General features: G+C 43.6%; 5 protein-coding genes, 3 long non-coding RNA genes and 161 other non-coding genes across 173 annotated transcripts in view; 165 read left to right on the plus strand and 4 right to left on the minus strand.

Annotated features, from left to right (window-relative positions):
* The first annotated feature begins 28,544 nt into the window (after positions 1-28,544).
* Positions 28,545-28,618, plus strand: trnan-guu (transfer RNA asparagine (anticodon GUU)). The gene has a single exon. It is a non-coding gene; the product is annotated as a tRNA-Asn (tRNA).
* A 1,155-nt stretch (positions 28,619-29,773) lies between these two features.
* On the plus strand, positions 29,774-29,847 carry trnan-guu (transfer RNA asparagine (anticodon GUU)). The gene has a single exon. It is a non-coding gene; the product is annotated as a tRNA-Asn (tRNA).
* A 238-nt stretch (positions 29,848-30,085) lies between these two features.
* trnan-guu (transfer RNA asparagine (anticodon GUU)) lies at positions 30,086-30,159 on the plus strand. The gene has a single exon. It is a non-coding gene; the product is annotated as a tRNA-Asn (tRNA).
* An 83-nt stretch (positions 30,160-30,242) lies between these two features.
* trnan-guu (transfer RNA asparagine (anticodon GUU)) lies at positions 30,243-30,316 on the plus strand. The gene has a single exon. It is a non-coding gene; the product is annotated as a tRNA-Asn (tRNA).
* An 83-nt stretch (positions 30,317-30,399) lies between these two features.
* Positions 30,400-30,473, plus strand: trnah-gug (transfer RNA histidin (anticodon GUG)). Its single transcript has one exon. It is a non-coding gene; the product is annotated as a tRNA-His (tRNA).
* Positions 30,474-31,025: 552 nt separating this feature from the next.
* trnan-guu (transfer RNA asparagine (anticodon GUU)) lies at positions 31,026-31,099 on the plus strand. Its single transcript has one exon. It is a non-coding gene; the product is annotated as a tRNA-Asn (tRNA).
* Positions 31,100-31,182: 83 nt separating this feature from the next.
* Positions 31,183-31,256, plus strand: trnan-guu (transfer RNA asparagine (anticodon GUU)). The gene has a single exon. It is a non-coding gene; the product is annotated as a tRNA-Asn (tRNA).
* Positions 31,257-31,339: 83 nt separating this feature from the next.
* Positions 31,340-31,413, plus strand: trnan-guu (transfer RNA asparagine (anticodon GUU)). The gene has a single exon. It is a non-coding gene; the product is annotated as a tRNA-Asn (tRNA).
* An 859-nt stretch (positions 31,414-32,272) lies between these two features.
* trnan-guu (transfer RNA asparagine (anticodon GUU)) lies at positions 32,273-32,346 on the plus strand. The gene has a single exon. It is a non-coding gene; the product is annotated as a tRNA-Asn (tRNA).
* Positions 32,347-32,429: 83 nt separating this feature from the next.
* On the plus strand, positions 32,430-32,503 carry trnan-guu (transfer RNA asparagine (anticodon GUU)). Its single transcript has one exon. It is a non-coding gene; the product is annotated as a tRNA-Asn (tRNA).
* A 240-nt stretch (positions 32,504-32,743) lies between these two features.
* Positions 32,744-32,817, plus strand: trnan-guu (transfer RNA asparagine (anticodon GUU)). Its single transcript has one exon. It is a non-coding gene; the product is annotated as a tRNA-Asn (tRNA).
* A 397-nt stretch (positions 32,818-33,214) lies between these two features.
* Positions 33,215-33,288, plus strand: trnan-guu (transfer RNA asparagine (anticodon GUU)). The gene has a single exon. It is a non-coding gene; the product is annotated as a tRNA-Asn (tRNA).
* A 240-nt stretch (positions 33,289-33,528) lies between these two features.
* Positions 33,529-33,602, plus strand: trnan-guu (transfer RNA asparagine (anticodon GUU)). The gene has a single exon. It is a non-coding gene; the product is annotated as a tRNA-Asn (tRNA).
* An 868-nt stretch (positions 33,603-34,470) lies between these two features.
* On the plus strand, positions 34,471-34,544 carry trnan-guu (transfer RNA asparagine (anticodon GUU)). The gene has a single exon. It is a non-coding gene; the product is annotated as a tRNA-Asn (tRNA).
* A 240-nt stretch (positions 34,545-34,784) lies between these two features.
* Positions 34,785-34,858, plus strand: trnan-guu (transfer RNA asparagine (anticodon GUU)). Its single transcript has one exon. It is a non-coding gene; the product is annotated as a tRNA-Asn (tRNA).
* An 83-nt stretch (positions 34,859-34,941) lies between these two features.
* Positions 34,942-35,015, plus strand: trnan-guu (transfer RNA asparagine (anticodon GUU)). Its single transcript has one exon. It is a non-coding gene; the product is annotated as a tRNA-Asn (tRNA).
* Positions 35,016-35,569: 554 nt separating this feature from the next.
* Positions 35,570-35,643, plus strand: trnan-guu (transfer RNA asparagine (anticodon GUU)). Its single transcript has one exon. It is a non-coding gene; the product is annotated as a tRNA-Asn (tRNA).
* Positions 35,644-35,726: 83 nt separating this feature from the next.
* On the plus strand, positions 35,727-35,800 carry trnan-guu (transfer RNA asparagine (anticodon GUU)). Its single transcript has one exon. It is a non-coding gene; the product is annotated as a tRNA-Asn (tRNA).
* Positions 35,801-35,883: 83 nt separating this feature from the next.
* On the plus strand, positions 35,884-35,957 carry trnan-guu (transfer RNA asparagine (anticodon GUU)). The gene has a single exon. It is a non-coding gene; the product is annotated as a tRNA-Asn (tRNA).
* Positions 35,958-36,661: 704 nt separating this feature from the next.
* Positions 36,662-36,735, plus strand: trnan-guu (transfer RNA asparagine (anticodon GUU)). Its single transcript has one exon. It is a non-coding gene; the product is annotated as a tRNA-Asn (tRNA).
* An 83-nt stretch (positions 36,736-36,818) lies between these two features.
* Positions 36,819-36,892, plus strand: trnan-guu (transfer RNA asparagine (anticodon GUU)). Its single transcript has one exon. It is a non-coding gene; the product is annotated as a tRNA-Asn (tRNA).
* Positions 36,893-37,441: 549 nt separating this feature from the next.
* trnan-guu (transfer RNA asparagine (anticodon GUU)) lies at positions 37,442-37,515 on the plus strand. Its single transcript has one exon. It is a non-coding gene; the product is annotated as a tRNA-Asn (tRNA).
* Positions 37,516-37,598: 83 nt separating this feature from the next.
* Positions 37,599-37,672, plus strand: trnan-guu (transfer RNA asparagine (anticodon GUU)). The gene has a single exon. It is a non-coding gene; the product is annotated as a tRNA-Asn (tRNA).
* Positions 37,673-37,757: 85 nt separating this feature from the next.
* On the plus strand, positions 37,758-37,831 carry trnan-guu (transfer RNA asparagine (anticodon GUU)). Its single transcript has one exon. It is a non-coding gene; the product is annotated as a tRNA-Asn (tRNA).
* Positions 37,832-38,542: 711 nt separating this feature from the next.
* On the plus strand, positions 38,543-38,616 carry trnan-guu (transfer RNA asparagine (anticodon GUU)). Its single transcript has one exon. It is a non-coding gene; the product is annotated as a tRNA-Asn (tRNA).
* Positions 38,617-38,856: 240 nt separating this feature from the next.
* Positions 38,857-38,930, plus strand: trnan-guu (transfer RNA asparagine (anticodon GUU)). Its single transcript has one exon. It is a non-coding gene; the product is annotated as a tRNA-Asn (tRNA).
* Positions 38,931-39,013: 83 nt separating this feature from the next.
* Positions 39,014-39,087, plus strand: trnan-guu (transfer RNA asparagine (anticodon GUU)). Its single transcript has one exon. It is a non-coding gene; the product is annotated as a tRNA-Asn (tRNA).
* An 83-nt stretch (positions 39,088-39,170) lies between these two features.
* trnan-guu (transfer RNA asparagine (anticodon GUU)) lies at positions 39,171-39,244 on the plus strand. The gene has a single exon. It is a non-coding gene; the product is annotated as a tRNA-Asn (tRNA).
* A 554-nt stretch (positions 39,245-39,798) lies between these two features.
* Positions 39,799-39,872, plus strand: trnan-guu (transfer RNA asparagine (anticodon GUU)). The gene has a single exon. It is a non-coding gene; the product is annotated as a tRNA-Asn (tRNA).
* An 83-nt stretch (positions 39,873-39,955) lies between these two features.
* Positions 39,956-40,029, plus strand: trnan-guu (transfer RNA asparagine (anticodon GUU)). The gene has a single exon. It is a non-coding gene; the product is annotated as a tRNA-Asn (tRNA).
* A 240-nt stretch (positions 40,030-40,269) lies between these two features.
* trnan-guu (transfer RNA asparagine (anticodon GUU)) lies at positions 40,270-40,343 on the plus strand. Its single transcript has one exon. It is a non-coding gene; the product is annotated as a tRNA-Asn (tRNA).
* A 702-nt stretch (positions 40,344-41,045) lies between these two features.
* trnan-guu (transfer RNA asparagine (anticodon GUU)) lies at positions 41,046-41,119 on the plus strand. The gene has a single exon. It is a non-coding gene; the product is annotated as a tRNA-Asn (tRNA).
* Positions 41,120-41,671: 552 nt separating this feature from the next.
* On the plus strand, positions 41,672-41,745 carry trnan-guu (transfer RNA asparagine (anticodon GUU)). Its single transcript has one exon. It is a non-coding gene; the product is annotated as a tRNA-Asn (tRNA).
* Positions 41,746-41,828: 83 nt separating this feature from the next.
* On the plus strand, positions 41,829-41,902 carry trnan-guu (transfer RNA asparagine (anticodon GUU)). Its single transcript has one exon. It is a non-coding gene; the product is annotated as a tRNA-Asn (tRNA).
* A 554-nt stretch (positions 41,903-42,456) lies between these two features.
* Positions 42,457-42,530, plus strand: trnan-guu (transfer RNA asparagine (anticodon GUU)). Its single transcript has one exon. It is a non-coding gene; the product is annotated as a tRNA-Asn (tRNA).
* A 240-nt stretch (positions 42,531-42,770) lies between these two features.
* Positions 42,771-42,844, plus strand: trnan-guu (transfer RNA asparagine (anticodon GUU)). The gene has a single exon. It is a non-coding gene; the product is annotated as a tRNA-Asn (tRNA).
* A 397-nt stretch (positions 42,845-43,241) lies between these two features.
* On the plus strand, positions 43,242-43,315 carry trnan-guu (transfer RNA asparagine (anticodon GUU)). The gene has a single exon. It is a non-coding gene; the product is annotated as a tRNA-Asn (tRNA).
* A 1,017-nt stretch (positions 43,316-44,332) lies between these two features.
* trnan-guu (transfer RNA asparagine (anticodon GUU)) lies at positions 44,333-44,406 on the plus strand. The gene has a single exon. It is a non-coding gene; the product is annotated as a tRNA-Asn (tRNA).
* Positions 44,407-44,489: 83 nt separating this feature from the next.
* trnan-guu (transfer RNA asparagine (anticodon GUU)) lies at positions 44,490-44,563 on the plus strand. Its single transcript has one exon. It is a non-coding gene; the product is annotated as a tRNA-Asn (tRNA).
* A 554-nt stretch (positions 44,564-45,117) lies between these two features.
* Positions 45,118-45,191, plus strand: trnan-guu (transfer RNA asparagine (anticodon GUU)). The gene has a single exon. It is a non-coding gene; the product is annotated as a tRNA-Asn (tRNA).
* A 709-nt stretch (positions 45,192-45,900) lies between these two features.
* Positions 45,901-45,974, plus strand: trnan-guu (transfer RNA asparagine (anticodon GUU)). Its single transcript has one exon. It is a non-coding gene; the product is annotated as a tRNA-Asn (tRNA).
* Positions 45,975-46,057: 83 nt separating this feature from the next.
* On the plus strand, positions 46,058-46,131 carry trnan-guu (transfer RNA asparagine (anticodon GUU)). The gene has a single exon. It is a non-coding gene; the product is annotated as a tRNA-Asn (tRNA).
* Positions 46,132-46,214: 83 nt separating this feature from the next.
* trnan-guu (transfer RNA asparagine (anticodon GUU)) lies at positions 46,215-46,288 on the plus strand. The gene has a single exon. It is a non-coding gene; the product is annotated as a tRNA-Asn (tRNA).
* Positions 46,289-46,842: 554 nt separating this feature from the next.
* On the plus strand, positions 46,843-46,916 carry trnan-guu (transfer RNA asparagine (anticodon GUU)). The gene has a single exon. It is a non-coding gene; the product is annotated as a tRNA-Asn (tRNA).
* Positions 46,917-46,999: 83 nt separating this feature from the next.
* On the plus strand, positions 47,000-47,073 carry trnan-guu (transfer RNA asparagine (anticodon GUU)). The gene has a single exon. It is a non-coding gene; the product is annotated as a tRNA-Asn (tRNA).
* Positions 47,074-47,156: 83 nt separating this feature from the next.
* Positions 47,157-47,230, plus strand: trnan-guu (transfer RNA asparagine (anticodon GUU)). Its single transcript has one exon. It is a non-coding gene; the product is annotated as a tRNA-Asn (tRNA).
* Positions 47,231-47,463: 233 nt separating this feature from the next.
* On the plus strand, positions 47,464-47,537 carry trnay-gua (transfer RNA tyrosine (anticodon GUA)). The gene has a single exon. It is a non-coding gene; the product is annotated as a tRNA-Tyr (tRNA).
* Positions 47,538-47,777: 240 nt separating this feature from the next.
* trnan-guu (transfer RNA asparagine (anticodon GUU)) lies at positions 47,778-47,851 on the plus strand. The gene has a single exon. It is a non-coding gene; the product is annotated as a tRNA-Asn (tRNA).
* An 83-nt stretch (positions 47,852-47,934) lies between these two features.
* Positions 47,935-48,008, plus strand: trnan-guu (transfer RNA asparagine (anticodon GUU)). The gene has a single exon. It is a non-coding gene; the product is annotated as a tRNA-Asn (tRNA).
* Positions 48,009-48,560: 552 nt separating this feature from the next.
* trnan-guu (transfer RNA asparagine (anticodon GUU)) lies at positions 48,561-48,634 on the plus strand. The gene has a single exon. It is a non-coding gene; the product is annotated as a tRNA-Asn (tRNA).
* A 711-nt stretch (positions 48,635-49,345) lies between these two features.
* On the plus strand, positions 49,346-49,419 carry trnan-guu (transfer RNA asparagine (anticodon GUU)). Its single transcript has one exon. It is a non-coding gene; the product is annotated as a tRNA-Asn (tRNA).
* An 83-nt stretch (positions 49,420-49,502) lies between these two features.
* trnan-guu (transfer RNA asparagine (anticodon GUU)) lies at positions 49,503-49,576 on the plus strand. The gene has a single exon. It is a non-coding gene; the product is annotated as a tRNA-Asn (tRNA).
* Positions 49,577-49,659: 83 nt separating this feature from the next.
* On the plus strand, positions 49,660-49,733 carry trnan-guu (transfer RNA asparagine (anticodon GUU)). The gene has a single exon. It is a non-coding gene; the product is annotated as a tRNA-Asn (tRNA).
* Positions 49,734-50,440: 707 nt separating this feature from the next.
* Positions 50,441-50,514, plus strand: trnan-guu (transfer RNA asparagine (anticodon GUU)). The gene has a single exon. It is a non-coding gene; the product is annotated as a tRNA-Asn (tRNA).
* A 711-nt stretch (positions 50,515-51,225) lies between these two features.
* trnan-guu (transfer RNA asparagine (anticodon GUU)) lies at positions 51,226-51,299 on the plus strand. The gene has a single exon. It is a non-coding gene; the product is annotated as a tRNA-Asn (tRNA).
* Positions 51,300-51,382: 83 nt separating this feature from the next.
* On the plus strand, positions 51,383-51,456 carry trnan-guu (transfer RNA asparagine (anticodon GUU)). Its single transcript has one exon. It is a non-coding gene; the product is annotated as a tRNA-Asn (tRNA).
* Positions 51,457-51,539: 83 nt separating this feature from the next.
* Positions 51,540-51,613, plus strand: trnan-guu (transfer RNA asparagine (anticodon GUU)). The gene has a single exon. It is a non-coding gene; the product is annotated as a tRNA-Asn (tRNA).
* A 1,022-nt stretch (positions 51,614-52,635) lies between these two features.
* On the plus strand, positions 52,636-52,709 carry trnan-guu (transfer RNA asparagine (anticodon GUU)). Its single transcript has one exon. It is a non-coding gene; the product is annotated as a tRNA-Asn (tRNA).
* Positions 52,710-52,792: 83 nt separating this feature from the next.
* Positions 52,793-52,866, plus strand: trnan-guu (transfer RNA asparagine (anticodon GUU)). The gene has a single exon. It is a non-coding gene; the product is annotated as a tRNA-Asn (tRNA).
* Positions 52,867-53,413: 547 nt separating this feature from the next.
* On the plus strand, positions 53,414-53,487 carry trnan-guu (transfer RNA asparagine (anticodon GUU)). Its single transcript has one exon. It is a non-coding gene; the product is annotated as a tRNA-Asn (tRNA).
* Positions 53,488-53,570: 83 nt separating this feature from the next.
* On the plus strand, positions 53,571-53,644 carry trnan-guu (transfer RNA asparagine (anticodon GUU)). The gene has a single exon. It is a non-coding gene; the product is annotated as a tRNA-Asn (tRNA).
* Positions 53,645-54,196: 552 nt separating this feature from the next.
* On the plus strand, positions 54,197-54,270 carry trnan-guu (transfer RNA asparagine (anticodon GUU)). Its single transcript has one exon. It is a non-coding gene; the product is annotated as a tRNA-Asn (tRNA).
* Positions 54,271-54,353: 83 nt separating this feature from the next.
* trnan-guu (transfer RNA asparagine (anticodon GUU)) lies at positions 54,354-54,427 on the plus strand. Its single transcript has one exon. It is a non-coding gene; the product is annotated as a tRNA-Asn (tRNA).
* Positions 54,428-54,822: 395 nt separating this feature from the next.
* On the plus strand, positions 54,823-54,896 carry trnan-guu (transfer RNA asparagine (anticodon GUU)). Its single transcript has one exon. It is a non-coding gene; the product is annotated as a tRNA-Asn (tRNA).
* Positions 54,897-55,293: 397 nt separating this feature from the next.
* Positions 55,294-55,367, plus strand: trnan-guu (transfer RNA asparagine (anticodon GUU)). The gene has a single exon. It is a non-coding gene; the product is annotated as a tRNA-Asn (tRNA).
* Positions 55,368-55,450: 83 nt separating this feature from the next.
* trnan-guu (transfer RNA asparagine (anticodon GUU)) lies at positions 55,451-55,524 on the plus strand. Its single transcript has one exon. It is a non-coding gene; the product is annotated as a tRNA-Asn (tRNA).
* Positions 55,525-55,762: 238 nt separating this feature from the next.
* On the plus strand, positions 55,763-55,836 carry trnan-guu (transfer RNA asparagine (anticodon GUU)). The gene has a single exon. It is a non-coding gene; the product is annotated as a tRNA-Asn (tRNA).
* Positions 55,837-55,919: 83 nt separating this feature from the next.
* Positions 55,920-55,993, plus strand: trnan-guu (transfer RNA asparagine (anticodon GUU)). The gene has a single exon. It is a non-coding gene; the product is annotated as a tRNA-Asn (tRNA).
* A 395-nt stretch (positions 55,994-56,388) lies between these two features.
* trnan-guu (transfer RNA asparagine (anticodon GUU)) lies at positions 56,389-56,462 on the plus strand. Its single transcript has one exon. It is a non-coding gene; the product is annotated as a tRNA-Asn (tRNA).
* Positions 56,463-56,859: 397 nt separating this feature from the next.
* trnan-guu (transfer RNA asparagine (anticodon GUU)) lies at positions 56,860-56,933 on the plus strand. Its single transcript has one exon. It is a non-coding gene; the product is annotated as a tRNA-Asn (tRNA).
* Positions 56,934-57,016: 83 nt separating this feature from the next.
* Positions 57,017-57,090, plus strand: trnan-guu (transfer RNA asparagine (anticodon GUU)). The gene has a single exon. It is a non-coding gene; the product is annotated as a tRNA-Asn (tRNA).
* Positions 57,091-57,330: 240 nt separating this feature from the next.
* Positions 57,331-57,404, plus strand: trnan-guu (transfer RNA asparagine (anticodon GUU)). Its single transcript has one exon. It is a non-coding gene; the product is annotated as a tRNA-Asn (tRNA).
* An 83-nt stretch (positions 57,405-57,487) lies between these two features.
* On the plus strand, positions 57,488-57,561 carry trnan-guu (transfer RNA asparagine (anticodon GUU)). Its single transcript has one exon. It is a non-coding gene; the product is annotated as a tRNA-Asn (tRNA).
* An 83-nt stretch (positions 57,562-57,644) lies between these two features.
* On the plus strand, positions 57,645-57,718 carry trnan-guu (transfer RNA asparagine (anticodon GUU)). Its single transcript has one exon. It is a non-coding gene; the product is annotated as a tRNA-Asn (tRNA).
* Positions 57,719-58,265: 547 nt separating this feature from the next.
* Positions 58,266-58,339, plus strand: trnan-guu (transfer RNA asparagine (anticodon GUU)). Its single transcript has one exon. It is a non-coding gene; the product is annotated as a tRNA-Asn (tRNA).
* Positions 58,340-58,422: 83 nt separating this feature from the next.
* On the plus strand, positions 58,423-58,496 carry trnan-guu (transfer RNA asparagine (anticodon GUU)). Its single transcript has one exon. It is a non-coding gene; the product is annotated as a tRNA-Asn (tRNA).
* Positions 58,497-59,048: 552 nt separating this feature from the next.
* trnan-guu (transfer RNA asparagine (anticodon GUU)) lies at positions 59,049-59,122 on the plus strand. The gene has a single exon. It is a non-coding gene; the product is annotated as a tRNA-Asn (tRNA).
* An 83-nt stretch (positions 59,123-59,205) lies between these two features.
* Positions 59,206-59,279, plus strand: trnan-guu (transfer RNA asparagine (anticodon GUU)). The gene has a single exon. It is a non-coding gene; the product is annotated as a tRNA-Asn (tRNA).
* Positions 59,280-59,822: 543 nt separating this feature from the next.
* Positions 59,823-59,896, plus strand: trnan-guu (transfer RNA asparagine (anticodon GUU)). The gene has a single exon. It is a non-coding gene; the product is annotated as a tRNA-Asn (tRNA).
* An 82-nt stretch (positions 59,897-59,978) lies between these two features.
* Positions 59,979-60,052, plus strand: trnan-guu (transfer RNA asparagine (anticodon GUU)). The gene has a single exon. It is a non-coding gene; the product is annotated as a tRNA-Asn (tRNA).
* An 83-nt stretch (positions 60,053-60,135) lies between these two features.
* Positions 60,136-60,209, plus strand: trnan-guu (transfer RNA asparagine (anticodon GUU)). Its single transcript has one exon. It is a non-coding gene; the product is annotated as a tRNA-Asn (tRNA).
* An 83-nt stretch (positions 60,210-60,292) lies between these two features.
* trnan-guu (transfer RNA asparagine (anticodon GUU)) lies at positions 60,293-60,366 on the plus strand. The gene has a single exon. It is a non-coding gene; the product is annotated as a tRNA-Asn (tRNA).
* Positions 60,367-60,449: 83 nt separating this feature from the next.
* Positions 60,450-60,523, plus strand: trnan-guu (transfer RNA asparagine (anticodon GUU)). The gene has a single exon. It is a non-coding gene; the product is annotated as a tRNA-Asn (tRNA).
* Positions 60,524-60,920: 397 nt separating this feature from the next.
* On the plus strand, positions 60,921-60,994 carry trnan-guu (transfer RNA asparagine (anticodon GUU)). Its single transcript has one exon. It is a non-coding gene; the product is annotated as a tRNA-Asn (tRNA).
* An 83-nt stretch (positions 60,995-61,077) lies between these two features.
* On the plus strand, positions 61,078-61,151 carry trnan-guu (transfer RNA asparagine (anticodon GUU)). The gene has a single exon. It is a non-coding gene; the product is annotated as a tRNA-Asn (tRNA).
* Positions 61,152-61,234: 83 nt separating this feature from the next.
* Positions 61,235-61,308, plus strand: trnan-guu (transfer RNA asparagine (anticodon GUU)). The gene has a single exon. It is a non-coding gene; the product is annotated as a tRNA-Asn (tRNA).
* Positions 61,309-61,548: 240 nt separating this feature from the next.
* trnan-guu (transfer RNA asparagine (anticodon GUU)) lies at positions 61,549-61,622 on the plus strand. Its single transcript has one exon. It is a non-coding gene; the product is annotated as a tRNA-Asn (tRNA).
* A 1,025-nt stretch (positions 61,623-62,647) lies between these two features.
* On the plus strand, positions 62,648-62,721 carry trnan-guu (transfer RNA asparagine (anticodon GUU)). Its single transcript has one exon. It is a non-coding gene; the product is annotated as a tRNA-Asn (tRNA).
* Positions 62,722-62,804: 83 nt separating this feature from the next.
* trnan-guu (transfer RNA asparagine (anticodon GUU)) lies at positions 62,805-62,878 on the plus strand. The gene has a single exon. It is a non-coding gene; the product is annotated as a tRNA-Asn (tRNA).
* Positions 62,879-63,430: 552 nt separating this feature from the next.
* trnan-guu (transfer RNA asparagine (anticodon GUU)) lies at positions 63,431-63,504 on the plus strand. The gene has a single exon. It is a non-coding gene; the product is annotated as a tRNA-Asn (tRNA).
* A 711-nt stretch (positions 63,505-64,215) lies between these two features.
* Positions 64,216-64,289, plus strand: trnan-guu (transfer RNA asparagine (anticodon GUU)). The gene has a single exon. It is a non-coding gene; the product is annotated as a tRNA-Asn (tRNA).
* A 240-nt stretch (positions 64,290-64,529) lies between these two features.
* trnan-guu (transfer RNA asparagine (anticodon GUU)) lies at positions 64,530-64,603 on the plus strand. Its single transcript has one exon. It is a non-coding gene; the product is annotated as a tRNA-Asn (tRNA).
* Positions 64,604-65,312: 709 nt separating this feature from the next.
* trnay-gua (transfer RNA tyrosine (anticodon GUA)) lies at positions 65,313-65,386 on the plus strand. Its single transcript has one exon. It is a non-coding gene; the product is annotated as a tRNA-Tyr (tRNA).
* Positions 65,387-65,469: 83 nt separating this feature from the next.
* trnan-guu (transfer RNA asparagine (anticodon GUU)) lies at positions 65,470-65,543 on the plus strand. Its single transcript has one exon. It is a non-coding gene; the product is annotated as a tRNA-Asn (tRNA).
* Positions 65,544-65,626: 83 nt separating this feature from the next.
* trnan-guu (transfer RNA asparagine (anticodon GUU)) lies at positions 65,627-65,700 on the plus strand. Its single transcript has one exon. It is a non-coding gene; the product is annotated as a tRNA-Asn (tRNA).
* An 869-nt stretch (positions 65,701-66,569) lies between these two features.
* Positions 66,570-66,643, plus strand: trnan-guu (transfer RNA asparagine (anticodon GUU)). The gene has a single exon. It is a non-coding gene; the product is annotated as a tRNA-Asn (tRNA).
* A 240-nt stretch (positions 66,644-66,883) lies between these two features.
* Positions 66,884-66,957, plus strand: trnan-guu (transfer RNA asparagine (anticodon GUU)). Its single transcript has one exon. It is a non-coding gene; the product is annotated as a tRNA-Asn (tRNA).
* Positions 66,958-67,040: 83 nt separating this feature from the next.
* trnan-guu (transfer RNA asparagine (anticodon GUU)) lies at positions 67,041-67,114 on the plus strand. Its single transcript has one exon. It is a non-coding gene; the product is annotated as a tRNA-Asn (tRNA).
* Positions 67,115-67,197: 83 nt separating this feature from the next.
* Positions 67,198-67,271, plus strand: trnan-guu (transfer RNA asparagine (anticodon GUU)). Its single transcript has one exon. It is a non-coding gene; the product is annotated as a tRNA-Asn (tRNA).
* Positions 67,272-67,354: 83 nt separating this feature from the next.
* Positions 67,355-67,428, plus strand: trnan-guu (transfer RNA asparagine (anticodon GUU)). Its single transcript has one exon. It is a non-coding gene; the product is annotated as a tRNA-Asn (tRNA).
* Positions 67,429-67,511: 83 nt separating this feature from the next.
* trnan-guu (transfer RNA asparagine (anticodon GUU)) lies at positions 67,512-67,585 on the plus strand. Its single transcript has one exon. It is a non-coding gene; the product is annotated as a tRNA-Asn (tRNA).
* Positions 67,586-68,132: 547 nt separating this feature from the next.
* On the plus strand, positions 68,133-68,206 carry trnan-guu (transfer RNA asparagine (anticodon GUU)). The gene has a single exon. It is a non-coding gene; the product is annotated as a tRNA-Asn (tRNA).
* A 397-nt stretch (positions 68,207-68,603) lies between these two features.
* trnan-guu (transfer RNA asparagine (anticodon GUU)) lies at positions 68,604-68,677 on the plus strand. The gene has a single exon. It is a non-coding gene; the product is annotated as a tRNA-Asn (tRNA).
* Positions 68,678-68,760: 83 nt separating this feature from the next.
* On the plus strand, positions 68,761-68,834 carry trnan-guu (transfer RNA asparagine (anticodon GUU)). The gene has a single exon. It is a non-coding gene; the product is annotated as a tRNA-Asn (tRNA).
* An 83-nt stretch (positions 68,835-68,917) lies between these two features.
* On the plus strand, positions 68,918-68,991 carry trnan-guu (transfer RNA asparagine (anticodon GUU)). The gene has a single exon. It is a non-coding gene; the product is annotated as a tRNA-Asn (tRNA).
* A 386-nt stretch (positions 68,992-69,377) lies between these two features.
* trnan-guu (transfer RNA asparagine (anticodon GUU)) lies at positions 69,378-69,451 on the plus strand. The gene has a single exon. It is a non-coding gene; the product is annotated as a tRNA-Asn (tRNA).
* Positions 69,452-69,533: 82 nt separating this feature from the next.
* Positions 69,534-69,607, plus strand: trnan-guu (transfer RNA asparagine (anticodon GUU)). Its single transcript has one exon. It is a non-coding gene; the product is annotated as a tRNA-Asn (tRNA).
* An 83-nt stretch (positions 69,608-69,690) lies between these two features.
* On the plus strand, positions 69,691-69,764 carry trnan-guu (transfer RNA asparagine (anticodon GUU)). The gene has a single exon. It is a non-coding gene; the product is annotated as a tRNA-Asn (tRNA).
* Positions 69,765-69,847: 83 nt separating this feature from the next.
* Positions 69,848-69,921, plus strand: trnan-guu (transfer RNA asparagine (anticodon GUU)). The gene has a single exon. It is a non-coding gene; the product is annotated as a tRNA-Asn (tRNA).
* An 83-nt stretch (positions 69,922-70,004) lies between these two features.
* On the plus strand, positions 70,005-70,078 carry trnan-guu (transfer RNA asparagine (anticodon GUU)). Its single transcript has one exon. It is a non-coding gene; the product is annotated as a tRNA-Asn (tRNA).
* A 553-nt stretch (positions 70,079-70,631) lies between these two features.
* Positions 70,632-70,705, plus strand: trnan-guu (transfer RNA asparagine (anticodon GUU)). Its single transcript has one exon. It is a non-coding gene; the product is annotated as a tRNA-Asn (tRNA).
* An 83-nt stretch (positions 70,706-70,788) lies between these two features.
* Positions 70,789-70,862, plus strand: trnan-guu (transfer RNA asparagine (anticodon GUU)). The gene has a single exon. It is a non-coding gene; the product is annotated as a tRNA-Asn (tRNA).
* Positions 70,863-70,945: 83 nt separating this feature from the next.
* On the plus strand, positions 70,946-71,019 carry trnan-guu (transfer RNA asparagine (anticodon GUU)). Its single transcript has one exon. It is a non-coding gene; the product is annotated as a tRNA-Asn (tRNA).
* A 1,339-nt stretch (positions 71,020-72,358) lies between these two features.
* On the plus strand, positions 72,359-72,432 carry trnan-guu (transfer RNA asparagine (anticodon GUU)). Its single transcript has one exon. It is a non-coding gene; the product is annotated as a tRNA-Asn (tRNA).
* An 83-nt stretch (positions 72,433-72,515) lies between these two features.
* On the plus strand, positions 72,516-72,589 carry trnan-guu (transfer RNA asparagine (anticodon GUU)). Its single transcript has one exon. It is a non-coding gene; the product is annotated as a tRNA-Asn (tRNA).
* A 1,182-nt stretch (positions 72,590-73,771) lies between these two features.
* Positions 73,772-73,845, plus strand: trnan-guu (transfer RNA asparagine (anticodon GUU)). Its single transcript has one exon. It is a non-coding gene; the product is annotated as a tRNA-Asn (tRNA).
* Positions 73,846-74,556: 711 nt separating this feature from the next.
* trnan-guu (transfer RNA asparagine (anticodon GUU)) lies at positions 74,557-74,630 on the plus strand. The gene has a single exon. It is a non-coding gene; the product is annotated as a tRNA-Asn (tRNA).
* Positions 74,631-74,870: 240 nt separating this feature from the next.
* trnan-guu (transfer RNA asparagine (anticodon GUU)) lies at positions 74,871-74,944 on the plus strand. The gene has a single exon. It is a non-coding gene; the product is annotated as a tRNA-Asn (tRNA).
* A 1,023-nt stretch (positions 74,945-75,967) lies between these two features.
* Positions 75,968-76,041, plus strand: trnan-guu (transfer RNA asparagine (anticodon GUU)). The gene has a single exon. It is a non-coding gene; the product is annotated as a tRNA-Asn (tRNA).
* An 83-nt stretch (positions 76,042-76,124) lies between these two features.
* trnan-guu (transfer RNA asparagine (anticodon GUU)) lies at positions 76,125-76,198 on the plus strand. The gene has a single exon. It is a non-coding gene; the product is annotated as a tRNA-Asn (tRNA).
* Positions 76,199-76,753: 555 nt separating this feature from the next.
* trnan-guu (transfer RNA asparagine (anticodon GUU)) lies at positions 76,754-76,827 on the plus strand. Its single transcript has one exon. It is a non-coding gene; the product is annotated as a tRNA-Asn (tRNA).
* Positions 76,828-77,067: 240 nt separating this feature from the next.
* trnan-guu (transfer RNA asparagine (anticodon GUU)) lies at positions 77,068-77,141 on the plus strand. The gene has a single exon. It is a non-coding gene; the product is annotated as a tRNA-Asn (tRNA).
* A 242-nt stretch (positions 77,142-77,383) lies between these two features.
* Positions 77,384-77,457, plus strand: trnan-guu (transfer RNA asparagine (anticodon GUU)). The gene has a single exon. It is a non-coding gene; the product is annotated as a tRNA-Asn (tRNA).
* Positions 77,458-77,697: 240 nt separating this feature from the next.
* On the plus strand, positions 77,698-77,771 carry trnan-guu (transfer RNA asparagine (anticodon GUU)). The gene has a single exon. It is a non-coding gene; the product is annotated as a tRNA-Asn (tRNA).
* Positions 77,772-85,951: 8,180 nt separating this feature from the next.
* trnan-guu (transfer RNA asparagine (anticodon GUU)) lies at positions 85,952-86,025 on the plus strand. The gene has a single exon. It is a non-coding gene; the product is annotated as a tRNA-Asn (tRNA).
* An 85-nt stretch (positions 86,026-86,110) lies between these two features.
* Positions 86,111-86,184, plus strand: trnan-guu (transfer RNA asparagine (anticodon GUU)). Its single transcript has one exon. It is a non-coding gene; the product is annotated as a tRNA-Asn (tRNA).
* Positions 86,185-86,267: 83 nt separating this feature from the next.
* trnan-guu (transfer RNA asparagine (anticodon GUU)) lies at positions 86,268-86,341 on the plus strand. Its single transcript has one exon. It is a non-coding gene; the product is annotated as a tRNA-Asn (tRNA).
* A 2,257-nt stretch (positions 86,342-88,598) lies between these two features.
* Positions 88,599-88,672, plus strand: trnan-guu (transfer RNA asparagine (anticodon GUU)). Its single transcript has one exon. It is a non-coding gene; the product is annotated as a tRNA-Asn (tRNA).
* Positions 88,673-88,755: 83 nt separating this feature from the next.
* On the plus strand, positions 88,756-88,829 carry trnan-guu (transfer RNA asparagine (anticodon GUU)). Its single transcript has one exon. It is a non-coding gene; the product is annotated as a tRNA-Asn (tRNA).
* A 395-nt stretch (positions 88,830-89,224) lies between these two features.
* On the plus strand, positions 89,225-89,298 carry trnan-guu (transfer RNA asparagine (anticodon GUU)). Its single transcript has one exon. It is a non-coding gene; the product is annotated as a tRNA-Asn (tRNA).
* An 868-nt stretch (positions 89,299-90,166) lies between these two features.
* On the plus strand, positions 90,167-90,240 carry trnan-guu (transfer RNA asparagine (anticodon GUU)). Its single transcript has one exon. It is a non-coding gene; the product is annotated as a tRNA-Asn (tRNA).
* An 83-nt stretch (positions 90,241-90,323) lies between these two features.
* On the plus strand, positions 90,324-90,397 carry trnan-guu (transfer RNA asparagine (anticodon GUU)). The gene has a single exon. It is a non-coding gene; the product is annotated as a tRNA-Asn (tRNA).
* A 238-nt stretch (positions 90,398-90,635) lies between these two features.
* Positions 90,636-90,709, plus strand: trnan-guu (transfer RNA asparagine (anticodon GUU)). The gene has a single exon. It is a non-coding gene; the product is annotated as a tRNA-Asn (tRNA).
* A 240-nt stretch (positions 90,710-90,949) lies between these two features.
* Positions 90,950-91,023, plus strand: trnan-guu (transfer RNA asparagine (anticodon GUU)). Its single transcript has one exon. It is a non-coding gene; the product is annotated as a tRNA-Asn (tRNA).
* An 83-nt stretch (positions 91,024-91,106) lies between these two features.
* On the plus strand, positions 91,107-91,180 carry trnan-guu (transfer RNA asparagine (anticodon GUU)). Its single transcript has one exon. It is a non-coding gene; the product is annotated as a tRNA-Asn (tRNA).
* Positions 91,181-91,577: 397 nt separating this feature from the next.
* Positions 91,578-91,651, plus strand: trnan-guu (transfer RNA asparagine (anticodon GUU)). The gene has a single exon. It is a non-coding gene; the product is annotated as a tRNA-Asn (tRNA).
* Positions 91,652-92,362: 711 nt separating this feature from the next.
* trnan-guu (transfer RNA asparagine (anticodon GUU)) lies at positions 92,363-92,436 on the plus strand. The gene has a single exon. It is a non-coding gene; the product is annotated as a tRNA-Asn (tRNA).
* Positions 92,437-92,676: 240 nt separating this feature from the next.
* trnan-guu (transfer RNA asparagine (anticodon GUU)) lies at positions 92,677-92,750 on the plus strand. Its single transcript has one exon. It is a non-coding gene; the product is annotated as a tRNA-Asn (tRNA).
* Positions 92,751-92,833: 83 nt separating this feature from the next.
* Positions 92,834-92,907, plus strand: trnan-guu (transfer RNA asparagine (anticodon GUU)). The gene has a single exon. It is a non-coding gene; the product is annotated as a tRNA-Asn (tRNA).
* A 240-nt stretch (positions 92,908-93,147) lies between these two features.
* trnan-guu (transfer RNA asparagine (anticodon GUU)) lies at positions 93,148-93,221 on the plus strand. Its single transcript has one exon. It is a non-coding gene; the product is annotated as a tRNA-Asn (tRNA).
* A 240-nt stretch (positions 93,222-93,461) lies between these two features.
* trnan-guu (transfer RNA asparagine (anticodon GUU)) lies at positions 93,462-93,535 on the plus strand. Its single transcript has one exon. It is a non-coding gene; the product is annotated as a tRNA-Asn (tRNA).
* An 83-nt stretch (positions 93,536-93,618) lies between these two features.
* On the plus strand, positions 93,619-93,692 carry trnan-guu (transfer RNA asparagine (anticodon GUU)). The gene has a single exon. It is a non-coding gene; the product is annotated as a tRNA-Asn (tRNA).
* A 389-nt stretch (positions 93,693-94,081) lies between these two features.
* On the plus strand, positions 94,082-94,155 carry trnan-guu (transfer RNA asparagine (anticodon GUU)). Its single transcript has one exon. It is a non-coding gene; the product is annotated as a tRNA-Asn (tRNA).
* Positions 94,156-94,395: 240 nt separating this feature from the next.
* On the plus strand, positions 94,396-94,469 carry trnan-guu (transfer RNA asparagine (anticodon GUU)). Its single transcript has one exon. It is a non-coding gene; the product is annotated as a tRNA-Asn (tRNA).
* An 83-nt stretch (positions 94,470-94,552) lies between these two features.
* Positions 94,553-94,626, plus strand: trnan-guu (transfer RNA asparagine (anticodon GUU)). Its single transcript has one exon. It is a non-coding gene; the product is annotated as a tRNA-Asn (tRNA).
* A 397-nt stretch (positions 94,627-95,023) lies between these two features.
* Positions 95,024-95,097, plus strand: trnan-guu (transfer RNA asparagine (anticodon GUU)). The gene has a single exon. It is a non-coding gene; the product is annotated as a tRNA-Asn (tRNA).
* Positions 95,098-95,808: 711 nt separating this feature from the next.
* Positions 95,809-95,882, plus strand: trnan-guu (transfer RNA asparagine (anticodon GUU)). The gene has a single exon. It is a non-coding gene; the product is annotated as a tRNA-Asn (tRNA).
* Positions 95,883-96,122: 240 nt separating this feature from the next.
* On the plus strand, positions 96,123-96,196 carry trnan-guu (transfer RNA asparagine (anticodon GUU)). Its single transcript has one exon. It is a non-coding gene; the product is annotated as a tRNA-Asn (tRNA).
* An 83-nt stretch (positions 96,197-96,279) lies between these two features.
* Positions 96,280-96,353, plus strand: trnan-guu (transfer RNA asparagine (anticodon GUU)). Its single transcript has one exon. It is a non-coding gene; the product is annotated as a tRNA-Asn (tRNA).
* Positions 96,354-96,593: 240 nt separating this feature from the next.
* trnan-guu (transfer RNA asparagine (anticodon GUU)) lies at positions 96,594-96,667 on the plus strand. Its single transcript has one exon. It is a non-coding gene; the product is annotated as a tRNA-Asn (tRNA).
* Positions 96,668-96,750: 83 nt separating this feature from the next.
* On the plus strand, positions 96,751-96,824 carry trnan-guu (transfer RNA asparagine (anticodon GUU)). Its single transcript has one exon. It is a non-coding gene; the product is annotated as a tRNA-Asn (tRNA).
* A 240-nt stretch (positions 96,825-97,064) lies between these two features.
* trnan-guu (transfer RNA asparagine (anticodon GUU)) lies at positions 97,065-97,138 on the plus strand. The gene has a single exon. It is a non-coding gene; the product is annotated as a tRNA-Asn (tRNA).
* A 469-nt stretch (positions 97,139-97,607) lies between these two features.
* On the plus strand, positions 97,608-97,681 carry trnan-guu (transfer RNA asparagine (anticodon GUU)). The gene has a single exon. It is a non-coding gene; the product is annotated as a tRNA-Asn (tRNA).
* A 709-nt stretch (positions 97,682-98,390) lies between these two features.
* On the plus strand, positions 98,391-98,464 carry trnan-guu (transfer RNA asparagine (anticodon GUU)). Its single transcript has one exon. It is a non-coding gene; the product is annotated as a tRNA-Asn (tRNA).
* Positions 98,465-98,547: 83 nt separating this feature from the next.
* On the plus strand, positions 98,548-98,621 carry trnan-guu (transfer RNA asparagine (anticodon GUU)). The gene has a single exon. It is a non-coding gene; the product is annotated as a tRNA-Asn (tRNA).
* A 240-nt stretch (positions 98,622-98,861) lies between these two features.
* On the plus strand, positions 98,862-98,935 carry trnan-guu (transfer RNA asparagine (anticodon GUU)). Its single transcript has one exon. It is a non-coding gene; the product is annotated as a tRNA-Asn (tRNA).
* An 83-nt stretch (positions 98,936-99,018) lies between these two features.
* Positions 99,019-99,099, plus strand: trnan-guu (transfer RNA asparagine (anticodon GUU)). Its single transcript has one exon. It is a non-coding gene; the product is annotated as a tRNA-Asn (tRNA).
* Positions 99,100-99,338: 239 nt separating this feature from the next.
* Positions 99,339-99,419, plus strand: trnan-guu (transfer RNA asparagine (anticodon GUU)). Its single transcript has one exon. It is a non-coding gene; the product is annotated as a tRNA-Asn (tRNA).
* A 239-nt stretch (positions 99,420-99,658) lies between these two features.
* Positions 99,659-99,732, plus strand: trnan-guu (transfer RNA asparagine (anticodon GUU)). The gene has a single exon. It is a non-coding gene; the product is annotated as a tRNA-Asn (tRNA).
* A 398-nt stretch (positions 99,733-100,130) lies between these two features.
* Positions 100,131-100,204, plus strand: trnan-guu (transfer RNA asparagine (anticodon GUU)). Its single transcript has one exon. It is a non-coding gene; the product is annotated as a tRNA-Asn (tRNA).
* A 552-nt stretch (positions 100,205-100,756) lies between these two features.
* Positions 100,757-100,830, plus strand: trnan-guu (transfer RNA asparagine (anticodon GUU)). The gene has a single exon. It is a non-coding gene; the product is annotated as a tRNA-Asn (tRNA).
* Positions 100,831-121,880: 21,050 nt separating this feature from the next.
* On the minus strand, positions 121,881-122,307 carry LOC144014836 (uncharacterized). Its single transcript, XR_013282591.1, has 3 exons — positions 122,246-122,307; positions 122,065-122,100; positions 121,881-121,946 (listed from the first exon to the last, which is right to left on the minus strand). It is a non-coding gene; the product is annotated as an uncharacterized LOC144014836 (long non-coding RNA).
* Positions 122,308-140,636: 18,329 nt separating this feature from the next.
* LOC144024814 (uncharacterized) lies at positions 140,637-146,755 on the plus strand. The gene is made up of 8 exons (XM_077531140.1): positions 140,637-141,001; positions 141,140-141,193; positions 141,300-141,351; positions 141,424-141,456; positions 141,530-141,987; positions 144,045-144,194; positions 145,232-145,324; positions 146,690-146,755. The coding sequence occupies exons 1-8, from the start codon at positions 140,879-140,881 to the stop codon at positions 146,753-146,755; spliced, it is 1,029 nt and encodes a 342-aa protein (XP_077387266.1). The 5' UTR covers positions 140,637-140,878.
* Positions 146,756-148,277: 1,522 nt separating this feature from the next.
* Positions 148,278-151,089, minus strand: LOC144027256 (uncharacterized). Its single transcript, XM_077534650.1, has 5 exons — positions 150,478-151,089; positions 149,974-150,112; positions 149,687-149,749; positions 149,439-149,582; positions 148,278-149,337 (listed from the first exon to the last, which is right to left on the minus strand). The coding sequence occupies exons 1-4, from the start codon at positions 150,544-150,546 to the stop codon at positions 149,464-149,466; spliced, it is 390 nt and encodes a 129-aa protein (XP_077390776.1). The 5' UTR covers positions 150,547-151,089; the 3' UTR covers positions 148,278-149,337; positions 149,439-149,463.
* A 7,741-nt stretch (positions 151,090-158,830) lies between these two features.
* Positions 158,831-160,168, plus strand: LOC144027262 (uncharacterized). Its single transcript, XR_013285412.1, has 4 exons — positions 158,831-159,115; positions 159,205-159,333; positions 159,608-159,750; positions 159,842-160,168. It is a non-coding gene; the product is annotated as an uncharacterized LOC144027262 (long non-coding RNA).
* Positions 160,169-216,946: 56,778 nt separating this feature from the next.
* Positions 216,947-218,202, minus strand: LOC144025704 (apelin receptor B-like). Its single transcript, XM_077532374.1, has 2 exons — positions 218,157-218,202; positions 216,947-218,107 (listed from the first exon to the last, which is right to left on the minus strand). Exons 1-2 carry the CDS (start codon positions 218,200-218,202, stop codon positions 216,960-216,962), a joined length of 1,194 nt encoding a protein of 397 aa, XP_077388500.1. The 3' UTR covers positions 216,947-216,959.
* Positions 218,203-221,153: 2,951 nt separating this feature from the next.
* LOC144026331 (uncharacterized) lies at positions 221,154-222,606 on the minus strand. Its single transcript, XR_013285109.1, has 3 exons — positions 222,196-222,606; positions 221,551-221,781; positions 221,154-221,278 (listed from the first exon to the last, which is right to left on the minus strand). It is a non-coding gene; the product is annotated as an uncharacterized LOC144026331 (long non-coding RNA).
* Positions 222,607-228,483: 5,877 nt separating this feature from the next.
* Positions 228,484-236,394, plus strand: LOC144027269 (uncharacterized). Of its 5 annotated transcripts, XM_077534694.1 has the most exons (13): positions 228,484-231,409; positions 231,505-231,558; positions 231,650-231,718; positions 231,792-231,887; positions 231,963-233,356; positions 233,460-233,480; positions 233,667-233,900; positions 234,107-234,198; positions 234,399-234,503; positions 234,600-234,793; positions 235,013-235,177; positions 235,309-235,553; positions 235,654-236,394. In XM_077534694.1, the coding sequence occupies exons 7-13, from the start codon at positions 233,723-233,725 to the stop codon at positions 235,686-235,688; spliced, it is 1,014 nt and encodes a 337-aa protein (XP_077390820.1). In that variant the 5' UTR covers positions 228,484-231,409; positions 231,505-231,558; positions 231,650-231,718; positions 231,792-231,887; positions 231,963-233,356; positions 233,460-233,480; positions 233,667-233,722; the 3' UTR covers positions 235,689-236,394. The 5 variants fall into 5 exon arrangements, with proteins under 5 accessions (XP_077390820.1, XP_077390790.1, XP_077390814.1 ...); XM_077534664.1 differs by having other exon boundaries at positions 231,963-233,480; XM_077534688.1 differs by having other exon boundaries at positions 231,963-233,467.
* Positions 236,395-254,137: 17,743 nt separating this feature from the next.
* abcc1 (ATP binding cassette subfamily C member 1 (ABCC1 blood group)) overlaps positions 254,138-268,610 on the plus strand; it is a 29,734-nt gene continuing 15,261 nt past the window's right edge. Inside the window, exons 1-13 of the mRNA XM_077534705.1 lie at positions 254,138-254,312; positions 257,516-257,692; positions 257,787-257,915; positions 259,530-259,667; positions 259,777-259,902; positions 260,126-260,187; positions 261,358-261,489; positions 261,705-261,929; positions 262,036-262,213; positions 262,312-262,473; positions 264,244-264,336; positions 264,525-264,728; positions 267,603-267,749. Of these exons, the coding sequence (XP_077390831.1) occupies positions 254,250-254,312; positions 257,516-257,692; positions 257,787-257,915; positions 259,530-259,667; positions 259,777-259,902; positions 260,126-260,187; positions 261,358-261,489; positions 261,705-261,929; positions 262,036-262,213; positions 262,312-262,473; positions 264,244-264,336; positions 264,525-264,728; positions 267,603-267,749 (1,836 nt within the window). The 5' untranslated portion in view covers positions 254,138-254,249. The remainder of the gene's footprint in view (positions 254,313-257,515; positions 257,693-257,786; positions 257,916-259,529; positions 259,668-259,776; positions 259,903-260,125; positions 260,188-261,357; positions 261,490-261,704; positions 261,930-262,035; positions 262,214-262,311; positions 262,474-264,243; positions 264,337-264,524; positions 264,729-267,602; positions 267,750-268,610) is intronic.

The raw sequence follows: 268,610 nt of genomic DNA on the forward strand, positions 1-268,610 counted from the left end.
AACACTATAACATTAAATTAGAAAAAAAAATTGTTGGCTTTTTGAATGATTTAATATGCTTTTTGGAGATTCGAACCAAGTTTTCAGGTTTGCAAATATTTTTTCAATGTTTTGAGAACGTTCAGAGTTTACAGGTTTCAAAAATGGGAAACAAATCAATGCCCAGGTAGAACAATGCCAAAATGCGATTTTTGAAACTTGACTGGTGACCGTTTTGAACCTCTGAAACTTTGTGGGTGAAACACTGTAAAGTCATATTTTAAAAAATGTCTTCTTTTTTTTCTTTTTTTTATCAGTTCCTGCCCCGAGTGGAAGAGTTTAAGTATCTTGGGGTCTTGTTCACGAGTGAGGGCAGGATGGAGCGGGAGAGATCGACAGGCGGATCGGTGCAGCGTCTGCAGTGATGCGGACTCTGTATCGGTCCGTCGTGGTGAAGAAAGAGCTGAGCCAAAAGGTGAAGCTCTCAATTTACCGGTCGATCTACGTTCCGACGCTCACCTATGGTCACGAGCTGTGGGTCATGACCGAAAGAACAAGATCCCGGATACAAGCGGCCGAAATGAGTTTCCTCCGCAGGGTGTCCGGGCTCTCCCTTAGAGATAGGGTGAGAAGCTCGGTCATCCGGGAGGGACTCAGAGTCGAGCCGCTGCTCCTCCGCGTTGAGAGGAGCCAGTTCAGGTGGCAAGGGCATCTGGTTCGGATGCCTCCTGGACGCCTCCCTGGGGAGGTGTTCTGGGCATGTCCCACCGGCGGAAGGCCCCGGGGAACACCCAGGGGACACGCTGGAGAGACTATGTCTCCCGGCTGGCCTGGGAACGCCTTGGGATCCCGCCGGAGGAGCTGGTTGAAGTGGCTGGGGAGAGGGAGGTCTGGGTTTCCCTCCTAAAGCTGCTGCCTATGATGTCACAAATGGAACTGGAGTCGCGAGTCATGCCCCGCACAAAGGGGGCGTGGTTAAATGGAGCCCGTATCGAGGCCCGTCTCTTTTTTTCCTCATATCACGTGACCGAAGGCAAACGAGGCCCCGTTTTCAGCGATCACGTGACTGACTCGCATCGTGAGTCGCGCTCCATAAAAAGGCGCGGAAAACCCAGGAAGGGTCCCCCGCATGACCGTCTGACGTCACGTGAGTCTTGGATCATTGCTGCGCTACTGCTTAAGAATGGAGCCACCCAAAATGCGAAGGACTTCCCCAGTTCACGAACATTTCAAACAGATATCTCCCAACAAGGTATAAACAGGAATCTGTACCAGTTGGCACTTCAGTTCCTTTGCACACCTGCTTCCTGTCCCCTGCGAGAGGGTTTTCTCAAAGGCAGGGGAAATCATATCCAAAAAAAAGGAATCGACTGAGCCCCAACACAGTCAAAATGATTTTATTCCTTAACAAAAATCAATAAAATACACCATTCCCTCTATCCAATGTGTGTCCCAGTTACACAAGCACATCAAGTAACTGAACATACAACTGACAAATATACGGACAATATTTAATGGACAAAACTTCCATTATTTTGTGCACAGATTTACTGATTTGTTGCCTGTGAACCACATAACATCTGCGTTACACCAAATGACCAGCAGATGTCAGCACTACTAAATGAGCTATTAAATGAGGCCTCGACTGATCAGCCTTTTGGCGAAGCAAATGGCCCAAAAGACTCGATACATTCACGGGGCTTCATCCCGCCATCACTACCAGCTGCCCCGCGACCCAACCCGACCCGCTGCTAAGCGGAAGAAGATGGATGGATGGATAAATAAAGGACTGGATGGAACGTGGACTGACTGGGCAGGACGTGAGTGAGCAAGGAAAACTTGACTTGACTTGCCGTGACGCGACGCGACGCGACGCGACGTGGTAAGTGGTGTTGTCAGTTTCTCTACGTTTGGTTAAGTTTTCTACTCCTGGTAAAGTGTCTCTCCGCCAACCCAAGTTCTCCACGTCAACTCAGATCTTCATGTCATGCCAAGTCAACCCCAGTCACGACACGACGCGAGTAGAAAACTTAACAAAACGTAGCGAAACTGACAAAACCACTTAGCACACTGAACAAGAAAAGACAAGGTATACTACAACAATGCTCCCACAACGCGTGAAGCAAAAAACACTCGCTAAATACAAACACTAACGAGCCACTAGCAACATACAGCTGGGAAACACAGCAGGCAGGGGGGACCAATTAGGAACACACACCGGGAAGGGAAGACACACGCAGGTGGACAAGGTTAATGATAACGAGACTAGGGGAGACAAACCGGACAAAAGATGACAAACACCCCAAAACTAAACAAAATCCAAACCCCACCGAATTGAAACATAACAAATACAGTACAATAAAAGGGCACTTTTGCGCAACAAAGTTATTTCCCTGACAACAAAAGGTCAGTACTTAAAATAGCACTTTTGTGTCACTTTGGTATTTCAATAAAAACACAAATGACAACCATTGCTTAAAACAGCACTTTTGTGCAACTAAGGTATTTCTCTTTCTTTTTTTTTAAACACACTCTAGGTGTACAATGCTATTATAATGTGATGTGGCAGTTTCTGATGTATTTACATAAAAACAAAAAAGACCATTGCTTAAAAAGCACTTTTGTACAACTAAGGTTTTATTTTTAATGTAAAAACAAACAAAGTATTCAATGGTACTATAATGTAGTGGTGAGCGGTCACTTTTTCGAGTGGACATGCTGAAGTGTCACAGTCAGAAATTTTGGGGGGTATTTTTATTATTAATTTCAATATTAAATATTTTATACCGCTTGGTAGGTATAAAATTAAAGTGGAAATATTCAGGACTGACGCAGGTTGATACGCGCACACTGTAATGGAACCAGCTCCGTGGTGCATGAAATAACAAAATCACAATTTGCCAATTTGTTGGAATTTAAAGTATTCGGAACTGGCTCGTGCCCATGATGTGGGTTCAACCCGGGAGAAGGGAAAAAATGACATCGCAGAGGAGCCACAAGAGGTTTCAACCAACAATAAAGATTGCTGACTTATTTAGACAGCCAGCTAGCCACTGATGTTTCTCGTACGTCCTTTCTTGAAAGAATCGCCGTCCTCACTCTGCTCCTGGGGACCTAACCATGCCTCATTCTTTGCCACATCCTTGTCTTTGTCATTCAAATCAACTCCATCATCCCAATCAATCGCTTCACACCCCAACTGATCTCTTCCCCTTTTTCATCCTCCTCATCCTCTTGCAGGTCATCATCCACACTGGGCAAAAAACCCAATAGTTCTACAGGTGCCGCATCCTCACTTTGCTCAGACGCTGCTGCTGCATCCTCCATTGCCTCAGACGCTGCTGCGTCCTCGTCCTCCATGCACATCGTCCCCCACTTCTGCCTGCAGAGCTTTGATTGTGAATTTCGATTCCTTCTTTGATGTCTGGGACTGAAACATAAAAACGCTCCGCAGTGGAGGGGTCGTGACACATGCTGCGGGCTAACATCCTTCTCTGTTTCTCCGTTAGATGTCAGCTGGCCTGATGAATGACAAAAAAACAAAACAAAACAAAACAGTTACTCTGTGCAGCAGCGCTTGCTTTCAGCTCAGTTGAAATTGTAAAACAACAACTTGGCATCGTACCTGCGTGGACACACTGCTCCTGATTAATCCAAAGTTTACATCGCCCGCGCAGCCGGCGTCCAGCCACGCCAGGTGGAGGAGGTAGGAAACCTTCGTCATCGGGAGTCCTTGAAGGGTGTGAAATACCAGACCGGCCAATGGCCCCACTTCACAGCACTCTCCCTCGGCTAAAAACATTAACCAGTCATATTCTTTTTTATTCATTTTTTTTTTCTCTCTTTTTTTTTTAAGAGCTCAGAATTGTTCATTCGGTAGTCTTACAGATTCAACGTCTTATCATCATTGCTCTTTTTTTTTTTTGTGTGTGCGTGCGTTTGCGTGTGTGCGTTTGCGTGCGTGCGTTTGCGTGCGTGCGTGCGTGCGTGTGCGTGCGTGTGCGTGCAAATACGTATAAATTTATACTCATTAATTCACCTAAAGCCTTATAAATATCCCATTACCCTTCGCCTTAACCTGGTACTTCAGAATCTTGCCAGAGTCGTGAAGTTTAAATGGTCAGGAGACCAGAGAAAAGGTCAGAAAAAAAATAAAGAGAAAAGAAAGATAAATCAAAGTGAAATCCAGCACCGACCAAACACTTCCTGCCTTCCCCATGATTACAAAATCAAAGTCTTACGCCAACCCCGGAAGCCTCTAAATTCCAGCAAATTTAGCGAGATCTCAAGAGACCAGAGGAAAAACTAAAGAGAGGAAGGAGGGAAGGATCGACAAGGCAGAGTGAGATCCATAGAAGCCAGTACATCCAATCCATCAAAGTGAAATCCAGCACCAACAAAACCCCTCCTGCGTGGTTACACAACCAGAGTCTTATGCCAACCCCAGAAGCCTCAAACTTCCAATAAATTGAGATCTCAAGTGACCAGAGGAAAAACTAAAAAGAGGAAGGAGGGAAGGATAGATAAAGCAAAGTGAGATCCACAGACACCAGCACCCACTGATTCAAGGGGCTGTGGGAGGGAGAGGCTACTTCTGTTGAGTTTCAGTAGATGCTGGTGCGACGGATCTGGCATGCATAAGGACCACCACCAAAGAAAGAAAGCCGTCAGCCCCCCCCCCCCCCCGAAACCCCCAGGCCGCGGCAGCACCAAGGCCACCCCCAAGCCACCCGAGCGGACACCGGTCGGCGAGCCGACCCAGACGCCCGGAACACCCCCGCCCCAGCCCCGGCCCACACCCCCGAGCCCAAGGCCGCAGAACGAGGCCCAGCGGGCCCCCACAGCGCCCCACCGGTCCCCAGTCCCCACCCCCCCCCCCCACGACCCCCCCGCACCCCACCCAAACCCGCCACCCACCACGACCCAGGCCCCACCACCCCCGGCCCCCAAACCCCCGAACACACCCCGACCCCCAACACCCAACCCCCCACCCCCCCATACCCCCACCCCCCCAAACAAGCCGCCCCCCCCCCGACGACCGCCAACCCCCCCGCGAACCCGGCCCCCCGCGAGCCCCCCCCACCCCCGGAAACCGGCACCGGGCAGCAACGCAGAGAGGGAAAACGTGCCCACCCCACCTCCAGCCGTGCAAGAGTAGCACAGCGGCGGGAGGGGGGAAGCAGAGGAGGAAGCACCAGGGGAAAAGGCGGAGCACCAGAACACCGAGCCCGGTGGGGAGAGGGCCCGGTCGTCACGCCAGCGTACTAGTGACACCTAACCCTGTTACTGAGTCCGCCAGCTCGCCGACTGGCGAACTCTACCCTTACACCGTGAATGTGGCCCCACCCAGTGTATATACAAGTGTGTGCGTGTGGTGCATTAAAATTGGGAGCAGGTGAGTCGGAGCAGGGCGACAAGGGAAAAGGGACCGGGAGGCAGAGGAGGATGGGCGGGAGGAGGCGAGGAGGGAGAGGCGACGGGGGGGAGGAAGGGGGAGGGGAGAGGGAGCCACGGGGCACACCAGAGGCCCACCCGCCCCGATCCGCGCCGCCGGGCACGGAGCAGCGGACCGCGCCGGGACGGCGCCGCCCCGGGCACCAGGGAAAGCACCCCAACACCGCACCCCACAGGGGGCCCAGGGAGCGGCCAAGACAACAACCGCTACCGAGCGGACAACGGGGGGGGGGGGGGGGGCAGAACCACCCCCGCCCGACCACGGGGGACGGAGTCGAGAAAATTGACTATTTAGCATGCAATAACACCAAGTGTTGATGCTTAGTGCCCACTAGAAATAACTCTTAAGGAGTTAGTGAGTATAGTGTCGTATAGTGTGGTGTGCTCGAGCCCACTAGCAGCAACTAGGTTCCTGACTATATAAAAATAAAACCAATCAGATACAAAATACCAAATACAGAAGCAGCGAAAACAGAAGTTGTAACGATGTGGTGGCTCTCGTTAACAGGTAGAATCTTGGCAGGATTAAGTTGCCAAATTAAGATTAAAATATTCTATGTACATAGACCATATTTGTTTAAATCTTGATACTTGATTTTTATTTAAGGCAGAGATTTTTTCCATTGAGATATAATTTATTAGTAAGTTTAAAGGAAGGCTCCTTTAATTTTACATGTATGGCTTGATCGGCAGTAGTTTAGCTACGAAAAATGCATAAGAGCTGAAGAATACACCCTTATATTGATTTATTTAACTTTTCTTCTACATAGAAGTACTTCCGTGTTGGAACGCCCCCAAGTGGTGACGTAACAAGTGTGTATACTCGCTTGGCGAACAGTAGTTCACGCAGACATAACAACGAGGAGGACACAAACGTCACTTATGCCTTTGTGTATTGCAAAATTTTGCAAGGCGTCGGCAAGGAAACCCCCCCCCCCCCCCCCCCCAAAAAAAAAAAAAAAAAAAAAAAAAAAAGCTACTTGAGTAGACAATGGTTTGCTAAGTGCTGTCAACCTCCCGGCAAGGACAAGCAGGCGTGTGCGCAGCGAACATTTCAGGCATGAGGACTTCGAAAATATTTTACAATTTGAGATGGGGTACGCCACACGCCTAATACTAAAGCCCAACGCAGTACCGAGTATCTTTAAAGAACCAGACGTGGGAAATAATCAAGCCGATGGAGGATCTCTGGCGGCTACTTCCGCAACTGCTAGCAACACGGAGCCTTCACTCTCACAACAGCCGGCACAAATCGAGGTCTCCCTACGGCCACTGAAAGATCTCGGAGAAGCGAAGCAAATTTAAAGCGAAAGGTAGGCATGTTTAGGCGGGGGGGGGGGGCATTCGTTATTATACTGCACGGACTGTTTTATTTCATAATTCATTTGAGTGTGAACATCGTCAAGTACGGGGATGAGGACGTTATGTTGTGTTCTGTCCCGCTGTTCTTCCTGTGGTGCATTCCAGTTTCATTTGCATTTCTATTAATTTCGTTCGCATCCAAACCATTGATAACCAGCCTAGGTAACGGCGTCTCGCATTTCCTTAATTCATTCTGTCTATAAATAAACACAGTTAATACACAACCTTCTTACAAGCTTTCGTTTACATCATCGGGACTCCACGCAAAAAAAGAAAAGGAAAAAAACAGCTCGGGGAAGTTGGGTGCTGTAACGACGATACAGTATATATAATATTATTTTTTCTTTTTCCTGAAATAACTGCAACTGCACCAGTGCTGTGTGCATCATACAGTACGATTTGTTATGTATTTATTATGGATGCTCGTCACGTCATAATACTCAATTTATCATAACAGTATTATTAAAAATGGGTCAATAGTTTATTTTGTGCCCGAAAAGACCATCTGGCGCCACAACTTTCACATCCAAGGCAGACTGTCCTTTGGTAGGGTTATTTTGTCGTGTTGGCTCGAAGCGATAAGGTTTAATCCTTCCGGGTTTGACGCTAGATGCACGGCTGCGTTTCATAGTGTAGCGTCGTTTACACACTAGTGACGTAAACATCCGGGTTATCTAGTCACGTGTAACAATCATGCCGGCGTTCGATTCATTTTAACATCGGTTTAAAAGTTATTAAATGTACATAAAAAAATAATCACGTTACCAAATTAATTATTGAAAAAGTAGCAACTTTTTGCTGCTGAAAATGGATGAATAAGTAAAGTGTCCCTTTAACCAGTGGTCGATATTGAGAGATTGTTTATTTTTCCAATTGACAAGGATTATTTTTTTAGCAATAGTAAGGGCTATAAATATAGATTGGGATTGTTTACATGGTAGCTCAGTTATTGTTAAGTCACCTAGTAAACACAATCTTGGAGATAAAGGAAGCCTACAGTTTAATATATCAGCGAGCTTTTCCAAGATTTTAGTCCAGAAATGCAGCACTGGAGTACATGACCATAAAGCATGAAGATAAGTATCGGCAGTGTTTTGTGAGCACTGGAGACAAATGTCGGAGTCAGAGAGTCCCATTTTTTTCATCATATATTGTGTAATATATGTTCTATGAAGTATCTTATATTGGATAAGTTGCAAATTTGTCTGTTTGGTATATTCTTTTTTATTCAAATGGAGCTGCACATGTCCAAAAGTCTCTACGGCTTTGTGGTCGCCCACCAGTACCATGAACCAAGTGCCTTTGCGCCAAGACCGAGCAGCGGGCACGTTGTCGACAGTAAGATTTAACAGCACAACGGAGCAGTGGCCGCTCATCACTGCTAAATAGCCCATTATGTACCCCTGGAGGAGATTGTGGTTCCTTTGGTTTTCGGCGCACCGCTTCATTAACTGGGGGATCTTTATTTATTTATTTATTTTTTTGCAGCGTTCAAAAATCGGACTAGATTGGGCCCTGAAAGTTCTTTATCTGTGTGTGGGGGACACAGGAAGGCCAGAAATTAGGCACCAATGACGACAGTTTAAGGGCTACACCTACAACCACAAACTCACATACCAGATTTTTGAAGCAATATGGACTGGTGGTGTGCTTTCAGATGGCGATGATTCAGTGACATCAGGCTCTTCAACTCGTACAAGATGGCGTTGAACTCAGAATGCTTCAGCTTGCTTTGCAGGTAAAAACGAACACTCGCGTGCTTGACGGATCCCGAAATGTTCAACAGCATATTTTTGATGTTGGTCGGTGAGTACTTTTTCTCTTCCAAGTGACGGGGATACCTTCAATAGCATTTGAAAAAACACAAATAAATAAATAAATAAATAAATAAATACATACATCAATGCAATTAACATCAAATACGATTCACATTTTGCCCATCAATCAGTCATAAGCTTCCCACCGCCACACTCACCGTCTCAGGTTGTTAATATTGTGCAAAACCCTCAAACTGGTTAGCTGTTCGGGCTGCATTCCGAAGCTTATGTAATTAATAAATCGCAGGCAGTGGCTGTATGACTGTTGAGCGTTCTCCCTGGCTTTTTTGTCTGTTTTATTCCCCAACCTGAAGGTCTTGTAGTCCTTCAACATTTTCACTGGATGGGTGAGAAGAAGAAAAAAAAAAGGGAGGGAGGGAGACAGACAGAGACAGGCCTTAGTATGGTTAATAGTGAGGGTTAGCAATTAGTTAGGTTAAGAAATGCATTTAGCAGCATTTGCAAAAACCATAACCAGTGTTGGGCAAGTTACTTTAAAAATGTAATTAGTTATCGTTACAATTACTTCTTTTAAAAAGTAATTGCGTTAGTAACTCCCTTACTGCTTTCTGAAAGTAATTAGTTATTCAGCTAAGTAATTATGTTTTTGTTTTTTAATAATGTTCTATCTCTAGTGTATAGAATGTTTGTAATAATGAAGAATAAAAATAATATATTTTAGAACATCTATCTATTGGAACTCCAAAGATTGCAACTTGCTACATGCATAGAAGTAAAAAGTATATTAAAAAAAAAAAAAAAATACATATTGAACATAAATAACATTCACACACTTTATTGTAATGCATAACTATGAAACCCAAATGTAAACTTAAATGTAAAAAGAAGAAGGCTAGGGCTAAACTACACTCGTCTAAGAAGTTAGCAAAACTCTTTCGGCATGGAGGGGGCCTCTTCCCTGTGCCAGAAGAGCTCTAAATGACTCGGACTCCACATTGGACAGGGGGAGCATGTTTTCAACAACACACCTTGTGGTTTAAATGGTGAGTTCAGCCTTAAACCAGCTGTTGCTGCTGAACAGCTATTTAAATCAGCGAGGAGTAGTGTCTGTACTTCCAGATATAAAACTCTACCTTTGCATTCCCCAGGCTCTCTGTCGCCATCCGAGCTCTCTTGTGTTTTGATAGAAGTGCGTGCAGCATACATTAAGCTGGGGCCCCCGCCCACACAACTTGTTAGCCAATCATAGTACACAGGCAGCGTCACCCCTTCAGTCCCCTCCCCCACCCCCACCCGTGCTCAACTGTCAAGTTCTTCTCTGCTTTCGCAACTGATGTGGAGCTGTCTGTCAGCTGGGTGAAAGCTTGACACCGTGGCGCTTCCTGAAACCACATTTTTGAAATGCGGCACTTTACATTATAAGTAACGCTAACGGCGTTGTAACGATAGGAACAGTAATTAATTTGATTGCTCCGTTAGTGAAAAAGCAACGCAGTTTCTAACGGCGTTATATTTAAACGCCGTTATTCCCAACACTGACCTTAACACTTACAAAAAGCTGATCCCTCCGAGTGCACTTTTGCCCTTTCCCCATTCTGGGCAGACAAAGGCGGCGATTTTCTGCGACCGTGTGTGACCAGTTTCTGTACTTAGTTTTTCAGTTTCTCGAGCGCTGGCGTATCGATGTATCGTCCTTCGAAGGACAACAACCGGCATCCATCGCTGCCACTCGCATTTCAATTCTCTTGAAGTTTGTCTCTGTTTGGTCTTATTTCTTCTCCTACCATTTGGTGCACATGTTGCTGTTCAACTAAACCCAAAGGTTGGCGCTGTGTAGGGGACAACAGCTCACTCACCATGCCACTATCTGGAAAACTGATACTACGCAAGTACTCTTCTTGATTGACCATTTCAACCTTGCCCACCACAGACGACTTGGCCACCTGAGACGGTTTGGGCACCCAGTGGATTGGCGTAGGGCAGTGCTTCTCAATTATTTTCTGTCATGCCCCGCCTCCCCAGGAAGAAGAAAACCTCCCCCAAACACACACACACACACACACACACACACACACACCTGCGAGACTAGAAATAGTATCATTTGTCTATAAAATTGTTATAAGTGCACCTCTGCATAACACTGTATCCTTATTAACGTATAAAAGAATTTAAAAAGAAAGAAATATGGAGCAACTTACAACAAAGAATGGCTTCATTAACTGTAACAGAAAAGATTTAAAGTGCATCTGAAATTTAAAAATAAAATTAAATCCTTAATTAAACTATAAGCATATAAACTATAAAGATAAAATTACATAAAATCAATAAATAATAACGTATTCAAACTGATCATCATTAACTCAGTAGCACAATAAAAAAATAAAAAAAATAAAAAACCTTTAACGTGCAAAACAAAAATATATAAAATATTTTTATTTATTTGTTTGTTTGTTTTTTAAATCAAAGATGTCTGGATTAATGGCACGCTTTGCATTGCACAGGTTTTCGAAGCAGGGTTTGAAGCAGAACAGCAACTCTCAGCTCCTACTCAATGTGTAGCTGAGACCTGTATTGGCACTGGGCAATTTGGTACGCCACCTTATATGATGCCAACAATGCTCACTGGTTTACTGAAGTAGCAGTCACAAAGCGGGATGATTGTTGGCAATATGCGGCACATTTTCGCTGAAAAAAACTCAAGCGGCTTATCAGCGTGATTGGGGTGTAATGTCTTTAATTGACGCCTGAATTTTTTTGGCTTCATGCTGTCCACTGCCAACATTTTTAGACACAGTAAGCACACGGGTCTTTCCTCGTCTCCCAACGTAGTCACAGTGAGGCCAAGCGCTACATACGCTTCGTCATATTTCCTCGTCTTAACTTTCGGGAGGCTTTCGTTTGTCTCTTTATCTCCATCTCTCTCCGCCTGTCTTCTCATCCCTGTTAAATATTTTTTCATGGTGTCACTTGAGGGTCTGCTACACTTCGTGTCTACACTTCATACTCATAATCTGTGCTGTGTACAAAGTGCGCATGCTCAGTGCAAACAAAAGCCCTACTGTCAAGGTTCCTGTTTCCCTCCTTTCCCCGTGTGTGTGTGCGTGTGTGAAACAAGGCAGCTAATTAGGCAGACGAGAAGCAGCTGGAGCAGCAGCCAGGTGTGGATAATCACAGTGCCAACCTACTTAAGCCAGCCCCGGACCACAGCTCAGCGCCAGAACGTCTTGAGTAGTACACCAGTCAGTTGTGTCCAGTTACTTACTCTCTTGCTTGGCTTACTCCCTAACTATTGGTATTCCTCCTGTCCAGGTCATCTCCACCGGCTCCCGCCTGGCTCGCTCACCTGCCATCCTGTCTGTCATCCTGTCTGCCATCCTGTCTGCCATCCTGTCTGCCATCCGGTCTGCCATCCTGTCTGCCATCCTGCCTGCCTGCCTGCTTGCCTGCCTGCCTGCTTGCCTGCCTGCCTGCTTGCCTACTGGCCGGTTCACCCGCTCACCACCTGTTTCTCGGCTCCTGGTCATCCTCCACCCTGCGGGCACTCTCCGGATCAAGTTGGCCCGCGTGCCTGTTCCACTCACCTCTGCTCATTAAAGATACTTGCACCTGCCATTCTTGTCTCCTCGTACCTGCATTTGGGTCCTCCCTGCACCCCCCATCCTAACATTACGTTCTGGCCAAAAACATGGACCCCGCAGGTACCGACCCCGCCCAACGCAACCAAGCCGCTCAAGGACTACTCCTCGAACAGCACGACCAAGCCCTTCATGTTCTCCTCGCAAAGGTAAAAGAATTCTCCCAAGCATTATCCTCCGTCCAAGACCAGTTGGCTATGTTGCAGACCCACGGACAATTCTCCTCGCCACCGCCACAGCCGCCCGCTCACACTCCACCCGTACAAGCACAGGTAGCTCGGGAACCCTTTGTCCCCGCCCCGGCGCCTTATTACGGCGACCTGGGTTCATGTCGAGCCTTCTTGGTACAATGCGCTATAGTTTTTGAGCAACAGCCCCACTCTTATGCCTCTGATCGTGCAAAAATCGCCTACCTGATAGGTTGCCTTCGAGGGGCTGTGCTCGCCTGGGCTTCCGCCGAATGGGAGTGTCAATCACCGGTGTGCGCTTCCTTTCCTGCATTCACGGAGGAGATGAGGAGGATTTTTGACCACCCGGTGCGCGGCAAGGAAGCAGCTAAACGCTTGATGTCCCTCCGCCAGGGCTCCCGAAGTGTAGCTGAATTTTCAGTAGAGTTCCGAACTCTTGCAGCCGAGAGCAAGTTTAATAATAAAGCCCTCCAGGAGGTATTCCTTCGCGCCCTTAACGACTCCCTTAAGGACGAGTTAGCCTCCCGCGACGAACCCGCAGACCTAGACCGACTCATTGAGCTAGCTATCCGTATTGACTGTCGGCTCAGAGAACGTCAGAGACAGCGCCGTTCGGCACCGGCTCCGCGCCCCGTCTCACCACCAGCAGTACAAGCCATTCAGCCCAGTGTAGCCCCCACGCTAGCCTCGCGTCCCGCCGACACTCCAGAGCCAATGCAGCCAGGGGGCGCCAGATTGACTCAGGAGGAGAGGGCACGGAGACTGAGCAACCGGTTATGTTCGTATTGCGGTCAAGGAGGTCACTTCATCCAGTCTTGCCAGATAAGACAAGTAAAAGGGGGGGGCTCACCAGTAACTGGGGAGAAACTGGTGAGCCAGACAAACAGCTCCTCATCACATCGCTTAGAGCTCTCAGCTACCTTGTCTCACCAACACCGATCCAGGACCGTTTCCGCGTTAGTCGATTGCGGAGCAGACGAGAACCTCATAGACTACAGTTTAGTAAAAGAACTTGGGTTAGAGACACGCCCCTTGACAACCCTGTTTAGAACCACTGCGCTTAACGGACAGTTATTGTGCCATGTCACGCAACAAACCACGCCTATTTCTCTCTGTCTCTCTGGTAATCATTTTGAGGAGATCAGCCCCTTTGTTTTTGATTGCCCCCGATCTCCCTTGGTATTGGGGTTACCGTGGCTAAAGAGACATAATCCCGAGATTGATTGGGCCATCCCAAAGCTGACTGCTTGGAGTGAGACCTGCCATGAGGGCTGTTTACGTTCCGCCCAAGTTCCCATCCAAAGCACTAAGGCACCTGAACCCCCCGATCTCAGTACAGTTCCCCGCTGCTATCACAACCTCAGTCGGGTTTTTTCCAAGGACCGAGCCGCGTCACTACCACCTCACAGGCCTTACGATTGTGCCATAGATCTGCTGCCAGGTGGCACCCTCCCCAGCAGCCGCCTCTACAACATCTCACGACCAGAGAGGGAGGCGATGGAGAAGTACATCACAGAGTCTCTGGCTGCAGGCATCATCCGCCCCTCGTCCTCTCCTGTTGGTGCTGGTTTTTTCTTTATTGGAAAGAAGGATAAGACACTACGTCCCTGCATAGATTACCGGGGACTTAACGAGATCACGGTCAGAAACAAATACCCAATTCCACTCATCGAATCTGCATTCACTCTCCTCCACGGCGCGTGTGTTTTCACCAAGCTCGATCTGCGTAACGCCTACCACTTGGTCCGGATAAGAGAGGGGGATGAATGGAAGACAGCCTTCAACACCCCCCTTGGACACTATGAATACCTGGTCATGCCCTTTGGACTAACAAACGCCCCTGCAGTATTCCAAGCTCTGCTGAACGATGTCCTCAGAGACATGCTCAATAAATTTGTGTTTGTTTACTTGGATGACATCTTAATCTTCTCAGGATCCCAGTCAGAGCATGAGGGGCACGTTCGGCGAGTTCTCCAGAGGCTCCTAGAAAACAGACTCTACGTCAAAGCAGAAAAGTGTGAGTTCCATGTCCCCAAGACCACCTTTCTGGGGTACGTAATCTCCAAGGGAGAATGTATGGACCCAGCCAAGTTAACGGCAGTCTCAGAATGGCCACAACCTACCAATCGCAAGCAGCTTCAACGTTTCCTAGGCTTTGCTAATTTCTACCGACGATTCATTAGGAATTACAGTCATGTCGCGGCCCCCCTCACAGCTCTTACCTCCACTTCGATTCCTTTCCGCTGGTCTCAAGAGGCAGATTCCGCCTTTGCCAACCTCAAGCATCGGTTTACGGCAGCTCCTGTCCTCATCCATCCTGATCCCTCACACCAGTTCATCGTGGAGGTTGACGCGTCCGAGACAGGGGTTGGAGCCGTACTGTCCCAGCGCCATGCAAAGGATGGTAAGATACATCCGTGTGCCTTCTTCTCCCGCAAGTTATCCCCGGCAGAGCGCAACTACAGTATTGGGGACCGGGAGCTCCTGGCAGTCAAACTCGCCTTGGAGGAGTGGCGGCATCTTCTAGAGGGTGCAGAACTACCTTTTGTGGTATGGACGGACCACAAAAACCTAGAGTACCTTAAGGCCGCCAAACGACTGAACCCCAGACAAGCCAGATGGTCCCTCTTCTTTTCCCGATTTAATTTCACCTTATCCTATGTCCCAGGTTCCAGGAACACCAAACCAGATGCCTTATCACGCCAGTTTACTACTACAGAGACCAAGGAGGATCAAGAACCTATCCTCCCGCCCACCTGTGGGATCAGTCGAACTGGCTATAGAGACCCTAGTCAAGAACGCACAGAGCGAGCAACCAGATCTTCGAGGTGGGTCCCCTAGAACCCTGTTTGTCCCCGATAATGTCCGCCCGCAGGTTCTCAAATGGGCTCATGCCTCTCGCCTCACATGCCACCCGGGAGTGAGGAGAACCCTGTCCGTTCTGCATCAGAGATTCTGGTGGCGCACCATGGGGGCTGACACACGGGAGTACATCGCAGCCTGTCCCGTATGTGCCCGCAACAAGAACTCCACCAGACCCAGTGCTGGGTACCTCCGTCCATTGCCGGTCCCCAGTCGTCCTTGGTCCCATATTGCCCTTGATTTCGTCTCCGGTCTCCCCCCATCTCATGGGTATACTGTAATTCTTACAATCATTGACAGGTTCTCCAAGGCCGCCCACTTTGTCCCTCTGGTCAAGCTCCCCTCAGCCACAGAGACTGCAGACCTTTTAGTTCAACATGTTTTTCGTCTCCACGGCATACCACAAAACATTGTTTCAGACAGAGGTCCCCAGTTTACATCCCTCGTCTGGAAGTCCTTCTGTTCAGCCCTGGGCATTTCAGTTAGTCTCTCATCTGGGTATCACCCCCAAACCAACGGCCAGTCTGAACGGGCAAACCAGCAACTGGAGACCTCCCTCAGATGCATGTCTCACCACAACCCATCTGCCTGGAGCACCTTTCTCCCCTGGGTCGAATACGCACACAATGCTCTACCTAACGCCTCCTTGGGCATGTCACCTTTCCGCTGCTCCTTAGGTTATCAACCTCCCCTGTTTCCTGCCCAGGAGAAGGACCTGGCAGTCCCTTCCGTCCAAGCCCACTTGAGCCGCTGTGCCAGGGTCTGGAAACGAGCCCGTGCCTCTCTCCTCCAGTCCACAGTTCGTTCGGAGACACAGGCTAACCGTCACCGCTTGCCGGCGCCCTCCTACACCGTGGGCCAGAAGGTTTGGCTGAATGCCAAAGACCTCCCCCTGAAGGTCAGCTCCCGTAAATTGGCGCCTCGATTCATAGGTCCATATGAGATCGAGAAAATAATCAACCCTTGTGCAGTGCGACTCAAGTTGCCTACCTCTCTCCGTATTCATCCGACATTCCACGTATCACAAGTTAAACCGTTTGTCTCTAGTCCATTAGCTCCGCAGTGTACCACCCCCACGCCCCCGCAGGTTGTGGAGGGCGGTCCTGCCTACAAGGTCCGCCGCCTGCTGGACGTCCGTCGCCGGGGGCGTGGCTACCAATACCTGGTGGATTGGGCTGGTTACGGCCCGGAGGAACGGAGCTGGATTCCGGGTAGTTGGATCCTGGACAAGTCCCTCATCGCGGACTTTAACCATCGGCGTGCGCCGGGTGGCGCCCGTAAGGGGCGGGGGGTACTGTCAAGGTTCCGGCTCCATGAGCCCTGTTTCCCTCCTTTCCCCGTGTGTGTGTGCGTGTGTGAAACAAGGCAGCTAATTAGGCAGACGAGAAGCAGCTGGAGCAGCAGCCAGGTGTGGATAATCACAGTGCCAACCTACTTAAGCCAGCCCCGGACCACAGCTCAGCGCCAGAACGTCTTGAGTAGTACACCAGTCAGTTGTGTCCAGTTACTTACTCTCTTGATTGGCTTACTCCCTAACTATTGGTATTCCTCCTGTCCAGGTCATCTCCACCGGCTCCCGCCTGGCTCGCTCACCTGCCATCCTGTCTGCCATCCGGTCTGCCATCCTGCCTGCCTGCTTGCCTGCTTGCCTGCTGGCCGGTTCACCCGCTCACCACCTGTTTCTCGGCTCCTGGTCATCCTCCACCCTGCGGGCACTCTCCGGATCAAGTTGGCCCGCGTGCCTGTTCCACTCACCTCTGCTCATTAAAGATACTTGTACCTGCCATTCTTGTCTCCTCGTACCTGCATTTGGGTCCTCCCTGCACCCCCCATCCTAACACCTACACCACCGAGCGAATGCTCCCTGCGCACACTCTACCAATGAGAGTTCCACTGCCCCCTAATGTAGTGGAGGTGCAATTGCACTTTATTCTGGGATAGTAAAAAAAATAAATCAAAATAAAAAAAATAAAAAAGCATGTTCTCCGAGGTCAAACGCGCCCCCCTTGACGGAGCCTCGCTCCACCACTGGGGGGGGGCCGCCCCACTATTTGAGAATCACTGGCGTAGGGGGACAAGGGGACAAAAAAATAATTACTTTTAAATATACAGATGGACATCACATCAACATGAAGCACTTTTGTTTTCAACAAATACCCCTAGCTCCTCAGAATCTGAAATGCAAGCCGCATCGGGATCCTCAACTGCATTGCCATTGGACGATTGAGTATCCTCCTCTTCTATCTGCTCCTGTTACATTTTTTTTTTTTTAAAAGTTTGACCACAAGTTAGTGCTTTAAATTGTATTTAAGAAATACAGTACAGCATATAAGACTTGACAGAAGACTTGAACATTCCAATATATGGCAATCATTCATAACTTGCTACATGTTAAAATTGTGCAATAACAGTTTAGAACTAGACTAAGTGCAATTTCTGAAGAAATTGCGTGGGAATGCTGAAAGCTGAATGCTAAGCTGAATGCTAATAGCTGAATGCTAATGAAGGAAACAAAGAAACTGTGAAAATTACAAAGTAATTACCTATTAATTATTAGTAATGATAGTAGTAGTAGTAGTAGTCATAGAAACAGTAGTAGTATTACGAGTAATTATTAAGTAGCAACGTGTAGTTAAATGATTGTGACATTTTACGTAATTGTAGTGAACATCAACAAATATAAAACAAAACAAACAAAAAAATATTTTTTGAGTACAATACTGACAAGGCGAGGTAAAGTAGGACTCAGACGCAGGCGTAAGTTAAGCCACCAAGGCAGCAGGTTTATTTCCGGCCAACAGGTGTCTCCTCTCAAGCTGAGAGGAGAACAGGGAAGCAAAAAAGTGGAGAACAAAAGGCGCTCCACTAGGGAGGAAAAAACAGGCAAAAGGTACTGGGGACAACGAAAAGCGCTCCGCTAGGGAGGAAAAAGGGCACAAGGCAAAAGGGGTAACAAAAGGCGCTCCACTGGGGAGGAAAAAGCACAAAAACAAGCCAAAAACACTTGGCAACATGAACGAGGACATAAGGACTGTGGGACGCTTCCATGCACTGACTGTGACACTTCGGCACTGAGGGGAAAGTGCAGGTGGCTTTTATTGTCTTGGTTGATTGGTGGCAGGTGGACATGATCATGGGCGGGGACCGGTAATTAGTGAACTGCAGGAAGGGCAAGTGACCTGGGGTGAGAAGGGAATCAGAAATTCAAAATAAAACAGGAAACATGGATAACAAAACAAAAGCATGGCCGTCACACCGGTGGCGGCGTGACAGTACCCCCCCCTCAACGGCCGGCTCTTGACGGCCCAGGAATGTCAGGGTGCTCAGCGTAAAAGTCGTCAATGAGGGAGGGATCAACGATGAACCGGGAGGGGACCCATTGTCTTTCCTCCGGGCCGTACCCCTCCCAGTCGACAAGGTATTGCCTCCCGCGGCCCCGATTACGAACATCTAAAAGTTTTCTGACCTTGTAAACGGGGCCGCCTTCAATCATCTCTGGGGGGGGGGGGCGGGTTGGGTTCGGAGGGCACCAGTGGGCTTTCGTGGACAGGCTTGACTTGGCTGACGTGGAATGTAGGATGGACTCTGAGGGATCGTGGCAGACGGAGTCGAACGGCGGCAGGCCCTATGGACTTGGTTACTGGGAAAGGCCCCACAAATCGCGGGGCCAGCTTTGGACATGGTACCTTGAGTCGGAGGTGTTTGGCTGATAGCCACACCCGCTGGCCTGGGCGATATTCGGGTGCCGGTCTCCTCTTCCGGTCGGCGGCCCTCTTCACCCGATCTCCCTGGCGTTGAAGCGCCGTCCGGGCCGCCGACCAGACTTTGTGGCACCGACGGATCATGGCCTGGACCGAGGGGACCGTTGTCTCCTCCTCCAGTTCAGCGAAGAATGGTGGATCGTAGCCGTGGACGCATTTAAACGGGGTAAGACCTGTGGCAGATGTGGGCAATGAGTTGTATGCGAGCTCGACCCATACCATATACTTGCTCCAGGTGGTTGGGTTCTGGGAGACAAGGCATCGGAGGCCGGTTTCGAGCTGCTGATTTAGCCGTTCTGCCTGTCCATTGGCCTCAGGGTGGTATCCAGACGTCAGGTTGGCTTTGGCACCTAAGGCTTTACAAAACTGAGTCCAGAAGCGGGAGACAAACTGTGGTCCACGGTCAGAGACGATGTGTAGAGGGAAACCATAAAACCGGAATATGTGGTGGATCATGATGTCGGCTGTAGCTTTGGCGGATGGGAGCTTGGCTAGTGGAATAAAGTGAACCATCTTGGAGAATCTGTCGACAACGGTGAGAATTGTGGTTTTACCATGGGACGGGGGTAGTCCGGTTACGAAGTCCAAAGATATTTCTGCCCATGGTCTGGATGGGATTGGTAACGGTTGGAGAAGGCCCATCCGGGACTGATTTGAAGTCTTGTTGCGGGCACAAGTCGGACAGGCAGCTACGTACTCTTTTATCGTGGTTTCCATTGCCGGCCACCAGAATCTCCGGGCAACAGCATACATGGTCCTGCGAACTCCAGGATGACAAAATAGTCGTGATGTGTGAGCCCAGTGGATTACCTGGGCTCGGAGCCCCTCAGGTACGAAGAGCCGACGTGGAGGGCATGCCGTGGGAGGAGTGACATCTCGAAGAGCCTTCTTGACGTCGTCTTCAATCTGCCATCTCATGGCCCCGACTATGCAATCGCGGGGCAAAATTGTCTCAGGCTCGGTCTCTACTGGCTCGGACTCGTGGACTCTTGATAAAGCGTCAGCTTTGACGTTTCGGCTGCCTGGCCTGTAGGTCAGAGAGAATGAGAAGCGGTTAAAAAACAAAGACCATCTGGCCTGTCGAGGGTTGAGTCTCTTGGCCTGGCGTAAATATTCCAAGTTTCTATGGTCAGTCCAGATCACGAAGGGGTGTTCAGCTCCTTCCAACCAGTGTCTCCACTCTTCGAGAGCCACCTTTACTGCTAGCAACTCTCGATCTCCGACCGAGTAGTTGCGTTCCGCTTTTGATAGCTTCCGTGAAAGGAAGGCACAGGGATGTGTCTTGCCGTCCTCTTGACATCGCTGGGACAGTACTGCCCCAATCCCAATATTCGAGGCGTCCACCTCCACCACGAACTGGCGTTTGGGGTCAGGGACTTTGAGGATTGGGGCATTGGTAAAGCGAACCTTTAAGTCCTTAAATGCTCTTTCGGCTTCCGGGGTCCACAGGAATCGAACCTGTGGAGAGGTCAAGGCATGTAGGGGAGCGGCAATGGTGCTGAAGTTTCTAATGAATCGATGGTAAAAGTTGGCGAATCCGAGGAACTGCTGAACTTTCTTTCGTGAGTCCGGCGTGGGCCAATCTCGCACGGCGCTGACCTTGTCTGAGTCCATCTCCACCCTTCCGGGTGAAACGACAAATCCCAGGAAGGAGATGGTGTTGACGTGGAACAGGCTCTTTTCTGCTTTCACGTACAGCTGATGATCCAGCAGGCGTTGCAAGACTCGGCTCACGTGGTTTCGATGGCTTGCTTGGTCAGGAGAGTAGATCAGGATATCATCCAGGTAGACGTACACAAAGTGGTCGATGAAATCCTTGAGTATTTCGTTTATCATGGCCTGGAAGACTGCTGGAGCGTTCGTGAGGCCGAAAGGCATGACTAGGTACTCGTAATGTCCCCGGGGAGTGTTAAAACCAGTCTTCCATTCATCTCCCTCGCGGATCCGGATGAGGTGATAGGCGTTCCGGAGATCGAGCTTTGTGAAGATCTTAGCTTGTTGCAGCTGGTCAAACACAGAGGACATCAATGGCAGTGGGTACCGGTTCTTAACCGTGATGTCATTCAAGGGGCTGTAGTCAATGCATGGGCGTAGGGATCCATCCTTTTTGCTCACAAAGAAGAAGCCTGCTCCTGCAGGCGAGGAAGACGGTCGGATGAGGCCGGCTTTCAAGGAGTCGTCAATGTAAGTGTTCATGGCCTGGCGTTCTGGTCCTGAGACCGAGTACAGTCTCCCCTTGGGGATGGTTGATCCGGGGATCAAGTCAATCGGGCAGTCATAAGGTCGATGCGGAGGAAGAGTCATGGCCTTAGTTTTACTGAATACCTCCCGCAGGTGGTGGTAGCAGGAGGGAACGGTGTGCAGGTTCGGGTATTCCTCTTGAGCGGACGAGGCGAGGGACACCTGGTGAACCTTGGCTGTGGTGGTCCGAGGTGCTGTTTGTTCCAACCCGTGAGTCATACAGTCCTTTCCCCACTCCAGTATGACTCCGGAGTTCCAGTCGATCCTGGGGTTGTGTAAACGCAGCCAAGGGAGTCCCAGAACCAAAGTGGGGGAAGAAGCCTGGAAAACATGGAAACGAAGAGACTCGAGGTGCTGTCCGATTCGTACTTCCAGGGGTTCGGTGATGTGGGTGATACTGAAGAGCTCCTTGCCATTCAGCGCTCTAGCCTGGATGGTCAGGGGTAGAGGTGTGCAAAATTTCCGATTCTTAGATTATTCACGATTCGGCCGTGGAACAATCGAGAACGATTCACAAACGTCCAAATTCCGATTATATAAATATGCCAAGGGAAGCGAAACTAAAGTGAACCGGAGCGAAAAGTACGCGGAACTGAAACGTAGTAGCGCGCGCGGTCTTCGGGACGCTTTTGGGACGGACCCGCCTCGAGATTCAAAACAACAACAAGCATGGCCGAGCTGACCAACCCACCTCTTCGTGAGATCAGACCTGCTCCGAAAAGGCAAACAACTTCAGGCGGAAGTATCAGCTAGCTGGCTGCAGTGCGTCGGTTAGCGTTCTACAGGGCGCCGCGCAGTGATACGAACGAACGAACAGAAAAGTAGTGGCTGGCGGTAATGGCGTCTGACTTTATTCAGAAAAGAGTATTGTGGTGGAAATGTATCACGCTTTTGAAAACAAAAAGTTTTTAGAAGAAAAACGCTTTATTTCCGAGACCCCAGCCAGCTTGCTGGACTATTTTATTTTTTATTTTCTTCTCGTCCAACGTCGAACCAGAACTGGTGTCACCGAACGCTGTCAGAAAGAAGTCAGTGCTGATCGCACACACGGGAGGTGAGGATCAAATTGAGATTCATGTTAAAAAACCCGAACGATCCCATTAATGTTTACACGTTCATGTTTACACAAGTTAAAAAGCAGAAAAGCACTTGAGTTTTTTTTTTTTTTTTGTACCTCTGAGAAACTTTAATGTTTACATGTTCATCTTTACACAACTTAAAAAGCAGGAAAGCACTTTTTATTATTTTTTTTAGGCATTTGTATTGAAGTAGTAGTTCACATTGTCTTTCATTTATACCTCAGTGTACTTTTGAGTGGATAAAAATAATATATTTTTGCTCAATGCTATGTTTTATTCTGTTGAAGACTGAATATACTTAAAAGCTGTTGTTACAGAATGAGGACTTGAGTATTTTATTTACTGTTTTGACCTGTTAACTTGATACTGAAATAGTAGTTTATTTAGGCCTGAGAGGACTTTTGTACTATTTTTGTAACTAATGTACGAAACATTAAAAGCACCAAAATACATTGTTTTTTTTCTGCTGCCTGGGGGGGAATCAATAATCGTTTTATAATCGAATCGTAGCCTCTGAATCGTAATCGCAATCGAATCGTGAGGTGCCCCAAGATTCCCACCTCTAGTCAGGGGAAGGGGTTCGGTGGTGGCTCGTACTTTCTTTACGAGGCCCCAGTCCATGAGGCTCTCGTCGGAACCGGAGTCGATGAGGGCTGCCAGCTCGGTGGTGAGATTGCGGTGGGTTATCCGGATTTGCGTGAGCCTGTGATCCTTGGCGGGTCGGGGTGACGGGGAACTCACCGGTGAGCCTCCTTTAGCGGTGCAGGTTCCCACCAGGTGGCCAAGATCACCACAGTAGAAGCATCGGCCCTCTCGGCGGCGACGCTGTCGCTCCTCGGGCGTTAGCCGAGCCCTTCCAAGCTGCATGGGTTCCTCCCTCCTTCGGAGTCCGCCGATCGTGGTCAGTTCCTGGCGACGATGATCGGTGCGGATCGCGAGGGAGATTAAAGCGTCCAAGTCCGTGGGAAGTTCCACGGGGATCAGAAGTTCTTGAATAGCGGGTGAGAGTCCTTTCATGAAGTGATCATGTAGCGCTGTGGCGTTCCAGCCACTGTTCGTTGCCAATGTTCGAAAACGGACAGCGTAATCGCTGACAGGCTCTTTGCCTTGTTGAAGCCGGCTCAATGCTCGTGCCTTCTCTCGGTCGTTGTTCTCTGGATCAAAGACTTGGCGCAAAGCGATTTGAAAGTCCTGTACGCTTTGGCAGACCGAGGAACCCCTGGCCCATTCTGCGGTCGCCCAGGTTTTGGCCCGTCCCGTCAGGTGAGACACCATGAAGGCCACTCGGGACCGGGCTGTGGGAAATGCCTGTGGTAGGTGTTCAAAATGAATGTCGCATTCCGTGAGGAAAGTCTGACAGCGCCCGGGTTCACCGGAGTATCGTTCTGGGGAGGCCAGTCTTAATCCTACCCCGGTGAATGGCGTGGTCGGGACGGAGAGTTCAGGAGGAGGAAGTTGTCCGGTGGAAGCTGGCGCTCGACGCTGTGAGAGGCTCACCAGCTCGTGGACCTGGCTGGACAATTTCCCCAACTGTGATATCATGGATTGTTGGATCCGGTCCTGGTTGTCAAGCCGGGCCTCCTGGCTCTGCAGTGCAGCCTCGACCTTGCCTGCTGGGTCCATGCTGGCCGAAGTGTACTGACAAGGCGAGGTAAAGTAGGACTCAGACGCAGGCGTAAGGTAAGCCACCAAGGCAGCAGGTTTATTTCCGGCCAACAGGTGTCTCCTCTCAAGCTGAGAGGAGAACAGGGAAGCAAAAAAGTGGAGAACAAAAGGCGCTCCACTAGGGAGGAAAAAACAGGCAAAAGGTACTGGGGACAACGAAAAGCGCTCCGCTAGGGAGGAAAAAGGGCACAAGGCAAAAGGGGTAGTGATGTGCTTCTTGGGTCGAATCCCTGAAGCGTGTGCCGAGTAATGTAGATGAGTGGTTCATGAACGGCGTGTCAGTGTGTGTGTTGATGACGTACGTGGTGACGTTTGAAGCCCCACGAAGCAGGTGTACCACGTGACTGATTCAGGAAATGATTCGCTAGGTTTGAGTGTAGTTCGAAATGAAAGCGGCAAAGAAACGCTATGGGTTCCCCTTCACTTTTTCTGTTTTCCGGTCCCTTATTGCGCTACTTTTTTTGCTTTTGGCATTCGATTTGACGAGCTTATTTTTGCGATGGAACCAGCAAGAAAGAGATTGTCCTTGTTTGGGACTGTAGCACTTTGAGCAGATCTCACCTTAGAAGGTAATGCACTGTAATTACGGTACTATTTTAACAGATTCCAATAATAAAATAAAATAAAATGTGACAACACATAAAATTCACATTTTTCTGTTCACAGTTGAAAGTCCCCTTCAGTACTGGGAATCACAGAAATATACGCGTCCAATTCTATACAAACTTGCTATCTCATATCGATGCACCCCTGCTTCATTAGTAACATGTGAAAGAGGTTTTTTTTTCCAAAGCAGGTGAAATTCTCTGCAAAAACAAACAAACCGCCTGAGTCCAAAAACTTCGGAAAAAATATTGTTTTTAAATAAAAATGAATAAGCACTTTATTTACCTCCTTATTTCACATTTTCACTTGTTGCATAAGCACAAACATAGACAAAGTAACAGAACAATTCATGTTAAAACACTCTTCAAATATATATTCTTTTGTATTTAGAGCATGATTTACACCCCACCATTTTATTGCATGCACCAAGCATGTTATACATTTTTCTGTCCACATGATGGCGTAGTCGAGGAAATGAATCATCTTGAAGCCCCTACGTGTGTGTGAAGCATTTCACTGCAGGGCTTCATTGCTTTACGGGGCTTCATTTTGCCATCACTAAAAAGGGGTAACAAAAGGCGCTCCACTGGGGAGGAAAAAGCACAAAAACAAGCCAAAAACACTTGGCAACATGAACGAGGACATAAGGACTGTGGGACGCTTCCATGCACTGACTGTGACACTTCGGCACTGAGGGGAAAGTGCAGGTGGCTTTTATTGTCTTGGTTGATTGGTGGCAGGTGGACATGATCATGGGCGGGGACCGGTAATTAGTGAACTGCAGGAAGGGCAAGTGACCTGGGGTGAGAAGGGAATCAGAAATTCAAAATAAAACAGGAAACATGGATAACAAAACAAAAGCATGGCCGTCACACCGGTGGCGGCGTGACAAATACTGTATGTGTTCATGCAATCTACTACAAAGTTGAGCCAAACAGAAAACTAAACTAATAAGATCGATATTTTAGCGCCAGTATCGATCCGGTATCGATACTGTCGAGGTATCAATAATATCGATGACCTAACTTGTCGGGCTAAAAGTCATGGCTTATGGTGTAGTCATATTTAAAAGTGCATCTGATGCTGAACACTGAATGGACACTGGCAAAAACAATTGTCTGCAAAATGGCCTTGGCTGATTGCTCATACTCTGCTGCCACCTGCTGGCCGATTTTGAAACATGGAACCTAATAACTTCCATTGTTTGAAGCCACCACTTTCTGTCAAGGTGCTTGTCAAAGCTTTCTCTCTACTCTTGTGTAAAAAAAAAAAAAAAAAAACAACAAAAAAAAAACGAACATGTACACGTGTTTGGGTGTGAAATGCAAGACACGCGCTCTGCAGACGTGCCTTAGCCAAATCTACTTCCGGGTAGATAGTGCGCATTTGCCGGCTGGCGCTGGCACAAAGACTGAGCAGTGAGCACGTCGTGCCGCTTTAATGGAAGCCACCAAATGCCAAACCTCGATCCAGGATGACACAGTTGACATCAATGGGAATCCTGAGTCCACTGGTTACGTTTACAAGTGAGTGTCAAACTTTTATTTTAATTAGTCAAGCCACACAGCACGGATGAATTGTAGCAATACACAGTATGCTGTTAACAGAACCAAGCAGTCACACATACACAACAACAACTATGGAGCATAAAATTATTTAGCACTAAAGCAGTTGCAGTACAATGTGAGTTGAATTCTCTTTTTTTATTGCCAAGTTTGTTCATGTTGATGACTGTCACTAAGTTCTAATGAAAAAAAACAGCACTTTACACATCCTTTTGGATTGATATTCTGCTTAGTTTTTCACTGAATCCATATGTTGTTTCTGTATATCATCGACATAACTCAACCTTATTTCTAAATCACTTTAAAACAGCCATTGCTGCATACAAAGTGCTGTGCATGGAATAGAAATTAGTCTTTTAGTAGACACAAGTGAAATAAAATAACACAAAATAAAATTAATTAGAGTAAATATAAGTAGATAAGTATACACGCAAATAAAATACAAAAAAAAAAATCTGTACAAGTATAGAAATAAAATAACACAAAATACAGAAGGCACCATAAAAACAGTAAAATGATGTGAAGTCTCATGCTGAGTCAAAGAACAAAGAATAGAGATGTCTGGCAAAAATGAAAGGAAATTTTGTCCATATCGTACAGCCCTACTTCCAACACGCAAATGAAGGCAACTGCTAGCCAATTCCAGATAGAAGGGGTTGGGTCACAGAGTCATTCATTCGGACATAGTTGTTTACAGAAGTGAAGAGTGGATTTGTTTCAAATGAAATTTTGAGTTGAATAAATGCAAAATGAACTACACATTTTTTTTTTCAGTTTGTCTTTTAGATTTCAGAACGAACTGCCGCTTTTATGTGACAGAAAATATTTCTGAACACTTTTTCAGTTGTCACAATGCCGCTGTTCAACCTGATGAACATTAGATTTAGGTTGATAAAGTGTGCCCCCCCCCAAAAAAGGTAATGCCCCCCCTACAATTTCTTTCTGGTGACGGGTCTGTGTAGGTTGCTGTGACAATATATAGTATTGTATTTAGTAATGAATTTTGCAAGGAATTTTTGAAAAAAAGTTTGTCAAATGACATTAACGAAATAGATGTTAACTTGTCTACACTGAAATTGAATTTTGAATGTTGTTTTTTCCCCTTATTATTTTTATCATTTTAAACTTCCATACGCTATTTTCTTTTTTAAGTTTGCTGTATAAGGTTTTAACATTGTCAATGTAACCTACTTTTCTTTTCTTTTCCTTGCTCTGAATATTAACTACTGTTTGTTGACGCGAATGGGCTGTCTTTCCTTGTGTAAAGCACATGAAGTTGCCTTGTGTAGGAAATGTGCTACACAAATAAACTTGCCTTGCCTTGAATATAGAACGGATGATATAGAAACAAAACTTAATAATGACAAATGACATCAAAAGTAATGGATGTGAAATAATTATTAGTGACAATGATTTGTATTAAATATTGCATTCCTACTAAAGAGTTACACGCACTGTATTCAAACCCAGGTTCTACATGCGGCAGGTAACTAAGCTATCCACCGACCGAACTTGTCTGGCTCAAAACTCGTGGCTTATAGTGTATCTCTGAAAAGTGATATATGATGCTGAAACCACAAAATGGGGTCGTGTTCAATCACTTCAATGAAATTATAGAATGCAATATGGATTAATTTCGAAGAAATTCTTTGTCAAATGACATTTAACGAAATAGATGTTAACTTGTTGTATTATAACTATACTGAAAATGAATGACAAAAGAAAAAAAACATCTACACGTGGAATCTACCCTTCTTTGTAACGTCTCTGTGGTGTAATAGGTCAGCGCATTCGGCTGTTAACTGAAAGGTTGGTGTTTTGAGCCCATCTGGGGACATGGTACACTTTTTCAGAATTTCCCGTTTGATAAGCTTATTGAAATTCAAAAACGGAAACTACCCATTTTTCTTTCGTCTCTGTGGCGCAATAGGTCAGCGCATTTGGCTGTTAACCGAAAATTTGGTGGTTCGAGGCCACCCAGGGAAGTGGTACAGAATTTCCTTTTGGAATTGAGCTTGGAGACTTATGTGTAGAAATTCAAAGCTGGAAATGTAATGACTTCTCGTGTCTCTCAAGCTCAATAGGTCAGTGCATTTTGCGATTACCTGAAAGGTTGGTGGTTAAAGCCCACCCAGGGACGTGGTATGCTTTTTCAGAATTTCCTTGACACTCTTGTTGGCTTGGTGAAATTCAAAAACAGAATCTACCCATTTTTGTAACGTCTCTGTGGCGCAATAGTTCAGCGCATTTGGCTGTGAACTGAAAGGTTGGTGGTTCAAGCCCACTCAGGGAGGTGGTCCACTTTTTCAGAATTTCCATTTTGATAAGCTTGTTGAAATTCAAAAACGGAATCTACCCCTCTTTGTGACGTCTCTGTGGAGCAATAGGTCAGCGCATTCGGCTGTTAACTGAAAGGTTGGTGGTTTGAGCCCACCCAGGGACGTGGTACACTTTTTCAGAATTTCCATTTTGATACTCTTGTTGGCTTGGTGAAATTCAAAAACAGAATCTACCCATTTTTGTAACGTCTCTGTGGCGCAATAGGTCAGCGCATTTGGCTGTGAACTGAAAGGTTGGTGGTTCAAGCCCACTCAGGGAGGTGGTCCACTTTTTCAGAATTTCCATTTTGATAAGCTTGTTGAAATTCAAAAACGGAATCTACCCCTCTTTGTGACGTCTCTGTGGAGCAATAGGTCAGCGCATTCGGCTGTTAACCGAAAGTTTGGTGGTTCGAGGCCACCCAGGGAAGTGGTACAGAATTTCCTTTTGGAATTGAGCTTGGAGACTTATGTGTAGAAATTCAAAGCTGGAAATGTAATGACTTCTCGTGTCTCTCTAGCTCAATAGGTCAGTGCATTTTGCGATTACCTGAAAGGTTGGTGGTTCGAGCCCACCCAGGGACGTGGTACGCTTTTTCAGAATTTCAACTCTTGTTGGCTTGGTGAAATTCAAAAATGGAATCTACTCCTCTTTGTAACGTCTCTGTGACGCAATAGGTCAGCGCATTCGGCTGTTAACTGAAAGGTTTGTCGTTCGAGCCCACCCAGGGATGCGGTGCACTTTTTCAGAATTTCCATTTTGATACGCTTGTTGGCTTGGTGTAATTCAAAAACGGAATCTACCCCTCTTTCTTTCGTCTCTGTGGCGCAATAGGTCAGCGCATTCGGTTGTTAACTGAGAGGTTGGTGGTTTGAACCCACCTGGGTACGTGGTACAGAATTTCCTTTTGGAATTGAGCTTGGCGACTTGGCGATGTGTAGAAATTCAAAGCTGGAAATGTAATGACTTCTCGTGTCTCTCTAGCTCAATAGGTCAGTGCATTTCGCGATTACCTGAAAGGTTGGTGGTTCGAGCCCACCCAGGGACGTGGTACGATTTTTCAGAATTTCCACTCTTGTTGGCTTGTTGAAATTCAAAAACGGAATCGACTTCTCGTTAGTTGTATCTGTGGCGCAAGAGGTCAGCACATTCGGCTGTTAACTGAAAGGTTGGTGGTTCGAGCCCACCCAGGGATGTGGTGCACTTTTTCAGAATTTCCATTTTGATCCGCTTGTTGGCTTGTTGAAATTCAAAAACGGAATCTACCTCTCTTTCATTTGTCTCTGTGGCGCAATAGGTCAGCCCATTCGGCTGTTAACTGAAAGGTTGGTGGTTCGAGCCCACCCAGGGATATGGTACACTTTTTCAGAATTTCCATTGATACTCTTGTTGGCTTGGTGAAATTCAAAAACGAAATCTACCCCCCTTTTAAACGTCTCTGTGGCGCAATAGGTCAGCGCATTTGGCTGTAAACTTAAAGGTTTGTGGTTTGAGCCCACCCAGGGACGTGGTACACTTTTTTAGAATTTCCGTTTTGATACGCTTGTTGGCTTGGTGAAATTCTAAAACGAAATCTACCCCACTTTGAAACGTCTCTGTGGCGCAATAGGTCAGCTCATTCGGCTGTTAACTGAAAGGTTGGTGGTTCGAGCCCACCCAGGGACGTAGAAAGTTTTTTCAGAATTTCCATTTTGATACTCTTGTTGGCTTGTTGAAATTCAAAAACGGAATCTACCTCTCTTTCTTTTGTCTCTGTGGCGCAATAGGTCAGCGCATTCGGCTGTTAACTGAAAGGTTGGTGGTTCGAGCCCACCCATTGACGCTGTGCACTTTTTCAGAATTTCCATTTTGATCCGCTTGTTGGCTTGTTGAAATTCAAAAACGGAATCTACCTCTCTCTCTTTCGTCTCTGTGGCGCAATAGGTCAGCGCATTCGGCTGTGAACTGAAAGGTTAGTGGTTCGAGCCCACCCAGGGACGTAGAAAGTTTTTTCAGAATTTCCATTTGATACTCTTGTTTGCTTGGTGAAATTCAAAAACGGAATCTACCTCTCTTTCTTTCGTCTCTGTGGCGCAATAGGTCAGCATATTCGGCTGTAAGCTGAAAGGTTTGTTGTTCGAGCCCACCCAGTGATGTGGTGCACTTTTTCAGAATTTCCATTTTGATACACTTGTTGGCTTGGTGAAATTCAAAAACGGAATCTACCCCTTTTGGTATTGTCTCTGTGGTGCAATAGGTCAGCGCATTCGGCTGTTAACTGAAAGGTTGGTGGTTTGAGCCCACCCAAGGACGTGGTATGCTTTTTCAGAATTTCCATTTTGATACGCTTGTTGGATTGGTAAAATTCTAAAACTGAATCTACCCCTCTTTGTAACGCCTCTGTGGCGCAATAGGTCAGCGCATTAGGCTGTTAACTGAAAGGTTGGTGGTTCGAGCCCACACAGGACGTGGTATCCTTTTTCAGAATTTCCATTTTGATACTCTTGTTGGCTTGGTGAAATTCTAAAACGGAATCTACCCCTCTTTGTAATGTCTCTGTGGTGCAATAGGTCAGCACATTCAGCTGTTAACTGAAAGGTTGGTGGTTCAAGCCCACCCAGGGACGTGGTATGCTTTTTCAGAATTTCCATTTTGATACTCTTGTTGGCTTGTTGAAATTCAAAAACGGAATCTACCTCTCTTTCTTTTGTCTCTGTGGCGCAATAGGTCAGCGCATTCGGCTGTTAACTGAAAGGTTGGTGGTTCGAGCCCACCCAGGGACGTGGTATGCTTTTTCAGAATTTCCATTTTGATACTCTTGTTGGCTTGTTGAAATTCAAAAACGGAATCTACCTCTCTTTCTTTTGTCTCTGTGGCGCAATAGGTCAGCGCATTCGGCTGTTAACTGAAAGGTTGGTGGTTCGAGCCCACCCAGGGACGTGCTACGCTTTTTCAGAATTTCCATTTTGATACGCTTGTTGGCTTGGTGAAATTCTAAAACGGAATCTACCCCTCTTTGTAACGTCTCTGTGGCGCAATAGGTCAGCGCATTTTGCTGTTAACTGAAAGGTTTGTGGTTCGAGCCCACCTGGGGAAGTTGTATGCTTTTTCAGAATTTCCCTTTTTATAAGCTTGTTGGATTGTTGAAATTCAAAAACGGAATCTACCTCTCTTTCTTTCGTCTCTGTGGTGCAATAGGTCAGCGCATTTGGCTGTAAACTGAAAGGTTTGTGGTTCGAGCCCACCCAGGGATGTGGTGCAATTTTTCAGAATTTCCACACTTGCTGGCTTGGTGAAATTCAAAAACGGAATCTACCCCATTTTGTAATGTCTCTGTGGCGCAATAGGTCAGCGCATTCGGCTGTTAACTGAAAGGTTGGTGGTTCGAGCCCACCCAGGACGTGGTATGCTTTTTCAGAATTTCCATTTTGATACTCTTGTTGGCTTGTTGAAATTCAAAAACGGAATCTACCCCTCTTTTTAATGTCTATGTGGCGCAATAGGTCAGTGCATTCGGCTGTTTACTGAAAGGTTGGTGGTTTGAGTCCACCCAGGGATGTGGTACACTTTTTCAGAATTTCCATTTTGATGCTCTTGTTGGCTTGGTGAAATTCAAAAACGGAAAACACCCCTCTTTGCAACGTCTCTCTGGCGCAATACGTCAGCGCATTCAGCTGTTAACTGAAAGGTTGGTGCTTCGAGCCCACACAGGGACGTGGTGCACTTTTTCAAAATTTCCTTTTTTATAAGCTTGTTGGCTTGGTATAATTCAAAAACGGAATCTATCCCTCTTTTTAATGTCTCTGTGGCGCAATAGGGCAGCGCATTCGGCTGTTAACTGAAAGGTTGGTGGTTCGAGCCCACCCAGGGAAGTGGTGCACTTTTTCAGAATTTCCATTTTGATAAGCTTGTTGGCTTGTTGAAATTCAAAAACGGAATCTACCCCTCTTTCTTTCGTCTCTGTGGTGCAATAGGTCAGCGCATTCGGCTGTTAACTGAAAGGTTGGTGGTTCGAGCCCACCCAGGAACGTGCTGGTCTTTTTCAGAATTTCCATTTTGATACGCTTCTTGGCTTGGTGAAATTCTAAAACGGAATCTACCCCTCTTTGTAACATCTCTGTGGAACAATAGGTCAGCGCATTCGGCTGTAAACTGAAAGGTTTGTGGTGCGAGCCCACCCAGGGATGTGGTGCACGTTTTCAGAATTTCCATTTTGATACACTTGTTGGCTTGGTGAAATTCAAAAACGGAATCTACCCCTCCTTGTAACGTCTCTGCGGCGCAATAGGTCAGCGCATTCGGCTGTTAACTGAAAGGTTGGTGGTTCGAGCCCACCCAGGGACGTGGTGCACTTTTTCAGAATTTACATTTTGATACTCTTGTTGGCTTGTTGAAATTCAAAAACGGAAAACACCACTCTATGTAAAGTCTCTGTGGCGCAATACGTCAGCGCATTCAGCTGTTAACTGAAAGGTTGGTGCTTCGAGCCCACCCAGGGACGTGGTACACTTTTTCAAAATTTCCTTTTTTATAAGCTTGTTGGCTTGGTGAAATTCAAAAACGGAAAACACCCCTCTATGTAACGTCTCTGTGGCGCAATACGTCAGCACATTAGGCTGTTAACTGAAAGGTTTGTTTTTCAAGCCCACCCAGGGATGTGGTATGCTTTTTCAGAATTTCCATTTTGATACTCTTGTTGGCTTGTTGAAATTCAAAAACGGAATCTACCCCTCTTTGTAAAGTCTCTGTGGCGCAATAGGTCAGCGCATTCGGCTGTTAACTGAAAGGTTGGTGGTTCGAGCCCACCCAGGGACGTGCTATGCTTTTTCAGAATTTCCATTTTGATACGCTTCTTGGCTTGGTGAAATTCTAAAACGGAATCTACCCCTCTTTGTAACGTCTCTGTGGCGCAATAGGTCAGCGCATTCGGCTGTAAACTGAAAGGTTGGTGGTTTGAGCCCAACCAGGGATGTGGTACACTTCTTCAGAATTTCATTTTTTATAAGCTTGTTGGCTTGTTGAAATTCAAAAACGGAATCTACCTCTCTTTCTTTCGTCTCTGTGGCGCAATAGGTCAGCGCTTTCGGCTGTTAACTGAAAGGTTGGTGGTTCGAGCCCACACAGGGATGTGGTGCACTTTTTCAGAATTTCCATTTTGATACACTTGTTGGCTTGTTGAAATTCAAAAACGGAATCTACCCCTCTTTGTAATGACTATGTGGCGCAATAGGTCAGTGCATTCGGCTGTTTACTGAAAGGTTGGTGGTTTGAGCCCACCCAGGGATGTGGTACACTTTTTCAGAATTTCCATTTTGATACCCTTGTTGGCTTGCTGAAATTCAAAAACGGAAAACACCCCTCTTTGCAACGTCTCTCTGGCGCAATACGTCAGCGCATTCAGCTGTTCACTGAAAGGTTGGTGCTTCGAGCCCACCCAGGGACGTGGTACACTTTTTCAAAATTTCCTTTTTTATAAGCTTGTTGGCTTGGTGAAATTCAAAAACGGAATCTACCCCTCCTTGTAACGTCTCTGTGGCGCAATAGGTCAGCGCATTCGGCTGTAAACTGAAAGGTTTGTGGTTCGAGCCCACCCAGGGATGTGGTGCACTTTTTCAGAATTTCCATTTTGATACACTTGTTGGCTTGTTGAAATTCAAAAACGGAATCTACCCCTCTTTGTAATGACTATGTGGCGCAATAGGTCAGTGCATTCGGCTGTTTACTGAAAGGTTGGTGGTTTGAGCCCACCCAGGGATGTGGTACACTTTTTCAGAATTTCCATTTTGATACCCTTGTTGGCTTGCTGAAATTCAAAAACGGAAAACACCCCTCTTTGCAACGTCTCTCTGGCGCAATACGTCAGCGCATTCAGCTGTTCACTGAAAGGTTGGTGCTTCGAGCCCACCCAGGGACGTGGTACACTTTTTCAAAATTTCCTTTTTTATAAGCTTGTTGGCTTGGTGAAATTCAAAAACGGAATCTACCCCTCCTTGTAATGTCTCTGTGGCGCAATAGGTCAGCGCATTCTGCTGTTAACTGAAAGGTTGGTGGTTCGAGCCCACCCAGGGACGTGGTGCACTTTTTCAGAATTTCCATTTTGATACTCTTGTTGGCTTGTTGAAATTCTAAAACGGAATCTACCCCTCTTTGTAACGTCTCTGTGGCGCAATAGTTCAGTGCATTCCGCTGTTTACTGAAAGGTTGGTGGTTCGAGCCCACCCAGCGACGTGGTGCACTTTTTCAGAATTTCCGTTTTGATAAGCTTGTTGGCTTGTTGAAATTCAAAAACGGAATCTACCCCTCTTTCTTTTGTCTCTGTGGCGCAATAGGTCAGCGCATTCGGCTGTTAACTGAAAGGTTGGTGGTTCGAGCCCACCCAGGGACGTGCCCTTCTTTTTCAGAATTTCCATTTTGATACGCTTGTTGGCTTGTTGAAATTCAAAAACGGAATCTACCCCTCTTTCTTTCGTCTCTGTGGCGCAATACGTCAGCGCATTCGGCTGTTAACTGAAAGGTTGGTGGTTCGAGCCCACCCAGGGATGTAGTACACTTTTTCAGAATTTCCATTTTGATACTCTTGTTGGCTTGGTGAAATTCAAAAACGGAAAACACCCCTCTTTGCAACGTCTCTCTGGCGCAATACGTCAGCGCATTCAGCTGTTAACTGAAAGGTTGGTGCTTCGAGCCCAACCAGGGATGTGGTACACTTCTGCAGAATTTCATTTTTTATAAGCTTGTTGGCTTGGTGAAATTCAAAAACGGAATCTACCCCTCATTGTAATGTCTCTGTGACGCAATCGGTCAGCGCATTCAGCTTTTAACTGAAAGGCTGGTGGTTCGAGCCCACCCAGGGTCGTGGTGTACTTTTTCAGAATTTCCATTTTGATAAGCTTGTTGGCTTGTTGAAATTCAAAAACGGAATCTACCTCTCTGTCTTTCGTCTCTGTGGCGCAATGGGTCAGCATATTCGGCTGTAAACTGAAAGGTTGGTGCTTCGAACCCACCCAGGGATGTGGTGCACTTTTTCAGAATTTCCATTTTGAAACACTTGTTGGCTTGGTGTAATTCAAAAACGGAATCTACCTCTCTTTCTTTCGTCTCTGTGGCGCAATAGGTCAGCGCATTCGGCTGTTAACTGAAAGGTTGGTGGTTCGAGCCCACCCAGGGATGTGCCGTTCTTTTTCAGAATTTCCATTTTGATACGCTTGTTGGCTTGTTGAAATTCAAAAACGGAATCTACCTCTCTTTCTATTGTCTCTGTGGCGCAATAGGTCAGCGCATTCGGCTGTTAACTGAAAGGTTGGTGGTTCGAGCCCACCCAGGGACGTGGTGCATATTTTCAGAATTTCCATTTTGATAAGCTTGTTGGCTTTTTGAAATTCAAAAACGGAATCTACCCCTCTTTCTTTCGTCTCTGTGGTGCAATAGGTCAGCGCATTCGGCTGTTAACTGAAAGGTTGGTGGTTCGAGCCCACCCAGGGACGTGGTATACTTTTTCAGAATTTCCATTTTGATAAGCTTGTTGGCTTGTTGAAATTCAAAAACGGAATCTACCTCTCTTTCTTTCGTCTCTGTGGCGCAATAGGTCAGCATATTTGGCTGTAAACTGGAAGGTTTGTGGTTCGAGCCCACCCAGGGACGTGGTATACTTTTTCAGAATTTCCATTTTGATACTCTTGTTGGCTTGGTGAAATTCAAAAACGGAATCTACCCCTCTTTGTAACGTCTCTGTGACGCAATAGGTCAGCGCATTTGGCTGTTAACTGAAAGGTTGGTGGTTCGAGCCCACCCAGGGATGTGGTATACTTTTTCAGAATTTCCCTTTTTATAAGCTTGTTGGCTTGTTGGAATTCAAAAACGGAATCTACCTCTCTTTCTTTTGTCTCTGTGGCGCAATAGGTCAGCGCATTTAACTGAAAGGTTGGTGGTTTGAGCCCACCTAGGGATGTGGTGCACTTTTTCAGAATTTCCATTTTGAAACACTTGTTGGCTTGGTGTAATTCAAAAACGGAATCTACCTCTCTTTCTTTCGTCTCTGTGGCGCAATTGGTCAGCACATTTGGCTGTAAACTGAAAGGTTGGTGGTTCGAGCCCACCCAGGGACGTGCAGTTCTTTCTCAGAATTTCCATTTTGATACGCTTGTTGGCCTGGTGAAATTCAAAAACGGAATCTACCCCTCTTTGTAACGTCTCTGTGGCGCAATAGGTCAGCGCATTCGGCTGTTAACTGAAAGGTTGGTGTTTCGAGCCCACCCAGGGATGTGGTACACTTTTTCAGAATTTCCATTTTGATAAGCTTGTTGGCTTGTTGAAATTCAAAAACGGAATCTACCCCTCTTTCTTTCGTCTCTGTGGCGCAATAGGTCAGCGCATTCGGCTGTTAACTGAAAGGTTGGTGGTTCGAGCCCACTCAGGGATGTGCTATTCTTTTTCAGAATTTCCATTTTGATACGCTTCTTGGCTTGGTGAAATTCTAAAACGGAATCTACCCCTCTTTGTAACGTCTCTGTGGCACAATAGGTCAGCGCATTCGGCTGTAAACTGAAAGGTTTGTGGTTCGAGCCCACCCAGGGACGTGCTGTCCTTTTTCAGAATTTCCATTTTGATAAGCTTGTTGGCTTGTTGAAATTAAAAAACGGAATCTACCCCTCTTTCTTTCGTCTCTGTGGCGCAATAGGTCAGCCCATTCGGCTGTTAACTGAAAGGTTGGTGGTGCGAGCCCACCCAGGGACGTGCTGTTCTTTTTCAGAATTTCCATTTTGATACGCTTGTTGGCCTGGTGAAATTCAAAAACGGAATCTACCCCTCTTTGTAATGTCTATGTGGCGCAATAGGTCAGTGCATTCGGCTGTTTACTGAAAGGTTGGTGGTTTGAGCCCACCCAGGGATGTGGTACACTTTTTCAAAATTTCTTATAAGCTTGTTGGCTTGGTGAAATTCAAAAACGGAATCTACCCCTCTTTGTAACGTCTCTGTGGCGCAATAGGTCAGTGCATTCGGCTGTTAACTGAAAGGTTGGTGGTTCGAGCCCACCCAGGGATGTGGTGCACGTTTTCAGAATTTCCATTTTGATACACTTGTTGGCTTGGTGAAATTCAAAAACGGAATCTACCCCTCTTTGTAACGTCTCTGTGGCGCAATACGTCAGCGCATTTGGCTGTTAACTGAAAGGTTGGTGGTTCGAGCCCACCCAGGGACGTGGTATAATTTTTCAGAATTTCCATTTTGATACTCTTGTTGGCTTGGTGAAATTCAAAAACGTAATCTACCCCTCTTTTTGTAATGTCTCTGTGGCGCAATAGGTCAGCGCATTCGGCTGTTAACTGAAAGGTTGGTGGTTCGAGCCCACCCAGGGAAGTGGTCCACTTTTTCAGAATTTCCGTTTTGATAAGCTTGTTGGCTTGTTGAAATTCAAAAACGGAATCTACCCCTATTTCTTTCGTCTCTGTGGCACAATAGGTCAGTGCATTCGGCTGTTAACTGAAAGATTGGTGGTTTGAGCCCACCCAGGGATGTGGTACACTTTTTCAGAATTTCCATTTTGATACTCTTGTTGGCTTGGTGAAATTCAAAAACGGAAAACACCCCTCATTGTAATGTCTCTGTGAGGCAATAGGTCAGCGCATTCGGCTGTTAACTGAAAGGTTGGTGCTTCGAACCCACCCAGGGATGTGGTACACTTCTTCAGAATTTCCCTTTTTATAAGCTTGTTGGCTTGTTGGAATTCAAAAACGGAATCTACCTCTCTTTCTTTTGTCTCTGTGGCGCAATAGGTCAGAGCATTCGGCTGTTAACTGAAAGGTTGTTGTTTTGAGCCCACCCAGGGATGTGCCCTTCTTTTTCAGAATTTCCATTTTGATACGCTTGTTGGCTTGGTGAAATTCAAAAACGGAATCTACCCCTCTTTGTAACGTCTATGTGGCGCAATAGGTCAGGGCATTTGGCTGTTAACTGAAAGTTTGGTGATTCGAGCCCACCCAGGGACGTGGTCGACTTTTTCAGAATTTCCATTTTGATAAGCTTGTTGGCTTGTTGAAATTCAAAAACGGAATCTACCCCTCTTTCTTTAGTCTCTGTGGCGCAATAGGTCAGCGCATTCGGCTGTTAACTGAAAGGTTTGTGGTTCGAGCCCACCCAGGGATGTGGTGCACTTTTTCAGAATTTCCATTTTGATACACTTGTTGGCTTGGTGAAATTCAAAAACGGAATCTACCCCATTTTGTAATGTCTCTGTGGCGCAATACGTCAGCACATTAGGCTGTTAACTGAAAGTTTTGTGGTTCAAGCCCACCCAGGGACGTGGTCGATTTTTTCAGAATTTCCATTTTGATACTCTTGTTGGCTTGTTGAAATTCAAAAACGGAATCTACCCCTCTTTCTTTTGTCTCTGTGGCGCAATAGGTCAGCGCATTCGGCTGTTAACTGAAAGGTTGGTGGTTCGAGCCCACCCAGGGACGTGGTGCATATTTTCAGAATTTCCATTTTGATAAGCTTGTTGGCTTGTTGAAATTCAAAAACGGAATCTACCCCTCTTTCTTTTGTCTCTGTGGCGCAATAGGTCAGCGCATTCGGCTGTTAACTGAAAGGTTGGTGGTTCGAGCCCACCCAGGGATGTGGTGCACTTTTTCAGAATTTCCATTTTGATAAGCTTGTTGGCTTGTTGAAATTCAAAAACGGAATCTACCCCTCTTTCTTTCGTCTCTGTGGCGCAATAGGTCAGCGTATTCGGCTGTTAACTGAAAGGTTGGTGGTTCGAGCCCACCCTGGGACGTGCAATTCTTTTTCAGAATTTCCATTTTGATACGCTTCTTGGCTTGGTGAAATTCTAAAACGGAATCTACCCCTCTTTGTAACGTCTCTGTGGCACAATAGGTCAGCGCATTCGGCTGTAAACTGAAAGGTTTGTGGTTCGAGCCCACCCAGGGATGTGGTGCACTTTTTCAGAATTTCCATTTTGATACTCTTGTTGGCTTGTTGAAATTCAAAAACGGAATCTTCCTCTCTTTCTTTCGTCTCTGTGGCGCAATAGGTCAGCGCATTCGGCTGTTTACTGAAAGGTTGGTGGTTTAAGCCCACCCTTGTACGTGGTATGCTTTTTCAGAATTTCCATTTTGATACTCTTGTTGGCTTGGTGAAATTCAAAAACGGAATCTACCCCTCTTTGTAACGTCTCTGTGACGCAATAGGTCAGCGCATTTGGCTGTTAACTGAAAGGTTGGTGGTTCGAGCCCACCCAGGGATGTGGTATACTTTTTCAGAATTTCCCTTTTTATAAGCTTGTTGGCTTGTTGGAATTCAAAAACGGAATCTACCTCTCTTTCTTTTGTCTCTGTGGCGCAATAGGTCAGCGCATTCGGCTGTTAACTGAAAGGTTGGTGGTTTGAGCCCACCTAGGGATGTGGTGCACTTTTTCAGAATTTCCATTTTGAAACACTTGTTGGCTTGTTGAAATTCAAAAACGGAATCTACCTCTCTTTCTTTTGTCTCTGTGGCGCAATAGGTCAGCGCATTCGGCTGTTAACTGAAAGGGTGGTGGTTCGAGCCCACTCAGGGACGTGCTATACTTTTTCAGAATTTCCATTTTGATACGCTTCTTGGCTTGGTGAAATTCTAAAACGGAATCTTCCCCTCTTTGTAACGTCTCTGTGGCACAATAGGTCAGCGCATTCGGCTGTAAACTGAAAGGTTTGTGGTTCGAGCCCACCCAGGGATATGGTGCACTTTTTCAGAATTTCCATTTTGATACACTTGTTGGCTTGGTGAAATTCAAAAATGGAATCTACCCCTCTTTCTTTCGTCTCTGTGGCGCAATAGGTCAGCGCATTCGGCTGTTAACTGAAAGGTTGGTGGTTCGAGCCCACTCAGGGATGTGCTATTCTTTTTCAGAATTTCCATTTTGATACGCTTCTTGGCTTGGTGAAATTCTAAAACGGAATCTACCCCTCTTTGTAACGTCTCTGTGGCGCAATAGGTCAGCGCATTTTGCTGTTAACTGAAAGGTTTGTGGTTCGAGCCCACCTGGGGAAGTTGTATGCTTTTTCAGAATTTCCCTTTTTATAAGCTTGTTGGATTGTTGAAATTCAAAAACGGAATCTACCTCTCTTTCTTTCGTCTCTGTGGTGCAATAGGTCAGCGCATTTGGCTGTAAACTGAAAGGTTTGTGGTTCGAGCCCACCCAGGGATGTGGTGCACTTTTTCAGAATTTCCACACTTGCTGGCTTGGTGAAATTCAAAAACGGAATCTACCCCATTTTGTAATGTCTCTGTGGCGCAATAGGTCAGCGCATTCGGCTGTTAACTGAAAGGTTGGTGGTTCGAGCCCACCCAGGACGTGGTATGCTTTTTCAGAATTTCCATTTTGATACTCTTGTTGGCTTGTTGAAATTCAAAAACGGAATCTACCCCTCTTTTTAATGTCTATGTGGCGCAATAGGTCAGTGCATTCGGCTGTTTACTGAAAGGTTGGTGGTTTGAGTCCACCCAGGGATGTGGTACACTTTTTCAAAATTTCCTTTTTTATAAGCTTGTTGGCTTGGTATAATTCAAAAACGGAATCTACCCCTCTTTCTTTCGTCTCTGTGGCGCAATAGGTCAGCGCATTCGGCTGTTAACTGAAAGGTTGGTGGTTCGAGCCCACTCAGGGATGTGCTATTCTTTTTCAGAATTTCCATTTTGATACGCTTCTTGGCTTGGTGAAATTCTAAAACGGAATCTACCCCTCTTTGTAACGTCGCTGTGGCACAATAGGTCAGCGCATTCGGCTGTAAACTGAAAGGTTTGTGGTTCGAGCCCACCCAGGGATGTGGTGCACTTTTTCAGAATTTCCATTTTGATACACTTGTTGGCTTGGTGAAATTCAAAAACGGAATCTACCCCTTTTGGTAATGTCTATGTGGCGCAATAGGTCAGTGCATTCGGCTGTTTACTGAAAGGTTGGTGGTTTGAGTCCACCCAGGGATGTGGTACACTTTTTCAGAATTTCCATTTTGATACTCTTGTTGGCTTGGTGAAATTCAAAAACGGAAAACACCCGTCTTTGCAACGTCTCTCTGGCGCAATACGTCAGCGCATTCAGCTGTTAACTGAAAGGTTGGTGCTTCGAGCCCACACAGGGACGTGGTGCACTTTTTCAAAATTTCTTTTTATAAGCTTGTTGGCTTGGTATAATTCAAAAACGGAATCTACCCCTCTTTGTTACGTCTCTGTGGCGCAATAGGGCAGCGCATTCAGCTGTTAACTGAAAGGTTGGTGGTTCGAGCCCACCCAGGGACGTGGTGCACTTTTTCAGAATTTCCATTTTGATAAGCTTGTTGGCTTGTTGAAATTCAAAAACGGAATCTACCCCTCTTTCTTTCGTCTCTGTGGCGCAATAGGTCAGCGCATTCGGCTGTTAACTGAAAGGTTGGTGGTTCGAGCCCACCCAGGGACGTGCTGGTCTTTTTCAGAATTTCCATTTTGATACGCTTCTTGGCTTGGTGAAATTCTAAAACGGAATCTACCCCTCTTTGTAACATCTCTGTGGCACAACAGGTCAGCGCATTCGGCTGTAAACTGAAAGGTTTGTGGTTCGAGCCCACCCAGGGATGTGGTGCACTTTTTCAGAATTTCCATTTTGATACACTTGTTGGCTTGTTGAAATTCAAAAACGGAAAACACCCCTCTTTCTTTTGTCTCTGTGGCGCAATAGGTCAGTGCATTCGGCTGTTTACTGAAAGGTTGGTGGTTTGAGCCCACCCAGGGATGTGGTACACTTTTTCAGAATTTCCATTTTGATACTCTTGTTGGCTTGGTGAAATTCAAAAACGGAAAACACCCCTCTTTGCAACGTCTCTCTGGCGCAATACGTCAGCGCATTCAGCTGTTAACTGAAAGGTTGGTGCTTCGAGCCCACCCAGGGACGTGGTACACTTTTTCAAAATTTCCTTTTTTATAAGCTTGTTGGCTTGGTGAAATTCAAAAACGGAATCTACCCCTCTTTGTAACGTCTCTGTGGCGCAATAGGTCAGCGCATTCGGCTGTTAACTGAAAGGTTGGTGGTTCGAGCCCACCCAGGGACGTGCTATTCTTTTTCAGAATTTCCATTTTGATACGCTTCTTGGCTTGGTGAAATTCTAAAACGGAATCTACCCCTCTTTGTAACGTCTCTGTGGCGCAATAGGTCAGCGCATTCGGCTGTAAACTGAAAGGTTGGTGGTTTGAGCCCAACCAGGGATGTGGTACACTTCTTCAGAATTTCATTTTTTATAAGCTTGTTGGCTTGTTGAAATTCAAAAACGGAATCTACCTCTCTTTCTTTCGTTTCTGTGGCGCAATAGGTCAGCGCATTCGGCTGTTAACTGAAAGGTTGGTGGTTCGAGCCCATCCAGGGACGTGCTGGTCTTTTTCAGAATTTCCATTTTGATACGCTTCTTGGCTTGGTGAAATTCTAAAACGGAATCTACCCCTCTTTGTAACATCTCTGTGGCACACTAGGTCAGCGCATTCGGCTGTAAACTGAAAGGTTTGTGGTTCGAGCCCACCCAGGGATATGGTGCACTTTTTCAGAATTTCCATTTTGATACACTTGTTGGCTTGCTGAAATTCAAAAACGGAAAACACCCCTCTTTGCAACGTCTCTCTGGCGCAATACGTCAGCGCATTCAGCTGTTAACTGAAAGGTTGGTGCTTCGAGCCCACCCAGGGACGTGGTACACTTTTTCAAAATTTCCTTTTTTATAAGCTTGTTGGCTTGGTGAAATTCAAAAACGGAATCTACCCCTCCTTGTAACGTCTCTGTGGCGCAATAGGTCAGCGCATTCGGCTGTTAACTGAAAGGTTGGTGGTTCGAGCCCACCCAGGGACGTGGTGCACTTTTTCAGAATTTCCATTTTGATACTCTTGTTGGCTTGTTGAAATTCTAAAACGGAATCTACCCCTCTTTGTAACGTCTCTGTGGCGCAATAGGTCAGTGCATTCCGCTGTTTACTGAAAGGTTGGTGGTTTGAGCCCACCCAGGGATGTGGTACACTTTTTCAAAATTTCTTTTTTTATAAGCTTGTTGGCTTGGTGAAATTCAAAAACGGAAAACACCCCTCTATGTAACGTCTCTGTGGCGCAATACGTCAGCACATTAGGCTGTTAACTGAAAGGTTTGTGTTTCAAGCCCACCCAGGGACGTGGTATGCTTTTTCAGAATTTCCATTTTGATACTCTTGTTGGCTTGTTGAAATTCAAAAACGGAATCTACCTCTCTTTCTTTCGTCTCTGTGGCGCAATAGGTCAGCATATTCGGCTGTAAACTGAAAGGTTGGTGCTTCGAACCCACCCAGGGATGTGGTATGCTTTTTCAGAATTTCCATTTTGATACTCTTGTTGGCTTGTTGAAATTCAAAAACGGAATCTACCCCTCTTTGTAATGTCTATGTGGCGCAATAGGTCAGTGCATTCGGCTGTTTACTGAAAGTTTGGTGGTTTCAGCCCACCCAGGGATGTGGTACACTTTTTCAGAATTTCCATTTTGATACTCTTGTTGGCTTGGTGAAATTCAAAAACGGAAAACACCCCTATTTGCAACGTCTGTCTGGTGCAATACGTCAGCGCGTTCAGCTGTTAACTGAAAGGTTTGTGGTTCGAGCCCACCCAGGGACGTGGTACACTTTTTCCTTTTTTAGAAACTTCTTGGCTTGGTGAAATTCTAAAACGGAATCTACCCCTCTTTGTAACGTCTCTGTGGCACAATAGGTCAGCGCATTCGGCTGTAAACTGAAAGGTTTGTGGTTCGAGCCCACCCAGGGATGTGGTGCACTTTTTCAGAATTTCCATTTTGATACTCTTGTTGGCTTGTTGAAATTCAAAAACGGAATCTACCTCTCTTTCTTTCGTCTCTGTGGCGCAATAGGTCAGCGCATTCGGCTGTTAACTGAAAGGTTGGTGGTTCGAGCCCACCCAGAGACGTGGTGCACTTTTTCAGAATTTCCGTTTTGATAAGCTTGTTGGCTTGTTGAAATTCAAAAACGGAATCTACCCCTCTTTCTTTCGTCTCTGTGGCGCAATAGGTCAGCGCATTCGGCTGTTAACTGAAAGGTTGGTGGTTCGAGCCCACCCAGGGACGTGCCCTCCTTTTTCAGAATTTCCGTTTTGATACGCTTGTTGGCTTGGTGAAATTCAAAAACGGAATCTACCCCTCTTTCTAACGTCTCTGTGGCGCAATAGGTCAGCGCATTTGGCTGTTAACTGAAAGGTTGGTGCTTCGAGCCCAACCAGGGATGTGGTACACTTTTTCAGAATTTCCATTTTGATAAGCTTGTTCGCTTGTTGAAATTCAAAAACGGAATCTACCTCTCTTTCTTTCGTCTCTGTGGCGCAATGGGTCAGCATATTCGGCTGTAAACTGAAAGGTTGGTGCTTCGAACCCACCCAGGGATGTGGTGCACTTTTTCAGAATTTCCATTTTGAAACACTTGTTGGCTTGGTGTAATTCAAAAACGGAATCTACCTCTCTTTCTTTCGTCTCTGTGGCGCAATAGGTCAGCGCATTTGGCTGTAAACTTAAAGGTTTGTGGTTTGAGCCCACCTAGGGATGTGGTGCACTTTTTCAGAATTTCCATTTTGATAAGCTTGTTGGCTTGTTGAAATTCAAAAACGGAATCTACCCCTCTTTCTTTCGTCTCTGTGGCGCAATAGGTCAGCGCATTCGGCTGTTAACTGAAAGGTTGGTGGTTCGAGCCCACCCAGGGACGTGCTGTCCTTTTTCAGAATTTCCATTTTGATACGCTTGTTGGCTTGGTGAAATTCAAAAACGGAATCTACCCCTCTTTGTAACGTCTATGTGGCGCAATAGGTCAGGGCATTTGGCTGTTAACTGAAAGTTTGGTGGTTCGAGCCCACCCAGGGACGTGGTCGACTTTTTCAGAATTTCCATTTTGATAAGCTTGTTGGCTTGTTGAAATTCAAAAACGGAATCTACCTCTCTTTCTTTCGTCTCTGTGGCGCAATAGGTCAGCACATTTTGCTGTAAACTGAAAGGTTTGTGGTTCGAGCCCACCCAGGGATGTGGTGCACTTTTTCAGAATTTCCATTTTGACTCTTGTTGGCTTGGTGAAATTCAAAAACGGAATCTACCCCTCTTTGTAACGTCTATGTGGCGCAATAGGTCAGGGCATTTGGCTGTTAACTGAAAGTTTGGTGGTTCGAGCCCACCCAGGGACGTGGTCGACTTTTTCAGAATTTCCATTTTGATAAGCTTGTTGGCTTGTTGGAATTCAAAAACGGAATCTACCTCTCTTTCTTTTGTCTCTGTGGCGCAATAGGTCAGCGCATTCGGCTGTTAACTGAAAGGTTGGTGATTTGAGCCCACCTAGGGATGTGGTGCACTTTTTCAGAATTTCCATTTTGAAACACTTGTTGGCTTGGTGTAATTCAAAAACGGAATCTACCTCTCTTTCTTTCGTCTCTGTGGCGCAATTGGTCAGCGCATTCGGCTGTTAACTGAAAGGTTGGTGGTTCGAGCCCACCCAGGGACGTGGTATACTTTTTCAGAATTTCCATTTTGATACGCTTGTTGGCTTGGTGAAATTCAAAAACGGAATCTACCCCTATTTGTAACGTCTCTGTGGCGCAATAGGTCAGCGCATTTGGCTGTTAGCTGAAAGGTTGGTGGTTCGAGCCCACCCAGGGACGTGGTTCACTTTTTCAGAATTTCCGTTTTGATAAGCTTGTTGGCTTGTTGAAATTCAAAAACGGAATCTACCCCTCTTTCTTTCGTCTCTGTGGCGCAATAGGTCAGCGCATTCGGCTGTTAACTGAAAGGTTGGTGTTTCGAGCCCACCCAGGGACGTGCTATTCTTTTTCAGAATTTCCATTTTGATAGGCTTCTTGGCTTGGTGAAATTCAAAAACGGAAAACACCCCTCTTTGCAATGTCTCTCTGGCGCAATACGTCAGCGCATTCAGCTGTTAACTGAAAGGTTGGTGCTTCGAGCCCAACCAGGGATGTGGTACACTTCTTCAGAATTTCACTTTTTATAAGCTTGTTGGCTTGGTGAAATTCAAAAACGGAATCTACCCCTCATTGTAATGTCTCTGTGACGCAATAGGTCAGCGCATTCAGCTTTTAACTGAAAGGTTGGTGGTTCGAGCCCACCCAGGGTCGTGGTGCACTTTTTCAGAATTTCCATTTTGATAAGCTTGTTGGCTTGTTGAAATTCAAAAACGGAATCTACCTCTCTTTCTTTCGTCTCTGTGGCGCAATGGGTCAGCATATTCGGCTGTAAACTGAAAGGTTGGTGCTTCGAACCCACCCAGGGATGTGGTGCACTTTTTCAGAATTTCCATTTTGAAACACTTGTTGGCTTGTTGAAATTCAAAAACGGAATCTACCTCTCTTTCTTTCGTCTCTGTGGCGCAATGGGTCAGCATATTCGGCTGTTAACTGAAAGGTTGGTGGTTCGAGCCCACCCAGGGACGTGCAGTTCTTTTTCAGAATTTCCATTTTGATACGCTTGTTGGCTTGTTGAAATTCAAAAACGGAATCTACCCCTCTTTCTATCGTCTCTGTGGCGCAATAGGTCAGCGCATTCGGCTGTTAACTGAAAGGTTGGTGGTTCGAGCCCACCCAGGGACGTGGTATACTTTTTCAGAATTTCCATTTTGATACGCTTGTTGGCTTGTTGAAATTCAAAAACGGAATCTACCCCTCTTTCTATCGTCTCTGTGGCGCAATAGGTCAGCGCATTCGGCTGTTAACTGAAAGGTTGGTGGTTCGAGCCCACCCAGGGATGTGGTATACTTTTTCAGAATTTCCCTTTTTATAAGCTTGTTGGCTTGTTGGAATTCAAAAACGGAATCTACCTCTCTTTCTTTTGTCTCTGTGGCGCAATAGGTCAGCGCATTTAACTGAAAGGTTGGTGGTTTGAGCCCACCTAGGGATGTGGTGCACTTTTTCAGAATTTCCATTTTGAAACACTTGTTGGCTTGGTGTAATTCAAAAACGGAATCTACCTCTCTTTCTTTCGTCTCTGTGGCGCAATTGGTCAGCGCATTTGGCTGTAAACTGAAAGGTTGGTGGTTCGAGCCCACCCAGGGACGTGCAGTTCTTTCTCAGAATTTCCATTTTGATACGCTTGTTGGCCTGGTGAAATTCAAAAACGGAATCTACCCCTCTTTGTAATGTCTATGTGGCGCAATAGGTCAGTGCATTCGGCTGTTTACTGAAAGGTTGGTGGTTTGAGCCCACCCAGGGATGTGGTACACATTTTCAAAATTTCTTTTTTTATAAGCTTGTTGGCTTGGTGAAATTCAAAAACGGAATCTACCCCTCTTTGTAACGTCTCTGTGGCGCAATAGGTCAGCGCATTCGGCTGTTAACTGAAAGGTTGGTGTTTCGAGCCCACCCAGGGATGTGGTGCACCTTTTCAGAATTTCCATTTTGATAAGCTTGTTGGCTTGTTGAAATTCAAAAACGGAATCTACCCCTCTTTCTTTCGTCTCTGTGGCGCAATAGGTCAGCGCATTCGGCTGTTAACTGAAAGGTTGGTGGTTCGAGCCCACTCAAGGATGTGCTATTCTTTTTCAGAATTTCCATTTTGATACGCTTCTTGGCTTGGTGAAATTCTAAAACGGAATCTACCCCTCTTTGTAACGTCTCTGTGGCACAATAGGTCAGCGCATTCGGCTGTAAACTGAAAGGTTTGTGGTTCGAGCCCACCCAGGGACGTGCTGTCCTTTTTCAGAATTTCCATTTTGATAAGCTTGTTGGCTTGTTGAAATTAAAAAACGGAATCTACCCCTCTTTCTTTCGTCTCTGTGGCGCAATAGGTCAGCCCATTCGGCTGTTAACTGAAAGGTTGGTGGTGCGAGCCCACCCAGGGACGTGCTGTTCTTTTTCAGAATTTCCATTTTGATACGCTTGTTGGCCTGGTGAAATTCAAAAACGGAATCTACCCCTCTTTGTAATGTCTATGTGGCGCAATAGGTCAGTGCATTCGGCTGTTTACTGAAAGGTTGGTGGTTTGAGCCCACCCAGGGATGTGGTACACTTTTTCAAAATTTCTTTTTATAAGCTTGTTGGCTTGGTGAAATTCAAAAACGGAATCTACCCCTCTTTGTAACGTCTCTGTGGCGCAATAGGTCAGTGCATTCGGCTGTTAACTGAAAGGTTGGTGGTTCGAGCCCACCCAGGGATGTGGTGCACTTTTTCAGAATTTCCATTTTGATAAGCTTGTTGGCTTGTTGAAATTCTAAAACGGAATCTACCCCTCTTTGTAAGGTCTCTGTGGCACAATAGGTCAGCGCATTCGGCTGTAAACTGAAAGGTTTGTGGTTCGAGCCCACCCAGGGATTTGGTGCACCTTTTCAGAATTTCCATTTTGATACACTTGTTGGCTTGGTGAAATTCAAAAACGGAATCTACCCCTCTTTGTAACGTCTCTGTGACGCAATAGGTCAGCGCATTTGGCTGTTAACTGAAAGGTTGGTGGTTCGAGCCCACCCAGGGATGTGGTATACTTTTTCAGAATTTCCCCTTTTATAAGCTTGTTGGCTTGTTGGAATTCAAAAACGGAATCTACCCCTCTTTGTAACGTCTATGTGGTGCAATAGGTCAGGGCATTTGGCTGTTAACTGAAAGTTTGGTGGTTCGAGCCCACCCAGGGACGTGGTCGACTTTTTCAGAATTTCCATTTTGATAAGCTTGTTGGCTTGTTGGAATTCAAAAACGGAATCTACCTCTCTTTCTTTTGTCTCTGTGGCGCAATAGGTCAGCGCATTCGGCTGTTAACTGAAAGGTTGGTGATTTGAGCCCACCTAGGGATGTGGTGCACTTTTTCAGAATTTCCATTTTGAAACACTTGTTGGCTTGGTGTAATTCAAAAACGGAATCTACCTCTCTTTCTTTCGTCTCTGTGGCGCAATTGGTCAGCGCATTCGGCTGTTAACTGAAAGGTTGGTGGTTCGAGCCCACCCAGGGACGTGCCCTTCGTTTTCAGAATTTCCATTTTGATACGCTTGTTGGCTTGGTGAAATTCAAAAACGGAATCTACCCCTATTTGTAACGTCTCTGTGGCGCAATAGGTCAGCGCATTTGGCTGTTAGCTGAAAGGTTGGTGGTTCGAGCCCACCCAGGGACGTGGTCCACTTTTTCAGAATTTCCGTTTTGATAAGCTTGTTGGCTTGTTGAAATTCAAAAACGGAATCTACCCCTCTTTCTTTCGTCTCTGTGGCGCAATAGGTAAGCGCATTCGGCTGTTAACTGAAAGGTTGGTGGTTCGAGCCCACCCAGGGACGTGCTACTTTTTCAGAATTTCCATTTTGATAGGCTTCTTGGCTTGGTGAAATTCTAAAACGGAATCTACCCCTCTTTGTAACGTCTCTGTGGCGCAATAGGTCAGTGCATTCGGCTGTTAACTGAAAGATTGGTGGTTTTACCCCACCCAGGGATGTGGTACACTTTTTCAGAATTTCCATTTTGATACTCTTGTTGGCTTGGTGAAATTCAAAAACGGAAAACACCCCTCTTTCTTTAGTCTCTGTGGCGCAATAGGTCAGCGCATTCGGCTGTTAACTTAAAGGTTGGTGGTGCGAGCCCACCCAGGGAAGTGGTATGCTTTTTCAGAATTTCCATTTTGATACTCTTGTTGGCTTGTTGAAATTCAAAAACGGAATCTACCCCTCTTTCTTTCGTCTCTGTGGCGCAATAGGTCAGCCCATTCGGCTGTTAACTGAAAGGTTGGTGGTGCGAGCCCACCCAGGGACGTGCTGTTCTTTTTCAGAATTTCCATTTTGATACGCTTGTTGGCCTGGTGAAATTCAAAAACGGAATCTACCCCTCTTTGTAATGTCTATGTGGCGCAATAGGTCAGTGCATTCGGCTGTTTACTGAAAGGTTGGTGGTTTGAGCCCACCCAGGGATGTGGTACACTTTTTCAAAATTTCTTTTTATAAGCTTGTTGGCTTGGTGAAATTCAAAAACGGAATCTACCCCTCTTTGTAACGTCTCTGTGGCGCAATAGGTCAGTGCATTCGGCTGTTAACTGAAAGGTTGGTGGTTCGAGCCCACCCAGGGATGTGGTGCACTTTTTCAGAATTTCCATTTTGATAAGCTTGTTGGCTTGTTGAAATTCTAAAACGGAATCTACCCCTCTTTGTAAGGTCTCTGTGGCACAATAGGTCAGCGCATTCGGCTGTAAACTGAAAGGTTTGTGGTTCGAGCCCACCCAGGGATTTGGTGCACCTTTTCAGAATTTCCATTTTGATACACTTGTTGGCTTGGTGAAATTCAAAAACGGAATCTACCCCTCTTTGTAACGTCTCTGTGACGCAATAGGTCAGCGCATTTGGCTGTTAACTGAAAGGTTGGTGGTTCGAGCCCACCCAGGGATGTGGTATACTTTTTCAGAATTTCCCCCTTTATAAGCTTGTTGGCTTGTTGGAATTCAAAAACGGAATCTACCCCTCTTTGTAACGTCTATGTGGTGCAATAGGTCAGGGCATTTGGCTGTTAACTGAAAGTTTGGTGGTTCGAGCCCACCCAGGGACGTGGTCGACTTTTTCAGAATTTCCATTTTGATAAGCTTGTTGGCTTGTTGGAATTCAAAAACGGAATCTACCTCTCTTTCTTTTGTCTCTGTGGCGCAATAGGTCAGCGCATTCGGCTGTTAACTGAAAGGTTGGTGATTTGAGCCCACCTAGGGATGTGGTGCACTTTTTCAGAATTTCCATTTTGAAACACTTGTTGGCTTGGTGTAATTCAAAAACGGAATCTACCTCTCTTTCTTTCGTCTCTGTGGCGCAATTGGTCAGCGCATTCGGCTGTTAACTGAAAGGTTGGTGGTTCGAGCCCACCCAGGGACGTGCCCTTCGTTTTCAGAATTTCCATTTTGATACGCTTGTTGGCTTGGTGAAATTCAAAAACGGAATCTACCCCTATTTGTAACGTCTCTGTGGCGCAATAGGTCAGCGCATTTGGCTGTTAGCTGAAAGGTTGGTGGTTCGAGCCCACCCAGGGACGTGGTCCACTTTTTCAGAATTTCCGTTTTGATAAGCTTGTTGGCTTGTTGAAATTCAAAAACGGAATCTACCCCTCTTTCTTTCGTCTCTGTGGCGCAATAGGTAAGCGCATTCGGCTGTTAACTGAAAGGTTGGTGGTTCGAGCCCACCCAGGGACGTGCTACTTTTTCAGAATTTCCATTTTGATAGGCTTCTTGGCTTGGTGAAATTCTAAAACGGAATCTACCCCTCTTTGTAACGTCTCTGTGGCGCAATAGGTCAGTGCATTCGGCTGTTAACTGAAAGATTGGTGGTTTTACCCCACCCAGGGATGTGGTACACTTTTTCAGAATTTCCATTTTGATACTCTTGTTGGCTTGGTGAAATTCAAAAACGGAAAACACCCCTCTTTCTTTAGTCTCTGTGGCGCAATAGGTCAGCGCATTCGGCTGTTAACTTAAAGGTTGGTGGTTCGAGCCAACCCAGGGAAGTGGTATGCTTTTTCAGAATTTCCATTTTGATACTCTTGTTGGCTTGTTGAAATTCAAAAACGGAATCTACCCCTCTTTGTAATGTCTATGTGGCGCAATAGGTCAGTGCATTCGGCTGTTAACTGAAAGATTGGTGGTTTTACCCCACCCAGGGATGTGGTACACTTTTTCAGAATTTCCATTTTGATACTCTTGTTGGCTTGGTGAAATTCAAAAACGGAAAACACCCCTCTTTGCAACGTCTCTCTGGCGCAATACGTCAGCGCATTCAGCTGTTAACTGAAAGGTTGGTGCTTCGAGCCCAACCAGGGATGTGGTACACTTCTTTAAATTTCATTTTTTATAAGCTTGTTGGCTTGGTGAAATTCAAAAACGGAATCTACCCCTCATTGTAATGTCTCTGTGACGCAATAGGTCAGCGCATTCAGCTTTTAACTGAAAGGTTGGTGGTTCGAGCCCACCCAGGGTCGTGGTGCACTTTTTCAGAATTTCCATTTTGATAAGCTTGTTGGCTTGTTGAAATTCAAAAACGGAATCTACCTCTCTGTCTTTCGTCTCTGTGGCGCAATGAGTCAGCATATTCGGCTGTAAACTGAAAGGTTGGTGGTTCGAACCCACCCAGGGATGTGGTGCACTTTTTCAGAATTTCCATTTTGAAACACTTGTTGGCTTGGTGTAATTCAAAAACGTAATCTACCTCTCTTTCTTTCGTCTCTGTGGCGCAATAGGTCAGCGCATTCGGCTGTTAACTGAAAGGTTGGTGGTTCGAGCCCACCCAGGGACGTGGTGCATATTTTCAGAATTTCCATTTTGATAAGCTTGTTGGCTTGTTGAAATTCAAAAACGGAATCTACCCCTCTTTCTTTCGTCTCTGTGGCGCAATAGGTCAGCGCATTCGGCTGTTAACTGAAAGGTTGGTGGTTCGAGCCCACCCAGGGACGTGGTACAATTTTTCAGAATTTCCATTTTGATAAGCTTGTTGGCTTGTTGAAATTCAAAAACGGAATCTACCTCTCTTTCTTTCGTCTCTGTGGCGCAATAGGTCAGCATATTTGGCTGTAAACTGGAAGGTTTGTGGTTCGAGCCCACCCAGGGATGTGGTGCACTTTTTCAGAATTTCCATTTTGATACTCTTGTTGGCTTGGTGAAATTCAAAAACGGAATCTACCCCTCTTTGTAACGTCTCTGTGACGCAATAGGTCAGCGCATTTGGCTGTTAACTGAAAGGTTGGTGGTTCGAGCCCACCCAGGGATGTGGTATACTTTTTCAGAATTTCCCTTTTTATAAGCTTGTTGGCTTGTTGGAATTCAAAAACGGAATCTACCTCTCTTTCTTTTGTCTCTGTGGCGCAATAGGTCAGCGCATTTAACTGAAAGGTTGGTGGTTTGAGCCCACCTAGGGATGTGGTGCACTTTTTCAGAATTTCCATTTTGAAACACTTGTTGGCTTGGTGTAATTCAAAAACGGAATCTACCCCTCTTTGTAACGTCTCTGTGGCGCAATAGGTCAGCGCATTCGGCTGTTAACTGAAAGGTTGGTGTTTCGAGCCCACCCAGGGATGTGGTACACTTTTTCAGAATTTCCATTTTGATAAGCTTGTTGGCTTGTTGAAATTCAAAAACGGAATCTACCCCTCTTTCTTTCGTCTCTGTGGCGTAATAGGTCAGCGCATTCGGCTGTTAACTGAAAGGTTGGTGGTTCGAGCCCACTCAGGGATGTGCTATTCTTTTTCAGAATTTCCATTTTGATACGCTTCTTGGCTTGGTGAAATTCTAAAACGGAATCTACCCCTCTTTGTAACGTCTCTGTGGCACAATAGGTCAGCGCATTCGGCTGTAAACTGAAAGGTTTGTGGTTCGAGCCCACCCAGGGACGTGCTGTACTTTTTCAGAATTTCCATTTTGATAAGCTTGTTGGCTTGTTGAAATTAAAAAACGGAATCTACCCCTCTTTCTTTCGTCTCTGTGGCGCAATAGGTCAGCCCATTCGGCTGTTAACTGAAAGGTTGGTGGTGCGAGCCCACCCAGGGACGTGCTGTTCTTTTTCAGAATTTCCATTTTGATACGCTTGTTGGCCTGGTGAAATTCAAAAACGGAATCTACCCCTCATTGTAATGTCTATGTGGCGCAATAGGTCAGTGCATTCGGCTGTTTACTGAAAGGTTGGTGGTTTGAGCCCACCCAGGGATGTGGTACACTTTTTCAAAATTTCTTTTTATAAGCTTGTTGGCTTGGTGAAATTCAAAAACGGAATCTACCCCTCTTTGTAACGTCTCTGTGGCGCAATAGGTCAGCGCATTCGGCTGTTAACTGAAAGGTTGGTGGTTCGAGCCCACCCAGGGACGTGGTCCACTTTTTCAGAATTTCCGTTTTGATAAGCTTGTTGGCTTGTTGAAATTCAAAAACGGAATCTACCCCTATTTCTTTCGTCTCTGTGGCGCAATAGGTCAGTGCATTCGGCTGTTAACTGAAAGGTTGGTGGTTCGAGCCCACCCAGGGACGTGGTATGCTTTTTCAGAATTTCCATTTTGATACTCTTGTTGGCTTGTTGAAATTCAAAAACGGAATCTACCCCTCTTTGTAATGTCTATGTGGCGCAATAGGTCAGTGCATTCGGCTGTTAACTGAAAGATTGGTGGTTTGAGCCCACCCAGGGATGTGGTACACTTTTTCAGAATTTCCATTTTGATACTCTTGTTGGCTTGGTGAAATTCAAAAACGGAAAACACCCCTCATTGTAATGTCTCTGTGACGCAATAGGTCAGCGCATTCGGCTGTTAACTGAAAGGTTGGTGCTTCGAACCCACCCAGGGATGTGGTACACTTCTTCAGAATTTCCCTTTATAAGCTTGTTGGCTTGGTGAAATTCAAAAACGGAATCTACCCCTCTTTCTTTTGTCTCTGTGGCGCAATAGGTCAGCGCATTCGGCTGTTAACTGAAAGGTTGGTGGTTCGAGCCCACCCTGGGACGTGCTATTCTTTTTCAGAATTTCCATTTTGATACGCTTCTTGGCTTGGTGAAATTCTAAAACGGAATCTACCCCTCTTTGTAACGTCTCTGTGGCACAATAGGTCAGCGCATTCGGCTGTAAACTGAAAGGTTTGTGGTTCGAGCCCACCCAGGGATGTGGTGCACTTTTTCAGAATTTCCATTTTGATACTCTTGTTGGCTTGGTGAAATTCAAAAACGGAATCTACCCCTCTTTGTAACGTCTCTGTGACGCAATAGGTCAGCGCATTTGGCTGTTAACTGAAAGGTTGGTGGTTCGAGCCCACCCAGGGATGTGGTATACTTTTTCAGAATTTCCCTTTTTATAAGCTTGTTGGCTTGTTGAAATTCAAAAACGGAATCTACCTCTCTTTCTTTTGTCTCTGTGGCGCAATAGGTCAGGGCATTTGGCTGTTAACTGAAAGGTTGGTGGTTCGAGCCCACCCAGGGACGTGGTCCACTTTTTCAGAATTTCCGTTTTGATAAGCTTGTTGGCTTGTTGAAATTCAAAAACGGAATTTACCCCTCTTTCTTTCGTCTCTGTGGCGCAATAGGTCAGCGCATTCGGCTGTTAACTGAAAGGTTGGTGGTTCGAGCCCACCCAGGGACGTGCTAATCTTTTTCAGAATTTCCATTTTGATACGCTTGTTGGCCTGGTGAAATTCAAAAACGGAATCTACCCCTCATTGTAATGTCTATGTGGCGCAATAGGTCAGTGCATTCGGCTGTTTACTGAAAGGTTGGTGGTTTGAGCCCACCCAGGGATGTGGTACACTTTTTCAAAATTTCTTTTTATAAGCTTGTTGGCTTGGTGAAATTCAAAAACGGAATCTACCCCTCTTTGTAACGTCTCTGTGGCGCAATAGGTCAGCGCATTCGGCTGTTAACTGAAAGGTTGGTGGTTCGAGCCCACCCAGGGACGTGGTCCACTTTTTCAGAATTTCCGTTTTGATAAGCTTGTTGGCTTGTTGAAATTCAAAAACGGAATCTACCCCTATTTCTTTCGTCTCTGTGGCGCAATAGGTCAGTGCATTCGGCTGTTAACTGAAAGGTTGGTGGTTCGAGCCCACCCAGGGACGTGGTATGCTTTTTCAGAATTTCCATTTTGATACTCTTGTTGGCTTGTTGAAATTCAAAAACGGAATCTACCCCTCTTTGTAATGTCTATGTGGCGCAATAGGTCAGTGCATTCGGCTGTTAACTGAAAGATTGGTGGTTTGAGCCCACCCAGGGATGTGGTACACTTTTTCAGAATTTCCATTTTGATACTCTTGTTGGCTTGGTGAAATTCAAAAACGGAAAACACCCCTCATTGTAATGTCTCTGTGACGCAATAGGTCAGCGCATTCGGCTGTTAACTGAAAGGTTGGTGCTTCGAACCCACCCAGGGATGTGGTACACTTCTTCAGAATTTCCCTTTATAAGCTTGTTGGCTTGGTGAAATTCAAAAACGGAATCTACCCCTCTTTCTTTTGTCTCTGTGGCGCAATAGGTCAGCGCATTCGGCTGTTAACTGAAAGGTTGGTGGTTCGAGCCCACCCTGGGACGTGCTATTCTTTTTCAGAATTTCCATTTTGATACGCTTCTTGGCTTGGTGAAATTCTAAAACGGAATCTACCCCTCTTTGTAACGTCTCTGTGGCACAATAGGTCAGCGCATTCGGCTGTAAACTGAAAGGTTTGTGGTTCGAGCCCACACAGGGATGTGGTGCACTTTTTCAGAATTTCCATTTTGATACTCTTGTTGGCTTGGTGAAATTCAAAAACGGAATCTACCCCTCTTTGTAACGTCTCTGTGACGCAATAGGTCAGCGCATTTGGCTGTTAACTGAAAGGTTGGTGGTTCGAGCCCACCCAGGGATGTGGTATACTTTTTCAGAATTTCCCTTTTTATAAGCTTGTTGGCTTGTTGAAATTCAAAAACGGAATCTACCTCTCTTTCTTTTGTCTCTGTGGCGCAATAGGTCAGGGCATTTGGCTGTTAACTGAAAGGTTGGTGGTTCGAGCCCACCCAGGGACGTGGTCCACTTTTTCAGAATTTCCGTTTTGATAAGCTTGTTGGCTTGTTGAAATTCAAAAACGGAATTTACCCCTCTTTCTTTCGTCTCTGTGGCGCAATAGGTCAGCGCATTCGGCTGTTAACTGAAAGGTTGGTGGTTCGAGCCCACCCAGGGACGTGCTAATCTTTTTCAGAATTTCCATTTTGATACGCTTCTTGGCTTGGTGAAATTCAAAAACGGAATCTACCCCTCTTTGTAATGTCTATGTGGCGCAATAGGTCAGGGCATTTGGCTGTTAACTGAAAGTTTGGTGGTTCGAGCCCACCCAGGGACGGGGTCGACTTTTTCAGAATTTCCATTTTGAAACACTTGTTGGCTTGGTGTAATTCAAAAACGGAATCTACCTCTCTTTCTTTCGTCTCTGTGGCGCAATAGGTCAGCGCATTCGGCTGTTAACTGAAAGGTTGGTGGTTCGAGCCCAACCAGGGACGTGCCGTTCTTTTTCAGAATTTCCATTTTGATACGCTTGTTGGCTTGTTGAAATTCAAAAACGGAATCTACCTCTCTTTCTATTGTCTCTGTGGCGCAATAGGTCAGCGCATTCGGCTGTTAACTGAAAGGTTGGTGGTTCGAGCCCACCCAGGGACGTGGTGCATATTTTCAGAATTTCCATTTTGATAAGCTTGTTGGCTTGTTGAAATTCAAAAACGGAATCTACCCCTCTTTCTTTCGTCTCTGTGGCGCAATAGGTCAGCGCATTCGGCTGTTAACTGAAAGGTTGGTGGTTCGAGCCCACCCAGGGACGTGGTATACTTTTTCAGAATTTCCATTTTGATAAGCTTGTTGGCTTGGTGAAATTCAAAAACGGAATCTACCCCTCTTTGTAACGTCTCTGTGACGCAATAGGTCAGCGCATTTGGCTGTTAACTGAAAGGTTGGTGGTTCGAGCCCACCCAGGGATGTGGTATACTTTTTCAGAATTTCCCCTTTTATAAGCTTGTTGGGTTGTTGGAATTCAAAAACGGAATCTACCTCTCTTTCTTTTGTCTCTGTGGCGCAATAGGTCAGCGCATTTAACTGAAAGGTTGGTGGTTTGAGCCCACCTAGGGATGTGGTGCACTTTTTCAGAATTTCCATTTTGAAACACTTGTTGGCTTGTTGAAATTCAAAAACGGAATCTACCTCTCTTTCTTTCGTCTCTGTGGCGCAATTGGTCAGCGCATTTGGCTGTAAACTGAAAGGTTGGTGGTTTGAGCCCACCCAGGGATGTGGTACACTTTTTCAGAATTTCCATTTTGATACGCTTGTTGGCCTGGTGAAATTCAAAAACGGAATCTACCCCTCTTTGTAACGTCTCTGTGGCGCAATAGGTCAGCGCATTCGGCTGTTAACTGAAAGGTTGGTGTTTCGAGCCCACCCAGGGATGTGGTACACTTTTTCAGAATTTCCATTTTGATAAGCTTGTTGGCTTGTTGAAATTCAAAAACGGAATCTACCCCTCTTTCTTTCGTCTCTGTGGCGCAATAGGTCAGCGCATTCGGCTGTTAACTGAAAGGTTGGTGGTTCGAGCCCACTCAGGGATGTGCTATTCTTTTTCAGAATTTCCATTTTGATACGCTTCTTGGCTTGGTGAAATTCTAAAACGGAATCTACCCCTCTTTGTATCGTCTCTGTGGCACAATAGGTCAGCGCATTCGGCTGTAAACTGAAAGGTTTGTGGTTCGAGCCCACCCAGGGACGTGCTGTCCTTTTTCAGAATTTCCATTTTGATAAGCTTGTTGGCTTGTTGAAATTAAAAAACGGAATCTACCCCTCTTTCTTTCGTCTCTGTGGCGCAATAGGTCAGCCCATTCGGCTGTTAACTGAAAGGTTGGTGGTGCGAGCCCACCCAGGGACGTGCTGTTCTTTTTCAGAATTTCCATTTTGATACGCTTGTTGGCCTGGTGAAATTCAAAAACGGAATCTACCCCTCATTGTAATGTCTATGTGGCGCAATAGGTCAGTGCATTCGGCTGTTTACTGAAAGGTTGGTGGTTTGAGCCCACCCAGGTATGTGGTACACTTTTTCAAAATTTCTTTTTATAAGCTTGTTGGCTTGGTGAAATTCAAAAACGGAATCTACCCCTCTTTGTAACGTCTCTGTGGCGCAATAGGTCAGCGCATTTGGCTGTTAACTGAAAGGTTGGTGGTTCGAGCCCACCCAGGGATGTGGTGCACTTTTTCAGAATTTCCATTTTGATACACTTGTTGGCTTGGTGAAATTCAAAAACGGAATCTACCCCATTTTGTAATGTCTCTGTGGCGCAATAGGTCAGCGCATTCGGCTGTTAACTGAAAGGTTGGTGGTTCGAGCCCACCCAGGGACGTGGTCCACTTTTTCAGAATTTCCGTTTTGATAAGCTTGTTGGCTTGGTGAAATTCAAAAACGGAATCTACCCCTCTTTGTAACGTCTCTGTGGCGCAATAGGTCAGCGCATTTGACTGTTAACTGAAAGGTTGGTGGTTCGAGCCCACCCAGGGATGTGGTGCACTTTTTCAGAATTTCCATTTTGATACACTTGTTGGCTTGGTGAAATTCAAAAACGGAATCTACCCCATTTTGTAATGTCTCTGTGGCGCAATACGTCAGCGCATTCAGCTGTTAACTGAAAGGTTTGTTTTTCGAGCCCACCCAGGGACGTGGTACACTTTTTCCTTAATAAGCTTCTTGGCTTGGTGAAATTCTAAAACGGAATCTACCCCTCTTGGTAACGTCTCTGTGGCACAATAGGTCAGCGCATTCGGCTGTAAACTGAAAGGTTTGTGGTTCGAGCCCACCCAGGGATGTGGTGCACTTTTTCAGAATTTCCATTTTGATACTCTTGTTGGCTTGTTGAAATTCAAAAACGGAATCTACCTCTCTTTCTTTCGTCTCTGTGGCGCAATAGGTCAGCACATTCGGCTGTTAACTGAAAGGTTGGTGGTTCGAGCCCACCCAGGGACGTGCCCTCTTTTTCAGAATTTCCATTTTGATACGCTTGTTGGCTTGGTGAAATTCAAAAACGGAATCTACCCCTCTTTGTAACGTCTCTGTGGCGCAATAGGTCAGCGCATTTGGCTGTTAACTGAAAGGTTGGTGGTTCGAGCCCACCCAGGGACGTGGTCCACTTTTTCAGAATTTCCGTTTTGATACGCTTCTTGGCTTGGTGAAATTCTAAAACGGAATCTACCCCTCTTTGTAACGTCTCTGTGGCGCAATAGGTCAGCGCATTCGGCTGTTAACTGAAAGGTTGGTGGTTCGAGCCCACCCAGGGACGTGGTGCACTTTTTCAGAATTTCCGTTTTGATAAGCTTGTTGGCTTGTTGAAATTCAAAAACGGAATCTACCCCTCTTTGGAACATCTCTGTGGCGCAATAGGTCAGCGCATTTGGCTGTTAACTGAAAGGTTGGTGGTTCGACCCCACCCAGGGACGTGGTCCACTTTTTCAGAATTTCCGTTTTGATAAGCTTGTTGGCTTGTTGAAATTCAAAAACGGAATCTACCCCTCTTTCTTTCGTCTCTGTGGCGCAATAGGTCAGCGCATTCGGCTGTTAACTGAAAGGTTGGTGGTTCTAGCCCACCCAGGGACGTGCTATTCTTTTTCAGAATTTCCATTTTGATACGCTTCTTGGCTTGGTGAAATTCAAAAACGGAATCTACCCCTCTTTGTAATGTCTATGTGGCGCAATAGGTCAGGGCATTTGGCTGTTAACTGAAAGTTTGGTGGTTCGAGCCCACCCAGGGACGGGGTCGACTTTTTCAGAATTTCCATTTTGATAAGCTTGTTGGCTTGTTGAAATTCAAAAACGGAATCTACCCCTCTTTCTTTCGTCTCTGTGGCGCAATGGGTCAGCATATTCGGCTGTAAACTGAAAGGTTGGTGCTTCGAACCCACCCAGGGATGTGGTGCACTTTTTCAGAATTTCCATTTTGAAACACTTGTTGGCTTGGTGTAATTCAAAAACGGAATCTACCTCTCTTTCTTTCGTCTCTGTGGCGCAATAGGTCAGCGCATTCGGCTGTTAACTGAAAGGTTGGTGGTTCGAGCCCAACCAGGGACGTGCCGTTCTTTTTCAGAATTTCCATTTTGATACGCTTGTTGGCTTGTTGAAATTCAAAAACGGAATCTACCTCTCTTTCTATTGTCTCTGTGGCGCAATAGGTCAGCGCATTCGGCTGTTAACTTAAAGGTTGGTGGTTCGAGCCCACCCAGGGACGTGGTGCATATTTTCAGAATTTCCATTTTGATAAGCTTGTTGGCTTGTTGAAATTCAAAAACGGAATCTACCCCTCTTTCTTTCGTCTCTGTGGCGCAATAGGTCAGCGCATTCGGCTGTTAACTGAAAGGTTGGTGGTTCGAGCCCACCCAGGGACGTGGTATACTTTTTCAGAATTTCCATTTTGATAAGCTTGTTGGCTTGTTGAAATTCAAAAACGGAATCTACCTCTCTTTCTTTCTTCTCTGTGGCGCAATAGGTCAGCATATTTGGCTGTAAACTGGAAGGTTTGTGGTTCAAGCCCACCCAGGGACGTGGTATGCTTTTTCAGAATTTCCATTTTGATACTCTTGTTGGCTTGTTGAAATTCAAAAACGGAATCTAGACCTCTTTGTAATGTCTATGTGGCGCAATAGGTCAGCGCATTCGGCTGTTAACTGAAAGGTTGGTGGTTCGAGCCCACCCAGGGATGTGGTACACTTTTTCAGAATTTCCATTTTGATACTCTTGTTGGCTTGGTGAAATTCAAAAACGGAAAACACCCATCTTTGCAACGTCTCTCTGGCGCAATACGTCAGCGCATTCAGCTGTTAACTGAAAGGTTGGTGCTTCGAGCCCAACCAGGGATGTGGTACACTTCTTCAGAATTTCATTTTTTATAAGCTTGTTGGCTTGGTGAAATTCAAAAACGGAATCTACCCCTCATTGTAATGTCTCTGTGACGCAATAGGTCAGCGCATTCAGCTTTTAACTGAAAGGTTGGTGATTCGAGCCCACCCAGGGATGTGGTATACTTTTTCAGAATTTCCCTTTTTATAAGCTTGTTGGCTTGTTGGAATTCAAGAACGGAATCTACCCCTCTTTGTAATGTCTCTGTGACGCAATAGGTCAGCGCATTTGGCTGTTAACTGAAAGGTTGGTGATTCGAGCCCACCCAGGGATGTGGTATACTTTTTCAGAATTTCCCTTTTTATAAGCTTGTTGGCTTGTTGGAATTCAAAAACGGAATCTACCCCTCTTTGTAATGTCTCTGTGACGCAATAGGTCAGCGCATTTGGCTGTTAACTGAAAGGTTGGTGGTTTGAGCCCACCTCGGGATGTGGTGCACTTTTTCAGAATTTCCATTTTGAAACACTTGTTGGCTTGGTGTAATTCAAAAACGGAATCTACCTCTCTTTCTTTCGTCTCTGTGGCGCAATTGGTCAGCGCATTTGGCTGTAAACTGAAAGGTTGGTGGCTCGAGCCCACCCAGGGACGTGCAGTTCTTTTTCAGAATTTCCATTTTGATACGCTTGTTGGCCTGGTGAAATTCAAAAACGGAATCTACCCCTCTTTGTAATGTCTATGTGGCGCAATAGGTCAGTGCATTCGGCTGTTTACTGAAAGGTTGGTGGTTTGAGCCCACCCAGGGATGTGGTACACTTTTTCAAAATTTCTTTTTTTATAAGCTTGTTGGCTTGGTGAAATTCAAAAACGGAATCTACCCCTCTTTGTAACGTCTCTGTGGCGCAATAGGTCAGCGCATTCGGCTGTTAACTGAAAGGTTGGTGTTTCGAGCCCACCCAGGGATGTGGTGCACTTTTTCAGAATTTCCATTTTGATAAGCTTGTTGGCTTGTTGAAATTCAAAAACGGAATCTACCCCTCTTTCTTTCGTCTCTGTGGCACAATAGGTCAGCGCATTCGGCTGTTAACTGAAAGGTTGGTGGTTCGAGTCCACTCAGGGATGTGCTATTCTTTTTCAGAATTTCCATTTTGATACGCTTCTTGGCTTGGTGAAATTCTAAAACGGAATCTACCTCTCTTTGAAACGTCTCTGTGGCACAATAGGTCAGCGCATTCGGCTGTAAACTGAAAGGTTTGTGGTTCGAGCCCACCCAGGGACGTGCTGTTCTTTTTCAGAATTTCCATTTTGATAAGCTTGTTGGCTTGTTGAAATTCAAAAACGGAATCTACCCCTCTTTCTTTCGTCTCTGTGGCGCAATAGGTCAGCCCATTCGGCTGTTAACTGAAAGGTTGGTGGTGCGAGCCCACCCAGGGACGTGCTGTCCTTTTTCAGAATTTCCATTTTGATACGCTTGTTGGCCTGGTGAAATTCAAAAACGGAATCTACCCCTCTTTGTAATGTCTATGTGGCGCAATAGGTCAGTGCATTCGGCTGTTTACTGAAAGGTTGGTGGTTTGAGCCCACCCAGGGATGTGGTACACTTTTTCAAAATTTCTTTTTTTATAAGCTTGTTGGCTTGGTGAAATTCAAAAACGGAATCTACCCCTTTGTAACGTCTCTGTGGCGCAATAGGTCAGCGCATTCGGCTGTTAACTGAAAGGTTGGTGTTTCGAGCCCACCCAGGGATGTGGTGCACTTTTTCAGAATTTCCATTTTGATAAGCTTGTTGGCTTGTTGAAATTCAAAAACGGAATCTACCCCTCTTTCTTTCGTCTCTGTGACGCAATAGGTCAGCGCATTCGGCTGTTAACTGAAAGGTTGGTGGTTCGAGTCCACTCAGGGATGTGCTATTCTTTTTCAGAATTTCCATTTTGATACGCTTCTTGGCTTGGTGAAATTCTAAAACGGAATCTACCTCTCTTTGTAACGTCTCTGTGGCACAATAGGTCAGCGCATTCGGCTGTAAACTGAAAGGTTTGTGGTTCGAGCCCACCCAGGGACATGCTGTCCTTTTTCAGAATTTCCATTTTGATAAGCTTGTTGGCTTGTTGAAATTCAAAAACGGAATCTACCCCTCTTTCTTTCGTCTCTGTGGCGCAATAGGTCAGCCCATTTGGCTGTTAACTGAAAGGTTGGTGGTGCGAGCCCACCCAGGGACGTGCTGTCCTTTTTCAGAATTTCCATTTTGATACGCTTGTTGGCCTGGTGAAATTCAAAAACGGAATCTACCCCTCTTTGTAATGTCTATGTGGCGCAATAGGTCAGTGCATTCGGCTGTTTACTGAAAGGTTGGTGGTTTGAGCCCACCCAGGGATGTGGTACACTTTTTCAAAATTTCCATTTTGATAAGCTTGTTGGCTTGTTGAAATTCAAAAACGGAATCTACCCCTCTTTCTTTCGTCTCTGTGGCGCAATAGGTCAGCGCATTCGGCTGTTAACTGAAAGGTTGGTGGTTCGAGCCCACCCAGGGACGTGCTATTCTTTTTCAGAATTTCCATTTTGATACGCTTCTTGGCTTGGTGAAATTCTAAAACGGAATCTACCCCTCTTTGTAAGGTCTCTGTGTCACAATAGGTCAGCGCATTCGGCTGTAAACTGAAAGGTTGGTGGTTCGAGCCCACCCAGGGACGTGGTCCACTTTTTCAGAATTTCCGTTTTGATAAGCTTGTTGGCTTGTTGAAATTCAAAAACGGAATCTACCCCTATTTCTTTCGTCTCTGTGGCGCAATAGGTCAGCGCATTCGGCTGTTAACTGAAAGGTTGGTGGTTCGAGCCCACCCAGGGAAGTGGTATGCTTTTTCAGAATTTCCATTTTGATACTCTTGTTGGCTTGTTGAAATTCAAAAACGGAATCTACCCCTATTTCTTTCGTCTCTGTGGCGCAATAGGTCAGTGCATTCGGCTGTTAACTGAAAGATTGGTGGTTTTACCCCACCCAGGGATGTGGTACACTTTTTCAGAATTTCCATTTTGATACTCTTGTTGGCTTGGTGAAATTCAAAAACGGAATCTACCTCTCTTTCTTTCGTCTCTGTGGCGCAATAGGTCAGCATATTTGGCTGTAAACTGAAAGGTTTGTGGTTCGAGCCCACCCAGGGATGTGGTACACTTCTTCAGAATTTCATTTTTTATAAGCTTGTTGGCTTGTTGAAATTCAAAAACGGAATCTACCTCTCTTTCTTTCGTCTCTGTGGCGCAATAGGTCAGCATATTTGGCTGTAAACTGAAAGGTTTGTGGTTCGAGCCCACCCAGGGATGTGGTGCACTTTTTCAATTACCATTTTGATACTCTTGTTGGCTTGGTGAAATTCAAAAACGGAATCTACCCCTCTTTGTAACGTCTCTGTGACGCAATAGGTCAGCGCATTTGGCTGTAAACTGAAAGGTTGGTGGTTCGAGCCCACCTAGGGATGTGGTGCACTTTTTCAGAATTTCCATTTTGAAACACTTGTTGGCTTGGTGTAATTCAAAAACGGAATCTACCTCTCTTTCGTTCGTCTCTGTGGCGCAATTGGTCAGCGCATTTGGCTGTAAACTGAAAGGTTGGTGGTTCGAGCCCACCCAGGGACTTGCAGTTCTTTTTCAGAATTTCCATTTTGATACGCTTGTTGGCCTGGTGAAATTCAAAAACGGAATCTACCCCTTTTTGTAACGTCTCTGTGGCGCAATAGGTCAGCGCATTCGGCTGTTAACTGAAAGGTTGGTGTTTCGAGCCCACCCAGGGATGTGGTGCACTTTTTCAGAATTTCCATTTTGATAAGCTTGTTGGCTTGTTGAAATTCAAAAACGGAATCTACCCCTCTTTCTTTCGTCTCTGTGGCGCAATAGGTCAGCGCATTCGGCTGTTAACTGAAAGGTTGGTGGTTCGAGTCCACTCAGGGATGTGCTATTGTTTTTCAGAATTTCCATTTTGATACGCTTCTTGGCTTGGTGAAATTCTAAAACGGAATCTACCTCTCTTTGTAACGTCTCTGTGGCACAATAGGTCAGCGCATTCGGCTGTAAACTGAAAGGTTTGTGGTTCGAGCCCACCCAGGGACGTGCTGCTTCTTTTTCAGAATTTCCATTTTGATAAGCTTGTTGGCTTGTTGAAATTCAAAAACGGAATCTACCCCTCTTTCTTTCGTCTCTGTGGCGCAATAGGTCAGCCCATTCGGCTGTTAACTGAAAGGTTGGTGGTGCGAGCCCACCCTGGGACGTGCTGTTCTTTTTCAGAATTTACATTTTGATACGCTTGTTGGCCTGGTGAAATTCAAAAACGGAATCTACCCCTCTTTGTAATGTCTATGTGGCGCAATAGGTCAGTGCATTCGGCTGTTTACTGAAAGGTTGGTGGTTTGAGCCAACCCAGGGATGTGGTACACTTTTTCAAAATTTCTTTTTTTATAAGCTTGTTGGCTTGGTGAAATTCAAAAACGGAATCTACCCCTCTTTGTAACGTCTCTGTGGCGCAATAGGTCAGCGCATTTGCCTGTTAACTGAAAGGTTGGTGGTGCGAGCCCACCCAGGGACGTGCTGTTTTTTTTCAGAATTTCCATTTTGATACGCTTGTTGGCCTGGTGAAATTCAAAAACGGAATCTACCCCTCTTTGTAATGTCTATGTGGCGCAATAGGTCAGTGCATTCGGCTGTTTACTGAAAGGTTGGTGGTTTGAGCCCACCCAGGGATGTGGTACACTTTTTCAAAATTTCTTTTTTTATAAGCTTGTTGGCTTGGTGAAATTCAAAAACGGAATCTACCCCTCTTTCTTTCGTCTCTGTGGCGCAATAGGTCAGCGCATTCGGCTGTTAACTGAAAGGTTGGTGGTTCGAGCCCACCCAGGGACGTGCTATTCTTTTTCAGAATTTCCATTTTGATACGCTTCTTGGCTTGGTGAATTTCTAAAACGGAATCTACCCCTCTTTGTAAGGTCTCTGTGGCACAATAGGTCAGCGCATTCGGCTGTAAACTGAAAGGTTTGTGGTTCGAGCCCACCCAGGGATGTGGTGCACATTTTCAGAATTTCCATTTTGACACTTGTTGGCTTGGTGAAATTCAAAAACGGAATCTACCCCTCTTTTTGTAATGTCTCTGTGGCGCAATAGGTCAGCGCATTCGGCTGTTAACTGAAAGGTTGGTGGTTCGAGCCCACCCAGGGAAGTGGTCCACTTTTTCAGAATTTCCGTTTTGATAAGCTTGTTGGCTTGTTGAAATTCAAAAACGGAATCTACCCCTCTTTGTAATGTCTATGTGGCGCAATAGGTCAGCGCATTCGGCTGTTAACTGAAAGGTTGGTGGTTAGAGCCCACCCAGGGACGTGGTGCACTTTTTCAGAATTTCCATTTTGATAAGCTTGTTGGCTTGTTGAAATTCAAAAACGGAATCTACCCCTCTTTCTTTCGTCTCTGTGGCGCAATAGGTCAGCGCATTCGGCTGTTAACTGAAAGGTTGGTGGTTCGAGCCCACCCAGGGACGTGGTATACTTTTTCAGAATTTCCATTTTGATACGCTTGTTGGCTTGTTGAAATTCAAAAACGGAATCTACCTCTCTTTCTATTGTCTCTGTGGCGCAATAGGTCAGCGCATTCGGCTGTTAACTGAAAGGTTGGTGGTTCGAGCCCACCCAGGGACGTGGTGCATATTTTCAGAATTTCCATTTTGATAAGCTTGTTGGCTTGTTGAAATTCAAAAACGGAATCTACCCCTCTTTCTTTCGTCTCTGTGGCGCAATAGGTCAGCGCATTCGGCTGTTAACTGAAAGGTTGGTGGTTCGAGCCCACCCAGGGACGTGGTATACTTTTTCAGAATTTCCATTTTGATAAGCTTGTTGGCTTGGTGAAATTCAAAAACGGAATCTACCCCTCTTTGTAACGTCTCTGTGACGCAATAGGTCAGCGCATTTGGCTGTTAACTGAAAGGTTGGTGGTTCGAGCCCACCCAGGGATGTGGTATACTTTTTCAGAATTTCCCTTTTTATAAGCTTGTTGGGTTGTTGGAATTCAAAAACGGAATCTACCTCTCTTTCTTTTGTCTCTGTGGCGCAATAGGTCAGCGCATTTAACTGAAAGGTTGGTGGTTTGAGCCCACCTAGGGATGTGGTGCACTTTTTCAGAATTTCCATTTTGAAACACTTGTTGGCTTGTTGAAATTCAAAAACGGAATCTACCTCTCTTTCTTTCGTCTCTGTGGCGCAATTGGTCAGCGCATTTGGCTGTAAACTGAAAGGTTGGTGGTTTGAGCCCACCCAGGGATGTGGTACACTTTTTCAGAATTTCCATTTTGATACGCTTGTTGGCCTGGTGAAATTCAAAAACGGAATCTACCCCTCTTTGTAACGTCTCTGTGGCGCAATAGGTCAGCGCATTCGGCTGTTAACTGAAAGGTTGGTGTTTCGAGCCCACCCAGGGATGTGGTACACTTTTTCAGAATTTCCATTTTGATAAGCTTGTTGGCTTGTTGAAATTAAAAAACGGAATCTACCCCTCTTTCTTTCGTCTCTGTGGCGCAATAGGTCAGCCCATTCGGCTGTTAACTGAAAGGTTGGTGGTGCGAGCCCACCCAGGGACGTGCTGTTCTTTTTCAGAATTTCCATTTTGATACGCTTGTTGGCCTGGTGAAATTCAAAAACGGAATCTACCCCTCATTGTAATGTCTATGTGGCGCAATAGGTCAGTGCATTCGGCTGTTTACTGAAAGGTTGGTGGTTTGAGCCCACCCAGGTATGTGGTGCACTTTTTCAGAATTTCCATTTTGATAAGCTTGTTGGCTTGTTGAAATTCAAAAACGGAATCTACCCCTCTTTGTAACGTCTCTGTGGCGCAATAGGTCAGCGCATTTGGCTGTTAACTGAAAGGTTGGTGGTTCGAGCCCACCCAGGGATGTGGTGCACTTTTTCAGAATTTCCATTTTGATACACTTGTTGTCTTGGTGAAATTCAAAAACGGAATCTACCCTATTTTGTAATGTCTCTGTGGCGCAATAGGTCAGCGCATTCGGCTGTTAACTGAAAGGTTGGTGGTTCGAGCCCACCCAGGGACGTGGTCCACTTTTTCAGAATTTCCGTTTTGATAAGCTTGTTGGCTTGGTGAAATTCAAAAACGGAATCTACCCCTCTTTGTAACGTCTCTGTGGCGCAATAGGTCAGCGCATTTGGCTGTTAACTGAAAGGTTGGTGGTTCGAGCCCACCCAGGGATGTGGTGCACTTTTTCAGAATTTCCATTTTGATACACTTGTTGGCTTGGTGAAATTCAAAAACGGAATCTACCCCATTTTGTAATGTCTCTGTGGCGCAATACGTCAGCGCATTCAGCTGTTAACTGAAAGGTTTGTTTTTCGAGCCCACCCAGGGACGTGGTACACTTTTTCCTTAATAAGCTTCTTGGCTTGGTGAAATTCTAAAACGGAATCTACCCCTCTTGGTAACGTCTCTGTGGCACAATAGGTCAGCGCATTCGGCTGTAAACTGAAAGGTTTGTGGTTTGAGCCCACCCAGGGATGTGGTGCACTTTTTCAGAATTTCCATTTTGATACTCTTGTTGGCTTGTTGAAATTCAAAAACGGAATCTACCTCTCTTTCTTTCGTCTCTGTGGCGCAATAGGTCAGCACATTCGGCTGTTAACTGAAAGGTTGGTGGTTCGAGCCCACCCAGGGACGTGCCCTCTTTTTCAGAATTTCCATTTTGATACGCTTGTTGGCTTGGTGAAATTCAAAAACGGAATCTACCCCTCTTTGTAACGTCTCTGTGGCGCAATAGGTCAGCGCATTTGGCTGTTAACTGAAAGGTTGGTGGTTCGAGCCCACCCAGGGACGTCGTCCACTTTTTCAGAATTTCCGTTTTGATACGCTTCTTGGCTTGGTGAAATTCTAAAACGGAATCTACCCCTCTTTGTAACGTCTCTGTGGCGCAATAGGTCAGCGCATTCGGCTGTTAACTGAAAGGTTGGTGGTTCGAGCCCACCCAGGGACGTGGTGCACTTTTTCAGAATTTCCGTTTTGATAAGCTTGTTGGCTTGTTGAAATTCAAAAACGGAATCTACCCCTCTTTGGAACGTCTCTGTGGCGCAATAGGTCAGCGCATTTGGCTGTTAACTGAAAGGTTGGTGGTTCGACCCCACCCAGGGACGTGGTCCACTTTTTCAGAATTTCCGTTTTGATAAGCTTGTTGGCTTGTTGAAATTCAAAAACGGAATCTACCCCTCTTTCTTTCGTCTCTGTGGCGCAATAGGTCAGCGCATTCGGCTGTTAACTGAAAGGTTGGTGGTTCGACCCCACCCAGGGACGTGGTCCACTTTTTCAGAATTTCCGTTTTGATAAGCTTGTTGGCTTGTTGAAATTCAAAAACGGAATCTACCCCTCTTTCTTTCGTCTCTGTGGCGCAATAGGTCAGCGCATTGGCTGTTAACTGAAAGGTTGGTGGTTCTAGCCCACCCAGGGACGTGCTATTCTTTTTCAGAATTTCCATTTTGATACGCTTCTTGGCTTGGTGAAATTCAAAAACGGAATCTACCCCTCTTTGTAATGTCTATGTGGCGCAATAGGTCAGGGCATTTGGCTGTTAACTGAAAGTTTGGTGGTTCGAGCCCACCCAGGGACGGGGTCGACTTTTTCAGAATTTCCATTTTGATAAGCTTGTTGGCTTGTTGAAATTCAAAAACGGAATCTACCCCTCTTTCTTTCGTCTCTGTGGCGCAATGGGTCAGCATATTCGGCTGTAAACTGAAAGGTTGGTGCTTCGAACCCACCCAGGGATGTGGTGCACTTTTTCAGAATTTCCATTTTGAAACACTTGTTGGCTTGGTGTAATTCAAAAACGGAATCTACCTCTCTTTCTTTCGTCTCTGTGGCGCAATAGGTCAGCGCATTCGGCTGTTAACTGAAAGGTTGGTGGTTCGAGCCCAACCAGGGACGTGCCGTTCTTTTTCAGAATTTCCATTTTGATACGCTTGTTGGCTTGTTGAAATTCAAAAACGGAATCTACCTCTCTTTCTATTGTCTCTGTGGCGCAATAGGTCAGCGCATTCGGCTGTTAACTTAAAGGTTGGTGGTTCGAGCCCACCCAGGGACGTGGTGCATATTTTCAGAATTTCCATTTTGATAAGCTTGTTGGCTTGTTGAAATTCAAAAACGGAATCTACCCCTCTTTCTTTCGTCTCTGTGGCGCAATAGGTCAGCGCATTCGGCTGTTAACTGAAAGGTTGGTGGTTCGAGCCCACCCAGGGACGTGGTATACTTTTTCAGAATTTCCATTTTGATAAGCTTGTTGGCTTGTTGAAATTCAAAAACGGAATCTACCTCTCTTTCTTTCTTCTCTGTGGCGCAATAGGTCAGCATATTTGGCTGTAAACTGGAAGGTTTGTGGTTCAAGCCCACCCAGGGACGTGGTATGCTTTTTCAGAATTTCCATTTTGATACTCTTGTTGGCTTGTTGAAATTCAAAAACGGAATCTAGACCTCTTTGTAATGTCTATGTGGTGCAATAGGTCAGCGCATTCGGCTGTTAACTGAAAGGTTGGTGGTTCGAGCCCACCCAGGGATGTGGTACACTTTTTCAGAATTTCCATTTTGATACTCTTGTTGGCTTGGTGAAATTCAAAAACGGAAAACACCCATCTTTGCAACGTCTCTCTGGCGCAATACGTCAGCGCATTCAGCTGTTAACTGAAAGGTTGGTGCTTCGAGCCCAACCAGGGATGTGGTACACTTCTTCAGAATTTCATTTTTTATAAGCTTGTTGGCTTGGTGAAATTCAAAAACGGAATCTACCCCTCATTGTAATGTCTCTGTGACGCAATAGGTCAGCGCATTCAGCTTTTAACTGAAAGGTTGGTGATTCGAGCCCACCCAGGGATGTGGTATACTTTTTCAGAATTTCCCTTTTTATAAGCTTGTTGGCTTGTTGGAATTCAAAAACGGAATCTACCCCTCTTTGTAATGTCTCTGTGACGCAATAGGTCAGCGCATTTGGCTGTTAACTGAAAGGTTGGTGATTCGAGCCCACCCAGGGATGTGGTATACTTTTTCAGAATTTCCCTTTTTATAAGCTTGTTGGCTTGTTGGAATTCAAAAACGGAATCTACCCCTCTTTGTAATGTCTCTGTGACGCAATAGGTCAGCGCATTTGGCTGTTAACTGAAAGGTTGGTGGTTTGAGCCCACCTCGGGATGTGGTGCACTTTTTCAGAATTTCCATTTTGAAACACTTGTTGGCTTGGTGTAATTCAAAAACGGAATCTACCTCTCTTTCTTTCGTCTCTGTGGCGCAATTGGTCAGCGCATTTGGCTGTAAACTGAAAGGTTGGTGGCTCGAGCCCACCCAGGGACGTGCAGTTCTTTTTCAGAATTTCCATTTTGATACGCTTGTTGGCCTGGTGAAATTCAAAAACGGAATCTACCCCTCTTTGTAATGTCTATGTGGCGCAATAGGTCAGTGCATTCGGCTGTTTACTGAAAGGTTGGTGGTTTGAGCCCACCCAGGGATGTGGTACACTTTTTCAAAATTTCTTTTTTTATAAGCTTGTTGGCTTGGTGAAATTCAAAAACGGAATCTACCCCTCTTTGTAACGTCTCTGTGGCGCAATAGGTCAGCGCATTCGGCTGTTAACTGAAAGGTTGGTGTTTCGAGCCCACCCAGGGATGTGGTGCACTTTTTCAGAATTTCCATTTTGATAAGCTTGTTGGCTTGTTGAAATTCAAAAACGGAATCTACCCCTCTTTCTTTCGTCTCTGTGGCACAATAGGTCAGCGCATTCGGCTGTTAACTGAAAGGTTGGTGGTTCGAGTCCACTCAGGGATGTGCTATTCTTTTTCAGAATTTCCATTTTGATACGCTTCTTGGCTTGGTGAAATTCTAAAACGGAATCTACCTCTCTTTGAAACGTCTCTGTGGCACAATAGGTCAGCGCATTCGGCTGTAAACTGAAAGGTTTGTGGTTCGAGCCCACCCAGGGACGTGCTGTTCTTTTTCAGAATTTCCATTTTGATAAGCTTGTTGGCTTGTTGAAATTCAAAAACGGAATCTACCCCTCTTTCTTTCGTCTCTGTGGCGCAATAGGTCAGCCCATTCGGCTGTTAACTGAAAGGTTGGTGGTGCGAGCCCACCCAGGGACGTGCTGTCCTTTTTCAGAATTTCCATTTTGATACGCTTGTTGGCTTGGTGAAATTCAAAAACGGAATCTACCCCTCATTGTAATGTCTCTGTGACGCAATAGGTCAGCGCATTCAGCTTTTAACTGAAAGGTTGGTGATTCGAGCCCACCCAGGGATGTGGTATACTTTTTCAGAATTTCCCTTTTTATAAGCTTGTTGGCTTGTTGGAATTCAAAAACGGAATCTACCCCTCTTTGTAATGTCTCTGTGACGCAATAGGTCAGCGCATTTGGCTGTTAACTGAAAGGTTGGTGATTCGAGCCCACCCAGGGATGTGGTATACTTTTTCAGAATTTCCCTTTTTATAAGCTTGTTGGCTTGTTGGAATTCAAAAACGGAATCTACCCCTCTTTGTAATGTCTCTGTGACGCAATAGGTCAGCGCATTTGGCTGTTAACTGAAAGGTTGGTGGTTTGAGCCCACCTCGGGATGTGGTGCACTTTTTCAGAATTTCCATTTTGAAACACTTGTTGGCTTGGTGTAATTCAAAAACGGAATCTACCTCTCTTTCTTTCGTCTCTGTGGCGCAATTGGTCAGCGCATTTGGCTGTAAACTGAAAGGTTGGTGGCTCGAGCCCACCCAGGGATGTGCAGTTCTTTTTCAGAATTTCCATTTTGATACGCTTGTTGGCCTGGTGAAATTCAAAAACGGAATCTACCCCTCTTTGTAATGTCTATGTGGCGCAATAGGTCAGTGCATTCGGCTGTTTACTGAAAGGTTGGTGGTTTGAGCCCACCCAGGGATGTGGTACACTTTTTCAAAATTTCTTTTTTTATAAGCTTGTTGGCTTGGTGAAATTCAAAAACGGAATCTACCCCTCTTTGTAACGTCTCTGTGGCGCAATAGGTCAGCGCATTCGGCTGTTAACTGAAAGGTTGGTGTTTCGAGCCCACCCAGGGATGTGGTGCACTTTTTCAGAATTTCCATTTTGATAAGCTTGTTGGCTTGTTGAAATTCAAAAACGGAATCTACCCCTCTTTCTTTCGTCTCTGTGACGCAATAGGTCAGCGCATTCGGCTGTTAACTGAAAGGTTGGTGGTTCGAGTCCACTCAGGGATGTGCTATTCTTTTTCAGAATTTCCATTTTGATACGCTTCTTGGCTTGGTGAAATTCTAAAACGGAATCTACCTCTCTTTGTAACGTCTCTGTGGCACAATAGGTCAGCGCATTCGGCTGTAAACTGAAAGGTTTGTGGTTCGAGCCCACCCAGGGACATGCTGTCCTTTTTCAGAATTTCCATTTTGATAAGCTTGTTGGCTTGTTGAAATTCAAAAACGGAATCTACCCCTCTTTCTTTCGTCTCTGTGGCGCAATAGGTCAGCCCATTTGGCTGTTAACTGAAAGGTTGGTGGTGCGAGCCCACCCAGGGACGTGCTGTCCTTTTTCAGAATTTCCATTTTGATACGCTTGTTGGCCTGGTGAAATTCAAAAACGGAATCTACCCCTCTTTGTAATGTCTATGTGGCGCAATAGGTCAGTGCATTCGGCTGTTTACTGAAAGGTTGGTGGTTTGAGCCCACCCAGGGATGTGGTACACTTTTTCAAAATTTCCATTTTGATAAGCTTGTTGGCTTGTTGAAATTCAAAAACGGAATCTACCCCTCTTTCTTTCGTCTCTGTGGCGCAATAGGTCAGCGCATTCAGCTGTTAACTGAAAGGTTGGTGGTTCGAGCCCACCCAGGGACGTGCTATTCTTTTTCAGAATTTCCATTTTGATACGCTTCTTGGCTTGGTGAAATTCTAAAACGGAATCTACCCCTCTTTGTAAGGTCTCTGTGTCACAATAGGTCAGCGCATTCGGCTGTAAACTGAAAGGTTGGTGGTTCGAGCCCACCCAGGGACGTGGTCCACTTTTTCAGAATTTCCGTTTTGATAAGCTTGTTGGCTTGTTGAAATTCAAAAACGGAATCTACCCCTATTTCTTTCGTCTCTGTGGCGCAATAGGTCAGCGCATTCGGCTGTTAACTGAAAGGTTGGTGGTTCGAGCCCACCCAGGGAAGTGGTATGCTTTTTCAGAATTTCCATTTTGATACTCTTGTTGGCTTGTTGAAATTCAAAAACGGAATCTACCCCTATTTCTTTCGTCTCTGTGGCGCAATAGGTCAGTGCATTCGGCTGTTAACTGAAAGATTGGTGGTTTTACCCCACCCAGGGATGTGGTACACTTTTTCAGAATTTCCATTTTGATACTCTTGTTGGCTTGGTGAAATTCAAAAACGGAATCTACCTCTCTTTCTTTCGTCTCTGTGGCGCAATAGGTCAGCATATTTGGCTGTAAACTGAAAGGTTTGTGGTTCGAGCCCACCCAGGGATGTGGTGCACTTTTTCAGAATTACCATTTTGATACTCTTGTTGGCTTGGTGAAATTCAAAAACGGAATCTACCCCTCTTTGTAACGTCTCTGTGGCGCAATACGTCAGCGCATTCAGCTGTTAACTGAAAGGTTGGTGCTTCGAGCCCAACCAGGGATGTGGTACACTTCTTCAGAATTTCATTTTTTATAAGCTTGTTGGCTTGGTGAAATTCAAAAACGGAATCTACCCCTCATTGTAATGTCTCTGTGACGCAATAGGTCAGTGCATTCAGCTTTTAACTGAAAGGTTGGTGGTTCGAGCCCACCCAGGGTCGTGGTGCACTTTTTCAGAATTTCCATTTTGATAAGCTTGTTGGCTTGTTGAAATTCAAAAACGGAATCTACCTCTCTTTCTTTCGTCTCTGTGGCGCAATAGGTCAGCATATTTGGCTGTAAACTGAAAGGTTTGTGGTTCGAGCCCACCCAGGGATGTGGTGCACTTTTTCAATTACCATTTTGATACTCTTGTTGGCTTGGTGAAATTCAAAAACGGAATCTACCCCTCTTTGTAACGTCTCTGTGACGCAATAGGTCAGCGCATTTGGCTGTAAACTGAAAGGTTGGTGGTTCGAGCCCACCCAGGGACTTGCAGTTCTTTTTCAGAATTTCCATTTTGATACGCTTGTTGGCCTGGTGAAATTCAAAAACGGAATCTACCCCTTTTTGTAACGTCTCTGTGGCGCAATAGGTCAGCGCATTCGGCTGTTAACTGAAAGGTTGGTGTTTCGAGCCCACCCAGGGATGTGGTGCACTTTTTCAGAATTTCCATTTTGATAAGCTTGTTGGCTTGTTGAAATTCAAAAACGGAATCTACCCCTCTTTCTTCCGTCTCTGTGGCGCAATAGGTCAGCGCATTCGGCTGTTAACTGAAAGGTTGGTGGTTCGAGTCCACTCAGGGATGTGCTATTGTTTTTCAGAATTTCCATTTTGATACGCTTCTTGGCTTGGTGAAATTCTAAAACGGAATCTACCTCTCTTTGTAACGTCTCTGTGGCACAATAGGTCAGCGCATTCGGCTGTAAACTGAAAGGTTTGTGGTTCGAGCCCACCCAGGGACGTGCTGCTTCTTTTTCAGAATTTCCATTTTGATAAGCTTGTTGGCTTGTTGAAATTCAAAAACGGAATCTACCCCTCTTTCTTTCGTCTCTGTGGCGCAATAGGTCAGCCCATTCGGCTGTTAACTGAAAGGTTGGTGGTGCGAGCCCACCCTGGGACGTGCTGTTCTTTTTCAGAATTTACATTTTGATACGCTTGTTGGCCTGGTGAAATTCAAAAACGGAATCTACCCCTCTTTGTAATGTCTATGTGGCGCAATAGGTCAGTGCATTCGGCTGTTTACTGAAAGGTTGGTGGTTTGAGCCAACCCAGGGATGTGGTACACTTTTTCAAAATTTCTTTTTTTATAAGCTTGTTGGCTTGGTGAAATTCAAAAACGGAATCTACCCCTCTTTGTAACGTCTCTGTGGCGCAATAGGTCAGCGCATTTGGCTGTTAACTGAAAGGTTGGTGGTGCGAGCCCACCCAGGGACGTGCTGTTTTTTTTCAGAATTTCCATTTTGATACGCTTGTTGGCCTGGTGAAATTCAAAAACGGAATCTACCCCTCTTTGTAATGTCTATGTGGCGCAATAGGTCAGTGCATTCGGCTGTTTACTGAAAGGTTGGTGGTTTGAGCCCACCCAGGGATGTGGTACACTTTTTCAAAATTTCTTTTTTTATAAGCTTGTTGGCTTGGTGAAATTCAAAAACGGAATCTACCCCTCTTTCTTTCGTCTCTGTGGCGCAATAGGTCAGCGCATTCGGCTGTTAACTGAAAGGTTGGTGGTTCGAGCCCACCCAGGGACGTGCTATTCTTTTTCAGAATTTCCATTTTGATACGCTTCTTGGCTTGGTGAATTTCTAAAACGGAATCTACCCCTCTTTGTAAGGTCTCTGTGGCACAATAGGTCAGCGCATTCGGCTGTAAACTGAAAGGTTTGTGGTTCGAGCCCACCCAGGGATGTGGTGCACATTTTCAGAATTTCCATTTTGATACACTTGTTGGCTTGGTGAAATTCAAAAACGGAATCTACCCCTCTTTTTGTAATGTCTCTGTGGCGCAATAGGTCAGCGCATTCGGCTGTTAACTGAAAGGTTGGTGGTTCGAGCCCACCCAGGGACGTGGTATGCTTTTTCAGAATTTCCATTTTGATACTCTTGTTGGCTTGTTGAAATTCAAAAACGGAATCTACCCCTCTTTGTAATGTCTATGTGGAGCAATAGGTCAGCGCATTCGGCTGTTAGCTGAAAGGTTGGTGTTTCGAGCCCACCCAGGGATGTGGTGCACTTTTTCAGAATTTCCATTTTGATAAGCTTGTTGGCTTGTTGAAATTCAAAAACGGAATCTACCCCTCTTTCTTTTGTCTCTGTGGCGCAATAGGTCAGCGCATTCGGCTGTTAACTGAAAGGTTGGTGGTTCGAGTCCACTCAGGGATGTGCTATTCATTTCCCATCGCGAGAGATTTCCCATCGCGAGATGCTGTGACTATCGCGTGACCGGTAGCGAGACTGGGAAAATCTAACATGGCGGCGCTCTGCTGCTAAAATAGAATTAGCTTTATATTTCTAATTAAACCCGAATTTAATGATTAGATAAATTCGATTTTTTTCTTTTCTAAGAAAGATCGGAAATATTATCCAGTGTGGACGACCTCGAACGTTTTATTGACGATTATTTTTATAGCTGCGCGATGGATGATCTGGCGGCTAGTCGGGATAATCCTTGGAAAAAAAAAAGGAAAAATGACTCGTCAACAGACACGGACGATTTAGCAACCACCGACGTATCGGTGAGTATGCTGGATTCCATAAATAAAAAACTTGACGTCCTCTGTCTTATCCGCGAGGACGTCAAAGAATTAAAGGCAAGTTTGGAATTCGTTAGCCAACAGGTAAGCGATCTCCAATGCGATAACTCCGAGCTACGCTCCTCTCTCGTCGCTGTCACAGCCGAGTTGGAGACGATTAAAAAGGAAAATAAAATGCTAAAGGAAACGGTCTTAGATGTTCAATCCCGTAGTATGCGGGAAAATCTAATATTCTCAGGTATATCCGAAAATTCTCCAGATAATCCAGAGGGTGAGATAAAAAAAATTCATGACATCATCGCTAAAGATCCCACAGGAGACGGTAAATAATATCTCTTTTCACCGTGTACACCGGCTCGGAGCTCGTAAGGGCAATAAGCCCCGTCCTATTATTGCTAAGTTCGAACATTTTAAACATAAAGAATTGGTAAAAAGTAAAGGACGGGAGCTCAAAGGGACATCTTTCGGCGAAAAGTACTGTTTCCTATAATGAAACAAAATAGACAGGAGGGTAAACGGACTTCGATGGTCGTTGATAAATTATATATCGACGGCCAGCTATTCCGAAACCCAACCTCGACCCCTTGGCTGTTCTAACTGACAATTGGTAGAGCCGAGCATTGTGTGATTATTTGACGTATGTATATGTATATGTATGTGTATGTATATGTGTATATATGTATATATATGTATATGTAAATGTATGTATATGTATATGTATGGATAATGGGTTACGAAATAGAATATGAATTTATATTATGCATAGGCTATATAGTAATAATAATAATAATAATAATAATATAAAAATATATTCTTAAAAAAAAAAAAATTAATAATAATAATAATAATCTCGCTTAGGTCACCATTTACTGGTGTATTGTTATGTTGAATCCCCCACAGATTTCCTTCACACTCACTTCCCCCCACGTTTCTTCACTATTATACTTATCTACTTGCTATCTCTCTCTTTATATAAATTATATAAATTGCCTAATTACTCTTTTGCTATCCTACAATATGTTAATATTAATAAGCAGCTTATATAGATGTATACATAAGACTGAGTCTATATTGCTTGTATGCAGAAATTAGTTCTGGTCTCCTGGAATGTGTGTGGCGCTCGCTCCCAGGCAAAAAGAATAAAAATTTTAGACCATCTCTCAAAATTTAAGGCAGATATTTGTCTCCTACAAGAAACCCACTTACAAAAATCAGAAGAAAAATTATTTATAGATAAAAATTTTAGTCAAGTTTACTCTGCCTCCTATAATAGTAGACAAAGAGGTGTCTCTATACTTATACATAAGAATTTATTCTTTACTCTAAATAATATAGTAACAGATTTAGAGGGCCGATATATTATTATCCAGGTAACTATATTTAATAAAGTATATACAATTGGTAATTTATATGCCCCAAATAATGATGACCCTGATTTTTTCCATGAATTTTTCTCTCGGTTACTCGATTTAGCAACAAATTCTACTATTATTATTGGAGGTGATTTTAACACGGTCTTGAACCCGTTAATAGATCGTTCTAATAATACGATATATACAAGGCGATTACGATCCGCTAAAGTAATAGATGAATATATGGAGGATTTTGGCCTCAGCGATGGCTGGAGACTTCAAAACCCAACTAAGAAGGAATTTACTTTCTTCTCTGCTGTGCACCGATCATTCTCAAGAATTGATTTTTTCCTTACAAATAATTCTATTGTTGATAAAACTGCTATAAAAATACATTCTATAATTATAAGTGATCATGCACCAGTCTCCCTCACTCTACAAATTGACTCTACCTTTAAACCTCGCCCGATATGGCGTTTTAACATCTCATTACTGAAAGACGTAGAGTTTGATAAAATTATTAGAAGGGAGTGGGCAGATTTTTTGGAAATAAATGACTCTCCAAATATATCTCCATCTCTTCTCTGGGAAGCAGGGAAAGCGGTAATTAGAGGGAAAATTATATCATATTCAACTTATAAAAAGAAACAGGATCAAAAATTAGAAAAAATACCTGGAAGATAAAATTAAACAACTAACGGATGAATATGTATTAAACCCAAATAATCAAATATGGATAGAACTACAGAATATAAAAATACAGTTAGATAACATGTTATCTAAAAAGACAGTTTATAATACAACAGTTGAGATATAATAATTTTGAACATAATAATAAATCAGGTAAATTCCTGGCAAATCAACTTCAACGGAATCGGGAAAAATCTCTTATAACGGCTATTAAAGATATAAATGGTGAATGCACACAATCACCAGAAGAAATTAACCATATTTTTTATAACTATTATCGAAATCTATACACAGAAATTAATAGACCTAACCCTGAATATATTGAGGAATTCCTAAACAGCTTAAATATACCTCAGTTATCTATTGAACATAAAGATATTCTCGATACCCCGCTTACTATAGATGAGTTGTATCGTGCTTTAGACAGTATGCCTAATGGCAGAGCACCTGGTCCAGACGGCTTTCCGGCTATATTTTTTAAACATTTCTGGTTAATGTTTGCTCCATTATTTCTAAGAGTAGTAACTGAAATTAAAAGTAAAGGTGATATACGTCAAGATATGAATATAGCAGCAATTAAACTTTTATTAAAGCCAGAAAAAGACCCTACCCTCCCGTCAAGTTACCGACCGATATCACTAATTAATACCGATATTAAAATTATCGCTAAGGCCTTGGCATCTCGATTAGAGACGGTAATCTCGACAATTATTCATAGTGATCAAACAGGTTTTATTAAAGGTCGTCATTCTACTAATAATATTAGGAGACTCTTTAACTTGATTAGTATGTCAAAGCGGTATGATAAAAAGGCAGTTGTTATTTCGCTGGATGCAGAAAAAGCATTCGATAAAGTTAACTGGTCCTTCCTCTTTGCTGTCTTAAATAAATTCGGCTTCGGGGAGTCATTCATTCAATGGGTCTCAATATTATATGATTCTCGTAAAGCTACAGTTACTACTAATGGGATTACATCACAGAGTTTTACTTTACAAAGGGGAACAAGACAAGGGTGCCCAATTTCTCCTTTATTATTTGCTATATTTATTGAGCCGCTTGCATTAGCTATACGTCAGGATAGACGGATCCAAGGAATCCACTCCGGGACAATAGAACATAAAATTAATCTATATGCCGATGATATATTACTCTATTTAGAAGAACCTGCTATCTCGCTAGGGGAAGCATTTAAATTAATAACTAAATTCTCTCACTTATCAGATTACTCTATTAACTGGACAAAATCAACATTATTACCTATTACAGAAAATTCATGGAATCCTACAAGTCAGGATCCACACTACTCCTTTCCTACAGGTAATTTTAAATACTTAGGTGTTAAAATTTCACCTAAGTTAACTGAATTAACTTCTTTAAATTTTTCACCATTATTGGATAGTATCCGTAGTGACCTGGAGCGCTGGAATAATCTTCCAATCTCTTTAATAGGACGGATAGCTACTATAAAAATGAAAGTTTTACCAAAGATTAATTATTTATTTTCAATGATTCCATTTAAACCTACGTCTAACTGGTTCCAATCGCTGGACTCTGCTATCATAAAATTCTATTGGAATAAAAAAAAAGCCAAAATTAGTCTATCTACTCTTCAGGAAAGTAAATCTAAAGGAGGTTTAGAGGCACCAAACTTTATGTACTATTATTTAGCTAATCAACTACAATATCTTGTGCTATGGACACAACCCAACAGAGATACTAACTGTTGGTTGGAATTGGAGCAGAAGGATTGTAATAATCTTAGACTGTCAGATTTACTCTTTATTACAAAATCAATAAGACGATATAATTGTTTTAAAAACCCAATGATAGCCGCCACCCTGACTGCCTGGTGGAAGGCATTAGAAATTACAAACTCCCAATTGGCGCCCTGTGGGCTCTCTCCCATTTGGCATAACCCCGACTTTCAACTTAATAATCAGTCGTTCCATTTAAGCCTATGGGAGCAGAAAGGAATTACACACCTTCATCATCTTTTCTCAGATAATAAGTTTATATCGTATACAAACTTGGTCCAGAAATATGAAATAAAAAAGGGAAATTTCTTACATTATCTGCAAGTTAAAAATATGGTTAAGAAACAAATCCCAACACTTCAGGATACGCTCCAACTGCCTGTCTTAGCTAAAGATATTATAAAGCTTTCTCCAACAACAATAAAGAAAATATCAAAAACATATAAGTTATTTTTATACACAAATAAAACGTATTTACCGACTTTAAAATGGGAAAAAGACTTGTCTATAGTTCCGGAACCAGACTTTTGGACCCAAATCTGTGAAAATGTATTTAAAATGACCAAACAGACAAATTTGCAACTTATCCAATATAAGATACTTCATAGAACATATATTACACAATATATGATGAAAAAAATGGGACTCTCTGACTCCGACATTTGTCTCCAGTGCTCACAAAACACTGCCGATACTTATCTTCATGCTTTATGGTCATGTACTCCAGTGCTGCATTTCTGGACTAAAATCTTGGAAAAGCTCGCTGATATATTAAACTGTAGGCTTCCTTTATCTCCAAGATTGTGTTTACTAGGTGACTTAACAATAACTGAGCTACCATGTAAACAATCTCAATCTATATTTATAGCCCTTACTATTGCTAAAAAAATAATCCTTGTCAATTGGAAAAATAAACAATCTCTAAATATCGACCACTGGTTAAACTTACTAATAAATTATATCTCAATGGAAAAAATCTCTGCCTTAAATAAAAATCAAGTATCAAGATTTAAACAAATATGGTCTATGTACATAGAATATTTTAATCTCAATTTGGCAACTTAATCCTGCCAAGATTCTGCCTGTTAACGAGAGCCACCACATCGTTACAACTTCTTTTTTCGCTGCTTCTGTATTTGGTATTTTGTATCTGATTGTTTTTATTTTTATATAGTCAGGAACCTAGTTGCTGCTAGTGGGCTCGAGCATACCACACTATACGACACTATACTCAATAACTCCTTAAGATCTATTTCTAGTGGGCACTAAGCATCAACACTTGGTGTTACTGCATGCTAATTAGTCAATTTTCTTGACGCCGTCCCCTGTGGTCGGGCGGGGGTGGTTCTGCCCCCCCCCCCCCCCCCCCCCCTCCCGTTGTCTGCTCGGTGGCGGTTGCGTCTTGGCCGCTCCCTGGGCCCCCTGTGGGGTGCGGTGTTGGGGTGCTTCCCCTGGTGCCCGGGGCGGTGCCGTCCCGGCGCGGTCCGCTGCTCCGTGCCCGGCGCCGCGGTTCGGGGTGGGTGGGCCTCCGGTGTGCCCCGTGGTTCCCTCTCCCCTCCCCCTTCCTCCCCCCCGTCGCCTCTCCCTCCTCGCCTCCTCCCGCCCATCCTCCTCTGCCTCCCGGTCCCTTTTCCCTTGTCGCCCTCCCTCCTCCTCCCCCCCCCGCCTCCTGCCCTGCAGCCGCCCTTTCGCCTTCTTGTCGTCTTCTCCCCGCTTACCCCCCGCCCCCCCCCCTTCCCTGTCTGCCCTGCGGCCCCTCCCCCTCCCTCTCCCTGGGCCTGGGGCTCCCTCCCCGGCCCGGGCGTCGGGCTCCGGGGGCCGGGCGAGGGTTTGGGGCCTGCCCCACTCCGGTATAACTCCTGGCGCCCCGGGCGGGCTCCGGTGGCCGGTGGGCTGTCCGGTAGCCCTGCTGCGCTGGCTGTCCGCCCATTGTGGTGCCGGGTGGATGAGGTGGGGGGCGGGTGGGGGTGGGGGTGCTGGGGGGCGGGCGTGCCGCCTACACCCGCCGGGTTGGGTGAGGCCCCGCTGGTCGCTCCTCTTACTCACTTCACTAGCTTGCACTATACACTTTGTAAATATACACATAGGGCACACAACACATTTCTTGGTGGGGTGGGGAAGGGTGGAAACACAGTCTTCACCCTTCAACTCCCCTCCAATTTTAATGCACCTCACGTCCAAGGGGAGGGGTGAGTTGGGGCGGGGAGCCATCAGAGGGGATGGACTGCAGTGCCTGGCAGCGCTGTGGTCCCCCCCATTTGTGTCCCTGCCCCACCACTTTGTCCCTCCATTCCCTTTTTTAATGCACCACACATATACATATTCATTTTTTGGGGGGGGATACGGGTGTGTCGGAGTAGGGGAAATTTTTTCCCTCTGCTCCGACTCACCTGCTCCCAATTTCAATGCACCACACGCACACACTTGTATATACACTGGGTGGGGCCACATTCACGGTGTAAGGGTAGAGCTCGCCAGTCGGCGAGCTGGCGGACTCAGTAACAGGGTTAGGTGTCACTAGTACTCTGGCGTGACGACCGGGGCCTCTCCCCACCGGGCTCGGTGTTCTGGTGTTCCGCCTTCTCCCCTGGTGCTTCCTCCTCTGCTTCCCCCCTCCCGCCGCTGTGCAAATCTCGCGCGGCTGGAGGTGGGGTGGGCACATCTTCCCTCTCTGCGCTGCTGCCCGGTGCCGGTTTCCGGGGGGGGGTGGGGGGTTCTCGCGGGGGGCCGGGTTCGCGGGGGGGGTGGCGGCCGTCGGGGGGGGGCGGCTTGTTTGGGGGGGGGTGGAGGTATGGGTGGGTGGGGGGTTGGGTGCTGGGGGTCGGGGTGTGTTCGGGGGTTTGGGGGTCGGGGTTGGTGGGGCCTGGGTCGTGGTGGATGGCGGGTTTGGGTGGGGTGCGGGGGGGTCGTGGGGGGATGGGGGCTGGGGACCGGTGGGGTGCTGTGGGGGCCCGCTGGGCCTCGTTCTGCGGCCTTGGGCTCGGGGGTGTGGGCCGGGGCTGGGGCGGGGGTGTTCCGGGTGTCTGGGTCGGTGTCCGCTCGGGTGGCTTGGGGGTGGCCTTGGTGCTGCCGCGGCCTGGGGATTCCGGGGGGGGGGGGGGGGGGGGGGGAGTGCTCGCTTTGCTGGACCGCGGTTGACGGCTTCTTTCTTTGGTGGTGGTCCTTATGCATGCCAGATCCGTCGCACCAGCATCTACTGAAACTCAACAGAAGTACCCTCTCCCTCCCACAGCCCCTTGAATCAGTTGGTGCTGGTGTCTGTGGTTCTCACTTTGCTTTATCTATCCTTCCCTCCTTCCTCTCTTTAGTTTTTCCTCTGGTCACTTGAGATCTTAATTTATTAGAAGTATGAGGTTTCTGGGGTTGGCATAAGACTCTGGTTTTGTAACCACGCAGGAGGGGTCTTGTTGGTGCTGGACTTCACTTTGATGGATTGGATGTACTGGCTTCTATGGATCTCACTCTGCCTTATCGATCCTTCCCTCCTTCCTCTCTTTAGTTTTTCCTCTGGTCTCTTGAGATCTCGCTAAATTTGCTGGAATTTAGAGGCTTCCGGGGTTGGCGTAAGACTTTGATTTTGTAATCATGGGGAAGGCAGGAAGTGTTTGGTCGGTGCTGGATTTCACTTTGATTTACCTTTCTTTTCTCTTTATTTCTTTTTTTTTCTGACCTTTTCTCTGGTCTCCTGACCATTTAAACCTCACGACTCTGGCAAGATTCTGAAGTACCTGGTTAAGGCGAAGGGTAATGGGATATTTATAAGGTTTTAGGTGAATGAATGAGTATAAATTTATACGTATTTGCACGCACGCACACGCACGCACGCACGCAAACGCACGCACGCAAACGCACGCACACATACACAAAAAAAAAAAAAAAAAAAAAAAAGAGCAATGATGACAAGACGTTGAATCGGTAAGACTACCGAATGAACAATTCTGAGCTCTTTAAAAAAAATAAAAAAAAATAAAAAAAAAAGAAATTCAAAAACGGAATCTACCCCTATTTCTTTCGTCTCTGTGGCGCAATAGGTCAGCGCATTCGGCTGTTAACTGAAAGGTTGGTGGTTCGAGCCCACCCAGGGTCGTGGTATTCTTTTTCAGAATTTCCATTTTGATACTCTTGTTGGCTTGTTGAAATTCAAAAACGGAATCTACCCCTCTTTTTGTAATGTCTCTGTGGCGCAATAGGTCAGCGCATTCGGCTGTTAACTGAAAGGTTGGTGGTTCGAGCCCACCCAGGGACGTGGTCCACTTTTTCAGAATTTCCGTTTTGATAAGCTTGTTGGCTTGTTGAAATTCAAAAACGGAATCTACCCCTATTTCTTTCGTCTCTGTGGCGCAATAGGTCAGCGCATTCGGCTGTTAACTGAAAGGTTGGTGGTTCGAGCCCACCCAGGGACGTGGTATGCTTTTTCAGAATTTCCATTTTGATACTCTTGTTGGCTTGTTGAAATTCAAAAACGGAATCAACCCCTCTTTGTAATGTCTATGTGGCGCAATAGGTCAGTGCATTCGGCTGTTAACTGAAAGATTGGTGGTTTGAGCCCACCCAGGGATGTGGTACACTTTTTCAGAATTTCCATTTTGATACTCTTGTTGGCTTGGTGAAATTCAAAAACGGAAAACACCCCTCTTTGCAACGTCTCTCTGGCGCAATACGTCAGCGCATTCAGCTGTTAACTGAAAGGTTGGTGCTTCGAGCCCAACCAGGGATGTGGTACACTTCTTCAGAATTTCATTTTTTATAAGCTTGTTGGCTTGGTGAAATTCAAAAACGGGTAACACTTTATAATAACTATCCGTTATAAGTAGTTCATAGATCATTAGTTGATTGTTAATTAATGAGTTGTTAATGACTTATTAAATGTTTGTTAACTGTTTGTTAAGGATTTATACGTATGACTATAAACAGTTAATATGTCATTATTAAACTGTTAGTTATTGAGTTATAAATGACTTGTTAACTGTATATTAATCATTTGTAACTATATATTATAAATTAGTAAGACTAAGTTAACAAACTATTAGTAAATTACTTAATAATGACTTGTTAAGTATCAGTTAATAGTTTATATCTGTTATTAGGACGTTATTCTAAAGTGGTAGCTATTCCTCATTTATTAACTGTTATTAAATGAGGAACAGTTGCAACTTTACGATAATATCCCAATAGTATAAATTAGCTACTTACTAGGGGTGTGAATTCCCTAGTACCTGACGATTCGATTCGTATCACGATTCACAGGTCACGATTCGATTCGATACCGATTAATCCCGATACGAATTTATAAGTCGATTGTTGCGATTTTTTTCATTCAAATTTAGAAAATACTAATCAGTAAGCTTGTAGAGTGTAAGATTTATATGAAAATGTATTGTTTATTTATCTGAAATTTCAGTCTTATAGAGGTTGTAATCTGTTTCATGTTTGAACAGCATTAAAATAAAATATTAAGGCTTAATGTTCCGTTCATATAACATTCTTCCATGCTCAAGGTGTGAATCCTAAAAAAAAAAAAAAATCGATTCGAGAATCGCGCGATGTAGTATCGCGATATATCGCCGAATCGATTTTTTTTTTTAACACCCCTACTACTTACTAATATTTAACTTATATATTAGCTAATTCTTTACATAGTAGATGTTAATCATCTACTAATAACTATGAAACTTTGTCAAACAACAAACAGGTGGAACAAGTTGAAAGTACAGAATTTGAAGGTGAAATTTAAAATATAAAATTACTATGCCTTACCATGCCTAAATATCAATTTTCCGTACCATTGAACTTTTTCCACTCATGTGCTCCTCTACAAAGTTTCACTGGTATAGTATTAGTAGATGGTTAACAAACTATTAACAACTGCTGTAAAGAAGTGAGTTAATCTACAACTTAAATATTAGTTATTACTCTATTTATGTTATTGGGACGTTATTCTAAAGTTGCAACTACTCCACATTTACTAACACGTAATAAATGAGGAATAGTGGCAACTTTATAATAACGTCCCAATAACCTATACAAACTATGAAGTAATACTTATCAAGTCATTAGTAAGTAATTTTCTAATAGCTTGTTAACGATGTATTACTAATTTATAAAATATAGTTATGAATAATTACTATACAGTTAACAAGTCATTTAGAGCTCAATAACTAACAGTTTAAAAATAACATTTTTACTATTTATAGACATCATTTTAAAACCTTAACAAACAGTTAACAAACATTTAATAAGTCATTAATAACTCATTAATTAACAGTTTACTAATGGTCTATTAACTAGTTATAACGGGTAGTTATTATAAAGTGTTACCCAAAAACGGAATCTACCCCTCATTGTAATGTCTCTGTGACGCAATAGGTCAGCGCATTCAGCTTTTAACTGAAAGGTTGGTGGTTCGAGCCCACCCAGGGTCGTGGTGCACTTTTTCAGAATTTCCATTTTGAGAAGCTTGTTGGCTTATTGAAATTCAAAAACGGAATCTCCCTCTCTTTCTTTCGTCTCTGTGGCGCAATAGGTCAGTGCATTCGGCTGTTAACTGAAAGGTTGGTGGTTCGACCCCATCCAGGGATGTGGTACACTTCTTCAGAATTTCCCTTTATAAGCTTGTTGGCTTGGTGAAATTCAAAAACGGAATCTACCCTTCTTTGTAACGTCTCTGTGGCGCAATAGGTCAGCGCATTCGGCTGTTAACTGAAAGGTTGGTGGTTCGACCCCACCCAGCGACGTGCCCTTCTTTTTCAGAATTTCCATTTTGATAAGCTTGTTGGCTTGTTGAAATTCAAAAACGGAATCTACCCCTCTTTCTTTTGTCTCTGTGGCGCAATAGGTCAGCGCATTCGGCTGTTAACTGAAAGGTTGGTGGTTTGAGCCCACCCAGGGACGTGGTGCACATTTTCAGAATTTCCATTTTGATAAGCTTGTTGGCTTGTTGAAATTCAAAAACGGAATCTACCCCTCTTTCTTTCGTCTCTGTGGCACAATAGGTCAGCGCATTCGGCTGTAAACTGAAAGGTTTGTGGTTCGAGCCCACCCAGGGATGTGGTGCACTTTTTCAGAATTTCCATTGATACACTTGTTGGCTTGGTGAAATTCAAAAACGGAATCTACCCCATTTTGTAATGTCTCTGTGGCGCAATACGTCAGCACCTTAGGCTGTTAACTGAAAGGTTTGTGGTTCAAGCCCACCCAGGGACGTGGTCGACTTTTTCAGAATTTCCATTTTGATACTCTTGTTGGCTTGTTGAAATTCAAAAACGGAATCTACCCCTCTTTCTTTCGTCTCTGTGGCGCAATAGGTCAGCGCATTCGGCTGTTAACTGAAAGGTTGGTGGTTCGAGCCCACCCAGGGACGTGCTGTACTTTTTCAGAATTTCCATTTTGATACGCTTGTTGGCTTGGTGAAATTCAAAAACGGAATCTACCCCTCTTTCTTTTGTCTCTGTGGCGCAATAGGTCAGTGCATTCGGCTGTTAACTGAAAGGTAAGTGGTTCGAGCCCACCCAGGGACGTGCCCTTCTTTTTCAGAATTTCCATTTTGACACGCTTGTTGGCTTGGTGAAATTCAAAAACGGAATCTACCCCTCTTTGTAAAGTCTATGTGGCGCAATAGGTCAGGGCATTTGGCTGTTAACTGAAAGTTTGGTGGTTCGAGCCCACCCAGGGACGTGGTCGACTTTTTCAGAATTTCCATTTTGATAAGCTTGTTGGCTTGTTGAAATTCAAAAATGGAATCTACCTCTCTTTCTTTCGTCTCTGTGGCGCAATAGGTCAGCATATTTGGCTGTAAACTGAAAGGTTTGTGGTTCGAGCCCACCCAGGGATGTGGTGCACTTTTTCAGAATTTCCATTTTGATACTCTTGTTGGCTTGTTGAAATTCAAAAACGGAATCTACCTCTCTTTCTTTCGTCTCTGTGGCGCAATAGGTCAGCGCATTCGGCTGTTTACTGAAAGGTTGGTGGTTTAAGCCCACCCATGTACGTGGTATGCTTTTTCAGAATTTCCATTTTGATACTCTTGTTGGCTTGGTGAAATTCAAAAACGGAATCTACCCCTCTTTGTAACGTCTCTGTGACGCAATAGGTCAGCACATTTGGCTGTTAACTGAAAGGTTGGTGGTTCGAGCCCACCCAGGGATGTGGTATACTTTTTCAGAATTTCCTTTTTTATAAGCTTGTTGGCTTGGTGAAATTCAAAAACGGAATCTACCCCTCGTTGTAATGTCTCTGTGGCGCAATAGGTCAGCGCATTTGGCTGTTAACTGAAAGGTTGGTGGTTCGAGCCCACCTAGGGATGTGGTGCACTTTTTCAGAATTTCCATTTTGAAACACTTGTTGGCTTGGTGTAATTCAAAAACGGAATCTACCTCTCTTTCTTTCGTCTCTGTGGTGCAATAGGTCAGCGCATTTGGCTGTTAACTGAAAGGTTGGTGGTTCGAGCCCACCCAGGGACGTGGTATAATTTTTCAGAATTTCCATTTTGATACTCTTGTTGGCTTGTTGAAATTCAAAAACGGAATCTACCTCTCTTTCTTTTGTGTCTGTGGCGCAATAGGTCAGCATATTCGGCTGTAAACTGAAAGGTTGGTGCTTCGAGCCCACCCAGGGATGTGGTACACTTCTTCAGAATTTCCCTTTATAAGCTTGTTGGCTTGTTGAAATTCAAAAACGGAATCTACCCCTCTTTCTTTCGTCTCTGTGGCGCAATAGGTCAGCGCATTCGGCTGTTAACTGAAAGGTTGGTGGTTTGAGCCCACTCAGGGACGTGCTATCCTTTTTCAGAATTTCCATTTTGATACGCTTCTTGGCTTGGTGAAATTCTAAAACGGAATCTACCCCTCTTTGTAACGTCTCTGTGGCACAATAGGTCAGCGCATTCGGCTGTAAACTGAAAGGTTTGTGGTTCGAGCCCACCCAGGGACGTGCTGTGCTTTTTCAGAATTTCCATTTTGATAAGCTTGTTGGCTTGTTGAAATTCAAAAACGGAATCTACCCCTCTTTCTTTCGTCTCTGTGGCGCAATAGGTCAGCGCATTCGGCTGTTAACTGAAAGGTTGGTGGTTCGAGCCCACCCAGGGATGTGGTGCACTTTTTCAGAATTTCCATTTTGATAAGCTTGTTGGCTTGTTGAAATTCAAAAACGGAATCTACCCCTCTTTCTTTCGTCTCTGTGGTGCAATAGGTCAGCGCATTCGGCTGTTAACTGAAAGGTTGGTGGTTCGAGCCCACCCAGGGACGTGCTATTCTTTTTCAGAATTTCCATTTTGATACGCTTCTTGGCTTGGTGAAATTCTAAAACGGAATCTACCCCTCTTTGTAACGTCTCTGTGGCACAATAGGTCAGCGCATTCGGCTGTAAACTGAAAGGTTTGTGGTTCGAGCCCACCCAGGGATGTGGTGCACTTTTTCAGAATTTCCATTTTGATACACTTGTTGGCTTGGTGAAATTCAAAAACGGAATCTACCCCATTTCGTAATGTCTCTGTGGAGCAATACGTCAGCACATTAGGCTGTTAACTGAAAGGTTGGTGGTTCGAGCCCACCCAGGGACGTGGTGCACTTTTTCAGAATTTCCGTTTTGATAAGCTTGTTGGCTTGTTGAAATTCAAAAACAGAATCTACCCCTCTTTCTTTCGTCTCTGTGGCGCAATAGGTCAGCGCATTTGGCTGTTAACTGAAAGGTTGGTGGTTCGAGCCCACCCAGGGACGTGCTGTCCTTTTTCAGAATTTCCATTTTGATACGCTTGTTGGCTTGGTGAAATTCAAAAACGGAATCTACCCCTCTTTGTAACGTCTATGTGGCGCAATAGGTCAGGGCATTTGGCTGTTAACTGAAAGTTTGGTGGTTCAAGCCCACCCAGGGACGTGGTCGACTTTTTCAGAATTTCCATTTTGATAAGCTTGTTGGCTTGTTGAAATTCAAAAACGGAATCTACCTCTCTTTCTTTCGTCTCTGTGGCGCAATAGGTCAGCATATTTGGCTGTAAACTGAAAGGTTTGTGGTTCGAGCCCACCCAGGGATGTGGTGTACTTTTTCAGAATTTCCATTTTGATACTCTTGTTGGCTTGTTGAAATTCAAAAACGGAATCTACCTCTCTTTCTTTCGTCTCTGTGGCGCAATAGGTCAGCGCATTCGGCTTTTTACTGAAAGGTTGGTGGTTTAAGCCCACCCATGTACGTGGTATGCTTTTTCAGAATTTCCATTTTGATACGCTTGTTGGCTTGGTGAAATTCAAAAACGGAATCTACCCCTCTTTGTAACGTCTCTGTGACGCAATAGGTCAGCGCATTTGGCTGTTAACTGAAAGGTTTGTGGTTTGAGCCCACCTAGGGATGTGGTGCACTTTTTCACAATTTCCATTTTGATAAGCTTGTTGGCTTGTTGAAATTCAAAAACGGAATCTACCCCTCTTTCTTTCGTCTCTGTGGTGCAATAGGTCAGCGCATTTGGCTGTTAACTGAAAGGTTGGTGGTTCGAGCCCACCCAGGGACGTGCAGTTCTTTTTCAGAATTTCCATTTTGATACGCTTGTTGGCCTGGTGAAATTCAAAAACGGAATCTACCCCTCTTTGTAATGTCTATGTGGCGCAATAGGTCAGTGCATTCGGCTGTTTACTGAAAGGTTGGTGGTTTGAGCCCACCCAGGGATGTGGTACACTTTTTCAAAATTTCTTTTTTTATAAGCTTGTTGGCTTGGTGAAATTCAAAAACGGAATCTACCCCTCTTTGTAACGTCTCTGTGGCGCAATAGGTCAGCGCATTCGGCTGTTAACTGAAAGGTTGGTGTTTCGAGCCCACCCAGGGATGTGGTGCACTTTTTCAGAATTTCCATTTTGATAAGCTTGTTGGCTTGTTGAAATTCAAAAACGGAATCTACCCCTCTTTCTTTCGTCTCTGTGGCGCAATAGGTCAGCGCATTCGGCTGTTAACTGAAAGGTTGGTGGTTCGAGCCCACTCAGGGACGTGCTATCCTTTTTCAGAATTTCCATTTTGATACGCTTCTTGGCTTGGTGAAATTCTAAAACGGAATCTACCCCTCTTTGTAACGTCTCTGTGGCACAATAGGTCAGCGCATTCGGCTGTAAACTGAAAGGTTTGTGGTTCGAGCCCACCCAGGGACGTGCTGTGCTTTTTCAGAATTTCCATTTTGATAAGCTTGTTGGCTTGTTGAAATTCAAAAACGGAATCTACCCCTCTTTCTTTCGTCTCTGTGGCGCAATAGGTCAGCGCATTTGGCTGTTAACTGAAAGGTTGGTGGTTCGAGCCCACCCAGGGACGTGCTGTCCTTTTTCAGAATTTCCATTTTGATACGCTTGTTGGCTTGGTGAAATTCAAAAACGGAATCTACCCCTCTTTGTAACGTCTCTGTGACGCAATAGGTCAGCACATTTGGCTGTTAACTGAAAGGTTGGTGGTTCGAGCCCACCCAGGGATGTGGTATACTTTTTCAGAATTTCCTTTTTTATAAGCTTGTTGGCTTGGTGAAATTCAAAAACGGAATCTACCCCTCGTTGTAATGTCTCTGTGGCGCAATAGGTCAGCGCATTTGGCTGTTAACTGAAAGGTTGGTGGTTCGAGCCCACCTAGGGATGTGGTGCACATTTTCAGAATTTCCATTTTGAAACACTTGTTGGCTTGGTGTAATTCAAAAACGGAATCTACCTCTCTTTCTTTCGTCTCTGTGGTGCAATAGGTCAGCGCATTTGGCTGTTAACTGAAAGGTTGGTGGTTCGAGCCCACCCAGGGACGTGGTATAATTTTTCAGAATTTCCATTTTGATACTCTTGTTGGCTTGTTGAAATTCAAAAACGGAATCTACCTCTCTTTCTTTTGTGTCTGTGGCGCAATAGGTCAGCATATTCGGCTGTAAACTGAAAGGTTGGTGCTTCGAGCCCACCCAGGGATGTGGTACACTTCTTCAGAATTTCCCTTTATAAGCTTGTTGGCTTGGTGAAATTCAAAAACGGAAAACACCCCTCTTTGCAACGTCTCTCTGGCGCAATACGTCAGCGCATTCAGCTGTTAACTGAAAGGTTGGTGTTTCGAGCCCACCCAGGGATGTGGTGCACTTTTTCAGAATTTCCATAAGCTTGTTGGCTTGTTGAAATTCAAAAACGGAATCTACCCCTCTTTCTTTCGTCTCTGTGGCGCAATAGGTCAGCGCATTCGGCTGTTAACTGAAAGGTTGGTGGTTTGAGCCCACTCAGGGACGTGCTATCCTTTTTCAGAATTTCCATTTTGATACGCTTCTTGGCTTGGTGAAATTCTAAAACGGAATCTACCCCTCTTTGTAACGTCTCTGTGGCACAATAGGTCAGCGCATTCGGCTGTAAACTGAAAGGTTTGTGGTTCGAGCCCACCCAGGGACGTGCTGTGCTTTTTCAGAATTTCCATTTTGATAAGCTTGTTGGCTTGTTGAAATTCAAAAACGGAATCTACCCCTCTTTCTTTCGTCTCTGTGGCGCAATAGGTCAGCGCATTCGGCTGTTAACTGAAAGGTTGGTGGTTCGAGCCCACCCAGGGATGTGGTGCACTTTTTCAGAATTTCCATTTTGATAAGCTTGTTGGCTTGTTGAAATTCAAAAACGGAATCTACCCCTCTTTCTTTCGTCTCTGTGGTGCAATAGGTCAGCGCATTCGGCTGTTAACTGAAAGGTTGGTGGTTCGAGCCCACCCAGGGACGTGCTATTCTTTTTCAGAATTTCCATTTTGATACGCTTCTTGGCTTGGTGAAATTCTAAAACGGAATCTACCCCTCTTTGTAACGTCTCTGTGGCACAATAGGTCAGCGCATTCGGCTGTAAACTGAAAGGTTTGTGGTTCGAGCCCACCCAGGGATGTGGTGCACTTTTTCAGAATTTCCATTTTGATACACTTGTTGGCTTGGTGAAATTCAAAAACGGAATCTACCCCATTTCGTAATGTCTCTGTGGCGCAATACGTCAGCACATTAGGCTGTTAACTGAAAGGTTGGTGGTTCGAGCCCACCCAGGGACGTGGTGCACTTTTTCAGAATTTCCGTTTTGATAAGCTTGTTGGCTTGTTGAAATTCAAAAACAGAATCTACCCCTCTTTCTTTCGTCTCTGTGGCGCAATAGGTCAGCGCATTTGGCTGTTAACTGAAAGGTTGGTGGTTCGAGCCCACCCAGGGACGTGCTGTCCTTTTTCAGAATTTCCATTTTGATACGCTTGTTGGCTTGGTGAAATTCAAAAACGGAATCTACCCCTCTTTGTAACGTCTATGTGGCGCAATAGGTCAGGGCATTTGGCTGTTAACTGAAAGTTTGGTGGTTCAAGCCCACCCAGGGACGTGGTCGACTTTTTCAGAATTTCCATTTTGATAAGCTTGTTGGCTTGTTGAAATTCAAAAACGGAATCTACCTCTCTTTCTTTCGTCTCTGTGGCGCAATAGGTCAGCATATTTGGCTGTAAACTGAAAGGTTTGTGGTTCGAGCCCACCCAGGGATGTGGTGTACTTTTTCAGAATTTCCATTTTGATACTCTTGGTGGCTTGTTGAAATTCAAAAACGGAATCTACCTCTCTTTCTTTCGTCTCTGTGGCGCAATAGGTCAGCGCATTCGGCTTTTTACTGAAAGGTTGGTGGTTTAAGCCCACCCATGTACGTGGTATGCTTTTTCAGAATTTCCATTTTGATACGCTTGTTGGCTTGGTGAAATTCAAAAACGGAATCTACCCCTCTTTGTAACGTCTCTGTGACGCAATAGGTCAGCGCATTTGGCTGTTAACTGAAAGGTTTGTGGTTTGAGCCCACCTAGGGATGTGGTGCACTTTTTCACAATTTCCATTTTGATAAGCTTGTTGGCTTGTTGAAATTCAAAAACGGAATCTACCCCTCTTTCTTTCGTCTCTGTGGTGCAATAGGTCAGCGCATTTGGCTGTTAACTGAAAGGTTGGTGGTTCGAGCCCACCCAGGGACGTGCAGTTCTTTTTCAGAATTTCCATTTTGATACGCTTGTTGGCCTGGTGAAATTCAAAAACGGAATCTACCCCTCTTTGTAATGTCTATGTGGCGCAATAGGTCAGTGCATTCGGCTGTTTACTGAAAGGTTGGTGGTTTGAGCCCACCCAGGGATGTGGTACACTTTTTCAAAATTTCTTTTTTTATAAGCTTGTTGGCTTGGTGAAATTCAAAAACGGAATCTACCCCTCTTTGTAACGTCTCTGTGGCGCAATAGGTCAGCGCATTCGGCTGTTAACTGAAAGGTTGGTGTTTCGAGCCCACCCAGGGATGTGGTGCACTTTTTCAGAATTTCCATTTTGATAAGCTTGTTGGCTTGTTGAAATTCAAAAACGGAATCTACCCCTCTTTCTTTCGTCTCTGTGGCGCAATAGGTCAGCGCATTCGGCTGTTAACTGAAAGGTTGGTGGTTCGAGCCCACTCAGGGACGTGCTATCCTTTTTCAGAATTTCCATTTTGATACGCTTCTTGGCTTGGTGAAATTCTAAAACGGAATCTACCCCTCTTTGTAACGTCTCTGTGGCACAATAGGTCAGCGCATTCGGCTGTAAACTGAAAGGTTTGTGGTTCGAGCCCACCCAGGGACGTGCTGTGCTTTTTCAGAATTTCCATTTTGATAAGCTTGTTGGCTTGTTGAAATTCAAAAACGGAATCTACCCCTCTTTCTTTCGTCTCTGTGGCGCAATAGGTCAGCGCATTCGGCTGTTAACTGAAAGGTTGGTGGTTCGAGCCCACCCAGGGACGTGGTGCACTTTTTCAGAATTTCCGTTTTGATAAGCTTGTTGGCTTGTTGAAATTCAAAAACGGAATCTACCCCTCTTTCTTTCGTCTCTGTGGCGCAATAGGTCAGCGCATTTGGCTGTTAACTGAAAGGTTGGTGGTTCGAGCCCACCCAGGGACGTGCTGTCCTTTTTCAGAATTTCCATTTTGATACGCTTGTTGGCTTGGTGAAATTCAAAAACGGAATCTACCCCTCTTTGTAACGTCTATGTGGCGCAATAGGTCAGGGCATTTGGCTGTTAACTGAAAGGCTGGTGGTTCGAGCCCACCCAGGGACATGGTACACTTTTTCAGAATTTCCATTTTGATATGCTTGTTGGCTTGTTGAAATTCAAAAACGGAATCTACCTCTCTTTCTTTTGTCTCTGTGGCGCAATAGGTCAGCGCATTCGGCTGTTAACTGAAAGGTTGGTGGTTCGAGCCCACCCAGGGACGTGGTGCACATTTTCAGAATTTCCATTTTGATAAGGGCGGCAGGGCAGTCGAGTGGTTAGCACGTCTGCTTCCCAGTTCTGAGGTCTCCGGTTCGAGTCCAGGCTCGGACCTTCCTGGGTGGAGTTTGCATGTTCTCCCCGTGCCCGCGTGGGTCTTCTCCGGGTACTCCGGTCTCCTCCCACATTCCAAAGACATGCATGGCAGGTTAATTGGGCGCTCCGAATTGTCCCTAGGTGTGCTTGTGAGTGTGGATGTTTGTTCGTCTCTGTGTGCCCTGCGATTGGTTGGTAACCAGTCCAGGGTGTCCCCCGCCTACTGCCCAGAGCCAGCTGAGATAGGCGCCAGCAGCCCCCGCGACCCTTGTGAGGAATAAGCGGTCAAGAAAATGGATGGATGGATGGATGGATCCATTTTGATAAGCTTGTTGGCTTGTTGAAATTCAAAAACGGAATCTACCCCTCTTTCTTTCGTCTCTGTGGCGCAATAGGTCAGCGCATTCGGCTGTTAACTGAAAGGTTGGTGGTTCGAGCCCACCCAGGGACGTGCCCTTCTTTTTCAGAATTTCCATTTTGATACGCTTGTTGGCTTGGTGAAATTCAAAAACGGAATCTACCCCTCTTTGTAACGTTTATGTGGCGCAATAGGTCAGGGCATTTGGCTGTTAACTGAAAGTTTGGTGGTTCGAGCCCACCCAGGGACGTGGTCGACTTTTTCAGAATTTCCATTTTGATAAGCTTGTTGGCTTGTTGAAATTCAAAAACGGAATCTACCTCTCTTTCTTTTGTCTCTGTGGCGCAATAGGTCAGCATATTTGGCTGTAAACTGAAAGGTTGGTGGTTCGAGCCCACCCAGGGATGTGGTGCACTTTTTCAGAATTTCCATTTTGATACTCTTGTTGGCTTGTTGAAATTCAAAAACGGAATCTACCTCTCTTTCTTTCGTCTCTGTGGCGCAATAGGTCAGCGCATTCGGCTGTTTACTGAAAGGTTGGTGGTTTAAGCCCACCCATGTACGTGGTATGCTTTTTCAATTTCCATTTTGATACTCTTGTTGGCTTGGTGAAATTCAAAAACGGAATCTACCCCTCTTTGTAACGTCTCTGTGATGCAATAGGTCAGCGCATTTGGCTGTTAACTGAAAGGTTGGTGGTTCGAGCCCACCCAGGGATGTGGTATACTTTTTCAGAATTTCCCTTTTTATAAGCTTGTTGGCTTGTTGGAATTCAAAAACGGAATCTACCTCTCTTTCTTTTGTCTCTGTGGCGCAATAGGTCAGCGCATTCGGCTGTTAACTGAAAGGTTGGTGGTTTGAGCCCACCTAGGGATGTGGTGCACTTTTTCACAATTTCCATTTTGATAAGCTTGTTGGCTTGTTGAAATTCAAAAACGGAATCTACCCCTCTTTCTTTCGTCTCTGTGGTGCAATAGGTCAGCGCATTCGGCTGTTAACTGAAAGGTTGGTGGTTCGAGCCCACCCAGGCACATGCTATGCTTTTTCAGAATTTCCATTTTGATACGCTTGTTGGCCTGGTGAAATTCAAAAACGGAATCTACCCCTCTTTGTAATGTCTATGTGGCGCAATAGGTCAGTGCATTCGGCTGTTTACTGAAAGGTTGGTGGTTTGAGCCCACCCAGGGATGTGGTACACTTTTTCAAAATTTCTTTTTTTATAAGCTTGTTGGCTTGGTGAAATTCAAAAACGGAATCTACCCCTCTTTGTAACGTCTCTGTGGCGCAATAGGTCAGCGCATTCGGCTGTTAACTGAAAGGTTGGTGTTTCGAGCCCACCCAGGGATGTGGTGCACTTTTTCAGAATTTCCATTTTGATAAGCTTGTTGGCTTGTTGAAATTCAAAAACGGAATCTACCTCTTTTTCTTTCGTCTCTGTGGCGCAATAGGTCAGCGCATTCGGCTGTTAACTGAAAGGTTGGTGGTTCAAATCCACCTGGGGGAGTTGTACACTTTTTCAGAATTTCCCTTTTTATAAGCTTGTTGGCTTGTTGAAATTCAAAAACGGAATCTACCTCTCTTTTTTTTGTCTCTGTGGCGCAATAGGTCAGCTCATAGACTGCTCGCTGTTAACTGAAAGGTTGGTGGTTCGAGCCCACGCAGGGACGTGGTACACTTTTTTAGAATTTCCGTTTTGATACGCTTGTTGGCTTGGTGAAATTCTAAAACGAAATCTCCCCCTCTTTGTAACGTCTCTGTGGCGCAATAGGTCAGCGCATTCGGCTGTTAACTGAAAGGTTGGTGGTTCAAATCCACCTGGGGGAGTTGTACACTTTTTCAGAATTTCCCTTTTTATAAGCTTGTTGGCTTGTTGAAATTCAAAAACGGAATCTACCTCTCTTTTTTTTGTCTCTGTGGCGCAATAGGTCAGCTCATAGACTGCTCGCTGTTAACTGAAAGGTTGGTGGTTCGAGCCCACGCAGGGATGTGGTACACTTTTTTAGAATTTCCGTTTTGATACGCTTGTTGGCTTGGTGTAATTCAAAAACGGAATCTACCTCTCTTTCTTTTGTCTCTGTGGCGCAATAGGTCAGCGCATTCGGCTGTTAACTGAAAGGTTTGTGGTTCGAGCCCACCCAGGGATGCAGTGCAGTTTTTCAGAATTTCCATTTTGATACGCTTGTTGGCTTGTTGAAATTCAAAAACGGAATCTACCTCTCTTTCTTTCGTCTCTGTGGCGCAATAGGTCAGCACATTTGGCTGTTAACTCAAAGGTTGGTGGTTCAAATCCACCTGGGGGAGTTGTACAATTTTTCAGAATTTCCATTTTTTATACTCTTGTTGGCTTGGTGAAATTCAAAAACGGAATCTACCCCTCTTTGTAACGTCTCTGTGAGGCAATAGGTCAGCGCATTTGGCAGTTAACTGTAAGGTTGGTGGTTCGAGCCCACCCAGGGTTGTGGTACACTTTTTCAGAATTTCCCCCTTTATAAGCTTGTTGGCTTGTTGAAATTCAAAAACGGAATCTACCTCTCTTTCTTTTGTCTCTGTGGCGCAATAGGTCAGCGCATTCGGCTGTTCACTGAAAGGTTGGTGGTTCGAGCCCACCCAGGGACGTGGTATGCTTTTTCAGAATTTCCATTTTGATACTCTTGTTGGCTTGTTGAAATTCAAAAACGGAATCTACCCATCTTTGTAATGTCTATGTGGCGCAATAGGTCAGTGCATTCGGCTGTTAACTGCAAGGTTGGTGGTTCGAGCCCACCCAGGATGTGGTATGCTTTTTCAGAATTTCCATTTTGATACTCTTGTTGGCTTGTTGAAATTCAAAAACGGAATCTACCCCTCTTTGTGATGTCCATGTGGCGCAATAGGTCAGTGCATTCGGCTGTTAACTGCAAGGTTGGTGGTTCGAGCCCACCCAGGATGTGGTATGCTTTTTCAGAATTTACATTTTGATACTCTTGTTGGCTTGGAGAAATTCAAAAACGGAATCTACCCCTCTTTGTAACGTCTCTGTGACGCAATAGGTCAGCGCATTCGGCTGTTAACTGAAAGGTTGGTGGTTCGACCCCACCCAGGGAAGTTGTATGCTTTTTCAGAATTTCCCTTTTTATAAGCTTGTTGGCTTGTTGAAATTCAAAAACGGAATCTACCTCTCTTTCTTTTGTCTCTGTGGCGCAATAGGTCAGCGCATTCGGCTGTTAACTGAAAGGTTGGTGGTTCGAGCCCACCCAGGGACGTGGTATGCTTTTTCAGAATTTCCATTTTGATACTCTTGTTGGCTTGGTGAAATTCTAAAACGGAATCTACCCCTCTTTGTAATGTCTCTGTGGCGCAATAGGTCAGTGCATTCGGCTGTTTACTGAAAGGTTGGTGGTTTGAGCCCACCCAGGGATGTGGTTAACTTTTTCAGAATTTCTATTTTGATCAGCTTGTTGGCTTGTTGAAATTAAAAAACGGAATCTACCTCTCTTTAATTCGTCTCTGTGGCGCAATAGGTCAGCACATTCGGCTGTTAACTGAAAGGTTGGTGGTTCAAATCCACCTGGGGGGGTTGTACACTTTTTCAGAATTTCCATTTTTTATACTCTTGTTGGCTTGTTGAAATTCAAAAACGGAATCTACCTCTCTTTCTTTCGTCTCTGTGGCGCAATAGGTCAGCACGTTCGGCAGTAAACTTAAAGGTTTGTGGTTCGAGCCCACCCAGGGATGTGGTGCATTTTCAGAATTTCCATTTTGAAACACTTGTTGGCTTGGTGTAATTCAAAAACGGAATCTACACCTCTGTCATGTCTCTGTGGCGCAATAGGTCAGTGCATTCGGCTGTTAACTGAAGGGTTGGTGGTTCGAGCCCACACAGGGATGTGGTACACATTTTCAGAATTTCCCTTTTTATAAGCTTGTTGGCTTGTTGAAATTCAAAAACGGAATCTACCTCTCTTTCTTTCGTCTCTGTGGCGCAATAGGTCAGTGCATATGGCTGTTAACTGAAAGGTTGGTGGTTCGATCCTACCAAGGGACGTGGTATGCTTTTTCAGAATTTCCATTTTGATAAGCTTGTTGGCTTGTTGAAATTCAAAAACGGAATCTACCCCTCTTTGTATTGTCTCTGTGGCGCAATAGGTCAGCACATTCGGCTGTAAACTGAAAGGTTTGTGGTTCGAGCCCACCCAGGGACGTGGTCCACTTTTTCAGAATTTCCATTTTGATACACTTGTTGGCTTGATGAAATTTCAAAAACGGAATCTACTCCTCTTTGTAATGTATCTGCGGCGCAATAGGTCAGCACATTTGGCTGTTCACTGAAAGGTTGGTGGTTCGAGCCCACCCAGGGACGTGATACACCTTTTCAGAATTTCCATTTTGATACTCTCGTTGGCTTGGTGAAATTCAAAAACGGAATCTACCCCTCTTTGTAACGTCTCTGTGGCGCAATAGGTCAGCCCGTTCACCTGTTAACTGAAAGGTTGGTGGTTCGAGCCCACCCAGGGATGCAGTGCACTTTTTCAGAATTTCCATTTCTGAAAATAAGGTATTTATTTCAAACTCCTCATTTCCTCTGATTTGCAACTTGTTCCATTCTAATTCAAATCAATTTCAAGGTAACTCTTAATTTGTCATTCACATTAGTTTTGCAGGTGAAATGTCGCATTTGTTCATCAAAGTTGTCCTACATAAACAAAAGCACCTCCTCAATGCTGAGGCATTATCGGGCCAAGCATGACAGTGAAGTTCCTGATACACCCAGGATACGGTAATGTATACAGGCAATCTTTAACTTTCTCACAGTTGCTTTGTTGATTACCCTGTTGGGTTATCAATTTTTTTTTTTTTTTTTTTTTTAAGAAAAACTTGTGAAAACTATCCCCAGATAGCAGTCAGTTCTGGGCCAATTCTGGCTGTCTTCCGTCAGTGTCGGCTGATAGCCGGACAGATTAACTGTGTATAAGCCAAACTCGGCCCAGATGATGATACCACATGTTTATAATCATTAAGTGAAGTTGTTACTGGGCCAAGGGTATTTATACTGTTCATGGCCCATGACCGTGGTGTGAGTTTTGGCCCACAGGTTTTTCTTAGTGTGACGATACACAAGTATGATGCCGTTGCCGGGCCAGAACAGACATCCGCCCGCCCAAAAAAAAAAGCACTGCGACGCTGGATGCCGTTTACTCGCTGGATCGAGAAGTGACGTCGCCGGCGGCTAAATTCAATTGAAACATTAATATTTGTGTGGCGTTTTGACGTCAGGATAGTAGTCACACATATTCTTTTGGAGCCACGAAGAAACCGACTACTGTGGTAAGTGACTTGTTTTGTTGTTGTTGTTGTTTTGGAACGGAGTTGTCTTTTACTAGCCTTACTTATTTAACGTTTCATTGACTGCCCATGCAGGACACTGTATTGCACCGAGCGACACAGAGCGCCGCTGTCAACCCTCCTGTTAAAAAAACAAACAAACAAACAAACAAACCGCCATCCACTCGACTACTGGGCCACATTGAAGTGGGTAGGTGAGCTTGTTTTCACATATTAATGTTTTATTTCAAATAATTGAAATGTCACGGATGTTTGTTAAATACCAGGCGTGTGTTTGAACACTTCTTTGTGAGCTAAAATAGCATCTGTTCCGGTGCGGTAAAGTTAGCTAGCTAGAGTAACAAATAAAATACCAAATTTCCTGTGGGCATTATCATACATTGCCTGTGGCCCATAACGGGAGTTTGCTGAGTAATTTGAGCTAAGTGGGACAGTTGTGGAAACACGTGAACTCACATGAATACTGTATAACATTAGGAGATTAATTTGCAAGTTATTTTGTATGGCAACCAGCCCAAAGACGGCAGGGATGATAAAGGAGGATAAGGAGTTCAGATAATATATGGAATGGGTGCTATGTTGTGTGCTTTTTAGGTGGCCTGTAGTATCCCAATCACAAAACATTTTAAAGGAAATTTCTATTTTAAATTTATGGTTTCGCGTTTGCACATTGGTTGTGTCATAAATATGTTTCCTGTACATTCATTTTTTTTTTTAATCATGCCTTTTTTTCCCCCCCCACAGTTTGATTTGTCCATCCAGCACCACATCATATTAAAGGTATTGCTTTTATTACCAGTTTAAGACTTAACAATGGATACAAGGAGTCTTGTATCAAGGAGAAAGCGGGCTGTAAAAAAAAGTCAACACCTTGATAGCTTCCTTTCAGAGTGAAACTGAGGCTGTACATGAGGATCTTCATTCTGTAGCTGAGGTTTATCAAGCTGAAGCAGAACCTGATGAAGCAAATTCAGCCTCATCTGAGTCAGCATACTCAGATGATCAAGCGGATGATGTAGATGAAAATGCTTGTGGAGATTCTTTAAATACATCTTTGTGTGACTGGGCTGTAAATTTTAATATCTCTTTGGTTGCTTTGACTGCTCTCCTGACCATCCTGAAAATTTATCATCCCATGTTACCCAGGGATGGTAGAACTCTCCTCAGAACCAAAACTGTATATAATGTACAAAGTCTAGCTGGTGGTAAATACTTTTACTTTGGCATACTAGGGTCACTTACAAAAGCCTTTGAGAGCGTATGGTCAAAGATCCCGGATGGACACGTGTTTAGACTGCAGCTGAACATTGATGGTTTGCCACTCTTTAAAAGTTCTAACATCCAGTTTTGGCCCATTTTGGGGTTACTTCAGGAATATTCAAAGAAACCAGTTATTCTTGCACTCTTTTGTGGTGACTCCAAACCATCCTCACTAAATGAATATTTGGAAGATCTTGTGAGTGAATTGCAAAGAGTTGGCAAGGGCTTTGTCATAAAAGGCAAACATTTTTTTTCTTCGGGTGAGCTCTGTCATTTGTGATGCTCCAGCTAGAGCATTTATCAAGGGGATAAAGTCTCATACAGGATATTTTGGATGTGATAAATGCATTCAGAAAGGTGTTTGGATCAACCACAGGATGACCTTCCCAGAGGTCAACAGTGCTTGCAGAACTGATGCCTCTTTTATCACTATGTCTGATGAGGGCCACCATAATGAAATTTCACCTTTAAAAGATGAAAATATTGCAATGGTGACATGCTTTCCACATGATTATATGCACTTAGTTTGTCTTGGTGTCATGAGAAAACTGTTAGATCTTTGGCATGGTTCAGGAACACTGCGTGTGCGAATCTCTGCCGGTCAGAGTGAGCTGATTTCAAATGCACTATTGGTGTTGAAATCTTTCATTCCAACTGAATTTGCAAGAAAGCCTTGATCATTATTAGAGAGGCAAAGATGGAAGGCAACAGAGCTAAGGCAGTTTTTATTGTACACTGGTCCAGTAGTCCTCTGTGATGTGCTTGTGTTACGTTGGGGGTATGGGTGGACCCAAAAGCGGAGGAAACAGGCGGGAAGACATACTGGAAAGATGATGTAAGGAACTTTATTAACTATGACGGGGAAGAACTGGACGAGACTTGGCGTGGCTGACTTTGAAGACTTGGCGTGGCTGACTTTGAAGACTTGGCGTGGCTGACTTTGAAGACTTGGCGTGGCTGACTTTGAAGACTTGGCGTGGCTGACTTTGAAGACTTGGCGTGGCTGACTTTGAAGACTTGGCGTGGCTGACTTGGCGTGGCTGACTTTGAAGACTTGGCGTGGCTGACTTGGCGTGGCTGACTTGGCGTGGAAGACTTGGCGTGGAAGACTTGGCGTGGAAGACTTGGCGTGGAAGACTTGGCGTGGAAGACTTGGCGGGGAAGACTTGGCGGGGAAGACTTGGCGGGGAAGACTTGGCGGGGAAGACTTGGCGGGGAAGACTTGGCGGGGAAGACTTGGCGGGGAAGACTTGGCGCGGAAGACTTGGCGGGGAAGACTTGGCGGGGAAGACTTGGCGGGGAAGACTTGGCGCGGAAGACTTGGCGCGGAAGACTTGGCGCGGAAGACTTGGCGCGGAAGACTTGGCGCGGAAGACTTGGCGCAGAAGACTTGGCGCAGAAGACTTGGCGCAGAAGACTTGGCGCAGAAGACTTGGCGCAGAAGACTTGGCGCAGAAGACTTGGCGCAGAAGACTTGGCGCAGAAGACTTGGCGCAGAAGACTTGGCGCAGAAGACTTGGCGCAGAAGACTTGGTAGACTTTGGCGTAGAAGACTTGGTAGACTTTGGCGTAGAAGACTTGGTAGACTTTGGCGTAGAAGACTTGGACCCCAAGACTGGGGACTTTGGCTGGGCCAGAGACGAGGAAGCTGGGGACTTTGGCTGGGGCAGAGACGAGGAAGCTGGGGACTTGACTTGGGGCAAAGACGAGGAAACTGGAGAAGGCGGCAACTCTGCCGTGACGAGGGGACCTGAGATGCCAATTGGCCGCGACGAGGGGACCTGAGACGCCAGGGGCTTAAGCGGCACAGGCGTTGCAGCCAGGGACTGCTGCGGCAGCGGCACCGGCGAAGCGGCCAGGGGCTGCGGCGGCAGCGGCACCGGCGAAGCGGCCAGGGGCTGCGGCGGCAGCGGCACCGGCGAAGCGGCCAGGGGCTGCGGCGGCAGCGGCACCGGCGAAGCGGCCAGGGGCTGCGGCGGCAGCGGCACCGGCGAAGCGGCCAGGGGCTGCGGCGGCAGCGGCACCGGCGAAGCGGCCAGGGGCTGCGGCGGCAGCGGCACCGGCGAAGCGGCCAGGGGCTGCGGCGGCACAGGCGAAGCGGCCAGGGGCTGCGGCGGCAGCGGCACAGGCGAAGCGGCAAGGGGCTGCGGCGGCAGCGGCACAGGCGAAGCGGCCAGGGCCTGCGGCGGCAGCGGAACAGGCGTTGCATCCGGGGCCGGCAGCGACGAAGTGGCCAGGGGCTGAAGCGGCAGCAGCGGCACAGGCAAAGAGGCCAGGGGCTGAAGCGGCAGCAGCGGCACAGGCGTGGCATTCATGGGCTGCCGAGGTGCCGGGACAAGGGCCTGGAGCCGGCGGGGCGCCGGAACGGGGTCCTGAGGCCGGCGGGGCGCCGGAACGGGGTCCTGAGGCCGGAGCCGGAACGGGGTCCTGAGGCCGGCGCGGAGCCGGAACGGGGTCCTGAGGCCGGCGCGGAGCCGGAACGGGGTCCTGAGGCCGGCGCGGAGCCGGAACGGGGTCCTGAGGCCGGCGCGGAGCCGGAACGGGGACTTGAATCCGGCGCGGAGCCGGAACGGGGACTTGGAACCTCCGCTGGGTCCGGGTTGGTGGGAGCATTCTGTTAGGTTGGGGGTATGGGTGGACCCAAAAGCGGAGGAAACAGGCGGGAAGACAGACTGGAAAGATGATGTAAGGAACTTTATTAACTATGATGGGGAAGGACTGGACGAGACGGAAGGGGAGTAGACTGGGCTGGACGTGGACACAGATCATGGCGCAGACTTGGCGTGGCGTGATGCAGAGACTTGGCGTGGCGTGATGCAGAGACTTGGCGTGGCGTGATGCAGAGACTTGGCGTGGCGTGATGCAGAGACTTGGCGTGGCGTGATGCAGAGACTTGGCGTGGCGTGATGCAGAGACTTGGCGTGGCGTGATGCAGAGACTTGGCGTGGCGTGATGCAGAGACTTGGCGTGGCGTGATGCAGAGACTTGGCGTGGCGTGATGCAGAGACTTGGCGTGGCGTGATGCAGAGACTTGGCGTGGCGTGATGCAGAGACTTGGCGTGGCGTGATGCAGAGACTTGGCGTGGCGTGAGGCAGAGACTTGGCGTGGCGTGAGGCAGAGACTTGGCGTGGCGTGAGGCAGAGACTTGGCGTGGCGTGAGGCAGAGACTTGGCGTGGCGTGAGGCAGAGACTTGGCGTGGCGTGGCTGACTTTGAAGACTTGGCGTGGCGTGAGGCAGAGACTTGGCGTGGCGTGGCTGACTTTGAAGACTTGGCGTGGCGTGGCTGACTTTGAAGACTTGGCGTGGCGTGGCTGACTTTGAAGACTTGGCGTGGCGTGGCTGACTTTGAAGACTTGGCGTGGCGTGGCTGACTTTGAAGACTTGGCGTGGCGTGGCTGACTTTGAAGACTTGGCGTGGCGTGGCTGACTTTGAAGACTTGGCGTGGCGTGGCTGACTTTGAAGACTTGGCGTGGCGTGGCTGACTTTGAAGACTTGACTTGGCGTGGCTGACTTTGAAGACTTGGCGTGGCTGACTTTGAAGACTTGGCGTGGCTGACTTTGAAGACTTGGCGTGGCTGACTTTGAAGACTTGGCGTGGCTGACTTTGAAGACTTGGCGTGGCTGACTTTGAAGACTTGGCGTGGCAGACTTGGCGTGGCTGACTTGGCGTGGCTGACTTGGCGTGGCAGACTTGGCGTGGCTGACTTGGCGTGGCAGACTTGGCGTGGCAGACTTGGCGTGGCAGACTTGGCGTGGAAGACTTGGCGTGGAAGACTTGGCGTGGAAGACTTAGCAGACTTGGCGTGGAAGACTTAGCAGACTTGGCGTGGAAGACTTAGCAGACTTGGCGTGGAAGACTTAGCAGACTTGGCGTGGAAGACTTAGCAGACTTGGCGTGGAAGACTTAGCAGACTTGGCGTGGCAGACTTAGCAGACTTGGCGTGGCAGACTTAGCAGACTTGGCGTGGCAGACTTGGCGTGGCAGACTTGGCGTGGCAGACTTGGCGTGGCAGACTTGGCGTGGCAGACTTGGCGTGGCAGACTTGGCGTGGCAGACTTGGCGTGGCAGACTTGGCGTGGCAGACTTGGCGTGGAAGACTTGGCGTGGAAGACTTGGCGTGGAAGACTTGGCGTGGAAGACTTGGCGTGGAAGACTTGGCGTGGAAGACTTGGCGTGGAAGACTTAGCAGACTTGGCGTGGAAGACTTAGCAGACTTGGCGTGGAAGACTTAGCAGACTTGGCGTGGAAGACTTAGCAGACTTGGCGTGGAAGACTTGGCGTGGAAGACTTAGCAGACTTGGCGTGGAAGACTTAGCAGACTTGGCGTGGAAGACTTAGCAGACTTGGCGTGGAAGACTTAGCAGACTTGGCGTGGAAGACTTAGCAGACTTGGCGTGGAAGACTTAGCAGACTTGGCGTGGAAGACTTAGCAGACTTGGCGTGGAAGACTTAGCAGACTTGGCGTGGAAGACTTAGCAGACTTGGCGTGGAAGGCGTGGAAGACTTGGCGTGGAAGACTTGGCGTGGAAGACTTGGCGTGGAAGACTTGGCGTGGAAGACTTGGCGTGGAAGACTTGGCGTGGAAGACTTGGCGTGGAAGACTTGGCGTGGAAGACTTGGCGTGGAAGACTTAGCAGACTTGGCGTGGAAGACTTAGCAGACTTGGCGTGGAAGACTTAGCAGACTTGGCGTGGAAGACTTAGCAGACTTGGCGTGGAAGACTTAGCAGACTTGGCGTGGAAGACTTAGCAGACTTGGCGTGGAAGACTTGGCGTGGAAGACTTGGCGTGGAAGACTTGGCGTGGAAGACTTGGCGTGGAAGACTTGGCGTGGAAGACTTAGCAGACTTGGCGTGGAAGACTTAGCAGACTTGGCGTGGAAGACTTAGCAGACTTGGCGTGGAAGACTTAGCAGACTTGGCGTGGAAGACTTAGCAGACTTGGCGTGGAAGACTTAGCAGACTTGGCGTGGAAGACTTAGCGTGGAAGACTTGGCGTGGCAGACTTGGCGTGGCAGACTTGGCGTGGAAGACTTGGCGTGGAAGACTTGGCGTGGAAGACTTGGCGTGGAAGACTTGGCGTGGAAGACTTGGCGTGGAAGACTTAGCAGACTTGGCGTGGAAGACTTAGCAGACTTGGCGTGGAAGACTTAGCAGACTTGGCGTGGAAGACTTAGCAGACTTGGCGTGGAAGACTTGGCGTGGAAGACTTAGCAGACTTGGCGTGGAAGACTTAGCAGACTTGGCGTGGAAGACTTAGCAGACTTGGCGTGGAAGACTTAGCAGACTTGGCGTGGAAGACTTAGCAGACTTGGCGTGGAAGACTTAGCAGACTTGGCGTGGAAGACTTAGCAGACTTGGCGTGGAAGACTTAGCAGACTTGGCGTGGAAGACTTGGCGTGGCAGACTTGGCGTGGAAGACTTGGCGTGGCAGACTTGGCGTGGAAGACTTGGCGTGGAAGACTTGGCGTGGAAGACTTGGCGTGGAAGACTTGGCGTGGAAGACTTGGCGTGGAAGACTTGGCGTGGAAGACTTGGCGTGGAAGACTTGGCGTGGAAGACTTGGCGTGGAAGACTTGGCGTGGAAGACTTAGCAGACTTGGCGTGGAAGACTTAGCAGACTTGGCGTGGAAGACTTAGCAGACTTGGCGTGGAAGACTTAGCAGACTTGGCGTGGAAGACTTAGCAGACTTGGCGTGGAAGACTTAGCAGACTTGGCGTGGAAGACTTGGCGTGGAAGACTTAGCAGACTTGGCGTGGAAGACTTGGCGTGGAAGACTTAGCAGACTTGGCGTGGAAGACTTAGCAGACTTGGCGTGGAAGACTTAGCAGACTTGGCGTGGAAGACTTAGCAGACTTGGCGTGGAAGACTTAGCAGACTTGGCGTGGAAGACTTAGCAGACTTGGCGTGGAAGACTTAGCAGACTTGGCGTGGAAGACTTAGCAGACTTGGCGTGGAAGACTTAGCAGACTTGGCGTGGAAGACTTAGCAGACTTGGCGTGGAAGACTTAGCAGACTTGGCGTGGAAGACTTAGCAGACTTGGCGTGGAAGACTTAGCAGACTTGGCGTGGAAGACTTAGCAGACTTGGCGTGGAAGACTTAGCAGACTTGGCGTGGAAGACTTGGCGTGGAAGACTTGGCGTGGAAGACTTGGCGTGGAAGACTTGGCGTGGAAGACTTGGCGTGGAAGACTTGGCGTGGAAGACTTGGCGTGGAAGACTTGGCGTGGAAGACTTGGCGTGGAAGACTTGGCGTGGAAGACTTGGCGTGGAAGACTTGGCGTGGAAGACTTAGCAGACTTGGCGTGGAAGACTTAGCAGACTTGGCGTGGAAGACTTAGCAGACTTGGCGTGGAAGACTTAGCAGACTTGGCGTGGAAGACTTAGCAGACTTGGCGTGGAAGACTTAGCAGACTTGGCGTGGCAGACTTGGCGTGGAAGACTTGGCGTGGAAGACTTGGCGTGGCAGACTTGGCGTGGCAGACTTGGCGTGGCAGACTTGGCGTGGAAGACTTGGCGTGGAAGACTTGGCGTGGAAGACTTGGCGTGGAAGACTTGGCGTGGAAGACTTGGCGTGGAAGACTTGGCGTGGAAGACTTAGCAGACTTGGCGTGGAAGACTTAGCAGACTTGGCGTGGAAGACTTAGCAGACTTGGCGTGGAAGACTTGGCGTGGAAGACTTAGCAGACTTGGCGTGGAAGACTTAGCAGACTTGGCGTGGAAGACTTAGCAGACTTGGCGTGGAAGACTTAGCAGACTTGGCGTGGAAGACTTAGCAGACTTGGCGTGGAAGACTTAGCAGACTTGGCGTGGAAGACTTAGCAGACTTGGCGTGGAAGACTTAGCAGACTTGGCGTGGAAGACTTAGCAGACTTGGCGTGGAAGACTTGGCGTGGAAGACTTGGCGTGGAAGACTTGGCGTGGAAGACTTGGCGTGGAAGACTTGGCGTGGAAGACTTGGCGTGGAAGACTTGGCGTGGAAGACTTGGCGTGGAAGACTTGGCGTGGAAGACTTGGCGTGGAAGACTTGGCGTGGAAGACTTGGCGTGGAAGACTTGGCGTGGAAGACTTAGCAGACTTGGCGTGGAAGACTTAGCAGACTTGGCGTGGAAGACTTAGCAGACTTGGCGTGGAAGACTTAGCAGACTTGGCGTGGAAGACTTAGCAGACTTGGCGTGGAAGACTTAGCAGACTTGGCGTGGAAGACTTAGCAGACTTGGCGTGGAAGACTTAGCAGACTTGGCGTGGAAGACTTAGCAGACTTGGCGTGGAAGACTTAGCAGACTTGGCGTGGAAGACTTAGCAGACTTGGCGTGGAAGACTTAGCAGACTTGGCGTGGAAGACTTAGCAGACTTGGCGTGGAAGACTTAGCAGACTTGGCGTGGAAGACTTGGCGTGGAAGACTTGGCGTGGAAGACTTGGCGTGGAAGACTTGGCGTGGAAGACTTGGCGTGGAAGACTTGGCGTGGAAGACTTGGCGTGGAAGACTTGGCGTGGAAGACTTGGCGTGGAAGACTTAGCAGACTTGGCGTGGAAGACTTGGCGTGGAAGACTTGGCGTGGAAGACTTAGCAGACTTGGCGTGGAAGACTTAGCAGACTTGGCGTGGAAGACTTAGCAGACTTGGCGTGGAAGACTTAGCAGACTTGGCGTGGAAGACTTAGCAGACTTGGCGTGGAAGACTTAGCAGACTTGGCGTGGAAGACTTGGCGTGGAAGACTTGGCGTGGAAGACTTGGCGTGGAAGACTTGGCGTGGAAGACTTGGCGTGGAAGACTTGGCGTGGAAGACTTGGCGTGGAAGACTTGGCGTGGAAGACTTGGCGTGGAAGACTTGGCGTGGAAGACTTGGCGTGGAAGACTTGGCGTGGAAGACTTGGCGTGGAAGACTTGGCGTGGAAGACTTGGCGTGGAAGACTTGGCGTGGAAGACTTGGCGTGGAAGACTTAGCAGACTTGGCGTGGAAGACTTGGCGTGGAAGACTTGGCGTGGAAGACTTGGCGTGGAAGACTTGGCGTGGAAGACTTGGCGTGGAAGACTTGGCGTGGAAGACTTGGCGTGGAAGACTTGGCGTGGAAGACTTGGCGTGGAAGACTTGGCGTGGAAGACTTGGCGTGGAAGACTTAGCAGACTTGGCGTGGAAGACTTAGCAGACTTGGCGTGGAAGACTTAGCAGACTTGGCGTGGAAGACTTAGCAGACTTGGCGTGGAAGACTTAGCAGACTTGGCGTGGAAGACTTAGCAGACTTGGCGTGGAAGACTTGGCGTGGAAGACTTGGCGTGGAAGACTTAGCAGACTTGGCGTGGAAGACTTAGCAGACTTGGCGTGGAAGACTTAGCAGACTTGGCGTGGAAGACTTAGCAGACTTGGCGTGGAAGACTTGGCGTGGAAGACTTGGCGTGGAAGACTTGGCGTGGAAGACTTGGCGTGGAAGACTTGGCGTGGAAGACTTGGCGTGGAAGACTTGGCGTGGAAGACGTGGAAGACTTGGCGTGGAAGACTTGGCGTGGAAGACTTGGCGTGGAAGACTTGGCGTGGAAGACTTGGCGTGGAAGACTTGGCGTGGAAGACTTGGCGTGGAAGACTTGGCGTGGAAGACTTGGCGTGGAAGACTTGGCGTGGAAGACTTGGCGTGGAAGACTTGGCGTGGAAGACTTGGCGTGGAAGACTTGGCGTGGAAGACTTGGCGTGGAAGACTTAGCGTGGAAGACTTGGCGTGGAAGACTTAGCGTGGAAGACTTAGCAGACTTGGCGTGGAAGACTTGGCGTGGAAGACTTGGCGTGGAAGACTTGGCGTGGAAGACTTGGCGTGGAAGACTTGGCGTGGAAGACTTGGCGTGGAAGACTTGGCGTGGAAGACTTGGCGTGGAAGACTTGGCGTGGAAGACTTGGCGTGGAAGACTTAGCAGACTTGGCGTGGAAGACTTAGCAGACTTGGCGTGGAAGACTTAGCAGACTTGGCGTGGAAGACTTAGCAGACTTGGCGTGGAAGACTTAGCAGACTTGGCGTGGAAGACTTGGCGTGGAAGACTTGGCGTGGAAGACTTGGCGTGGAAGACTTGGCGTGGAAGACTTGGCGTGGAAGACTTGGCGTGGAAGACTTGGCGTGGAAGACTTGGCGTGGAAGACTTGGCGGGGAAGACTTGGCGGGGAAGACTTGGCGGGGAAGACTTGGCGGGGAAGACTTGGCGGGGAAGACTTGGCGTGGAAGACTTGGCGTGGAAGACTTGGCGTGGAAGACTTGGCGTGGAAGACTTGGCGTGGAAGACTTGGCGTGGAAGACTTAGCAGACTTGGCGTGGAAGACTTAGCAGACTTGGCGTGGAAGACTTAGCAGACTTGGCGGGGAAGACTTGGCGGGGAAGACTTGGCGGGGAAGACTTGGCGGGGAAGACTTGGCGGGGAAGACTTGGCGGGGAAGACTTGGCGGGGAAGACTTGGCGGGGAAGACTTGGCGCGGAAGACTTGGCGCGGAAGACTTAGCAGACTTGGCGCAGACTTGGCGTGGAAGACTTGGCGTGGAAGACTTGGCGTGGAAGACTTGGCGTGGAAGACTTGGCGTGGAAGACTTGGCGTGGAAGACTTGGCGTGGAAGACTTGGCGGGGAAGACTTGGCGGGGAAGACTTGGCGGGGAAGACTTGGCGGGGAAGACTTGGCGGGGAAGACTTGGCGCGGAAGACTTGGCGCGGAAGACTTGGCGCGGAAGACTTAGCAGACTTGGCGCAGACTTGGCGTGGAAGACTTAGCGTGGAAGACTTGGCGGGGAAGACTTGGCGGGGAAGACTTGGCGGGGAAGACTTGGCGGGGAAGACTTGGCGGGGAAGACTTGGCGGGGAAGACTTGGCGTGGAAGACTTAGCAGACTTGCCGTGGAAGACTTGGCGTGGAAGACTTGGCGTGGAAGACTTGGCGTGGAAGACTTGGCGTGGAAGACTTGGCGTGGAAGACTTGGCGTGGAAGACTTGGCGTGGAAGACTTAGCGGACTTGGCGTGGAAGACTTAGCAGACTTGGCGTGGAAGACTTAGCAGACTTGGCGTGGAAGACTTGGCGTGGAAGACTTGGCGTGGAAGACTTGGCGTGGAAGACTTGGCGTGGAAGACTTGGCGTGGAAGACTTGGCGTGGAAGACTTGGCGTGGAAGACTTGCCTTAGCAGACTTGGCGTGGAAGGCTTGGTAGACTTTGGCGTGGAAGACTTGGTAGACTTGGCAATAACAGACTTGGTAGACTTGGCAATAACAGACTTGGTAGACTTGGCAATAACAGACTTGGTAGACTTGGCAATAACAGACTTGGTAGACTTGGCAATAAAGACTTGGTAGACTTGGCAATAAAGACTTGGTAGACTTGGCAATAAAGACACCACTGTGACTAGACATGCAGACATTCAAACAGCAAACATCAGACAATGCTCCCACACCCGCGTGAGACAAACACCACTCCCTTATACAAACACTAATGACAATAACAGGACACACCTGGGAGACACAGCAGGGAGGGGGAACCAATCAGCAATACACACCAGGAAAGGAAGACACAAGCAGGTGGACAAGGTTAACCATAACGAGACTGGGGAAGAAGACAGGAACACCAGACAACCAACACTCACCAAAATAAAACAAAAACCCAAACAAACTGAAACGTGACAGCTTGCAGTTCCACTATATCAAAACTTTATGCTGCCATCTGTATCCATTTTTATATTGTCAAATCCAGCATTATATCTGGCCCTAAATGATTTTACTCACAGGCTACTTGTGTACTTTGTGGAACATTTTAGTCAGTTGTATGGTCCAGAGAATGTTGTTTACAATGTTCATGGACTGACACATCTTTGCGAGGATGTAAGACTGCATGGAAACCTGAACTTAATATCTGGCTCCCCATTTGAGAACTTCCTGGGAAGGATTAAGAAAATTATAAGAACACCTCACCATCCTTTACCTCAGATCATCCGTAGACTCTCAGAAAGGAATAGTTTCCTTAGGAATGGGAAAAAATACAGGGAAAGGGAACCCTACTGAGAGAGCACAAAGATGGTCCCGTACCAGACAGTTTCAAAACTGTTGTGCAGTTTCAGGAGGCAGTCATAGGGCTTGCAACTATTAACATCTGTTGTGAGAAAGACAGTTGTGTTAAAATTGGCAACCTCATAGCTGTAGTGGTAAATATTGTTTTGTGTGATGATGGAACCTATATAGTGTACAGGGAATATGAACAGCAAGCATCATTTTTTTGACTACCCCACGAACTCTACTGAGGTTGGGATATATGTTGTGTGTAGTCTGTCAAAACATGTTAAAGCCAGCAAACTTGATGATGAAATAGTAAAGTGTGTCAAGTTACCATATAAAGGGAGATTTGGAGCTATTCCTTTGTTACGCGCAAGTAACTAAACGAGAGTTCATGGATGCAATGGGGTGACATTTTTGTACATTCAGTAACCAGTTCAATAGTGATGCAAACAAAAATGCAGTCCAGTCAGCGCAAAGTGTAACACAGTATTTCAACAACACTAAAACTAGAGTTTCCAAAATTACCATACAGTGCTTAATTATTTTTAGTAATACATTCTAACATGTTGTTGAACTGCTATTTGAAAATCTTTTCACGCATTTCATACCACCGTACTTGTAAATCCAAGTTCAGTCCCGGAGATCTTGTGATGAGACTATCTACTGTAATGATATCTATTGTTTCCATTAATTTTGCAGTACAGTCTTCCCTCGCTACAACGCGGTTCACTTTTCGCGGTCTCGCTGTATCGCGGATTTTTTTTTAAGTGCAATTTTGCATATTTTTTTACAGTAAAATACCCATTTTATAAAATTTATGAAGGTTTGAACATTGTCAATGTTTGAACAAGAGAGAAATGGGAGAACATGTAAATGCCTCAATGAGAAATGTGGATAAATTGTGCGGTCGGGGATTTTTGAGCCTTAAAACATTTATAAGAGTTGTAAAACATAAAGCTAACTACTTCGCGGATTTCATTTATTGCGGGTATTTTTTGGAGCCTAACCCCAGCGGAAAACGAGGGAACACTGTAATTGTAAAGCTGCAGAATTACATTTTTTTTTTTTTTTTTAAAGACATGTTTAAAATAGTCGAATTCCTGGAGACCAGTGAGGTAGAGCTAGTCCCAGGTGCTTGGGTCAAGGACAATGAATGCCGATGGCCACATCTCAGAGCGAAGGCTCTAGAGACAGCCATTAAGCAAAAAGTCCATCCTGAGCCAGACTGGATGACATGGACTATTCGAGTGATGTTTACAACTGGTATGTATACAAATATGGTTATATTTAGTGGTTTCACATGTTATTGATTTTTTTTTTCTCGCTTCAAACAGATAATTATCTGGAAGGGAGACAGAAGCTGCGAGAGGCAGAGCAGCGATCAGACCTTCAGTCAGATGCTGAAAACTGCAGTGCAAAAAAAGCAAGACGCAAAATGTACGTGAAGTATTGTAAACCATTCCTATTGAAGTGAACACTTCCATAATTTGCTGTATTGATGCTTGAATGAGCGAACAGTTTACATATCCTTTAATGCTTTGTTTGAAAGTCGAAGCCCACCAAATAATGTTACAATTCCTTTCTCTGATTTAATATTACCATTTATTTTTAGAAAACACCTACATTTTCAATATAATGTGTTTTCAGGCCAAGTAGCCGACTTCAAGCAGCATATTTGTCAGATAGTGAGGATGATGCAGGACTTCAGCAGCGTGACAGTAGTTTACCAAGTGCTCCACCAGTTTGTCAGCCAACATATAGAACTCTCCATGTTTATGTTTATTTATTTATTTGCCCCTTTGCCTCCTTTAGACCAGCTCTTCTGCAATAATGTACACGATCAGTGGACTTGATGACCTGTGCAATGTTTCTAAACATGTTATTGACATTGATTTATAAGTAATTTTTATTTTTGATTTTTTCCCTCTCCTCAAGGCTCTTCACGAATGGCCTTATGGCAAATTTAATATGAAGGGAAAGGGGGAAAAGGACAAGAAGCCTTTGGAGCAAACTAAAGTTTATAAAGCAATACAAGGTAAGGCCAAATAATGTTGAAAAAGGAGAGAACCATAGCTATATTGTCACGCCGCCACCGGCGTGACGGCCCATGCTTTTATTTTGTTATCCATGTTTCCTGTCATGCTTTGAAAATCCTAACTCTCCTCTCACCCCAGGTCACTTACCCTTCTTGCCGCTCCATAATTACCGGTCCCCGCCCATGATTACAAACACCTGCCACCAATCAAGACTCTCAATAAAAGCCAGCTGCATTCTACCCTCAGTGCCGAAGTGTCACAGTCAGTGCATGGAAGCGTCCCACAGTCCTCATGACCTCGTTCACGCTGCCTTGTGTTTTTGCCTTGTGTTTTTGCCTTGTGTTTTTGCCTTGTGTTTTTGCCTTGTGTTTTTGCCTTGTGTTTTTGCCTTTTCCTCCCCAGTGGAGCGCCTTTAGTTACCCCTTTTGCCTTGTGCCCTTTTCCCTCCCTAGCGGAGCGCCTTCTGTTGTCCCCAGTACCTTTTGCCTGTTTTTTCCTCCCTAGTGGAGCGCCTTTTGTTCTCCACTTTTTTGATTCCCCGTTCTCCTCTCAGTTTGAGAGGAGACAGCTGTTGGCCGGTAATAAACCTGTTGCCTTGGTGGCCCACCTTACTCCTGCGTCTGTCCTACCTTACCTCGTCTTGTCATATATGTTTAGCAACCTATATTTCAGTTGCATTTTATGTAAAGTGAAATGAAATGAAAAGTGATATTGGATTTGATATTTGCAATCAAACATGGATGGTGTATGACACCACATTGCCTCCATTCACTGGTCTTTTTCTACTCTTGCAGATGGTGTCATTAAGTTTGATGTGAGCGCAACGGAGGGCTACATAAGACTTTGTGCCTCTGAACATCTAAAACATGTACCACAAAGACAGGGAGGTGGCGGTTACGCAGTTTCTCAGGACTGAAAAACAGTGCGGCAGATAATCCGTGTTTTGTTCAATTAAAAAGAAAAATGAATGGAGATTGTCATTGTCATTCATGTGCTTTTTTCAGTAATTTTGATTAATATCAGTTCAAACCCATAGGATTGCTTTTGGTGTAATTGAAATGTTATATATTATATAATAATTTTATATGTATATATATGTGTGTGTGTATATATATATATATATATATATATATAATATTTGTGCACATACATATTTATTACTATAGCCAAAATGAGCCAGAATTCGGTCATTGTCAATGTTTTCTGTTAACTTTTAAACTAATTTTCGATTGTTTTTAAAGGCTTGTTTTTTGCGTGCGTGTGTGCGCGTATCACACAATGTCAGGCAATAAACGAGCCTTTAAAACGGTCTAAAATTAGCTTAAATTTAACGTTGAAAAGACGTCGACAATGACCTAATTTGGACGTGGATTAGCCCTCATTTGGATGTCCAAAAGACGTAGAAAAAAAGACGTCCAAAAGATGTTGATACGGAGGGCTGGTCAGATCTCTCTGCCATGACCTCTCGGGCCTGGATTGGCTGGTGTGCCTCAAAACATCACCACGCTGTGACGTGGACCTGCTGCTGTGCCTTGAGCCCCTTGTCTGCCATGACCTGGACCTGCCAGTGCGCCATGAACCCCCAGGCTGCCGTGACCTGGACCTGCCAGTGTGCCTTGAGCCCCCAGTCTGCCTTGACCTGGACCTGCCAGTGCGCCTTGACCTGGACCTGCCAGTGCGCCTTGAGCCCTCAGTCTGCCTTGACCTGGACCTGCCAGTGTGCCTTGAGCCCTCAGTCTGCCTTGACCTGGACATGCCAGTGCGCCTTGACCTGGACCTGCCAGTGCGCCTTGAGCCCTCAGTCTGCCTTGGTCTGGACCTGCCAGTATGCCTTGAGCCCTCAGTCTGCCTTGACCTGGACCTGCAAGTGCGCCTTGAGCCCCCAGTCTGCCTTGACCTGGACCTGCAAGTGCGCCTTGAGGCCCCACTCCTCTGTGACCTGGACCTGTAAGTGGGGACATTGCTGTGTCTGAACCTGCTGAACATAGCACAGTTACAATTAAATCACCTCGACAAACAATATCACCCATCCATCCATCATCTACCACTTATCCGGGGTCGGGTCGCTGGGACAGCAGCTCTAGCAGGGAAGCCTAGACTTCCCTCTCCCCAGCCACTTCATCTAGTTCCTCCGGTGGGATCCCAAGGCATTGCCAGACCACAAGAGAGATATAGTCTCTCCAGCATGTCCTGGGTCGTCCCCGGGGCATCCCACTGGTGGGACATGAACGGAACACTTCTCCAAGGAGGTGTCTAGGAGGCATCTGAACCAGATGCCCGAGCCACCTCAAGTGGCTACCCTCAACGTAGAGAAGTAGCAGCTTGACCTTGAGTCCTTCCCGGACGACCAAGCTTCTCACCCATCTCTAAAGGAGAGCCCAGACACGAGGGGTGTGCTCAAAAAATCGATACAGCAATATATCATTGCAGCCATCATTACAATACACGTATCGATACGCAGGCGTCAGTATCGATATTGCTTTTTAACTTTAAATAGGCAGTTAACGTTTGCCTTTGCAGCTTGCATTGTACCTAAAAAATAAAAACCAGCAGCGTCTTTGAAGTTAATTGCCTTCAATTAATGCAAAAATAGCTCACCAGAGATTGGACACTGTCTTGCTAAGAAAAACTAAATCAGAGGAAGATTATCAACATTTCTTTACTTATAAACTTAACATGGCACGTGTCTCAGTGTACCAATTTTCCTATATTTTGTTTAAAAAAACGAAATAAAATGCGTCTTATGTTGGATACATATGTATCGCAATACGTATCGTATTGTGGCCCCTGTATCGTGATACGTATCGTATCGTGAGGTTGGCGGCAATACCCAGCCCTACCAGACACCCTACGGAGGAAACTCATTTTGGCTGCTTGTATCCAGGTCCTTGTTCTTTCGGTCATGACCCACAACTCGTGACCATAGGTGGGGGTAGGAACGCAGATCAACCGGTAAAAATCAATCAATTTGTTAATTAATTACTGGAGCACTCTTGATTTGACGCACTCCTTATGGGGGGGTTATGGTCGTTGCATGGCTAATACTGAAGTGGTTGCGAATCGTTTATTGACCAAGATCAATAATCCGCGGTGTTTATTTTACCGTGACTGGTAATTCGCCATCTAATTCACATGAGTTTGTGATGCTAATCGACCGCTAAGCTACTATGTTCTCGACGAGAAGGCGTGCACATTTCTATCGCGCAGCGCCCTAAAAGTGCACATTTGTGTTATTCATCCCCACTAGTAATGTCTACAAGGAAACGTGGCATTTTCTCGCTCCTCTGATTAAACAACCAGAGCCATTCACGATAAAATAACGCTCGAGGAGGTTGCGGCTCAAATAACCACTGCCTAAACATTCGGAGAGGGAAAACATTTTTTTACAAATACAATTTGCCTACGATGTACAAAGCATAACGCCACAAACTGGCTGCTCCCATATCGGCGATTCCCCCCCTAACAACACGAGGCTCAACCACACAGGAGAAAATGGTGGACTTTTTTTGACTTGCAATTTGCCACTGACTTCTGAAGGTATGTGCCTTCATTGTATTTGCTAAGTAAATGTCCTTTAAGTAGTTATGTTACAATTCGAAGGGTAAACACTATCTGTCCTGTTTTTGTTTCCATTTTATTAGATTACTGTTGGTATATTTGCACTTTGTTTACATTTCAATTCTGGAAAAAAATGGTGGCTTAAATATTGTTGCTGCAATAAAAGTGCTATTATTCTGAAGTGTCAATCACAAATCTATTGTTCAGTAATTATTACCAATATCATCCAAAATATCGTCACTGCAAATTCTTTGAAATATCGTTATATGATTTTTTGGGCATATCACAAACCCCTAATGCACACATGTTTTAACTGGAAGAAAGAAACACTTGTGCAAGAAAGCAAAACAAGACATTTAAATGATACATTTCAGATTACTGGCAGTGATTTGTGCTGGATTCTTAATATATAATATTCCAATCTACCGGTAATTAAAATTAAAGGGGACATCAAAATAAAATTTATGATAACTCCATAAGGTATTCAAAATGCTCTGAGAAAAGACAAACCAATCCTACCATTCAGTGTGGGACATGATCTGGTGCTCAAAGCAGTGTGTGATGTGCCACTCATCCGTATCTCACTAAGCGGCGCAGGCTTGCAAGAGCACACACACGTAGCGAGTGTTGCTTTTTTCATGCAATGTTGCAAAATGTTGCAAAGACACTTGACATTCTCAAACCCCCGTTATACTCTCAAACCGTTTTTCTTGTCTCATAGAAATTTTTAACATGTTCAAAATTGACTGCCACAAGAAAAATTGTTTGGTATACGTTTGGTGAAAAGTTGTAATTTTTAGAACTGCTGTGAGCACCAAGTCACTCCTCCTTGTCAACTAATCCCAGTTAAGAGCATTGTTTTGGTCGACCCAAGGATTTCTTTGGGCAAGTACAGCTTAACCTGAACGAACAAACTTTGTGGAGTGGACTGGTTGAGATGAGAAGTTAATACTCACAAGGAGTTTCCATTTTATTGTCTTGAACAGTTGTATGTTCCTCTTCTGAAGCTGTAACACAAGAAATAGCCTGTAACCATCCTACAGTGTGTACACAAGACATTACCATGTTTTATTTGTCATCCGTACTCACAAGCACTATCACTCTTGTTGGCATTTTGAACAGACGGTAGCTTCTCTGGTGCCTTGGGAAAGCTGGGCAGTTTGTCACCTGTACAGAGGTCATGAAGTGGTGTGAAAAATAAAATAACTCATCTCCAAGTTAAAAACAAACAAACAAACAAGAATTTGATTAATTTTGAAATTAGAACAAAGTCATTATAGAAAACCTCCTCCGTTGTTATCCTCTTCTGAATCTGTTGAGTCTACAACAGATTGATTACAGTCAAATATATAGAAATAGAACTACAAATGCAGTATGCAATCCCAGTACTATACAACTCTCTAACCATTATTCTAATTCCGCTAAAAATTGGTAAGCATCTTAATACTGAACAATGAGAACCATACCATTAGATACAAAATCCTCTGGAATTCCTTTTTTTGCGCGGCCCCGCTTCGATCTAATCAGCACATCCTCCTCACCCTCATCCTCAATCTCATCCTCATGGCTTGTCAGGTTGTAGATAGTGCATTCACGGCGCTTAGCTACAATTCAGAATTAAAAAGAAAAAAAAGATTACATCGATATGTGAATATACACACGGTATTTACATAAACATATGTTATAAAAACTTGCCTGATGTCATTTTTATCTTGATTAAAGGGAATGCCAACCAGTCATTCTGGGGATTTATCCTGTCCTTTATTGCCTTTTCTGTTTTTGTAACGCTCAGATTACATGGCCATCTGACAGTTTTCGTGTTCCTGTCAATCCATTCTTCAGGAACAACACCTTCCTCCTCTCGCTCACCCTCCTTCCACACAGCTCTTGTATACATGCTTGAAAACGACAGGAAGTTGCAAATCACCGTTTGCCATGTTAGAACACGCAACTCTAAACTTAACATGCAATGATTTTCATTAAGAGTAGCAAGATTATTAAAGAGTGATCCTGGGTGAAGTTAGGGGGAAAAGTGAGCGGTGAGGCACAAGGGTTTCAACATGTGCACTTGTGCAAAAGAGAGAAGATGGGGTTACTTTACAGAAAAAAAAACATGTTGCAAAGGTGAAAGGGAGGATTGTGATAAAAAGATCATGAAGTTGTCAGTCACCAAGAATGAAACAGTGATCCCTGCTGGGTTCTATAGCTAAAAATAAAAAACAAGAAAATTCAACCTTTAATATTTCTTTTCAAGACCATGGCGAAGTGGTATGAGAAAAAAAAAAACACCAGTCTCTTGAGGGAGGCAGGCCACCTTCCGGAAAAGATCCCGTTTGTGCAGTAGTCGGTTTTTCATCCTGAGCTGGCCATTTCCTATACACACCATGTTCAGAAGTCCAGAGCTACATGGTTGGTGAAATAATGGCAAAGTGTGACGCTGATGCAGTGTTTCACAAGCTAAAGTACCACCTGCATTTATCTGCCGAATAAATGCAAATCTGTCATCTTTCAGGAGAAAACAACAGTCCCTTTGTTTAACAGAAACAAACACTTCGGGGTTGATTTTGTCTCTGTTCACTCCTGAATGTTCAATTTCTGACAAGCGCCTGGTGACTTGTTCCAAAGGACTTCTCCCACTCCTCACATGTTTCTTAATTTGTTGCAAGTAGTCTTCAAAGGGAAAAGAGGAAATGTCATTTAAGGAGCAATTGAAGTGGCTTACATCTTCATGGAGATGAATTAGTCCATCATATACATTGTACACAGGAAAGGTCTTGCCATACAGGTCAGCACAGCACATGACAAAGTGTTTGATTAGTTCATTGGCATAATGGAGATAGGCATTACGGATTCTATCATCTGACTCTAGCATTATTGACATGGCCACTGACAAAGACAGGAAATGTCTGTATTTCTCCGGGGACAACACAGTTTTCAATACCACAGGTCCTGTGTATAACAAAAACTGTCTTAGTTCAGTTGCTTTCCACCTGTCCAGTTCATGTAAAGCCCTCGGCTGGCGAGCAAACTCAATCGGCATCTTCCCTCTCAGCGCAATTAATTTTTGAGAGATTGTATCCTTTTGCCTTGCAGATAAACGGCATATTTTTGGGCCACGTGTCAAGTAAACTAGTAGGCGTCGCACTACTCCCAGGCACACCATATGCATATAATCTAGGACAAATGAACTAACACAATGAATTCCTGCAGCTATGAAGGGGCTGACATCATTTTGGTGGTTCTTGTACTCCACCCTGGAGAACCTGTCATCTGTTCGAGAAGTGTATTCCTGCTCACTGAAAGTTATTCTTCCCTCAACACGAGTACCGACGATTAAACATCTTTCACAACTCTCATAAGAGTTATGGCCCTTAATACATTTAAGATAGGCTCTTGCAGGTGCATCACAGATCAAAGCATCAATATTGACAGAGTAAGTCCAACCTTCAAAAACTATACCATTGTCTTTGAGATGTTTGTATTCTGTCAGAAAGTCTTTAAGATACTCCTCAATTGGACTTGGCTTCTTTTGTCCACTAAAAATAGCAAATATAAATGGATCAAAATGGCCACACTTCACCAGTATTGGCCGGAATTGGACACCACTACTTTTGAAAAGTGGTATGCCATCAATGTTTACACTGAGGTGCACATCATTACTCTTTATCTGACTTAAATAACAGCGGATCCCTTTTTCTAAGCCATAGTACTTGTACTGCCCGCCACATTTAAGGTCCGTTGTATTGGACTGTGGTGTAGCAAGCAGTGTTCAGCAATCCACGGGCAATAGGTGACCTTGTTTCTTTAATATAGGCAATAAGCCGTTAAGTGCTCTGTGTGTCAATTTGTGCTCCAAGGCCCACTGTCTCAAGTCATCCTCAAAACTGCTTGTTATCTCAGAGTCAACATTTGGTTCTGTTTCTGAGTCATAAGACCAATAATCCAGGATTATCTCAAAATCTGAATTATCTGGTGCCTCAATAGTGTCACGAAGGTGTAGTGGATGGACCCAAAAGCGGTGGAAACAGGCGGGAAGACAGACTGGTAAGATGAGGTAATGAACTTTATTGACTATGGCGGGGAAGGACTGGACGAGACTGAAGGGGAGAAGACTGGGCTGGACGTGGACCCAGATCATGGCGAAGACTTGGCGTTGCCTGATGCAGAGACTTGGCGTGGCTGACTTTGACGACTTGGCGTGGCTGACTTTGACGACTTGGCGTGGCTGACTTTGACGACTTGGCGTGGCTGACTTTGACGACTTGGCGTGGCTGACTTTGACGACTTGGCGTGGCTGACTTTGACGACTTGGCGTGGCTGACTTTGACGACTTGGCGTGGCTGACTTTGACGACTTGGCGTGGCTGACTTTGACGACTTGGCGTGGCTGACTTTGACGACTTGGCGTGGCTGACTTTGACGACTTGGCGTGGCTGACTTTGACGACTTGGCGTGGCTGACGTTGAAGACTTGGCGTGGCTGACGTTGAAGACTTGGCGTGGCTGACGTTGAAGACTTGGCGTGGCTGACGTTGAAGACTTGGCGTGGGTGACTCGGCAGACTTGGCGTGGGTGACTCGGCAGACTTGGCGTGGGTGACTCGGCAGACTTGGCGTGGGTGACTCGGCAGACTTGGCGTGGGTGACTCGGCAGACTTGGCGTGGGTGACTCGGCAGACTTGGCGTAGAAGACGTGGCAAACTTGGCGTAGAAGACGTGGCAAACTTGGCGTAGAAGACGTGGCAAACTTGGCGTAGAAGACGTGGCAAACTTGGCGTAGAAGACGTGGCAAACCTGGCGTAGAAGACTTGGCAAACTTGGCGTAGAAGACGTGTCAAACTTGGCGTAGAAGACACCACTGTGACAAAACATGCAGACAAGCACCCTGCAGACATTCAAACAGCAAACATCAAACAATGCTCCCACACCCGCGTGAGACAAACACCACTCCCTTATACAAACACTAATGACAATAACAGGACACACCTGGGAGACACAGCAGGGAGGGGGAACCAATCAGCAATACACACCAGGAAGGGAAGACACAAGCAGGTGGACAAGGTTATCCATAACGAGACTGGGGAAGAAGACAGGAACACCAGACAACCAACACTCACCAAAATAAAACAAAAACCCAAACCAACTGAAACGTGACAGTACCCCCCCACCAAGGGACGGCTCCCAGACGTCCCTAAAACAAAAACAAGCCAAAACGGGGAGGGCGGGACGGGAAGGGAGCTAAACCCTGCCCCTAATCAGGGTACGAATATGCATCTATCAAGGGGCGAAAAACTGCCTGACAAAACTCCATGAATTCTGGATCGGGGGGCGGCCCAGGAGGCGGCATTATTGCCGGCTCAAGGGGCGAAAACAGGGGTGGCGCCTCCAAAGGCCGGTTCCCGCGGTGGGCCCTTCTCTTGCGCCGCCTGGCGCTGGGTCCCGGGTCGGCCGCCATTACCGCGGTGTCCGGGGCGGATCCCAAGACCGGAGACTTTGGCAGGGGCGGAGGCGAGAAAGCTGGGGACTCTGGCTGGGGCAGAGACGAGGAAGCTGGGGACTTTGGCTGGGACAGAGACGAGGAAGCTGGGGACTTTGGCTGGGACAGAGACGAGGAAGCTGGGGACTTTGGCTGGGACAGAGACGAGGAAGCTGGGGACTTTGGCTGGGGCAGAGACGAGGAAGCTGGGGACTTTGGCTGGGGCAGAGACGAGGAAACTGGAGAAAGCGGCAACTCTGCCGTGACGAGGGGACCTGAGATGCCAATTGGCCGCGACAAGGGGACCTGAGACGCCAGGGGCTTAGGCGGCACAGGCGAAGCGGCCAGGGGCTGCGGCGGCAGCGGCACAGGCGAAGCGGCCAGGGGCTGCGGCGGCAGCGGCACAGGCGTGGCATTCATGGGCTGCCGAGGTGCCGGGACGAGGGCCTGGAGCCGGCGGGGCGCCGGGACGAGGGCCTGGAGCCGGCGGGGCGCCGGGACGAGGGCCTGGAGCCGGAACGGGGTCCTGAGGCCGGCAGGGAGCCGGAACGGGGTCCTGAGGCCGGCGCGGAGCCGGAACGGGGTCCTGAGGCCGGCGCGGAGCCGGAACAGGGTCCTGAGGCCGGCGCGGAGCCGGAACGGGGACTTGATTCCGGCGCGGAGCCGGAACGGGGACTTGATTCCGGCGCGGAGCCGGAACGGGGACTTGAATCCGGCGCGGAGCCGGAACGGGGACTTGAATCCGGCGCGGAGCCGGAACGGGGACTTGAATCCGGCGCAGAGTCGGAATGGGGACTTGGAACCTCCGCTGGGTCCGGGTTGGTGGGAGCATTCTGTCACGAAGGTGTAGTGGATGGACCCAAAAGCGGTGGAAACAGGCGGGAAGACAGACTGGTAAGATGAGGTAATGAACTTTATTGACTATGGCGGGGAAGGACTGGACGAGACTGAAGGGGAGAAGACTGGGCTGGACGTGGACCCAGATCATGGCGAAGACTTGGCGTTGCGTGATGCAGAGACTTGGCGTGATGCAGAGACTTGGCGTGGCTGACTTTGACGACTTGGCGTGGCGACTTTGACGACTTGGCGTGGCTGACTTTGACGACTTGGCGTGGCTGACTTTGACGACTTGGCGTGGCTGACTTTGACGACTTGGCGTGGCTGACTTTGACGACTTGGCGTGGCTGACTCAGCAGACTTGGCGTGGATGACTCAGCAGACTTGCCGTGGATGACTCAGCAGACTTGCCGTGGATGACTCGGCAGACTTGGCGTGGGTGACTCGGCAGACTTGGCATGGGTGACTCGGCAGACTTGGCATGGGTGACTCGGCAGACTTGGCGTAGAAGACGTAGCAAACTTGGCGTAGAAGACGTGGCAAACCTGGCGTAGAAGACTTGGCAAACTTAGCGTAGAAGACGTGGCAAACTTGGCGTAGAAGACGTGGCAAACTTGGCGTAGAAGACACCACTGTGACAAAACATGCAGACAAGCACCCTGCAGACATTCAAACAGCAAACATCAAACAATGCTCCCACACCCGCGTGAGACAAACACCACTCCCTTATACAAACACTAATGACAATAACAGGACACACCTGGGAGACACAGCAGGGAGGGGGAACCAATCAGCAATACGCACCAGGAAGGGAAGACACAAGCAGGTGGACAAGGTTAACCATAACGAGACTGGGGAAGAAGACAGGAACACCAGACAACCAACACTCACCAAAATAAAACAAAAACCCAAACCAACTGAAACGTGACAAATAGCACTGTCACTGACAGAACTACTTTGACTCTGAATTTCCATGCTTTGTTCATCATCACTTTCTGAAAACTGGAGAAGATGATCAAGCTCTCTGCGCCGTTTACGCCATGTTCTCATTCTCATAGCCATCTGTAAATGCAGACAGGAGTCCCTTATTTTAGTTTTACCTTTTTAACACAGGCCATTTGCAAGGCATGGGGCAGCATCAAAAAGATATTGATACCATGATATTGGCCCATGCAATATGTATATTGCAAAGACATGCAATAAATTTCTTAAGGAATTGAATGCTAAATTGAATTTGACCAGTCAGATCCAAACTTAAATGTGCAACAACATCCAGTAGGTGAACGTTATCTAGTGTCATTTCAATTAGCTATAAAAACACATTGAGCTTGCTAATTTTTTCCCAAGGAAAAATATATGTATTTCATGAAATAATAATTTCATAATGTCATTTCTTTAATAAGTACATGTTAAATACCGCAATAATATCAATATTGCATATTTTTCCAATACTGTGCAGCTCAAGCAAGGGGTAACACTTACCTTGGGGTTGAGTCAGTTTGCTCCTATGACCACCAAATACAAGTACACCACCAGACAGAAAGACAGTACTGGTTTAGAAATGCCCAACTAAAGCTTTACAACAAGTGCACCCTAAAAAAGTAATTCTCTTGCACAAGCGATAAGACAACAGAGAAACCGCGATGTCTGTTAAGGGTAGGCATATGTCTGCCCTTACAGCCTGTGAGTCACCGGTGCAACAAAATGGCCCGTTTGAAACTTAACTGCCGAGGAAAGTGCCTGGCAGAATTCCCGCCACGTGCAGCACTCAATTCCGACAAACAACAGACTTAATGTACTTCACTTACCAGTATATAAAATAAATTATCTTATCCCCTCCCTACCTTGTAGGAACCTCGTTTAAGGCTAACTAAGGTAGCGCTAACTAGCGTGGTTATACTAGAGGTTCCCCGGGGATAGTCAACCGCCAGTGCAGTGGCCATTAAAGCTCGGTATTTTTAGACACGGTTTTTTTCCCATTTAGTTTAGCCAAGTCTAACATTAGCTGATGGGCAAATGCCAACAGTAGCAGCAGATTTAGGTAGTCTAAGACATTAATATTAACATAAAATAATTTAACCTGACAGACCAATTTACCTTCACAACTTGTCCTTGCGACGCGGACTTTCTCCTCCACCTTCTCCGGGGGAAAATGCGCGAAATGCCCGCGGTTGTTCCTTCTTGTTCTTCTCCCTATTAATGTCGGATTGACGGTGCATACCGCCACCTACTGTACAGTCGTGTATAGCACTCATGTCCGCGGCTACAGTTTGTCGCCTTAAAAATAAATTAACTGCTTCGTCATGTTGATCCAGCCAATCAGTATAAACATACGTATGTAGTGATGAGAATATAATTCACCCAAATTGGGACGAAGGGAGAGTTCCGGGTGGGAATCTTTAAAGATTTTTAAACATAATAAAATTGTACGCAAATAATTCCATAAAATACAGTTTTATCACAGAACATCAAAATTTATACTAAATTGATTAAATAATATTAACATGAATAATATTTTCCATTTAAAAAAATTCATAACATGACGTTCCATTGACGCCCAAATGAGGTCATAATTAGACGTCTAAATTTTGGACGTAATTTGCACGTCGTTTTGTAGTCCAGAACTGGTCTTCGACCGACCGACGTAATATGGACGTGATCTGCACATCCATAGGACGTCCAATGTTTGTCCAATGATCCTCCCATGTCATCACATCCAAACTCTTCTAACCAAAGCCAAAGTGAAATGAGACAGGAGAAGGTTTGCCAGGCATCCTCCTATTGCCAGTGGAATGCAGACCAGGACAATAGGAACAGCTTGCAGTGGGGTCACCAGTTTGAGCGTAAGTATTTGCAGTGTTTATCTCATCTTTTTTTTTGTTTCATATAAGAAAAAGATGTTTTTTCTTAATCTTAACTCATTCACTCCCAGCCGTTTTCACTGAAGCGAACAAAAATACAAAAATTGAAATTTGTATTGTTGGTTTCCTTTGTGTAATTTCTCTTTTTCATCTGATAGTTGAAAATCATCTAGGGTAGTTACAATTAATTAAGAACACATTGAACTTGCTTATTTTACCACACAAAAACATGTTATTCTTTCATTTGACAATACAAATATTTCTGCAGGTACATGTTCAATATCGATATCGTGATATTCAACAACTGTATCGCATATAGCATGTTTTTCCCATATCGTCCAGCCCTACTAACAATACTTTTTTTATGTCTGTATATACAGAGGAAGGAATGAGTGGGGCAGATAGAGCTCAAACAATAATGGAGAAGACATATGTTATCCAGAGAAAGTTTCTCAACAGAGTGCCTGCCCCAGCCATGACAGAAATAAAGGAAGAATGGCCTTTTCTCTTCTTATAAAAATGCCTTTTCAATCACTTTCCCCTCCTGATGGACTTTGGTGTCCTTCAAAAACTCAACGAGGCAATTGGTCGGCTAGGACAGACCATCATGGACTACTTCGAAAAACTAGACAACCCAAGGATCAGTGATGTTCTGGCCTCCTATGATTCAAATGCTAACAAGGTTGCCTGCATCATGCTGCTCCTGATGACCTAGTTCAAAGAGGCAAAGGGAGCTTTTGTGTTAGAAGTTGATTGAAGTTGATAAGAATTATTATTTTTTTTATTAAAATGCAAAATATTTACATTACACGCCATTTATTGCATTGATACCTGTTTTACTGCTGACCAATGAGCAAGAGTTATCTTTTAATGTTATACCTATGCTATTTTGTGTTACGATGTTACAGACATGTGCCACTGCTGTGGACGTCAATACTGGGGAACTCCCTAGCACTCCATTATTGATCGTTCAAGGTAATGTTACAAGGATCTTGTATTAACATTTCTAACTCAGTATTTTGTTTTATTGTAGGAATCTACATGACCACAATAATAATAATTATTACCATTTGTTTGCCACTTTATATCTGAAGCAGATCTGAAAGTGCTCATAACACATAATGTGGTATCTGCTCATTTCAGGTGAGATGACTTTGACTAAGACAAACCTAACTTGAAGCACCCTGGTCAAAAATGTCGAAAAATAATTTTATGGGCTGTGGGGGGGGGGGGGGGGGGGCACAGGTGAACACCTTGATAAATGTTGTCTGCAATAAGCAATTCTATTTAAAACTGAAACTATCTTTGCTTCTTAACAGGTGCTTCTTGGGCATCAACCCAGAAAGAGGCTCAAAGAGCCAGAAACGTAAAGCGATGAACCCTCAAGTGAGCACGCTGCTAAGAAGGCTCATCGACTTTGAGTGGGCGTCATAGGTTTTTTTCCATGTTCTTGTTCACACTGTTACCTGTTTTTATCTGTTATTTGTATTCATATTGTGCTTTATTATATTTCTATAGCGTGGTTGTATTTCTGAAGTTGACTATAAAGTTGAAATTGAATGTTGAACAAAGGACATAGATATATTGACCGTGTAGGATACATTGACTGACAATATATATGCTTGCTAACAGTGAGTATACCTCAGAGTTGTCTGTTTAGAAATATTTTATGTCAGTTGTAAAATAATTGTAAATTCACAGTAAATGGGAACTTCATCTGCATTACTTTCACAGTAAATTCCTGTAAATTTGTGCATTACTTTTACACTACCCACTGTAAAAGTACAGGGCCTTGTTGTAATGATGTACAGCAAAATATTGTAATTCTCCAGCAATGTACTATAAAATCACAGTAATTGCTTTGCAAGAAAAAAATGCTTGTAGTAAAGAGCTGTATTGCACTTTTGTCTCATTGTTTTCATACTTGTGTTTCTCCCATTTGAATTATTACTAGAAATATATAGGTACACCTGATTTTGTTCAACTGAATGTGCTTATGTCTATGTTTTGGTAGGTAGTTCGGATGGAAAAACGCTCCTGTATGGGAATACGTCTGAAGGTAAGCTGTTATCTAGGGGCTTGGGAATGTTTTTGTTTTTTGTTTTCTGGGTTTAAAACGAAAGTTACGACTGTAACTACGGTTCTATGAGTCCCGGACGACCGCCAGAGCGTCCTGACGCTCGGAATCCTCGTGTTCATGCGAGAAGATTCCGTAGGAAACGAACCTTGGGTGACACCGGAACTTATACCCTTCTAGTCACCCAGGGGTCACAGGTGACTAATTTGGTATGCATAACTCGAAGTGCGCATGCGCAAAAGGAACATTCAGTGCTTAAAGCACCGCCATCTGCCGGTCGGGACGGACAAAAGAGAACTACTAAATTGTTACAGAACTGTCTTAACTTTCAGTGGCATCTTAAAGAGGATACTTTACTAATTTTGCAATTTTCAGGAGTAAAGTCATTTTTTTTGGCTATGATTGGCTATGAGCCATGATTGGTTGTTACCTGAACCCCCAACACGTGATGTCATTTTCAGTCAACAAGTGGCAAAATATCTTTTTAAAGGTGTTAATTGTACATGAGAAATACTGACGTTCTCAAGTTGTTCATAGCCAAAACTTAACTTTTTACTCCTGAAAGCTGAAAAATTAGAAAATGTATCCCATTAATTTACTGATCCATTTATCTAGGGAAAGGAGAAGTCAAAAAGAGGAAGTGGACTGAAGAAGAAATCGAGGCTGTGGAGAAAACGTTGATGAACTGCATCAGGTCTGCCAAGGTTCCACAGAAAGCTCAGTGCATTAACTGCATTGAGACATCGCCAATGGTACTGAATGGGAGAACTTGGAAGGGAGTGAAATTTTACGTGAAAAACCGCATTGATGCCTTAAAAAGAGCTTCTGCAAAACACCGGTAAAATTGGATGTTCAAAATTCATGCGGAAGCTGGAAGAAACTCAGTTCTGATGTTAATGGTATACATTTGTTCCTGACGAGTGACGTCTCTCAATCCTACCTACAGTACCTATCAAAACAATTGACTTGAGAAAAGCACTTTTATTTTAACAGTCAGGGTTTTCTATCTTGAACGTTCAAATTCAAGCACTTTTATTTTTTGATGTTTTCTACCTTCAATGTTGAAATTTTAATGGACACACTGTGTTTCTAGACAAAAGCACTTTTGTTATCTTGAATATTCAAATTCAAGCACAAATTTAATCCATATATATATATATATATATATATATATATATATATATATATATATATATATTAAAAAATAGTGACATCTGCTGGTGGTTTATAGCATTACATGTCCCCATGAGGTGACAAAAACCTGAAAAAAACAAAACAAAATAAGAAATATGGCTTTTGAAGGTGATTACTGGGTGAGCACGTCCCCAACAAAAATTTGTGTCCTAAAATCTTTTTTTATGAGTTGCATAAATAACTTTTTTTTTATGTTTGAAGTGAAGTCCTCACGTTGCAATAAAAAATAAATAAAAAAAAATAAAAAAAAAACCTCGCACATCAAGACCCCACTATGTAGCAAAAACGCGTATGTGTGTGTGTGTGGGGGGGTAAAAAAAAAAAAAAACAGACAAAAAGACCGACCGCTCCCCATCCTCGAGGACCTCTTCCAAACACTTGAGAACCCATTCCACATATGCACCACTATTGTGAATTTTTGAATTGAAACAATGTACATGTCGGGCTATTTCAGAAGTGAACTAAGAGTATATTCAACTGTGATAAATCTATTATCTGTTATGGGACATTTCAACTAATAGTGATTGATTTATTACTGTTTAAACATGAGGTAATTAACATTGATCATGTAAGAAGAACATTCACCAGATTCTCGAAGGAGGCGGGTGGCTATATCTTGCCTCATCCTGTTCACTGCTGTAATTGTGGTCTTCATGTTGACTGTTTGTTTGTTAATATTTTCTCTGCAAACTGAAGACAATTATAGTTATTACAGTATATGTGTTAAGATGAATACATAAACTAGTGAGATGCAAATATCTATGTATTAAATAGAACAACATAAATAAACGTTTGTCTCTACATCAAATTAACAGTTCTTTTATGATGAGTGTCACAAACAGCTATAGTCCTGTCAGAATACAGTCTAACAGATTTTGGTTTTAATTTAAAAATAGTAAATGACCTTGAGGTTGTACAAATTCTTTCAGCGGTGTGTTGGGTACTCACTTTTAAGGCCAGGACACCACATGAGGTGCCATCTTGTTGGCGTACATGAGGCAGGGTGCTGCAAGCCCACCGCGATACATTGCAGCCTTTTTTGCACATAAAGGCCCTACATGAAGGAACTATTTGAAACTATATTTATATCTGTTGCATTCTCATTCAACAGATCATAGACCTGCCTATTGTCTGACACTGTAGTACGTTCTGTGTATCAGAAGACATAATTTTAAGAAAAAGTATTACCTTGTTGACTCCTGGCACCGCTTAATGTTGCTCTGAGACTCCACCAATGGATCAATAAAAAGACATCTCCTGATATCAAGGCCGATTACCAGTGCCCCGCATGCGAATGATTCACCTGACATTTGGACACTCCATTATTTTCTTTTTTAGCATGTATTTTTTGCGCAAACAAATACTTTAACTTTATTTTCAAAATGAACATTAGATATTGTTTGTAATTGCTTTGTAATCACTTTATTGTACTTTTTTTCTTTTTTACATTGTTGTTGATTAAAATATAGTGTTTTATTTATGTAATATATATAAAGTATGAGTGCTGTTGCTATTGTTATTATTGGCCGTTTTTAATGAAGTAACATATTTAGACTTGATTATAAATGGGTAAACTTTGTGTGGAAAGTCATGGACATAAACTCGTATAGAATGAGCTGGGGACAGTGTAGATAAGTAGAAATAGGTAGGGCGAGCAATCCATCTTGCCTGAGATTAGAACACAAATCCATTTCTGTTTGTCCAATCCTCACATGCTTTTCAGGGGAGGCCCAGGGGACTAGTAAGAGTAAGTGGGGTGAATTTGAAGCCCCTATGAGCATCCTAACCAGATATGCATGGGGATGCAATTTCAGGCAAGGTGAGTGTTAAATATGCCTGCTGGACTGCATCCCCACATGGTCATATTTTAAAAGCATGGGTATTGATCCAAGCAAGGATAAGGGTGAAGAAGGTTGGATGGATGACGTTTTAAATGGTGACATGCACGTCCTTAGAAGATGAGCAGAAAACACTTGTTTCTTGTCTTGTCCCGTTGCAAAGCAATCCACAGTACTTGGGTATAAGCTTTAGACTGAGACTTGACTTTATTAATCCCTTTGGGATGGCTCCCTCTGAGAAATTTACATGTCCAGCAGCAATGAGAACAGATAAAATAAAAAAATAATTCAATCAATCAATAAATAAGGTTAATAACACCAAAGATTGAATTAATAATAATAATAATAATAATAATAATAAAAATAAAATAGAAAATAAAAATTCTTTAAAGCAGAACATACTTTTCAGTTAAAAACACATATTGTTTTAGTTTATATTCCAAATCAAAACGCAATTGTTTCTGACCTATTTATAAAGAATCATCTCATTAAAAGCACACATTTTATACTTGGATCCATAAGAAAAACCTTGCTCATTTCGCTGCATTATAAGCATTAAACCTGAAAAAAAAAAAACATAAAAAAATAATAATAATAATTAACCCCCCCAAGTACTCAATTCGTATGACGTGTAGGCATATCACTGTCACAGTCATAACACTGTCTCCAAAAACTACAAAATATATTAAAAACCAAAGCTCCTCCCCTCCCTGTCTTCTCACGACCCCACACTATTGACTCACAGACACAAACTTGCACATTTATGAGCACAGTGGCCACTAACCTGAAATTTTAGGGGTGTACATGAATTAAAGATTGACTTATGAAGTCAATATTTACATTTCCACAATATGTAACACGCTCCACCAAAAGGGTCGGCGATATTAGTTTTTGCGTTACTGACATTTTACACTATTCAGTGACCTCGCTCCCGACCCCTCAAATCTTAGCCCAATAGATGAAAGAGTCATATTAAATGATTGTGTAACATTATGTATATACATGTAATGTGGTAATAATTTTTTATGTGATGTCTGTTTGTTTTTCAGAATGGAAAGCTTATTTGCAAGCAAAACTTCGACTTCGATCCGTGCAAAAGTGACTGCAGTGAGAGAAATGGAATAATATTTTCAATGGAAGCTAACAGACACAGGGACAGCTGAGGTAAAAACCAGGGACCACAACATAGAAGCTGCACTATGTGATGGCACACACGGCTGCCGGATGGTCATCTTTGAGAGTCTGGCACCACAGGTCATCCCAGGCCAGAGTTATATTATGAGAAACAACGGCCTGGGAAAAAAAAAAAAGACGATAGCAGAGTTCTCTGTGAACTCTTCTATTGAAATCTCTCCTGATTTGGAGGAAGAAGCAAAAAAAACTATGTTGCGTTTGCTGCTTCCATTTCCACCGCAGGGATGGCACGGTCGGAGTTAATGAATGATGCTCGCCAGACTTCAAGGATAGGGATCTTTTGGCGTTTATTATTCGTTCTCACAGTGCTAGTACAACACACCAGCAACCGTGGCGCGCTCAGCTTGAAAATCAACTTCCGTTGTCACTTCATCTCCACAAACGTAAAGTGTCCGCACGTTCATGACGAATTTTACGACAGTGATGTAATATTCATACATTGCAGTAAATAACCAATACAAAATAAATGCACATCAATCTAACATTCAAGCATATACATGTATTCAATATAATAACACATTATTATAGAATGAGAGCACATAACTTAACAAACAACAACCTTATATATCTACTTTCAGTCACAAAGACGATTAGAGAAGTGGTAGCTGCAAACACCAGTGATGAACTTGCCACAGTAGAAGGACTCGTGTTGATGTAAATTTATTTTTCTTTCTCTCATTCTTTTTCTGGCAAAGTATGTTTAATATATGTGCTTATTTGTCTTTATCATTAGATGAGGCCACTAAGACTGGTCCAAACGCATGGAGCAGCAATCCCATTGCGGATTGTGTACATAGACAAGACAAGACAGTAGGTGCGTTTCCATTACCCTCAGTTTTGCGCAAAAGGCATGTTTCCCAAAAGTAAGCTGGTAATGGAAACACCGGATTTGCGAAAAAACTCAAATATCGCAAAAAAAGTTTTTGAGACGTATCGAAAAAGAAGTATTTCGCAAAAGTGTAATGGAAACACTTTTTGCGCATTAGTACTCATGTGACACCCGCCCGGTCACGGCGGAAAGGACTGTAACATAGGGGTGTGACGATATCTCGATATGGCGATACATCGCGATATTTTCTCTCACGATGGGTTATTGATATGCCTATGCCAAGTATCGATACAGCCGCTGTAACGGCTCCATTGTTCCTTATTGCGCAATTACTTGCGGGACCGCTAGAAATGTGCGGCAGTCTTCAGCCGAAGAAGACACAAGTTAACAAAACGCCGGCTGCATACAAGTCAGATGTGGATATATTGATAGTGTGGAGTGGATACATTTCGGATTTTATCAAATCGAATAGAGAAGAGATGGACTTGGCTGTATATACAAGAACTGTCTCACAATAGCTACACTGGAAACATGACGAATATGACAGCCACTTAGAGCGGCATCATCGAGGACTAGACTTGCTAAAGGTAAGAGCTAATTCTCTCTCTCTCTGCTGATTTAATTCTCCAAAGGCAAAGTTGATCACACACAGCATCTCTGTGTATATTTGCAATCGATTTCCAACTGTAAAGCGTATTTGTGAATAATGGTTTTCGCTACGTGATTTCGTGAGGCGTCAGGAGCACGAGGTAGATGTCTTGCTCGGTGAGTTTAAGCGGGGGCAATACGACACGAAAAAACACACACAACGCTGTAGAGGTGGGAATCTTGGGGCACCTCACGATTCGATTGCGATTACGATTCAGAGGCTACGATTCGATTATAAAACGATTATTGATTCCCCCCCAGGCAGCAGAAAAAACCCCAATGTATTTTGGTGTTTTTAATGTTTCGTACATTAGTTACAAAAATAGTACAAAAGTCCTCTCAGGCCTAAATAAACTACTATTTCAGTATCAAGTTAACAGGTCAAAACAGTAAATAAAATACTCAAGTCCTCATTCTGTAACAACAGCTTTTAAGTATATTCAGTCTTCAACAGAATAAAACATAGCATTGAGCAAAAATATATTATTTTTATCCACTCAAAAGTGCACTGAGGTATAAATGAAAGACAATGTGAACTACTACTTCAATACAAATGCCTAAAAAAAAAAAAAAAAAAAGTGCTTTCCTGCTTTTTAAGTTGTGTAAAGATGAACATGTAAACATTAAAGTTTCTCAGAGGTACAAAAAAAACAAAAAAACAAGTGCTTTTCTGCTTTTTAACTTGTGTAAACATGAACGTGTAAACATTAATGGGATCGTTCGGGTTTTTTAACATGAATCTCAATTTGATCCTCACCTCCCGTGTGTGCGATCAGCACTGACTTCTTTCTGACAGCGTTCGGTGACACGCGTTCTGGTTCGACGTTGGACGAGAAGAAAATAAAAAAGAAAATAGTCCAGCAAGCTGGCTGGGGTCTCGGAAATAAAGCGTTTTTCTTCTAAAAACTATTTGTTTTCAAAAGCGTGATACATTTCCACCACAATACTCTTTTCTGAATAAAGTCAGACGCCATTACCGCCAGCCACTACTTTTCTGTTCGTTCGTTCGTATCACTGCGCGGCGCCCTGTAGAACGCTAACCGACGCACTGCAGCCAGCTAGCTGATACTTCCGCCTGAAGTTGTTTGCCTTTTCGGAGCAGGTCTGATCTCACGAAGAGGTGGGTTGGTCAGCTCGGCCATGCTTGTTGTTGTTTTGAATCTCGAGGCGGGTCCGTCCCAAAAGCGTCCCGAAGACCGCGCGCGCTACTACGTTTCAGTTCCGCGTACTTTTCGCTCCGGTTCACTTTAGTTTCGCTTCCCTTGGCATATTTATATAATCGGAATTTGGACGTTTGTGAATCGTTCTCGATTGTTCCACGGCCGAATCGTGAATAATCTAAGAATCGGAAATTTTGCACACCTCTACAACGCTGTGATAGTTACAAATGAAATGGAGCTCAGTCGGGCCACTCTCCCGAACTTCCAAACTACACTAGTGCAACAAGAAATGAGTAATGGCAAACTAAAACACGACAGCGGAGGCTTGCTAACAAAACGAAGGGAGAAAGGAACACATACAAATAGCCAGACCACGACTGAAGACAACCAGGTAAAATAACCGGTCATTTCACTGAGAAAAAGAATTCCAACTTTGTAAGAGGAGATAAGGGCTAAACTGATGCACTTGAGTTGTCACGAGTAGGTCTTACCAGCGAGTCAGCAACGGATGTACATTATCATTTTTTTTTTTTTTACCATTTCCACGCATTCCATCGGTGATTGGGACCTCAAATCATACGTGCTGAAATCTTTTTCTTTTCTTTTTCGTTTTTTATTTTAAAGAAAACCACAAGCTTACTTTTACTTGTGTAAAACATTTATCTGTCCAGCGAGTGACCCAGTTTTGCATAAGTTTCTATGACAAACGTGTATTATATCGTCAATGTTAGTTTTAAAACATATCTTTATACGTTTTGAAGCACACAATTTCTGATCAATGTTAATATTGATTTAATTGGATTTAATATCTAAAATTTCATTTAAATTTAATTCAAAATGTATAAAACATTGACTATGTAACTAACTGGCATGTTTGTTGTATGACAGTAGTGTTTAAGAAAGACATAAATTTGTTCACAAAAGTTCTCCCTTGAGAAGACATTTGTATTTGTTTAAAAAATGCACTAAATTACTCACTCTGAAGAAGACACGTTTTAATATGTTTTTTTTCAGTGATGGTAAGAAAATGAATTATTTTGTCATTGAAAAAACATCAGTTTAGGTCTTGAGTAGATTTATCGTGATTATCGCGGACTTATTTCCTGACCAATATATCGATAATCGCAGCATCATATCGCGAGATAATCGTTATCGTGAGCCTCGTATCGCGTATCGTATCGTGAGGTACTCGGAGGTTCCCACCCCTACCCTAAACCCAACCATAACCCAATTCAAACCTAAACTCTAAAACCAAGTCTTGACCTTCAAAAAGAGGTCTTGCAAAGTGAGGACCGGCCAAAATGTCCTCACTTCACAAAAATGTCCTAATTCTGTGGATAAAGACGTATTTTGGTCCCCACTATGTAGTATGTACACACACCACCACGGACACGCACACAGGATACTCAAAACCCCCTCACTCCCCACTTAGTGCGTCCAGCGAGAACGGTGCACCAAAACAGGGGGTCACCAGCGCCCATGCATCTTCATTAACTCTTTGACCGCCAAAAACGTTTAAAAATATTTAGTATAATCCTAGGATAGGCCGCCATAGACGTCTATTGACGTCTACTATGTTTTTTTATGGAAACGGGTGGAGGAAAGCCTTGGGCAGCTGTGCTCCAAGTATCAAGCCGATCGGGTTACTATAATGAGTGTTTTTGGCCATTAGATGGCAGTGATGAGTCTTTTGCACAATTTGAGGGGAGATCGGGTAGGAGAGTCAGCAGTAGAAGAAGAGGGTCGGAGCTGGAGTGTTGGAGGAGAATGGCTAACATGGTTAAGCAAGCAAAAAAGGCTACGAGTGTCAAACAGATCACGCTTGATCGTTTTGTTTAAAGAACAAACGCATCGACAAGCGTTCCGGAGCAAAGTGATGACGAGCTGGACGCCGAAGTTGAAGCAGCTTCGACCACGTCGTGGTAAAGCCTCACCAGCTAGCGCTGCTGGCACAAGAAAACGTGGTGCACAACCAAGCACTTCAGCCCATGTTTCATCCGACGACGAAGAATACCCTGAGTCCGATACATATTCATCGGAGGAGTGGGTACAGTCTGATCATGGCGATGATACGGATTCGGACAGTCTTTCATCCTCGGGAGAATGTGAAGGTAAGCGCTAACATGCTCAGAGCTTGCTAGTAAGCTAACTTTACAAACTTTTCGGCGATCTGCTAGCAACGTGTGTAAATGTGCTGATATACGCAAGAACATCCATTGCCTATACAAACGTGAATGTACATTTTATAGATTGTGGATCGTGCTCACAGAAACGTCCCGCCGCTATTTCTACGACAAACAAAGGTAAAAAAAAAAAAAAAACAAGACAAAGAAAAAAAACTTCTCAAACACCGCAACAATAAAAGAAAAGATTCTTTCGGTAGTGTTGACTTGTATGTATTTCTTTCAGCTGCAACTCAAAAGGGCTCAAAGTGAAGCTTATAACAGTGAGCAGAACCAAGGTTAAAAAAAAATACAAAATCTTCACAGCACTAATAAAATATTTGCTGATAAATGTCTTCTATAATTTACAGAACGTGCATCAACCAGTACCTCCAAGAAAAAAGGTAAACATGAACACACACACATTGCATCACACTGCTCTAAAATAATATATGATATTGAAATGTATATTTGCAGAGCCCAAAGATTCTGCATGGCATGAAGCGGGCTGGCAGCCAACCATCTTCCCCTTTACAGCGGAACCAGGACCAAGGGGTGCTGCAGCAGAACTGACTTCCATCCTGCCAGCTGACTTCCTGGAGCTGTTCCTCACAGATGAACTTCTCCAGCACATCGTCCACCACACGAACCTCTACGCAAGCCAGTATATGCAGAAGCAGGCCGCCAGTCTGCCACACAGCAGGACCCGGGCTTGGAAGCCAGTCATAGTCTCTGAACTAAAAAAAAAATTTGGGCTTCAATTTTTGACTGGGTATATAAACAAGCCCAACATAGAAATGTTTTGGACTCAAGATGTGATAGAAACGACACCATTTTTCAGTCAAGTAATGTCTCGGAACAGATACCAGCTTATCTGGAGTTTTCTGCACTTCAACAACAATGAGTCACAAAGTCCAGACGACAAACTATATAAAGTACGTCCTGTTTTTGAACTAATTGTGCAGAAATTCAAAGAACTGTTCCAACCAGGGAGGAATGTGTGCATTGATAAAGGTATGATGAAATTTCAGAGACGCCTTTCCTTCAAAGTGTACAACCCCCAAAAACCAATCAAATATGGCATCAAGTCATACATCCTGTGTGACTCCCAAAAAGGATATTGTTTCAACATGCAACCCTATGTGGGTACCAGTTGTCCTCTGCCTGACACAGTGTTCAACCTACTAGATCGTTTGCAAGGAAAAGGGTACACACTCTTTATGGATAATTTTTATAACTCCATAGGCTTGTGTGAACGTCTCCTGGAAGCACGTATCAATGTATGTGGAACAGGGGAGAACCCAGCGAGATCACCTGTATAACAAACACTGGCATTGGGGTGGGGGGACACTGATGAGACACAACACAAAGGTCATGGTTGTGGCATGGCGGGACAAACGCTTATTGAGGATGGTGACGACTTTTCACAAGGATGAAATGCAGACAGTGGATGTGTGGCGGAAGGCACTGAAAAAAAGGGTGCCTTTTCAGAAGCCGGTGTGTGTTCTGGACTACAACGCCACAATGAACGGAGTGGACAAAATGGATCAAAACATCTCGTACCACCCATTCACACGAAAAACTTTGAAATGGCACAAAAAATTTGTTGCATATTTGTTCCAGATATGCATGTTCAATGCATACATACTATATAAAACAAAAAATCCTGGGAAGTGCCAACACTTTTTGGACTTTATCAGGCGGTGAGAGGATGGCTGTTGTGTGTGACACAGGAGGAGGAGGAAGTCGCTGCAGGTATGGGAGCTGAAGGGCATGAGGACGCCAGGCGCAATACCAGGTCACCGTTTCATGACCCTGAAAGCAGACTTGATGGCAACATAGCCAAGCACACACTCGTGCACATACCTGCGACCCCTCGAAAAAGAAGACCGGCGAGAAAATGTCGGGTCTGCATAAGAAGGGGCTATCGTAGAGAAACAAAGATATGGTGCAAATCCTGCTGCGTCCCCTTGCATGCAGGGGAATGCTACACAATTTATCACACAAAAAAAAAAATTGTGTAGTTGTACAATTGTATATAGTACCACTTGCATACATACATACATACATGATATTGAGTGGAAGTGTGGAGCATGAGTTTGTCAGCAACAAAAAAAAAATATTCAAGAATTTGAAATAATCATTAAAAATAATCTAGTTGTACTTTCTCAAATTTTAGGGGCAGCATGCCACCATTTAGGATTCGTCTGGAGCACTGAGAGTGTAATCAGATTTTTTTTTTTTTAGCCAAGGGCAAAGTTATTCAAGTCATGAATCCTAATTCTAATTATTTATCCATAAACTAGATGCCCAAACAACCAGCAGTATACAAGGACTTAATCTTTGCTGTTCTCTGCTCATCAAAAGATGCCATACTCCAAAATGGCAACATAGCCACTCCAAAAGACACTGTGTGGATGGATCTGAGTGAGGAGTTGGGGGGGAAAAAGATGTCTGCAAAGGCTATATACACTTTTGTTAAGACAAACAGACACAATGTCTGGTCAGCTTTGGGCTTTGAGGCTGAAACTGATCCTGAAACTAGCAATCACACAGGCTCAGACTCAGATTCAGATTCCCTTTTACCTGAACAGTCCTTTGAGCTTCAAGTACCTTTTGACAAGTGGAGAGAATTTATTCCAGAAAATGCTATATACAAAGATAAGTACTGGCGAACCCAAAAAAGAAAATACTGTACACAATTTTGAAGCCTGGCACCTGGACCCACATCATAAATGAGCAAATCTGGAAAGCAGTTAAAGTTCTTTGCACGTTTGTTTTTAAAAGAGTCAAGGTCTTTCCATTAGTCACAAATAATTATATTGAAATCAGAGGACACTGCAAGGAGTGTCATGGCCTTCTCAGAATTAATTGTGACAAAAAGCCTGATATAAATAGTCCAATGATGCTCAACTGTTACATGAAGAACAGTGATGACTCCCTGCACGCTGGCAGCTCAAAGCGCTTCATATCTGGTCATTTGCGTACGCAGATAGCTCAAGAACTCGTTGAGGGCAGGATGGAACCACATATATGGCGGGCATCACAGGCTGAGAAACTGATGGACTTCGGAGACCCTGAGCCAAGCCATCTCCCAAATTTGGCCACTCGGCGCAAGGCAAAACAGGAGAAAAATAATATGGCAGGTGACAAAAACCCCATTTTGTCATTGCAGATGCTCAAGTACAGTGCACTTCACAGTCGTAGCATTAAAGACATTGGACTGGAAAAGTTTTTCTGTCATTAGTCAAACACAAATGCACGTGTACAAGGTATTATCCAAAAAATCTAAACCAACAGTATGTTTTGACGCAACTGGCTCAGTAGTTAAACTAGTGAGACCAAGTGGGTCACCAGGCCACATTTTTGTTATGAAAGGGCATAAGTGCTCTTGTTTTCGATGTGGATGTGGTGGAACCCAAAGGCGGAGAAACGTGACAGGAAGAGGAATGACAGGAATGACAATAACTTTATTGACTGGCAGGAACGTGGAATGACTTGGTATGGCGTGAAGACTAGGCATGGCGTGATGACTGGGCGTGGTGACAAAATTTGGTGTAGCGTGAAGACTTGAATTGATGTGCAGACACTTGAGTTGGTATGGAGAATCTGAACAGATGGTGAAAACTTGGAAATACTAGAACAGACGTGGAGAAAGCTTAACCAGACTTAACTTATTTGTTTGTTTGTTTGTTTATTTCCACAATGCATTCGAATACAGTCAAGAACCTAGTGATACAATTATTTATTGTGGAAAATGGACACCCTCAGAAGCTCATAGCTTCTACATTTGGGTCCAACAACCCACCACCACACAAATTACATTGCAAACACATATAGGTTAATATCACATATTTCCAACTTGTAAATAAAAGATATACCCATCATATTTACAAGAAAAGAATAATACCAAAATAATCTATGGACAGATATGAAAAACTATATTCATGTTAAATGTATAACCCCCGTAACCTCTGTTCCATGTACAAGAGAATTTCAAACGAGAAACTAAACAGAAACTAGCCCACAAAATCATTACCGGTAGATGCATATCTCATAAGTTATGTTTCAGTTTTCTTTTAAATATGGGAAGAGAAGAAGAAGAAGAAGAATGTAATGGTTTGATTGCTTGTTGTATGGGTTGGAACTTGACCAAACATGGAATGACCTGACTAACAGAAAGACAAAGACAAAGACAAAGACAAAGACAAAGACAAAGACAAAGACAAAGACAAAGACAAAGACAAAGACAAAGACAAAGACAAAGACGCAGTATACAACAATGCTCCCACACCCGGTGTGGCACAAACACCACTCCCTTATACCAACACTAATGACACTAACAGGACACACCTGGGAGACACAGCAGGCAGAAGGCACTAATTAAGTCACACAAACGTGGAGGGGCGACACACACAGGTGGACCAGGTTAACGATAACGAGTGCCATGTCTTCTGGTGAAGAGGCAAGGCATTATTTCATTTTTAGATTTTACAAGTGTTATATGTTAAAACTTATAAATAAGTCCATATTTGTTAAAAAAAAAAAAAAAGTTACTTTATTACAGTGTATTTCCTAGTGTAAAGTGCTAAAACTGATGTGGAATATTCGTCAGAGTGAGACATCCTCCTTCGGTGGAGCGTTTTGATTTGTTTGTATTGTAAGAGCATCTGTCGCTAATAGGGCAGCTTTGACGTAATTCCACTCTCTGGAGGACGCAATCTTTTCAGTTTGATGTGTAGAAGTCATAAAACACGTTTAATGTGCTCCAAACACTTGAGCCTTGGAAGACATTAGTCTTTGTAAGTATTAATAAGGTTATTTTGAGTTAGAAAGGCTATGTTGCATTTTAATTTGAACATACAAATGTATGCAACTTCATTGTATCAGGCTGTATTAGCAGTGTTAGCTTGTTACTTGTATGATAGCGTCTACAATGTAATCAGTAACATACTGTGTTTTTCTGTTTTAGTTACTAGAAAGCTTCATAAAGCAAGAAACGTACGCCTTGCGTGTGGAGTTTTTCTTTAAGTTCGCTGGCTGTCTAGCAGCACATAGTCACGTGCCGCGAGGACAGCACAACGAGACTGGGGAAAAACACACAAGAACACCAGACAACCAACACTCACCAAAATAAAACAAAACCCAACCCGTACAACAAGCGATCAAACCATTACATTAGTATTTACGATACATAATTACATTAGTCTACATTGCATACAAGGCACAGATGCATGTGCTTCTGCCAGCTCTAGCATACCAGTGGTGCAGATGCTGTCAGAGAAGCATGATATTTGTTCTATTACGCAGTGGCTGAAGGAATGGATTCGTGCAGGTGCACCCATTCCAAAAGAAGCTGTGAGTGATTTTTCGCTGGCCATTCTTGGAGCTCTAGTCAAAGCTTTTAGCCCTCACCCGGATTTGAAAAGCTACATCAATGAATGTTTTAAAGTCTTACTTGGGGATGAACATGCAAACCTGCCCCCTGTCATGAGTAGGGGTGGGAACCTCTGGGTACCTCATGATACAATACGATATGATACGAGGCTCGCGATATGATACTGCAACTCAAGACAAACTTCATAATGTTCATAACGTGCAAAGCCACCTTCCTTTTTCCTCACTCGCGTGTGGCAGTTCCTCCTCCTCCTGTGCTTTCTCCCAAATGCCCTGTGCATCCTCCTTCAGTGCGACAGCTTTTGATAGTAGTTTTGCACAAGTGTCTTGCACTTCTTCAGATGACAAAAAGAGCAGGGATTTAAACCTTGGGTCAATGGATGATGATATGTACAGAAGATCTTTTTCCTCCACTGACTGATATCTCTTTGAGAGATCTTGATGAATGGCACTCTTTTATTTTTATTTTTTTTTCGTAGAGCTCAGAATTGTTCATTCGGTAGTCTTACCGATTCAACGTCTTATCATCATTGCTTTTTTTTTTTTTTTTTTTTTTTCCGTAGAGCTCAGAATTGTTCATTCGGTAGTTTTACCGATTCAACTTCTTATCATCATTGCTCTTTTTTTGTGTGTGTGTGTGTGTGTGTGTGTGTGTGTGTGTGCGTGCGTTTGCGTGCGTGTGCGTGCAAATACGTATAAATTTATACTCATTAATTCACCTAAAGCCTTATAAATATCCCATTACCCTTCACCTTAACCAGGTACTTCAGAATCTTGTCAGAGTCGTGAAGTTTAAATGGTCAGGAGACCAGAGAGAAGGTCAGAAAAAAATAAGGAGAAAAGAAAGATAAATCAAAGTGAAATCCAGCACCGACCAAACACTTCCTGCCTTCCCCATGATTACAAAATCAAAGTCTTACGCCAACCCCGGAAGCCTCTAAATTCCAGCAAATTTAGCGAGATCTCAAGAGACCAGAGGAAAAACTAAAGAGAGGAAGGAGGGAAGGATCGATAAGGCAGAGTGAGATCCATAGAAGCCAGTACATCCAATCCATCAAAGTGAAATCCAGCACCAACAAAACCCCTCCTGCGTGGTTACAAAACCAGAGTCTTATGCCAACCCCAGAAACCTCAAACTTCCAATAAATTGAGATCTCAAGTGACCAGAGGAAAAACTAAAGAGAGGAAGGAGGGAAGGATAGATAAAGCAAAGTGAGATCCACAGACCCAGCACCCACTGATTCAAGGGGCTGTGGGAGGGAGAGGCTACTTCTGTTGAGTTTCAGTAGATGCTGGTGCGACGGATCTGGCATGCATAAGGACCACCACCAAAGAAAGAAGCCGTCAACCGCGGTCCAGCAAAGCGAGCACCGCCCCCCCCCCCCCCCCCCCCGAAATCCCCAGGCCGCGGCAGCACCAAGGCCACCCCCAAGCCACCCGAGCGGACACCGGTCGGCGAGCCGACCCAGAGGCCCGGAACACCCCCCGCCCCAGCCCCGGCCCACATCCCCGAGCCCAAGGCCGCAGAAGGAGGCCCAGCGGGCCCCCACAGCGCCCCACCGGTCCCCAGCCCCCATCCCCCCACGACCCCCCCGCACCCCACCCAAACCCGCCACGACCCAGGCCCCACCACCCCCGGCCCCCAAACCCCCCGAACACACCCCAACCCCCAACACCCAACCCCCCACCCACCCATACCTCCCCCCCCCCCGGACGACCGCCAACCCCCCGCGAACCCGGCCCCCCGCCCACCCCCGGAAAACCGGCACCGGGCAGCAGCGCAGAGAGGGAAAACGTGCCCACCCCACCTCCAGCTTGGCTTGGAAAAGAGAACTCACACTGGGCTGGTCAGAAGGAGGCACGGCATTTTGGTTTGCCACAAGCTCCGGGTGATGTCGCTGCAAGTGGCTGTGCATGTTGGTCGCGTTTCCTGTGTATCTTATTTTCGTTAGACAACTCTTGCATATGGAGAAGTTCTTGTCCAGCTTGGTTCCATCCGCGTTGCTGTAAAATCCGAAATGGATACATACTTTTGCTTTAAATGTGGCCGGTGCATCTTTTAAAAGCTGTCTTTCACATGCTTCTGCCATGTTCTCTCCCATTGTTTGTCTTCTTTGCCTGGCGACTTCCGCTATTTCACCGCCACTCTTGTGAGGCGCGCCCCTTAACGGACTGCCAAGTAATTGCTCAACAATGAACAATGGAGGAGCCTCTACAACGGCCAATGGTAAATATCGATACTTGGCGGAGGCATATCGATAACCAAACCTTGAGACAAAATATCGCGATGTATCGCCGTATCGAGATATCGTCACACCCCTAGTCATGAGTGTGTCATGAAGGGGTGATGTTTTGTCTCATGAGATGTTTTTGTTTTATGTGGCCATCATCAAGTTTCAACTGAAGTGATGTTTGAGTTCATGTCCTGTTAAGTTGGGTTCGCGACCGTGAGGTCAAGTGTCTGTTTTGTACGGATGTAACCGTGATATAACCATTATCTAGTTTCAACTTGTTTTAGGCTGTGTGATGTCATTCCTTAATCCTTTAATGATGTGTGTGGTGTCAGGAATCTTTGGTACTGTGTGATGTATGGGTCGACAGCCAATAGGAGAACTTCATGTCATACGATGTCTTGCCACGCTCTATGATGAGATTGAGAGATTCTCTCTATAAGCTGTTTGAGTAGTGTGTGTTCTTTGTCGGGTTATTGTCTACCTGTTCCTGTGTACAGTGTCTCTGAGTTTCTGTGCCTCTTGATGTGAATGAATAGATAAAATCTTATTTGTGTCTGCGCCTTTGGTATCCAAACGTCTCAGCACATGACACCCCCATGTTTTGTCAGGGTAGATGTTGCACACTGTATTAAGATGATCTGCCAGTGGGACTGCCTGAAAAGTAAAAGATATCGTGTTAAAAATTTCTTTGTGAGGTCATTAGCACAGCTTCTGAAGTCACAATGTCTGGAGCAATCAAAACAACTTCTACGTACCTTCACTGTTGTGACACTTAGCGAATCAGAAAAAATTGCTGAAGAAATTGTCAGTATTCCAGATGAAGAGGTTGAGGCACAAGAACCAGTGGATGTATCCAATCAGCAGATCCAGACTAGCGTCCAACAGTGGGTAACAGAAATCTGTGAGGAGAGCAAGTCACTTGCCAAGGCTAACGGTGATAGAGATAACATCCACTTCCGCCCTGAGATCATTCCCCACATAATAAGACTTGGAAGTTACTTACCACTCGGGACAGGAAGAATGGTCCCTCTCTTCAGAAGCCCCAGCATCACCGCAAATTCCGCTGCTGTTGAAGCAGAGTTCAAAAATCATCAAAAATTGACTTTTTAAGCATGAAAGCCTATTCGTGTTGACCGCTTTGTTGCTCGTCACCTTTCTTTCTTTGAGGGGAAACATGCGGATTTGTTGCGCAAAACAAAGTGAAAAGGCTGATGGTGTTGATGATACGACCTGGCTATGTCTTGACTACTACTCAGACTGAAGAACACAAAATTAAAAATGATGCTCAACCTGGTGTGGAGTGTGATGCTGCTGCAAAAAGTCTTGACAACGAAGTGGAAAACTGGAGAGGCTTATTGGTTCCACCCAAAAAAAAGGAAGTTGACTTCCTATCTCTCTCCGTGTCCTGAATGGCTGCATGTTGATCCATCTGTGGGACGGAAAAAAGTCGAGGTGCCGTGGCTAAAAAATGGAAACCATCAACAGCCTGTTAAACTTGGTAAATTGAAAATCTTTGTGCTGAACACTTGTGCATTTGATGCTGTCGTTCAAAGCTTATGTTGTTCTTTTTTTTATTTTTATTTGTTCTTCCCCCCCCCCCCCCCCCCCCATCGCTTTTCCCCATATTCTCCCTGTTTACCTCACGTTTATTTTTGTAAAGTAAAAAACAATGTTGCACATTTACAGGTCGATTGAGTGGAGTTCTCTGGCGAGCTATTGGTCTAAGCAGCCATTCCGTGCGATGACATCACCGGATCCCATAAAACCACATTTGTATTTAATATATTTGCATACCTTCATTTGGAGTTTGGACAAACTCGAGTGAAAAGTGTCTGCGGTTTCTGGCATCCAACTCCAGAGCATAACAGGATAGAGGTCTACTTAATATTCCAGATCCAGTCACTGCCAAATTCCGACACCATCCTTCCATATTCATTCATTGGCGATGATGCACTTCCTCTTCTTACAGACTTGATTACCCATTCCGTAACCTGGACCATGACCAAAGAATCTTCAATTATCACCTCTCAAGGGCAACGCGCACAGTGGAGAATGCGTTTGGAATTTTGGCCAACGGACTACGCGTTTTCCTGACCACCATGGCTCTTGCACCTGAAAAAGTAACAACAATAACACTTGCAGCTCGAAGCATACACAACTTTCTCAGGGAGTAAACATCAGAAGCATACATGCCCCCTGCCTTTGTGGATTTTGAGGATGATAACCACACACCCGTGCAAGGTGCATATGATGGGCAACTTTCCTCCTCTCTGCAAGTGAGCCGGGCTTGGAATGCCTCAACATTTGCATAAGAACATCGAAACCAACTAAAGGCATATTTTGTGTCACCTGCTGGATGAGTTCCCTGGCAGGGAAATATCATTTAACAAACACATGTAATCAAAGTTTTGCTTTTGTTACAATTTTGGGTGGAAACAAATATTCAATGTTTATTATTTATTATGATCTCTTTCCATTAATTCTGTATTGGGTTTCCAAATGTGGATTGCAATCATGAAAATTAAATTTGGTTTGAATTACCCAATTATGAATCAGAAATGCGTTTTAATCCAATTCATTAGGATTAATCCTGGGGATTAGAGGTGGGAATCTTGGGGCACCTCACGATTCGATTGCGATTACGATTCAGAGGCTACGATTCGATTATAAAACGATTATTGATTTCCCCCCCAGGCAGCAGAAAAAAAACAATGTATTTTGGTGCTTTTAATGTTTTGTACATTAGTTACAAAAATAGTACAAAAGTCCTCTCAGGCCTAAATAAACTACTATTTCAGTATCAAGTTAACAGTTCAAAACAGTAAATAAAATACTCAAGTCCTCATTCTGTAACAACAGCTTTTAAGTATATTCAGTCTTCAACAGAATAAAACATAGCATTGAGCAAAAATATATTATTTTTATCCACTCAAAAGTGCACTGAGGTATAAATGAAAGACAATGTGAACTACTACTTCAATACAAATGCCTAAAAAAAAAAAAAGTGCTTTCCTGCTTTTTAAGTTGTGTAAAGATGAATATGTAAACATTAAAGTTTCTCAGAGGTACAAAAAAAAAAAAAAAAAACTCAAGTGCTTTTCTGCTTTTTAACTTGTGTAAACATAAACGTGTAAACATTAATGGGATCATTCGGCTTTTTTAACATGAATCTCAATTTGATCCTCACCTCCCGTGTGTGCGATCAGCACTGACTTCGGCGTTGGACGAGAGGAAAATAGTCCACCAAGCTGGCTGGGGTCTCGGAAATAAAGCGTTTTTCTTCTAAAAACTTTTTGTTTTCAAAAGCGTGATACATTACTCTTTTCTGAATAAAGTCAGACGCCATTACCGCCAGCTACTACTTTTCTGTTCGTTCGTTCGTATCACTGCGCGGCGCCCTGTAAAACGCTAACCGACGCACTGCAGCCAGCTAGCTGATACTTCCGCCTCAAGTTGTTTGCCTTTCGGAGCAGGTCTGATCCCACGAAGAGGTGGGTTGGTCAGCTCAGCCATGCTTGTTGTTGTTTTGAATCTCGAGGCGTGAGTTGTGGATGTGTAATCTCGTTCCGTCCCAAAAAGCGTCCCGAAGACCGCGCGCGCTACTGCGTTTCAGTTCCGCGTACTTTTCGCTCGGGTCACTTTAGTTTCGCTTCCCTTGGCATATTTATATAATCGGAATTTGGACGTTTGTGAATCGTTCTCGATTGTTCCACGGCCGAATCGTGAATAATCTAAGAATCGGAAATTTTGCACACCTCTACTGGGGATTGTTTGAAATACTGGACCATGGTGTAGTAATCTATGAATAATTATTTTTAACAGATGACTGCAAATTTTTGCAGTGCTTAAATATAAACTTTATTTCATGTTTACCTTACAAGCACACATTCACTGAAGCAAAACGTTCTACAAATGTAAACACTTTGTGACACGAGTACACAGCAAAATCAAAAGTGTTAAATTTTCAGTGTTAGAGGTGAACAAATTTAGAGTCAATTTAACTCTTGTTAAATTTAATTTAACTCCAACATGACAATTCCTCAAAGTGTGAGTGTTGATTCAGAGAGTCAATTGTCATATGTTCCAATACTCTCTAGAATGTTGATTTCACTCAATAAAACGTGTTAGCAACCAGTGCTTTTCCCAGAAGTCCACTGGTGCATGTTTAAGGTGGCAACTTACTCTTTCTGACGGTATTTCAATTGTTTGCCAACCACCAATGGAAGAATATCTTTACTCATTCTCTTCTGCTTCAACTTGAGGTGAGCAGCAAACATCGATGGAACTGATTACAACCCACCACACGTAAGTAAATCTTAATTGATATGCGTTAAATACAAAACTACTAACCTTTGCACTCCGCATTATGTCCTAGTGTTGGCAGTTGATACTTAATTAAATATATGCGACGATTAGCAAGCGTTAGCTTCGCGGCGCTCTCCTGCCTCTCCCAGTCAGGACTTGTTTGTCGTGAATTGAACCCGTTACGTCTTAGTGGTGTTTTGTTTGATATTCAGAGCTGTGGTGCAGTTTATATAGCCTAAAAGTTTGCTAGTGTGACAAGCAATTGTATTGCTGGTCGTCGTTTCTGGTTTTCAACTGCTGGTTTTTCTTTTCACTTATGGCAAAGGTTTGTGTTTGCGCACGGCCCGAATGTTGTTTTTTCGTCGATCGGGGACGGGTTTAGTTGAAAAATGTTGTGAAGATGTTCGGCAGACGAGGTGACAGGTGGTCAATGTTCGCAACTGCTTATTCAGATAGGGGCTTTTTAGTCCATTTCTTTCTTTTGCAGTACATTATGCTGGTGAAGGTGAAGTTTGGTGAAAGCCAGTAATATGTTAAATTCACCCAGGCAGAAAATGGATACGAGGACTTCAGTATATTTCTACAAAAAGGTAAGGATAACATTTTGAACACAGTTATGTTTTGGAAAAAAAAGTGTTTTAATGATTCGTTTACAATGTTGGTCCATCCACCAAGTTCTATTTCTCTTGGCTTTAGTTAAATCTGATTTAGCCAAATCAAAATGTACACAATTTTTTTATTTGGCAAAAACAGTGCTGACAGACACTGGTGCATGTGTTCAGAATGTTTCAGTTAAAATAACATTTTAGAATATATTAAGAAACACATAATTCAGTTTCTTATTCTCTCAGTCATAGAAAAGTTAGGGCTTCCCCTGCACTCAGAACTACACTTGACAGATGATTCAGGGACAGAAGTAGATGCGGATGTGTTTGTGTGCACAGAAAAATATAAAGGCAAATCTTGGTCTTGCCAGGAAAAAAATGCTGATGATAGAAGTCTGCAAATACACTTTTTCATTTTTTTTTCTTTTTTTACACCAGCCTTCTCTAATCAACTGTTTTGTTTTCGAGCCCCCAAAACAAGTTTCATATAATTGCTCTTGACTCATATTTATTAAATTTTTTGTTTATGTTTTCCTTATTGTCCCAAAGTTGTCCTTCATCAGGATCTTTCTTTCACTTCATCTGAGGCATGTATAGGGGTGTCCCGATACACCTTTTTCCACTTCCGATCCGATACTGATATTTCAGCCTCAAGTACTGTCCAATACCGATATCAGTCCAATACCATATCAGTAGGGGTGTACCGATGCAAAAATATTTTGAACTATGTACAAATTTGTGTACGTGCGTGTGCCCCAATTTAGAACCATACAACAACAATATAACTATTTTCAATTTCTACATTTTACACACCAAAAAAAAAAAATAATCATTTTGAACTATATATGTTATGGTTTGGGTTGCCACCTGTGTTTGGTTTGGTTCGGGTTTTGTTACTTTTGTTGGGGTTCTAGTTTTGAGTTTCTGTTTCTGCTTTACGGTTCGTCTCCCATGGTCTCATTATTATTAACCTTGTCCACCTGCGTGTGTCTTCTCTTCCCAGTGTTTCTACCAATCAGCTTCCCCTGCCACTTGTGTCTTGCCCGGCTGTGTCGAGTCATTGTCAATTAGTGTGTGTATTTAATTACCTGTTTTCGGTTCAGTTCTTATTGGTTCATTGTTGTTGTTTCCTCCCTGAGTTACTGCCGTTTTCCTGTCCTGTGCTCTGCTCTAGTTTCCCTTGTTAGTCTGCCTGGAGTTTATTTGTATTTTGATCAGTTCCTTTTTTTTTTGCCTCCTTGCCTCTTAGTTTGTTTTTGGAAATAGTCATTTTTTGTTCTCAACTTCCACAAGCCTGCGTCGCCTCCCTGCATTTGGGTCCTCAACACCCCACCGAACCTGACAATATACGTGTTTTGCATGTGTGCATGAGTGAGTAGTGTGCGCATGTGAGAGTGAGAGAATGTGTTTCGCCCATACGATGTGTAGAGTTTTTTTTGGTGTGGTAGGATGTGAAGCAGCTTCCTGGGTGCAAGGATACATGGCAGTGTTATGGTACGGCTGTGGTGGGACCCAAAGGCAGAGAAATACGGCAGGGAGACAAACAGGAATGAGAATGACTTCATTAACTATACTGAACGTAGACGGACTTGGTATGATGTAAAGACTTGGTATGACGAAGGTGGGCAGACTTAGTATGGCATGAAGACTGGAGTGGACGTGGAGACAACTAAACCTGACTTTGAGAGATAGGGAAACTTGCAGCACACTGGTCGGGACAAGACCAGACAAACCGGAACAAACGTTGAAACTCGCGGCACACTGTGACATGAAAAACCTAACTGGAACAAGAAAAGACAATGCTCCCACACCCGCGTGAAACAAACACCACTCCCTTATACCAACACTAACGAGACAATAAGCAGACACACCTGGGAAAACACAGCAGGCAGAGGGCACTAATTAGGTCACACAAATGGGGAGGGGCGACACACACAGGTGGACAAGGTTAACAGTGACGAAACAGGGGAAATACACAAAAACACCAGACAAACTCTCACCAAAATAAAACAAAACCCAACCCAAACAAAACTGAACCATGACAGGCAGGATGCACACCACATGGTGGTCTCGCTCCTAAAGCCTTTTCTTTGGCACATGATACCTTCTAGTTGGCACCAACTTCTTGCTGGTGGGCACCAACTTCTCAAGCCGATGCCTGCCCATCTGTCCATCAAGCCTGCTCTCCGGGTCTTTCATATATGGGGCCCTGTTTGTTTCCCCACAGCTCGCTCATCACCACCCTGTCCAACTTGCTTTTTTACTGTCCACGACACAACAATCCTTTTTATGAATGCAAGTAAGGTTGAAGGCTTTTGTGGGTTTTTGACCCTGTATAGTACATGTGCATTGAACATGCATAGCTGGAAAAGATAGGTGACAAACTTCATCGACCAATTTACAGAGCGCCCGAGGAAGGGGTAATAAACAATGTTTTGATCGAGTTTGTCGACCCCATTCATTGAGGCATTGTACGCCACAACACATTCGGGTTTGAGAACGGTGACTTTCTCCTTTTTCCCCTTCTGCCACACTTCCACAGGATGTGTTCTGTCTTTATGGCAGGTTGTCACCATCTTGACAGTCCTCTTGTCCTGCCATGCAACCACCATCACCTTCTCATTGTGACAGACAAGCTTGCCATGTGTCCCCAAGCTTGTCTTATTTGCATCTCTTATGGGCTGAGGCTCCCCACGGTTCTTTCGTAGTGTCCCACACACATTAGTCTTTGCTGAAACAAGACGCTCACAGAGGCCAATAGAATTATAAAAATTGTCCATAAACAGGGTATATCCCTGACCTGTGAGGCGGTCAAGTAGGGTAAAAATAATGTTGGGCAGGGTATGGGCTACACCAATGTATGGCAGCAAATTGAAGCAGTAGCCAGTCTCTGAATCACATAGAATGTAGGATTTAATCCCATACTTGATGGGTTTTTGGGGGTTGTACACCTTGAAGGAGAGCCGACCACGCCACATCATAATGCCCTCATCTATGCAAATGTTTTGTTTTGGTGTGTACAGTTCTTTGAATTTGGCCACTACATAGTCCAGGACTGGGCGGACCTTGTGCATTTTGTCTGACGCATCGTGTGATGCAGTGCCATTGAAGTGTAGATGCCTCCAAATAATTTGGTATCTATTTCGGGACATTGTTTGTCCAAAAAAAGGTGTGCTTTCAAATTCCTCTCCACTCCAGTAGTCGTCCAAGACTGGTTTCTTGATGAACCCTGTGATGAAACTAAGGCCAAGGAAGGTTTTGAGTTCTTCCACAGTAACTGGTCTCCAGTCGTGACCTCTACTGTAAGGAAGTCCACAGGGGTTTTCTTGGAACGACTCAAACGCATTGGCATTTGTTTCATCAACAATATGCTGCAGCAGCTCATTCGTGATGAAAAGCTCCAAAAAATCCACGGGCAGGTCTGACTCCAGCTCCGCAGCAGAGCCCTGAGGTCCAGGCTTAGCAGTGAAGCCAATTCTTTTTGGCCTCCAGTGTGTCTGCTGCCAGGATTGATTCTCACAACGGTTCAATGATGCAACTGTAAATTACAGAAAATAAATACCCTAACATTTTTATTTATTGCTGTGGTGTGATTTGTACAAAAAATGTTTTTACCTCTCTTAGCCCCACGAACAGCAGCAGCAGTATTTCTGGATCCACATGCTGTCAAACATAGAATCAAAAGATTACTTTTTTTTTTTATTGCTATAGGTTTTGCAGATTTTTTAATTGTTTTTTTTGTTGTTGTTTTTTTTTTACCTCTCTTTGCTCTGCCAACCAGGGAGACCCGACTGGTGGATGGCCAAGCTGTAAATAATAGAAGTATATGATTATTACTTCCTGCCCTTTTATACATCAGTCATTTTCTCCTTATTGCTTGACTTAGTCTAGCTTTTTATATACATGCACAGATGTCTATCACTGAAAGAGGAACAATAAATAAGACGAACTAGTCCTTCTAGCATCAATGCTGTACTCCATATCACATTTCTGTGCCCACATCGACAGAAGAACAGAACTCGTACAGGATGGGTTTAAATTTGGTGATACGTTACATCCACAGCAATAAAATGCATCATCTGTCCACCCGTTAGTAATGGTAACTGTGGCAACAGTATAATAAATAGTGTGCATGTAACGGAAAGACGAGGAGCTCGCTAGTAAAGGCAAGGTTAGCAAGATAGCACGTTAGCTCTCACCGTCATCGCTACTCTGCGAAGTGTCGGAGTCTTCGCTCCAGTCAGGGGTTTTTGTGGGCAGATACTCATCCGATGAGTCGTATGATGTTTCGTCCATTCTGTGGAACAGGTCGATGCAGCAACAGACTCCTCCTCAATGCCTTGTGAGCTCACGGATTGATTTACATGTGGCTCTGTTTGTACACGTGCTGCTTTACTCCTCAACATCATCCTTTTAATTCTTTGATTGTCATTACCTTTCAAAGTTGATGATCCTTTACGTTTCTGGCAGGACTTGGGTTTGAACAAACTCTCATCCAGTGTAAGCTGTCTAAAAGTCGCCATAATGTTTGCTATCCTTTGTTTATATGCTCTTCTCCTCTCCTCAACTTCTTCTCCTCAACTTCCTTTTGGTGCTTCACATTGGATAAGCTCACTTCCTAAGCAGTGCTGCCATCTAGTGGTGGAAGTAAATAGGCTCCAACCTTGAAAATCACACATCTGATGCCCCAGACGAATTAATTCGTCAAAGGCAGGGGACGCTATTTTTTGTTTTGACGAATTGATTCGTCCAAGGCAGTGAATTAGTTAAGATACATTGTGAACAGCAACTTCCACTAAATGAAGCCGAGTGGTATACATCGAAAATATTCGGACAAAACACACCATAGCATCGCAAAGCGGCACATCCTCTCTCTCGCTCTCTCTCTCTCATCAGAGGTAAGATATTTTGATGTCGCCCCGGGAGCCAATAGCAGTGGCCATATTTCCAAAACGCATAGAATGAAAACGTATATAAAGAAGTTAACTAATTCAAATTTACAAATAAAAACATGAATAGTGAAAATCCGTCCTTAGTTCCTTGGGAATACAACTTCATTTTAATCCTCCATACCGACCGCAGGAAAACATGACTCAAAATATAAAATATGTCTTGTCTTTTTTCAGTTTTTTTCTTTTTTTTTACAATGAGTAATTGCTAGTAGATATACGTTTCACATTTTATGCTACCCTACAATTTTAAATTGATTTTTTTTTCCTATTGTATATTTCAGGATCTATCAAGCTGGAGCACTCCTAAAAGCAAGAGCGATTGCTCTTTGCGAGGACAGGAGATATAAAGCCTGGGAAATCGCCCCTAATGGGTCAGTCCAAGGAAAGGATGTTATCCTTGAACACTTCCGTGGCCTTGGCTGACGAAAAAGTTTACCGGATGGTGGTTTTTGAACAGCTGGCTTCAAAGGTAGAGGAGGGGGGGAGTTATGTAATCCAAATTTATGGTGTTAGATCAACCCCCAACTCGTCCTCTGTCGGCAGAGCACGACAATTTTTAAAGAGCCCCAGGTAGGAGCAGGTTTCAGATAGCAATAATATGTTAATTCTAGAGAGTCAAATTTAGATTTTGAATGTTGACCCCCCTTTGCCATTCATAGGTGACTGTACCAGAGGCTCTGGAGGGAAGAGCCAGGGAGCTCCTCTTCCCTGAGTCTGAAGTGTGGGACATATGTGACGCTTCAAGACCAGAGGACAAATTAGCAACAGTAGAGGGTCGCATTAGCGATGTAAGTTCTTAATGTGAGCGACAGCACACACACTTTTATACATGCACTGCGCCCAGAGCCGCAAGCACACACTAATGTGCACGCGTACATACAAAATGCCTTTTCTTTCTCCACATTAGATGCATCCAGCCAGGATGGTGAGGCAGAATAGAGCGCCCCCTGTGCCCATGCGCATCATTTTATTAAAAAAAAAAAAAAAAGGCCAATTTCTCAGTTTATAGTGTTATTCTCTACATATGCATAACAAACGAATAATATGCATTTTCTACTGCAGGAAGAGGTTGCTGTCAAAATAATTTTGTGGATGGAAGCCACCACAAAACAAAAGTGTGAGGCTTTTACAGCTTCAAATGCATGAAAGGAAAACGTAGTGACTTCAGCTGGGCATTACATTCTACCGACAGCACAGAAATAGAAGTGAGTAGAACAATGTTTTTCATTTTTAATGTATGGTGTTTACTAAATTCATGCAGAGCATATAACTAGGTTATGTATTTCTATTTAACAGGAATGCACCGCAGCAAAACTAGTCACCATTATCGGGCTTGACGTGACAAGTGAACATGCAAAACAGCTGGCAATGGACGGCAAAAATTACACCATTAAAATTGAGGTCTGAAAGCAAGGCTTTCCCAGAAGAGCTCTCCATCCCCGAGGCATGTCTCGCCCTTGTTTTAGAGGCACAGAAGACAATTTTATTGGGGTGTCAGAGTTAATTTAACAATTTAACACACACACACCCACGCACTGTCACAGTCGTCTTCGGTCATCATCTGTGTCGCTCTACCAGTCTTTTTTTTTTTTTTCATATCTCCCTCACGTCACCTTCGGGGAAAACGGCACCTATCCCACTGCGCTGTATGATAATAATTATGATGATAATGATTATGGCTTTTTTTTTTACTTGGTGTGAGGAAATATTCTAATATTTTGAGATAAGATCTTTGGCTGAAAATGCCATAATCAGCAATATTAAAACAATAAAAGGCTTGCAATATTTCAGTTGATTAGTAATGAATCCAGAATGTATGGCATTTTTGCTTATTTAATTGCATTACAGAAAATAATGGACTTTACCACAATATTCTAATTTTCTGAGACAGTACTGTATACCACCTATAGAATTAATATGCATGTTTTTATAAAATTTACTTACACTGTTCTTTTCCATCACTGCCAACACAGCATCAGTCATCCTAGAGTAGATGTGGGCACTATCTCCGTCAGACAGAAAGGGTAAATTCTTGAAGCGTGGATCCACTGCAGATGCTATGCAAAGTGTCTCCTTCTCATTGGCATATCTTTTTGACATATCTTGTGCTATTACTCTCTTGATGTCCCTAATTGTATCTGAATCTTCAGAATTTTCTTCTGTGCCCATGACCAGCTTGGCATGAAGTGGGGCAATGACTGACAAAGTTGGCATGCTCTCCTCAGACATCACTAATGTTGCATCCTTCATTGGCTTCAGTGCTTTCAGTAAATCCTCTGCACATGTGATGTCACTTTCACTCAATGTAAATACTTCCTTTTCATTCTTTCTCACTTCATTGGAAAGGAGTGCTGCACAGACAGCTGGTTGCTGCTCTAAAAATCTCTCAGTCATGTCGTAAGAACTGTTCCATCTTGTCACAACATCAGTAATTAATCTATGTTTTGGTAGCTGCAGTTGGGTTTGTTTGACCTGTAGCTGGTAACTTGCAACTGTACTCCGTCTGAAGAATCCAGTAACACGCCTGATTCTGCCAAGTAGCCTTGCCACTGTTGGTAGTTTAAGTGCTTTCTGTGATGCGAGGTTAATGCTGTGAGCAAAACACTGAATGTGAGCCATCTCTGCCAGTCGAGCCCCAACACTCATGTTTGGAGCATTATCGGTCACCACCACCGGATTTTTATCACTCAGATCCCATTCATCCACAGATGCACGCAGTAAAGCCGCGATATTCTCTCCCGTGTGGCTGTCGTACATTGGTCGTGTTTGTAACACGTGCGAAACCATCTTCCACTCTTCGTTTATGTAATGTGCTGTTATGGTTATATAGGACATCGTGGATCTGGATGTCCAGGCATCACATGTTAATGCAACTCTTTGGGCACAACGAAGACCATCCAACACAGTGCTTTTAACATCTTTGTACAACCGGGGCAGCGCAACTTCAGTAAAGTGTTGGCGTGGCGGTATGGAGTAACGTGGCTCCAAAGTGTTCATCAGGTTACGAAAGCCTTCACCTTCCACGGAGCTGAGAGGGCGCATGTCTTTGCACATGTAGTAAATCACTGAATGTGTTATTTTGGTCGCACGAGGTGAGCGTGAAGGGAATTTGGCAGAATGAGCTTGTTCAATCGTTAGTTGAGACGAGGTAGGCGTTTGATTACTTGTCATCTCCACTCCGCTGTGATGTCTTGCAACGTGCGTGCGAAGGTTCGTGGTGTTGCCGCAGTATTTGATTTTCCCATGGCAGTGTTTGCATATAGCGTACCTCTTATCATAGTCCACGCTTCCGTCTTCTTTGCCATAAAAGCCAAAGTGAGTCCAAATTTCAGCTTTATAGACGTTCTTTGGAGCCGCTCGAATTTCCTTCTCTGCCATGTTGTAGCTTTGTTGCACTGTCCTGTAAACTCGCGAGATTCTATTGTAGAAGACTCTACACTGGACAATTCTCGCGAGATGTCAGTGTTACTCTGGCGCAGTAAGGCGCGCTCAACTGTGAAATGCTGCCACCTAGTGGGCGGGAGCTTAGGTGCGGCACATAAATGAGACGTTTTATTGAATATTTCCATCAAAAAATGATGTTTAAATATCGATTTGGCCTCAAAATGGATCGATACGTGAATTGCACGCTGTGATATAGTAATCAGTAAGCTTGTAGAGTGTAAGATTTATATGAAAATGTATTATTTTTTTATCTGAAATTTCAGTCTTATAGAGGTTGTAATCTGTTTCATGTTTGAACAGCATTAAAATAAAAATATTAAGGCTTAATGTGCCGTTCATATAACATTCTTCCATGCTCAAGGTGTGAATCCTAAAAAAAAAAAAAAAAAAAAAAAAAAAAAAACGATTCTGCCGCCTATTGAATCGATTCGAGAATCGCGCGATGTAGTATCGCGATATATCGCCGAATCGATTTTTTTTAACACCCCTAATATATATATATATATATATATATATATATATATATCATAAAACCCTGATCGGGGGCATCCCTACATACAAAGGAGAAAGGAACTGTAATAGTAAAATTTATGTGGAAGGGTACTCATTTTGATATAACAGCTCCTCTACATACTCACAGTTTACAGTGAGAACAAAAATGGACCTTGGACTTTTTTGTTGTCTGACTACATATTGCTTGTCTGTACTTTGTGATAAAAAGAATATTTACATTAGCATACACATTAAAAAAAAGAAATGCGCTTGAATCTACAAAATATTGCATATACAAGTCTGTATGGGTGAAGTGCAGACAATATATAACATTTTAACAAAACAAATTGACTTTAGCACTGTTTGTCTCTGCCTTTTTACATCTTGTCTTTAATATAAATATATAAATAAAAATACACTTCAAAATTGAGCTTTTATTTGCTGAAAAACAATCTTAAGTCCATGACTTACTCCATGAGGCGACAGTTTTCTCTGCAGATGCACACATGCACGCACACCACACACATTAGTGAAGCTAGACAATAGCAGCACAATAGAGACATTAATATTAACACTTGTTTACCTCATTACACTAAAAAATGACAATGATGGACATAAGCCTTCAGTCTGAGCACCTGCAATGTTTCCTAGCTTTGGGGGAAACTTCAGCTAACTACCTACCGACCTACCTAAAAAAAAAAAAAAAAACAGACTTGTAATGAAAATAATGTGTTGGTAGGGTAATAAACCTTTCATATATCCTGGTAGAAGTAAGGAACTTACAATTTCACTTGACTAGACAGCCACACTCGGGAGGTACCGCTGGAGGACGATCAGCGTGCTCTGCTTGTACACAGTTGCAACAGCGTAGGTGGGAGGGAGAGATGGGCTGAGGTGGACCAAACCATTTTCTAAGCAAATTGGGGGGTGCTGTATTTTTGTTAAGTATTACTTTAAACCTCTATGGTTTATATACATACTACGTAATTTTCTACCTTGTTAAAAAAAAGAACACAGTAAAAATATACATCTATATATACACTTTGGGGTTCTATTTGTTCACTTTGGGAGTGCTTAAGCACCCCCAAAAATGGGCTAAATACGCCTCTTTCCTCAAATTCCTTCATGAACTTGCCTTTATGTTTTGGAGGTCGATAAATTATTACAGTAATGATGTTTGGATCACCTTTTACCAAGACTGAGATATACAAATGAATTAAAGCCTCTCAATACAATTTCTTTACACTGAAATAGTGATTTAAAAATGGCAGCAAGTCCATCTTTTTTGCCATTACATTTGTTCATGAAACTAAAATTTGTCCATGTTGTCTCATTCAGAACACTGTTGCATGAACCTTCTGTTAGCAATGTTTCACTGAGTGAATGTTTCAACAGTGATTTGTTTAGTGAACTAGTATTGAGTAGCACTAGTCTCGCAGTGGTAATCTGAGACGCTGGTTTAGCCAGAGGATGAATAAGCTATACTGACTAGGACTGTAGCTTCTGACTTATTTCTTCTCATTTCTTTGGCCAATTTTCTGTTCCTTGTAATCACAGGAATGCTACAAGCTTCCTTAGGTTCATTGGGTCCTGACTTATTCTGGGGACACACATTGTTTATAGTGTACACTAGTCTGGTCCCAAACTATATCAGACCTAGCTGTAGCTGAGATTTTCCATAGACAAAGATGGAGGTCTGCAAGTAGGTAGCTGTTTGTTGAGGCTTGGTGGAGTCAGATGATTAATAAATAACTGATTGTGGTGTCTTGAGGGGAGCATGGGCAAACTCCCATGATCAATAGATAGCTGATTGGAAAGTCTTTTGGTTAGCTGTTTGGAGAGATTGGCCAGTGTGTTCATCTTATTGGTGAGATCCGATAGAGTGTCAATCGTCGGGTCGTTGGGGGGTGGTGCACAGCACAGAGGTGCATCCGGAAGTGAATCCGGTCGTGGTGTTTGGCAGGCGTCGTTTGGGAGCATGGGAGCTGGATGGTCGGTGTTTGGAGTGCGGGCAAATGAGGACAAATCAATCTGTTCTGAAGGGCGGGGTGTGCAAGATAGTGAGCCAGCTGCACCAGACTCTCTTCTTCTCGGTTGTTGTGCTTTGTGTCCTTTGTTTTAGGAACATAGCGTCCGGTGACACACGCTATGGAAGATGTTGGCTGTCAGTAATCTGACTGCCTGCTTATTGAGATAAATACCATTGCGTTGGAAAATATGGCAGCGTTCATAAAACATAGAAAAATTGTCAATAAAGTTCACTGAATAAGAAGCACAGGCGCTTTTCAGCCATCTCGAGAGTGACATAATCCGACTGAAACTGTCACGTTTCAGTTTGTTTGGGTTTTTGTTTTATTTTGGTGAGTGTTGGTTGTTGGTGTTCCTGTCTTCTTCCCCAGTCTCGTTATGTTAACCTTGTCCACCTGCTTGTGTCTTCCCTTCCTGATGTGTATTGCTGATTGGTTACCCCTCCCTGCTGTGTCTCCCAGGTGTGTCCTGTTATTGTCATTAGTGTTGGTATAAGGGAGTGGTGTTCGTCTCGCCCGGGTGTGGGAGCATTGTTTGCTGTTTGAATGTCTGCAGGGTGCGTGTCTGCATGTTTTGTCACAGTGGTGTCTTTTGACCAAGTTTGCCAAGTCTTCTACGCTAAGTTTGCCACGTCTTCTACGCCAAGTTTGCCACGTCTTCAACGTCAGCCACGCCAAGTCGTCAAAGTCAGCCACGCCAAGTCTCTGCCTCGCGCCACGCCAAGTCTCTGCATCACGCCACGTCTCTGCATCACGCCATGCCAAGTCTCTGCATCACGCCACGTCTCTGCATCACGCCACGTCTCTGCATCACGCCAAGTCTCTGCATCACGCCAAGTCTCTGCATCACGCAACGCCAAGTCTTCGCCATGATCTGGGTCCACGTCCAGCCCAGTATTCTCCCCTTCAGTCTCGTCCAGTCCTTCCCCGCCATAGTCAATAAAGTTCATTACCTCATCTTACCAGTCTGTCTTCCCGCCTGTTTCCACCGCTTTTGGGTCCATCCACTACACCTTCGTGACAGAAACGCTCATTACCTGGTCGGACAGTAGGCAGAGGACCACTCAGAAAAACCTCTGCGTTTAGGCATACCATTTTTTGAAGAAGGGTAATAAGTCTTGCTTCAGTATCTCTGATTGTTTTTTCAACACATCGAATGCTCCTGTGTGAATCACAACCAATCTGACAGTCGGATAGTCAGTAACATAGTAATCTTGTCGACTTTTTCAGAAATGTCCAGCACGATGTCATTAGCAAAACAGAGAACCGTTGTTTTTTTCTGCTACACAGACGTTTTACACCAAATAAGGCTTTGTCGCCTATTAGCCTAGTAGCTGAACGCATTTGCTGAGAAGGCCCACTTTCTTACCTTTGACTGGTGATCTACCGAGGCTTGCTGGCTCGACGACAGCACGGTAAACCCGTTTTTCAGTTCGATATCACCGTTTTGTCTTGGTCGGCCATGAGATGGTTTTCTTTTTCTTGCTGGTACCAACGTCCAAGACTGATTTCTTGGAGTTGAAGGAGCCTTTTGCATTGACCAAGGTGTTTCTTCAGTCATTAGTTGCCGATCACGTCCAGCTGTTGGGCGACGACTCCTCAGTTTTAGCTTTGCTCCCAGCACATTCCACGGCGGGTCAGATGGAGCTAGCTGTTTGGAGACTTTGGCAATGTGGTGTCATTCCACGATTTTCAATTCAGCTCCACAAACATTTCAAGGCGGTGCATTCTTGTCTCTAGCACTGCCATCTTCTGAAGAAGTTTGTGGTATTCATCGATGGAGATGGAATGCATCATTCATCCAGCCATGTTGCTAGTTGCAGTCGCATGCTAATTAGCAGGCCGTGCTCACATTATCGTGAGGAGTTTCCAAAAAATATTGAAAAAATGCGCCCGGCTGGTTGTATCTACCAAACAAAAAGGTAGTACAGCCACATCAAGGCAAATGTCCAGGAGGACTCCCAAAAAAAGAAAGAAAAAAGCAGTTATCAGCTGCAAGAATGCAAAACAACGCACGAGCAGAGCATTGTGTCTACACTAGGCAAGCAGGAAGCATTTTTGTTAAACTAGTACGGTGGAAATTACACCTATTATACTAGAAACATCAACTAGTGCAACAAAAATCACTACATGTTGTTATTCTAGTTGTCCACTAGTTAAAAGACACACCCAAGATGTAGGAAAAATTTCAAACATATTCTGTCAAATCTTGTACAAGTTCATTTCTTGGTCTGACATGTGAAAGAAAATGCCTTCCACTTGTTAAACTAGTTAAATAAAAAACAGTGTAACTAGTTAACTAGTGACTCAGTCTGGATGTAACTAGCTTACGAGAGAAAACAATTGATTCATTGGTCAGTGAGGCCAAAACGAGCCCAACTAGTGTCACAAGTGGGTACTAGTTCACTAGATCGCAGTTTGTACCTCATAGTCAGCTCGTAAGGTTGGGAAGATCCCAACTAGTGTAACTAGTGGACATTTTGTGCCTTAGAAGTTAACTAGTAATCGATTTTAAACCTTACAAGTGAACCACTAAGGTAAGAAAAACCGCAATTGGTGATACCAGTGGACATTCGGCACTTACACGTCAACATGCAAAATGCAACAATAGAACATCGATGTCTCTCATCCGACTCAAACACCAACACGTTCACTAGTGGACTGCATGTAAATGAAGCAGGCGGAACAAGGACTTTGATTGGTCAATATTCAAATTAGATGTCTTGAAGCTTTAACCCTTATGTGCCTGGGATGCAATAACTCTAAAGATAACAAACTGTATTTACAAAAAACAAGCACATGCTTAATTCATCTCTTCCCCCACCAGTAAACTCAATAAGCATTGTGGCTGTTTTCAGTTTGTGTTTTATTGTTAAAACTCATTCACTGCCAGTCATTATAGAAAATTTTTACATTTCCAATACTCACGTGATATTCCATTCAATAATTATATATAAACCGAATCTACCAAATAACAGAATAGACTCCCTACTTTTTGTCCCGTCCCGTTCTTTTATAATTGACAGCAGAAAAATGTAGGTTTGCCAAAATACAGCCATTTCTCCCATGGACTCTGAAACTGTGTTTATTTCCTATAAAATGGGGCAATGATGTCATCTACCGGTGGTTGGGCATCAGTAAAGTTGTTTCCAAGTTTGATATTTACAGTGGAGCATGCTCAGATTCGCCCCCATTTAGCACCGCTCTAAAAAATACAATTGACAAGTATACTTGTCAAAGGCAGTGAATGAGTTAAATAACTGGATAGGCCTAAGTACTTTTGCAGTGTACAGGCATAAACAGAGAGTGATCATTGGGTGGCAGTATGTGTATGCAACAAAGTTTTTGGGCGGGCTTCCTGCCGATTGCTGACATGAGCTCGGGCCTCATTTCTAAAACTGTGTTTGAAAACCTGCGCAGAAAAGTACGTACGAAGAAAACTCAAAACTCACGTAGCCTACGCAGACAAAAATTGGCATCTATAAAACCATGTGCAGACACACTTACGCACAGCTGCACGCAATTTCCCTTTATGAATGCCACACAATCCCAACTGGTGTGCGCAGCTGATTACAACCCATTCTCCGCCCAAATCATCCCATATTTGGCAGTGCTAATGAACTCATTAATAGATTTGCATATTCATGAGCAGCATGCGTTGAGAACGGCCTAATCGAGACAATGGACGAACACGCAAAATCAAACAAGGCCAATTTCGCACGGATGGAGATTGAAACATTCATTGGAGAGGTCGAAGCACGCAAGTCTGTGCTGTTTGGGAGCCACAGCAATGGGCATAACTAACAAAAACAAGCAAGCCGAGTGGCAAAAGGTTGCCGATTCAGTTAACAGCGTAAGCGCTGCAGGGCGCACACTTGCAGAAATAAAAAAGAAGTGGTCTGACGCAAAAGGCAAGCATAATCAATTCATTGTCTGTAAAAAAAAATATACATAGTAAAGCTAAGGGAAATTGCTATGGCACTGTAGGCAAAATGTTAGCCTAATTTAAACAATTGGCTACATTACTTGCACCTATTTAACATAAGACAAATCGTGGTATTTTCTCATTTAGAGATAAATGAAATAGAAAACGAAATTCCACCAGTGTTTTATTTTTTTATGTATTCAGAAAATCCATGTGTATTGTTATTGCTTCATTGGTTGTGTAATATTGTAGTGTTGAATATAAAAAATACTAAGCGGCCTATTCACTAAAGGTTTGCGTCGCCTTTGCACCGCACTAACCGGCAAAAATGGAGCTATTAAGGAGCACCTAATTCACTAAACACGCGCAGATGGGGAAATCCGTCACTAAGTGCGCTGCCGAACAGATTGCGTCACAGTGCGCCGGTGTTATTTGCACGTATGTAAATGAGGTAATTTGCATACATTTGACGCAAAATATGCCCACCACTATGCAAATGAGTCATTGATATGCAGCATCTAATTCACTAACGCCAGCGCAAACAGCAACACCGCGTTTGCGTGACGCAAATAACGTTTTTGGAAAGCATGTATTAACCTGACGCACCCTCGATCTCCGGCAGTGCATCCGATTTGCAGCACAACATACGCGGCCGATCACGCAGAGAGGAGAGAAAGAGAGAGAGAAGGGGAAATATTTCCGTGTTAGTTTAGTACAACATAACGTAACCCGGGCTGATCGGCAATGGCGGGGGGGCATTTTCCGATCATTCTTACGTGCCAGATGCATACTGTACGCCCACGCCAACCTCTGAAAATATATTTTTTTAAAAACGATCGCACCAATAAATTGTACTTTATGAATGAATGACGTCGTTGTCGTCCTCTCGGTCCAACCTCTCTTTCTGATAATATCATCTTTCTCGCAACTGTTACTATAACAACCATGTTGTTGGCGCAAATCCATTGCCATGTGTGGTAAATCAGGTGCAGATTTGCTCCAAGCTGTCAGTTTTGTGGGCGTGTTTGCGCCGGGATATGATTAGAGCAATATCCTTAGTGAATAGGTTGGTAACTGGGCGCAGACTGCGGGTGCAGTTGTGGTGCAATATTTCGTGCTATTACCAGACGCAGCGCATTCTTAGTGAATATGCCCCTAAATGCTTAAAACAAAAAACAAAAAAACAAAAAAAAAAAAACTAAATTCTGGCAGCTTAATACTAGTGCCGTTTTTATCATAAGGTAGCCTCCTGCACAAACACAGACATCACAAACTTTTGTATAACCGCAGTATGACAAATCAACCTATATATATGTTATGTTTTGGTTTTCGTTGGTTGGGGTTTTGTTTAGTTTTGGGTGTTTAGGTTGTCTGTTGTCAGAGTTTGTCTCCCGTAGTCTCATTATTGTTAACCTTGTCCACCTGCATGTGTCTTCCCTCCCCGTTTGTGTTGACCTAATTAGTACCTTCTGCCTGCTGTGTCTCCCAGGTGTGTCCTATTACTGTAATTAGTGTTGGTATAAGGGAGTGGTGTTTGTCTCACGTGGGTGTGGGAGCATTGTTGATTGTTATACGTTGCACTTTGCATGTTTGTATGTAGTGTTTCGAGTCATCCACGCCACGCCACGCCACGCCACGTCAAGTCTTTTGAGTCATCCACGCCAAGTCTCCGCCATGATCAGTCTCCACGTCAAGCCCTGTCTGCTCACTTTCCGTCCCGTCCAGTCCTTCACCCTCATTGTCAATAAAGTTCCTTACATCGTCCTTCCCGTTTGTTTTCCTGCCTGTTTCCTCCGCTTTTGGGTCCATCCACCATACCCCCTCTCCCAGAGTTTAATCACTACATATGCCAAAGCTTCCCTTCTGTTAGCCTAAACGTAATTGGCTTTCACCTAGCAAGAGCTGACAAATCGAGAGTGCCATTAAAGCACTCTCTAGAGTGAGTTTTTGTTGGAGCCATCCACCACACATTGGATTTGTAGTAGAAGATGTGATTAATATGGGGAGACCACAGTGTGAATTTTTCAGGTCTGAATGCCAATAGCATTTTATACATATTTTACAATTATTATGGTGAACTGCACAGTAATATAAATTGTTGGTCCTTACACCCTAGTGCACTGATGGTTAGCATGTCTGTCTCACAGTTCTGAGGTTCATCGTTTGATTCTGGCTACAGCCTGTGGAGTTTGCATGTTCTCCCCGTTCCTGTGTGGGTTTCCTCCCACATTCCTCCACACTCCACTTTTTTTATTTTTTTATTTTATTTTAATTTAATTTTTTTTATTTTTTACGCTCCACGTTTTAATGTGCTTTGTGTGTTTAGCGTTGTGATTTAGGGAGGATAATTTTAATACAAGTCTTGTTTTATTTTATTTCCTTTTTACTTTAGAGGGAACAAGGCCAGTGAACCTGGAACAAATTTTAATATTTGCCTCAGGAAGTGATACAATTCCACCACTTGGGTTTCCCCACCACCCAACAATAGATTTCCTCCACGAAATCAATGGGAATCATAAAATATTCCCGGAGGCTATTACATGTGAGTTTATAATGCGGCTACCCCTTCATCAATCATACTCACCGTTTGTAGAGTACATGGAGTCGGGGATTCTGCAGTCTCCCACCTTTGGGTTCGTTTAAAGTTGAAGGTAAGGTAAAATGATGTCATGCATTTTGTTATTGTCTGTTTTTGAGCTTTGGGGTATATGCCACAGAGGAGACGGGACTTCCGTGTGTCGCACACTGGCTCTGTTTCCGTTTGCTGTTTGCAATGTTTGGGCCGCGTCCTGGTTTTTGCGCTTCCGCTAGTGTGCATCTCGGTGGCACAGTTCCATCAATGGGTGGGAGTGTATCTGTCTCAGTTCTCCGAAGCATTTCAGAGAGCTGAGACACACTGCTCGGTCAACCCATGACGGGAGAGTGCGGTTGGGAGGTACAGGTGGGAGTGTGAGTGTTGGGAACTTGGGACGCGGCCTGTGTGTCGCAGCAGTGGCCGGAAACACCATAGGTGTGTGACTTACAGAAGTCCGTGGTATCTGCCCCATTAGCACGGGCTCATTTCAATACTCCAAGGGTCTCAAACCTTCTTTGAAGTTTTTATCTACTTGTACAAAGTGTACAAAATTGATACACTTCTGAAATAGCAAATGTACTCAAATTGCCTTTAATGCTACTAGTATGTATGGGTTATTGTTAATAAGTAATGGCTTTTATCTTTGTGAAGGCACCAATCATGTTAATGATTTATCACAATAATTACGAAACGGATATATGCAACACTATTTCCATAAATATGTGCTACTGTTCATATGTTTTAAATAATCACTTCTAACAACGCTCCATCACTAGTGAGCTATCTTTCAAATAACCGCACAAACTACCTTTTGCCCACATTGATGACCACAACTGTTATGTGTCGACTATCGTCAACAAAAAGGAAAGTGATCCCACAACACGTAGGCTCAGGAGGGAAAAAATACAATTTGTTTATTACGAGGATAACACTAAAACAATTACATACACGCAAGATATACTATAGAGAAACAACAATCACTTGCAAAAGGCAAGGAGACTACAATTAACGAAAAAAGCTTGCAAACAAAAGTGCAAGGATCGAATTACCAACAAAAGGCGCTTGCAATTGGCAAGGAAATAGATACACACGGAGAAAAACTCAAGCTAAAGCCAATGGGCAAAAGATGCTAAACCAGAGTGCAGAGTACACTTGGGCACTGTGGTGAGCAAGGAATAATCCCACAGCTGGTACCACTCGGGAAGTCTCTTTTAAAGGTCCCTTGATTGTTCACCCATTGCAGGTGTGCGCTGGAGGGAACGCCCTCTCACTCCGGTACTAGGGAAAAAAGAAAACAGCACAACAAGGCTGAGAGCCGAACCATGACAACAACAATACTCAATGTATTTTTTCCAGGCTGCAGTGGGTGTCAAAATCACAATATCTTTTAATTTTCTCTGTTTTCTTTCTTCAAGGATAGTATTCGTCAAGTTGAGAAGTGTGGCGTCACGACAGCTGGTTTAAGTTTGAGTTCCGCATTTGTTCAGTAGTTAGTTGTGTTAATGTATGTTTTATACAAAAATGTTCAAATAAATCTATGTAATTAATGTTAATATGTAAATCAAAGTAAATGTTCCAAATGTTCAACTTTGTCTCATCATTTTATTTGTACAAACAAAGGGAGAATTTCACATAAAACTGTCAAAGTATTAATCCAGACTTTAACTGTGGGTCTTTAGAGCAGTAGTGTGGTTTCCTGAAATTGTTACATAGATGGATGAACGAATTTATGAATGGAACGTGTAAAAAACAGCAAAAAAAAAATAGTTTTGCTTTTTTTTCTACTGCTAGGGTTCTTACCTGAGTCAATATATGTAAAAAAAAAAAATGTAATATGTAATAAATATGTTAAAAAAAAAAGTGAAAAATACATGTATTAATTACAACTTCAGCAACATTACAAAATCACAATACAGTTACTTTTAACACTGTATTACACAAAGGGGAAAAAAATAGCAAAAACACAAATCCTGACCCTTTTTAAAGTTATTATTGTTGTTATTATTAATTATTATTAAATGGGGCATTAAGTACTTTTTTAATTGGTGCTGGTGTAGCCTGCCGTCAACGGGGATCTCCAAGCCGATCTGCCAGCAGCTAGCCTGCAGTACCAGTACGGGCGCCGCGCCTGGTGCCACCGTGGTACCAAATCATAACAACGTTGTCAAAAGGGCAGATCCAGAGGACACAAGGTAACGACAAGTACAGGTAGCATATGCAACTACCATATAAACTAGCGGTGTGAATTGCCTAGTTCCTGACGATTCGATTCGATACCGATTAATCCCGATACGAATTTATAAGTCAATTGTTGCGATTTTTTTATTTTTAGTTATTTTTAAAAAATACTAATCAGTAAACTTGTACAGTGTAAGATTTGTATGAAACTGTATTATTTATTTATCTGAAACTTCAGCCTTATACAGGTTGTAATCTGTTTCATGTTTGAGCAGCATTAAAATAAAATATTAAGGCTTAACGTTCCATTAATATAACATTCTTCCATGCTTAAGGTGTGAACCCTAAGACGTTTTGGTGAATATTTTTCCATCAAAAATGGATATTTAAAAATCGATTCGGCCGCCTATTGAATCGATTCGAGAATTGCGCGATGTAATATTGCGATATATTGCCGAATCGATTTTTTTCAACACACCTAATATAAACATAGCATAGACACGTACATAAGCAACTAGCATATGCAGCTAGCATATACACATACATATACAGTACAACTAGCATATACACGTACATATGCACCCAGCATATGCATTAGCATACACACATAGCATAGACACATACATAGACACCGAGTTTAAGCAACTAGCATATACACGTACATAGACACGTAGCATATACAACTAGCATAGACACTAAGCATATGCAACTAGCATTTGCATTAGCATATACACATAGCATAGACACAGAGCATAAGCAACTAGCATAGGCACGTACATATGGAACTGCATATACACGTACATAGACACGTACGTATGCAACTAGCATATGCATTAGCATATACAACTAGCATAGACACGTACATATACAACTAGCATAAATTAATTTCACAGCGAATGTTTGGAGTTTGGTGACATTTGATGTTTTTAAAACCACTAAAAATAAGTAACAAAACTGGATGAAAATCATCTGGAGGGAGGACAGACGAGGGGTCCAGACAGTAGTGCGGCATGCCGGGAATTGCCTACATTTTCTATTCATGTACTGTATTTTTTAGTGTGGCAGAGCTGGCAAGTTATCACAATGAATGGCGTATCTATGTACTGTATGTACCTTTTTTTCATTACCCTGCGTCTTTTAAAATATTTTTTTATATTAAAATTTTTTATTTGTGTTGCAATGCCACTGAACTGGGGAAATTGTTATATGTAATAAGAATTAAACATGTTCTGCCCCTTTGTCTGTGAGGGAATCACAGCAACCACCACCTCAGTGTCCCTTCTTTTCCACAGTCGAGTTAGCTGCAATTCATAATAACCAAAAGAGGTGCATTTTATAAATGTGTTTTAATAGGTTGTGGGACAAACGTTCATCAATAAGCTGATAAATAAGCTTACAAGATCTGGCACTTGACTGCGCATAGTTCCATTGAGTCAAGTAAGGTTATCACTATGATAATTTAATGTTTAATCATTGGCATGCACACGCACACACATGCACACATCCTTGCATTTTGTTGTGTCTGACACAGTAATACTATGTCCATCCCACATACATACATACACATACAAAAGCAAACCTGTGTGTCTGTGTCTTGAGTCTGTGTGTTTTTGTCTCCGTGATCATGTTTCATTGCTGGTGTCTTAATTTTGCGCTTGGGTTTTGGAATTGTTTTTGGTGGGTTGAAGTATTTTGATTTCGACCGTCCTGCAGAGCTATCTCGCTTCTTCCACTGTTCAATCGGGTCATCGCTTGACTTGCCTGAACTTGGACACACTTTGTCCAAAATCACCTCTAGAAGATCATGTTTCATCATGTGCTCAATATAACGTCCCTGCAGTGAAGCAAACATTTTCGACACAAACTCTGCTGGTCGCAGGTATCTGTTCTTTTGCAGGATGGAGTGCTTGGCAAAATGAAACCACAGCTCAGCATGGCAGTTTGTGTCTCTTGATTTAATCTTTCCATCACTTCCTTTAATTCCAGTCCCCATGTGCTGTGAGAGATCCCCAAGAAGCAAGCCACTCCATAAAGGGAATATCCCCATGTAGTTTCTCATTCATATGTCAATGATGGCAGGACAGTGGTACATGCTTTTTGTGCCGACATCTTCCGAAAGGCAGTCACATTTTGCTTGGTCTCTTTGCAGTTGGAAAACTCGTGTGAAAGGTGACTTTCCAATAATTGTGTTGTGTTGTTGGTCAATAGGTATCGTGTCATCTTAAATAAATTGGTCTCTGTCTTTGATCTCAAGGTCTTTGTTTTCCCAAATACATGCATCAAGATATGCTTTGCGAGTTATGTTGCCAGCTGTTAATTCGCCAACTGGTGTCTTTTTCAACGTACCGTAATAGAATTGGCTGACGCCTTGGGTTAGTGCCTTGATTTTTTTTCTGTGTGTAACTGCACCGATCCATATCACTTTAAAAGTTATTTTTCTAGCTGTTGGCTTTGGCTTGTTTCTCTTTGAGAAATGGTAGACAGCTGCACATCCATCAAAAGTACATTTTGCTTTTGCATTGAAATATGGGCATTTTTTTGTGACTATATTTTTGTTTAATATGTTGGTATTTAAAAGCAAGTGTGCAACATGGGTTCGCTTTTAAAAACTCATGGTATAATGCGTCAGTCCATGGAGGTCGGAGTTTATTCATGCCACGTTTCGGTTTTATTTTTTCCCATTTCTGTTTTGTTACAAAAACGTTGAATTTTTTTCGGCCAGGTTGGCAATGTCTGATGCCAATCTCTGATGTTCCTTCATCTCCCGGACTGTCTCCTCCTGTTTATGGTATCTCCTCTGAGTCGCTAGTCTTTCCCTCCTGCTCTTGGTCCTTTTTTTTTTTCCCTTTCTTTTTACTTTTCCATGGCTTTTTCTGCCTTTTCCCAGTGTTTTTTTTTTTTTTTTTTGGCTAGTTTGGATTTCCTTTCCGTTATTCGTCCAAATGTTTTGCTGTCCTCTATCTTCATCTCCTGGACTGTCACCTAGTGTTGCTATCTCTTCCGGGTCTTCAGTCTTTTTTCCCCCTGTTCTTGGTTCTTTTTGTCCTCTCCTTTTACCTTCTCACAACTTTTCCTGTCCTTTTTTTGTGCCTCAACTGCAATGAGAAAATACTTAGCTTTTGATTCCTTTGTGTTGTTTTAAAGCAATAGCATGATTTGCTTTAAGATTAAATAATAAAACAGTATAATGTTTAAAATATCAGAGCATGATTTGGGGTAAATATTGCTCAGTGTGTGTGTGTGTGTGGGGGGGGGGTGTTTATGTTGTAACTATTCTAAACTAAACTGTCAGTGGTGTACCAAATTATGTGAATGAATGAGCAAATGAATGAATGAATGAGTGTAATGATAATATGTCTTGCAATGAAAGTATTCTATTCTGTCTTGTAAATGTCAAATGAACGCTCGCAAAATCTCCTCCTCTCAAAAACCCACAAATTACCGAGTGATTCTGCCACTTTTTATTTCGTTTCCAACGATTGGAATGAGCCGCGCGGCCCGGGCTGCGCAGCGCGCGCACCGAGTTTGAATTTCGTGTGAAGCAGTGTGATTCGCTGACACGTCTGTGACATTCGAGGCCTCGTTTGCAGTGGTCACGTGACTTCCGGCAAGCTCGACGCACTTCTCGGAACAGTGCTTCGATACGCCTCCGCTTCATTTGCTCGAATCGGATTCGAGCAGGAAGGCTCGAGCGTAACATCCACTGCCATAGGGCTGTTGATGCTGAATAGGCACCGAAGCACTGCAGGGAGATTATCTAACATGGCATTCACGGAACGCGACTGGCATGACCAGCGTGTCTTATGCCGAGGTCAGACTACGCGATTTTTTTTTTTGTCTTGCACGACAGTTGCGCTGTCACATTACCCGACAAATTCGCTCCGTGTCGTGGACGAGTCGTGTAGTCACCCTACAAGTCTGAACGCGACAAGACACCAGCCAATCATCGCGTGTTGTCTTGCCAAGAGAGACGCGTCGGCACTGTTTGTCGGGGAGGTGGGACAAAAACAAAAAAAAGAGCCATGGACAGGGAGTGTTTGCGTGAATGGAGCACGCGTGGGACAAGTGTGATGTGAGCGCATTACTTGCGCTCCCTGCTCCTCAGTAGTGTTTAAAATATGATTTAGTAGCCAACACTGTATTTTAATTTATTTAGGCCTATATGCGCCGGGGAAATATAGCCGATTTTTTCATTAGTTTGCGGGATGACATCTTGTTTTATTATTTTATCAAACACTGAAATATGACAAGGCGGCCAAGCCTGGCCCGACTTCTATGAAAACGTGATCGATCCTGACTAAATATGTGCCCATCCTATACTCATATGTCCAAATCTCGCCCCATCCCATGAGATATCCAGGGGATACATAAATAAATACAAAAATAAATAAAAAGAGCTATAAAGTGCTGTTCAGTCTGTGATTGATGTTTCGTTCCCTCTCGCTATTGGTCAATGCCATGGAACCAAACGGACGACGACTTAAGTATGTCACATTGTGCGTCAAGACGAGCAAAAATTCTAACATGCTCGACTTTTGTCGTGATGGTCGTGAACCGTCCCGGACAACAGGCGACCAATCGTTGAACGTGGCACACTACACGGGCGACGCTACGTCACGACAACCCAAAATCGTTTACGACATGCCCCGTTTGTCCGCGACACGTCGGTCGGGCTAAAATCGGTTTTCTTGTAGTCGGACCAAGGCATTAGAGATTTGCACAATTTCAGATGGCTGTAAGCCCAGCTGCTTTTGAGACTCCTTGAATTTCTGATGGTTAACAACAGAGACAGAGAAGTATGTGTACACATTCTGGAACAGGTCAAATAAATCCTTGGCCTCAGGTATGGCTTGGCAGGTGAAACACAGGACTAGATTAATTTGATATGCATAGCAGTGCACATAAATAGCCATGGGATGATTCTCTCTGAACTTAGCTTGGACCCCTCCAACTGTCCCACTCATGACTGATGCACCATCGTAAGCCTGCGCGACCACCTTCACATGATCTGTGCCATTTAATCTCAGCTGTTCTTCAATTGCAGCAGTTACAGACTGCATCAAATCCTTGACTGAAAATATTCCCGCTTCTTTTATTTCACGAACAATAGTTGCGACTCTCTGTTGAGCGCAGCACTGAATGACTTCATTTTGGGATGAAGGTGATAAATATGTACAATGTGATGGAACTGAATACGACTGCAGAAAAGTATCAAACACTTTCAGGAGATTAATACACTCAAGAAAGTTTCCTTGGTTGTTGCTGGCATTGCCCTCATCATGGCCACGGAATGGGATGTTTTCCATCCATCCATCCATTTTCTTGACCGCTTATTCCTGACAAGGGTATGGGATGTTTTGTTTACTCAAAAACTTTGTAACAGCCACCACCTGGCTAAGGTACTCACGTCTCTCTTTGATTTCTTTCTCATTTGCTGAGTCTAACTGTTGAACAACACTACCGTGAGCTGCACTGGATTTATAGCCATGCCAGGAGAACATGCTTGCCTTATGGGCAGGTGATTTCTCATGCTCTCTACAAAGATCCAGAGCTTTTTTTCCAATTCTGTAGGCCAGTGTGTACAAAGGTATCATGTAGGGCTGGGGAAAAAAGTCGACCAAGTCGACTAGGTCGACTTTAAAAATAGGCCGACTGGAAACATTTAAGTCGACGCTCCGCCCAGAACCATGTTTGCGCCATCGCCGTCCATGTTTCACACGGACCTTTTATGCCGCCGCACAGTGTGTTGCAAACTTCAGTGAGAAGAAGGCGGACAGAGTAATATTTATTTATTTATTTATTTATTTATTAAATGACTCCTGTTTGGTTGGTCTGATTGGTTGTTTGAATTTGGAGGTGTGTTGCACAGCCGCCATTAGCCTAACTGAGCATACAGTTCTTTTACTGCAAGCGTACACGTACACGTACAGTATTTACAATATATATGAGTTAAGATGATGTCCTCATTGGTTGCACTATTTTAAAATGGAGGAAAAGCGAATGGATAAGAGGACAGAGGTACAGGCTCTTCTAAACATTTGGGAGAGGAAGACAGCACGACTTTGAATTGGAGTCACCAAGACAACATGCACGTTATTACTGCCAAGCTTGGTTGGTGAGGTGAACAGCTAAAATGCTCACACGACCCTCAAAAACATTCACCAGGACTTTTAAATGTCATGGATCAGTGTGAATGGGACGGCCAAATCGACGCTACAGTTCATGGATACCGGAGCAATAACATGGATTCAGCGCGTCACGGATAGACAAAGGTAAACATGACAATAATGTTACAGAAATACTTGTAATATTATCATTTAGTTCGCTTCCACGTGTAGCGCTTGGCAGCTGCTTAATTGTGTGACAGTCACTTTCTATTAGTCACCAGCTCCTGCGAGCGTTATTTTGCCGTGAACACTCGGAACGAAAATTCTTGGCCTGCCGTGAATACCACGATTGCTTATAGACATTCACAAGCGTATATGAATAACAAAATGTGCATGACCAGTTCGCTGCAGCGTCGTGATGGCCGTTTTGTCGAGTCAAACACATTTCAGCTTAGCGTTTCACGGCAATGTAGGCAAAGGTTTTCCATTTTTCCACTCACTGGTCCGTGACAAAATAACCCCCCTCATAAACACGGCTTGAATCGCAAAGCCACGTCATCTTGGTCGCGAAAGAAGAGCTTATTCCCCAAGGCGTAAAAAAAAAAAAAAAAAAAAAAAATCCCCTCGCCGTGACTAAATAACACTCGGTGATCAGTTGCTGGTCACGGCAAACAACTAACAAACAAACAACCACCATCGCCTGTGTTTTAATGACCATACAACACTGAAATGAAGGGAAGGGCATGAAGAAGTTGTGTGTATGTGCGTCGTGGCTGCGTGCGGGCGCGCCGCAGTTCAAGACTAAATTGAAGACTATTATTGTCCAGGAAATATAAGGAACAATGGATTTTATATACAGATTATCCACTCAACACATGTTCAACATTTGCGGCCTCAAATCTAAAAATAATAATAATAATAATAATAATAAAAGTCAATTAGTTGTAAAAATATGAGAAGTTGAGTCAATTAAAAAAAAAAAAGTCGTTAGTGACAGCCCTAGTGTCATGTAGGGATGCACGCTAATGCTATTTTCAACCGATATCGATAAACCAATAATTTAGAAGCGCCGATGTCGATAACCGATAAGTAAGCCGATAATTGTTTGCAAAATGAACTTGAATGCAAATATACATTCAAGTCCTATTATAAATCTAACTGTACAAATACATTGAAACATTGTGTAAATCACCATGAAGCTGAATTTTATTGATATATCTGCTTCAAAGATAACCAGCAACTCATTTTGAGTTTGCCCTAACAAAACAGTCATGTTTTAAAAATGGAATAAATAAATAAATAAATAAATAAATAAATAAAAATAGGCCAATAGAACTAAGCCTGTAACATTTTGGCATTGCCTTTTAACTTTCACAACAAGTAAAGTCAAATCCCTGACAGTATTGCAAAATATAAAATAAGTCAAATCCCTGACTGAATATAACAAAAGAGTGCCTGCCTCTTTAGAAAGGCAATAATTCAGTTCAGTAATAAAACAAAGAGATCAGGGTTCCAAAAAAATAAAGTGCAAATGAACAATCAAAAAAGCAACTACTGCATGTATTTACTTTATTGAATTTAGTGAATTCAATCAAAAGTGCTACTCAGTTTTGCATTTTAATTCAGGGCGGATCAGTGGGAGATTTTTATTGACAAAAAGTATCATCTCTGCTTTTTCACATCTTAACCGGTTTCTTTTCTAGTCCATCACTATCGCAGCAGCAGAAAACAAGCGTTCGCTGTCTAGCTGAGCTCTTGTGAATGAAGGATAGCTTTTTGGAAATTAAAATCCTCATTGATCCACTGCGCCGTCATGCTTAGCATACTGGATTGACTCGCGTCTGAGGTCCATATATCCGTCGTAAAACCGATATAATTAGCGTCGTTCTTCGTTAGTAGTGTGTGGATGTGTATTGCAAGCGTATTATACAGTTCAGGTAGGCATGTATCGGAAAAGTAGCGGCGGCTCGGAATGTCATAGCGCGGCTTAACGTGTTGCATTAGTCAGTGAAATCCAACGTCTTCAACTACTGAAAAAGGTTGGTCACCAACCGAAATAAATTGGAGGATTTTGTCATCAATTGCCGTCACCCTCGGGTCTTTTCTGTCAAACTTTTGCCTCTTCTGTAGCGCTTCCTCAATAGTTAGAAAGCCAGTTGCATCGCTTTTGCTGTGACTCCGTCTGGTTGGTTTCGGTTTAGCAGAGCAGGCGTCTTCGTATTGCTTCCATAAATCATCACGACGGCGAATTTTAATGTGTCTTATCAGATTTGATGTGTTGAAGCTCGATGCCTTTTTCCCTCCCCGTGGAACTTCTGCAGCGCACTTGTTGCAAACTGCGAGGGTTACATTTTGCGGAGATACTGTAAAGAACGCCCACACTGGCGACTGCCATGTCGCCATGATGCATGGTCCGTACACACGAGGTCACGCGCATTATGATGTCACACATATGCGACACCACTGTAGGAGAGGGGAGGGGTTGAGGAGTTGGCCACAACTTGAGCCACAACCACAACAACCAAGCGGCAAGTCTATTATGGGCAGATTTTGTTTTTTATCTGTTTGATGTCAAATTGGTCGATAATTGCCGATGATTATCGGCCACCGATATTATCGTGCATCCCTACTATCATGCTTCAAATATTTGCCAAAAATCCTACAAGAAAAACAAAAGGCTGCATCTTTAGATTTGGAGTATTCCAACCAAGTAAAACTTTAAAACCATTTAGCGTTAAAGGATCGCTTTTTTACACCAAAGCTTGACTGGGGATATTGTGACAAGTTTACTTGGTTTGGGCCAGAATCCTTTCCCCCTAGATCACTTATATGTCCCTCAACAGACACTGCTTTTCGGCCTTTCTCCATTGTCTGAGGTTTTCTGCCACTGTGGCAACTGCTTTCTCAGTCTCATCTCTGGGGTGTGGTCTCTCCTGGCTGTCTGTCTCTTGCTGCCCTTTCTCCTCTCTCTCTTTTTCCCCTGAATCAAACAGGTCAATTTCTCCTACACTCTTGGTTCTCCTGTCTGGTGCAACATACAAAAAATGTAATATGATTAACTGTTGCCTCAGATAACATGTACAACTAACATTTATCAAATCTGCAAGTGGGGTTTACACTAACTAACTACGTTGTAATGAAGTTTGAAATTCTGTCTTTTGAACCGTTACTGTCTTCACAGATGTTCGCAAACATCACTTGGCCCAACACAAAACTCAAGTTTGACTCTGACGATGATGTCTCTGTTGAGGCTATCACAAGGGTCACAGGTTACTTCAGGAGTTTCATTGAACATGGTTTGTGTTTTTTTGTTGACGTTTTAAGAAACTCCCCGGAATCTCCCTTAATCTTTCCTCTAAATGTGCTGTCTTTTCAACAGCTTCCTCAGAAAAACTGAAGAATCTGCTGCAGTTTTGGGTGGATTGGGATGTTCCACCCAAAGAGCTGATTGTGAAGGTAACACGTGGCCCCCCCCAGGGGCCCTAACCTGCTTTGAAACTATCAAGTTGTCTGACCATTACACATCCTACATTGATTTTGAGTCTGACTTAGTTGCTGCCATTATTACTACCTGCCAGACAGGATTTGGTCTAGTTTGAAGATAAAAAAGAAAGACATTTGACACTGACTAATGTTCAAAAGTTGTCAGTGTGTAATACATTTCATAATGACATTTTATAAAATTGGGATTTACTTCACACAGGATTAGAAGAGTTCATATAAGAGAGTTATCCTTGTGTCATAGTTTCTTCCTGATGACAGTTCATTTAATCCTGGTTAACTTTGTGTCAGGACTGATTCATAATTACCGTACTTGACACTTTCAGTGGTAAGCTACATTTGTAGTTGTCTTTTATTTGTGTATGTTTGTTTTTTTTGCCACAATTCTTAGTACTTAGTAGTCATGATCTGTACTGTCAGGCTGTGGTCTCAGGTTGTTTTTTTACTTGCAGTAGCAGCCTGACCAGTGGATGGGTCCCAGGAGACGCACACCTGCAGCCACTCCATAATTAGTGTGTGTGTGTATATATAAGGCAGCTGAAGTAAGAGTCACTTGTCGGTCTATTCGCTTTGCTCACCTCCTTAGCCCAACTGTAGTCTCGACTTCCTGATCTTGATCCTGCTCCTCGACCACGTTTAGACTCGCCCGTTTTGATCTTGTTTCTGTATTTTTCTGTAAGTACTTTTATCTGTTGTAGTGACGGCAAAATGAAGCCCCATCAAGCAGTGAAGCCCTGCAGGGAAATACTTAACACACACATCGGGGCTTCAAGATGATTCATTTCCTCGACTACGCCATCATGTGGACAGAAAAATGTATAACATGCTTGGTGCATGAGATAAAATGGTGGGGTGTAAATCATGCTCTAAATATTACAAAGGAATATATATTTGAAGAGTGTTTTAACATGAATTGTTCTGTGTTACTTTGTCTATGTTTGTGCTTATGCAACAAGTGAAAATGTGAAATAAGGAGGTAAAATAAAGTGCTTATTCATTTTTATTTAAAAATATTTTTCCAAAGTTTTTGGACTCAAGCGGTTTCTTTTTTTGCAGAGAATTTCACCTGCTTTTGAAAAAACTCTTTCACATGGTACTGATGAAGCAGGGGTGCACAGATATGAGATAGCAAGTTTGTATAAAATTGGAAGCACATATTTCTTTGATTCCCACTACTGAAGGGGACTTCCAACTATGGGGATGTTTGGTTCTCCAAGATACTTTTGCACCTCAACTGCTGCATTTGCCGTGACATTTGTGGTTCTTGCTTGATGGATTGAGGTATCAAAATGATGCCACAGTTTGCTTCCTAGAAAAGATAAACAGTTATTAGTAATTATTATTAAATATGAGCACAATTAGGAAATATTAAATACCTCCAACAGACTGGGAAGGTTCTGATGAGGATGAGAATGATGAAGTAGATGAGGACGCTGTGCGCCTCATAATTGCTGTGCATTCCATTTTTCTGCCTCTGCTGCTTTATTGGGACTAAAGAAGCCTAGTTTTTTAAACCTTGGGTCAAGAAGAGTAGCCAGAAACATAATACTCATAGACTGGAGGTTGTTCAGCTTCTCTCCTGGTTGTCTTTGCAGAAACTCAACCATGGATGTGCTCTCTGGAGTTTGAAGCAGTCGAATCTCCTCTTAATCCAGAGAGTGATGCAACATGAACAAGAGTGGAATTACCTTTGACCCTGAAACCTTCTTCTCCTCAGACAGCTCAATTGTAGCATGGTTAAATGGCTCTAATACTTTCAAACAGTCAGCAATAATTCTGTATTGTTCAGCAGACAATGGTGTCAGATTAGTACGTAGACCAGCCAAAGCTGCTCCGACAGGCTCTCTCAAAGTGTGCATACGCTGAAGCATGAGATAAGTGCTGTTCCACCTTGTATCAACCTCCTGAATAAGTTTAAGCACCGGAAGGCCCATTTGAACTTGCATCTGAGTTACCCCGGGTTTTCACTGGATGCGGTTGCGGTGCGGTTGCGGTGCGGTGCGTCTTGACTGCGTGCTCCGGACGGGTCAATTTTTTTGTCAATCCACACCGGCTCCGCACAGCTGCGGTCCGGCAGCTCCGTCGCCGCCCACTTCCCAACGTGTCTCGCGGGACCGCGCGCGCGCGATCGTGTGGCATTTCACAACGACAAACATACTGTGCTCAACAGAGAAGCAGAAAGAGAGGTGGACTTCTTTTGATTTAACCTTTTCTTAACTGACTTTTGTTTTTTGCTTTTACCATGGGTAAGTATCCTATAAAAAAAACTCAATACATTTACTGATTTCATAAGTTTAGCTACAATTTTTTTCCCACTATGCTGAATGCCTACAATTTACCTACTCTCTTTGTTGTGTTTTTTTCTGAGCTAGAATATGCACATTTAAGTGCAAATATATTAAATTATAAAGCTAAAGTGTAAAACAAAGTAGGCCTACCAATGTTTAGCAGTACAGACAATGTTTGAAGATTACTTCCTTATTACATAATCTACTATTCTCAATGTTTCAGCGCCTTTTCGTAGGAGAACAATAGCCTTTCTTCTGCTGCTGTCCAGACTGCGGAGGAGGGGTAGAAGGAGAAGAAAGCAGTACTGGGTCCATCCACTGAACCAGAAAAGGCATCAGCAAGGTGATTTTTATCACCTTGTGGCTGAGCTGCAACTGGACAGTCTACGCCATCATAATTATTTTCGGATGAGTGCAGAAAAAATGGATGAGCTTCTGTCCCTCATCGGTAACGAACTCACCCGGCAATCCACCAACTACAGATGTGCCATAGAACCCAAGCAGAGACTTGCTGTTGCACTGAGGTGAGCTTGCAATTAAAGAAAAATTTAAAAAAAAATCACAGACCACATGCTATAGACATTTTGTTTTATAAAATTAAACAGTAAAAGTGGAAAAGACCAGTAAAAATAAGTAAGACATATTAAAAAAACAAAACAAAACGTTAATACAAATGTAAAACCACAGTACACACACACACACACACACGCACACACACACACACACACACACATAAACTTTACAAAAACAAACAAACAATGAAAGCAGTATGTCCTACTCTATTTTTACAGGTTAGAGTAGGACGTGCTGCTTTCTCCCCACTCTTCAGAACCGGACAACAACTGTGTGAATTGTCCAAACGGTGAGGCTTGTGGGGGATGTGTATGGTGGTGAAACACCCCAGGCCTATTTGCATGTAAAGTGGGGGAGGGTAGTGGTGTGCTACTGCCAGGTACAAATGCTGATGGGCCCCTGTAACCAGATTGATGTGGGGCTTGCGAAATTTCCTCTTCTGGACATTCCAGTTGATCCAGATATTCAATAATGTGCAATTTTGCTTTGAGTCTTTTCCTCCGGCTCAGCCTGTTGAGTTGGGGGACAAGACTCATCGCAAAGTGGTATGCCTCATCAAGTTCTGTGTCTGGTCTGGGTTCCTGTAAGGCGGACAACAGTTTGTCCTCCACGGACTCTGTAGGAGTAGGACCCCTTTTTCTCATTGTTGGGGCCCTGGGGGTGCTGGTTGATCGCTCCCGCTGCCTGGGACTGCGGGACCGCCCTTCCCTTGCCCTTGAGGTAGTGGCTTCTGGCTGAGGTGTAGTGTCAGATAAGTTGACACTGACCTGGTCATCTGATCCACTGAATGACAGTGGCGTGGATGACCTCTCTTCTTCCACCAGATGACCGCTCAAATTGCTTTTTGAACTATAAAGATGAGGAAAAAAAGAAAAAACAACTAATTCGTTTGACATAGGAATTATTTTTTTCGGGATGTCATTCACTAATTAAAATCTATCGTTTTATTTGCAATGTGCCGTGTATTACTAAAGTGATGCCATCTGAAATAATGTTAACTGCGTTTAACATGACTTCACACAGACCTTCTTGGTTGTAGGTGGGGCAGAAGAAAGGACATGATTTCAGCATATTTCCAGTCCTTTTGGCTTCCGCCTGCTGAACCGCTTGCAGCAGTTTTCTTTTTGTTTTTTACAAAGGCGTCCCTCAGTAACCTCCATTTTACTTTGCAGACATTTGCTGAAACAAAGACGACATGTAGGTTAATGACGCTATCTCACATGTAACTTTTTTTTTTTTAATTACTTCACAGATACTTGGCATCTGGGGACTCGCTGGTAAGCCTGGCATACAGCTATCGACTGGGTCACACAACTGTGGCAAATTCGGTGCATATGGTGTATGCAGCCATCAAGAAGACAATGATGGACAAGTTCCTTCCCAGGCCAACCCGAGACTCATGGAGGGAGGTGGCAGAACGTTTCTGGGAAAAATGGAACTTCCCTAATTGTCTGGGGGCACTTGATGGGAAACATATCATTATTCAAGCACCACCTGAATCAGGAAGCCAGTATTTTAATTATAAAAAAACACGGAGGTTCAGCTTTGGGGGTGGGAATGGCAAACGGCACACTCCAGGTCCCACAAAGTACTGTTCTGCCTGATGCTGCTCACCTGGGTGATGTGCCACATGTCATGGTGGGTGACGCAGCATTCCCTCTGAAGCCCTACCTAATGAGACCTTACCTTGGACACAGCCTCAGCCACAAAAAGAGAATTTTTAATTACAGACTGTCCCGAGCAAGAATGGTGGTAGAAAATGCATTTGGCATTCTGGCATCCCGGTGGAGGATTTTTCATCGCAGGATTAACCTGCACCCCAAAAACGTTGACACTTTAGTTGTGGCTGCCTGCACGCTCCACAATTTCCTCCTTGCCCCTTCAGAAAATATAACGCTGCTGGAGGAGGCTGAGGAATTGGGGAGACAAATGGCACCAGTGAAGAACATGGGAGGAAACAGGGCTTCAAGGGAGGCCTGTGGTGTAAGGGAGATTTTTGCCACCTTCTTCACCTCCCCCGAAGGCAGTGTGTCCTGGCAGGACATGATGGTGTCCTAAATACACTTTCCACACATGGAGGATTGCCAATGTAACCATTTTGAATTTTTAAATATGTAAAACAATTGTTAAAAATGTGACTGATAATTACTGTAAATAAAAACTTTAAAAAAAAAAAAAAGAAAAAAAAAAAAAAGAGTATTTGCCTGACAATGTCCCTGAATGTTGCACTGCTGTGAAAATGGGCCATCATGACATCTACTTCACCTAGAAGTGTGAAGTGGGGTGGGGGATGAGATGTCTTGTTCACAACACAACACAGAAAGTAGTGGACTTTACTTGAAGAGTTCACAGTTCAGAGCAGTTTCTATAAACCTTTAATAACTTGGCTACAACAATTGTTCCGGTTAAAATCTTCACTTGTAAAAATGTGAAGTTAAAGCATAAATAGTAGCTAATATTACATGTAACTTAACATTAAATCATTAAAAGAAAAACCTGAAAGATATGTACATTATGTAACAAACAGTACAGTGCAAATGTTTTTTTTTTCATTAAAAGTAAATTGATGATGCTCAAAATTTATTTTTCAGTTTTTTTCCCCCTATTCCTCAACGAACTTCATCATCTTGTTATCTGGTGTGATTCTCTATGCAGTTCTTCTACTTGGTCAGTTTTTGCAGTTTCTTGGCAAGTTGCTTTTCGAAGCACTCTGGAATAAAGTTATCCCCCTTTTGTCTTTGCATTTTGGCATTTTCGTTGATTCTGTCTCTTCATGTCATTCCAGATTGACTCCATCATGTTAATATCAGGAGTCCGTGACTTTGGTTGTGTCTGTGAGGTTGTTATGTCACAGAATAAATTTGGGACCATAATTTTCTGATAGTTTTGCATTATGAATCTAGACAACTATAAAATAGCACTTTACTGTATCAAAGCACATATTTATTTTTAATTGCACGTAACATCTCACAGACCTGTTATTACAGGTTATTTATATTTTCAAAATGGCAAAATATATTTACTAGATAAACTTAAATTAGAGAAGAAAAAACTGCAGCATACTTGGAAATGGTTTTGGATCACTACAGGGATTCTCGTGCCCAGCGCACACTGGAGTCAAAGAAAAAGAAAGAGAAGAGACAGACAACGGGGTCCATTTTCAAGACGTCTCTCTTTTGAGTCTTGAAAATTGTTTTTCTCTTTTTTTTTTTCCCCACGTCTTGTCTGTAGTATTCCCCACCCGCTGCGGACATTTGTTGCGTTTAGCTCCACGTTATGTGAAGCCTCGAGCACGTCAACAACCCTTTCTCGACTTTTTAATTACACAACTTGCATAAATGTTTTTACTATCGGCTGCATTGTAAAACTCACCGTCCACTCCCATAGCTTCTGCTATGATATTCCATGCAGCATCCTTTTTTGGGTTGTCCTTATAAAAAGGATGTGCCGTGTCATATATTATTTTGTGGTTTTCCACCTGCAATATAAACCTCTCCTCGTCCATGTTCGCTGGCGTCTCCGTTAATGAGCACATGGCCCGGCGACGCCCACGTCACGTTCTGCTGAAAAGCTGGCGAAATAGGAGCTGGCGAGTGTTTTATTCTGAAAGGTAACCGGAAATTTATTTTGAAACTGCGTCGGTCTTCCTGTCCCGCTCGATGTGTTTTGTGCTAGCTTGCCATTTGCCGGAGGCCTACCGCTGCGGCGTCCGGCAAAAATAGAAAATAGGCTATCCAGTCAACACGCAACGCACCCGCAAGCGGTGTAAACTGCACCATTCGAATGAATGGAATCTAATTGCTTGCGGCGCCGCACCGCACCGCAACCGCACCGCAACCGCATCCAGTGAAAACCCGGGGTTAGTCTCTCCTACGACAAAATCAAGTGTCAAATCAGTGTATAGAAAACAAATATGTTACATATGACAAGTAAGGAGCTTACCTTTGCTGTAGTACTGCTCTTAAAATAACCAAGTATCTTTTGACAGTTTGTCCGGATGTGGAATAATTCAGGACATTGGTCAAGAGCTTTTTTTTACCAAAAGATTTAGAGTATATGCCACACAAATGGTGTGACGCATATGAAGCTCTCTGGCACAAGCTCCCATATTTGCTGCACCATCAGTCACTAGACATGTCACCTTTTCACTGATACCCCACTCAGACATTAGTGAAGTTTTCATAGAAGCCATGTTTGCTGCAGTGTGTTTCTCAGGGAAATGTTGCACCCCCAGTACAACTGATTGGAGAGACGTGGTTTCATCAATGAAATGACATGTCACAACTAGATAGGCATCAGTATTGATGGAAGTCCACATATCTGATGTCAAACTACATGCAGATGCTTTAGCCACAATGGCTTTTGTTTTATCCTTGGTTTCCTTGTACCTTTTTTCCACCATGGCTTTCAAAGTCTAAAACAAAAGTATAATTTATTGAAGTGAAAAGTATTGAAATGGTTAATCCGATAATATAGTGCTTCATGTTGTGACATACATACCTGCCGTGTCGGTAGAATGTAGGAAGGAGCTGAAGCTTTCATAAGCTTTTTGAATCCACTGCCGTCCACCAAGGTGAACGGCTGGGAATCCTCAATCACCATATCCACCAACAACTCAGCCAAGTCAACCTTAATTGTCAGCTAAATTAAATTACATGTCAGAGTTATAAAAAAAACAAACAAACAAAACATACAGTGTAGTGTGGGGCTATGAATATAAATGGCCTACCTGAGCTGGGTTCAACCTGGTTGGTCTCCTCGTTGCCATGCAAGACTCTAAAGTGCCTTAGCATAGTTGAGGTGTTATTATTATAACTAAGCACCTTGGAACACACCACTTCACCTAAAAGTATTCAGAAAAGAAAAATGTGAATTTTATGTGTTGTCACATTTTATTTTATTTTATTATTGGAATCTGTTAAATAGTGCAGTAATTGGCAGTGCATTACCTTCTGAGGTGAGATCTGCTCAAAGTGCTCCCAAACAGGGGAGAATCTCCTCTTTCTTGCTGGATCCATGAACTCCATCGCAAAAAAAGAAGCTCGTCGTCGTCGGTCAAATCGAATGCCAAATGCAAAGAAGTAGCGCAATAAGGGACCCGAAAACACAAAAAGTGAAGGGGAATCCATAGCGTTTCTTTGCCACTTTTATTTCGAACTACACTCAAACCTAGCGAATCATTTCCTGAATCAGTCACGTGGTACACCCGCTTCGCGGGGCTTCAAACGTCACCATGTACGTCATCGACACACGCATTGACTCGCCGTTCATGAACCACTCATCTACATTACTCGGCACACGCTTCAGGCATCGGGGAAATACCGTAGTGATGACAGTCGTTGACCGGTTTTCCAAGATGACCCACTTCCTCGCCCTGCCAAAACTACCCTCCGCCTTGGGGACTGCCAACCTGCTTATCCGGCACGTCTTCCACATCCATGGCATACCTCAGGAACGCGGGCCCCAATTTCTTTCCCGAGTCTGGAAAAAGTTTTGTGCAGCAATGGGTGCCACAGCTTGCCTTTCCTCAGGCTACCATCCTCAGACAAACGGGCAGACTGAACGTGCCAACCAGGATCTGGAAACTGCCCTTCGCTGTGTCTGCCAACACCACCCAACCTCCTGGTCCTCCCAACTGGCCTGGGTGGAATATGCCCATAAATTCTCTTGTCTCCTCAGCCACTGGCCGTTCGCCATTTATGGCAGCTTATGGGTACCAGCCTCCATTATTCCCAACCCAAGAAAGAGAAGTGACTATCCCATCTATCCAGCTCCATCTCCGGCGGGCCCATCGAGTATGGCGGGAAACCCGGCAAAATGTTTTTTTCTTTGTGCATTTATTTCAAGCAAGTTGCAACATTTTACTGGCAAGCGTAGACTCTCAAAGTTACCGTATCAATACAAGCCCTAAAAGTATGTCACACAAAGCAAATAAGCAGTTGTGTGTAAAGGCCACTGGTCATGAAAAAGCCAAAACTAAGCTGCTATTGTCAGGGTGGGGGTATGGTGGTGTCACGTTTCAGTTTGTTTGGGTTTTTGTTTTATTTTGGTGAGTGTTGGTTGTCTGGTGTTCCTGTCTTCTTCCCCAGTCTCGTTATGGTTAACCTTGTCCACCTGCTTGTGTCTTCCTTTCCTGGTGTGTATTGCTGATTGGTTCCCCCTCCCTGCTGTGTCTCCCAGGTGTGTCCTGTTATTGTCATTAGTGTTGGTGTAAGGGAGTGGTGTTTGTCTCACGCGGGTGTGGGAGCATTGTCTGATGTTTGCTGTTTGAATGTCTGCATGTCTAGTCACAGTGGTGTCTTTATTGCCAAGTCTACCAAGTCTTCCACGCCAAGTTTGCTAAGTCTTCCACGCCAAGTCTTCCACGCCAAGTCTTCCACGCCAAGTCTACCACGCCAAGTCTGCTAAGTCTACCACGCCAAGTCTGCTAAGTCTACCACGCCAAGTCTGCTAAGTCTACCACGCCAAGTCTACCACGCCAAGTCTTCCACGCCAAGTCTTCCACGCCAAGTCTACCACGCCAAGTCTGCTAAGTCTACCACGCCGAGTCTCTGCATCACGCCACGCCGAGTCTCTGCATCACGCCACGCCGAGTCTCTGCATCACGCCACGCCGAGTCTTTGCATCACGCCAAGTCTCTGCATCACGCCAAGTCTCTGCATCACGCCACGCCAAGTCTCTGCATCACGCCAAGTTTCCGCTATGATCAGTCTCCACGTCAAGCCCAGTCTACTCACTTTCCGTCTCGTCCAGTCCTTCACCCTCATAGTTAATAAAGTTCCTTACATCAGCCTTCCAGTTTGTTTTCCTGCCTGTTTCCTCCGCTATTGGGTCCATCCATACCCCCGTAACAGAATGCTCCCACCAACCCGGACCCAGCGGAAGCGGCAAGTCCGCGTTCCGGCTCTGCGCCGGATTCAAGTCCCCGTTCCGGCTCTGCGCCGACCTCAAGTCCCCGTTCCGGCTCTGCGCCGACCTCAAGTCCCCGTTCCGGCTCTGCGCCGACCTCAAGTCCCCGTTCCGGCTCCGCGCCGACCTCAAGTCCCCGTTCCGGCTCCGCGCCGACCTCAAGTCCCCGTTCCGGCTCCGCGCCGACCTCAAGTCCCCGTTCCGGCTCCGCGCCGGCCTCAAGTCCCCGTTCCGGCTCCGCGCCGGCCTCAGGACCCCGTTCCGGCTCCGCGCCGGCCTCAGGACCCCGTTCCGGCTCCGCGCCGGCCTCAGGACCCCGTTCCGGCTCCGCGCCGGCCTCAGGACCCCGTCCCGGCGCCTCGGCAGCCCATGAATGCCACGCCTGTGCCGCTGCTGCCGCTTCAGCCCCTGGCCGCTTCGCCTGTGCCGCTGCCGCCGCAGCCCCTGGCCGCTTCGCCTGTGCCGCTGCCGCCGCAGCCCTTGGCCGCTTCTCCTGTGCCGCTGCCGCCGCAGCCCCTGGCCGCTTCGCCTGTTCCGCTGCCGCCGCAGCCCCTGGCCGCTTCGCCTGTGCCGCTGCCGCCGCAACGCCTGTGCCGCTGAAGCCCCTGGCCTCTCTGTCCCTGGCCGACGCAGCCCCTGGCCTCTCTGCTACGGGACGACGCAGCCCCTGGCCTCCCTGCTCCGGGGCGACGCAGCCTCTGGCGTCTCAGGTCTCCTTGTTGCGGCCAATTGGCATCTCAGGTCCCCTCGTCAAGGCAGAGTTGCCGCCTTCTCCCGCTTCCTCGTCTCCGCCCCAGCCCAAGTCCCCAGCTTCCTCGTCTCCGCCCCAGCCCAAGTCCCCAGCTTCCTCGTCTCCGCCCCAGCCCAAGTCCCCAGCTTCCTCGTCTCCGCCCCAGCCCAAGTCCCCAGCTTCCTCGTCTCCCCCCCAGCCAAAGTCTCCGGTCTTGGGGTCCGCCCCGGGCAGCGCGGTAATGGCGGCTGACCCGGGACCCAGCGCCAGGCGGCGCAAGAGAAGGGCCCACCGCGGGGACCGGCCCTTGGCGGCGCCACCCCTGTTTTCGCCCCTTGAGCCCACAATAATGCCGCCTCCTGGGCCGCCCCCCGATCCAGATTTCATGGAGTTTTGTAAGGCAGTGTTTCGCCCCTTGGTAGACTCGTATTCGTACCCTGATTAGGGGCAGAGTTTAGCTCCCATTCCCGTCCCCGCCCTCCCCATTTTGGCTTGTTTTTGTTTTGGGGACGTCTGGGAGCCGTCCCTTGGTGGGGGGGGGGGGGGGGGGGGGGGTACTGTCACGTTTCAGTTTGTTTGGGTTTTTGTTTTATTTTGGTGAGTGTTGGTTGTCTGGTGTTCCTGTCTTCTTCCCCAGTCTCGTTATGGTTAACCTTGTCCACCTGCTTGTGTCTTCCTTTCCTGGTGTGTATTGCTGATTGGTTCCCCCTCCCTGCTGTGTCTCCCAGGTGTGTCCTGTTATTGTCATTAGTGTTGGTATAAGGGAGTGGTGTTTGTCTCATGCGGGTGTGGGAGCATTGTTTGAATGTATGCAGGTTGCTTGTCTGCATGTTGTGTCACAGTGGTGTCTTTTTACCAAGTCTACCAAGTCTTCCACGGCAAGTCTTCCACGCCAAGTCTGCTAAGTCTTCCACGCCAAGTCTGCTAAGTCTTCCACGCCAAGTCTGCTAAGTCTTCCACGCCAAGTCTGCTAAGTCTTCCACGCCAAGTCTGCTAAGTCTTCCACGCCAAGTACTATTACTTAATGACTACTCAAAATTAATGACTTAAAAGTCCACTTGAGTAGATTCTGCAGATTATTTTTTCGATACTGTTTTTATTTTGTGTGTGCGCATATGTCTTTATTTTTATTTTTTACCAATTTAATTGTTACTAGTTACTAATAACTGGTATTTCTATGTCAGTTGCTGTTCTGAGCACTACCGTTCAGGCATTGTTTTCCAGGACCTTTTCTTACCCATCTTGGGTTGTTTAATGTTGGCAAAAAAGTGCTGAAAGGCAAAATGTTTTTTTCTTTGTGCATTTATTTCAAGCAAGTTGCAACATTTTACTGGCAAGCGTAGACTCTCAAAGTTACCGTATCAATACAAGCCCTAAAAGTATGTCACACAAAGCAAATAAGCAGTTGTGTGTAAAGGCCACTGGTCATGAAAAAGCCAAAACTAAGCTGCTATTGTCAGGGTGGGGGTATGGTGGTGTCACGTTTCAGTTTGTTTGGGTTTTTGTTTTATTTTGGTGAGTGTTGGTTGTCTGGTGTTCCTGTCTTCTTCCCCAGTCTCGTTATGGTTAACCTTGTCCAACTGCTTGTGTCTTCCTTTCCTGGTGTGTATTGCTGATTGATTCCCCCTCCCTGCTGTGTCTCCCAGGTGTGTCCTGTTATTGTCATTAGTGTTGGTATAAGGGAGTGGTGTTTGTCTCACGCGGGTGTGGGAGCATTGTTTGAATGTCTGCAGGTTGCTTGTCTGCATGTTGTGTCACAGTGGTGTCTTTTTACCAAGTCTACCACGCCAAGTCTTCCACGCCAAGTCTACCACGCCAAGTCTACCACGCCAAGTCTACCACGCCAAGTCTGCTAAGTCTTCCACGCCGAGTCTGCTAAGTCTTCCACGCAGAGTCTGCTAAGTCTTCCACGCCGAGTCTGCTAAGTCTACCACGCCGAGTCTGCTAAGTCTACCACGCCGAGTCTGCTAAGTCTACCACGCCGAGTCTGCTAAGTCTACCACGCCGAGTCTGCTAAGTCTACCACGCCAGGCCGAGTCTCTGCATCTCGCCACGCCGAGTCTCTGCATCTCGCCACGCCGAGTCTCTGCCTCACGCCACGCCGAGTCTCTGCCTCACGCCACGCCGAGTCTCTGCCTCACGCCACGCCGAGTCTCTGCCTCACGCCACGCCGAGTCTCTGCCTCACGCCACGCCGAGTCTCTGCCTCACGCCACGCCGAGTCTCTGCCTCACGCCACGCCGAGTCTCTGCATCACGCCACGCCGAGTCTCTGCATCACGCCACGCCAAGTTTCCGCCATGATCAGTCTCCACGTCAAGCCCAGTCTACTCACTTTCCGTCTCGTCCAGTCCTTCACCCTCATAGTTAATAAAGTTCCTTACATCATCCTTCCAGTTTGTTTTCCTGCCTGTTTCCTCCGCTATTGCGTCCATCCATACCCCCAACATAACAGGTGGATGGACCCAGAGGCGGAAAAACCAGGCAGGGGGAAGACTGACAGTAACTAGAATAACTTTTATTGACAGGATGAAACGTGGATAGACCTGGCGTGATGAACAGGGGCAGAACTGGCATGACGAACCTGGACGGACTTGGCGTGGAATGAGGCGGAGACTTGGCGTGGAGTGATGCTGATACTTGCCGTGGTTGACATGGTGTGGATGACTTGGAAGACTTGGCGTGGCATGGATGACTGGGAAGACTTGGCGTGGCGTGGATGACTTGGCGTGGCGTGGAAGACCTGAAGACTTGAATACAACATAGCAACGCGCAATGCTCCCACACCAGCGTGAAACAAACGTCACTCCCTTATACCAACACTAGTGAGACACTCACTTGCCTTCGGTGCGTGGGTTCGCTCCCCCATCTGGGAGACCCCATGTGGCTTACATGAAGTAAGCTTGTGTGTGATTGAGTGAGTGGTTACAAAAAAAAAAAAAAAACACTAGTGAGACATTAACAGGACACACCTGGGAGACACAGCAGGCAGGGGGAACCAATCAGCAACACACACGGGGAAGGGAAGACACAAGCAGGTGGACAAGGTTAACCATAACGAGACTGGGGAAGAAGACAGGAACACCAGACAACCAACATTCACCAAAATAAAACTCAATCCAAACAAAACTGAAACATGACAGCTACAGCTGGTTACTAATCAAAAGGGAAACATCATCTGTTGTTTATGATGCTCTGCACAAATTCAACTGTTGATGTAAATGTCCATTCCAAAACAGTCACTTGGGGCATGAGGATCTATGAATCTTTTGAGGTGGTCCATTTCCAGTTCATCCAGTGGGCTAACAAGGACTGGCACATGGATCCCAGGTCTCTGGTCTGCATTAAGACAACTAGACTCCCAGTCAATCTCTGGCATTTGTAGCTCCTAATTGAAAAAGAATTTTTTTGTGACATGGAGAACACAATGCTCTACTTGTTACGTTTGACAGTTTTTGTGTGGGTGCGCATGTGTGTGTTAACTCAAAACAATCGGTTGTGATAGTAACAGGATGGCCTATTGTTTTTTACATGAAGGGTGTTTAAGAAATTCAAAAAAGCAAGGTTTACATTTTAACACAGCTCATACTGGCAGTGGGTAAAATAAAAGTCTTTCAAGTCCAAACTACTGTTTGATGTGTTTGTAGCGCTAAACAATATATAATAGCTGGAACCACATATTTTACATCCATTCGGAATATCAGGGTCTGGTACTGGATTTCCCACAGTTGGTTAGGTGACATGTTCTGCTCTGATTTCAAAGAATGGTTGTCCCACCTGTTATGCCCCAATAACGAGCGGACGACGGCTTGTGCTCACTGAACTTTTATTGTCTCATTTCAACAACTCCCTTGGGCCCGGTCGCCGTGACGTCACCACCCCGTGACCATAAACAATGGCTTAAAGCCATACACCACACCACACCACCCATCATGGAACATATCAAGGGAGGCCTGTAGACGTGGAATGAAGACATTGTGGCAACAAAACAGATGTAGCTCACTGGACAGATCAAGATGTCCTTCATCTTCTAAATGGGGAAGAACACTGTAGAAGACATTTGTAACTGCCATGTACACATCTCTCCAAAGTCTCTCAATCCTGTAGAATTAGAAGAAATTTCTTGTTCAGAAAGCTTGATTCCTCAGTGATTGTCGTCATAACAATGTGTAATTATCATAACTTATACTCATAAACTCATATACTCATAAAATTTTCATTAACACAAGCTTTATAAAAAAAAGATGCCAGATTGTAGGCCAATTACATAAATCTGCATTGATTTGAGAAACCAAGCCTATACTGTTCAATACCAAGGTACTTTTTTTCTTTGTTTGTGTGCGTTTGGTTTAATCAAGCTGCTGAATATAGTTAATCAATTTCATCATCCATTTTTTCTACACTGGATATTCTCACTAGAGTAGAGTAACAGGTGGGCTGGAGTCATCCACAGCTGACTTTGGGTCAGGGGCGTGGTACACTTGGGACTGGGGGCTAGACAGTCACAGGACACATATAGACAAACATCAATTTGCACTCACATTAACAACTATTATCAATTTACAATTTAACAAAAATTATTCAAGCCACTTAACATGCTTGTTTTGTTGTTGTAGTTTTAAAGTACTGTATATTGTAGATGAACCTGCCAGTTTGTGGTTGATTGTAAGTCGTGGTTGACCCGTCAACAAATGTTTTAAGTGAAATGTACCTCTGATTATGTACACTTTTCCAGCAATGAAACTCCCGGTCCCAGTGCCACATATATGTATGTATATATATATTTTGGGTTCTTTTATATATATATTTTTTCTCCGTAGCCCGGGTCAATGGCCCTCCGGACCGGCAGCCCACCGGGGATTTCCCCGGTACCCCCGTGGGTCAGTCCGCCCCTGACCTCATCCATATTTATGATGTCGTCTGGTCCGATGGAATTCTCTGCTATCTTTGTTTGAATGAATTTGTGAAAATTTGCGATTTGTTCCTCATAGTCAGGAGGGAGTTGCTGACACAGACCTGTGCGTGCCCTGATGGAGAACCCTTTTCGTTTCCTAAATCAAAAACGCCACGACGATCCTCCTTTGAAATGCTCAATTTTCTTTTCGGTGGCGATTGTTCTTGCTTTCAGTCTGATATGCACAGTGGAAACACCTCGGCCATCTGCTCTCTGTGTTCACCCAGTCTTCAAGAATGTTTTCCAGTTCGGGCCACCTGCTTTTATTACCGCTGAAAGCTTTTATCGTTTTTTTTACACTGCTGAAGTTCTTCCCGCTGCCGTTTCCAGTGTCTCACCATCGACTCACTTATGCCAATTTGACGTGCAGCGGCTCTGTTTTCTTCTCTATCGGCCAGCTTGATTGCTTTGAACTTGTAAGTTGCGTCATATGCATTTCTTTTTACACGCTCCATGATGAGGGAAATTATGGTACATGAAAATGAGGGAAGTTACACTGAACTTGTGTCTTCTTCGACACATATATTCCAGGGGGCTCATTCTTACCTTTCCTGCTCGAGCGCCCCTAGCGGCCGTTAGAAAAAATGCATACATTAGCCGCATCACTGTAAAAGCCGCAGGGCTGAAATCGTGACACAAAAGTAGCGGCTTGTAGTCCTGCAATTACGGTACATGCCAACAGAAAACAACATGAAGTTATCGTAGAGCTCACTGGGGAGGGAATCCCTCAAAACAACAGGACCCCAATACAACATGAAGGATCTGAACTCAGTTGCTTTCCAGCGATCTACCTCTGACAGCCCCCTTGGTTTACGGTTGAATTCTCAAGGTGTGTAGGAACGGAGCATTTGCAGTTTGTTTGAAATAGTTTCTACAGTTTTGGAAGGAACCCTGGTTGCCAATTTCCCTTTTAACCAGAAATTAATCAGTTTCCTTGTTACTCCGAGACAGCACAGATGCATGTTATCACTTGGGAACATAGAAACCATTTGAATATGAACTAACCCAGATAAAGGGCTCTTTCCAATGTGATGTTCCTGATCAACCATGTGTGTGAAACTGGGGTCTGTCTTCAGTACTACATTTGTTTCAGGATATGTCATTTTATTTCTCCATACACCCTCCTGAAAACACTTGTCACAACCCAAATAGCCATTAAATGCCTTGGTCTGCTAAATATAAGCTCGAGCTGGAGCATCATAAATAAAAGAAGAAATCTGTACTGGAAATTGCTTCCCAATATAAATAATGCCATTAGACAATACATACTGAAGATCTTTGACAAACTGTAGGTAAGGGTGTAAGGTACTCAGAAACACTAGCTGGCTTGCTTAGACCACAAAAAATACCACCAACAAATGGGGACTTTGTGTAATCACATTTGAGACATCCAAGTATGGGCCAAAACTGAATTTTAGAACTTTTGAATAAAGGTAAGCCATCAATATTAAATTGTAAGGCTGGACAATAAACTGGACTGGACAACACACAGCAGTCACCTGTACAGGAAGACACAAACCAGGATGTACTTCCTGAGGAGACTGCATTCTTTCAACATCTGCAGCAAACTTCTGAAGATGTTTTACCAGTCTGTGGTTGCCAGTGTTCTCTTTTACACCGTGGTGTGCTGGGAGGGCAGCATATCCGAGAAGGACTTTCACAGAGCTTATCGGGCGGGCCGGCAATGTGGTCGGCATGAAGCTAGACTCTCTGGTGACGGTGGCAGAGAAGTGGGCTCTGGACAAACTGCTGGATATTACGGATAATAGCCAGCCACCCTCTGCACACTGTCATCAGCATTCAGAGGAGCCTATTCAGTAGAAGGCTGAAGGCTCCCCAAGTGCCGGACCAACAGACTAAAGAACTCTTTTGTCCACCGTGCCATTTTACTCTACAACTCCTCACTGGGGGGGAAGAGGGTGTAGCGTGCACTTCACTTCACAAATATGGCACTTTACCATACTTTAATTTATTTAATTCAATCTCCGGTGTTATAACCTTATTTATTGATTGGTTGAATTTTCATTTTTTATTTTATTATCTGTTCTTATTGCTGCTGGACATGTAAATTTCCCAGAGGGAGCCATCCCAAAGGGATCAATAAAGTCAAGTCTATGTCTAAGTGTAGTGAGTGTTGCTGGTAAAGTAAAACGTGAAAGCGACCCATTTGCTATACTAAAATGATAGTAGTCTCCCCCTTCAATTTTTGTGGTAGGCACACGTTTTTGTGTTCCAAGCAACGTTCTTCCATCTTTGGGAAGGGTGGGGTGAAATATCTTAAGGATGGACAGCAGAGATGATAATGCTACCGGAGAGACAGAATAGGATGTTGCCCAGTATTTTAAACTTATTATCAGTAAGTCTTCATTCTGTTCGCTGTTAGGGTCATTTTCAAATTCAGCCTCACCTAGAGTTTCAAAATGTACATCTGGTAAAATCTCTGAGATTTCTGAGTTAATATTTTCAAAATGTAAATCCTCTGAAGATTCTGAGGTTTCACAGTTGTCATTTTCAAATGGTTCACTAGTTAATTGTGGTCTTCTTGCTAGCAAGCCTGTTGATAAGCCATCTAGCAAACAGTCATAAGTAGTTGCGACAACATTTGTACTTGCTACAGTGTTATGATGTGCACTTGAACTAGGAGGAGCAGTTAATTTATAATCAATATCTATATCCTACTCTGTCTCTCGAACTAATTTATTGACTTTACGTCTTTTAGCCCAATAAGATGACATGATCACATGTGATGAGGTGCTGCAGTCACTAATGTATACGTAATGAAACTATAAACTAACTATTTACTTGGCTGGACCAAAGTTTTCAGCTCTGCTAGGTTTGATACTATGGGAACCTGAAAGAAAGAGAGAAAAAAAGGCAAAATTAGTGTGCTGCAGTATACAACTTCAAATAATTTTGCAATAAAAACCAATTACAGTAAATCAAAATACAAATATTTTGGAGTTTCAAATAGTTATAAGTATCATGTTATTTTAGATGTACAATATCCAGTTAAAACGAGCACAGCCTAATACATTTTTTATTTTTTTTTTAAATCAAGATGGCAGACTGTATACGGCGACTCTCTTGATTCGGCTTTATTTCCTGATAACGGTGCTTGGTACTGTTCTGAGTGAGTCAATACTCGTCTACGAACGTGACTCCTTGATGGACCTTCACCACAACGTTTCGGGTGTTTTCGAGCATGGTTGGGAGAAACCGTTGCCCCCGCTCTCTTGGCGGACATTCCGGCTGAGCTCTTCCGCGTTCGTGCGCTTCCTTCTCGGGGGAAGCGGCGGCGGCCAGCTGTTGAAACTAAAGCGGGTGCTGGAACAAGCACCGTCCCCTGCTCGATCCCGAACGCCTGGATGTTCTCCGTTGTGGCGTATCCCGTACTCTGCTGGTTCCCAGCTGCTCACGATCGTCGGCTCGCGTGGAAAGCCTCGGCCGTGCCGCCCTCCGCGCCTTGGACGCGGTGCCGACCTCCGGCTTCTGAAAGAGCTTCCACGCACCCCTGCTGCTCCCACAAGGATCTCGCTATTAAATGCGCGGTCGTTGACAAACAAAACCTTCATCCTAAGGGAGTTCTTTCTCTCAAACGAGCTGGATTTCCTATGCCTGACGAAGACCTGGTCTGTCGCCGGTGACTCCACCGCGATGATTGAATTACTACCGCCATGCTCTGCTTACTTGGATGTTCCGAGAAGTCGGGACAAGGTGGTGGAACGGCGAGTATTTTTTAAAAACAACTATAAATGTAAACAATTTCTGTTTACCACACTGATCAACAACTTTGAAGCCACTTTCTTTGAAGTCGGCCAAACTGTGCTGTGCTGTGTCATCTACCGACCTCCAAAATACAATAAGGACTTTTTAAATGACTTTGCAAATCTTGGTGCCAAAGTCATGCTAAAATATGACCATATCCTGATTATGCGGGACTTTAATATTCATGTGTGCTGACCTGATAAACCAGTGGCTAAGGACTTTTTAAGCCTCATTGACTCATTTAACCTCGTGTGTGTCTGGTCCCACACATGAAAAAGGTCATTTGTTAGACTTGGTTCTTGCCTATGGTCTCCCAGTGTCAAATCTAAAAATAATTTCACAATGTGATATCTGATCATATGGCTGTCTGCTTTGATGTGAATTTTTATCCTACTGCTTCTGTTACATCGGCTGCTCCTGAGTCAAGGCGTAGAATTTTTAACCCCCTTACTGCTGATCAGTTCTCTGATGCCTTTGATGAGCTTTGTATGCCCACTTCAAACATGGAAGAACTCAGCTCCTGGTTCCACTCACGCTGCCTCAATATACTTGATTCAGTGGCTCCATTCAAAAGTGTGGACCCAAAGTCAGACTTGAGCCCTGGTTCAACGAAAAAAACGCGTGCAGCCAAACGGGAGTGCCGCAAAGCTGAACGAAAGTGGAAAAAGGACAGATTGCATGTCTCCTATCAGATCATGAAAAAAAATTGGTGCTGTTACGAGAATACAGTGAAAGAGGCAAAAAAAAAAAGAATACCTCGCGAATATCATTTCAGGCAAACCATCATAATCCACATGTACTATTTAAAACTATTGATTTAGTACTTCGTGAGCCGGTACCTTAACGTGGTGGAGGGGTTTGCGTGTTCCAATGACCCTAGGAGCTATGTTGTCTGGGGCTTTATGCCCCTGGTAGGGTCACCCATGGCAAACAGGTCCTAGGTGAGGGGCCAGACTAAGAACGGCTCAGAAGACCCCTATGATGACGAAGACATTTGGAGAAGCGTTTCCCTCGCCCGGACGCGGGTCACCGGGGCCCCCCTCTGGAGCCAGGCCTGGAGGCGGGGCTCGCTGGCGAGCGCCTGGTGGCCGGGCCTGCACCCATGGGGCCCGGCCGGGCACAGCCCGAAGAGGCAACGTGGGTCCCCCTTCCCACGGGCTCACCACCGGTGGGAGGGGCCAAAGGGGTCGGGTGCAGTGTAGGCTGGGTGGCGGCCAAGGGAGGAGACCTTGGCGGACCGACCCCCGGCTACAGAAACTGGCTCTTGGGACATGGAATGTCACCTCTCTGGCAGGGAAGGAGCCCGAGCTGGTGTGTGAGGCAGAGAAGTTCCGACTAGACATAGTCGGACTCGCCTCCACACACAGCTTGGGCTCTGGTACCAGTCCTCTTGAGAGGGGTTGGACTCTCTTCCACTCTGGAGTTGCCCATGGTGTGAGGCGCAGAGCAGGTGTGGGCATACTTATTGCCCCCCGGCTCGGCGCCTGTACGTTGGGGTTTACCCCGGTGGACGAGAGGGTTGCTTCCCTCCGCCTTCGGGTGGGGGGACGGGTCCTGACTGTTGTTTGTGCATATGCACCAAACAGCAGTTCAGAGTACCCACCCTTTTTGGAGTCCTTGGAGGGTGTGCTGGAGAGCGCTCCCTCTGGGGACTCCCTCGTCCTGCTGGGGGACTTCAACGCTCACGTGGGGAATGACAGTGAGACCTGGAGGGGCGTGATTGGGAGGAACGGCCCCCCTGATCGGAACCCGAGCGGTGTTCTGTTATTGGACTTCTGTGCTCGTCACGGTTTGTCCATAACGAACACCATGTTCAAGCATAAGGGTGTCCATATGTGCACTTGGCACCAGGACACCCTAGGCCGCAGTTCGATGATCGACTTTGTAGTCGTGTCATCGGATTTGCGGCCGCATGTTTTGGACACTCGGGTGAAGAGAGGGGCGGAGCTGTCAACTGATCACCACCTGGTGGTGTGTTGGCTCCGATGGTGGGGGAAGATGCCGGTCCGACCTGGCAGACCCAAACGTATTGTGAGGGTTTGCTGGGAACGTCTGGCGGAATCCCCTGTCAGAAGGAGTTTCAATGCCCACCTCCGGCAGAGCTTCTCCCTTGTCTCGGGGGAGGCGGGGGACATTGAGTCCGAATGGGCCATGTTCCGCGCCTCCATTGTTGAGGCGGCCGATCGGAGCTGTGGCCGTAAGGTGGTCGGTGCCTGTCGTGGCGGCAATCCTCGAACCCGCTGGTGGACACCAGCGGTAAGGGATGCCGTCAAGCTGAAGAAGGAGTCCTATCGGGCCTTTTTGGCCTGTCGGACTCCGGAGGCAGCTGACAGGTACCGGATGGCCAAGCGGAACGCGGCTTCGGCGGTTGCTGAGGCAAAAACTCGGGCATGGGAGGAATTCGGTGAGGCCATGGAAAACGACTTCCGGACGGCTTCGAGGAAATTCTGGTCCACCATCCGGCGTCTCAGGAGGGGAAAGCAGTGCACCGTTAACACTGTTTATAGTGGCGATGGGGTGCTGCTGACCTCGACTCGGGACGTCGTGAAGCGGTGGGGGGAATACTTCGAAGACCTCCTCAATTCCACCAACACGTCTCCTTTTGAGGAAGCAGAGTCTGGGGACTCTGGGGTGGGCTCTCCTATCTCTGGGGTCGAAGTCACTGAGGTGGTTGGAAAGCTCCTCGGTGGCAGGGCCCCGGGGGCGGATGAGATCCGCCCGGAGTTCCTAAAGACTCTGGCTGTTGTGGGGCTGTCGTGGTTGACACGCCTCTACAACATCGCGTGGACATCGGGGACAGTGCCTCTGGATTGGCAGACCGGGGTGGTGGTCCCCCTTTTTAAGAAGGGGGACCGGAGGGTGTGTTCCAACTACAGAGGGATCACACTCCTCAGCCTCCCTGGTAAGGTCTATTCAGGGGTGCTGGAGAGGAGGGTCCGTCGGGAGGTCGAATCTCGGATTCAGGAGGAGCAGTGTGGTTTTCGTCCTGGCCGTGGAACAGTGGACCAGCTCTACACCCTCCGCAGGATCCTCGAGGGTGCGTGGGAGTTCGCTCAACCAGTCCACATGTGTTTTGTGGATTTGGAGAAGGCGTTCGACCGTGTCCCTCGGGGAGTTCTGTGGGGGGTGCTTCGGGAGTACGGGGTGCCGGGCCCCTTGATACGGGCTGTTCGGTCCCTGTACGACCGTTGCCAGAGTTTGGTCCGCATTGCCGGCAGTAAGTCGGATTCGTTTCCGGTGAGGGTTGGACTCCGCCAAGGTTGCCCTTTGTCACCGATTCTGTTCATAACTTTTATGGACAGAATTTCTAGGCGCAGCCGAGGCGTGGAGGGGTTCCGGTTTGGTGGCCTCAACATTGCATCTCTGCTCTTTGCAGATGATGTGGTGCTGTTGGCTTCATCAGGCCGGGGCCTTCAGCTCTCACTGGAGCGGTTCGCAGCCGAGTGTGAAGCGGCTGGGATGAGGATCAGCACCTCCAAATCCGAGACCATGGTCCTCAGTCGGAAAAGGGTGGAGTGTCGTCTTCAGGTCGGGGATGAGATCCTGCCCCAAGTGGAGGAGTTCAAGTATCTTGGGGTCTTGTTCACGAGTGAGGGTGGGATGGAGCGGGAGATCGACAGGCGGATCGGTGCAGCGTCTGCAGTGATGCGGACTCTGTATCGGTCCGTCGTGGTGAAGAAAGAGCTGAGCCAAAAGGCAAAGCTCTCGATTTACCGGTCGATCTACGTTCCAACCCTCACCTATGGTCACGAGCTGTGGGTCGTGACCGAAAGAACGAGATCCCGGATACAAGCGGCCGAAATGAGCTTCCTCCGCAGGGTGTCCGGGCTCTCCCTTAGAGATAGGGTGAGAAGCTCGGTCATCCGGGAGGGACTCAGAGTCGAGCCGCTGCTCCTCCGCGTTGAGAGGAGCCAGCTGAGGTGGCTCGGGCATCTGGTTCGGATGCCTCCTGGACGCCTCCCTGGGGAGGTGTTCCGGGCATGTCCCACTGGCGGGAGGCCCCGGGGACGACCCAGGACACGCTGGAGAGACTATGTCTCTCGGCTGGCCTGGGAACGCCTCGGGATCCCGCCGGAGGAGCTGGTTGAAGTGGCTGGGGAGAGGGAAGTCTGGGTTTCCCTCCTGAAGCTGCTGACCCCGCGACCCGACCCCGGATAAGCGGAAGAAGATGGATGGATGGATTTAGTACTTAAACCTCCTCAGCCTACATGCACAAACTCTTCCCCTGAAATGTGCAATAACTTCCTTCAATTCTTTATTGATAAGATTGACAAATCTAGAGCACTCACCACCACCAACATCACTTCTGACCCTTCCATTCAGGTCCATGTCTTGGTGGTGCTAAACTTATTTGAAGTCATTTCCCTGAGATCTCTAGAAGATGTTGTCCACCAGATTAAGCCAGTGAACATGGCTGTTATGGATGTAACAGATGGTTTGAACTATCTGCATTTTATATTGCAGGTTCATTTTGACAGCCACAGAGCTTTTCACCAAGTGGGTTGTAGTTAAACCTCTTTACACTAAAACTGCCACTGAGGTGTCAAAAAAAATTGTTAACATTCTCTTTGACTTTGGACTTGTTGAGAAGATCATTACTGACCAAGGGCAAGAATTTGTAAATGAGGTACAGTTTTGTATTTGAAAACAAACGTTGTATTAGTGACATATAATATTTGGAATGAATCATACTGAATCTTTGAAGAGATGGGGTCATGCCTGCAGGTCAACCATGGTGTTTTTGAGGCTTTGGGACTCAGACATTGCATTACCTCAGCATACCATCCCCAGTCCAATGGACAGGACGAGCGCACCAATGCCAACATAAAGGCTGCACTTTCTAAATACTGCGGGGAGGATCAGAATGATTGGGATGTCCATCTAAGGGGAATTGTGGCAGCTATTAACACATCGAGGCAGGTAATAATTGTGTTAGAATGTTTGATGGAACCAGTTTCACAAAGACAGAGCAACTGTAAAATTATATCGATTTGTCCTTTTTTTGTGTGTGTCTAACAGCGATCAACAAATTACACACCATACTGTGCTCTTTTCGGAAGACACCCTCGCACACCAGGTGGAATAAACATCACTCAAGAAGAGGGGTGTGACAAAGGTGTTGTGGTGGTCAATGAAACAGAAGAACAGCTGGGGGCCAAAATTGCAGAAGTTGCCAATCTGCATGCAAAGGTGATGATAAAATGGAAATGCTCGCATCTAAAAAAGCTAACTATGACATCTAAACCATTTAATATTTTCTCAGGTTTACCAGAACATTAAAAACGCACAGGCCAGACAGAAGTTGTATGACAATAAAAAAAAGACTGAATGTGAAAGCTTTTAACCTTAAAATTGGTGATGAGGTCCTGAAAGCAAACAAGAAAAAGGAAGGCCCAAAAGGAGAGCGATTGGAGGCAAACTGGTCTGGGCCATACATAATGGCGTCACTTTCAGAGAAAGGGGTGGCAACACTTTCAAACACAACTGGGGCTCTCCTCTTCTGTTTCTGTATGTATTTGCTCAAGCAACCTCAACTTTCTGTAGCACTAAAGCGTGAAAGACGTCAACAGGTGGCTACGTTGTGCTAATGGAAACAATAGGAATGCGTCGGCCATTCATGACAAGTTAACGTGGCGAGTCTGGAGACAACCAGCTGCATTTTATATTCATAAAAAAAAATGATCGGATGCACAGTACGAAACAACGGTAGCACTCCTCAAAATGATCAGCACAAAGCTTGAGTGCTTGGTTGGCGAGCATAACTCACCACGCTTTCTTCCTTGCCGATTGACTTTTCGTATCCACTGGTCACGTAGGTTTTTTTTCCGCCTTTGGAAAGCTAAAGAAGCTTTTGTCACTCCCTTGACCATTAGTGCAACCAAATGTGACATGATAAACCGTCGAACTGGAAAACAACTCAACACAAGCGCACAAAACCGAACACTGCTGTGGTGACTTTGTCATCTGTGACGTCACGGCTCCGGAAACACCCGAAGACGCCAGGACGCTCGATTCAAATCGTCGAGGACGCCTTCCGACTTGTATTTTGTGATTAAACTCCTTTACGGCTACAATATAAGCACTTTGTAATGAAAATTATGCTTTGTAAAGGTGTTTGAAAGGTTTCAAGATTAACATAGAAATGTTTGAAAATTGACCTTTAATAAATTACTGAAATAATCGTTAGTTGCAGCCTTAGTTGTATGGTTTCAATGCAACTGACTGCTACCTCAGAATGGCCCCTTGGTTAGTTCACGCTAAGATAAATGACCCACACAATGTCAAATCATGTGAAAAGTACCAGCCAGGACAGGAACAATTGTACAGCAGAGCTATGCTGTTAGAAACAAAAAATCCAGAAAGTAGAAAAGGATGAGAGTACAAGTAGGCTACATGTACCATTTTTTTTTTTTTACCTCTCTTACGCATCTTTAGTTCCATTTTCTTTGACTTTGAGTCTTCCCATTTCTTCTGCTTCTTCTTCTTCTTCTTGTCCTCTTCTGATGAGGATGTATTGGAGGAGGAGTCAGACACAGCATTGGAGGAAACTTCCTCTGAGCTGTCACACGAGAAAGATGAGGACAAGCGAATTGCTTGGATGGCACTTGTGTCCTCACTTTCTTTTTTTTTTCTTTTTTTAAGCGCTGTTAAAATAGATGCAAACATTGGGCTAACATGGCCCCCAATCTGTACTATATACTGTGTGTAAGAAGACTTACCTGATGCCAACTGTTCTTTGAGATAGTCTCTCTCCTTCATAAGCTCATCAATCTTTTTTCTTTTTGTAGCGCTACCCTCAACTAACACATCTCCAACTCGTAGGATTTTTTTTTTTTTTGTCTGCCAGCTGTGCAGTAGGGACTATGGACACACCTAGTAATAGAAAGAAACTGTTCACTAAATGCATCTGGAACATTATACCAACTAAGTTTATTTTCAGACACTGGTAATTTTGGCATTACTAAACAGTGGTTCTAAAGTTAAACCATATCAAGTCCAGATATAAAAATGTAATTTCCCTTTTAGTTACCTGAGGCGATTCTCTGTCAGCTTCTTCCCATGCAGGAAGGTCAAAAGTTGCATGTTTGTTAGGTTTTGTTACGATTTGTGGAACGTAGACATGGTAGATGGACCCAATAGCAGAGAAACCAGGCAGGATGTGGACTGACAAGAATGTGAATCACTTTATTTACTGTATTGAGATTGGACTAAGTGGGTAAGGCGTGAAGACTTTGTGTGGTGTGGAGACCAGACATGACGTGAAGACTTGGGGGGGGATGTGAAGGAGACTTAGAGCTGACGTGAAGAGACTTAACTAAACGTGGAAAAACGAGACTAAACTTAGACAACTTGATTAACTTCACTAGATGTAGATTACTTTGACTACATGAAGGTAAGGTAAGGTAAGGTAAGGTAAGGTAAGGTAAGGTAAGGTAAGGTAAGGTAAGGTAAGGTAAGGTAAGGTAAGGTACAAACAACAATTACACAATGCTCCCACACCCGCGTGAACCAAACACCACTCCCTTATACCAACACTAATTAGATACTAACAGGATACACCTGGGAGACACAGCAGGCAGGGGAAACCAATCAGCAACACACACACCGGGAAGGGAAGACACATGCAGGTGGACAAGGTTAACCATAACGAGACTGGGGAAAAACACACAAGAACAACAAACAACCAACAGTCTCACCAAAATAAAACAAACCCAACCAAGTTCCTTGCCATCAACATCTGGCTGTCCGTCATGAGTCAGAGCAGTGCTCAGGGTTTGACAGTGCTTGAGTATCTCCTCTTCTTTCATTTTAGGAAAGTTGAGGAGCACTCCAAATTTGTCGTTCACCTCTCCCAGGCTCTGAAATCTCTCAAGTGAGGACAGTGCTGTATCTTCTACCACATTAAAAAATGTGTTTTCCATTTTTCTAAGGGGATCACCAATAGGCTCATCTGGAGACTCATAACTAAAGTGCTGTTTTGTTTTTCTTAACCACTTTTCTTTGAGAACAGCATCTATGTTCATCTCCTCACACATCTCCTTTGCAGCTGTCTTTGCATTGGAAAATCCAGTGCTTCTATAATGTGAGAGGGAATCTATGGTTTTCTCCAGCAAGTTGACAGCCACATCTAGCTGCATGGAAGGTGACTGCAGCAGTTTGCTCACATGCTGGATCCTGTTGAGGATGTTATGCCCTATAACCGTGCAAATACAAAATCGGTAGGAGCCAACCTCTCCACAACTTTCACCCCAGGGTCTGCAGTCGTTTCCCTCACCTCCACAAGAGCCTCTCTCACCTGCCCAGCTTGGTACCTTACTCCCGCTACACATTTTACTATGCTTTCCCACCTGGTATATGACCATGATTTCAGGGTTGTTTTGACATGTAGAAGGATATCCCATCGATGGGTGGATTCTGAGAATAGAGTGAATAATTTGGACAAATATCCAAAGTAGCCTATGGCTTCTCTTGAGCTCTTGAGCAGCATCAGCTACTACCAAATTTGAAGTGTGAGTCCCACATGGGACAAAAAAGGCCCTTGGGTTCAGCTGAAGCAGCCTAGCCTGAACACCTTTATTCTTCCCCTTCATATTGGCTCCATTGTCGTAGGACTGACCTCTGCAGTCCTCAAATGGGATGTTTAGCTCCTCCAGCCTTTTAAGCATGAGAGCTGACAAGCTTTCCCATGTTGACTCCTCTGCCACAAGAAAGCCCAAAAAGTGTTCTTTAATTTGTGGTGCGTCTTCCTGTGTCACAATCCTAGCAATGATAGAGAGTTGCTCTTTGTGACTCACATCAGGGGTGCAGGTCTAAAATAATGGAGAAATATTTGCATGCTTTGATCTCTTCCACTGTTTGTTCAAGAATTTTTGTGCTGATGCAGTCGAATTAGTTCATTTTGGATTTTACTCCCCAGGTAATGTGTGTGATTGTCTGCATCATTTTCCACCCTACGAATATGTTGCATCATCACTGGATCAAATTTGGCTATAAGCTCCACTTGTTTGAGGAAGTTGCCATTATCTGCTTTATATAACGTGTTTGTTTTTCTCCTTAGAGCCACGTTCCTCTCAACTAAGGAATGAATTATTGCCACTAATCTCTTTAGAACATCACGCCACCTATTTCTCTCAGCCTGAAGGAGGCCCATCTCTTGCTTATCCACTGTTAGCCCCTTTGCAAGACGGACCTCCAATTCTTTCCATATTGTCATGTTCGCGTTGTGTTCTTGGCTATCCTCATGGGTCTTGAGTAACGCACTTGCATTTTTCCAATCCTTTAGTCCTTCTCTATTCAATTTGACATCCTTCTTTGAAAAAAGTTTGCAACAGAAGCAATGCAAACAAATTTTTTGGTGAGTACATTAGCCAGCTTCTTTGGATTTTTTTCTCCATTGACTAAGACTGTTGAAATAATCGCGCTGACAACTTCTCCCGTCTTTTTGTTGAGGAAACTTGGAAGTGTTTTTGACCTGACATGGCCCCCGGAGAACAATTTCTGTTGTTACCGTATTTGATAAAACAGATGGCCAGTCCATAGGGTCTATTGGTGGAGCTTTTACATCACTGGGTTGTGCTGAAGTGGATGGGACAGGTGCACTTGCACTACCAGGCTGTGCTGAGGTAGAGGGGGCAGGGTGAGGTGCTGCATCATCTGGTGCTGCTGAGGTAGAGGAGGTGCCTGCAGTCTCAGGTGACCCGGAGGCGTGAAATAAATATTTCACAAGTGTGTCTGAAAAAAGTGGAATGAGTAGATTTGATCAATTGGGTTTTAAATTATATTAATCAAATATCTGTTGATGGTGAAACAATAAGGCTGGCATGACCTTACAACCATAATAGTACATATAATAATGCAACGACAATCAATCTGTGGCATTCTAAACACAACAGCAAGTAAATATATAAGGGGCTGTGTAATTGTAACATTTCAAATTGCACCAATCGTAACATTGGAAAACCGATATACAGTAAAACCTCCGCTGACGAACGCTTAAGCTCACGAACTTTTCGCCTCAAGAACATTAAATTCGCGAGCATATAGTCTCTGCTGACGAACTAGTTTTCGGCGGACGAACCAAACCACGCGGTCGGACAGCGCCACGGTGGCGGCCACGAGAAGCTGACGCACGCTCACGGCGTCCCAGTTCGTCACCCCCTTTCTTTTAGTGCGGGCGCGGTTTGTGTTTGATAGACATTTTGAGTGTACTTTTGCTATTATGGGACCGAAAAAGACCCCACCACAGGCTAGTGTTAAGCCTAATGCTGCGTTCTCACCAAAAGCGAGGGACAGCGATTCGGCGGCGCGTTTGCATTGTAGTAATGGAGTTCGCGCCACTAAAAAAAAGCGAAAGTGCTATCACGTACCTCAAAAAAGGAGAAAATAGTGCCACGGCTGTTTAGTCCCAGGAAAGAGGTGAAAGTAGTTGGCGGTGCTCACTTTTTGTTGACTTGCTAAAGTGCTCCACTTCCTTGTTCACCAAGGGACACGCCTCCTCCGCTCCGGTGAGCACGAAAGCGCGAATGAGCGGCAACCGTTCCATAAACACTCTACGCGGTGAAACGCTTGCGAATGAAGTAAGTCTACCATTGCTACCATCCTTAAGAACTACCATCACAAAGGTAAATAAAACTACTTTATTATACAGTACAGTTTTTCTTTAATTACAATACAATAGCACATTTATTATACAGAAAATAAGGTATATTTTTGTGTAGTTTTAAGGCTTATTTACTAGTATAAAATTATGTTTTATAGGGACTTGGGAACGGATTATTTTCATTTTAATAGTTTCTTATGGGAAATAAATGTTCGGAAGACGAACTTTTCGCCTTACACACACTTTCCTGGAACCAATTATGTTCGTGAGCTGAGGTATCACTGTATACTGTAGAAAAATAAATATAGGCATATGTATATACAGTCAAACCTCAGTTTTCGAACGCTTCTGTTCTCGACCAAATCGTTTTTCGAACAGAAAACTCGAGAATTTTATGTCTCAGCACTAGTCCAAAAAATCGTCTCTCGACCAAACTGAAAAAAGCCGAGCGTACCTGAACACGACTCACCCAGGATTTACACCGGTTGCGTGTGCGGTGCGGCTGCGGTGCGGTGCATCTTGACTGCGTGCTCCGGATGCGTCAATTTTTTGGGCAGCTCACAGCTGCACAGCTGCGGTTCGGCAGCTCCGTTGCCGACCACTTCCCGCCGTGTCTCGCATGACCACGCGCGATCATGTGGCATTAAAAACAACGACAAACACACAGAAAGTCTGTGCTCAACAGAGAAGCAGAAGAGAGGTGGACTTTTATTATTTTGTGGCTTTCTACCTCCAATATAAACCTCTCCTCGTCCATGTTTGCTGGTGTCTAAACCGTGAATGAGCACCTTGCACGTTAACTCCAGGCCTGGCTACGCCCACATCACGTTTTGCTAACATGCTTGCTGGCGTGTTTGCCGTGTTGTGAGTTTCTCCAGTGGTGTGCGTCAATGACTGGTGGGTCCTGTTGTCCTTATTTATTGTCTGTAACCTTCTTGCCAGAATCAGCTATAGCTTGTTCCTTCTAAAATGTTTGTTACGAATGTTTGGGCGGTGTTTTCTCATCCGCACGTTACCACATAGCCCTCCTAAGTTGATGTTGCGCTGCTAAGCCCGAAACTGGAAGTGTCACCATTTAGTTTCACAATAAGAGCGCATACCGGAAGTGATGTTCTAAATGTCGCTAGCTTAACTGCGCTAATTTAATTTGCTTTGTTTATTAATGTGAGTTCCTTAACTTACGTTTATACATTTACTTATTGGCCTATTTTCTGTCTGTCTTTAGGAAACCACGCACTCTCACTCACACTCACACACACACACGCACGCACCCATACAGAAACAAACAACTTAAACCAAAAGCTGCAAACAATGAACATATGTATGAAGATTGAAGAAATACTGTAAGTGCATTTTGTTTTTTGTTTTTTTTCCATAATTTTAGATACAATATCTTCTATTAAAATAAAACATTGTCTATTTCTACCCTTTACTATTTATGGTAAACAGTATACAGTGCAGGCTATGATGTAAAATAGTAAAAAAAAAAAAAAAAACTTGGAACGGATTAAAATTATTTACATTAATTATAATGGGGAGAATTGTTTCGGATTTCGAACGATTCGCTTTTGGAACAGCCTTCTGGAACGGATTATGTTCAAAAACCGAGGTTTGACTGTAGTTCGCTTCTTAGTGCAAGCGGTGGCTGTTTGGACAGCACACACTTAACATTAAAAGAAAAGATGTAATCTTATAATTAAATTATGTTGCTTATTCATTCCCCAAACCTGTCTTTCAAACTCTCCCTAAAATGGGAGTAACATTAATTGAAATTAACTCCAGCTCAAACTGAATGCTGTACATATTCCGTGAACAAGTTATCATCCTAAACAAATGTAGCAAAAGTAAACCCACTGCCATACCAGATCCAAGTACAAATTTTATTTCAACTAAATTCCTGATCACAATCATCAGACATTCATGTCATCATTCATTACCTCTTTCTTTTTCGCCTTTTTCCTCCTCTTCTTTCCTTTTCTTCTTCCCTTGGGCGCCAGAGGGCTTTTGTCTCTTCATGTCATCACTAACATGATATAATTTTGTGTAAATCATTCATTTGTACAGTTTTTAAAAAAGGACAAAAGGAAAAAGGACGAAACACCGACACGGCCTGCCGCGGGAACAACGGGTTCTTAATGAACCCCCCTTAAATCTGTAACTTCAAATAAAACATTAGCAAATGGCTTGGCAGCCATGTTAATTGTCGGGCCTTCCGTATGTTATGTTATGTTGTTATTGCCTTGTTGGCTGCGTGCTAGTGATGGGGCCACCTCCGCTCGCGGTATCGTGGTGGAGTCGCGATGTTTAGCCGCGGTGGCGGTGCCGTGGCCTGTGGGTGTGTTGTGTTACAAGTTACCTGGCTGTAACTAGTTAACTTCAACAGAGTGAATTACCATCCAGCCCAACTTACCTCAGACACAAGCGAGGTACGACCACGAGGGGAGGGGAGGCGGTTGGGAAGGAGGTGTGTCCTGTCCATTGACGACCGTCCGGCTCATCGCCGTGGAGAAATTTCAGGCAGGTTGCAGGCAGACAGCCACTTAAGCCCGAATGTATAAATGATTTATTCATTGCTTAAAAACTTTACAACTGTATGTGCAGTTGTTAGATTTCTTTGTTTTTGTTGATTTATCTTGTGAAATAAAAAAGTATTTATTTAAATAAAAAAAAAAAAACTCTCCTCTGTCGCCCCTTGAGCTCACTGGCGCCCCTAGCATCCGCCTAATCCGCCTAATGACAGGAGCGCCACTGCACACGTGGCTTGGGGAGCTGATTGGCTAACACGAGGGACCAGGATAACAAGCACAGGAGGACATGATAAAACATTTTGAGACATTGGCAAAACGAGACACACAAAGAAAACATGACCCATAAACAAAATCAAAACACAGACCATGACAAAGAGGCTCTTTGTGATTGCTAGTCAATCTGGTGACCTACATGTAACTACATGTGTTGCTTACTAACCAAATCTTTGTTCCCATTCTCCAAGCCTGCACCTTTTTTAGGTCGTGTCATAACCTCGCCGGCCAGATTGATAATTGTGATTCACTCTAGGGAGTTCTTCACATTATCAATCTGGTACTTCACTAGGCAGACTGGTTGGGGAAAGGCGGGTTTTTCTGTACAATACTTTGAGCTGATTGGACGATGCAGCATCTTTGCACGTTTGTTTTGACCGATCAAGGCGATGGGTGAAAATGCCGTCTTCCGTCTCCTCTTGGGGGTGGTGGGGTCATTAGCACGAACATCTTTACCAGATCAAAATGCACGCATCGCCTCTCACTGGTGAAATTTAACAAGGAAACAGTGAGTAATTATGCAAGAACAGAATGAATTGCAGCGTCCATTCGTCTGTTAGATTTGTCTGTTTTCCCCCGCCATCGCCGCTTATTGGTTTCGTCCCGCCCTAAACAACGTCTGATTGGTCCGACTTAAAAAAGGTAGGCTGCAAACGTATCAGCGGGGGCAGTACAAGATGTATTCTCCGGAGTTTGTGAACTCACAAATAGCGCAAGAATTCATCATGCTGGCATGGTTAGGTGTGTGACTCGGGGGGAGGGGGGGAGGGGGGTCAAAATAAAAAGATTTAGATTGTTTTGTTAAATGTAAATTTGTTTCATGTCTTGGTATTTTTTTTTTTTTCATGAACAATTCTGAGCTCTCTCGGGAAAAAAATACACTTATCTTCTCACCATGTATTTGACCAGGAAATGTGCAAATTGGGCGGTTGACATAATGACATCAAAGACATTGCTGGATTAAAAGTAGTGCTGTCAAAAAGTGTTAACTCATTAAGTACAGATTATCCTTTAGCTTGACAGCAGATGGTTACGTTAAAGGTAGCACAGGTTGTGTTTGAGCATAGGACACTCATAATGATTAAATATACATGAATATACTATATTATCTGGTGAGTGTGTGTGCGCAGCATTTAGCCACAAATAGTGAAGTGTTTATTCATGTGATCTTATTCTACATTTTTTCCCAACAACTGATTAGAAAAAGAGAATGCGAGTGCAGTGCATCAAAAAATGTGGAAGACATGCTCATCACATTAAATGTAGGAAGAATTAACACATAACAGGTGCTCTTCAAGTTTGGCGGGCAAAAAAATGTTGATAAAAAACATTTTTAACTATAGTGATTTATCATGATTCATCAAAATTCTAAGATGTGATTGATTAAAAAAATAAATCGTTTGACAGCTATAATTAACAGAACAAAATGAAAAATAATTTAATATGATTTTTACATTTATTTGTTTTTTCCGTCACATGCATGTGAGTGTTAACAGTGTCGAGATTCTGGAAGTAAGCACCGGTGTTGATGAAGTCCTCCATGCATGCTAGAACTTGATGGGTGTCTGGCAGGATTTCTTGAGGTGAAGCAGGCTTAGGCACTGCGACCTGAAACGCAGGTCTAAGAAGGCATAGAGGAAAGGATTCAGGCAGCTGTTGATGTAGGCCAGGCAGGCGGTGTACGGGTGAGCCAGCACGAGAAAGCGGTGGAATGTGCAAGTGGCCTGGAACAGGTACAACTCAGAGAGGGCGTCTGCGCTGTTCAACACATGGAAAGGGATCCAGCATATGGAAAAGACCACCACCACCGTGGCGATGATCTTTAAGAGTCGCCGCTTGCGTTGGTGCTCCTTGCATCGGGTGTTGAAGTGGTGCGTCACAGTACAGCTGATCAAACCATAGCACACCATCATGACCAGGAAGGGGACTAGGAACCCCAAGGCACTCAACATCAAGCTTAACCCTGCCGACCACAGCCTCCCCTGCTGCCTGCTGGACGCCACCAGGCTGAAGTCCATGAAGCAGAAAGTTTGGTTGCTGCTTGGGGGTTGCCGGGTCGTGTTGAACACAAAGGCGGGCACAGACAGGAGGCCCGACAGTGTCCAGATGGCGGCGAGAGAGGCGCGCATGTGGCTGCGGATGTACAGCTGGCTTCTGGACAGCGAGCGCACAATGGCCAGGCAGCGGTCGAAGCTCATGCAGGTGAGGAGGAAGACGCTGGCGTACATGTTGAGGATCATTACGTAGTTGCTGATCTTGCACAGGGCCACCCCGAAGGGCCAGTGCATATCCGAGGCCTGCTCCACCGCCCACAGGGGCAGCATGACAATGAAAGCCAGGTCGGCCAGGGCCAGGTTGCCGATATAGACGTGGGATGCCCGCCGCTTCTCCTGCGCCCGCCACACGGTGAAAATGACCATGCTGTTACCAAACAGGCCCAAGATGAAGATGATTATGTAGAACACCGTAATTAGCACCAGACTCGTCGACTTGTTGGAGTAGTCGCAATTGGTGGTGTTCTCCATTTCCTCGTAGCCGTGGTACTCGTGAGGGCTCTCGGTAGGTCGATTTTCTTTCTCAGGCTCGTGGTGGAGTGTGTTGCTGCTTGTGTGATCTGCTTGCTCTTGCACAAGCCTCTGAGTCGTGAACCCTCCCACACTTCGAAATGAGGCTTCATTTTCCACGCCCACCTTTACTCGACACAAGCTTCGAAGCCGCGGTTCATTTTGCCCATCACTACCTACGTCTGGTCAAGTGTCTCTCCACGTCAACCCAAGTGTCTCTCCACATCTAGCCAAGTCGTCCTATCATGCCCAGTCTGTCCTGCCAAGTCTGTCCACGTTCTGCCAAGTCTGTCCACGTTACATCCAGTCCTTTATTTAGTTCCAATCAATAAAGTTATTCTCATTCCTGTCAGTCCTCTTCTTGTCATGTTTCTCCGCCATTGGATCCATCTCCCCACCATCCTCCACATCCTTGCACCATATCCTGCACAGAATTTGTTTAATTTATTCAGGAATTCTTTGATTTTTGTAGTCTTCTACTATTATGCATATCCATTTTTATATTTTTGTTGACTTGATCGTCCATGTAATAGTCACAATTGAAACTGCGGTAATCATTTTTGTAAAAATGGTTGTCTGGGTCTAAATTATTCTCAGGGTCGAATGTCTTGTAATCAGAGTATTCAAATGTTTTCAAGTGCATATTTATGTTCAGTAGGGGTGTTAAAAAAAATCGATTCGGCGATATATCGCGATACTACATCGCGCGATTCTCGAATCGATTCAATAATCGGCAGAATCGATTTTTTTATTTTTTATTTTTTTTTTTAGGATTCACACCTTGAGCATGGAAGAATGTTATATGAACGGCACATTAAGCCTTAATATTTTTATTTTAATGCTGTTCAAATGTGAAACAGATTGCAAACTGTTTGTGTACAGTGGCTCACGGTTATAAGCCTCAAGTTTTAGATAAATATATTCATACAAATCTTACAGTGTACATGTACAAATTTACTGATAGTATTTTCTAAATTTGAATGGAAAAAAATCGCAACAATCGACTTATAAATTCGTATCGGGATTAATCGGTATCGAATCGTGACCATTCGTATCGGGATTAATCGGTATCGAATCGAATCGTGACCTGTGAATCGTGATACGAATCGAATCGTCAGGTACTAGGCAATTCACACCCCTAATGTTCAGCATTGCTTTGTGTTATTGCGCTGCTATGTATAACTCCGTGTGGTCCTACTACAGTATCTGTTTAGTTTCCATTAGATAGTTTCGGTGTGCTGGTGCTGGGGTGAATAATTAGCTTGTCTTGTAGACAAGACAAAATGACTGCTCGATCCTTAAATTTCAGCAGCTTAACGACCACGGGTCTCGGTCTGTCACCTCCTGGTTTCCCAGTGCGGTATGCTCTCTCGATTTCAACTTCTTGATGTAGCTTTAGTTTCTCAGTCAGGAAATTCTTTACCTTTTCTTCTGTTATAGTCCAATTTTCTCCTGGTGTCTCAGGAATCCCATCAAACAACAAATTTTTACTTCTCGACTGGCTCTCCAGATATAGGTCGCTTGCACATCGTAATGCATCATGGGAGTTTTTCCTTCGGGCGCCATATTGGGTGTCCGCCGGTTCACAAGGTACACTCGCGAGTTACACGGTAGAGCTTATCAACCTGATGTAATTTTCGCAGTATTTTCACGATTTACCGGAAGATCAAAAACAACGATACAGGCAGAAGGTGTCTCTGTGTGGCGGGATTGATCCTAATTACGTCCTGACCAAGGGTGATTTTTTTTTTGACGGAGAAAGCTTGCTGGCCAAATGTGACATCTCTGGACATCTTTCCCTACCTCGTGTTGACAACATGCTCCATAACACGCCAACAAATCCCTGGAGGCTTACAATTATTTTGTAAGCGGGTGGATACAGAGTGTAAACTTTAACATCGCATCAGAAGAAACGGTTGCTGTTGCACGTAAGTAAACCACATGGTGTTGGTAATTCTGCACACAAAAATGTTGATTTGTTCTCAGGCTTCCTGTTATCATTGTGTTTACATGCACAGCTGGGTTTACCTGATGTGGTTTTTCTAATAATTTTATAACAGGCAAATATGGCAGAGCGTATAAGAATAAAAAGTAACTGCACAGCCTCCCCGTGGCTGAATTAAATTTAATGCTACCCTTTCACTAGTTACATGTTACTTAATCAACTTATTCTAAATGGTTAAGGTTAACCACTATCAGAGGACGTATTTTTAGTTTCAGTTTCCAGTACAATAAAACGTGTTCATGGTAACTACTGTGCATACTGACAGCTTTTCTTATGATCTCACGGTTAAGGAGGCTGTCACAACACCCAATTTCTGTCTGGTGCCAGATGGCAACAATTCCCATCACTTGTCACGACAACACCAATAGTATTACCAGGTATGTATGGCTTTACTTTTTGTAGTTTCTTATTTAATTCTATGTTTCATATTTTCATTACAATGTCTGTAATATTTTCAGATTCAGGCACAGATGAGTTTAACTGGACGGACTTCTGCGATTTTGTGGTGTGGACAAAGTGTGATTGAGCGAGTCCACCCAGATCGCTCGTTTTGGCCAGCTGGAAAAGCCAGAGTTTTTTTTCCCCCAAAATCCCCTCCTTACCTGAACTGCTCGGGAGAGCATTTACTAGATCAGCAGTGGACTTCCAGTGTTCCTGCTCAGCCGCTGTCACCTACCACTTGCTCATGTACTTCAAAGATGCGGAATAAAGTAGTTTTTTGTGCTGCAGCAGATTGTAAAATCAAATGATATCACTTGAAGTGTGCCAATCTAGACTGCCAAAAGGACAGTGGTTTTGTGACAAGTGTGAAACAAGGATTATTGGGAAAACTGTAACACAGTACTGGTACTTGTCTTACATTAAACAAATTTAAAAGAGAGCAACTTTTTCCTCTGTACATAGCATAATGAAAGTCATTGCGTACCCCATCAACATTACATCATACCGTCATCTCAGGATGGTAGGCACCTGTGCTAAAATAAACTACATTAATTAACAGTTCAATTTTTAACCCTGAAATTACTACATCTAATAATTATTCACTTCATTTTTTGTGCTTTTAGAAATAATAGAGATTTATGCCATTACTTTAAGAGGGACCATATTGCACATTGAGTCAAATCCTGTCATTTGTATTATGTATAGCTTTGTAAACAAACCCAACAATAGAATTTGTATAAACGCTGCCTTTATTAGCGCCAAACAAAAAGTCGCATGTTGTCCTCCTCCAATGCTTTGATGCTCGCCTTCGTTTCCATCATGTCATTGGCAATCAAGTCGGTGTGGCATGAGATCCCTAAAGAAAAAAATAAAGAAAAAATCACAAAAAAATACGGTACCAGTAATAGGTTTAATATAGTAAAGTAGTATAGTTTTTTTGTCAGTGTAAAAGAAATGTACACATTTTGTTGCATTTTTTAATGTATGAACATTATTACAGGCAAATACTTATTTCTATAAACACTTCCAAATGTCTCTAAAAATATAAGGTGCGTGTACACACACAAACAAACACATACATTCACTCATGCATACAATATATCATGTAATGAATTCTGAGTGGCATACCAGAGTCAATGATGTCAGCAGTACTTGAGGGTACAGGTTACTGGAGCCATCTGGCTGCATAACTGCAACAATCTCTGCCACTTCGAGTCGTCTTTTCTTTGCTTGTCTCTCCTGTGCACGTTCATATCTTGGCACCGACTGGGCTGAGACATAGATGTTGTAACTTGGGACCCAACTTTAATGTTGGAGCCCAGTCGGGATGATTGGACAGAAAAACGGGCGCAGGGCGACCTGTTAAAATAAACAAATATATAAACAAATAAAATATGGAAAGACTGGTTATTTTACCGCAGTAGGGTGGCCGTGAATAAGTTCTCTAGCATGATGTGTAGGCTACCGGGGGTCTGTTTTCTTGCATCAGCCCCTTCTGTCTCTTTTTTTTTCCAAGTTTACATTTTGCCACCAAAAAACATGTTATCGGCATTAAAAGCCCAAGACTAATCAATCCAATTTCAGCAGTAAACACTTTGCACTGGCACTACTTGGGTGAAAATGTTCGATGTTAGCTTTCGGCTAACGTCCGCTAGCCAGCTTGTACTACCGAACTTGCTTGCTCATGAATCCAAAACATAAGCAACTTGCCCATATATGGGCGGTCGAAACGTTATTAATCCTCATGCATTAAATAAAGGTAAACAAGCTTACCGCTCACAAAGTGATCGCTGCACACACGAGCCCAAAGTAACGACTTCCCTCCGGAGTCCGCACTCCTCTGTCTCCAGGCCCTGGTTCCTAATTATTTTCGGAATTCGGAAAAAAGACCGACCATTTTCCCCCTTGGCTTTGTTCGAACAGCCAACGATGCAGCAACAATGTACCATTTTAATCGCAGAAAACAAACGTGATAGATACGTGTTAGACCGAATCGCTACGTAAATGGAGGCCACCCAGCATGGCGACTACGAGAAATCCGAGGCGGAAGTGACGACATGTGCAAGCGACCTATTCAATTTTGTCTGTGACTTGTCTGAGAATTTCTATGCTCAGCTTGTTTTTTTCTGTTTTTAAGTCATCCACTTCTTTTTGAGTATATTGTAAACTACTTTTACTTCCTGTAGTTCCTTTGTCAGTGCATCCAGTCAATCTTTTTGTTGAGTCCATAATTGTAGTGACAAAACTTTTAAAATTGTCCTGTTGCTGTCGCAAAAGAGTCTTAAACCTATCCTTTTGTTGATGTAATAGTTCATTTACTTGTCACTGACACATACGACAGCATATTAGGGCCACGTAGAAATATATATATATATTTTTTAGAGGGCGTGGGCAATATGATGGAAAAAAGTGGCAAATTTGCCACTTTATAAACTGGCAGCTATGATATTGTTAATCTTTGCTAAAGCAATTAGTACCTCCTTGTTTGAAAACCCGACCAAAAAGTAAATTTTAAGGAGTTCTTCTTTTGTAAACTGACTTGTGTAGCGTGACATATGCGTTTCCTTGCTGCCAGCTGGCACCACACCTGACACAAACAGCTGCGCGACGAGAAAAAAGTGGCAAATTTGGCCCAAATTCTTCACAATGCTGTTAAGGCTGTGGTCACTTCGCTTGGTTGTGCAGCATTTCCTGCCACATTTCCCCCTTCCAACAGACTTTTTGCGAATGTGCTTTGAAACTGCACTCTGCAAACAGCCTGCTCTTTTTGTGTCTTCCCCTCCTGATGGAGGGTGTCAATGATAGTCATCTGGACAGTAGTCAGATCAGCAGTCTTCCCCATACTGATTTAGTTTACTGAACCCAGCTGAGTGTTTTTCAAGGCTCAGGAAACACTTGCAGGTGTTTCGAGTTAATTAGATGATTCAATAGCCTACGAGTATACTTTTTCATGATATGCTAATATTTTGAGATAGGATATTTGAGTTTCTTAAGATGTAAGTCATAATCAGCAATATTAAAATAATAAAAGGCTTGCAATATTTCAGTTGATTTGTAATGAATCCAGAATGTATGACATTTTTGTTTTTTTTAATTGTATTACAGAAAATAAAGAACTTTATCACAATATTTTAATTTGCTGAGACAGTCCTGTATGGGGCATTACTAGGGTGGCCAGACGTCCGGATTTAGGGTTGACAGTCCTAATTTTCAGTGATGTGTCAGGCATCATGCGCAACCGTAAAACGGACACTGGTTTGTCAGGGTTCCCGCGGGGTCTTAAAAAGTCTAAAATTCAGAAAGTTAAATTTTAGGCCTAAAATGTCTTAAAAAACGGCCATATTTTCATCCTAGGTCTAAAATTTAATTTACCCAAGTCTAAAATTCTTACATCCGTTCCTTACATTCCGAGAAGTGTCTGCTCTGTAGAAAGAAAGAAAAAGAAAGAACAAAAAATGTTGCGTGTTGCGTTTTGTTATTTGCGTGCTCAAAGTGAAGGAGACATTTGAGGGGATGCGTTTGCATTGTAATTCAATGTAGTTCGGGCAGGCGGGAGCTAAGGTACGTGGGGCGGTGCAAGTGAGATGTGACGCGCGGCGGCGGCTTGTTTTGCCGCGAGATACGACAACAGGAGGGGGAGGAATTATCGTTGTTGCTTTCTGCGAACATCCCGATCTCAACATGTCAAGCTAACACTACCGGGACAAACACAAACAGGCAGGCAGGGTGGTGAACGACGAACTTACGGCACGGGATAGTGTGCGCGCGCGTGCGTCACAGCGAGTATCAACAGACAGTAGCAGAAGCCGGTGCCGTACATTTCGCATTTCCCTTGGCTATCGAGTCCTCTCGGTGCACTTGTATGTCCCGGTGTTGGTACTGCGCGCGACTCAAAACAATAACTCCCGTGACGATCCAATGCATGAGTTCAAACTTCACACAGGTATTTCCCACAGCCAACACACCAGCTAAGCTAAAAAAAAAAAAAGCACATCGCAAGCGTCTCTCTTTTTTTTCCCTGTCAATGTACACAACTAGCATGACAAGCAGATAGGAGAACTGAGACGTGCCCGCAATGACGTCATCAAACTCAAAATGAACCACAGCAAAAAAAACAAAAAAAACAGCAGTGATTCCTTGGTCATCAGCGTGTCTCCGATTAATAATAATAATAATAATAATAATAAAAAAAAAGACGTCATACATTAACCAAAAATGAATGTGATGGCAAAAGAAAATGAAAAATTGTTAATAAAAAGGGAAGGTTACTTTTGGCAATACTTTTTTGATATATTAAGTGGTTAAAGTGTGTTTGATAGAATTATTGTTCCATAAGGTGGCTTCATATTTCTTTTGGCTGGACGGTAGGTTTATTTAATGTCTCATATTTTTATGTTTCTGAAATACTTCACACTGTGCACATATTGTGTTTGTGTCTTTTTAAAGGTTAAATATTTATATTTCAAATTATCAGCCTTTTGTTTTCCTAATCCTTATTTTGAATAGAAAAAAAACCCAACCCGATTATAACTGTCAATAACGACTAATAAATATTTAAACTGATACATTTTTCAGTCATATCGCCCAGCCCTTTGTTGCGGTCTATTTAAATAATTGATTCAATATATGAAAATATAGAAGACATTTTTGTTGTTGTTTTTTTTAACACATTTGAAGATACCGTACAAGCAACAAATGTCACTATAAGTTTTGAATATTTAAATGAATCGTATGTTTTGATAGCCACTGCTGTTGCAGGCAAAACTTGTGTTCCAATCAAATATTTTGCAAATATATCGAGTTGCGTATGCGTAAAGTCATGCTACATCTCCACAAAAAATGGTGCGACCAAATCCTGTGCTGTGCGAGCAACTAAAAATGTTACTCGCACCAGTGCTAGTAGTGGAAAAGTTAGTGTAGAGCCCTGCAAGTTGACATGGTTTTGAGAATCAAATATGTGAAACACCCCTTTTTTTTTAGGGGTCTTCGATCGGTCGTGAAGTTGGTCTAAAAAATTTTAAATAGATATCAGTATGTGCAGTTTAATAATGTACAATCAGAACACATGAAGATCACTCATGGAGTTCCCCAAGGGTCTGTGCTCGGCCCTAAATTATTTATACTGTATATAAATGATATTTGCTGTGTCTCAAAAACATTGAAAAGTGTCTTATTTGCTGATGATGCAACTTTCTATTGTTCAGGAGAAAACCTGAAGCAGCTTCTGACTACTGTGGAGTATGAATTGAATATATTAAAAAAATGGTTTGATGTAAATAAATTATCATTGAATTTAAATAAAACCAAGTTCATAGTTTTTGGCACTAGACAAATCACTCATCAAGTCAAAATTATGGTGAATTCAATTGAAATAGAAAGGGTGAATGAAAATAAATTCCTTGGAATTATTATCGATGATAAATTATGTTGGAAGCCACACATAGAAACTGTTAAAAGGAAAATGTCAAAAATCATAGGGATACTCTATAAAAGTAAGGATGTTTTAAACATGAAATCATTATATATATTATATAGTTCATTATTATTACCATATTTGACCCATTGTGTGGAATTATGGGGAATGGCATATAAAACAAATACTAACACCATTTTCAAATTGCAAAAGAAAGCTATAAGAATTATTAATGGATCAAAGTATACAGAGCCAACACATCCACTATTTATTAAATTAAATGCAATGAAATTTTATGACTTGGTGGATTTTAAAATAGCACAAATAATGTATAAAGTTTATAACAATTTACTCTGCCACAGTACTCAGAAGTTATTTGAAATTAGACACAGTCCTTATGATATAAGGGGTACAAGTGTGTACAAAAAACCCAAAACAAGAACAAATATTAAGCAAAGGTGTGCATCTGTAAAAGGTGTTGATCTGTGGAATCATCTGGAAATTGCTCTGAAAAATTGTGACTCAATGCTGGAGTTTAAAAAAATGTTTAAAAGTAAAGTTCAAAAAAATTATCTATGTCAGACCAGAATATGAAAAATGTACATGTGAGTATGTGTAAGTGATCTGGATAGGTATTATGGTATATGTTTAGTAAATTTATGTATATATGTTTTTGGTAAATGTGAATATGTTAAGTGCACTTGTGTGTATATATATATATATATATATATATATATATATATATATATATATAACTTGGGTTATATATATCATTTATTATTTTATTATTATTTTTTTATAATTAGTAAATTAAAATTGTATTAATAATGAAATAATTTTAAATATATTTAGTAAAAGGGGTAGGACTAGATAAGTTTTTAACTTCTTCCTACTCCCTTTTAAACATGTAAGTTATGATTAATTGAATGATTATGTTATTGGGATTTTCTTCTATTTTGATTGTTGTTGTTTTTTGTTTTATCTCTGCTGTTCATCTGTTTATATGTTAAAAAAATAATAAAAGGAAAGGAAGGAAAGGAAATTTTTTTTATGAGTGATTCCTGCAAGAACCCTGTGCCTAGTACCTGACGATTCGATCCGTATCACGATTCTTAGGTCACGATTCGATTCGATACCGATTAATCCCGATATGAATTTACAAGTCGATTGTTACGATTTCTTTTACTCAATTTAGAAAACACCATTCAGTAAATTTGTACATGTACACTGTAAGATTTGTATGAAAATGTATTATTTATTGATCTGAAACTTCAGTGTTATAACTGTGACCCACTGTATTTAACAAACAGGTTGTAACCTTTTTCATGTTAGAACAACATTGAAATAAAAATATTAAGGCTTAATGTTCCATTAATATAACATTCTTCCATGCTTAAGGTGTGAAAGTTAGACGTTTTGTTGAATATTTTTTCATCAAAAATGGATGTTAAAAAATCGATTCGGCTGCCTATTGAATCGATTCGAGAATTGCGTGCTGTAGTATCGCGATATATTGCCGAATCGATTTTTAACACCCCTAATACATATATATATATATATATATATATATATATATATATATATATATATATATATATACAAAAAACAACGTATAAATACATTTTGGGGACTGAAGTATGTCTTTAAAACAGATAACATAATTAAAAACTATGAAGCTTATGTGAATCATGTATAGAAAACATTTTGTCATACACTTCTTAGAAGCACATCGAAGTGATTTCTTGTAGGTTTTGTAGATATCTTTTCTGTATGGGTCTCCACACTGCTTCCTAAATAGAGGTACACATTCAATTCTAAATGAAGTATCTCAAAGTGCATGAGTACACCACGAACATGTCAGTAATGATAGCTTTTCATGTTTTTTTGGTCCTGTCTGTCTGAAGTTTGCCAGATTTTGTTGTGAAATGCCTTTCAATATAGAAAAAAAAGGTAATAATTGGTACTTTTTAAGCATTACAACAAGAATAAGAACATTTAATTGTCAGTTACATTTTACGAGGAACTTGTGTCAACTCTCAACATTCTAACACTTAAGCCCGCAAGGAACTGATGCTTTGGCACACATCATCACACTGTGACACACTTCCTGTGACACATTTTCACATCATTACTAAGAAATGGAAATGATTAGCAGATAGGAAAAAATATTCAAGCTAAACATGACAAGTTGGACGCCAAAACTGCAAGCTGTAATGTATCAGCTGTGACTTGTGGTTTCTGTCACCTCAACAAACTGATAAATTCTGACCTCTTCATTTACAACTTCCTCTTCAGTTGACGCAAATTATGAGGGGAATTACATTAGATTTCCAGGTCTAAGATGAATACCTGATTTTTCTTTTTTAACACAGAATGTGGTAATCAAAATGGCAAAACAAAATGAAGCCACAAAAAGAATGGGGAAAAGGTGCAGGATGGCCCATTTTTGACTAAAAAAGTCATTTTTTGTGAATGTATTTTTTTAATCAGAAAAATTAAACTAGCTTGCATTTTTAATTTTATTAATTTGTTTTGCAGAAATCAGTAATTAACTAAACTTGAAATGCCCCTTTTTCATTTGCAACATGGATAAGCACCCTCACGACCACCATCTCCCCATGTCTGGGTGTGATGTCAGCAAAGGATCAAGGCTTGAGCTATGCTCTTTTTAAGGGGGGCATAGTTTGCACCTAGATTAATCATCATGCAAGCTGAGAGTGCAAGGCAAGTTTATTTGTATAGCACATTTCATACACAAGGCAACTCAATGTGTTTTACACAAGGAAAAACAACACATAAGCATCAACAAGCAGTAGTTAACATTCAGAGGAAGAAGAGAAAATAAAAGTTAAAATTCACTTTTAAAAAAACATACATTGTCAACATTAAAACATTATTCAGCAAACTTTAAAAACATTTAGCGAAGTTTAAAATAATAATAAAAATAATAATTAAAAAGGGAAAAAAAACATAATTAATTAAAGCTGTTTAAAAGTCCTTAATCAAAGGTATGAGAAAAAAGCAAAGTTTTTAACCTGAATTTAAAAGCATTTACACTCGGGGCTGACTTCACTTCTGTTGGTAGCCTATTCCATCTGTGTGCAGCATAATAGCTAAATGCAGCTTCACCATGTTTGCTTCGAACTCTGGGTTCCACTAGTTGGCCCAAGTCTGTAGATCTCAGAGCCCTGCTGGGCTTGTACTCAATCAGCATTTCTTGGATATATTCAGGAACCAAGCCATTTAGTGATTTATAGATGAGTAGCAGAACTTTAAAATCTATTCTACAGCTGACTGGGAGCCAGTGTGTTGCTGCCATTAGAGGCAACGCTCATTTATTTAATTGATTAATTTCATAGTTTTGATTTGGTAGTGAAAGAAAAATAAAGTTATTATTTTAATGGAAAAAAATGTTAAATAAGTCATAATATTCAGATAATTTCATTTAAATTAAAAACTTTATTGAAAAGGGGTAGAGACTTTTTGTTCCATCATACGTTAAGGGACAATGTTCATTGACGCACAGGTGGACGACAAGGAAGGAGCTTGTCCAGAAGACGTGCTTTTTGTTTTTATTCCTTTTGAGTGAATGTGGCCAATGAGGTAAATATTTGTCATTTCCTTTCTTAATTGTTTATTGTGAAGCCTCTTCATTTTGTGTGCTAATTGAGCTTATTTTCGCTCTTTTCTTAGTTCTGACGGCATTGTTGGTGTGTTGTTTAACATGGACAAGACATTAAATGTCTGTTGAAACCCAAGAACGAATTTTAGCCTTGATTGAACTCAAAGGGAGTAACACAGTGTAAATCCTTAAGTACTGGAGTAATATGTTCTGATCTCTTTGTTTTGGTCAGAAATCGAGCTGCAGCGTTCTTAATGAGCTGCAATTGTCTCATGTTCTTTTGCGAGAGTCCAGTCAGAAGACCGTTACAATAATCGAGTCTGCTGGAGATAAAAGCATGGATAAGCTTTTCTTGGTCTGCTTGAAGCATGCAGTCCTTCAGTCTGGATATGTTTTTCAGCTGGTAAAAGGCTGTTTTAGTGATGAATTTAATATGATTGCTGAAGGTCAGGTCTGAGTCTATTAGTACCCCAAGATTTCGAACTTTCGAAGACAGTGACTCAAGGTGTTTTTTTAACAGCAATCCTATTTTCTTTATTGCTGAAAACAATGAGCTCTGTTTTGTTTTCGTTCAGCTGAAGGAAATTTTGGTTCATCCAGTTGTTAACTTGCTCTAGAGAATGACACAATACGTTAATAGAACTGCTGTCATTTGAGGACATTGATAAATACAGTTGTGTGTCATCTACATAACTATGATAGTCAACATCGGTGTTCTGAAGAATTTGACCCAAAGGTAATAGATACAGACTGAACAACAGGGGTCCAAGGACTGACCCTTGAGGGACCCCACATGTCATGGCCTTTCGATCAGATTCAGAATTTCCAATAGTCACAAAGTAACTCCTTTCCTTCACATAGGACCTGAACCATTTAAAGGTACACTCAGTATTATACAGTGGCATCTAGTGGTGAAACAATAAATCATTCGAAAAAAAAAATCAATTGTTTGTGTTAGTAGTATGTAAAAAGATATGTTGTATCGTATAAACGTACTTTTTTTAAATATAACGGTTAGTCTAGAAATCGCTAATTATCTTACATGTCCGCGCCGCGGCTTCTAGTGTCCGCCATGTTTCGCCCCCATCTTTCTGCTACGGGTGCCGTCAAAGACAAATTTCAGCAATCGATTTTCATCTCGCGTTTTTCAAAGCGGTGGCAGACGAACTTCCGGTTTGTGTGTCAACTCCCAATAAACGTAGAAGAAGAGTTTCCAATCCGCGTGGAGAGCTTTAAAAAGTATCACGCCATTGACCACGACAATAGCTTCAGTAATATATTTTATTACTGATTGTGTAAAACTGACATGGCTGACCACACATATTCTACTCGTTTCACGTCACCTACCGCACATAAACGTAAACGTCCTGACGGAAGACAGCACGGCAAAACAAGAATTTATATTGCCGCCACATTTGCCAGATGGAGAGAGATGAGGACCAGACTGGGTCTGGAAAGTGACGCTGCCCTCGCCAGCTTTCTACTTGACCGGTAAGTAAGAGTACACTTGTGTTTGCGTTTTGAGAGTGACAAAACGTATGTCCTTTTCTAATTAATATGATGTATGTGTCATTGTTTTGCGGCCACTAGCTGTTGATGAGCAACTCCACACCACTCGAGCTATTCCGTTATGTAGCTACGGTGCTTTTTCTGCCCGAAAAAGTGATTCACGCTGGCAGGTTTTATTCAGATTAGAATTAATAGACACGCAAGTTATTAGTTATTTAGTGTAATTGGTTGTGATTTCGTGGGGATATTTCCACACATTTCAGTTGAGAATATAAAGCATAACTAAGGTTGTTTTGGGGGTTTGTTGGAAATGTGGTGACAAGGACTGCTGTTGTTGATTTTAGGCATGACAGTGTTATGAAGGCTTCAACCCCCATGAAAGCGAGGCGGCCAGAATTTGTGGCTCCACCGGCGGTGTCAAGCATTTCCAGTGGGACAGACAGGCAGGCTTATTTACCACACACACAAATGTTGCAAATATTTCTATGGTTTTAAATGAAGTTAAATTACATTTTTAATGTCTCATCTTCCTTTTCAGAGATGTTCATCTGAGTGCAAGTGCAAATCCTGAAATTGAACTCCTTGAACAAAGGTTAGCCATTACCATTTATTTCACTTTTATAACTTTGCATTTCTGCCTTGTATTTATGTAAATGACACACATTTATTTTTTAAATCACAAGCCTACATGAGATGAGCATAGCTGAGGAAGAGTTGGATGAGGAGAAATTCAATGACCTCAGGAATAGCATGTAAGTAAGAGCCTTTTATTTTTCCAAACACAATTTTGGTAAACAATGTTTTGAAAGATTTTATGTCTTTCAGTATAGATTGGGTAGATGATACTTCTGCAGCACATCCCAAGGGAAGTGAAGACCAGGACAGCTCTGATGAAGACTATGTGCCAGTGATTTCTTTGCGGTGTGTAAATAAACACATACTTATTATCCATTCCCTATGGATGTTTATGATGTAGTAAATTTGTCTGTTACGCAGAATGGGAGGTGCATTGAAATATGCACAGGACATCGATGAGCTGCCAATCATCGGTATAGATGATTCTGTGCACGATCTGTCCGGCATTGAAGAACCTACGGACGTACCTGAGATGCTGCCAACCCACTTTTTGCCAGACAATGTCAAAGTTGAAAAAGGAAAGGACATTGTTGATGTAAAGGCAGCTATTGTGTATGAGAACTGTCTGAGGCAATTGGTTGACTGGGTCAAACTACCCTTTGACAATTGTCCAAAAGGTTTGAGCATGGGAGAAAGGTGTGAAAGCTCTGCACCATTTAAAGTGGTCATTACTACAAGAGGGACAGCGATGAAAGTTGAATGGGTAAGTTTTGATTGTCTCAACAACTGAGACTGGACTCTGGATTTTTGCCAGTAGTTATGCGATTTAGCTGCTGCTGTTGTTGTTGTTGTTGTTTTTTAATGTAGGTGGTGGTTTTGTTTGAAAAGATTCAGACCTTAATTAAGTTGCATGAACTTGTCACGCCGCCACCGGCGTGACGGCCCATGCTTTTATTTTCATAGTCATGTTTCCCGTTTTATTTTGAAAGTTCTAACTCTCCTCTCACCCCAGGTCACTTGCTCTTCCTGCAGCTCACTAATTACCGGTCCACGCCCATGATCGCCACCACCTGCTTCCAATCAACCCTGCAATAAAAGCCATCAGTCTTCTCCCTCAGTTTGCCGAAGTGTCACACAGTCAGTGCATGGAAGCGTCCCACAGTCCTCGAGTCCTTGTTCCCGTTGCCTTGTCGTTTTGCCTTGTTTTTGTGCCTTATCCTCCACAGCGGAGCGCCCTTAGTTACCCCTTGTGCCTTGAGCCTTGTTTCCTCCCTAGCGGAGCGCCTTTTGTTGTCCCCTGTACCTTTTGCCTGTTTTTTCCTCCCCAGTGGAGCGTTTTTAGTTCTCCACTTTTTGATTCCCCTTTCTCCTCTCAATTTGAGAGTAGACAGCTGTTGGCCGGAAATAAACCTATTGCCTTTGTGGCCTACCTTTATCCTGCGTCTGGGTCCTACCTCTCCTCGTCGTGACAGAACTTCCATATTGAAGAATATCTGCTCTCTACCGTTATCTGGCTTGACTGAGTAGCTGGAAAGGTGGATGAATTCACACTGTTGACTGGCCACAGTATTGATTTTTCAAAAGATTTTGTCAGTGTTTCATTTTTATTCACAAAGAAAATTTTAAATTTAAACATTTTATTCATGCCTTTTCAGATGTGTTCAAATGGCCACCAAGTGTGGTTTTGGGATACGCAGCCAAGGCTGAATTTTGGAATGCAGGCAGGAGATTTTATGCTCTCTTCTAATATATTACTGTCTGGAAACAACTACGCCAAAGTAGCCCTGCTATTCAAATTCATGAACTTAGGAATGGTAAACAGGAACACCTTCTTCACTGTACAAGACACATACTGCGTTGATGCCATCACAGAGTTTTGGATCGAGAAAAGATCTCAATCCATTGCTTCCCTTCAAGGAAAACAGGTGGTGCTCCTTGGTGAGTGTTTCAATTGCAATCCAGTGACAGCGCATGACTGTAGTCACTTTTTTTTTTTTTTTTTTTTTATACACATGGCGACTGACAAGTATCAGTTGGTTTTATGCAGAATTTCAAGGTTTGCACTGTACATCATGCGTGCATAAAATGCACTGTTGATGCAATAACATTTTTGATTACATTCAGGAGATGGACGGAATGATTCTCCTGGCCATTGTGCACAATACTGCAGCTACACGACCATGGAGAATGAGACAAAGGAGATTATCAATGTCTCTACAGTGGACAAACGGCAAACGTGTTGGAACTCCAACATAATGGAAAAGGAGGCTTTCATTCGGACCATGGAAAAGCTTAGCAAGGAAATACAGATTTCTGAAATCTGTACAGATGCGCATGTCCAGATAGCTGCCCTTTTGGGTAAGTGTTTCACATATATTTGTAAATGAAAGATTTATTAACTGTTGGATGTGTCTGCTTGTATGTTTGTCTGTACCTTATGTGGTCACTGAAGTCCTACTAATGCGCATACAAATGTACCAGTATACATAATATGGAAGTGATGACTTGTTAGTGAAAGTTTTCAGAAGTCAAATTTTCTTTGATAATACATGCTATGTTTGCAGACCCAGACAAAGGGAAATACAAAGATTTGAAGATTCACCACAGCCTGGACATGTGGCATGGGGCAAAAAATCTGTCTAAGAAATTAGCTGCAGTAAGTTAATTGTTGGATGTAAATATGTGCATGAGGCATAGGCCAACATAGAGAAGATTGTTCATCGTAATTTTCCAAGAAACTGTTTCTTTTCCTTACCCTACCTTTTAACACAATGCACTGAAAACGCTTCCTGTAATTTTGGGTAAAATTTTAATTTTGTGAATAAATGTATTTTCCTACTCTAATTTGTCCCAAAGGCAGCAAAGGTGAAGGGCCAATCTCTTATTTTAGTATGGTTGAAAGACATAATCAACCATTTTTGGTGGTGCTGTAAGACAGCAGGAACAAGAGAGCAGTTCCTTGTGAGTACTAATTTCAACAGAATTTATAACCTATGTAAATAAAACTATTTATTTAGTACAGATTTCTTTTCATTTGTTCTCTTTTTTCCTATAAAGGGTCTTTGGATTGGCATACTGCACCATGTATGTAATAAGCACAGTTGGGCCCTTGGAAGCTGCCAGCATGGACATCTTGAAGAGGATCATGGAAAAGAATGGTTACAGCAAGACTCTAACGCCCACAAAGCTTTAGTTGACATCATTCTCAGCAAGCGCTGGTTGGGTACTGTCCACAAGTATCTCCACTTCAGGTAGATAATGAAAGATTTAGATTTATTCCATATTTCTTCTGGTTGACTGCTGCATCATGTCTTGCATACAAATTTTCTTAAAAGTGTTTAGCTTTGTTTTCTTGTTTTACATGATGTATGCTATAGATGTTTTTCTGAAGAAAGACAATTCATTGATAACTAACTAGTAATATGTTCTTTTTTCCCCTTCTAATTTTGTTTTTGTTTTTGATACACTAGATCAACAGCCGAACTTGAGGGGTTCCAAAACCATCTTCTCATGTACACAAGCAAACGACAAGCATTCACTCCCCCTGTTTATGAGGCAAGGGTGCTTCTGGCAGCCTTGGATTATAACTACCACCGCAATCTACCGACACTCACGACATCTGAAGGCAATAAAATGTAAGTTCTCAAAATGATCTTTTCAGTGTTGGTATTATTTTGTCCTCTGTATGTATGAATTGTTTTGGCCACAGACTGTTATGATCTTTAGTCGATGTAACTTTGAATTGCTGGTATTGCTGTGGTTGCAGTTTCAGGAGAAAGTACAATAAGAATGCCAGACGATACACACTGTATGCACTGAAAGAAGGGAAATCATACAAATACATCACCGACCTTCGAGAAAAAATCATCAACGGGAGACTCAGTAGCCAAGTTGGAATGCCCCGGAGGAGGACACTTAGGATGGAGGACCCCAGAAGGCTTGGTGTTGTACCACCAGTACCTCCACCCACCATATCAGAGCTGCAACAAACTCAAGTCAGCCGAGGTCTAGGTATGTGATTTACATGTGTACAGTATTACACACTACATTAACTTTTTGTCTGAGTCAATATGGACTGGTTGTATGTACAAGCACCATTTGTTCTACACAGGACTTGCTGACCAGGTGTCGAAAACCATGGCGTGACTCCCCCCTCGCTTGCATCAGCAACCCTGTGGCCTTTGAGGAATATATCATCGTTGTTGGGACCATGCACTCCACAATTCCATAACATGTATTTGTGCAGTCAAGGAGCATGTAAATCCGATAATAAAACCATCAAACATTGATGTAACTTTATTATTACTGCAGTCTGTCCCACAAAAAAATGGACTACCCCTCCACTAGTGTTAATATCGTAGAGTGGGCGAAAAGTAGGGTTACAGGTCTATGTGTTCTGGAGAGTTTGAGGAATATTGCAATATTAATGGGGGACAATGGGAGAAAAAATAAAAATCCTGCTATTGATGTAATCAGATATTTTACTTGTGTACAACGCAGACCTGCTATGTAACACTACTTTTGGCCAAAACCTGTGTCTATTTGCTGTATACAGTATTAAAATGCACACAGCATTTTGGTAAATTTCTTTACCAACTGCATTTCATGTAGCTCATTATATTCCAATTAATTTTTTTTCTCATGTAGACTACGGTATAATATTTGAGTAGTTTTGTTTTTTGTTGCCCCCCAGTGCCTTAGATTCATTAGCATAGTACCATTTATAATAATTATCCAGGCTGTTGATGTTTTACATTTCTAGACATGTATAATAGTGTTAGGTTGAATTAAGACTGCATGTTTGCTCCAAAGGAAATTTTTATGTATACTAACATTTTTAGTCATTCAACACCAACAACAAATCAACACACTAACAACATGCAGGTTAAACTAAATGCAACAAACTAGTGTCATACATGGCATAATTATATCCCAGGTAAAAAACCTTTGTAATGTTCTTGGGGATCTGGGAACGTGTCTCTTATTTTCCAAACACAACAGCTTGGAATTACTCGTCGATTCCCTGCTCCCAGTGACCCATGCTGCCAGAAAACAAAGTGACGATAGGCAGCATATCTAAATTCTTTGTTGTCGTCACCTGGCTCCTTTGTTCCGCCCAAAACGGTGACATCCTCCCTGTACTGTCTGTGAAGCCGTAGGATACCAGCATTGAGGCAGTACAGTGTGAAGTGTGGTAGTATAGATATGCAGTTAGCGGGTTCTTGACCACAGCATCTGCGCTCTGCATCCGTTGGCATTTCTCTGCAGAGGCCACAAGTACACCAAGGTACTGCAGTCTGGGATCCAGGTAAATCACGGTGGTGTTGATGTATCAGCAATGTGTCAAAAAGCAGTCCTGGCTGTCTTTCTATCAGCTGGACTAGAAGATTTTTATGTTCCTCCAGGGTCATTTCCTGTACGAGTCTCTGTAAGAAGGTAACAATTTTATGTCAGATTAGGTAACAAACTGAACTGAAAATCGTTTGAGCCAATGAAGTACACATTACATGAACTAGATTATTTGTGAAATCCATGTAGAATTCTGCAAATTAAAATATACAAACACAACATCTTTTGTATCTTCAATCAAAATTTCAATCAATGAAATACAATATAATCAAAAATTAGTAAAATTGCTTTGTGACAGCGGCAAATTGGGAAACAAAATTTTTCAACATGGTGTCAAATCATCATCTGAGTAAAGGCTTGCGAATTCTTTTGTAAGCAGCACTTTTCTGAGTGGCTGGCTTGATATCAATAATAGACGGGGGGAGAACAATTATTTTTTTTGGTATTTACCATTCCGGGAAGTTGCAGATGTGTAGCCTAGCTAACTCGACTATTTTGAATATACTAAAAATAGCAAACGATGTAATCTAAATACCAGATTTTCCAAACAAAGATATATTTTGAGCCATTCCCATCCATGCTCGAAAGGATGGATTTTTTTGTTTGTTTTTTCCTGTGCTGACATAATGAGTTTTTTTCTACGAACCTCTATTATTTCAATTCTTTGACTTCTCAGTGCCTCGACTCTGTCATCCTCAACAGGGATACGTGGTCGTCGCTGTAGACTTGAAATACGGCGTCCTCGTCCTCTGCCTCGTTGTCTCCCTCGCCCTCTTTGGGATGGTGCAAATGTCTAAACACGAATATACTTCAATGTGCTCTCTGTTGCATGGTTTAGTTGCACTAATACAGGTGGACATATATGGCATTTAGCGATAGTGTAAGTACAGTATTTCCTTAGAATGTTAAAAAAAAATGTCTGGTTACGTCTGAAATTAATCACTATCACAAATTTAGGGATCTGTACAGTATGTCTAACAAATGCAATGCACTTACTTCGTCACTTGAAGGAATACTCGATGTCGTTTGTGAAGACATGTTGCTTCTGTGTTGGTGAAATTGATGGTAGGCCGGCGAAGTGTGGTCTCTCTGGGACGCCGTAGTTCGTGTGCTTAAAATCATTGCATTATCTTGTTTGACCGATAGATGGCGGTCGTGAGCTACACACTGCGGCTTTAAGGACTGTTCCATTTAACCCCACCCAAGTTTCCAGCCTGTCCAACAGTAAATTATGATAAATCGTGTCAAATGCTGCACTGAGGTCCAACAAGACGAGCACCGATACCTTCCCTGCATCAGTGCTCAATCTTATATCGTTCAGTACTTTAATCAGAGCTGTTTTTGTACTGTGATGAGGTCGGAAACCTGACTGGAATTTATCCAAAAGTCCGTTTAAGCTCAAGAAATTGCTGAGTTGATTAAAAACCACTTTTTCAACTATTTTAGTTACGAAAGGAAGGTTTGCGATTGGTCTATAATTTGCTAGCAGGGAGACATCCAGAATGGCCTTGACGGCGGCTACTTTCAGATTTAGGAAGCTCACCTGATTGAAATGAACAATTAATTATTTGTTGTAAATCGATCTGAACAGATTTCAAAATTGTTTTTGAAAACGCCAGATGGTATTGAGTCAAGACAGCTCGTGGTAGGTTTTGTCACGCCGCCACCGGCGTGGCGGTCCATGCTTTTATTTTGTCAATCTTGTTTCCTGTTTTACCCTGAAATTCTAACTCTCCTCTCACCCCAGGTCACTTGCCCTTCCTGCCGCTCACTAATTACCGGTCGCCGCCAATGATAATCGCCACCTGCCACCAATCAACCCACGCAATAAAAGCCATCAGCCTTCTCCCCTCTGTTGCCGAAGTGTCACGTCAGTGCATGGAAGCGTCCTCGAGTCCTCGAGTCCTCGAGTCCTCGAGTCCTCGAGTCCTCGAGTCCTCGAGTCCTCGAGTCCTCGAGTCCTCGAGTCCTCGTTCCCGGTGCCTTGTCGTTTTGCCTTGTTTTTCCAAGCGGAGCGTCCTTAGTTTCCCCTTGTGCCTTGAGCTCTTTATCCTCCCTAGCGGAGCACCTTTAGTTGTCCCCTGTACCTTGTGCCTGTTTTTTCCTCCCCAGTGGAGCGTTTTTAGTTCTCCACTTTTTGACTCCCCTTTCTCCTCTCAGCTTGAGAGGAGACAGCAGCTGACAAGCAATAAATCTGTTGCCTTGGTGGCCTACCTTTACCCTGCGTCTGAGTCCTACCTCTCCTCGTCGTGTCAGGTTTCAATTGCTGAACCAAGCCTACTACATTATTTTGATCACCTATGTCAAATTCTGTCATGGTAATTAAATTATTCCGAGGTGATTTTAAGTGCTGCATCATTTTATCTTTTTGCTGGTTTTTGACAATATTTGACCCGATGGCTTGTGCTCTTTTACTAAAGTAGCAGGCAAATTCATTGCATTTATCTGTTGAGAGGAGTTCTGGCGCTGTTTGATTTGGGGGATTTGTGAGTTTGTTGACCACGCCAAATAGAGTGCGTGTATTGTTGAGGTTCCTACTAATGATTTTAGAGAAATGTTGTCGTCTAGCTATTACTAACTCTTGGTTAAAATGACAAAGATATTGTCTGTACAGGACAAAATGAACTTGGAGTTTAGTTTTTCTCCACTTTTGCTCTGCTTTTCTGCATCTAGATTTCAAATTGATTATGTTGGTTGCACACCTCCAAGGTGTTTTAGTTCAGGAAAAAATTGTCTTAGTTTTAATAGGAGCAACAGCATCCAGAACATTTGAGATTTCAAGGTGAATTCATCCAGAAGTTCATCAACAGTCTCTGCATTTACAGTTGGTGATGCAGCCATTAATTCCATAAACATGTTGCTTGTGTTCTCATTTAGGTATACCTTTTTTTTATTTCTTTTTTTTTTAATGAGTATTATGTTTCTGGCTACTCTTCTTGACCCAAGGTTTTAAAAAACTAGGGGTGGGACAAAAAAACGATTCGACCGAACCATCGGTCGTCAAGGGGAGCTAAACGGCCGTATCGGTAGCAGACTTGTCAACAGATACAAAATCCGCCAGGAATCCTTAGATACATTGCTTGTAAAGCTGTGGACCGGATATCGCGTTGCTGTGAATCGGTTGCGAGTGAGGCTTTATGGTTTTCATAACAATAGCAAGAGTTCTGCACCGTGCTCTACTTGTTTTGTTTACATTTCAGTAGCAGCACTATTCAAGCTACTTCCGTGTTTACAGAGAGCTAGCAAAGTAGCACTCAGAGACGCTTCATTCCCCGGATGTTGTAAACATAATGCAAAGACGTTACGCACCTTGGGGACTGCGGTCAGGCCAGCCGCCACTCGAAAAGACGAAGTCAAGCCAGCCGCCCCAACGATTGTTAATACTGTGCATTACGGTAACGTGCCGACGTGCCCCTGCGTTGGCCACCTTCAAAATAAAAGCTGAGCAACACCTGGTTTATGGTTTAAAATAAAGAATCATAAAAAAACAACGGTTTGTTATTCCAGAACCAGACCAGTTCTGAGGTACACTACACCACCCCAGGTATCCAACCAAAGTACTTTCAACAAAATCTGATGTTGCATTTCAAAATAAAACTGTTTTGAAAAATTTATTTTCTGACATTAATCCCTGTTTTCAAAAAATCATTAAAAATTCATGGTTTGTTATCCCAGGACCAGACCAGTTCTAGGGGACACTACACCACCCCAGGTATCCAACCAAACTACTTTGAACAAAATCTGATGTTGCATTTCAAAATAAAACTCATTTGAAAAGTTACATCTTGACTATAATCCCTGATTTCAAAAAATCATTACAAATTCATGGTTTGTTATCCCAGGACCAGACCAGTTCTGAGGGACAGTACACCACCCCAGGTATCCAACCAAAGTACTTTGAACAAAATCTGATGTTGCATTTCAAAATAAAACTCATTTGAAAATTTTAATCTCAACTATAATCCCAGATTTCAAAAAATCATTAAAAATTCATGGTTTGTTATCCCAGGACCAGACCAGTTCTGATGGACACTACAGCACCCCAGGTATCCAGCCAAACTACTTTGAACAAAATCTGATGTTGCATTTCAAAATAAAACCCATTTGAAAATTTAAATCTCGACTATTATTGTTGATTTAAAAAAATAATTAAAAATTCATGGTTTGTTATCCCAGGAACAGACCAGTTCTAAGGGACACTACACCATCCCAGGTATCCAGCCAAAGTACTTTGAACAAAATCTGATGTTGCATTTCAAAATAAAACCCATTTGAAAATTTAAATCTCGACTATAATCCCAGATTTCAAAAAAACATTAAAAATTCATGGTTTGTTATCCCAGGACCAGACCAGTTCTAAGGGACACTACACCATCCCAGGTATCCAGCCAAAGTACTTTGAACAAAATCTGATGTTGCATTTCAAAATAAAACCCATTTGAAAAATAAAATCGAGACTATTATTGCTGATTTTAAAAAAATCATTAAAAATTCATGGTTTGTTATCCCAGGACCAGACCAGTTCTAGGGGACACTACACCACCCCAGGTATCCAACCAAACTACTTTGAACAAAATCTGATGTTGCATTTCAAAAATAAAACTCATTTGAAATGTTACATCTCGACTATAATCCCTGATTTCAAAAAATCATTAAAAATTCATGGTTTGTTATCCCAGGACCAGACCAGTTCTGAGGGACACTACACCACCCCAGGTATCCAACCAAACTACTTTGAACAAAATCTGATGTTGCATTTCAAAATAAAACTCATTTGAAAATTTAAATCTCGACTATTATTGCTGATTCAAAAATTTTGAAATGCAACATCAGATTTTGTTCAAAGTACTTTGGTTGGATACCTGGGGTGGTGTAGTGTCCCTCAGAACTGGTCTGGTCCTGGGATAACAAACCATGAATTTTTAATGATTTTTTTAAATCAGCAATAATAGTCGAGATTTAAATTTTCAAATGAGTTTTATTTTGAAATGCAACATCAGATTTTGTTCAAAGTACTTTGGCGGGATACCTGTCTCTGGTGTAGTGTCCCTTAGAACTGGTTTGTTCCTGGGATAACAAACCATGAATTTTTAATGATTTTTTGAAATAAACAACAATAGTCGAGATTTAAATTTTCAAATGGGTTTTATTTTGAAATGCAACATCAGATTTTGTTCAAAGTAGTTTGGCTGGATACCTGGGGTGCTGTAGTGTCCATCAGAACTGGTCTGGTCCTGGGATAACAAACCATGAATTTTTAATGATTTTTTGAAATCTGGGATTATAGTTGAGATTAAAATTTTCAAATGAGTTTTATTTTGAAATGCAAAATCAGATTTTGTTCAAAGTTGTTTGGCTGGATACCTGGGGTGCTGTAGTGTCCATCAGAACTGGTCTGGTCCTGGGATAACAAACCATGAATTTTTAATGATTTTTTGAAATCTGGGATTATAGTTGAGATTAAAATTTTCAAATGAGTTTTATTTTGAAATGCAACATCAGATTTTGTTCAAAGTTGTTTGGCTGGATACCTGGGGTGCTGTAGTGTCCATCAGAACTGGTCTGGTCCTGGGATAACAAACCATGAATTTTTAATGATTTTTTTAAATCAGCAATAATAGTCTATATTTTATTTTTCAAATGAGTTTTATTTTGAAATGCAACATCAGATTTTGTTCAAAGTACTTTGGCTGGATACCTGGGATGGTGTCGTGTCCCTTAGAACTGGTCTGGTCCTGGGATAACAAACCATGAATTTTTTATGATTTTTTGAAATCAGGGATTATAGTCGAGATTGCAATGTTCAAATGAGTTTTATTTTGAAATGCAACATCAGATTTTGTTCAAAGTACTTTGGCTGGATACCTGGGATGGTGTCGTGTCCCTTAGAACTGGTCTGGTCCTGGGATAACAAACCATGAATTTGTAATGATTTTTTGAAATCAGGGATTATAGTCGAGATGTAACTTTTCAAATGAGTTTTATTTTGAAATGCAACATCAGATTTTGTTCAAAGTACTTTGGTTGGATACCTGGGGTGGTGTAGTGTCCCCTAGAACTGGTCTGGTCCTGGGATAACAAACCATGAATTTTTAATGGGGTTTTTAAATCAGGGATTATAGTAGAGATTGCAATGTTCAAATGAGTTTTATTTTGAAATGCAACATCAGATTTTGTTCAAAGTACTTTGGCTGGATACCTGGGATGGTGTAGTGTCCCTTAGAACTGGTTTGTTCCTGGGATAACAAACCATGAATTTTTAATGATTTTTTGAAATCAACAATAATAGTCGAGATTTAAATTTTCAAATGGGTTTTATTTTGAAATGCAACATCAGATTTTGTTCAAAGTAGTTTGGCTGGATACCTGGGGTGCTGTAGTGTCCATCAGAACTGGTCTGGTCCTGGGATAACAAACCATGAATTTTTAATGATTTTTTGAAATCAACAATAATAGTCGAGATTTAAATTTTCAAATGGGTTTTATTTTGAAATGCAACATCAGATTTTGTTCAAAGTAGTTTGGCTGGATACCTGGGGTGCTGTAGTGTCCATCAGAACTGGTCTGGTCCTGGGATAACAAACCATGAATTTTTAATGATTTTTTTAAATCAGCAATAATAGTCTATATTTTATTTTTCAAATGAGTTTTATTTTGAAATGCATCATCAGATTTTGTTCAAAGTACTTTGGCTGGATACCTGGGATGGTGTCGTGTCCTTTAGAACTGGTCTGGTCCTGGGATAACAAACCATGAATTTGTAATGATTTTTTGAAATCAGGGATTATAGTCGAGATTGCAATGTTCAAATGAGTTTTATTTTGAAATTCAACATCAGATTTTGTTCAAAGTACTTTGGCCTGGATACCTGGGATGGTGTCGTGTCCCTTAGAACTGGTCTGGTCCTGGGATAACAAACCATGAATTTTTAATGATTTTTTGAAATCTGGGATTATAGTTGAGATTAAAATTTTCAAATGAGTTTTATTTTGAAATGCAACATCAGATTTTGTTCAAAGTAGTTTGGCTGGATACCTGGGGTGCTGTAGTGTCCATCAGAACTGGTCTGGTCCTGGGATAACAAACCATGAATTTTTAATGATTTTTTTAAATCAGCAATAATAGTCTATATTTTATTTTTCAAATGAGTTTTATTTTGAAATGCAACATCAGATTTTGTTCAAAGTACTTTGGCTGGATACCTGGGATGGTGTCGTGTCCCTTAGAACTGGTCTGGTCCTGGGATAACAAACCATGAATTTTTTATGATTTTTTTAAATCAGGGATTATAGTCGAGATTGCAATGTTCAAATGAGTTTTATTTTGAAATTCAACATCAGATTTTGTTCAAAGTACTTTGGCTGGATACCTGGGATGGTGTCGTGTCCCTTAGAACTGGTCTGGTCCTGGGATAACAAACCATGAATTTTTAATGATTTTTTGAAATCAGGGATTATAGTCGAGATTGCAATGTTCAAATGAGTTTTATTTTGAAATGCAACATCAGATTTTGTTGAAAGTACTTTGGCTGGATACCTGGGGTGGTGTAGTGTCCCTTAGAACTGGTCTGGTTCTGGAATAACAAACCGTTATTTTTTTATGAATCTTTATTTTAAACCCTAAACCAGGTGTTGAGCAGATTTTATTTTGAAGGTGGCCAGCGCAGGGGCACGTCGGCATGTTACCGTAATGCACAGTATTAACAATCGTTGGGGCGGCTGGCTTGACTTCGTCTTTTCGAGTGGCGGCTGGCTTGACCGCAGTCGTACATCTCGGTATTTCCCATTGCTATCGAGTCCTCTCGGTGCACTTGTATGTCCCGGGCCGGCGTTGGTACTGCGCGCGAGCCAAAAAGAATAACTCCCGTGACGATCCAATGCATGGATTCAAACGACACAGGTATGTCCCACAGCCAACACACCAGCTAAGCTAAAAGCACACTGCAAGTATCTCATTTCTCAGTTTGTGGCTCCCTGTCAATGTACACAACTCGCATGAGCAGCAGGGAACTGAGACGTGCCCGCAATTACGTCATCAAACTCAAAATGAACGACAGCCCAAAAAACAAAACAAATGGTCATCATCGTGTCTCAGATTAAAAAAACAAAAAAGATGTCATACATTAACCAAAAATGAATGTAATGGCAAAGAAAAACAAAAATTGTTAAAAACAAAAATTGTTAATAAAAAGGGAAATGCACTTTTGGAAATATTTTTGGATATATTAAGTTGTTAAAATGTGTTTGATAGATTTATTGTTCCATAAGGTGGCTTCATATTTCTTTTGGCTGGACGGTAGGTTTATTTCATGTCTTAAATTTATGTTTCTGAAATACTTCACAATGTTGACATATTCTGTTTAATTGTGTTGGTGTCTTTTTAAAGGTTAAATATTTATATTTCAAATTGAATTATCAGCCTTTTGTTTTCCTGATCCTTATTTTGAATTAAAAAAACAAACAAAAAACAATTACAACTGTCAATAACAACTAATAAATATTTAAACTGATAAATTTTCAGTCATATCGCCCAGCCCTTTGTTCTGGTCCATTTAAATAATTGATTCAATATATAAAAATATAGAAGACGTTGTTGTTCTTTTTTAACACATTTGTAGATACTGTAAAAATTTGTGGTGTTTTAAGATTAATGTTTACAAGCAACAAATGTCACTATAAGTTTTGAATATTGAAATTAATCGTATCGAATCGAAAATTGTATCGTTCCCAAACTTAATCGAACCGTATCGAACCGTTCTGTTCTGAAAGATAATCGTTTTTCAATCGAATCGCAACTTGTGTATCGAGATACATATCGAATCGGCCTCATGTCAGAGATTCCCACCCCTATAAAAAACTAGGCTTCTTTAGTCCCAATAAAGCAGCAGAGGCAGAAAAAAGGCTCACGATGTAATGCGCATTTATGAGGCGCAAAGCGTCCTCATCTACTTCATCATCCTCATCATCAGAACCTTCCCAGTCTGTTGGAGGTATTTAATATTTCCTAATTGTGCTAATATTTAATAATAATTACTAATAACTGTTTATCTTTTCTAGGAAGCAAACTGTGGCATCATTTTGATACCTCAATCCATCAAGCAAGAACCACAAATGTTACGGCAAATGCAACAGTTGAGGTGCAAAAGTATCTTGGAGAACCAAACATCCCCATAGTTGGAAGTCCCCTTCAGTAGTGGGAATCAAAGAAATATGTGCTTCCAATTTTATACAAACTTGCTATCTCATATCAGTGCACCCCTGCTTCATCAGTACCATGTGAAAGAGTTTTTTCAAAATCAGGTGAAATTCTCTGCAAAAAAAGAAACCGCCTGAGTCCAAAAACTTTGGAAAAAATAGTGTTTTTAAATAAAAATGAATAAGCACTTTATTTTACCTCATTTCACATTTTCACTTGTTGCATAAGCACAAACATAGAAACAAACACAGAACAATTCATGTTAAAACACTCTACAAATATATATTCCTTTGTATTATTTAGAGCATGATTTACACCCAGACACGGCGCTCCGCATACGCTTACCACGCACTGCGCGTCGGGCACCAACTGCCTAAGGGGGCACCAAAAAACAAATCAAGCCCGTAAAAATAATCATATTAGTAATTATAATATCAGTGTCTAATATTTAAAGCTACTCTATGTAGGATTTCCCCCAAAAATATCTTAAAATAGCCTTTTTATTTGACCATTTATGACTGAAACATATTCTAATTAGTAGGGGTGTCACGATTCGCCAACTCCACGATTCGATTTAAATTTCGATTTTGGGGTCACGATTCGATTTTTTTTTCGATTTTATTTATTTTTTTTTTTTTTTCCGCTCCCCCACTTTATAACACAGAGGCATATGCTTCTGTAGGCTAAGGCTAGTCTATGATCATTGGTTCTATTCATTGTACAGTAAATCTTATTTCAAAAGATCGGCTACATATAGGTGATGCAATTTCCATATTATTTTTGTGTAAATTTATGTAATATATGATAATTGACATTAGGCAGGAATGATCAAATTCAAAGAATTTATTTACAATATAAAGTTAACCGTCTTGTTCTTACTGAAGTGTAAAATAAAAAATAAAAAAACAAAAACAAAAAGTCACAGTGGGTGCCTGCCATCTATTGACTGTTTTTGGTTACAACAGTGTGCTGTGCGTTCCTCTTAAAATAATGTGCAATGTGCAACAACAACAAAAAATATATTGTATCCAAAGTCATGGAACAAATACAGCCTGAACAAACTATATCCCAACATTTACAGTTGCTGGGCATACTGTAGCGTGGTTCAAGTACACTAATTAAATGTTTGAATCCAGCGTTTTCCAAGGCTGCAGGTCTGCTGCTATAAATAGACCTATGGATCTGGCGTTTCGCGCGAGCTGAAGTGTGTGGAAGTTTCACTGTAAATGAGGATGAAATAGTTGGTTGGACCGTTGTTTTCCCACTTCTAGTTGAATTTGATAAATCTAAATCTTTGTGATGCCTGCGTAAATGTCCCGTCATGTTTGTCGTGTTTCCCGTTGTTACGGCTGGCGGCTCGGGCCCGCCGCCGGCTCCGCTCCCCTAGTATGTATGTGTGTGTTTGTGTCGGCTGGTGCCCGTATAATGGTACTTCAGTTTGAATGCGCCAGCGCGACACTCTGATTGGAGGACTGTGCCAGCGCGACACTCCGATTGGACGACTGTGCCAGCGCGACACTCCGATTGGACGACTGTGCCAGCGCGACGCTATTGTGTATCCGTGTATTATACCCCTATTGGTTATTGTTGTTTCTCCTCCGTTCTGTCAGTTCTGTCAAATGCGGTTATTATTTGTTCACCTTCCACTTTCACTCCCTTGTCAAACCCCTGCCTGAAATTTCAATTAAAACTACTCAGATGTTAAAGTCGACCCGTGTTTATCTACTCTATATTTTCTGTTATTGTGTTACTTCCCTTCCCCTTGACGAGCCGGGCGTAACACCGTGGCCGAGTACAGTACGCGCACATAGCATATCTTGCAACTGTGGTCTTTTTATCGACAACGTGAACGTTGTCGACATAACTCACCGGGAACGCAAAATGTTTCCAAACTGGTGACGAGAGAAGCGGGAGCGGCTTGAAGCACCATTGCTGTGTCTGTCCGCGCTTGCCATCATGACTGCAGGAGAAGTCAGCTAACAAGTGCCGTTAGCTAGTAGCTGAATGGCTGCGTCTCATTTGCTTTCCTGGGAGGTGGCGGTGGCGGCGGGCGCGGGGGGGGGGGGGGGGGGAGACATCGAATCGTGTGTCCTCTCTTCTATTTCGATGCTCGAAATCGTGACGTAATTTCGATCGATTTCGATAAAAAATCGAAATCGTGACACCCTTACTAATTAGTAGATCAACATCTTCGCTGTTCACAATGGGTACTCCTACAAGCCTCTGGCCAATATTATTTAGGAAGCGTCCGGTCCGAATCCTTCGAATTTCCCGCCCTCTGTCTGCGGGATGTGACGTCATGCGCATCATCGTCAGTTGTTTCCTGTCGCGCGAAGACGGAACTGGTACAGATTTTCGCTGCCCCAGACACCCGCTGTTACTCCGCGGAAGGCTGCTCAAAACAAAAAAAATCAAAACAATGTCAAGTGCCACGAAAAATAAAATAAAATCTAAACTTGATAGTGACCGGTGCCGAGAACGACAGTGAACATTGGTTTGACATTTCAGCGGTGGAGAGAGTTGAGATCGGACTTGGATTAGAAAAGTGATTCACAGCTGGCTTTCTTTCTACTCCAAAAGGTAAGAAGCGAGTGTCTTGACATTTAGAAGAAAATGTGTTGTTTTCAAATAGCAGTAACCTCAAGATCGATCACTTCTCGGTTGTAACTATTGGGGTGAAAGTGAGGTGGACGGCAACATTTAGCGTGAAAGGGGCGGCAAAGTTGAATGTAATAGAACAGAATGACTTTATGAAGAACAGACGTTCCATTCCGCGGCGTTTCAATCAGGCTAAATGTTGCCTTATTTTCCTCCGTGAAAACAGCCTATTGTAGCTACATTATGCTAACGGAATGTCAACGGTACTACTGAATGGCGATAACATTCACGGCCATATCACACTAAGTAGTGAATGGGTCTATATATTTTTCACAATCGTCAATTTCCATAACTGACAGCCCACCTTTCGGCTAACGCACAATGACGCTAGCCTGGGGGAGACATACACTAATAATGACTAGAATCAGGTTGACGTCCGTCGAGCGGGGTGACTACAATATGTAACTGCATATTAACATCGGAATGAGGTCCAATTAATTGACGTAATTTGCACATCGTTTTGGAGTACAGCACAGGACTGGACTTCGACCGACTAAAGCAATATGATCTGCACGTCCCGTGGACATCAATTGTTTAGTGGGGATCGAGAGTCTCATTCCGTGAAGTGGCCAGCTTTGTATAACATTATAAAACTTCTTACCTCTGAAAACATAGTTTCATTGGATATGAAGAGCCCAGTCTTCAGTATTGAGGTCGTGCACGTACGAGTGCGTGCAGCGTGTACAAGCGTGCAGTTTGTTTTCGGCCACAGGTGGCAGTAGAGATTTGAAATTTTAAATCTTACATAGAGCTGCTTTAAAATAAAAGCTTGTAAAGCATGTTAATAAATACAAAAAATAACGGAGCATTATTTACTCGACGAGCGGTATCGCTGGTCTACGTTGGTGCCCCCCCTCCCCTAGTAGTTTGTTCCTATTAGGGAAAGGGGGAGGGTCGCGGGGTGCACTTTTGCTCCAACGAAACAAACTACAAGGGAAAGGGGGAGGGGGGTGGGGTATACTTTATGCTTCAATCGCAAATTTGGCAGAAGTTTATTCTTAGATATCTGGACATGTCATCAAAAAGGCATCAAGAATTGGGGGCGGAAAAGAAAAAACAATGAGATGATGCTCGCGCGTCACTTGCAGGTATGACAATGACAATTTGTTTATTTTGTAGCAGCTACGTTTACATGACCACAGTTAGCAAAAAAAACCAACCAAACAAAAACACTCCAAACCGCCGCAGTGGAATGGTTGTGACCAGCACGTTCATTATACGGTATGTTAAATGGAATGTGACGAGACAATATTGTTTCATATGGAACGGCCAAGAGCGGCATGTACTGGTAAAAGTGTAATTTGAAAATAATAATAATAATAATCATCATTTTAAGGCTAAGTAGATTTCCTCATTTCAGTTTTAACATTATGTCCAGAATTTTTACATAGTGCCCTATCAGTCCTTCTCTAAAAAGGTAGATTATTAAAATTTTCATGTACCTGTGTTTTAAATATAGGCCTGCACAATACCATAATCCTAATCAATTTAGAAAATGTTTGTACCATGGTTGGTTCAAAACCATATTTCATTGTAGAATCCCTGAATATTGTCTTGTATTTCTGAATACAGGATCAATGCTTCAATATGTTCAAGGAGCATTTCATACCCTAACATGAATGCGGAAATTGCACAAAAGCTGTCATATGATGACCTGATAGCCGATTTTGCAGCCCAGAAATGTAGACATGTGCCTCTGTAGGGCCTCTACTAACTTGCTTGCACTTTGTTTATTTCCAGATGTTTATTTGTTAATAGTAGTGGCATTGAGTTTTATTTTAATTCATTTAGCTTTATTTATTTGAGTATTTGGTGTCATTGTTAGTTTTATAAAGACTTATTATTTATCACTTATTTTTGTGAACATTTTTAAAACTTCAATATTGACACTTAGAAGTAGGGCTGGGTATCGATTCAGATTTCCAGAATCGATTTAATTTGATTCACAAGGGCCCGATTCAATTCATGATTCACAACGATTTTCGATTCAGTTGAGAAATTCATGCAGCACATATTTTAGACAGTCAAAAGTACCAATGCTGCAAAGAGTAGAAACTTCTTGCTCTAATTTAATGCATTATTAAGAATATGAATATTTACATTAGGAATTGAATCCATTGCAGTTACATTAATCTGTTTCATTTAACATGGCCTTATAAAAACAATAAATAATAATTTAAATAAATTACAACCACAGCACAGGCTGTGTAAATAAATTGACAAAAATGGGGGGGTTGATATATTGATACATGGTTTTATGTATCGATATTGGGATATGAAAAGGTGTATCGATATGATAGCGATATATCGATATTTCAAACCCAGCCCTACTTACAAGTTATTTTGTTTAATAAAGCAAAACTGACAAATACTCAGATATTGTTCATTTCTACCAGGGGAAGGGTGATGGGGTGTGCGGACGGAGTGTTGGGGGGGGAGGGCACCACAAAACATTTATGCTTAGGGAACCAAAATGGCTAGCGCCGGCCCTGTTTACACCCCACCATTTTATCGCATGCACCAAGCATATTATACATTTTTTCTGTCCACATGATTGCGTAGTCGAGGAAATGAATCATCTTGAAGCCCCGACGTGTGTGTGAAGTATTTCCCTGCAGGGCTTCACTGCTTTATGGGGCTTCATTTTGCCGTCACTAGCATTTGGTAAGGTGCTCATGCAAAACAGCTTCAAAAGATTTTCCACTGATTTTGGCAATTTTCTGTAGTTTACTGAAAAAACTGTGGGTGGCGCTGTTAGTAACAGCTGATAGATACACAGTTGACAGAGCTCTAATTTGGTAGGTGACTTCATTTGAACACTCAAGTGTCTCGGGCAGTAGGGTTCAAGCGCTGTCAAGGGAGCTCCACTTTCATACTCCACAATGGCATTTTTGTGGTAGGGAGACTGGGGTTCATCTATTTTCAAAGTTCTAGCAATTCACCCATACCTGTTCAGGAAATCAGTTAATTCTTCATCAATGTCTGAGTCAGTGATCCCACGAACTATAACTGAGTTTGGGCTTTAACATTTTCTTTGTCAACTATATCCATTTTTCCGGCTTAGTCTATTTCAATGTCTGGGTCAGAAAAAAAAAAAATTGATTCACTCTCTACTCCTGGCTGGCTCGCCACTTCTGTAACACTTCTAGAGTAATTACAGTTAATTGTTCAATAGACCAGGGATAGGTTCGGGTCTTATAGTAGTTGAAGTAAACCAAATAAATGTCCACAGACCAAAAATTTGAGTTTGAACTGCTGGCTTATTTTAGTTGAAAATGAACAACTTTAACATACATACGTACACACATACAAGTGACAGACAATTGACATACAATTCTAATTTAAATTCACTGTTATGTAAAGAAAATTTGATTTTCCTCGTGTCAAATGAATTTTTGTTGGTAAATCCCTTTTCTTTTAAACCTATTATTTAGTTTTTAAGAATTTAGTTCTCAATAGTTTCCGTTTTCAACACGGGTTGTTGTGTGCTTAATTCAAATTTTATAATTCACATCTAATCTTAAGTACTTCACTTTTGTTTTGAAGGAAGTTCAGTGAAAGCTAATTTTCTTATTTGAGTTTGTTAAGTGCACATTTAATTTTAAAACCGATTCCCAGTTTCAGTGTTCAACCCAAATCAATGTTACAATAACACCATTGCAGCATTATGTGGTTAACAAAAAAATAATAACACAACACAACTCAAATGGTTCACCAAACTCAATCAGCTCAATATTCAATGTCCGTGTTCTTCTATTGTCCAGAATGTTAAATTCTGAGTTTGAGAGTCCACTGCTGTGCAGCAAAGAGGAAAACTGATAGATCGTAGCAGGTTTGAAGAACGATAAACGTCCAGCGTGTGTGGCACCGTTCAAGAGGTCCGTGGGAGGCTCGCCATCTTGTCTCGCGCACAATGAATCCAACTCCGCGATATGTTCAGGGGTTTCTGAATCAAACCTTAATACTGTAGGCAAGTCCCGCTTTAGCAAGTGTACGTCGCCAAGGTAAGGACAGGATGGAAACCCAAAAAACAACTCTTTCACGGTTAAAAAACAAACAAACAAACAGACAAACAAAAAAAAACTCCTCAGAAAGCTTTTTTCTTCGATTTTTTTCTCTTTCAATGAGCAGTAACTCCTCGCGGACTTATACTGCACACATTCGTCTCTCGTCGTCTAGTATGACGGGGGAAAAGTAAAGTGTACATTTATGCTCACATCCGTCACGGCGCTACGATGGCATGGGCCTTTCAAAATAAGAGTGTACACAAACAGTTTAATCGTTTTAACTGAATACAAAAACCAATAACATTAGGAATTTACAAGTTTTAATCTTTTAACACGTTTTACACCATGTTAATCTGTTTAGGGTCTTTTTTTCAGTTAAGGTAATTTCTCAATGACCATTTTTACTAACAGACTCTTATTTTATGAGGTTTTATAAATTCTGACCAGGGTTACATGTACATAAAATGTTTTATACACCTGCATGTTTTCATTTTGAATTAAACAATAAAGCTTTTTTTTTTTTTTAAGTCTTCTCAAATGTTTAAAATTTAAGCAATGGTGTAACTGGCAAATTCTCTCATAACACCTACATCTGTTCAATTAAAGCTATACAATGTTCTGTCATGTAAACACCTATCATACATTGTTGGAGTTAATATTTTGTTTGTTTGATTATAATGTTGCCTTTACGCTTATTAGAAATGACAATTGTGTCACCTAGTGGCCAGTTTGTGTACAACTCAGCACCCATTATAATGTGCACTCAGCCTCGTGAGCGAGCCTCAGTTTGGTGAGGAAACTTTGTCAGCCGCTCATGCGTGATAGTTTTTGTTTGATTTATTGACAACAGTTTGTTTTGATATGTAAGAATAATTCAATTTGGCGACCCTGTGCACGGAGACCTACACCTGAACGCAGCAGTCAGCAAATGGACGCAACAGAAAGAGATACGAAGACTGAAGTAATCTAAAAATACAGAAACTCGTGCAAATCATTTGTCTGTGGGAGCGTGTTGGCATATTGTCCCTTGAAGTTTTAATGTGGATCTAGTTGGCCTTAATTTTTTTGGCTCGTAAATTAAGGCAGCAACGTACTGTGGTTCCCATTTTCAACCACCAGAACAGCATACCGATGTTACAATCAGCCGCCATAACAGCATAAAACTAACTATACATATGCTTCTTTGATAGCTCGGGAACATCGTATCGTAGGAATGCTATTCTGACTACGTATGCTAGCCGATAGAGGCAGCTGTCAGATCAGGTATGCTAATGCTGATCCGACAGAACACCGGTCACCAGTGGCACATGCCAACCCCCTACATTGCTTCTCCTGCGCAGCAGGCGGCAGCATTGTCATTGAAATAGTGTGTTCGTGTCACCGTCACGCACTAAAGAAGAGGCACCAACCGGTTCCGTTTGGCATGTGAGTGAAGCCTGAGGAGACACAAGTTACGAAATAGAAACTCCAAACAACTCATTGTCACGACTTTTCTTCCATGACGTCCCTGCAAATGGGGCTTGACAGATTCTGTAGACCCGATGGTTCCGACCGGTTCTGGGTGAGTTCTTTGTATTCCATGTGTTTTGATTTTGTTCACCTTTTGTTTACGTCTGTTTTGCTAGCTACCGGTCACCACCAATGGCACATGCTAACTGACTAAATTAATCAGTGAGCGTTCCTTATCCGAAGGCAGCTATGTAGCAGTTAATTCCACTTACCAGTCGCTTGAATAACCGGCTCATCAACATCTTTTCGTAATTAAATTCAACATGTCTAACCTTAGATGCACGCTCAATAATTTTAGAGAAACTAACCGGTGTAAGATCTTTACTCGACGCCGACTCAATTACTCAGAAGGGCACTTGCTGATGTCGTAAACAATTACACACGACTAACCGGTGGAAAGGTGCTTGAAAACCTGCAACGTATGAAGTGTTTTCACCACTACATTGTGCCAATTTTTCACGATTTTTTTTTTTTTTTTGTGGCCACCAACCACACTTTTGACTAGTTGGATGTGTAACAAAATGATTCATTTCATTGTTATCGATCTATGATTTTCAGTATGCCCCGTTTTTGTTTACAGTTATCTCAAGGCACTTGAAATATGAAGCAGATTTAGAAATATGTTCCTCAAACGTTAAACAAAATCACCTAAACCAGGGGTAGCAAATAAAAATCGTAAATATTTTTTTCTGTGTTTAAGTTCCATTTATTGAGGCCCCCTTTTTTGTCAGGCTGCATGCGATTAAACTGTAAATAAATAAATAGCCAGTTCCTGATTTTTCCACTTCAAAAATATTTCTAAATATACATTACATCCATGCTAACTCATTATTTACTTAAAAAGCTCATTCATGCCTTTGGCGCCTCTCGTCTTGCCTATTGCAATTCTTGCTTTACCCAATCTCAGCAAAACTTCATTAGACCGTCTCAAATTAGTTTAGAATTCTAATGCTAGGCCAGCAGTCTCCAAGTCGGGTCCCTCGAGAACTCCATAGCCAGCCTTTTTTCTCTGTCTCCCTCCTTGTAATCATCATCATCATCATCATCATTATCATCATCATCATCATCCTGTAATCAGGATCGTTATCAGGCTTCTGCAGAGTTTGCTGATGATTTGATTCAGGTGTGTTGGAGTAGGAAAATATGGAAAACAGGCTGGATTGGGGCTCTTGAGGAACAACTTTGGAGACCCATACACTAGCCTTTTGTCTGGATTCCATTATTTAGCTTCCACGGCTCAGCCACATCACTCCCCATCTCCAATTTTTGCACTTGACCCCTGTTCATCTTTCAGAAATTTGAAGTCCTTAGAGAGCCTTCAGCGGTCAGACTCCTCCATGGCTGGTTGAATTGGTGTTTTTTTTGGGTTTTTTTTTTGTTTTTTTTGGTGGTCATTTTAGATCTTTTATGCCCCTCACAGAAGATTAAAAAAAAACTAAAGTTCATAGTGCCTTGCAGGCCTTTACCTCCAAATTGTGGAATAGACTTACAGTACTTGTGGAGTAAGAAAGAGCTGCTTCTTCAGTACACCTTGTTTAAAAGTAGTCAGGGCTCCAGATTGCCCCTAAATAGTTGCCCCTAAAATTTGAGACAGAATGGGTACATTTTTTATGTACTTGTGCATGTGCGACTATTTTATGCATTTTATTTAAAAATTTTTTTTAAAAAAAGTTACTTTTGCTGCCAAATTTATGCTGAACATTTCAGCTCAAAAGACTTTTGGAGTTTTCCATTGTCCTCAGAAATGTGCTAAATGCATTAGCAAACTGGTAAGTGGAAACGGAAAAGTTTCAACGTTCTCATTAGGTACTTTTTGAGATGTGCCAATATGGAAGAAAATTGCAAAAGTGTAATAGAAGTAATGTGACCCCGCCCGTTGACAAAATGTGTGGGAAGTAAAGGGCCCATAGCCACTCTCTTTTGTATCGAAACTGCCTCCCGAGAGGATAACAAGTTTTTTTTTAATGACGAAGTGATTTAGTGATATAGCCAAGGCCTACACTCAGAGCGTGTTAGGGCATCATCATTCGTGCGGGGCACATGCACATCATGCATGATGAATGCTCCAGCATACACTTGACATTGCACATCATGCATGAATGCTCCAACATGCACTTGACATATTGTCGGTACATCAGTCAATTACGCCCAAACCCAAAGTCAACTCCCCTGTAATGGTGAGTATTTTTGTTTCCCTGCCTGCCTTTTTATGTTAAAATTTTAATTTGTTGAATTCTGTTACTTTGGTATTTTGATTCATCCCAGCTTGTCGTTTGCCTTTTTTGTGTTTTGAAAATAAATTATTTTTGGATAGTAGGCCTTAGGGGTGTTAAAAAAAAATCGATTCGGCGATATATCGCTATACTAAATCGCGCGATTCTCGAATCGATTAAAAAAAAAAATCGATTTTTATTTTTTTTATTTTTTTATAAGAGCTCAGAATTGTTCATTCGGTAGTCTTACCGATTCAACGTCTTATCATTGCCTTTTTTGTGTGTGTGTGTGTGTGTGTGTGTGTGTGTGTGCGTGTGTGTGTGTGTGTGTGTGTGTGTGTGTGTGTGTGTGTGTGTGTGTGTGTGTGTGTGTGTGTGTGTGTGTGAATCGATTTTTAAACTTCCATTTTTAATGGAAAAATATTCAACAAAACGTCTGACTTCGGGTTAGGATTCACACCTTGAGCATGGAAGAATGTTATATGAACGGAACATTAAGCCTTAATATTTTATTTTAATGCTGTTCAAACATGAAACAGATTACAACCTCTATAAGACTGAAATTTCAGATAAATAAATAATACATTTTCATATAAATCTTACACTCTACAAGCTTACTGATTAGTATTTTCTAAATTTGAATGAAAAAAAATCGCAACAATCGACTTATAAATTCGTATCGGGATTAATCGGTATCGAATCGAATCGTGACCTGTGAATCGTGATACGAATCGAATCGTCAGGTACTAGGCAATTCACACCCCTAGTAGGCCTACATTGTTTTTCCTTCTTCCCTGCTTTCACTTTTCCCACACAAAAAAATGACCACAAAACTGAGACTTTGGCTGTATCTACCCCTTCAGTTATGTTTGATAGCATCCTTAATAAATAATGAATATACATCTTGCTTTCTTATTGACCATGAACAATGAACACTAAAAAGAAATCACGACAGTTGTGTGTAAAACTAACTGATCATCTGTGCTATTGCTGTTTTCGATGGAGCAAAATAATAACTTTCTTTTGCCTCACCCTCGGCCAGGATTGGGACCGTTCATGGAATACTACAAAGCCAGATTTTACTCAGTGTTTCCAGAACACTGTCCTGGTGTGGCTGCCATGCATCTACCTCTGGCTGTGTGCCCCTTTCTACCTCACCTACCTTCGTAGCCATAATCAGGGTTACATATGTATGAGTCACCTTAACAAAGCCAAAACTGTGAGTCATTACATTGTTGTGTACTCTTATCTATTCTACCATATTTTAACATTAGGATGTCAGAATGGTAATTCATCTGTTTTTCTATCTGCAGGCTTTTGGCTTTCTTCTCTGGATTATCTGCTGGGCAGATGTTTTCTATTCTTTCTGGGAAAGAAGTTCTGGCAGTGAAGTTGCTGCACCTGTCCACCTAGTCAGTCCAACCATACTGGGCTTCTCAATGGTGAGAGAATTATCATATATAACAGGACTCGACACTGCAGGTTTTGGAGGTTTCCTTTTGTTTGCCCACTGCTGATTTGTTTCAATTTCTTCTGTTTACAAAACCTAATCAACTACTAGGCATCCATTCTCATTGTTGGTATGTCATTGAATCAAAATAAAGAAAAAACATATTTTTTATTAACATTTCCCACCAAACCTTTACATTAGTCCCCTTTAAACAGGCATTAAACAAAACACTTAAAGGAACAGTTTGGATTTTTTAACATGAATCTCAATTTCATCCTCACCTCCAGTGTGTGCGATCATCACTGACTTACCCTTGACAGCGTTCTGTGACGAGTTCTGGTCCGGTGTTGGTCGAGAGGACAGTAGTCCAGCAAGTTGACTTGGGTCACGGAAATAAAGCGTTTTTCTTCTAAAAACAATTTGTGTTCAAAAGAGTGATACATTTGCACACTAAACTCCTTTCTGAAAAAGGTCAGACGCCATTACCGCTGGGCACTACTTTTCTACAAGTTGTTTGTCTTTTTGAAGGCGGAAGTCGCGCGGATCAGCTGTCTGCAGCGCGTCGATCAGCTGTCTACAGGGCGACGCGCAGTGATACGCAGTGAACAGAAAATTAGTGCCCGGCGGTAATGGCGTCTGACTTTTTTCAGAAAGGAGTTTAGTGTGCAAATGTATCACTCTTTTGAACACAAATTGTTTTTAGAAGAAAAACGCTTTATTTCCGTGACCCAAGTCAACTTGCCGGACTGCTGTCCTCTCGACCAACACCGGACCAGAACTCGTGTCAGGGGTAAATCAGTGCTGATCGCACACACTGGAGGTGAGGATGAAATAGAGATTCATGTCAAAAAATCCAAACTGTTCCTTTAACAAGAATAAAACTCAGTCATAGTACTGTATAGCAGTTTTATTTTCATTAGTCACCTGAGTTTCCATATACCCCCAGCAATGTGCTCACATACTACTGATTGGGAAATACTGCATCGGACGACCTAATCCAAGGTAGCATTGAAGGGCCAGATTTGATTGATCATGATGCTAGGCAGGTTGAGAGGCTTTGGTTTTTATAAGAGCTGGCCCAAAACCTTTTTCCCAATGTCTTCTTTGAAAGTTGTATAAAGTAATTGACTTGTTTTGTCTCAGACACTTCTTGTTACAGTAAAATATTTTGCAGCTATGTCTTGAGTCGCTGTCAATCTTTACATCATCTGGAACTACGCTATGCAAATTGAGATGACTCTACATCGGCAAATATGGTCAATTGGTCATGCTGTCCCTCCCCAAAATAAGGTGCAACCAAATCCTGCATGGGGCGACCAATTGAAAAAAAGTTGAAGAGCCCTGAAATGGAAAATAACTATTTCCTTTACATAAACTAAATAAAGAATGCAAAGCACGGTGGAGCAATTACCGTCATATGGGAATGTTTGTCATACTAATGTTGGGCCAATGTATCATGGTTAGTAATGGCATAATTTATTGGATTAAAGAACAGATGACACTAAACAAGAGTATTAAATAAGGAGAATGTGCTTGAGCAAAACAAAATCCATATTTTTACAGTTGGGAAGTGTCCTAATATACTTTATTTGCATGTGTGCTCCAGTTGCTGGCCACCCTAATAATTCAGTATGAACGAATGAAAGGGGTTCAATCATCTGGAGTGTTGCTGGTTTTCTGGCTGCTGGCCTTGCTTTGTGCCACAATCACCTTCCGGTCCAAGATCCTGCAAGCCCTGGACATGGTCAGTCAACCACTGTCACCGATGCAGCGAATGATGATCCATATGTTCATAATTGATAATCCACAGTTTGACATGTACCACAAATACAGAATGTATTCATTCATTGCAGCCGTCAGAAATTTGTGTGTGGAGGCACACCACCTTCTTTGTGTACTACGCCCTGCTGCTCGTTTCACTGATTTTGTCCTGCTTGTCAGATCATCCTCCACTCTTCTCTCAAGTTGTCAAAGACTCAGTAAGTCTGTTCTCTGATGGCTAATGTGACGTCAAATCTTTAACTTCTATTCACCTTATTCCTATGCTCCATAAGCCATTGCGTGAATTATGCGACCGACCCGACTTCTGCGTAATCGCTTGTTGGGGTATGGTTTAAATTCAGTATGTTTGGATGTCTTTCGTGGATGCACGAGTGCAATGTATTTCTTGGATCTCAGTGATGTTTCATTTGTTATTGCTAGAATCCTTGCCCTGAGCCTGGAGCTTCTTTCCTTTCCAAAATAACATTCTGGTGGATCACGAGGTAAGCAGTCCTTCAAGTATACATTACTGGGTTGGTAACAGTTTTACACAAAATGGATCAGCCACGACCAAAACAGAACCAAACCTTAAATACTGTATATATTTTTGTAGACTATATTATAATGCTATGATTTGAAGTGTTGTCACAGATTACTTGAAAAAGTAATGTGATTATTGATTACTCCTTAAAAAAAAAAGTAATCTAGTTACTTTACTGATTACTTTGTCAAAGTAACTAAGTTACTCAAAAGGTAACTTATCAGCTACTTTTTATCAGTTACTTTTTAGTACCAATTTATGTCCTTTGCTGCTTCAACATAAGAATGACAACTGGTTGAACTTGAAACATGAACATGTATGTTTCTTTGTTTCTGTTTCTCTGGTTTTCCAATACATAAATTATTGTAGTATAACACAATACACCTGCTGGCTGATTACAAACTGTAACTATAACATTTATATGTAGGTTGTTTGCAACTAGAACTATAACATTTTCTATTTTCTCAAGTACCAGAGCTGGTGGGGGTGGGGCGGTGGGGTGGGGGGGTTGCGAGGCTGAAGGAAATGTATAACTGCTGGCTGTCTCCCTAATTGTCGGCTTTGATTCGAGTTTTATTGCGCTGTGCTGTGATGTTTCCTGAAATTGGATGTGGAGTTTTTAGCCAGTGCTATTCTCATCATACCTGTGATACAAGACACTCCTTTCAAGGTTAAATTGTTCTGAATGTGCCATTAATTGTACATGTAAATACATTGTGAATTTTCATACATGCATTGCATACTGAGAGGCTGCTGACACAACATACAATATTTATATATATATATATATATATATATATATATATATATATATATATATATATATATATATATATAAAACAACAACTTTTTTCTTGTTATTTTTATACCTGGATAATTTAAATTCTATTTCGTCCCTCCCGACAGGTTTCACCCAGGATTCATAGATCCTTAATTGTAGTCGTAACTTTCATTTTAAGTTCTTGTGCTGCTATCAAGTAAAATGATTTGTACTGATGGTAATGGCATTCCATTCCATTAGGTTCCTTGTGCGCTGAAGTGACTTTTCAATTCTCTCCTTTTGAGCCTCTCCTGTCTCAGATTACATGCATCCTATTTTTGTTTTTCTGATCCATTTTTTGTTCCCTAACAGGATGATGATGAATGGCTATAAGCATCCCCTAGAGGAGAAAGATTTGTGGTCTCTGAACCCTGAAGACCGTTCACAGAAAGTGGTGCCAAGGTTGGTTCAACGTTGGAGCACAGATTGGCAAAAGGGAAAGAGGTCAGGGCCCACTGTACTCTAAGTAACTATAGACCGTACTCGCAACAATTCTGACACTTTTCTTCAGAGATCAAATGTAATTTATTTAAGAGTTGTAATTGGAAACAGATTTTTCTTTCACTTTTATGGTTGAAGTAGCACAATCAAATGGAGGATGTCTGGTGGTAACTGTTGAATTGCTAATAGAAGCCGTCTACCATTTTTCATGTTCCCAGAACAGAACAGAAGACATTGTACTCTCCCAAGCAGGCCCATAACCCCAACAACAAGGAGAGTCACGCTGCGGAGGAGTCTGAAATCTTACTAGTGAAAACCACAAAAAGAAAGGAACCCTCCCTTCTGTGGGCTTTGTGCCTGGCCTTTGGGCCATACTTCCTCATCTCATGCTTCTACAAGTTCATACAAGACATCCTCATGTTTGTTGGGCCTGAGATCCTCCGGTCAGACAACATTAAAGTTACTTAACTAACATTAAGTTTTGCTTCATGTTTAATCAGCGTTTTGTTATTTCTGCAATGGTCATTCTTTCGATGTGATTATCTCCAGGCGTCTGATCCATTTTGTGAACAACTCCAGCGCTCCCTCCTGGCATGGCCACTTCTACACAGCTCTGCTCTTCCTGTGTACCTGCGTGCAGTCACTCATCCTCCAGAGGTATTTTCACATCTGCTTCATCACAGGCATGCGTCTGCGGACTGCCATTGTTGGAGCAGTCTACAGGAAGGTACTTGCACACTTTATAGTGTAATGGCTCTTAATATGAAGTAGAATTTGAAAGAGTATCTTCAATCAAACCCTCTGTCTGCTTCTCTGCTCCTTCAGGCCTTGGTTATCAGCAGTGCAGCTCGCCGAACATCCACAGTTGGAGAGATCGTCAACTTGATGTCAGTGGATGCTCAGCGTTTTATGGATCTTATTGCTTATATTAACATGATATGGTCCGCCCCCTTGCAAGTGGTGTTAGCCCTTTACTTTCTGTGGCAGGTAAGAATCTACTTCAAACAACTAATGCCAGATCTACCCCGCACAGTTGAATGTTTTTCACTTAGTACAAATATTACATATGATGCAAACAGTTTCTATTTGTTTAGTCTAACAAAAGGATAAGAACACTGATACATGGTTAGTCGAGCAATAATTGTCTAAAGGTATCGATACAACTATCCGACGGAAGTCGAAAAGTGTCTGGGCATCGTTCGCCGTTTAAGTATAAATTACCGTCGGAGCATCTGGGGGGAGTTTTTGACTGATTCAACCTGTCGAATCTGCGTAGGACCATTGTGGCATTTGATCACTCTATATTGGCTCTTGGGCCAACAAAATCAGCTCTTGGGGCAAGAACAGGGAGTGACGAATGTGGTAAGCGATGGAAAGCGATTACAATTTCGCTCACCGTTCGTATTTGAACGGAATTTTAACAACAGGAGATGAATACATCACTATGGTTCAAGACAGGCCGGCATGATTGTATTAGATTACCGTTAAAGGGTATTACAATGAGTGATGAAAGCCAAACTATGGCAAGACATAACACACAACTGGATATACCAGGTAGAAATTACTTTTATATTACACTATACTCTGTAAAGAGCTTGAGGGTGTGCTTTACTTGGGAATGCATCATTAGTGTGTGGCGTTTGCATTTTTATGTCCCGCCCTCATTAGAGCTTTCTGGTTGCCTTTTTCTATCGATGAGGAATAGTGTCGACCACAGCCGATGATATGGAGGGGGATTACTTCTCACGGATGCGCAGAAAGTTCATAATAATTGGCATTGTGTGTGTAATTGCGTAATTTTTCCGGCGTGCGTGCCAACGCCACAGGCGGCAGGGGTCGGTTACATTTGGCTGATGTCGGAAAGGTGTATCAAGGCCTTAAGTGTGTCATCTGCTCTGTTTGTCACTGTGAGTTGGTATCTGTGCGTCAGCCGCGTGTACTGGTCGGTTAGTTGAAGAAGGCAGGCTTTGCGTGTTGCAGCCTTGGATGCGTGATCTGCCATTCTCATGGTTCTCAATGGCATCGGTGCCCTTTCGAGCCAATTGCAGGGCGCATGAAGACAAAGAAGCATTCACACATTCTCACCAATGGCCAATTACAGTTTTCAGTGAACCCAACATTCATGTTTTTGGAACATGGGTATAATTAAGCAGTAGTCTACTGGCAAAAACCCACACAAGCACATTCTTCTTGCTAGTTATACACCCACGATGCTTTGAATTCCAACATGTTAGAGTAGCCTGAATAAGAAAAAAAAATACATAACACTTGGAAATTTAAATAACAGCAATGAGCTGTTGTGTACATTGTGGAAGGGAAGATGGAGTCCAGTTCCTACATTGTTTTCTCTAAAACATGATCTCCACATCTCTTAAACACAACATTTGACCAGAGTTGTAAATAATTTGTATTAGTCTTGCAAACTTTAACATCAAAGCTGAGAAACGACTGGAACAGGACGGACTATGCACATATATGCAGTGAATATTAATGTCTAATTAAATTGCAAATATATCAACTAAAATTATTCTAAACGATGGATGGATGGAAAATGATTCTAACTCTCCTATATAATAATTCAGTTGATTTACACTGTACTTGTGTGCTTGTGGGTTATTCTGATTAATAAGTGAATCTTTTTATATAGAATATTACTGTTCATGGAAATACAGCAATTTGTTTGTAGTGAGAATAAATTGATCTGTTGTGATTATGTTAACAAAAATCCTTCTTGAATGTATCGTAATTCTTGTGCAGAACCTGGGCCCGTCTGTTCTGGCTGGAGTGGCTGTGATGGTTCTAATGGTTCCAGTTAATGCTTTCATTGCCATGAAAACCAAAACCTACCAGGTGAGGCTTCTCAGACTTGCACCAAGTCAGGGATATTTTTGTTCATCTTTATAGTAATTAAAGACCTTTTAACTTGATGGACCATTGCCAGCTCTTTATAGTCAACTATTACAAAGTACATAAGTGTTTATTTTATAGTATGTTTTTTTTTTGTTTTTTTTTAAATTTGTGTTTGTTTTCTTGTGCAGGTAGCACAGATGAAGAGTAAAGACAGTCGTATTAAGCTGATGAATGAGATGCTGAATGGTATCAAGGTGTTAAAGCTGTATGCTTGGGAGCTTGCATTCAAGGGCAAAGTATCAGATATCCGTGAGAGTGAGCTGAAAGTACTAAAGAAGGCCGCCTACCTTGGTGCTGTGTCTACCTTCACCTGGGTCTGTGCACCCTTTTTGGTAAGTGCTTCAAAGGAGCATAGTCGACGCACAACAACCAACTGTACCCCAGGTTAGCAAGCACTTATGCCACTTTTCCATCGTGCCCGCGCGGCAGGGTACCACACCAGACCGCAACCGCCGGTTTTTCATTACAACTGGCGCACAGCGAGAAAGGGGCGGCAACATTTGAACCGTCCACACCAAGCTTGCACTCCTGCATTGCGTGCGGATCTGAAATAACATTTCCCGAGTGGCAAGTCGCGCCAACATTAAACCATATTTACAATTTAATATAGACCACCATGGATGAAATATTGCAATTCACAACCGGCTCGCGGCACTATTTCTGAATAGAGTTCTGCTTGCTAGAGCTCTCATTCAAGTGAATAGGAACACACCACCAGCCCCGCGATGTTTTTTAAAAGCACAAACACTACAAATCCATCCACAAGTACATTTTAAATTGTAAATATAGTACAGTGTTGTTGTAAACATTATTATATTTATTGTATATAATGTATTTTTCTGACTTTGGCGAAGACCGGCGGTCGCCTCTGCCTCTCTCGCTTAAAACAAGGAAATGGGCGTGTGCCATGGCGTTTCTTGCGGTGGCAGCGGCGTTGCTGTCGGCCAGTCAGACAACAGGTGACGTCACGGCCCCGCTAGTCCCCCGACAACCGGCGCTGCAGAACTGCTGCCGAAAGGGTTCTAAACAGCGGTTACAACGGAACGGCTCGGCCCCGAAAAAGTCCTGTGGAGACACTTAACATCCGGGGACAAAAATTGCCGCTTCGGTGTGGAACCGGTACGGTGGAAAAGCGCCATTAGGTGATTGAGGCAAGGAAAAACTCCGTCAGGAAGAATTTTCAATTAACCTTCCTTACCATGTAGGGCTGGGTGATACGGCTGAAAAGTATATCACAATAAGTATTTCTTGTCAGTCGATATGATTATATATGGTATTGATTTGTTTATAATCTAAACTAGTCAAAATGGGGAAAAAGGATTAAGTTGGTTAAATATACACTACAATAAAACACAAATATCCAGTGTGAAAATAACATTCAAAATATCATGTAGTAAAACCAATTTTCCAGGAGTGTACATTGCAATGCAATGTATTGTTTAATGTTGTTTACTTCCATGCTCCTCAAGCAGTGCTGTAGGCGACACTTTCATTTGGTGTGCAAACGCCACACGCATGCTGAGATTGGACCTCAGCTTTCCGTACATAGTTTGTTTTCCTATGACACCTATAATACCTAGGGTATCGGAAACATCAACAACAAAAAATAATCATGATACATTTTCCTATGTATGGAAAGGTATGGCCTAGTGACCTACCCTGTATAATCCCTTAAAGAGGAAGTTCAATTTATAGTCTGTTGTATATTTTCTGTTGCACCGACCACTCACACCAATATGGTGGGGGAAAGGTACAAGCAAAGATTCAGAGTGAAAGAGGTGCGCAAGCAGTGATCCTCGGCCTCAGCCTTGTTTACGTAATTGTAACTCGACAGCCATGAAGTAGACTAACGCCAGGTTCATACTGACTGTGGTACGGAGAGACCACAAGATCACGGGGGGTTCGGGCTGAAGAGTCGAGGTCACGCGACAACAACCGTGTAGAAGAGCTACTTTACCTGTAAACAATAGCCGCACCACACTTGGCTTTCGTTCACATTGATACACATTTTGGAGGTTTTTTTTCGGGACTTCTACCATGCGTGTATGTGCGTGAGCGTGCAAATACGTGTAAATTTATACTCGTTAATTCATCTAAAACCTCATAAAAATCCCATTACCCTTCACCTTAACCAGATACTTCAGTCTTGCCAGAGTCGAGAGGTTCAAACGGTCAGAAGACCAGAGAAAAGGTCAGAAAAGATAAAAAGAAAAGAAAGATAAATCAAAGTGAAATCTAGCACCAACCAAACACTTCCTGCCTTCCCCATGGTTACAAAATTAAAGTCTTACGCCAACCCCAGAAGTCTCTAAATTCCAACAAATTAGCGAGATCTCAAGAGACCAGAGGAAAAACTAAAGAGAGGAAGGAGGGAAGGATCGATGAGGCAGAGTGAGATCCACAGAAGCCAGTACATCCAGTCCATCAAAGTGAAATCCAGCACCAACCAAACACCTCCTGCGTGGTTACAAGACCAGAGTCTTACGCCAACCCCAGAAACCTCTAAATTCCAACAAATTAAGGAGATCTCAAGTGACCAGAGGAAAAACTAAAGAGGAAGGAGGGAAGGATAGATAAAGCAAAGTGAGATCCACAGACACCAGCACTCACTGATTCAACGAGCAGTGGGATGGAGAAGCCAATTCTGTTTGAATTTCAGTAGATGCCGGTGTGATGGATCTGGCATGCATAAGGACCGCCACCTTATGTCATGTTTTTAATTTAATTCAAGCTTGTTGTTTTGTCTTTTAATGCTGCATACGAGGATGGTCGGAAGTCGGATTTATCAGAGTTGGTTTATCCCAGTTCTGACTTGAAAGCGTTCGAGGCAAAAGTAAACAACCAAAATGGCGGATAGGGATAAATAGTTTTTTTTTTTATTTTGGTCCAAAAACTCATTTTGACCTCCAGCAAAACTTCTCACAATTTTATAAGTATTCCATACAGTTCAGTAGTTCACTGTATAATTTCATGCAGGGAGATGGCGGCATACCGTCACGTACGTTGTGTTGCGTGGAGTTATGTTGAATATTTATGAATGAAGTGCAGTCAGTGTGACCTGGCCGTAACCTCTCTACTACGAGTAGTTGCCATTTTTACATTTTCCCCTGCAGTGGCTCCAAAGTCTCAAGATCTAATATTGTAGATTAGTGACTGCTACCCCTTCATGTCACAAGTGTCAACAATTATTTCATTCTTTTTTGCAGGTTGCCCTGTCCACTTTTGCGGTATATGTGCTGGTCGATGAAAAAAATGTGCTTGATGCCCAGAAGGCCTTTGTTTCTCTGGCGCTCTTCAACATCTTGCGATTTCCTCTCAACATGCTTCCTATGGTCATCAGTAGTATGGTGCAGGTCAGTATCAGGCACTGCACGTGATCAGTCACAAAAAGTTGTATTGCATTATGAAGAAAGTCATGTGGTGGTCTTTTTGTTTTTTTTTGGAACATTTAGGAAAGTCTCCAGAAATATGTTTTAAAAAAACTAAAGGCATATATTGCAACACATATTACTTCTCACATCTTTGCAATTGATGCTGAATATATTGCAGCAAGATATATTCTACCTACAGTAGTTTGCCGTGTGTTGTGTGTTATATAAATGTGAAGTCTCCAAATATATTGGGTCACACAAGGCTTTTATTAGAATATTATCCACTAGGCATTTTCGCTATTCATATGTCGTTACTGGGCAGCTTTACATGATACTGGTGTTAATCCAAAAACCACAGACGTTTAGAGAAAACGTTCTTTACTTTCATTCCGGGCGAACCACCATCCAACAATGAATGTTTGTTAGATGGAGCCACCAAAACAAAACGGAGCAAAATCTTGCGGTGCCTCTGACACCTCACGCACATGCGCGGTATTTAAAAAAAAAAAAAAACTAGTGCTGTCAAACGATTACAATTTTTAATCTGATTAATCACACTTTTTAATTTTGATTAATCACGATTAATCAGTTAAATTACTTGCGTATTCACGTAATATAAAATAAATACAAAATACCGTAATATTTTTAACATTAAGGCATTTTATCACATGAATGTCATTTGCAAACATTGATTAAATGCATGTACGCAACTGCATGCATGCGTGTATTGCTCAAAACGTAACAGCATCATATCAATTGGGTGCAATTCAGCAATTATTAATTGATTAAACGCAAATTACTTTTGTTTTATCTGAAGTCTCGTCGGGGTGTTTTTAAAGCGAA

This window comes from Festucalex cinctus, chromosome 1 (assembly GCF_051991245.1).
Source record: "Festucalex cinctus isolate MCC-2025b chromosome 1, RoL_Fcin_1.0, whole genome shotgun sequence".
NCBI lineage: Eukaryota > Metazoa > Chordata > Actinopteri > Syngnathiformes > Syngnathidae > Festucalex > Festucalex cinctus.

Excerpts from the sequence above, each read along its gene's own strand:
- LOC144024814 (XM_077531140.1), top strand. The coding sequence starts at position 140,879 with ATGTTTCATCCGACGACGAAGAATACCCTGAGTCCGATACATATTCAT. Across the intron at positions 141,457-141,529 it reads CAGTACCTCCAAGAAAAAAG|AGCCCAAAGATTCTGCATGG; the intron begins GTAAACATGAAC and ends GTATATTTGCAG. Across the intron at positions 144,195-145,231 it reads AACAGGAGAAAAATAATATG|AAAGACAAAGACAAAGACAA; the intron begins GCAGGTGACAAA and ends CCTGACTAACAG.
- LOC144027256 (XM_077534650.1), bottom strand. The coding sequence starts at position 150,546 with ATGCTCTGGAGTTGGATGCCAGAAACCGCAGACACTTTTCACTCGAGT. Across the intron at positions 150,113-150,477 it reads TGTCCAAACTCCAAATGAAG|ATGGATCAACATGCAGCCAT; the intron begins GTATGCAAATAT and ends TCCGTCCCACAG. Across the intron at positions 149,750-149,973 it reads AGCATCACACTCCACACCAG|CAGCGGAATTTGCGGTGATG; the intron begins GTTGAGCATCAT and ends CTGCTTCAACAG.
- LOC144025704 (XM_077532374.1), bottom strand. The coding sequence starts at position 218,202 with ATGTGGAGAGACACTTGGGTTGACGTGGAGAGACACTTGACCAGAC. Across the intron at positions 218,108-218,156 it reads GGAGAGACACTTGACCAGAC|TAAAGGTGGGCGTGGAAAAT; the intron begins GTAGGTAGTGAT and ends GCTTGTGTCGAG.
- LOC144027269 (XM_077534664.1), top strand. The coding sequence starts at position 233,186 with ATGCCTTTTCAGATGTGTTCAAATGGCCACCAAGTGTGGTTTTGGGAT. Across the intron at positions 233,481-233,666 it reads AAAACAGGTGGTGCTCCTTG|GAGATGGACGGAATGATTCT; the intron begins GTGAGTGTTTCA and ends GATTACATTCAG. Across the intron at positions 234,199-234,398 it reads TGTCTAAGAAATTAGCTGCA|GCAGCAAAGGTGAAGGGCCA; the intron begins GTAAGTTAATTG and ends TTTGTCCCAAAG.